Source organism: Netta rufina (assembly GCF_964035555.1).
Source record: "Netta rufina genome assembly, chromosome: 1".
In the NCBI taxonomy this organism is placed as follows: domain Eukaryota; kingdom Metazoa; phylum Chordata; class Aves; order Anseriformes; family Anatidae; genus Netta; species Netta rufina.
Window position 1 is genome coordinate 185,412,856 of NC_140123.1, and position 270,079 is coordinate 185,682,934.

General features: G+C 41.3%; 1 protein-coding gene across 3 annotated transcripts; it reads left to right on the plus strand.

The window, feature by feature from the left end:
* Positions 1 to 45,123: 45,123 nt before the first annotated feature.
* Positions 45,124 to 221,635, plus strand: PLXNB2 (plexin B2). Of its 3 annotated transcripts, XM_084287074.1 has the most exons (37): positions 45,124 to 45,268; positions 107,014 to 107,082; positions 142,963 to 144,073; positions 145,753 to 145,935; positions 146,931 to 147,053; positions 150,887 to 150,987; positions 153,138 to 153,264; positions 155,072 to 155,222; positions 157,445 to 157,559; positions 158,278 to 158,380; positions 158,849 to 158,950; positions 163,659 to 163,751; positions 164,930 to 165,011; positions 169,262 to 169,434; positions 171,820 to 171,968; positions 175,003 to 175,111; positions 187,571 to 187,707; positions 188,366 to 188,533; positions 190,184 to 190,292; positions 192,028 to 192,255; positions 192,752 to 192,928; positions 193,384 to 193,523; positions 194,585 to 194,685; positions 196,942 to 197,171; positions 198,231 to 198,412; positions 199,183 to 199,249; positions 199,366 to 199,512; positions 202,671 to 202,827; positions 203,872 to 203,972; positions 204,888 to 204,972; positions 209,963 to 210,117; positions 211,801 to 211,961; positions 212,563 to 212,710; positions 213,241 to 213,305; positions 214,036 to 214,111; positions 216,113 to 216,187; positions 219,719 to 221,635. In XM_084287074.1, coding segments are annotated over exons 2-37 (5,538 nt in total). In that variant the 5' UTR covers positions 45,124 to 45,268; positions 107,014 to 107,080; the 3' UTR covers positions 219,824 to 221,635. The 3 variants fall into 3 exon arrangements, with proteins under 3 accessions (XP_084143200.1, XP_084143202.1, XP_084143201.1); XM_084287075.1 differs by lacking the exons at positions 45,124 to 45,268; positions 107,014 to 107,082 and adding an exon at positions 113,964 to 114,096; XM_084287076.1 differs by lacking the exons at positions 214,036 to 214,111; positions 216,113 to 216,187; positions 219,719 to 221,635 and adding an exon at positions 213,681 to 213,755.
* The last annotated feature ends 48,444 nt before the right edge of the window (positions 221,636 to 270,079 follow it).

Below are 270,079 nucleotides of genomic sequence, written 5' to 3' on the forward strand. Positions count from 1 at the left end.
TCCTTCAGGTCATGTGAAAAATGGTGGAATGGTAGATTTACACCAGCACTGACTTTCTTAAATAGAAGTTTCAAGCTCCTGGAAGACTTTTGCTTCAGGTCTCGATTCCCATAAAGTCTAAGGGGGCTGTTATATCCAATATTAAATGCCAATGGTCAAGAATGCTGAACTATTTAAAATGCCTTGTTGACTTGTGTAGCACTGTTTTTTAAATAGAATTGTTTAGCTATAATAGGCTAACATGCTTGGTTCACTGAAAGACACTTAACTAAACTTATCAGGCCGGGGACACTTTCTAGGTAGGACTGTAGGTCTGATTTTCCTAAAGCAATTGACTGTTTCTACTAAGGATTCTGTACCTTAGTTCTGCATGGTCTTCAATTTCTATTGACACGTAGGTTCTGTTGCTTGGGATCAATACTGAGTTAAATGGCCTGTAGTTGCTACAGTGACCTCATTCACAGTTCCTAAATATTACCAAAATACTAATGATATTTAATCAGTCTTCAGCCCCAGTGGTTCCTTGGCCTGCTCTTCTGACATCCCTGGGAACAAGTGATTCAGTGTGATAAATCTTAACCATTTTAACTTTTAACAAATGGTGTTAAACATCTTCTGTAACTTGCTCAGAAAATGGTTACCTACCGACTGTCAAAGCTCAGGCAAAATGTTGCTGATGTAGGGTGAGGAGGTGACAGAACCTCCATCTCGGTGCACTTGAAATCCTCCAGTTTCCCAGCAGAAGGCTGGTGGTGGGAAGCCACCACTGAAGTGGGGACCTAAGGCAGGTCTACCCACTAGCCCAGGCTGTGCTAATTGGAGCTTTTGGGAACATTTGCTTCTGCATTCTCCTGAAAAGTGACTGATGAGCACTCAACAATGATCTCGTCATAGTAAGGGTAGCACATTTTACTGCTATTGGTACCTGCATTTCAACCATCGTCTAATCTCACAGATGTGGTTTGATTTAACTTAATTTGAGGGTAATATCCTACAATATTGAGGGATATTTATGAAGCGAGTTCTTTGAAGCTCTTCCCTCCTGCTCTTAGCATCACTTAGTCTTGCTGGATGCCTTTTATCTTGGTACAGATTTCAGCCAGCCATTAGGGAAGCTGAATAGCAGTGCTATTTCAGTTGGCTCTGTGATATTTTGCTCTTGCATATTAACTTTGCTGTTCTGCTTCCTATTCTGGTTGAGCCTTAATATTCTTGCCCTGCTAGTATATTCTTGCTTGGCTGTTTATTTCATTTAAGGCTGTGTTTGCTGCAAAGGGGGAGAAACGGAGCAAGCAGTTAGCTGAGGAAACAAGGGTATCCATATATGAATACCTATATAAACATTTAATGATTTTTCCAACTATATCAGAAAGGTGGTTCTTCCACAGAACACCTGTAGTCTGTTCACACAGCACAGGATCTCTCCATTCCCTGCTGCAGATGACATGCTCAGCAATTCCTGGTTTGTTTGCACGCTTGGCAGCTTGGAGCAGAGGCGAAGGAATGAAGGAGGAAGAGGAGCCCTCGCCAGAGCGGTGGGGAAAGGAGATTGCAGGCTGGGAAGTCTGCCGGGGTGGGGAGGGAGGGAGCAAGCTGGGAGGTGGCTGTGCCCTCCCCGGCATGGAGGGGACAGAGCAGATGCTGCGCTTGCTGCCTCTGCTCATTTCTATTCTCAGCCAGCAAAACTGCCTGAGTTTCCTGGTGTGCTCTGTCAGGGCTTTGTTACAGCACTGTATTCCGTGTTCAGTCTCCCCAGCTTCTTTAACAGAGCTATAGTCGGAGTTGGCCCTCTCTCTCCCACTCTGACCCCCCAAATCCTCCTACATTTCAGAGATCACAAAAGCATGCATACTTTTACAGAAATTCTTGATGAACATCTCAATTTGCAGGGTGCTTCATTAGTGGGGAAGCTGAAAAAGAGCAGTTATTTCTCCTCCTTGCATGCAAAGCAGAAATTCTTATCAATATCGAGAGACTGAGGTATTCATACATATATCAATACATATTTTACATATACCATAGGAGAGAAAGTTAAGTAAGAAATACAATCTCAGCAGTCTTAGCTCCAGGGGCTTTTGGATGTTATTACCACTTTCTTCTCAGGGAAACTTCCCGCAATGAGTTGCTCAGCTTTTTTGGACGGTGCTTATGTGACTAATGGTTATGTTCTATTTTTAACTTTGTGAAAAAGTTACCAGGAATATTTTTGTACTGAACCACTGCAAGATATTTTTAAATGACTACTCTGGCCGGGTACATATCAGTACTACAGGAATATAGGCAGAACTGGGACGCAGGTGTACTAAGTCCCAATCGTGTTCCAAACTTCACATCTTTTTGTGGTTTTGAGGTATAACTATACAGTAATTTCCCCAAAGTGCCTTTCTCCTGCTCATCCAAAGGAGGATGCCTCCTGCTTCTGTTGCTCTGAGTGCTTGCTTGGCCACAAACAACTGAAATAAGTTGTTAAACTATTTTTCTTTCAAATATCAAAAACTTTTCACTTTTTTTTTTTTTTTTTTAAATCCATGTTGGTCAGATGCCAGGTGACAACATGGGGCACAAGGACTTGCACAGCTGAGGTGGAAGCATATAGCAGTGTAGGTGACTAGAGGCTGGAATTTCATAAGCTAGGTTGGCTGCCCAAAAAGGCTTAATATATAACTATCCCTTTGATCACAGGACTTGATACCTGATAGAGCCTTTAGAAAGACTACAGTTGTTTTTTTTTTTCTACCATGCTTCATAAGTTTTTTTTTTTTTGTAATACGATTGTTTCTGAAGGGTAGAGGTGAGAACCACAGAAGAAGTAAATGGCAACCGTCAGCCATTGTAAATGGAACGGCTTTACCTAGACTAAAAAAAAATAAAGAAAGAAGGAAAGAATTCCAGCCTGTTACCTCTCTGTTCCTGAGAAGAAATAGTCCAGTGAGTCCTATTATTTTGGAGGTACAACTGTAAAAAACGAGCAGCACAACTGTTAGTTAATTTTCCACCACTTCCTTCTTGTGGGAAGGAGAGACTTGTTTTTTAGGCCAAGTTGTGTCTATTTCTTCATCCTCATTACCTCCTACTAGAAAGCAATTTGTTTCTCCCTTTCTACTCACTCTTCCAGATCAGATCATTTGAGAGTTCAGCAGCTTCTCAGCTTGGCTCTGGCTGGCTCTGAATTGAAATCTCACCTGTTCTAGATGGCCTGATGCTTTTCTCTTCATGCACTGTCAACAGGAGTCCTGCAGCAAATGTCCCTAAAGCAAGGAAGATGTTCGACTGCTCCTTTGCACTGGTGCTGCATTGAATTGGTTAGTGGAGGAGCACACGTCCTGCCTTTTGGAAGCAGTACATAAAGGATTAGAGAAATGGAGTTTTGCTCCTGAGGTGGGGGAAATGTGGATCAAAGTTTAGGGGTTGTAACAGATAATGAAGAAAAATTCGTATTCTCCCTGGATATAGACTTCAGGAGTCTGGATTAGCCAAATAGCCTGAGACTCGAGGTGTTCCGAGCATGTCCTTCCTGAGATACCTCAAAGGGACTCAATCATCAGAAGAGGACGAGCATGCAGCCTCTGAAGCTGCTGCCCTCTGTTCTCAAGATCAAAAGATTATTTAATCTCTCTGAAAAACGTCCAGTGCCTGTTTTGCATTTCAGCTGGTGCACGTAGAGGCAAAAAAGGAGCCGACACTACCAGCAGTTAGACATTGGCCCCTGGCCCTGTGTGCCAGCACACAGAAACACAGGCTCTCCAGCTTCCAGGCAGCCTATGCTTGTGAGGATTTCTCCCCCAGCTGCCTCTTGTTCTGCCGTGCTCCTCCTGAGGTCTCCAGGGCAAAAGGCTGAGCAGGGCTGTTTACTTCGGAGTGTTCTCTGGTATTACAGCAGCTCAACTTTGCTGTGATACACTGCTTGGAGATTCTGTCCCCAGATACTTTATTATTATAGATGAGAGCTTTGAGCATTCAAAAATTTATCCTCGTACCTCTGTGACAGAGGCAAGTGCTATCACCACTTCAGGTGTACAGGAGCTCTGGATCTGCTGCCCACCAGCCACAAGTCCTGACCACACCATGGTCTTGGCCCCCAAGGCCTTGGTTTGCAGAGGGGAGAATGAAACATGGAGGTGGCTGAGGAGGTAACAAGAGAAGGGGATATGGCAGAGAAATTCTGGCAGAGTTACAGAGAGACAAAACTCACCTATCTGACTCTTTAAAGTGGTGTTTTTCTACTGCCTAATCAGAGCTGAGAGAAGGAAGATTTCTAACAGAGTCCTTTGGGATCACTGCTGACATACTGAGGTGTGTTGCACAAGAGGATTTTCTTTTATTTGGTAACATGCAGGCAACACAGGCTGCTCCTGCCCTGCTGAGCCTACAGTCCTGGTACCCGGGGATTTGCCCCAGGCTTCTTATTCCCCTTCTGCATTTTGTTCAAAGGGTCAGGAAATTGATTTCTTGTATTTCTTTTACTGCCCATATTTGTGTCACCAGGATGCTGTGCCAGCAGCTGCCTCAGCAACCTGCAGTGACTCCTCCAAGAGAGAAACCCGTGGGTGCCCAACACGTAGCTGCTGACAGGCAGCTACTCATCTTTTATGCTCTCCTGATCCATCCTCACGTGAAGCATTATCCTGTGTGCCGCTGGGTCTGGACAGCTGGTCTCTGGCAGACCTGAGGTGGTTATTTGCTTCCAGAGTTGTGACAGCCAAAAAATCTGGCTTCCCCAGGGTGTGGAGCCTGAGCAGTGTACTGTGTCTATCCCACCACCTTTTTCTTTTTTTTTTCTTTTTAAATCACAGAATTATACAATCATAAAATGGTTTGTGTTGGAAAGGATCTTAAAGACCATCTAATTCCAATCCCCCGTCATGGGCAGGGACACCTCCCACCAGACCAGGTTGCCCAAGGCCCCATCCAACCTGGCCTTGAACACCTCTAGGGATGGGGCATCCACAGCTTCTCTGGGCAACCTGTGCTTCACCACCTTCTGAGTAAAGAATTTCCTCCTTATATCTGATTTAATTCTTCGTCTTTTAGTTTAAAACCATTACCCCTTGCCCTATCACTACACTCCCTGACAAAGAGTCCCTCCTCAGCTTTCCTGCAGGCCCCCTTTAGGCCACTATAAGGTCTCCCCAGAGCCTTCTCCAGGCTGAACAACACCAACTCCCTCAGCCTCTCCCCATAGGAGAGGTGCTCCAGGCCATTGATCATCCTCATGGCCCTCCTCCTCACAGAATCACAGAATTTCTAGGTTGGAAGAGACCTCAAGATCATCGAGTCCAACCTCTGACCTAACGCTAACAGTCCCCACTAAACCATATCCCTAAGCTCTACATCAAAATGTCTTTTAAAGACTTCCATGGATGACTTCCTTCTCTAATATGTCCTTGTCCTTCTTGTTCTGGGGGCTCCAGAGCTGAACTCAGTAACATTTTTCCATAGGAACAATGTGAACTGTAATTTTAATAGCTTTGAAGTATCTAGAACTATCTTAGGATTGGCAGGCTTTCTTAAAGACTGACTGATCCTGGGTGGCGTTCGATACCATGCAAGTTTGCTTTGCATCTTACCATGATTAATCTGAAGAGCTTTTCGGAGACTGGCTAAAACTCCTCAATTCTTACAAAGTGCCATTCTTGCGGGCTGTGAAATTATATGGCTCATCTTTCATTGGGGAAAAAAAAAAAAAAAAAAAAAAAAAAGATTGATGATCTTCAACATTTGTCTCCATAATGTGTATGGTTTCCCTTGTAGCGGAAGAAAGATCCTGAGCCCAGCCCTGTACCCCCTTCTAGACTTATCCTTTTAACCCTACCCTTTTGTACAGTAAAGGCCCTGGGCTTCCTGAGTGGCAACTTGAATATTATTATTTTTTTCCAAGGCTGTGGTAAAATAGCAAAAAAGCTGGAATGCCTATATATTGTGGTACTGTCTTAAAGATCACCTGCTAGCTACATCTACACCAGCTTCTGGAAAAATCTAGCTTTAGCTTACTTCTCGTATGTTTGAGCCACCTCATTACCGCAGGGAGCCACCTGAGAAATGTGTTAATGGCCATATGCCAACAGGCTCAGCGCTATAAAAACCACTGAGATGAACCTGCTCTGACTGCCGAAAGCCAGAAACAACTCTGCTCTTGTCTACACCAGGAAAACTACAACTTGTTAATTTGCCATCGGCCAGCAGCTGCTCTTGGGCTGGCAATGGTGGAACTGGTAAATGGAGCTCAGGCATATTTAACACTGTAATAAAACATAATTTAGAATTATAGAGCAGGCTGGTAATGCTGTCTATTATCAAGGTTGTTTGACACTTCCCATTATAAGACTCTATTTTCAGCTGCTTACAAGTTTGCCAAATTTTAACAGCTTGCACTGAGATTTCTTTAACTCGGTGTCTGTCTCTTGCTGAATATTCTGTTATTGTTGTTCGGAAAGAAGAAAACAGCACTTAGCCAGAGCAGCTCAGTTGTTTCTAAGAAAGAGCACGGGGAAAATATCTCGTTACTCCTGTTAAATTGAGGTGACCTTTTCTTTTAACAGCTCCGAGGCAGGATTTGGCAAGAGGAGGGAGCCATTGTCAGAGACGCTTGTGCTCTTTCTATGAATACTGACCAAAATAGGTTGAAGTGCAAAGTGCTCAAAACATTTCAGTTAACACCAGCTAGCAGGTCTTTAATGCCTAACAGCTACGTGCCCTGAAGAGGAGGTGCCCGCAGGCCATGTGCCAGGGGAGGCTGAGCAAGTCGGCACATGGGTGCTCAGGGATGCTGACCCCAGGGTGCCTGACCAAGCCTGGGCCATTCAGAGAAGGAGGCTGAATGAGTTAAATGGGGCAGAATGCAATAGTGACCCTGAGAGCGATTCCTGGGTGTTTTGGAGAGCTTTATGGTGTGTGTAATATGCATGCATAATATAGGTAGACATACCCATAGGTAGTAGATGTGCATTCCCTGTAATTGTCTTGTATGTTAAGGTATAAAATACAAGCCCAAAATCAAATTTTCTAATAGCATTTCTCAAGGGCTTCTTTTTTCTTTTTTTTTTTTTCCTTCCTGGCTATGATAGTAGACATTGGATTATGATCACAGAACACTATAGGCAATCAAAACTGAATTAATTTTGCTCTGTGACTAAAATCACTGTAGGTTTTTGCTGGGTAACATGTGGCTCTTTAATTATTCTTTGCTTTGCTGTAAACACACAGTTGAAATTAGGTGCTGCTTCTACCTGTGCGATCCTACAGGGTCTGGTGAGATTTTGATCCATCCCTACAGAGACCCAGGCTCAGTGGCCAGGGGGGAGGAAAGAGCTGAACCCCCATTATTAGCCTGCCAGCCAAGGAAATGTCTCTGCTTTTAGCTACACTGCCAATCCACCAATTACAGTAGTTGTGATCTAGCCATCAAAATTGCCCTATCCTTTCAGTTTTCTATTAGCCTACTTCTATGGAAATTACAGGAGCATCTCATAGCTTGGCTTGCTGAGCTCCTACAGTCTGCAGACTCAGCATAGGCAGCACTACTCTTTATCTACTATGTATCTACAACTGCAAGTGGTAGGGCAGCTGCCAGCCTGCACCAAAGAGTTCAACGTCAGGGAATCATGAAACCAATTATATTACTTACTTCTGGGCAAACCAGGTTACGAAGGAGTTCAGCAGTCCAGACACATGCGCTTACGGCTGGAGACGAGGCATAGCTGCAGGAAGACTGCATTTAAATTTAAAAATAATATTTGAAAACTTAATTAAAACTCATACCTCTCCTCCCTTCTTAGTGCGTAATGATATCAGGTTAAGACACTTTAAACCTAAGGCAATTTTGTATTTTTATAGTCACAATTTATTAACAGGCAACATTTCTCCAACCTCCCCGGGTTGCATGAGAAGCCCACAAAGACAGAAGAAATCATGGGAAAAAAAAAAAAAAAAGTAAGAGAGAATATAACTCAAAAGGCTGTCAAACATGTGTAGTTTAAAAGAAATGGTGCAAGATGCTTCCTCTGCTTTTTTTCCTTCTATTATCTGCTTTGTAAAACCATTCTCAGGCTGAAGGTGGATGGGAATCCTTTAATGATCCATCAATAAAACCACTTAGGAGAGCTGAATAGCAGCAGTGACAGGTGACCTTCCTTTTTTTTTTTTTTTTTTTTTTTTTTTTTCAGAAGAGCTCTATTAGTACTTGTTATTTTGCTTCTTGGTCACATTTGGGGGCCTTTCAAGGTCCCTTCTTTTTCTCCTCTGAAATAAACTGTGTTTCTTTCCATCTGGAGATGAGTCCATATCATTCGTTGAGAGAGGATGGCATTCACAGTAGCTGTGCAAAAATAGCTTCCTTGCCATTGCAGAAGTGCTCTCATAAGAGGAAGCTGAGGCAGGTGAGGAAGGGCAGAGGGATGAGGTGGTCTGAGTGGAGCTAGTTTAAATTGCATGGTGCAGCAAAATGCTCGTTCCTCTGCTCTGTTACTGATGTCAGTGGTGCCACCTCTCCCCTGTCTCCTGTGTGTATTTCGCAGAGCAGCTGAAACAACCTGCCTCTCCTCTGGTCTGCCTGTGCAAAGTTCTTCCATTGCTTCAATGTTTCTCCAACCGAGGAATACGTATGAAGCCAAGTGACAACTGTGCAGGGATCTCATTTCTGTCCAGAAAATACTCTTAAGTTCTAAGTTTCCAGTTCTGTCCCCGTACAGGTGCTGCTGAGTTCTTTCCAGCTCTGATTTCTGGGATTAGAAAAAAACAATCAAATCCTTTTTCCTATGGTGTGTTAGATAAGACTGTGAAATTCAGTGGTTTTTTTAGTTGCCAAAGAAGAGACTTTCTTGACAGCATTTGCATCAATGTTGTTTTTCTTCCTGTGACTTGTTTTGTGCAACTTGGATCTTTGCAGCAATGTTGGTAGATGGTAGTAACGCATAAATAAATAAACAAATCTGCTAGTAAAATGCTACATTTTGTTCTGATTTACTTATAGATATTTGGGTGGATAGGAAATCTGGCAGAATTGATGTGGAAAGGGAGGGAGAAAGAAACAGCTCTTTACTGAGGTATCTGTTCCTCTGAAGTAAAATGAAATGTTATGCCGCAATATCGTGGTCGGGACAGTGTAAATGTCTGTATTTCACCTTTTAATAGCAGCACTTTCTTATCCATTTTTGCTTTAGACATGGAAATACAATTTCTGAGGCTTTATCAGGCAAAACAAGAAACTTATCTTGGAAGGAACTAGAAATGAAGTTTCTACAGACGTGTTTTCTTTTTGTAAATGCTGACAAATAACTCCTGCCAAATACTACATAAAGGAGAAAAAGAAACATATGGCAATTCAACGGGAGTGAAAAGATGAGCTAATCCAGCATCCAACAAGTCTTTGGATGAGACTAAAATAAAACCAACCAGCCTTTATCATGCTTGATAGCACCACTATAATTAGGAGTCTGTCACCAGGTTCATAATGAACCCTTAGCCCTATTTTCTGGGGTTTATAGTCTGGTAGTAAGAGTCACTTTGGGTTGAAACTTGGCATAGTAGAGCTCACTGTACAGAAGGCTCAGATCTAGTGTGCAGGTTTTAAATAAACTGACTGTTAAAAGTTGGGGGAGTTGCGCCAGCAATGATCTAGCTGTGCTTATAATCTGTCCGAAATGTTTAAGGAGTCAGCGTATAATGTGATTTATTTGCCTTTAGCATGAAAAATATAAATGTGTGGCTCAGTATCCTGACGTGCTCTCTGAAGCTGCCATGTAAGCAAGCAAGAATGTAAGGAATCTCATTTTATTTTTATTTTTCCTTCCTTGGATTTATGATCCCTGTATCTGCCATGGTAGGAGCTGCTGCTGCAGAGCTAACGTTTAGCATTTGCTGTACTCTACCTTGAAAATGCACTTGTAAAAAAGCTCATTTTTGAGAAGTCAAGGTTTCAGTCTTACAGAGTTGTAGGGAGAAGTCTGGCAGATGAGCAGAAAATGCAGCTTGCTGCTTTCTTCCATCTTTCCCTCCATCCTCGAGACTCAGCTGCTGGCAGTGGGACTGGCTGTGCAGAAGTGCACACATTAATTCTGAGTACAGTGCTTTAAGCTTCAGAAAATGCCCATTTTTTTCTGAACTCAGAATTATTGCATATCTAATCCAAGGTACTACTACCCTGTGTGCCAAGAGCTGAAAGAAGTCTCTTGACTGTATCTTCACTGTGTATTGTTCTCTACTCATACCTGCAGTGCTGGAGTTTCACAGCACTGCACTGTTCAATGGAGCTGTTTGTGAACGTCTGTATGAGATAAGGCAGAGCTGTCACAACATCTTCTCTGTAGAACACACATCGAGTAAACAAAGGTCAAATACTTGTACATTAGGGAGGGCTGTGTGTTCAAGGTGCGGGTAAATTAATAATGAATGAGATTTTTAGAAAAATGGAGGCTCTTCTGCATCTGTAGGTGCCAGACTCTTAAAAGCCTGGCTTAAAAGGAATAACTAACAACCTCAATAGCCTGAGCAAAACCCGAGTAGGTCAGTCCTGTCCCGGTATGATTCAACCTTCTGACTTGTATGTGAAGCAAAGGTGAACCAAGGTGTATCCAGTTCACATTTAATATACAGTAGATGTTAACTTTCCCTCCCAAAGACTTCAGGGGAGACTTTGATGTTCATTTGATGAAGGTGAAGAGGTTGGGGTAGGATTAAAGTTCACCAAGTGCTGCAGTCATCCTATGGTGAGCTCAGCAGGCAGCTGAGCGGTGTCTCTGAATCTTCATTCTAGACAAAAAGATTCTAAAACTGTGCATACCAGTACTAGCAGCAGAGTAGGGGGGTGTATCATTTAAACCCACCACTCCCATGCCATATTGCTTCTGCTTTTCAGAAAGTCTGTGCTGTGTTTCTGACAAAGAGACCTCCCCGAATACCCACATTTATGAATTAGTAATTCATAAATTAGCAGCTGCAGGTTGGCAGTCTCTTAAGGGGGATATGCCAGATTATATTTTGCTCACTCAGATGAGAGGCTGTCCTGGGAGTTGAGAACCCCTGCCCCCTGAAGAGACAACATGTTGTTGGAGGCCATCGTGCCTTGTCTCCAGGTGAGGCACTTCAAACCCCATGGGAGTCAGGAGCTGCTGCCTCTCACGGATCCCTTGGCCCTAAGCCCGTGATCACACTGTATGCCATTCACACCCTGCTGGCACCCCTGCTGCTGACTTCTGACCTAGCTGGCCGGGGAGGACAATGGGAAGGAGAGAGCGGTAACATATGTGCCTGTATACACACTTACTCTTGGCTTTCTTGCCTATATCTGCTGGCAACCATGTGGTAGGAAGCAGCTGCTGACACTACTAGTTGCATTACACTCTTCATTTGGGCCCTATGCTTTCCAGCAGGAGCCATGGAGCAGGGATTGGAAGTGAACCATGACAGCCTTGTGCAGAAAGAGGGAGCGAGCAGGTGAAGAGCAAGGCATGGCAGGCAGGCGTGCGAGGCAGCACGGCACATATTCTGACATACCTCTAACCACAAGGGGTTACCATGTGTAACCTCCATGGGGAATGAGTAAGATTCATTCAGCCATCTTCAAAAGGCGACCAGTTGTAGAGCACATAGGAACCACTCACGCTAACAACTTTGATACTGGTACTAAAGGCTGGTACCTTGAAGATTAGTGTGTGAACATGAGGGACCTTTGTGAGTAGGGTTTTGATCATTAGAAAAGAACAAGCTGAGATGTTCAATCAAGAATGTAAAGCTGATCACAGAAGGAAGCCACTATACAACAACCTGATATAAAAGAAGTCTTTTTAAAATTTCCATTGATTAGAATGTATTTGATCTCTTGGCTTCATCTTAAAGAGAAATATGGAATCACCTTCCAATTTCTACTTCATATAAGAAGCTCATGTAACCATTCAACTCCTGGCATTTTCCAACTACAGTAGAAATTATGGAAGAAAAAGTTGCAGTTGATGTAGAAATGCAGTCTGTATCTACAAATTCTTCTGTCTTAAAATTCCAATTTTGTGTCCAGAAGGTGTGACAGTTCAGGTTATAAGCAGGTTTTTTTTGTTTTTTGTTTTTTAATATATATATATATTTGCATTGTTAAACACTTCTCTGGAGGAAAAAGCAAACAAATAACAACACACACACAAAAGCCCTAAAATGAGGAGGAAAAAACCTTGCCATGTTTTTCTTCTTTCTTCTTTCTTCCTTCTTTCCATGTTTTTCTTCCTTCCTTCCTTCCTTCCTTCCTTCCTTCCTTCCTTCCTTCCTTCCTTCCTTCCTTCCTTCCTTCCTTCCTTCCTTCCTTCCTTCCTTCTTTTTCATTTTATTTTTTAAAAAGCTACATAACAATTCATATCCTTTCTCTGGAATAAGTGCGTTATTCACAAAAATATAGATATGACTTCTGACGTTACTGCTACACAGAACTTCAAAATTCATTATTTTGTGCTTAAAAGCAGCTTCCTACTCTGTTGCAATCTGAAAAAGCCTATTAAAAAAAAAGATCAGCTCTCAAACAGCAAGGACAGAATTTGGATGTTCATCTCCTCAAATAAGAAAATTAGGTATTTGCCTTTTTTTTTTTAATAAATATTTTGCTACCAAATGTTACTTATCAAAAATGGCCCTTGCAGTTTCTTTTCGTCTGATCTATGAAACAATTCCTTTCAGAAAACTGTTATTTTCTATTGCATTAATAGTCAATTGTTGAGCTTCAACTGTCAAGCTAAGAGTTTCATTTTTTTTCTCACTCTTCCGGAGCTTATTTAAAAAAATATATAAATAAATCCCCAAATATAATTCTACTTAACTGTTGTGCTGCATAGACCTAAGCCTTCCCCTGTTTGCTCTCAAGCTTCCAAGTTCCATTTTGAATGTTCCCAGCTTTTGGCAACTTGCAAGTCTGACAACGCCACAGAGAGAAGAAAAGGCAAAACAGAGAAGAAGGAGCCAAGCCAGCAATCTTCACCCCGATGCAAGACCAAGGCCTCATGCCATCATCTCTCCCAGGAGGCAGGCGCTCAGGGAACCTCTGGCTGTTCCTCATTCCTGGGCCGTGTTTGAGGACTGAATGCTGGCTATTCATTGTGCCTTTTGTCTCGCTAGTAGATGCCTGAAAGTTTTATCATTCACTCTTCTTCCAAGCGCTAGGAGGGGAATGCTATTATTTCATCTGTTGCTAACTCCCTGAGCAGCTTTAAGAGTTGTTCTTCGTCCTCCCTGTATTTCCCCTGAGGCTCCAGAAAGAGAAATCTCAGCTACTTTTGTTCCCCTCCTCAGCCTCTTCAGTCCTCCTGCCTTGCCAGGCTCCTCCTCTTATATTTCGCAGCAGTTCCCTATGGCTTTTCCAAAGAGCTGCAGTCTATAATTGGCATGGTTCTTGCCTTTTTCATTAACGCCATTGTTAAACTCATCATGGAGCAGTTAAACTGCCTGCACTTATTAATTTTATTCTGCTGTTCTTGCTTGTAAGGAGCAAGAGACTATTGCTGCCTGTCTTGGAGCTCAGGAAGAGGGCACCAACATGCATCAGTCTCCAACTTAACAGCAAAAACCGCTTTTAGCAGAACCTCTCATTTGCCAACGTTGATTATTTAGGTTTTCCATTTGCCCAGCATAAGATTATTTTTCAACCTCCTTATATGTTTATAACCATAGACATCCATTTTAAAAAATCAAATCACCAAGCAAGGAAGCAGAGGAGCCTGCACTTACTCAGCATGCCGCGTGGACTGATGGTTGCAACGTGACATGAGAAGCCAGCCTAAACATTTGCAGTGCTCCCTCTCCAGCTTTTTTCCCAGTTTGGCTACTTCACAGCACTTACTGCTTTTCTGTTCACCAAGAAGAAGGGTTGGGAAGCATTTGTGGCTTGACAGAATTATATTTCAGCGAGAGTTTCACTTGTAAGAAAGGTAGAAGATTTTTATTTTTGCAGGCAAAAATAGGAAGAAATGAGGCTTCAGACACAGGCAAGAGCAGATACTTAAAAGCACTGTGGTTTGAATCAATGCAGTGTGTGTTGGATTTGTGCACACACAGTAAGAAAAGCCAGCAAAAGTCTTCATAGGATTTTACTGAGAAGTTAATACAAATGCCAAACCCATTTATTATATCTTTGGTTATGTGCCACTATCCCTTACAACCTTCTCCAACCTCAGAGCAATGAACACTTTCCCTCCCGTTACAAATGCTTGCTTTATTTTTAACCACTTCCTCACCAATCCACTACTCATGTTTTGTGGCACCAGCAGTTTTTCCTCTTACAAGGGGCTGGGTGCGTTGTTTTAAGAATTGCAAATGGTTGGAGAGGGAACAAAACTGACCTGGAAACAGCTTTGGAGGATTTGTGGGACTTCTGAGGGGGGAGGTTGTTTATGACTGAATTTATACAGGACTGCTCAGGATCTACCCCCTTTTTCAATTAATAACATTTTTTTTTTTTTCCCCCCACTCTATTCTTCCCCAACAACATTTCACATTAGAAAGCATAGTTTCTATAACCTTTTTGAGGTCTAACAGTGTTATCAGGTATAAATTCTTTCACAGCCCTGAGGAAGGTGCTGTGCCATGGTTACTCCATCCAAAAGCACGGGCAATTCATAGCTTTCCTGTGCTTCAGTTCAAGGTTTTTGCAGTCATTCTCTTCCATTTTTGCTTGAAGATACAGCACAAAGTGTGCTACCAGCACTCTAGTATATGGTCAGATAGCCTCCTGTGAGCATGGAGCAGGACACGTACTTTGGTTTTTACCACTCTCATCCACCTGAGCCTCAGGTGTTGACATCAAGAACTGCTGGGCGGATCACAGCTCCTGCTCCCACCACAGCCCTATCAGCTGTTCCCATGGTCAGAATTAGCAGGGATTACTTAAACAGTTTAAATAGGCCTTCACACACCTGGCTGCTTTTGACAGAAGTGGGCTAGGGAGCATCATCCAAAAGGCTCTGCTGGCAGCTTTAAGGGGTTGCAACCTCCACAGGGTCCTGAGAAGCACTGGGCTGAGGGCAGTTGCTTCTTCAGCTGGTGTAGCTGGAGCTGGAAAATGGTGTCTGGTCATGGGTTGTAACTAATTCCTGTAACCTGTGCCATGACAAATCATTCCTCTTAGGCTGAGCTTACAAAGATGTTGTGTAGGAATGTGGTAAGTCAAAGAAGTGTGTGCTTCAAACCTAGAGCTGTGTTGTAATGTGCATTCTTAGCACTGGTGTGTGGCCATGGGATCCAAGAGGATTTGTCATAGCTGGCTGTCAGAGGTTTCTCTCTGAGCATCATGAATAGACTATTTTACAGAAGGTCATCCCTGAGTTCACCTCAGTTTAGACTTCAGTGGGTGGAATGCAGCAAGCATGTGGTTAGGCCTGATGACAGATCTTAGTTCTATGGGAAGTTAATTCACACAATGTTCAGCTGATGCTTCCTGGAGAACTTTGAGATACAACGAACGCAGTTATCAACAGATAATTTAGTCAGGGTAGTGGTAGAAAAGGATCTGTTGGTCTTCACACATCTTGTGATGCTCCTCCAGCATGGTACAGGCATGTATGAATGTCAACTTGAAAGAAGAGGTGCTTCACAAAGCACTGTCAGTTGGAAGGTCACTTAAGTGGTACTACCATAGGAAGAGGAATTAGATCTTCTGTGTCATTCCTCAGCCAAACCAGACAGAGAATTTCTAGCTTTTGTGGTTTCTCCTCTGTTCACACTGAAGTTCACCACCGCCTCAAATGGTGGGACAAAATTTTTGGCATGCATCTGTATATATTGGTGTATGAGACAAAAACATACAGATGCATACCCTTCCTTTGTTCACTGTTAATAGTGTTGTGTTTTTTTTTTTTTTTTTTTTTTACAGAATGGATCCTCTCTTTTTGCTCCATCTTTTTGGCAGCCTATTTCTGAGTTGGGTTGCCCCCCTTCCTTGTTTGGTAATGACACTGTGGCAGCAGAGCTGAGGGTGGGTGAGGACACGGCCTGGTGTAAGCACAGAAGGACTATGTTGTGAATCCTTGGCCTCATTTGTGTCTGTCAAGCTGTCTGTGTGCTTTAAACCATGCCTGGGAAATGCTTCAAAAAACACTTGAGCTGAAGGAGTGGTAACCTCTAGCAGAGGGTGTGAAGGGTGTAGGAAGTATAAGGGGAAGGGCTGGAAGCTCTTCCAGCCACCTTTATCTCCAGAGGATCCATCACATGGAGTAACACCCTAAAGCTCCGTGGCTGGTCCTCTCAGTGCCATAACATAAGAGAGAACCACGGTCTCTTCCAAAGTGAACTGATAAAATCTGCTTCCTTTGCATAAACCTGCATTGCTCCCTTTGTGAGGAAGAAGTTGAGTTTCCCTGTGGGCCCCAGCTGTAATTTGCCTCTATTGCTTTCAAAGGTGCCTGCCTATTCTGGATAAAACTTAATTTAAGTCTTCATTTTCCTTGGAGCCTGCCTTCAGACTCAACAACAAAAACACTGAGCAAGTGAAACTACAGGCTTGTTCTTTTCTTGTTTTGTATTGTTGTTTTCCAAGAAGGACTGACTTTGACTGACAGTCTCTCTTACAGGAGAAAAATGGATCCACATTGACATATATTCTTTTCTCAATTAGCTTAATGGGAAAATGAGCTCCCTATGTCTTTTCTTTCTCTCCTAGGTAAATTCATAATGAATTCATTTTGGGTACATTCTTCTGACCAAACATTCATTCTCTAATCTGCTTAATCTCTTTCACTGTGGTCAGGCTAATAAATTCCTTAATTTTGGAGACATAATTCTGAAGGCTGAATTTTGGTGTTTTCTCTGGACCTTCATTCTCTGCCAAATTAACGAACAGCCTTTGAAGTTACCGTCAGCATAGCTTTGGCCTTTGAAAAAAACTTATTGTAATGAGAACTTCTGTCATCCAGTGACTTGCTTTTGGCCTGAATTTTGGTTAATGTCATTAATATAGTTCAGTCTGATGTGGACTTAATAATCTTCATGGCATTCCAATATTTGAAGTTATTGTTATAAGTCTGCCTAATTTGAGTTGAGAAGACAGAGTGGGAATTGGCCTTGTCTGTCTCATCATGCCATCCTGTATTGATGATACCATCAACTTTTCTAGTGAAAGCTTGGACACCAGCATAATGAAATTAAGCCTCCCAGAAACAAGCTTGCTTTTCTTAGGAACTCCTTAAATTGGGATCTGCAGATAGCACAGTGGATGGTTTCCAGCAGTACAGCACAGCTGTTCTGGGTGCATTGCTTGCACAGCTGTTTTACAAGGTTCCCTTTGCAGGGTCTGCACTAGTTAGTACCAGGTAACTGCTGAGGCAGCACGTGGTTGTGTGTTTTGGATTTGGTTCATGCCTTATTCTCCAGAGGCAAGCCACTCCAGTTTGTGAAGAGACCTCAATATAGAGGCAGTTGCTGTCCAATGAACGTGTTATTTGGCTTAACATATAAAAACATTAGCTAGGGTTTTCTTATGCCTGTTGGCAAAAAGGTGTTCTTTTAAAGAAATGCCAATAATAACAAGAGCTACTTCAAGTAAGGTCTGAGTTTCTTGACTATGAGTGGGAAATTATGTAGATTGCCAACCCTGAGAACCCTCTGATACTCAATGTCATGATTAGAGGGTGTAAAAGTCTATTTGAGGGCCTGGTTAATTTAAACTACTTGAGCTCCACAGCAAAATTATTTCAGGTAATGTTTCACAGCTGTGTTTTCCAGCAGTAAGGGCTCAATGTGTTTTAGAAGACGTAGTTTGTTTGCTGTTTGTGACCTTCTCTAATTTTCAAGCAATGCTTGAGCTAATGACTGTTTTTGAAGGCTTGAGGAGGGGATAGTTTTGCTAATTGTGTTCCAGGAAGAAGTTACGTGATTGAACAGATGTTTACTTTTTGCTTTGTGACATAGTCTGATTTGTTGGCTTTGGAAGGTATAATTGGAAGATAAGATGGCAGATATTTTAAAAGGAAATTGTTTGTTTTCTGTACTCTGTATAAGAGTCTCTTGCTCACTGCATGTGTGCCCGTGCATATGATTTAAACCACATTTCTGGAACAGATCTGGAATGTATTTGAAGGTGAGAGATGTGTAATATGTATGTGAACTGCAGTGTTATGATTTTAACTATGTGTATATATACATATACATTGCTGGCTTCTAATTCATTTTTATTAAGACTTACCACAAGATCCTTACCAACTACTGCTGCTAGGAGAGTGTCACCCTTGCTGCCCTCCTCCAGAAATCTGCTATCAATGCATCCTGCTACCTTTCCCTTCCTCCTTTAAAGAGGCTAAAATCTCCTATGAGAGCTAGAGTCTACAGTGTGGAGACTTCCTTGAGTTATTTACAGAATATCTCATCCACTTTATCACCATGACTGGAGGTCTGCAACAAACTTGCACCACAACGCCACCGTTATTGGCCTCTTCTGACAACAACCTGTAAGCTCTCACCCAGTCTATCATCTCTCCCATAAATGAACTCCATGTGTTTGAGTTGCTCATTCATGTAAAGGGCAACCGCTCTCTGTTACCTTGTTTTGTCAGCTGGCTCTCTCTTGTAGCCTTCATTGCTCTAAAAGTCCCATGGTCGTAAAGCCAAGGTGTTGCCTAAGACCCTAGCCATGCAATGCAGCAAGCCATTTATTTGCAGGAAGAGTAGTATGCTCCTACTTGAGCTTTTGCCTTTAGGACCAGGGGTAATATCACCTGGACTCCCACCTTTGCCCTTAGAGCTATCTGATCATTCTTGATGTGCTCTAGGTCTCCTTTGGCAGTGCCATTGGTTCCAACGTGGATGAGCAAGAAGGTGTGATAGTTGGTTCCCCCAGGGAGGCCATGGAGGAGACCAGGATTGCACCAGTCCCCATCAGAGATGCTGGGCAACCCTATAGCCTGAGCCCAGGGTGATGGTGACCTCCTCCCTCTCGGGCTATGTCCGCCAGTTTGCTAGGGTGCTTTCCCCAGCTCCTGATCCAGAACCTGCTAATTCAGTTGGGAAAAGTAAAGCCAAATGGCCCCAGGCATCCTGTAGGGGAAAGGAAGCAAACGTTGCTGTGGATTCCCTATGGCAGAAAATTGTACTGGAGTCTGAGTCTCACCAGGGCATGAGGATGGCAGCATAGCTCCTCAGCAGACGGGTGTGCACTGAGTTAGAGTGGTCCTGAGAGGAGAAACCCCACCGAGTAGCCAAGCTTGACTTTTTATAATTAGTGTTTAAAAAGGGTAGTCCTGACAATGCTGAGAAAATTTTTCCTGTTTTGCTGTCTCCAGGCATCCTATTAACAGTTTTGCTGTGGTCAAGTAATCAGATACAACAGTATAAAAAAAGTGTAGGATTGATGCATTGTTTTTTCTTTACTTTTTTTTTTTTTTTCCCCTATAGTGTGTAGCAATGTCTTTTATGTACTTTTTCTCTCCTTGGTGCCAAACTGAAAGAGGTCTCTATTTTTGATAGTGTTGCCATTTATAACCATGTTTGTGATAACTTCTAAAACCACTTGAGGGTTCCCCCATGAAAGTCAATAGCATTTCATGTTGTTGGGTTTTTGTTTTTTTTTTTTTTTCAATCCTGGAGTGCCTCTTCTTCATTCAAATACAGACCTCAGACTCATCAAAATATTAATAAGTAGGTTTTTATGCATAAGTATTTATTTCCAGACCCAATTTGCAGCTGTTATGGTTTGTTGGATCAGCGATTTCATTTTTTAATGAAAATTCTAAGGAGATTTTGATTATGAAATGCAATGTCTCGCAAAAAGCTATTAAGTTTTAATATGTCAATATCTGCTTTTCTTTTTTTTTTTTTTTTTTTTTAAATTAGTTTTAAAACTTCATACCTGTTTAAAATTAGATGAACTGTAGATAAAGGTCTGTGTGATAGCAGGCTTCCGTTCCCGTAACAATTAAAAAGAAAAAGAAATCAAAGAAATTACTTTTGAGTCAAATTCAGACTCACAAAAGCAAGAGATTTTAGGGATCAGTGCTTTAGACTACCATGCAAGATGGTTCCCTAGGCCTATTCTGTGTTCACAAAAGCCCTTTGAGGAGGTTTTGGGGGCATTTTAAAGACCATTTACTAAGTTTAGTGTTATGGTTTCTGTTGTGAAGCTATGGTTTTCCAGTGAAGCTGGCTGATGGGACCCTTTTAGTGCAGGGGAGGAATTTCGGCAGAAGGACAGAGTTAACCAAAATCACATGGTGTGACTGCCAACTGGAAATTAACTGTACAGCTCTTATCCTGTGGTTTCATGTTTTAGACAAAGCTCCCACATCAGCTCCTGTGAAGCTGTGGGGAGGAGAGGGAAGGGGGGTGGGCTGGGGTGAATTTGTTGCTTATTTGGGCCTGCACAAGTTAAAGTGAGCTGTACGATGTCAAGGAGGAGGACACAGGAACAGCATGGCTTTGGGAGAGAATGCATGCCTGCGAAGGTGGCGAGACAGCGGTTTACAGTTCACTGACAAATTGCTTGGGTTGGATCCAGCTTCAGCTAACAACAGAAATTGCAAGCTGTGAGTGCACTGGATCCTGCGGTCCCCTACAGCTGTTCACCAGATCTCAGCTTTTATGGGGACGGCCCCCCACTGGCTACTCCCAGAGCAAGGCCTGGCAAGCACTTTGTCCCAAGACAGATTATTCAGCAGAATCCACCAGAAAACTTGCTTCAGATTTGACGGGGATTTGCTGGCCCTGAGACTGGCCTGTCTGAAAGGAAAATGCTGCTGGAGGATGTCTGAAGAGCCCCTGTCCCTGAGCTTGCCTGTTTGTTTGTTAGCATTGGCAGAGGGAGGGAGAGCTTGGGGGTCCATTTTGGGTTGCACAGAGCAGTCTTCCAGTCTGTGTTCAGCTGCCCTGAGAAAGAGAGGAGAGAAATGACAGGAGAATGATTAACCTCAGCTGAGCCACTGAGGTTTTCCTGATGTGGGTGTCAGGGTTAAAAATGACATTCTAGGTGTGCCTCAGGTGCTCACATACATGTTTTATTAGGCTTTTGTTTTCCTTTTGGTCAGGAAAGCAGGCTGGGGGCATTTCCGTGTTATCTCTGCCATCTTCTTCTTCATCAGCTTTGACTGAAACACCTAAAAATGCTAGGCCCTACCAAGCTCTGTGAGAACAGGAGGCAGGAGGAGGGGGGAGCCTGTGAGTGTCCCATCAGGGGTGTGTTTTTTTTTCCGGGAGCTCAGACCTTTCTGCACATCAGGGGATTCACATGAGGGGGCTGCTGCTGATCACCAAGACAAGCCAAAGTCCCTGCCAGAGAGGGGCTGACTCAGAAGTCAGACAGAGTGCCTGAGGCAAGCTCCCTGACTCCTGATGCCAGAAGAGGTGGTCCTGCCCCGTCTTCCCTCCGTGGCCTCTGGAGCTTGTCTGTCTGTGCAGCCAGCCGGCTCAGCTGCCTCATGCAGCAGAAAGCTCGCCAAAGCAAAGAAAATGAGTTTTTTGCTAGATTAGTGAGTCGAATCAGTTTGTTCCTGAGGGCCCGCTGAAGGGGCCTGTATGGTTTGGGCTCAGGAAGGGAGAAGGCCATGTGCAGGCAGAAGATCACCCTGCTTGGTGGTGCAGATTATCTGGGTTGGCTGTCGCAGAGCCGTGCCTGAAGCATTTGTTCTTGGGTATCCACCAAGATGCAAACTCAGTGAAGCTTATCCTGTAGAGAGACAATGCTAATCTCAGTCTGCCTCTCTCCTCTGCTTTTCAATGTGGGTTCTCTCCCCAATATTTGTTTGGGCGATATTCTTTACTTTCATGAAATTCTGTTGAAACAGCCAGTCAGCCACAAGAGGACAAATATGTTTTTTTTTTTTTTAAAAAAAAAAAAGCATTCATTCCATTGCTCATAAAATCATGTGTGCTATAACCTATAAAAAAGATTGGATGTCAGAGAAGCTATTCCAGTTTCCTGGTCATACCAAGTAGAGCCGCTGTTAGCACTGGTGATCCCTCACCCTAAAATATTAAAGCCATGGCTATGGCAAATATTATTCTTCAGCTCAGTAATTCTGTATCTTACAGCAACAGCTTCCATGAGTCAGCGACGATTGTAAATGCCTCTGTCTTGCAGTGAAATGGATTTTCTTAAAAAAAAAAAAAAAAAAAATTCATTTTTTCTGTTAATTAAAGTCAACAAAACTTGGAAAAAATACTCGGGGGGGGGGGGGGGGGGGGGCGGAGGGAGTAAGTACTGTATCTCCACAAGAGAAAGAAAAATGAAAATGTATCAATTTGAAGATATGATAGTTTGGGCAGAACTTCCAGTGCTGAAAAGTATTTGAAAGAGACAGTGCTTCAGACTTGACTTTTGTTGCATATTTTTCAAGCATTGCACAGCAGCTCAGTCTGAACTCCTGAAAACCTTTCTGGATATTTCATAGAGAAGATGCAAAATTCTGAAGACTTCTAGTCTTTCACTGAGCAATGACAAACAGGCTTGAGCTGTGCATATTTGCAGTGTTTTGTTAATCAGCCTTCTTTTCTAGCAAAGATTAAAGAGCCAGACCCTTGCAAACTGTAGGAAGCATTTATGGACTAACCATAGCAGAAGCTGATTAATACTTTGTCTCCTGCAGACACTGCTGTATAAAGAGATAACAAGAATGAACACCAAGCATGCTACCTTGCCCATCTACTTACACTAATGCAGCCAGCTAGTGATTAAAGCCATCTAGTTTCTGAGGGCACCAACAGAAACGCTTGGGAATTTCATGCTGAATTGATTTAGGAGGTTACTGCTCTGGCTGTCAGCTATGTTTCTTTAGCAGGGATGGTTGAAGGAAATGCAAGTTGACTTCCTGCTCATCACTGTTCACAATGTGGTATGCTAACTTACACTGAAATATGCTGGCCATCCTTTTCCAGAGATGGCAGCCTCTGGCAGAAGGGCAAGCTTGACAGTTTGGGGCGGCATCTGCCACCAGATATGAACTGCTTGGGCTCATATGCCTACGTTCTGTTATCTTAGGGTCAGGAGACTGCTCTGCATGGTATCTCACCAAGAACTTTCACCAAATGATATGTGTTATACATTTGCATCAACAGAGAGCATGCAGGTTAATGGGAATTACATCCTGTAGCAGATGCAGTTGCCTCTTGCCTGCAGGAGGCAAACTGATGTGGTTTTGCATGTTCTAGGCTCACTTGGTGAAAGAGCTCTTCCATTCTTTTCACTTTGAAAGAACCCGTCTGTGATTTTTTTTCTGTCTTTTTATTTCAGTACACTCTGTTTCCTATTTCAGGGAGTTAAAAATCAGGCTCTCTGATGATGTTAACCTTTCTCTATGTGTAGGGCAGGCCTGAAAATATTTGTGTTACTGAAGGCATTTTTGAGAAGCTTTTTCTACTTATTCACAGAAATGAGAGGAAGGGAAGGCTCTTCTGACGTAAAATAAACTCAAGTCAAACAGGTTTGAAGCTTCTCAATACCTAGAGGTATGTGTTTCTGCTAAAAGACTGGTTTCACTGCTGCTCTGAGTGCACTGCTGTCATTCATTAAGGTTTTTGCCTTCATCCTGCAGCTCTGCTGTTTTCAGGATCTGGTCCCTGGGAATAAACCATGGTAATTTTGCAGGCTAGCCTGTGTTTGGCATTTTGAAGAGGTGTAAACATATCACTTTCATGAACCAGAGTACTGTTGTGTTTAACAGAAATTGTGTAAGATGTAAGAGACGAATTTACAAATTAAAATTATTTGAATGGTTAGTTTTCAAGATTTCCTGATTTCAAGATTTCATTCTCTGTAAAGCTAGTGAAGCATGACTGATGGCCTATTCTCCTATATTTCCTGTTCTGTTGTGATTTGCTCATTTATCTGCCATTTGCCATAGCTCTGGCAAAGGCATATCCTCATGCCCAGCAAATTCCTCTAACCCATTTCAGGTATCTTTGGTTTGTGTCTTGATGACTAGCAATGCAGCCGGAATTAGGGAGATGACAATTGGCTGCCAAAACTCCTTTCTAGCTTTATGATTTGTCTATTTACTGTGAAGTTACCTCTGTATTGTTTTGCTTTTCTGGTAGCTTCTTAGTATTTTCTACTAATGTGAAAAATCTAGGTTATGCATTCATTGAAAATGTCAATATAGCTACTATATCATTAGCTTAATAACCTGGGTCAAATGCGGTACTCGTGAACTGCTACGGATCAGTCCCACCTTCTTCAGAGCCCTGTCAGAGTGCATGGCCTTCAGCCTGAGAAAATGCTGGGCAATCGAAATGACTTTATTTCCATGCAATTTCCTTCTCTGAAATGTCTCTTGCTTTCTGCACCGCTGCCCATCACACACAGCTAAATGGACAAACATGAAACTGTTGCGCGTATCAGTATGATGCACACGCCAGAATGTGTCATGCATAATCTGAAATTACCAGCAGACATTTATCTGCCCTTTTTCTGTTTGTCTGCTGTTGAGTTTTCTCTCTGTGTGTATTTGGGCTATAGGTATTATGTATGTCATATTTTCTCTAAACAAATATAATACAATAGATTCCTTCTGTTCTGAGTGGCTTCTCCTCCCTACATTACATAGGCTTGTCCTAATAACTAAATCACAAATTCTATAGCAAGTCTAATAAGTGTTGTTAAAATTCTCATTTGAGGAAGCAGTCTCAGCAGGTGCTGTGTTTTCCTTTAAATCTGTAGGTTGCCAGCACGAAGTAACAATAACAGAGCAAAAGTATGCATTTTTGAAAGAGAATGTGGTACAGAAAATAATACTTCAAGAGGAATTTTGTTTTAATAACCTTCCTGCACAGAAGAGCTGTATCCCATGGTTCTTTGCCATTGCCATGTTATTTATTTATTTTTTTTTTTTAAGGAGACATGCATGGAGACCTTGCCAGTCCTTGCCTTGTGTTCACCAGTTAAAAATAACAGCAGTTGGTCTTAGCTTATAATAGCGTAAGGAAGAAAGGACTTGGTCCCACAACTATTAAACAGCACAAAAAGTCTCTGGAAAGCGATAAATGTTTTTACATTCTTTTTCTTCTTGGCAGAAAGCATGACAGTGGCCTGCATGCCTTTTTCCTCCCCATTTCTGCTGCTGATGATCATTAACACTGTTATTTCCAGTATCATGTTTGAATTAGTTTCTTTCTCTCCAAGTGAAGCATTAATAGGCTTCTTCACATAGCAGTACATTTAAATTTGCTTCTGGTCAAGGCAGGCCTGTATTTCTTCTATTCAGCTTTTGGCTACAGCATTTGGATTAGGCTAAATGCCTAGTTTGTTGGAGGTCTTCTGAATCTAGTAAATAACCTGGCTACCTGGGCAGCAGCCTAAAAGCAGTGTTCTGCAAGAAGAGCTTTTATGAAAGTGTTGCTCACAAATAGGGGAAGTCACTTTGAAATTCTTTCTTCTCCTGAGGTGGTTTTAAAAAATACATTACCATGAAAGGACAAATGTATGCATTCTGACATAATTTCTCTTTACTGTGAGCTATGCAAATCTGAACACTGCTTTTGGAAGAGGAACATTTCGGTCTTTGAACATTGGACTATAAGCAAATGTTTTGGATATGTGACATCATGCTACACATCATGATTCCCTGACTGTCTGTGCATTTTGTGTACGGTCTCTCTGCTTTACTAACTTAACTACTTGAGGTCAGATAGTTAATTTGTGTTCTTGTTAGGGCTGACGTTTGTGCTTGATTTCCAAGGGAAGTGTAGAACTCCCTAAATGTCTGTGGTGTTTAAGAACTGTTTGTAAATATGTAAAAAAGAGTTACTACTGTGCAGATTTGGTATCCAAGGTCTTTCATTTTGCTTAATTTTTTGGGCTCTCTGAAGACTATAGCTATAGTTAAAGTGCTGCAAACTAGTGGAAACCTAGGGGCTTGCTTTTAACCCAAGATTTTGGCTATATTATTGACACCTGTGTGAAGGTGTCAGTAATATATTGACACCTGTGTCAGATAATCGGTTGACCAGATACTCCATTACTTACAAATCAATTGTAGAGAAAAATCTCATCAGTAATGTGAAACTTAAAATCAAGCAAATGTATATATATTTTGATGACTGACTTCTGAATGCAGGCCAGACAGAAGCAATTTGCACATTGAAAAGTGACTAGCTCACAGTGTAGAATTTTAATCAATGAGACATTTTAGCTCATCTGCATATATTATTTATGCTTGAAGACTAATATCGGAATGAAATATGGCAAACTTGATCTTCCCAAAGGAGAATTTGGAGAGAGTATATACAAACTCAGTGTGATGAGGTTAGACACGGCGAGAAGCGCTCTGCCCCATTACACTGTTAATCAAAGTGGTTGTTTACATCAAAAGGTACATTTGCTACCGTCTTTGATTTAGTAGAAACCTTCCAAAATGCTGGCACTCTTCCAGTTTCTTGCGTTAGAACTGAATTCCAGAGCTAACACTACTGGTGGGCCAGCGGTGCTTTGCTTTATGGCACACAGTTCCTTTGCTGCTCTAATCTGTGAGGTTAACTGACTGTTGTGTGGAGTTGCACTGTGCTTCACCATATTCCTGGTGCCAGAGGGCCTTGCTTGCAGCTGACACCTTCACAGGCCTCAGATCAAAATATCACAGATCACCTCACAATACAGTGTACGTTACAGAAACGTCCAGAGGGGTATGCACTTTGCGACTGTAGAACATGGTTGTCTTCTTAAAAGTACCACGATGGTATCCTTTGACCATCCTATTGTATATAGGTGTCATCAGTCATTTCCTGCACTTTTAGTATGTTATGTGAAACGTATAGCCCATGTTTTCCAAACTTTTTTTTTCTAAACAAAATCAGCAAACATGAGTTAAAATATAATAAAAAGGAATTCGTACATACTAAAAAGAAATCTGCGTTCATAAAAGGAACATTGAGATCACTGGAAACTTCAAAGATGAATTTGAGAGGCAGAGAATGATTGACTTGTATTAATAGGGGGGAAAACTTTATTCCCAGCTGGAGAGGAAACAGCACTGGCAGAATATCTTTGAAGCATTTGTTCATAACAGAACAATCTAGTCTTTGGGGTTCTGTTAAATGAATTAAAATCAGCTTCCTTTCTCTTAACATACTGAATTAACAATAAGAGATTAACAGCACTAAGATAGAATTCTAAGAGTTCTGACTCGGTTAGCTCTTTGTAAATGGGTAAACTTTATTTTGGCCGGTGTTGAACAAATAACTCATTACAAATAAGTAATTCAAGACGAAGAAGGAATTTTTTGCTCGTAAGTTCAACTGCATTATTTAAATGCATTCCATGCATTCTTCTCTCCAGCGAGTGGGGAAGGAAGAAGAGGTACTGTAGCTGTTCTCTCTTCTCAAGTGTGGTTAGAAATCTCTGAAATATCATTATAAATCCAGAAAAGGGGCAGAAGGGTGAGGTTCTTTTAGATTTCCAAATGTTCTACCTGAGAACTCAGACTACTTCAGACAGCCTTCAAAGAAAAGCAGGGTATAAATACCGAAGCTGCAAAAGCTGTGTATGTGGTTTGGCACAGTAAGTAGAAAAACTTGCTGGTGGTGTTTGTATTTATTACAGTGAATAATTGATAATTATCAATAAATCACATATGCTGATGGTTAGCTTGTACGTTCTTCAGCACTATGGCTTCAAGGCCAGAGTGTGTGTATGGGGAACAGAGTGTATGTGTGGGAAACTGCAGGTGGATGGAGCTGCATCAGTGGGTCGGCTGATGCTGGCTCTTACTCAGATCATAGCCTGCAAAACTGGTATCACACCCCACGAAAGAAATTATTATAATTGTCACAATAAAATAATATCATAGATCACTTTCTTTTTGTAATCAGCAGTTCATAATGATTGGGTGTGCTGTTTTATAAGTTTAGCTCAAATGGGCATACGCATTTGAAATGTAAGCAGGATTTCTTAGGACCTCATAACTCTGTGTGCATTCAGATCATTTTTTAAACTGCATTAATACTTTATGTAGTTCTTCACATAATGCTCCTCCGGGATTTAGAAAGACAGTAATTACATGGTAAACATATACTCATTATTGGAATCACTTGTTGCAGCTTAAGAGTGTCCATGCAGATTTGTCACTTCAGTCTCTGAGGGATTATGTGAATTTAATTTTCAGGTTCTCAGTCTGCCACCCATCACAATTGCTAAGCTCTGCAGTGGAAACAAAGGGTAGTTTGAGTAATCGGTAGCGGGTAAACTGTCTCTATTAAATAGATGACAGGTGCTAGGGAGATATTGATGATGTTGTCCTAAGAGTTTGTCGGGGAGTTTTCATAGATTATTTAAGACTTCTTTTCCCTTCTGTATTCTTAAAATAAGCCTTCTACAAACCTGACTTCTGATGATTCTGTTGGGTACCCTGTGATTTTTATTATAATGAGGTATGGTGGAAATCATGTGCTACTTGTTTTCTCTAGGCTACTTACAGTTTGTTTGACCCTGCTTCCATCCTTCTGCATCTCTTGGCAGGTTTGACTGCTAGGCCATGTAGTCTCATGTCGAAAGGTTTCTTGCTGCCCTTGTTGCCTATGTACATTTTTAAAATTCTATGGCTATCAGTCCATGGAACATGCTTTGGGTAGTTGAATCTACTTCAGATTTTTGAGGAGTGAGGTAATTAGTCTCCAGTTAGGTTGGTGTGTGTTTGTTTGTTTTCCATAGTAAATCCCGAGGCCTTTCTCAAATTCTGTCTTTGTCTTCTGCAAATTTGCATTGGCCAAATTGTTTTGGTGTAACTCCATGTGAGGAAGCATTCCCTTTCATTTCACACTAATCCTGTTTCTAGCTGATTGCTAAACTGAGATGCAAGAAATGCTCTTTCCAGGGTACCTTAAAGAGGTGTAATTGTGCAGACTGCTGGATTTTTTTCCTTTTTCTCCCATCTGATTAATCTGGGACTTTGGGAACAGTAATCAAGGCTTGAAATAAGTTTGGGGCAGTTGCACAAGTGTACAACAGGCACAAAATTTAGTAGTCCATAGGCCAAAAGTCAGATTCTGAAAATGGGTTGTCCTGTGTTTGGAAAGTTTGTGTCATACTGGCTCATTCAGTGAGTATATAAATTCCTGAGAATACAAGATGCTTCTTAGTATATTGTGAAGCAGTAGAAATAATGTAAAATAACATTTGTAATAAATATTGTAATCCTGTGTAATCCTTTCACTTGATTAATAAGTTTTCCAAATTAGGAAAGTATCTACAGATATTCTTCAGGTAATTTTGATATATTTCTGACTTGAAAAATGGATTTGAATTTAAAACTGTGGTTCACATCTGCCTGTGGATTTATCTTGGCTAGCATAAAGACAAGGGTAGAATGCTGTGTGTTTAAGATTGCCAACAAGTTGATGAAAATCTGGATACAGTTTGGGAAGTTGTGTTAAGGAATACTTAATTATTGTCATTAAGGCTGTTGGTAGTTGAACTGTTTGGTCCTTTGCAGTTCTTGTAGAGTTATCAGCAGTAGCTCTTCTAAAATTTCACCTTTGCTTGGTAACAAAGCAGACCGAGAAAAACCCTATTGTCGGGCAACGCAGGACAATGAAAATCTCAGCCTGAGAAGTGATATTTAATTACTTACTGCCTAGATAAGCTTGTAAAACAAATTTAATTACATGCAGCAGACAAGCTGCTGACCTCCACTTAAAATCCTGTGTACACAAACTGACCTGTGGGTTTGACCTGAGATTGCAAGAAAAAAAATTCCCTCTTGTGTGCCACCAAAGAGCAGCTGCACTTTATACACTCCCTGGGGAAACAAATGCATTTGCTGCCTGCCCCACAGTCATGACAGGGAAGCCAAAAGAGAAATTTAACCATGGTAGAGGTTGAGATGAGTTGAATTGCTTCTAACCACAGAAATACTGAATTCAAGGCATTGGTTGAACAAGTAATGCTGTGCTCAATCTGCCAGTTCTTATATTCAGCTATCTCCCCAAATGTTAATTACTAAGGACTTTATTTTCGTACCACAGTGTAACAAGAAGCCTTGTGTTGATTTATGGTGATGAAGACAGATAGTTTCACTGCTCAGGTTCTCTCATGACAAGGAACTGAATTTAGGTCTTTAAGTGTCTTTGCAGGAGGGAGCAGGTTGGTCATTTGTTTTCCTCAGTGCTTCAGCACTGCCTTGCAATTCAAAACTAAATAAACTTGCTTTCCCATGAGGAGCATCTGTGAGGCACAAGCACAGTCCACTCACTCAGAGCTTGCTGTGGAATTGGGCTGTAAATGAGGGGAAGGTTGTTTGCAACTTGCAAAGTAGCAATGCAATGTCTTTTTAGGGAGTTAAGAAAGCAAATGCTTCCTAGGAAGTGCTTTGTGTACAGAAGTGGAATGAAAACCTTGCAACGAATGCCAGAGAACAGAAAAGTCCTTACGATAGTGGCCTGGGAGCAGATCATGCTGTTGCAGAGACACAAGGATCACAGCAGCCAGTTGCAGACATGCTCCCGTGCTTTTTGCCGTTGTTTTTCTCTGAAGTTCTGACTCCAGCCACCTATGTAAGGCTTGGACTGCCCAACTCAAGCAGATGCAGCTGGGCAAACTGCAGCATTTACCCCCCCCAGGCAACCGCTTTGCCCCTCTGCTGGAAACTGCAGCCCCCTAGCAAGAGCTGCCCAGCCCGATGTGGAAATGCAAACAGCCACCAACTGCAGTTTGTTACAATGGGGCACTATTGTAAATGCCAGCTGATCTCAGTTTATTTTGAATTAATATGTAGACCTCACTATTACATTTTGGCAGGAAATTACCCAGCAATATATGCCTGGCCTGAAAGATGAGCAGCTATGTGCTAGTGTCTTAGATGTTTGCCTGTCCTTGTAACTAATTGAATTCCAGGAATATGTATACAGTGAAAAAGAGATACAACCCTGTAGAGTTACCATTGCTGCTGCTAGCGTATCTATAATGCATATGTGCATAAACAAAGGAAAAATATGTGTATTCTAAATAAATCCATATAAATATGGGAAACTGCAACTTTTTATCATAATTGTGTAGTGTATCTGTGTCCTTATATATATGTTTTACCTATAAAATACAATTTTATTTTCCCAATATTAAAATGTTTGATCAAAGTTCCTTGTACATCACTGCTGAAGACTGAGATATGTGTTATTGAGAAACCAAATTGAACAATAAAATACTATTCCTCCCAGGAAAGTTTGGAAACTTTATAGATCATCCTCTGCAGAGATTGCTCATTTTTACAAGGAGGCAAGAATAATTGCGGTGTTACTTACAGGGAGAAAATAACACATCTTCTTTTTACAGAAATGAACGGGGGAAATAGGGCAGCAGGAATATACTAACCATTTTTGAAAGTCATCCGTGGCAGTCCAACATTACATCTGAAAGCTGTTGCTCTGAATGTCCATAATTTTAGCATACCTTTTGTTCTCTCTTTTTCGTGGTTCTACTTTAAATAAGCTCTGCTGAAAATTTTGCTGTCAAGTCTGGGAAAGGACATGCAACACCTTAATTTTCCAAATTACAAAATATTCTGAAATGCTTGCAGAGGGATCCCAATTCCTGCACAGAGCCAGCTGAAGTAATTAGGGCATGATGCAATTGTTTCTTTACGGACCTGAAGCCTTCCCAAGAAACACAAGGACTTGCTCATTGTTAAAGGTTGCCTAAACCATTGGTCAGCTGGCTGCCATGTTGTGGCCATACGGTTTGAGCTTCTTGACAACTAGGGCTGCCAGACCCCAAGTCACTGTGCTCACAGGACTGAAGCTCAACACGTCTCTGAATTTTTAGGAATCACAGAACAGCCTGGGTTGGAAGGGACCTTGAAGATCATCCAGTTCCAGCCCCTCTGCCTTGGGCAGGGTTGCCACCCACTAGATCAGGTTGCCCAGGGCTTTGTCCTACCTAGCCTTGAACACCTCCAGGGATGGGGCATCCACAGCTTCTCTGGGCACCCTGTGCCAGTGCCTCACCACCCTCTGGGTGAAGAATTTCCTCCTATCATCCAATCTAAATCTTTTATTTTAAAGTCATTTCCCCCTTGTCCTGTCATTGTCCACCACCTGAACAGAAAGTTGCTCTCCATCTTTTCTGTAAGCCCCCTTTAAGTACTGAAAAGCTGCAGTGATGTGTAGAAAAGTGCAGAGCCTTCACTTCTTCAGGCTGAACAGCCCCAGCATTCTCAGCCTATCTTAAATGGAGAGGAAAAACAAACCCTGTACAAGGAATATAGACTATTTATTTACTTTGCTGCAGAAGGAGATATGTACCATTAATAGTCTTCTACTTGACGAATCAGAATCTGAAACTATTTGTTTTGGCCAGCCTATGTGTTGTCATCCTCTCACTTCCTTTTGGAAAATTTTGGCCTTTACAGGAATTCAGTCATAGGAGGATCATCTTTCTGACTGCTGAGAAGAGCAGTAAAGATCTGCAAAGCTATCTTCATTCAGATTGGAGAAAGTAGGCTTTGAAGTTGGGGGTTTGTGCTATGTGCTTCTTCTTAGGATGCCATAAATTTTGCTTTTTTAAAGGAATGTAGTGAACCCAGCATTCTCAGACACTTTGAATGGTGATGTTGTGCTTCATTTGCCTGCCCTCACTGTGGTAATATGAACTGATGCTGGGCTTTTATCTAAGACAAATATGGAGAAATACTTTCAAAACTGAAAAGTGCTTTAAAAGTGCTTTGAATGGGTTGTTTTTTCTTTCTTGGTTTCAGTTTTACTTTGGGGGGGGGGGAAGAGGTTGGTAAGGCAGTTTTTGCAGGTTGTCCATATAGAAAATGCGCATGCACATTTCATATCTTTTCTCAGAAGCTTGCAATGATTATTTTAGGCTTTTCTTTCTTCCCTGAGTAAGTTTCAGTTAAACACTAAGAGTTTACTCTCTTTGCAGTTACTTTCACCCTTTTGACTACTGAGGCATGGAAGGGACATGTCACAGCAGTCCAAATGCTGATGCAGTATGAACCTGTTTTGTCAACATTTCCTTTGTCTTCTTTATAGGTATTTACACTGAATCTTCCATGTATGGGGTGGGAAAGTGTTATCACTCCTAGTGAGTAAATAGAACTGCCGTATTTTTAATTCACTTCAAAATGCATAGAGGACTTGTTGACTGTGCCTTCCCCAAAATATGCATGGCCAGTTCTTTAAAAATCAGTTTGTGACAGTGAAGATGCGGGCATTTCTGTGCTACCTCTGCACACATCAACAGCTCAGGTAAAAGCCTGACCGGAATAGGTATGTGCCAGAACTGTGACACCAAAGATTGAAGCTAAATAGTGGGGACTGATAAGGGTTTTCATTATCCATTTTCCTTCTTTGTTCTTCTAATAAATCTTAATTTACACCAATCTTCTTCATTACCTCTAAGCTAGCCAAAAGCCTCATTAAGTGCATCATCACTTGCAAAAAGTGGGAATTGTATAGAGGTATAAATAAATAAATAAACACATGTAAATTAAAGCAGCTGAAGGTCTATACCAACTTCTCACATAGGATATTACGGCATGAAATTTCTGTATAGTCACATTTCATCCTTTTTTTTACATCATGCTCAAAGCAGATTCTCCAGCAGCAAGCTTGTATTTGTTATTGGTTTTGTTTAATTTTCAACTTTGGACCCAAGCTGTTTAAACAGATTACTCCCTGCTTTCATCTGAGTCAACTTCCTCATGCTTTCATCAAAGCAGAAGAGATTATTTGACTTTCTGTCTGCTAATACAGCATTACAAGAAAGTCATATGTTAAATGACAGTGATGTGTTATGTAGCAGGGAATGGCCACTCTGTCTGCATGCAAGTCCCCTGTAATTGTTCCCTGGCAGAGACAAAAACATCTCATTCATATTTATTTGGAGGATATTTATTAATTTTCATTACAATAATATTTACTCTCTAACTGGAGCTAACACATTTCAGCACTAGGATTAGGTGAGCTGTGTTTGAATGAGCCTAATACTGTGCAGTCAGGATATGTTTGTATCCTGGCTCTAACACTTTGACTAAAGCAACAGTTTCTTTCTCTTTGATGCACATGCAGTATTTGTGATCTGCTTAATAACTGGCAGGAGGGGGACACCCTCTCTTCAGACCTTACAGTGCAGTTATGAGAATCAAATGGTAACCAGCACCAACACAAAGCTCCAGCTACGCAGGGGGGTTTTTGGCGAGAGCAAAATCTTCTATAATCCTTGGCATTTTATTTATAAGAAAGTTAAGATTGAAGTAGTGAGTCAACCAATTTCTCCATCAGTTGAATCCATGGAAAATACTTGGAAGACTCTGATGGGAACACACAGAAACCTGTCTGAATTTGTTTCAGTTCTGCAGAAACAGGTTAGAGATGTAGGATATAGGTTCCCTCAATCAGGGTAACAGGTAAAATCAATAGGGATGATATCAGATGCTTTGGAGTCACAGCATTGTCAGCGACTGAAGTGTTGGCAGACTGCACATGCATCCATTTCCCTGGGCTTCCTTGGGCTTTGTGCTCCAGGCTGAGGAGTTAAAGCACCAGGTTCTGGGGATGCTTCTTCCTAGAGAGGAACTGCAGATATTTGCTGCCCTCATTTAAGATGTGGAAGGAGTTAGGACTTGGAGCTGTAGCAAATGACAGCTCCCAGCCACAGTCTCAATTCACAGTTGAGCAGGCAGAGAAACCCTTCCAGGGCTTTCCTGCAGAAGGCACGTGACACCTTGAGAGCAATGTAGATGCATTAACTGCTTGTTACGGTCAGACTTCTCTCTGCATTGTTTCTGTTCTGAACAAGCAGTACTTTGTATTGAAACCTCAGTCACCACGGGCTTTGTCATTAACCTGGAGGGAGCAGAGGTGCAGGTGATCTCAGCTCGCTGCAGTAAGCCACAGAAACCTACCACAAAGTCCTCCTTTGAATGCAGGTCAGGGATACCTCCCAGGGAGGGTGACCTGGACGGGGCCCAAGTGACAGAGGAGAGTGCGCAGAAACAGGAGCTGCAGTGAACCCGGGAATGGCACGGGAATAAAGCATTCTTGCCTGTTTAAATTTTTCATGTAGTTAGCTGCTTAAAAAGAGCTGCTGGAAATGATCACAGCACTTGCAACTATTGAAGGAGTGAGTGTTTCTTGTACAATTCAAACTTGAATACTAATTGATTGCGTTTCTGTAGGAGAATCAGTGCAAGGCTGAAGCTGCTATACTTTAAAAGATTATGTGTCTAGGAAGTTTCTGAGATGAGTAGAGATGCATTGCAGTCTTGTTTGCAACCTAAAGTAGCTCTAAAAATATTTCTTTACTGGAAAAACTCAATTGCATCATTTGTGTAGTTATTGGCACCTATGGATTTGTAATCACAAGTTATTTTTTCAACATGATGCATTTCAAAATCAAGATATGGATTGAAAAGCGTTAATCCTGAAATTACAGTGGCAGTCCTGATGTGGATGCTGAATTCAGAAAATCACAGAATGGCTGAGGCTGGAAAGGACCTCTGGAGGACATCTGGTCCAACCCCCTGCTCAAGCAGGGCCATCTACAGCAGCTTGTCCAGGACCACGTCCAGCCAAGTTTTGAAGATCTCCAAGAAGGGAGAACCTGCAGCCTTTCTGGGCAACCTGTGGTTGCTCCATTACCCACAAAGTGCTTCCTGATGTTCACACGGGGCCTCCTGTGTTCCAGTTTGTGCCCGCTGCCTCTTGTCCTGTCCCTGGGCACCACTGAAAAGAGGCCAGCTCCATCTTCTTCACACCCTTCCTACAGGCGTTTATGCACATTGATAAGATCCTCCTGGGGCCTCCTCTTCTCCAGTGCTGCTAGCCTTCTTTGTGGCAAAGGCACTTTGTTGGCCCGTGTTCAAACTTGGTGTCCACCGGGACCCTAAGTCCTTTTCTGCAGAGCTGCTTTCCAGCCGGGTGGCCCAGCATGTCCTGGTGCCTGGCGTTGTTCCTCCCCAGGTGCAGGGCTTTGTGCTTCTGCTTGCTGAACTTTGGGAGGATAAATTGTTACTTCTCTGCTAGTAATAAATAAACAAGCTTGCAAATAGCCAAGCTTTTCACTGGCCAAATTAGAATTGGGTCAGTTAATTGCACGTTACCTGTTTTTACCCTCCCTCGCACATCTGTTTACTGAGAGATTTGTGTATATGCTGAGAATGGAGGGGAAAAAAAAAAAAGGACCTGCAAGGCCTTTCATGTTTGTATTGAGGATTTATATATTTTGGAGGTTTTTATGACACTGTGTAACAGTATGATCACAAATGGTGATTATAATTATCTGTTAATTTCAAGATACTGCAACCTACCTTTCTTTTTTTATAAAAGTATATCCCTAAAGCTAAGCCTTTCTCTAGCATGAGTGCCTAGAATGTTATTAAAACCTGACCTCATTTAAGTACACGATCAGTATTAAAGTAGTGTATCCTACATCTCAATCATTTAGAAATTATCTGTGCCTGAAAAGATGAAATGAGAAACTCACCAATTAGTAATGAAAGTCTTAGAGGAGTAGAAAGTGACTTCAAAGAACTTGGTTATATATTTGGGTGGTGGGGATTTTTTTGATATATATCTTTTTTTTTCTTTCTTTCTGAAGTACTTCCAATTTGTAGAAAACTTTTAACACTTTTTTAGCATAATATTGGAACATTTGAAGCTTCTTTATCATTTGTGTGTAAACTAAAAGTAAAAAGAACACGTAAAATTATTTTAAAGCAAAACAATCTGTTTAGTTTTTAGAGATGAAAGGACTGAAAATGTAAAGTCTTAGTCTGCTTGCACTCTTCTGCTGAGCTATTGTTTTCTTTATATGTGCTGTGGGCTGGGGTTTGATCCGGCATTTCACCATGTTCCCCAACTCTTCTTGTACAGCAAGGCTTTTCACAGTGCTTTGTTTCTGTGTCAGATCTTCTCTACTCACCTTTGTGAGGTGTTTGGGCTCATGTTGTGATCAGATGGCATCAATCAGCTCTACAGAGCCCAGTAAACCTCCAGTTCCCAATCTCCCTCAACTTCAAAAGAAACTGAAGCCTCAACAACTCTGCAGAAGGCTCCCACCTTCACAAGATGAGCATCCCAGTCTTGGGCTGGTTATACCTAGGGTTATACCTTTGGTTATACCTAGGTGTATATGGCATTTTCAGCTTCAGTTCCTCCAGATTTGTGTTGCACTACATCTTGCTACCAAAAAGGTTTTAATAAAATAGCATTCAAATAGAGAGTCACATGCCATATAATGGCTAGCATGGAAAGAAAGCAAGTGTTGTATTCTGTGTGCAATGTCCCAGTGCTGCCTTCAAGTTTTCCTTGTAACAGATGCAGCCAGTTTTTTAAATCTGGGGGGAGGAGGAGGGTTGTTGATTTTTTTTAACAATGTTTCCTAGTTTCTGCAGAAATTTAAGCAACACTGAGGCTTGCTTTGGCCGTTCTGCAAGGGACACTAAATGAATAATTCAGACTTAAACCTTTTGACCATGCCATTGTATAATGGTGATGTCAGTAGGATTTCTTATCACTGCTCAATATCCTTTGTGCTTCCTACTGGAGTGAGAGGTAAGGAAAGAGCAGCACATCAAAGCAAATGGTGTATTTTTGTAACACCACATGTATAAATATTGGTACAGTGGTGCAGTGGTGGTAGTTTCCAGGGTAAGTGCCAGCAAAAAAGTTTATTAAAAAAACACCTCAAAGCTGTAGGTCCAGAAGTGCATAGTGAGGCACAAGAATGAATAAACCATTTAAATGGTGAGGGTATAAATGAGAAGCAGACTGGGGAACATACCTACAGTCTTGAGCTCTGCTGTGGGAGGAGGAGGAAACCCAGATGTATTTTTTTTTAAAGGGAGAAAAAAAAGCTCTTTTCCATCCCACACTGTATCACATTCCTCGCCCCCTAGCTTTTTTAAGCCTCCACAATTTTTAGAAATTATTGTTTAAGGAAAAATGTAAATGTAATTACACGTAATGGGTATTATCATAAACATACACATAATTATGTAGTTTACAAAGATGGGATAAAAGCCATTACTGAAATAAGAAAGCACTTTTCCATCAACTCTAATAATGTTTTTCCTCATCCCTCCGTTTCAAAATGGAAGCGAGTGATATCAGCATGAGGAAGCTGTTCCTGCTGCTCCCCAGCTGTGGATGTGTCAGCGGAGATAAATTTCATGTGGGAGAATATTACCCCTTTCCCGAGGACCGATTCATGCACACCTTAAATTCCACTTTGCTAAAAACAAAGCTTTCCAAGGTGTTCATCTGTTCCCTCAGCTAGCTTTCGAGATGTTGCAAAGTGTTTGTACAATGAGATTAAAGGCCCGTGTGACTAAATAAAAACAACCCCAGCTGCTGTAAAAGGCTGCTTTCCTCTGCCTTCCTTTTGGAAGAGCAGAGGTCAGGGATATACATTTATTTTCATCATTGTCACAGCTTTTGCTGTGCCCTTCCAGGCTTGGTTTTGTCTGCTGTCCAGCTGGGTCATTGGCCAAAAAGCAGAATTTGCATTTCTGGCCAGCGCACCTCAGCTGGGCCTCCTGGGGCTGGAAGACAAGCAAGAGACTCTTCTTGGGTCACTCTTTTTTACAATCTGTACCAAGACCAGCAATCTGAGCAGTTTTTTGATTCAGTGCGTAGTCTTGGGGCATATTAAATGTCATTTCTATCAGATTTATTTATCCTTCAGCCCAGAAAGTCTAGAAGGGCGTCCTGCCTCTTTCCTCAAACCATCATTGTTCAAGGCTCTATGCTGAGTTTAACTGGAATGTTTTAATGTATATGTGTTTTCTAGAGGGGGAACAAAAGTTTTTGGGGTTTGGTTTTTAAATTCGTGTTCGCCCCCAAAGCTGTTTTTGCTCACAAACTGCTCTTGCTTACAAAGGTTCATTTGTACAGATGCTTAAGAGAGGGTCTTGGTGCCTTCCAAGTGTAGGACCCTGCACACTTTTCTGTGCTGGACATTACCTTGTGGAAGTTAGCCCAGGGTTATTGTAAAACCAGTTTGCAGTTAAGTAACTGAATATGAGAAGGCTTAAATAAAATGCTTTTGGAAATAGTAAATGACAAACTTCTCTGAACGTGGTTTACAAGAGCCTTGCAGCCTAATCTCCTAAAAGAAGCAGCCGCAATCTGGCTTTATAGCTGATACACAACGAGTTGGCAGACAAAAGCCTTGGTAGGATTTCAATTTACAGCCTATGATACATAGGGTTCTCTCTTCCTTGTAATGCTTTAAACTGAAATTGAATTTTAAATTAACTTGACACTGTGCTGTTTTGAAGCCAGATAAATAACCATGTTCCTTTTCCCTTTTTTCATAATATATTTGATATCTTACTATGAATGTATTTCCTGAATTGATATTAATATTATACATTTGCCTGTCCTTACTTTCCTTTGGAAAAAAAAGTGAAACATATCTATCTTTGCTGTATTGTTTGCACTTTGACAATGATATGGTTTTGTAGTTTAAGAATTTTCCAGTTTTATTTCTGTTGCTCACTGTAAAAACTTGTGTTTTATTCCCGTGTTTTTTCACATAACATTGATCAAACACCGGCCTTCAGAGTTACGTTCTTTGAGCATGCATGTTTGTGATTTCCATTTGTTTTAATTCATCAGAGGGCCATATTCTCCACTTCGCTACCCCAATTGCAGCATGAATCAATGTCTCAGTTCCTCTAGTTTGGGAGTGGATTTTTCTACACCAGTGTTTCCTGGTGTTTTAAGCTGTTAGACCCACAACGTACAGTAGCTTGTATAACATACCAGGTAGTCATAAACGGTGTCAGTGGTTAATCTGAAACCTGATAGTGTAATTCTCTTTAATGTTTGATAGATCATACAGCTGGAAGGAATATTGCAAAAGAGCTGTTTTACAAAAGGAAAGGGGGGGGGGATATTTTCTGAGTATTTTAAAAGAAAAGCAAACAAATGTCCACATTTCTGAATGTACATATGTAGTAGAAAGGAAGACTGGTACAGTAGAATTGTTTTGTGTTTTCCCCTAATTCTCATGCCTGTACACGAACAAAATATTCTTATAAAACTGTTTCTGGATCTTATATTAAAAGACATACAGTGGCATAATTCACAATGTTGGCATGTTAGACAGAATTTATTTCTTCTGTTCCTGGTAGAAAATGTGGCTAACACCACCGTCAGGGTGTGTAACTTGAAATAAAAGTATCCGAGTGCATCCTCCCTCCCTTCTCCCCCAGGAAGATGTTCTCCAAACAGTTCCTTTTCATACTGTTTGGCTTCTTGCAAGGCATTAGCATTCCAGAAAGAATTTCTGAGCCCCGAGGCTTTAGTAGTGGTCAGGACAGGCAGAAGAAAAAATTACCAGGCACATCCCCTGGTAGGCTGAGGGGTGGAATTTTAACCAGGGGCTTTTGGGAGCATATTAAAGACCATTGTTTTTCTTGCTCCCTCTTTCGTTATTCCTTTGCTAGCCAGTACCAGGAAGACTTGAGAGCCTGACTTGACGCTGTTTTCATTAACGAGCATAATGAAGAAATATTTGGAGTATTTTGTCTCTATGTGTGTCTTAATGAGGGAGAAAAAGAAACTCTGACCTTAAATAGGACAAGAAGTTATGCAGACCTGCCTGATTCAGCCAGAAATTCTCTTAGGCAGAGGAATGCCACATGAAATTGGAAACTTCTAAGTCAAATAACAGTCAAACAACAGAGCCTGAGCTCGGCTGCTTTTCAATGTCTTGTGCTCCTGTCACCTCCTCTCCCCTCTCCCTTTCCCCTGCCACTCCCCCGAGGTATTCAGATGGAAAGGATTGCTTTCCAAGGTATTTGCACAAAGAAGGCATCTGGCAGCAGATGAGACTTCTTCGAATCCAAGGCATTTCGGCGTGCTCTCATCTTTCCCCAGAACTTAGCTAAACATGCAGGAAAGGGACTCTTGCTCGGTACTGTGCAGTTACTGGTCATCTTGGTGGACATTGGCATTGCACATCCCAGTGGTGTTTAGGGATATTTGTTGGAGTCTCAGCCAGGACACGTGCCAAAGAGATTACGCTTCATCTTTCATCCCGGGGAGAAGAGAGCCTAAATGGGTTTATCGTGGGGTTTTCATTCACTCTGTCATTTCTCCCTTCTTTATCTTTCGTTGCTAGACTTCTAATTTTTCCAGACAGCAGCACACACCCCTGCAGCTGGCCCTGCATAATGATTCCCTCCTCCTCGACTGACACGAGGGTGGATGCATAAATCTTGTGCCGTCAGGGTGCCTCCTTCAGCAGACACTGTCCCCTCTCCCCCCTTGAACAATATCTGTCCCCTCTGCAACGTTCTCATTTACCACCTACCAGCCTTGCCTGCTGAGCCAAGATGCTGCCTGTGACCATTATCCAGCCTATGCTAAACACTGGGAAACGGTTCTTTTCTAACAAAAATACAACCATTTTTTTTTCTTCTCCTAATGACAATTATTAGTGTAAATTGGAGTGCCTTTAGCAATTGTGTTTGACACAAACATTATACCATAAAGCAGCCAGCTCCTGTGAAAAGCAAGAGCTGAGTGATGGTTTGCATTAGGAGCTGGAATATGAGAAGGACTCTCAGGAGGAGGAATTTTGTCTGAAACAGTGGTCTTTAGGAGGTCTTAAGTTGGAGGTACCCTTGTTCTCTGAGGCCCTGCATTAATTCAAAATGATTGCTTTGAACCATTGAGTAAGGGCAGAGCTGTCAAATCTAGGGCTTGCCAGCTGCTGAACCCATCCAACATTTTGGCAGTTCATAAATCTAAGGGGACTTGCAGACTGTTTATGAAGTATTGTTTTAAAATCTCTCCTCCCTCGTCCTCCATCCTCAGTTGTCATGGTGGAATATAACATCTGGCTAAAAATCAAGAGTAGTTTAAAGGGCAGCAATCCCTGTTCCTGTCCTCGAGATGAAAGCAGGCACAGGATGGATGCGCGATGTACAGGAAGAGCTTCGTCATACTTTACTAGCTCCAAAGGGCTATGTAAAGGTCAGCATCTCTTCCAAGAGCAGCCACACAAAGTCCGAGATTTCTCTCGTAGGTGTTCAGGGCTGGCTGGTCTGATATTCGTAGTCAGTTGCTTTGAGAATTCAATGTTTTCCTCCAACTACGAGGATTTGACTGTTTCTCTGCTGCTGTCCTTACGATGATTCATGTTGCAGTTATTTTAAAGAGGCGGATAAACTGCAATTGTTTATATACAAACAGAATATGGCATTGGATGCCAGAAACCAATCTCACTAATATTTGGCTTGCTAGGTTGCATCGTTGTCGCGTGTTTTGGCTATCAGAGAGAGCAAGCTTAAGATTAATTGAAACGAGTTTTTTTCTTTCCAAGTGTTCTCAGTGCTAGCGGTATTTTCTCCTCTGTAAATGCTGGCAATTGATTATAAAATGTTCGAGGTGTCAGTGACCTTCATCTAGCCAGCTGGAACACTAGGCAGGACTTGCATTAGGACAGGCTGCAACCACCGGCAGGTTTTGTTGCATCTTTGTATCATTAACATAAAAAAGACTGGATGGGTGAGAGTGGATTGTAGATACAACAGTGCTTATTCACCCAAATTTACTTGAAAAATGGCAGTGGTAGCAAAAAATAATCATGTTGTACTCTTCTGGGTGAGCCTGGAGGGATGTGAGCAGCCTGGCCTGTCCTCTTCCCAGAGGGGTGAACAAAGCTTCCTCTCTGCTGCTGGGGGCCAGCTTGTGAGCTGGTTTCTTTCCCATGCACTGTCATTCACTCCGTGTTAGTGGGAACCCAGTAATCTGCAGAACCGTGTCCTTGCAGCAGACGTGCATGCCAGCTGTGTGTCCTGTGCAGCTGTTCTCAGCTGGCAGGGATTTAAGAATTCTTAAATTTGACTTCACGTCTCAACCACCCCTACTTAATATACTGAGCTTCAAAGTGAACAGTGAGGAGGATGTTGAAGGAAAAGTCCTCCATTTCTAAGAACAGTTCTCTTCAGATTCTGTTTGAGGCTAAGGCTCAGGTAATGGTGTTAATTTATTTGAAATCATTTTATTAGAATAAAGTTGAAAATGTGCTGTATTGTGCCTGTGACTCTTGAAAAAATGAAGGAGGATGTGTATCCCCTTCCTGGGCAGTCCCATGCTAGTGGTGTGCTAAGGGAATTAGCCCTTCCTTGCCTTGGTGGTCCCTAGCAGCAGTAGCAGTGACAGAGTTGGATGGCCAACGTGCCCAATGCTGTGATTAGGAAAGTATCTGCAGTTCTTGGAGAGGAGAGATAACAGGAGTGTTAAGCTTTGAAAAGCAGTACGAATTAGGCTTTGTTGTTGGACTTGAGGAGAACTTTCTAATCCCATGGCATTCCTTCACCATAGTGGTGGAAGAAGCATGTTTATTTTGTATTTGAATGTTTTGTCTTTATGATGTCTTTGGACTGGAATTCTTGCACTTTGTTCCCTGGATATCCCATCTATTAAATTATGTCTTTATTCCTCTCTAATGAGAGCCAGTACATGGAGAAGTGGAATTTTTTTTCATTGCCTTGTGCAGGTCTCTTTGAAAAGTCATCTTTTAACTGCTCAGGACTCTGCCAACCAGTTACATGGTTCAGCTCGTGCACATGGTGGAGCTGGCCAGAGGTGCGAGAGATGCAGGCTTTGCATGCCCCAGTGCCGTGGCAGAGGGAGAAGGTGTTACGGGAGGACCGTGCTGGCAGGGAGAGGGGTGTGCAGCCTGCTAGGGATCCCGCTGCTCTGCTGTAAGCAGCAGTGACAGCTGAAGATCACACTGGGGCTGAGTCTGATTTTAAAAACGACGTCCTGATTTCAGAATCGCAGATAGAAAACATATTACTGTGAACTTGGCAGTTCTTCTTCTACAGTCAATACTACCACTTTTTCCCCTCAAGCTCTTCCTCATTATTGCCTAAGTGAGAACACAGAATATGTTCTTAGTTTTCTTACTATGCTAATTTTCCCTAAATGTGTTAAATCATTTGAGTTTATGGCACGTGAGAAGATAACTTCTGCTAATTTAAGATTCAAAAAATAATTTCTTAAGAGTTTTCACATGTAAAGCTCTCGTAGAGTTGGACTATTGAAAGACTCCCATGTCAGAGAAGATGCATATAGTTTAAAAAAGGCTGTAAATATACATATATTATATTAAAAAAAAAAAAAAAAAAAAAAAAAAAGTTTTGCTTGAATTTCTGAGAGGTACAAACTGGTCTTTGTTCATGCTGGAAAAAATCACAGGATAACTTAAGTCGGAAAGGAGCACTGTAGGTCATCTAGTCCAACACCCTGCTCAGAGCAGGGCCAGTGAGGTCAGGTTGCTCAGAACATATAAAGTATTTAGCAGTCTGCTCTACATAGCTCAAAACTTAAGTAGATGATGGTGAGTTTCTTGGAATTTCTGATAGGGAAAAAACTGAATTGTAATATGTCTCTTTTGTCTTCACCTTTCAGAAGAAAATAAAGGAGGAAGGCTGGGGAAAAAAAACCTTTACTATCCATTCCATTTTATTTTTAGATGGAAATAAAAATTTCATCAGGCTAAATCTTACTTTCCATACTCAATTATTCCCCAGAAAGTTGAAATAAGTACAGGTGTAGTCTTTTCAAGAATATGCTCCTAGAAGTTAATTTCTGAAGTGAAGGGAAACTGCAAGGTGACATTGCTTTGGGCCTTAATAAAGAGCTTCATTTAGGCATCCATCCTTATAAATGGGTGGTGAACTATCTAAGGGTTGGAAGGGAAAAGGGAAGAAGGGGGCTGCAAGAGAGTGATAGCAGATAAAAGTACAATGTAATTTAGGTCTTTGGTTAATGTCTCCATTTGAAAGTAGCACTGGTTTATTTGGTCAGCCAAGCATTGGCAGCTCACAGTCAAATTCTTACCATAAAGTCTTCTTGCCACAGGTGAGGCTTGAATAGGTTTCTTATGGGCCTATCATTATCTTCTACAAAGTGGCCCTTCGAAGGCAGAGTAAGGATGCTTTGTAAATAGCTTCCTAAGGCTTTGCATTGCCCCAAGATGTCTTAAGTTGAGAGGGCACCTGCACTTGAGAAAGGCAAAGAACCACGCTTGTTGACGATGGCAGCTTTAATGGGTTTCCCCTTTCATAAGGCTGTACTGAATCTCTAGCAGACAACATGAACACCCATCACTGTGTCTTGAAGCCGAAACGTGCCTCACTACGGTGCTGAGGTTTCTGACAACATGTTCTGTTGTTCCAGGTGAGAAGACAGAGGGGGAAAAGCTCTGGGCACAACTTTGCGGCTTACCTGGTACCTTCTGGAGCACAGCTGAAAAAGATTAAACCCTGACAACACCTCATCTCGTCCTGAAGTTCCAGCAGAAATCAGCTCTTCTCTTCCAAGCCGTGGTGTGCACACAATTCTCATGTGATATTTTTGTTTTTAGGTAAGCTTGTATTTTCTTTTTTTTTTTTTTTTTGATCTATTTGTATTTTAAAATGGGATACTATCATTCTATTTTCTCGATAAATTTCTAGCTATTCATCAAAACTTTCAAATGTTGCTGGAGCATATAATAAATGTTTATTACTACTAATGGAGATAAAACTTCTAGGAGCCAATCTTGCAAGAGGCATTAAAATTAGTGAAGAAAAAAAAAAAAAAAAAGAAAAGAAAAGAAAGAAAGAGCAGCTTGGCAGAGGTTCTGTATTCATAAACCTATTTATAGCTGGTGTGCCTGTTAGGAGAGCAGGTTTGTGCCTCCGCCAGCAAGATGCTCCAGCTGACTGCCGTGCTAGTGCTTGCCCTAATTTTGCACTTAGGTTCTGAGACTCCCACTGGGATGCTGAGCAGATGTGTGATTGAACTGAATGTCGAAGGTGTTCAGGTCTGACTGCATCTCTGAGGACAATCAGAGAGATTCGATCCAGATCTTTTCCAGGACCTGTTCACCTTGATTAGCACGTGTTGTCTTGACAGGATTCTCAGAAATTGGCTTGTAAAACCCCTTCCTCCAGCTAAGAATTTTCTTTAATTGAGCATCCAAAGAGACCTGGAGTTAAGATTGACAGAGGGGTTGCTCAACCATGGCTCTTGGTCTGTTCTTTAGCCGTAAATCAGTTTAAAACCATTTAGACATCTTGCTTGGTGCTGGCGACGTTCCTGGAAGTGGCACTGTCTGGAGTGCTCGTTCCAGTCTGGTGTGAGTTTGGAGGGAAATGCGAAGAATTTCTCTGGAATTACCTCTGCAGCTTAAATCTCAGCCTTTTACTGCTGGTAATAATTATCCATAGACTGTGCTTTTTGGAAGATAGCACTCAGCCTTTCCAGAAAGAGAAATGTGTGTCTCCTGTATGACACTGAAGAGAAATGAAACAATGGGAGAGGAAAATAAAATTTACAAGGAACCAAGTTAAGAAAACCAAGTGTATAATAGCATTTAGCTAGTAACTGGCTGCATGCCAGTTTGGGAGGTTTTTCTTTGTTGCTGTTTTTTACACTCAGCTTCTGTGTATTAAGTTTTTACTTCCCCTTGAAAACTACTGGGAAGGGGAGGGATCAAAATATAGTTTTACATGCATGTGAGCTGCAGAATGAATAACAATGAAGACAGCTGTTTTAAAACAAAAAAAGTACATTCCCTCCTACGCACATTCATTTAGATACCTAAGACCATGATTTTTCAAAATGCAGAAAAAAGCACGAAAACAGCTACTATATTTAAGCTTATTTAGAAATATGCATGGGGGAAGATGAGTATCACGAAGGAATGTCCTGCGGAGGATGCGAACATAAGGGTGGACTTGCTGAAAGGGAGTAATAGCAGAGTAGTTTTTGTAATTTCACTATGGAATCTTAAATCAATTACATGAATAACACAGGATATCTTCTGAGACTAGCCAGAAGCGCTTTTTTGCGGGTATAGCTAGCATGGTTGCAGAAAGCCTCCGTGCCAGACTGGGATTAGCGCTCCCACAACTGAGACACCACAAGTGCTCGCGTGTTTGTCTCTGCGTCGTCTCCCTGTGCAGTCAGCCTTCAGTGATCCGCCTCCTGGATGGTAAATTCTTCAAAAAATGCACCGAGGTGTGTCTGATAATTCGTGCTGCTGCGGCGTGTTTGTGCGTTGGACTGGGAATGTTGATGTTCAAAATAGGTTTGGTCTTAGATTTTGCATTGATTAAACGTTTTGATAACTTGTGTTATTAAAACTTTCAAAGTCTGCATTAGACTCCTACTGAAATTACAGCGAGTTGCTCAAAACTGTGCTGATTAAAGGTAGTATTTCCTTTTCAAGAAGACTTCACTGATCTAGTTGTTTCTTGAGGTCTGTTCCTTTGAAAGGAAAATTAGCATCCTTGTGCTTTTTAATAAAATGAGCCGAGTACTAAAAATACACGGTCAGCAGTTTGGTTAGAACACCAGAGGATGTGGCTCATTGCTCTACAGAACATGTAGGATATTAAATGTGGATATTAATTTTGTTCATTCCTCCATCACAAAGAAAATAGAAAATGCTTACATAAGGGGGCAAAATAGTTTATGGAATTCTTCAGCAGTGCCTTTCATGGTATGCAATTATAAACTTTGATGCATGGGGGATATGAAGTGCTTCCTGGAGTTATCTCGTGTAAATACGTATAAATCAGGTTGGTTGCTGGTTTACAACCCTTTAAGCAACTACATGGTAGTGCTTAAAAAGAGAAACAAAAACTGGGTAAGCTTTTCTCCTAAATTTTCTTTCTCTCCCTTTTTTTTTATTTCACTCCAGAAGCTTTCCTCAAACTTCATTATCTTCCAAGTTTTCCCTTTAAATCGGCGGCTAGCATAAGCGTTTTTGCAGACTCATTTCATGTGAAGATTTTGTCTCTCAAGTTGTTAAAGCCAGCGTAGCTGCAGCTCTGCTTCACTTGTGTGGCAATGAACTTCACATGTAAATGGGGCCTCTAATAAGTCCGCTTTGTGCTGGAAGGTGCTAATGGCTGCCATCAATCAGAGGGCTGGTAAAAGTTGTTCACCCCCTCCCCCTGGACTAAATGAGACAGCAATTAAATGCCCTTTTGTTGAGTGATAGCTGAGACAATAGAAATCAATGTCCAAAGCACAAACCCGAATGGCAAGTCTTAAGTATAAGCTAAGCCATGTGTCCCAAGGGATTGGCACGTTGATTTGCTTACAGCTGAGGGTGGATATGAAAGGAATAACTGGACGTGCAGACAGCAGGAGAAGCTGTAATGCTCCTTGGAGTGCAGCCAGCTCGCAATATTTCCTGGGAAGACTTCTCGATGGGGCCTGCTTCCATGGGCAAGTGCAGCCCAGCATCAGCCAGCAGCGCAAACGGGATCTGGAGCAGGCCCTGGCACCAGGTTGTGATCAGGAGATGTGATACCAGCAGTGTTGGTGGTACGTTTTTATGTTGGCTGCTCAAGAACAGGCAATATCTGATCTGGTGGGAAGCCTGCTGATACAAGTTTAGCCTTTCAGCTTTCCTGTAAGTACTTCGACTGGCAGGGTGAGTTTATACTTGACCCATGCCGTTATTACAGGGTTTGAGATCCTTTGACCAGGAGTTACAGTGCTGTCAAGGCATGTCCTGAGAATGAGCCCCCACAGTCCCCAGATGCCATCAGTTTGCTCCCCAGTGCTTTCAGGTGCAAGACCTACTCTTGTGGTTCTCAATTGTGCTGTTTGTAAACAAAAGAGAAAACAACCAAACAAAAAAAACTACAACAAAAAACAATTTGCTCATCAATTCCTTGAAAATGAAAATCTTTTGATACCCCTAGTATTGGTTAACAATTGTGTCCAAAGGATGTGCAGTCATTTAGGTTGCTGAACGTGTTCTGCCTGTCTTACTGACTCCAAACCTCCAAAGCTCATTGATGTCAGCGGGACACTTCCTTTTGACTCCAGCATGCTACTCGCAGCTCTGCTTTAGCTTTATTGCCTCGCTGAAAGGGCCTTAAGTTACTTGTGTGCACAGGGCAGCATTGTCTCTAGTCTGTGTGGGTTTTTGTTTTTGTTGCAGTTTTTTTCCCCTGCTTTTGTGCAAAACTGTAAATGCATCGAGAACAATAAGCTATTGCATTTACTAATGACAAGGCATGCTGCTGTCTTACAGTTTATATATGCTGCTGGCAGGGACTGGCTATATGATGTTTTACAGCAGCTCAGCTAAAATGAGAAAGTCTTTAAGTTTGTCTCCAAATAAATGTCACAGGAAGAAGTTATTTTATTTTTGTGCCTAAACAGTATGGCACACAAATGACCAGAGTCAGAAAAAAAAATTAAAAAAATAAAAAAATATATCTGTTTAGAATATTGACTTTGTTCTGTGGAGTGCCGTATCCATCATGGCTCTTTTGGGGGCTTAAACAACAACAACAACAAATTAAAGAAAAAAAAAGCTACCTGTATTAAGAGGTCCATAAAAATCAGATGACATTAGGAATGGACTCGTAAGGACTTTATAATATCAACAGCTACTTCAAATGACACACTTCACAAACCCATTGTTTTCATGTAAATTCATATATTTGTCTATGACGTTAACTCTGCTTCTAGCCTTGACTTGCAGCTTGCTTTTGCATCAGGTTCTCCACTCAAATAAAAAGCAGAGGGCTGAGGAACCAGAGACTGCATAGGCACAGCAATATATTCCCATGTTACCAGCATAATTCTTTAATCCTTTCAATAAAGACCTTTATTTGTTAACATTTTTCACTGTTACCAATACAAATACCTTTTTTATATATATAAAAGCATTCTAATCAATAAATATATGATAATAAATTCTACAATGTGGCCAAGCTATCTTGAGATGAAGGTAGGCATAGAGAGTACAAAAGCTATTTGTAATGTTTTATATTTACTTATTCAGCATGTAATTTTGAATAATCACAGATTAGCTTTTTTTAAGCATCTGCTTCTGTATGGCAAACAGCAGTCCAATAAAGCAGAGCCGTTGACTGAGATTTGATGTGTCCATTACCTCCTGCAAATGCCTTGGAATACAATGGGGTAGCATGCAGACTTCAGAGCTGTCATGACAGGTATTAAGAATGTGTCAAATCCCAGTGATGACTGATAACATATCTGTCATTTGTGATGGGATTATTAGGAAGAGGAAAGCCACTAGGAGAAAGATACTCTAGGAAAAAGAAGGGGGAGGGAAAGGCAGGAGGAGAGAAGATTTACTGTTCTTCAGAGCTGCCTCATTTAATTAAGCTTTGTCTAGTCCATAAACAAATCTATTAGCTTCCTGACTGCTTTGGCAGCATAGGCACTTTAAGGCTGCAGTAGTAATTCCAGAGAATTAGGTTTCTCTTTGGTGGATAACTGCACTATAGGTATTGTAGCTGTGATGAAGGTTCTTGAGGAGTGCCAGGAAACAGCTAGTGTAATATTACTATTTTCTTTATTTTCAAAGTAAGAATTTAACAGAATACTGTAGAAGAAAGAATTCAGTAGGCACCTAAGACATTTGCTGCATGGAAACTCGTAATAGAACTGAAGAGCATAGCTTGCCAGTGTCATTTGATTTGCTTCTTTGGTTAGCATAAAGCACATGAACTATTGCTTTTTATTATTATTATTCTGAATATGTATCTTGTGTGGGTATGGATAGGCGGCTGTGTTTTGTGTCACGTGTAAAATTAGGTTGTGCTGAGTAGGTCTCCTGCACATAGTGCACAGACTGATTCCTGTCAGGCGTCTTAGGCTGAGCCATAAACACATCAAAGGTCTAAAAGCGGTTAAATATTAAGACAGAAGAAGCATCTCTTTTTACTGTTGTCTGGCACTTAAGCAGTGTCAGGACAGAGGAGGTGACCTGTTTGCTTCTTGCTGTCAGTATCTTTTGTGTAGGAACATCTCCACAAGGGGCTGAACCAGGGTACCTATCCCATAAGGCCCCCACATAGAGAATTCAATTTGGGGGGCATATTAGGTGTCAGTAAAGGGGAGACTTGAAGCACAGTGGGCTCAAACATCTGTTCTTAGCTGTCAGATGTTCCCATAAATCCACTTTCAGCAGGATAGCCTTTGAACAGAGATTCATAAAGCTGTCTATATGATCTTTTCAGCCAGTCTTTCCATTGGCTTTTTATGGAAAAGGACCTGGTCTTTACCTCTGTCCCTTCTGCGTGCTCAGCCAAGGTGCTTATCAGCTCTCTCAGGTCCCCTAGTCCTTCATTGGAGGTTAGCCCTGTGCCCAAGTGGACACTTGGGTACCACTGAACAGTTCTTGGCAGGCAGCTACCTTGTTGGACGTGTTCAAACAGGGTAGTAGCCAGCTTGGATGATCCAGCTGGGGGCCTGGTTGATGGCTCACTAAGGAGCAGCTGATGGTCTCAGATTTGGGAAGCAGAGGTTTGGGCCGCATTTCAGACCAAACTGCAGCTGCCATGGCTTGAAGTGAACAAGGTTTGGCTGGTATGTAAGCAATGGACCCCGTTCCTGACAGCCACCGAGGGCAAATCAGCTCCCACACGCCGTCCATGCCTGGGCAGCTGGCCTCTTGTCCTGCGGAAGGGCCTGCTGGGGCAAGGCACAACACCGCAGAACACTCGTTAGCTGGCGAGGCCCGGGCCATGTCTGTGTTTTGGGTGTAAACGCAGGCTCCAAGCTGTAGGGGTGGGTGAAGGCAGGAGTCGAGGTGCAGCAGCTGGCCGATGGTACCCGCCATCCCGGTCGGATACCTCGTGTTTACTGTAGGGGAAGAGTACACACAAGGGCAGTTGTAGCTTGCCTCTGGCTCCAAAGCGAGTTCACACCCTTGCTTACCTCATGGAAACTCACCCGTCTCCTTCCCTCAGGAAAGACTTTTTTTTTCTTTTTTTTTTTTACTTCCCCCCCCCTTCTATAAATGGATACTTACCCCACCCATAGATGCTGGCTGAGCAAAGACCATAGAGCAATCTGCAGCAAGGACTATGGGGTTTTACTTTTTAATATGTGATGTATTGTGGGTTAATTCATTTCCCAAGGTGGTTCTCCAGAGGGCCTCATGGCAACCATCCCAGAACAGCCAGGGATTTGGGTACCTCAACCCAAAGCTGGTTTAGCTTAAGAGTTGTTAAAGGAGACGTATTTATTTATTTATTTATTTATTTTATTTCCTCCAGAAGCTGAACTCAGCATTTCTTGAGAGTAACTGAAACTGTGCACACAGAGATCATTAATCATACTTTAAAATCTGGACTTCAACTTCTCCTTTTATACGTAGATTACCATACGGGATATTAATATTGCGTCTTGCCGGCTGGCAATGCCTCATTTCATACCAATTAAAAGCGGTTTTGGAAAGAAGGATGACTGTGGAAAATGGCTCCGAACCAAAGAGCCCTTCCCCCTTGATCGCAGGTTTGGTTTTGGCCCGGAGTGGATGTGGCAGCCATGTTCATGTAGACCGACAACGGGTAGCCCACAGTGTGTGACCACCCCTTCGGTGTGCCCACCTCAGGAGGAGACACCAAGGCACACAGGGACTGTTGGCAGCAGTCACAGCCTATTTTTTTTCCAGTGCTCTCATCAGCTCCCATATTTAATGGATTTAGGTAGTGAATGGGTTTTCTGTCCTGGGAGAGCACTACAGTGCAGTGAACTTGAGCTTGGCATCGTTCTCTGAGGGAAGCTGTTTCTTCCCTGTACTCTCTGACCCATCCCCCACTTCTTTAGATTTTGCCAGTTTAAAAAAGGGGAACAGCAGCTCTTATCTGGAAGGTATTGCAGAAGTGGACTTGAGAGACTCAGCTATTTCTTTTTTTTTCATTTTGCTGTACGTGAGGTGTCCCGAGATAACACAGAAAATCACGGGGTTGGGGGAGTCACCTCTGAAGATCACTGAACATTACTAAAATTCCTTCTAGGGTCCAAGATCAACACTGTACTGCACAGGCTCTGTCCTGTTGTACATGTGCTCACACTTAGCTGCAGTCCAGTTCTTGATTTATTTTTTTATGTGGTGATAAGTTTAGAATCATCCTTTGAAAACAAAACAAAACCACCACTACCACCCAATTCAGATGCACATGGATATCTTAAAGCAAAACAACACTTTAAATCTAACTCTTGAGTTTGTCACATACTTGGATGAAAACTGATTTCCATGCTTGTTTGGAGAAGTAAAATATTTCCAGAAATTGAAGAAATTAGCAATGGTAGTGATTGCTGTTTGGGGGGAGAGGAGTTGCAAACAACATATTGCAAAACTACTTCTCGCTGATAACAAACAAAGCTCAATGGGAAATTTTGTTTTGAAAATATTTAACTGTTGACATGAGGATGTTTGTTAGAATATTTTTAGTGCTGATAAAGAAAAGCAGCATTCGTTGGAATTTTGGTAATCTTGAATGAAAACACATGTTAAGCTCTTTGTTAAGCTCCGTGCCTCTGCTCTGGATGGTTGTTGCATTATGTAGGAAAGGTTTTTTCACAGCTGAGACTTTCCTCTATTGTTTCCACCTCTAATCTTTTTGTATTGTATTTGGAGGAGAGGGAATGAGAGAGAGAGAGCGAGAGAGAAAGAGAGGTTTGGTCATAAACAGAATAGTGTGCTGCAGGAGCGTCTGTGATAAGACTTTTAAGGTGGTGTTTGCAAGTTGCAAGGTTGCAGCTAAGCTTGTGGTAAAGCTGAAAAAATTGTGCTTGTTTAATTGTGGTGTAAAACATCATTATTATCATATGAAAAGCACCAGTGATGCCTTGGCTTGCTTGATAAAATAAGAATCTGTTCATGGTAATGACCATTAACTCAGTGACAGGATGATAAAGAGATTACAGGGTTCAGCTTCCCACTTATAAAGAATTGGTTGGTGCACGTGCTATTCTGCTAGTCCAATCTCCGGGTGTGTTGTGGAACAGTCATGGAAAACATTTTTAATATTTTTAATGTGCTACCTGACAGCATGATCTGTATAGTATACAATTTTCAGTTCCTCTGACCTCTTACCCACCAATTGTATTGGCAAAACACTAATTAAACAGGAACAATGTATTTATTGTGACTAGAAGTTGCTTTTATCGTGCTTCCTATTGTTCAGGTTCAGAACAGGAATGAAAGAGCCTGCTTAAAGATGCTCTCAGAGCTCCTCTGTTTAAAGATGGCTCTTTGTTCAGAACTGCCAAAAAGCAGCAGCAAGCTGTAAAAGGAAAACTTTCCCTCTATGCGATTTCAGTCCCTTGAGTCTTGCTGCAAAATGGTTTATATTAAAATTAAGTGCAGCTAACTCTGGAAGTGAATTAGTCTCAGTCACGGGCCATCAGTGTGTTTTGCTCTTCATTAAAAGGACTATATGCCACTTGATGGCACTTTGTAAGAAGGTAAAGTTTTGAGTAATGCAAAGAAAGGTGGGACCTCATGGAAATCCAGTGGAAGTCTTGCTTATCCTCTAACCTGTGGTGGCCTCTGTCAAAAGAATTACTGACTTTCCAAGGTGCTGTATATTGGAAGAGAATGCGTGAGCACCCTGGATAGAGAACAGTGCCTGTAGAAGCTATAGTAACAGCACTGGCGGTGACCATCATCTAAAGATCTTTATGCAGAGCAAATGCCTGGAGGACCGTGGATAAGATTTTGAGTTCAGGTTCCACCAAAGTCACACCCCTCAGGGAAGGTTTAGAGCTCTGTGGCTTCTTACTCCTCTAATGATGTAATTTGGATAGACAAAACTGATTTTATCACCTTGTAAGCCTTGCTTCTCTTATGGCATACTACATGAAATGGCATGTAGCATCTTCAAATGGAAGACAATTGCAATCTCTTTGCTGTCCTAAATACAAAAAATAGTTTTCATTTGTGGCTGTCAGCCAGCATAGCTTCTAGAAAGTTGCACTTAGTCATGCCCTACCCAGCAGAAATATTACTGTTTTGAAATGCCCAAATGAATTCTTGTTCATCTTATTCCTACTTCTGTACCGTTCCTGCTTTTTTATATATATATATATATATTTTTTTTTTTTTCTGTTATAAAGCACTGTCCTTCCATGTGTCGAACTGACCAATTGCATATCATGCAAAAACACAATTTGCTTTTCTTAACTCTTTCGTCCAGCTGTAGCCAGTCCCTTTGTCACGCTTCTAAATATTCTTCTCTCATTTTTGAGTGTTGCCACGGCATTCGTGTTATTCTTAGTGATGTGTGAAATTCCCTCCTTCCCTCTTCCTCACCAGCCTCTGGCTACATGCATTTACATGAAGTAGAAATGTTGCCATAAGATACGGGACAGAGAATTATAGCAAAAGAAAGGCTGAGAGCAGCACCTCAAGCCTGTTAGGCCGTAAGGAAGTTCAGTGCCTGTGTTCACAAGGGGTGCACAGGTCAATCTGAGGAGCTGGATGCTGCCAACTGCTTTGAAAAATTAGGGAACCTTGTTCAAATCCCAGTAATGCCAGAAAAAAGTGGGTGCCCTGAAATACAGGATGGAGTAAGCAAGCTCTCACACTGGTATGTGCCTGGGAGCATTTGCCACTGCTCTGCTGTAGCTTGTATTCAACTGAGCTTTAACCTCAGCAACTTGAAGATGGTGTTCACCTGCGTTGCAGTCATATCCTGACAGCAGTTCTGGTGTCGCCTCAGAATTACAGCTCTTACTTCAGTCCTACAGGCTTTAGAGAATGTTAAACCTAGGATAGTCGGCAGAGTTTACGTGTCAGGGTTCTTTATCCCCATCCTTTTCTGCCTGAATATGGATAAATAAGTAGATTTGATTTTACAATGTTTTTGTATGTAAAGAGCTTATCCTACCTGATTCTCTTGCTGATGTCCCTGTTCCCTTGTTGCGAGCCTACTTCTTTCTGGTGAGAGGCATGCAAGCTGAAATTTGGCATTACGATATGCCAATATTACACAGTCAGGGAGAAAATTAATTGAATTTTCTGTCTGTGGAGTACAGAATGCAGAAATAGAAGCATGTAAATTACTTAAAAGGCATTGTATAGTTCACAACTGTTATGCTACCCTACAGTTATCTGGAAGGTCTGCTCTAGAGCCAGCCATCTGTGTAGTTACTTATATTAGTGCATGCTTCATATCTGGCACTCAAAAAATGATGTTTATTCTTTTGTTCCTGATGTGAAAGCCATTCTCAGTCAATAAACTGTCAAGCTACTCTTTTGTCATTGTTGCTGCCTATTTGTGCTTTTTCATTTTGAGTCTCCTCAATCTTGCCAATCTAATGTGTTCTTTTACAGGAATGTTCCAATTTCTTGATCACTGAGAGATTTGCTTATCTTTTCTTTCTTTCCTTTTTTTTTTTTTTTTTTTTTTTTTTTTTTTTTTATTATTATCCTTCTCCATCAATGAAATGCTTCTTGGTGAAAATACAAATGCAGTAGAAGGTGAAAAATTCAGACTTCCTTCACAGTCAATAGAGAAAAATGGGCACTTGTGGAGTGTGATCTAGCACACTGCTTTAGCTCTCCACCCAGGAGAAGATTAATTGCATTCTACAAGTGCCTGTTTTTCTCAGCTGATAAAGAGATGTTAGTTGGGTCACTGAGATAGCTGTTTCCACACTGTTGGTATGTAATTTTAGGAAAGATGCTCTCCAGCATGTCGGTTTCAGCAACAAATAGCGCAGCTAAGCAAGGACCTGCATCTCTTCTACTGTGTTTCAATTGAAAAACAAGCAGGCTGTTTGCTTGTGTTTCAGGTTCACATCACAAAGCTGGTCTGTGTGATTATCTCTTTCTCTCTCCTATTTATTTATTTATTTTATTTATTTTATTTTTTTAACATGGAACCAAACTTGGCCACAAACAGGCTGCTTTAAAGTTTGAATATTCAGGCTGAAGCTGAAGCTGGCAAAGTGCTGCAGAAGCACTTTGTTTGTAATCCTCTCCTTAAAAGTACTGCATGCAAGTGCTGGGGAAGCTTTACCAAATACATGTAGTAAACAAATTATTCTTCTCTAACATTAGCCTTTTCCCTGCTATGCTTGGGGAGCTCTGTGCAATTGACTTTTTGAGACCATGTTATATTTCACGTTTTTATACTCATGATAAAGCAGAGAATGGGATACACTATTTAAGATGAAAATAATCTTGACTTCTGCCTTCCCTGAATTTGTATGGAGGGGCTGCAAGTCTGCAACAGCTAAGTTGTCCAATGTGTGTGATGAAGACAGTCCTAAAGACGGTCTCAGGCTTTGGACAGAAGGCAAAACTGGAAAATGTATAGGACAGCAACAATTTCTATATCTGCAGTACTTACAAAGGAATTTTCCCTCCATATCAGTGCAGTTGTCCACCTATGTTTAGTCTCACAGAGCACTGTATTTTTTTACTTAGATAAAAAGATGTGATACTCCGCATTATGCAGCAGGAAATGGTGTGCTCACGAGGTAAAAGCCCTGTGTCCTCTCCATAAGCATCCTTGCTGCTAGAGGATATCGGTGTGGCCAAGCAGAGCTGGCAGAGCAGGATGCCAGAGCTGTCCTCCTCCCTTCAGTGCCAGGTCTGCAGCCACCAAGAGTGGTTTGAACTGACCTGGATGACTCTTCAACCACAGTGCTTACGACGAATTGCAGTAGAAGATCATTTATTTGACAGACAAATGAATAACCTTGTGGGGAAAAGGGCTTCTGAATGCCCCTCACCACTGCTGTATTGGGTGAGGGTAACAAGTGTTGTGGGAAGCGGTGATGTGGTACCACTCCAGATACTGCTTGAAGAAAGAGCTTGTCCAGAGCCTCAGAGGTGTGCAAGTTCCAATCCCCTAACTAGGTTTGTGCTTGGTTCAATTTCTGCTGTTATAGTATAGGGTTTTCTTCTAGCCACTACATGTCCTGTCTCTGTCTGAGTTGTGCTGATATGCTGGCCTTGGTGACAGGGTCAGTCACTTACACACTGTGTTTTCTTTTCAGAATATATTTTCTTTTATTGGTTCGCATATTTTTACAGACCAAGTCAATGTGCTTGCTCTGTATTGGTTGAGATTTAATTTTATTCATTTTCTTTCTTAAATAAGTATCCTTAGCCTTTCCAATTTTGATTCACATGGAAGCCTTCCAGAGCTGCATTGCATGTGTTTGATTATAATTAATTATGCACTGACTAGTGATATGCATATATATATATACATATACATATATATATATATATATATATATATATATATATATATATGAAGCTAATATCTTTAGTCATTTAGCACAGAAAGGCACTTTTCCAAAACTAGAGGCCTATACTTTAAGCGCTCTGACTCACGATTGCAGGCAGATTTATTTCTTAGAGTCAAAGAAAGGTTTGGGTTGGAAGAGACCTCTAAAGACCATCTAGTTCCAACCCTCCTGCCATGGGCAGGGACACCTCCCACCAGACCAGGTTGCCCAAAGCCCCATCCAACCTGCCCATGAACACCTCCAGGGATGGGGCATCCACAGCTTCTCTGGGTAACCTGTGCCAGTGCCTCACCGCCCTCTGAGTAAAGAACTTCTGAATATCTAATCTAAATCTGCCCTGTTTAGTGTAAAACCACTCCCCCTTGTCCTATTAGCACACACCCTGACAAAGGGTCCCTCCCCAGCTTCCCCACTTTGACCTGTTGTTTTTAAAAGGAAACTGTTTCCTGAATCATCTGCATCCCGTCTTCCTCACAGGCTCTCACTGGTTAAGGTGTGGAGTTTGGGTTCCTCTGTCTGTATAATCCCCCAAGGCAGGATCTCTGAAAACAGGGCTTACTGGGGTGTCAGCCCCTGGGGTCTGCTACAGGTGGCCCAGAAGGTCTGATGGGGTCATCACCCCTGAAGTTTCCCTTTGAGTCTCATTTGAGCTGTCTGAAGTGAGTCCTTCCAAAGCCTGCCACTAATTCACTGGGTCTAAGAGTGTAAAATTATCTTTTGCACTTAAACTGGGCAAAAAAGGGAGCTCGAGATACATCTCCCTTACCAAGGATCCTGGTATTTCAGATGGATCTGGCTTGCTCAAGGCCTTTTTATCAGGTGATGTTGGTGCCCTTTTGCTGCCCTGGTGCTCCCAGTCCTCCAGCTGTCTCTGTTGAGGCACGGAGCAACATTTCAGAGCTCCCTGAGAGCTCCCCTCTCTTCAGGCACTGGTCTCCCTTGATCTTCCTTCCCCAGGTTTGGCAAACAGCCCTGCCAGCAGGATTGGCTTGAGGAGACCTTCGAAACTATAAACGTGGCTAATTTGTTGGAGGGGAGGCTTCTGAGCACTGGCCATTGTTTTACCTTTCCTGCTGAGGCACCTAACTCACTTTTTATGGCTTCCGTCTGGTTTTTAATTGTTCATTTGGGCAGAACAACAGAACAAGAAGAAAGATGCAATGGTTGGTTTAAAAAAAAAAAAAAAGCCAATGTAGTTGTTTTCTTCCCTCCCCAAGCCTAACCCCATTCATACAGCAGGAAGATACCACTCAGCTTTAATTTAATGCCCTGCCCTGCCCTACCTCAAAGTCCAAATCCATTTGTCACTCCACCAAGTTACCTTTCGCCCATAGTTTCCAAACACCGCCCAGGCATTTAAAAACAGAAATGATCAGAGTACAGGAACAACAAAGGATCTTTCTTAATTCATTTGTGTTTGTGTGTGTTATCTGTGGGGAGGCATCTCCGAATGTGTGGCATTGCAGTTACTTGTCGAGGTGGTGCTATTTTAGTCTCCTCCTGCAAGAGGGAAGTCCCGTGACCGTAGCCAGCCGAAGTTCTCCCTTCTTCACGCATGGATTTCCTCCAGTTTAAACCACCTCTAAGTGATGTCTAGTGCCCTTTGAAGTTGCTAAAAAGGATTTTTGCTCTGTAAACACTCCGTATATAGCCTAAACACCCGCTGCTCTGGCTCACAGAAGAGTTCACAATGGCTAGGATTCCTGAAGGTTTTCGAGACTCAGATCCATTTTTGTTATAATGAAGTGGCTAGGCCCAACATTTCAAATAGGTCTTCACTGGACCCCCAAACCATACAGGATCATTTCTTCTGATGTTAACATCTGGATTCCAACATGACTCAAGTGCTTCCAGATTTTTTGTTTCCCTTGCATTTCTCAGCATGAAAATACCACAGTGGAGAAAAGCTATGTTCCTGTTAAACCAATAATGGATGTAAGAAAAGTATGTAAACAGTGTATGGCTTCCAAATTGTTAGCTGAGTAGGTTCACTCCCTCCCCCCCAGTCACTTCTATTAATAACAGAATTTCACTGCTTTCTTCTCTACCACTAATCCCATGGAAAAAAGAAATCATCTCAGCCTTTTGGAAAGTAAAAATATCCTGCAGGAGTCTCCTGACTAGCTAATAAGAGGTTAACTTCTAAATAAAACAAACAAAAAAAGGCTAAGTGCAGAGATTTTACTCTGGAAAAATTCTGTTGACTTCACAGCCCATTGGTTTGAATTAAAAACAGTAAAAACAGTAGGTCTTCATGATGTGGGACAGCACAGAGATGGCTGCCGACCGACTCCTGTGTTGCTAGTTTTGTACACTGTCATATATTCTTTGCTTTATCTGCCAAAGACAGTAGTTTGTAATTCAGACCGCCAAGAAACAGCTTCTTTGAGGGTAGCGGTATTAAAAATATTGCTGCTTCTTTGGCAAACCAGCAACATTCTTGTGTGTGTATAAGAAAGATGGACTGGATATTTTTGGATGCTCACTAATTCAATTCAGCTGTCCTTGTTGTTGTTTTGTTTGCTTGGTTTGGGAAAATGAGAGCAAAGGAGACTATATAGAATTACATGAAAAGCAATTCTTTATGGAGCTCTGGACCACCTTGATCATATCTTCTCTCTATATACATATATATACAAAAAAATCGATCATTTGCTGTCTGTTTTAATTTGTAATTCAAAACGTGTATCCTTGTAATGGGCAGACCAATTTGGTTTTATCAAAGTATTCATCTGAGGGTAATATCTCCTGCGCTGCCTGGTATAGCAGCTCACGTACCTGCAGTGTCTGTTTATCCTTGTGTTTAAGAATTTACTTACACAGCAAAAGGTAAGAAAGCCTATGGGCAGGAGAACATTTCTTTTTCAAATGGTAGCAAGGCTTGTGGAAAACATTGCTGCAAAACCTCCTTTGAGGGATGGTACCCCAAACCCTGAAGCAAATGCACACTTTGAAAGCAAAACCACATTATCCCAGGATGATTGATGGGTTTCTGTGCACAGGAAAGGAAAATGGGTATGGTCGGAGGACAAGCTGGGGCTACTTTTCATCTAAACCCATAGGCAGCTGCTCTGTTTGCCATGTGGCTTCATCCAGCAAGTAGAGCAGGCTGGAGCAGACGGGATGCCAGCCTTGTGCACTGTTATAAAAGGGTGAAATATAGTGCAGGATGGGAAGGAAAATGAAAGCTGGGCAAGCAGACAAAGGGAAGAAAGATTAAAATCTCCTTGAGATACTGTGATGCCCAAGAAAATCTGTAGACCTCTGAAGATAAGTTGCTGCTATTTGTTCTTGGGTTTGGGTTTTTCTTTCTGGGGGTACTTGGTGTATCCTTTGTTAAAAGCGAGTGAGAGGGGGTTTCTCCGTATTGAGAGGTCTCTTTCTTTCCCAGCCAGAGAAGGTGATTACTCAGGAGAACGTTCTTAAAACCCCACTGAATCTTGGGATCCCAACAGATAGTCCCAATATATTTAACATCTTAAGCCTTGTTTTTGGATGGCCTATTCCTATTGCTCCTTTACCACTAGCAGGAGATAGACTTTCCTATGTTGCATCTGTAAGCAGTCAATAGCTTGGCCCATGACAATTGAGAGCTTGTACCAAAACCATGGGTTTAGTGTGCTCAGGAGCACTTGGAGGTTCTTGACAGGACTGGATTATTTTAATTGACATAATGAACTCAATGTACTGTACAAACAAGAGAGAGACTGTTTTCAGGTTGAGGCACATTAGTTTGCCAGTAGTAAAACCTAAATTGCAGTGTATTATACATCCATTCCTAGAAGATGTGAGTTGATAAAGACGTGTAAGAAGTTCCTGTTCCGACTGCTGCGCTCTGGTTTTGTACCTCCTCAAACCTCCGGCTTCCCTCAGAGCAAAACGATTCTGAAAAGTGAAGGCACAAACCAGGGAGTTTTCTGTGTACGGTTTACATTTATTAAGACTTGTACGAAGGGATCTGGGCTAAACGTAATGCTAGTTGTACGCTGCGCTCAGGATGCTTAGGCGGAGAGGGAAGTGATGATCAAAACACTTCCTACAAAAACTGAAGCCTGTACTGACTTTTGAAGCTTTTGAATAAGTACCTTCCTGCATGGTTAGTTTATGCTGTGGCATCGTCATTGTGGATGATACATACAACTGGCAAAACCTGCTGGTTATGCTCCTGGGATGTTGACTTTTTTCATATTTTTTTGTCTCTCGATGGGCAGCGTGTGGGTTAGGCTTCCTATGGGTGACTGCAGCTTTGAGCATTTGCTTCATAGCTAAAATTGGAGCACAGCTGAGAGGCAGGAGGGCTGCTAGGCGTCTGTGGGATCCTGCCTGCTTTTAAAATGTATTTCCAAGGTTTCTAATTGACATAAATCACCTAGCCCTCCAGGGGCAGCTGTGTTTGTTTTAAACTTGCTAGAGAGGATTTAATGTTGGAGTAAACAGTCGGTCCATAGCAAGAAAGTTGAGAGGAATCTCAGGACTGTGATGGAACAGTCCTTATGAGGCAGATGCAACATTACTTCATCACCAAATTAATGTGTTTTGGGTCAACCACATAGGCATAGAAACCATGGGGGCATCACTGGGCACGCTGCAGTGGTCCTACAGCTCGGACTGGGCTCCCTGCTTCCCTGGGCTGCTCGGCTCTTCCTCACATCTCATCACCTCCACTCCTTTCTGCATCCCCCCTGCCTCCCTTCATCTCTTCATTTTTCTCCTCTCTAGTTGGCCAATCTCTCCCCCTCACCTGCAATGAGTGGGTTTGCTGCATGTGCTTTCCTCGAGCCTTCCTCCCTGGCCCTTTGCAATACCTGTTACGGGCTCCTGGGAGCCGGCACTGCCTACCAGCTGGCTCACGGTGCCCTCCTGTTCAGTAGTCAGGCCGGTGATGGATATAAATGCAGCCTGATATTATTTCTTATATAAAGATACCAGCCTAGAGCTGAGGGTAATTCATCACTGCCCTCGCTAGCCTCAGAACAGTGTGGCTGGAAGCGGGAGGTTGGGCACGTCTTTTTTTTTTTTTTTTAACCTGCTTATAGTTAAACTTAGATGAAAGGACAACAAGTGGTTAAAAACAACGTCAGGTGGCTGGCTCACAGGGACTTAAATAGCATAAATACCCAGGAATAATTTGAAAGGCGTCTCAGGTAATATGAAGATGTATATATCTGCTAACTGCCTGGGCAAATTAGGGAATTAATTGAAAGGGAATGTTAGCTTGTTAGCTGAGCAAGCTAATGTCAAGAAAACCTGCAGTTTGCTTTTGAGTCTTAGTGATTTTTTCCAGAATAACCTCTTATGAAATGATTCTTTGGAAAGCAGCCTCTGAACCGAGGCGAGGGTTTGGATAAATTAGCAGCTTCCTTATGTATTTTAATTGCATTCTTATTCCAAGAAGTGATGTTCCTTCTTCCTTCCTGCCTCCTCTACACTAGAGATTAAACAACACGCTTAAAACTCATTTCTGACTGGGGAAAAGCATTGTGAGCAATTCTTACATTTGTGCAAGTATTTGTATATTTTTATAAGTTCTATTAAATTGCTAAGATTTATTCAGTAAAGTCCAGATGCCCGTTGTCAAAAGGAGTACTCCAAAGTGCTTGAAATGGGAAGGGCACCTTTGATTATATGCCCCTGTAGAGGAAAAGTGGGCGTCTTTCCACACTTTGGTCATGCAGTTGTTGCAATGGGTGAGAGGGAGGAGAGATGGGACCAGTGTAAGCGTTTATAAGACTGAGCACTGAGTAATAATACAGAACCACCCTGCTGGAAAGAAACCACCCTGGATAAGCATTACTTTTATTTGTTTTGGGAACCCTGTTTTGGGAACCCTGGGGATCATTTACCACTCCTTAAAACTATTGAATTCCCCAAGTAGAGAGGAGGAGGGCTTACAAAGCAGGGAGAAACGCTTGGCATCCCATGATCCCTTTGCTCCTAGAGATGGGGATTTGTGAGCCACTCGTGCAAACCAGGTGAGCAGAGAGGGCAGTACGGGAGGGCTGTCAGCTGCTCCGTGGGTGCTGTGCTATGGGTTCCCAGCCACTGCATGGCTGTCACTATGCAATCAGTAGTGCCACCCTAATCTGGTAGGGAGGGGACGGGAAGGCACGAATACGTGACATAGTGCAGGGAAGGATGTACAGTTCATATTTCCCCTTTTTAAAGTGGATTTGGATTTCAAACAGAAGTCTGAATTCATGTGCAGATCAGATTGAATGCATACAGTGAAAGTTAGCACTTTTTAAAATTTTTGTTTTGTCAGGAAGCAGAATACTTTCAAAGAGCGTGCTGCAATTTGGTGGCCTAAACCTCCTCTCAGGCATCCTAATTCTGAGTTACAGTTCATCTTCCAAGGGCTGATAGCAACCTAGTACAGCAGCTGATGTGAAAAGTAAGAACAGATTATCGCTAACCATACTTGAAAGAGAAATGCATAATGGCAGACTTCAAAGGCAGCCTCGTCATCATGGGTGTATTAAGGTGGAACACTTTTTTTCTTTTTTTTGTGGGTTATGAAATGTTATCCATGAGTATTTCTGCAAGTGGAAGGAGGATTAAATATATATATCAGAATTAGCATATTCTGGTTTGATCATAGAATGGCTTTGGGCTGGAAGGGATCATTGCAGGTCAGCTACAAGCGTGCAACTTTCTTCCGTAGAACGAGCTGCAAACCATGGGCTGCATGAGTGGTTTTGAATAAAATATTTATGCGTTTACTGTTCGCCACTGTTACTGATTTAGCCTAGTCATTGGAATACAATGTTCTATTTATTGTGTATTGTTACAGTGTAAGTGCTGCCAGTTGATTTATAAACACCAATAAAAATTGGTATTTTTAATTCCTTCTTATTTTTAAAGAAATATGCCAAAATGTATGCCAGTGTCTTCTAGTATCTGCAGCGCTCTGCGCAGGTGCATTTTGATTGAAGTGAAGATTGCTCTGAAATTAAACTTCGAACCCTTAAGTGGGTAATTGGGAAAGGAAGCCATAAATTGTTTCTTCGTTAGGCAACTTGCAAGACTGAGAAATCAATTGCAAGGGGAGGTGGGGAGGGAGGGATGTTTTTTCATTTATTTTGGTTTTATTTTTTCTTAACAGTGCGTTTTGAAAGTAAAGATTTGGGAAAGAGAAAATAAAAAATAATAATAGCATTTTGTCCAAGTTTGGTAAGCTAATTTCATCTTGGCAAACTATGTATTTAAACAGCACCTGCATTTTGCATGTTTATTAAATGAAATACACAATATCGCTATTAGGGCACCCCTGAAGGGAGGACACCTTTTTGCTTTTCGAAAATATTATGATTTTATGCAGCATCTCAACGCATTACTTATTCCATTTCAGTCTCTTATTAGTGCCTTTGGGGAACAAGGGGCTTTTTCCCTAAAACTCGCTAACTGTAAGCTCTTGGTATCAATCTCGTCTATTTTTTCACAGCTGCCTCGCATCTTAGTGCTACCAGGGGATTTCCAGGTAGCTTTTTTGCCTGTGCAAAAGCATTATTTCTTTCTCTGCTCTTCTCCTAACAAGAATACTGAACAGTTGGGAGAATATTTTCCTGTCAACTCCTTTGAGTTGGTAAGGGAGTGGCCATGTTTGTTACAAGGGAGAAGATACAAAAGCTGATGAATCCTCTGTAAAGAGAATGTAATTTAACGTCTGAAAGTTGCTTGACCAGATATTATTGGCTTGATGGATGACAGTCCCTCAGGAGCATATACAGATAAGCTGCCTTCATTATTTATGGGCATTCATTAAAGTAAGCAGCAAAAACCTTATTGATCGTCCAGATTCACCTCTGAGGAATTAGAGAAGTCTGGTGTCCTAGGTGAGAATCCAGAAAGATGTTTTTTATGAGGGTATAATGTCAACAGATTGTAAGATTGTATGCTACAGTATCCTTACCTAGATGAACAACCTTTTTCAAAGTAAGCTTTTCCCTTCAAAGTATGAACTTTTAATTTTATGGAAGATGGGGAAAAATGGAGCTCTCCAGGGATCTAAGTTACTCGAGAGTAAACATTTCACTTCAGTAATTTTATGCCTGCAATCCACACTATATCACTTCAGGACGTTAAGCTGCACCGGGGAGGTGTGAAGTGCTTTATCCAGGCTAGAGCTGTCCCTGCCAGTTTATGGAGCAACTGAAAGATTGCTTGCTGAGGCACCTCGTTTGTAGAGCAGTCAGTCCCTGAAAGTTTAGGGGTGGAAATGAAGCAAAAAGCATTTTGTCTGCTGCCTTTCTGTCGGCGTATGGTGTGCCACGGAGAACAGGGAAGTCGTTTCCCTGCAAGAGAAAGGAGCCTCATTTAGTTGGAGTGATGTCTACGAGACGCCAGCTAGCTCTGTGGAAGGACCATTGCCTATAAAACAGACTGGGGGGCTGCCAGAAGGCTTGAGCAAAGTTTGGAGTGTGCCAAGCCACATGTCTCCCAGCCTGTTCCCTTCCCTTGCATCTCTTCGTTAGATCCCTTATGTTTTTGTGGAAGCTGGGGAATATGCTAGTAAGCAAACAATGCTCTAAGTAGATTATTTTGTTCCATTTGCATCCAAAAAAACAGATACAGCATAGCCAGGCTGACAGGGAAGGGAAGGGGGGGAAGAAGTATAGATGTTAAATTAATTAAACAAGTTACATTTGTCCTTTCTGACAACGTATCTTTTCATATATCTTTTTCATTCCCATATGTACATTTTGTGTGTGTGTGTGTGCTGCTCATATGCTCCTTGTCTTTGCAATACCGGCGTATCTCTCATTCTAGATCTTCATTTACCCCCTTCTGTCTCTTTTCTACCTTTATATTCTTTTCTTTCCAGCCACATACCGTGCCGGATAACATGTTGTTACGAACCAGCCACACACTCCTCATTCCTTTCAGCAAGGCAGTGTTGCAATGCTCCAGACAGGGACGCCCATTTATTTTCTCTCGCAGGACAAACACAACTCCTACGCATGCAGGTTGACTCACCGGAGAACACAGAGGATAGAGGCACCAGCTCAAAACGGCAGCACCGGGGCTGCTGCTCAGAGCTGGATGCCCTCCAGTGACCTGGGACAAGCTTCATCAATCCCCTGCTTCAGTTGACAGTGGGCTTTGCTGCAGCATGACCGTACTTTCTCAGTTAACATAGCATTATTAATTACTAATGCTAAAATGGGTACTCTCCGAGTCAAGTTAAATACCTGTAATGCTTAATACTGAATGTTGTAAAATGCCTCACCAGCAAAAACGTGCCAGTCTTTTTTTTTTGTCGTTAAAAGGCAGTCTCCTGAATTCTGCTGAACATGCTATCAGGTAAATAATACAGGTGATTAAATGGTGAGATGCGGGAGGCTGTGCAGGACCCTGGCCAGCTTTAAGGTTGAGTACTGGGATTTCTGGGCTGGAGAACCCCTGGGGCAGGGAGGGGAGGGTGGAAGTTCACCCCGCTAGCATGCAGCAGCACACTGCTCACCTTTTTAAGTCATATTGCTAGGCATCTCCACAGCAAAAATAACACAGAGATGTGAAGAAACCATATCATGCCATATTGCAAGTTTGGAATTTTAGGTGCTGCGTTTGTTTGTCCCATGTCTTAGAAGCCTCTGTCTCAGTTTGTGTACATTGTACATGGGTGGCCTGAAACACAAATCTATCTGGTCTCCTAATTTTGTAGTTATCAAGAATTCCTTCCCATTTTTACACTTGGCCTTGAATGGGTGTACAACTAGCTTCATTCATCCCCCTTGACGTGCTTTTGTTGTGCATTGCTGTCCCCTTCACCCCGGGGTGGGTGAAGTGCAAGGTCTGCAGCCCAGAGAGCAAATCGGTCATTTCTCAGGTTTAGGGTCAGCAGGCAAGTGGAAAACCTTATCGGAAGTTTTTCTGTCCTTTAGCAAGAGGATCCCAGCTCCCTGCCCTCCTGTAGCCAGCTCTGCACAACGTCTTCCCAGGGGGTGTGGTGGATGGGAGCCCCTGGAGCACCAAACCACACTGACCATGGAATCAGAATTGCACGGTGCCAGAGCAAGTAGGATACCCTTCACCTGTATATTGGGAAGTGAAATATACCATAAATAAGCTACATATTGTTGCAGTCAATTTAATAGTCTTTAAAAAAAAATAATAAAAAATAAGCATTAAGTCTTTGCGGCTTTATGTGCACAAAAGCTTGCAGTCACTCATCTTAAATGGTTTTGCCTTCCTCCCGTTTTCCCCTTCTTTGTAGGTTTTAGCTTTTCTGCATGGAAACCAGGAGTTTCTCAGCAGAAAGGTGATGCATTGAAGTTCTCTAGCTGAAAGCTTGTGTTCTACTTGTCAGTTCCATTATCGCATTTAAATAGTCAATGGTTTTATGATTGGATTTCAAATGACATTAATCATTTACTGGCTCTAGAATGTGAGATGATCTGTATTTTTATTGAGAGCTTGTGTAGCTACTGAAAACTTGTTTCCCAGTCACTTTTTAAGCAGAAAAGACTGTAGCTTAGTGCCTGCATCTCATAGAGGGCTAGTTTGGCTTGACAACAAAGAAGATTTTAAAAAATGTATATATTTTTTAAAGGTAGAGTGAAGCAAGTATGTCTTCGGATAAATGCATCCCCTCCCTTGCATTAAATGACATTGGGCCTATTCTTACTGCTTGTGGCTTTTTTATTTTTATGTTGTTGTTTTTTGTTTGTTTGTTTGTTTGTTTTTTCTAATGGGAGCAACATATTCTTCTTCTACAAATCCACAGTTAAACAGAATTCGTGCCACAGTGCTATGGAGAATAAATAGCATGGAGTAAGGAGCTACCCTCGAATCAGAGCAGCTACACAATATGTGGGTGGGCCATCCATATCTCCTCCGCAGCGCAGGGAAAGGCTGCAATCCGGTGGGAAATCTCAGCTCCCCGTGAGATCACAAAACCTCTGGCTGCACCCCACATTTCCTCATTCCTTCTCTTGAATCAACTTGTGACCTTGCCTCTGCAGAGCTGCTGCTGGCAGCCCTGCCCTGCTGTGCTTACAGCCTTCGAAGCCCCTCTGGGGCAGGGGGGCTTGTTCACATCCTCCTCAACAGAGGACATCAAATTGCCTGGGACACTCACTATTTATCACAACATGGGTAACACTCAGCCTCCTCACGTGACAGTCTGGTTACACCCTATTTAGCTTAGCACTGGAAGAGCAGAGAGCTGAGAATACTGTACATCACACACTTCTGTGCTCCATGTCTCTTTTTCACCCTGGCAAGTTTCTTTCTTACTTTTTTATTATTTATTTGTACACTGTATTTCCTGATTGTCTAATGTAATCTGCAAGAGTTGAGTGTGGACTGTGTACAACAGGTAGAAAAGGAGCCTTATTTCAGGAGAAATAGATCCTCATGGTTGTATATCTAATCAAGGTTAGAACATTTCTGCTCACAGAGTAACTTTGCAGATTTGATTTATTTTCATTCCACCTTGAGAGCCTTTATCAATGTTGGAACCTGTGTCAAGTACATTTGAACAATACTATTTTGTCTGAATCTGTAAAATATGCTTTTGGTAACTTTCTCAGTTTCTAAGTAAAGCTTTTAATTTTTACTCCTGCCAGGCAATAAAACTTAGCAGAGGAATATAAGGTAATTGCATGGATGGGTTCATTTGGAGCTAGATAATTTCATGGTTTGTTCACTTGGTTAGAGAGTAGGAGAGAGGAGGATGAGAAAAACAGAAGGTGCTTTAAAATGCAGTTTTCAGATTTCTCGCCTAATAACGGCTGGCACTGGGGTTTGAATAGAAATGCATAATTTCAACTTGTATAATTTGACTGCGGTGGTTTTGTAGGTGCTTCTATTTTGGAAGATATTTGTGTTCGATGGTTCTTTTCTGACAGTTTTCTGACTTCTCCTTTTTGATGCAGCTTCCTTTGGAAGTTCCTTGTTTTCATTCTGTGTTTTTTTTTTTCCCTCCCCTAAAAATACTGTGGCGACTAATAACCCCAAAAAGCTTCTTTGGATACCCTCCCACTTGAGCTGTTAAGAGCTTGAGTAATCTTGTTTATCAATTTCCACAGAACAAAAGATGGAAATGTCGTTTTTATACAAAGACTGTTGCGGGGCTTTGTTTTTCAGACAGTTTGTTGTGGTCACCATAGATGTGAAAAGTGAAATCTGCCAGCCTTTGCAGCTCGGGTGAGAAAAGTTCAAGTATTATGTGGTTGGACATTGGGTAGGCTTGGTTTGTCTGCAGATGGAACTGGCGCTGGGAAAACTCAGCATTTCCTGCTTAAAAAAGGCTTGGCTTATTAGCAAAAGGTCTTCCAGACGAAGCTGGAAATGTCACGGTGTGGTTGCTGGTTGGGATGGAGGGAGCTAACTGCGACACAAACCAGCTCCATGGTGCCACTCTGACGTCACTCTGGGGATCTTACAAGTCTTACGAGGAACAGCTGAGGGAGCTGGTGTTGTTCATCCTGGAGAAGAGGAGGCTCAGAGGCAACCTTATCGCACCCTACAGGTATCTTAATGGAGGCTGTAGCGAGGTGGGGGTTGGTCTGTTCTCCCATGTGCCTGGTGATAGGATGAGGGGGAACGGACTAAGTTGCACCAGGGGAGGTTTAGGTTGGATATGAGGAAGAACTTCTTTACTGAGAGGGTTGTGAGGCATTGGAATGGGCTGCCCAGGGAAGTGGTTGAGTCACCATCCTTGGAGGTCTTTAAAAGACATTTAGATTTAGAGCTTAGTGATGTGGTTTAGTGGAGGACTTGTTAGTGCTAGGTCAGAGGTTGGACTCAGTGATCTTGGAGGTCTCTTCCAACCTACGACTCTGTGATTCTGTGATCTTAACCACTAATCTGACTTGGAAGGAGCATCTCAGCCCGGACCTTCAGTGCAGAAGATTGGGGGGGTGAGTTCATGCAGGCATTTTCCGTGCTAGTGAGTGCTTACACTTGTGTGAGCAGGCTCACCCTGAGGAGTGAGAGCTACAGACACCCAAGCACAGCAAGGGGCGGCAGCAGCAGTGTGGGAACCTGAAGTCACAGAAAAATGAGTGCACACAGATTTTTTGTTTGTTTGTTTGTTTGTTTTGTGCTGTTGCACCAAAATAGCCACCTTGCATGGCATTGGGGTGCGCTTGGGTAGGCTGAGTGTGTTGGCACGTGTGGCATGGGGGATGTCCGATGGCAGGCTGGTGCCACCACTGCATCTCATTCATTTTAAGATTCAGCACAGAACCATGAAGCTTTGATGAAACCAAAGCTTCCCTGGCTTTCATAGGAAGTTCACTGAGATTACAGAGCAACGATGGAGTCCCTGTTACCAAATTTGAGGAGCTTTGTATTACCACTCTGAAACCAGAGCAGCTTCTGGAACTGAGGCTCTTCATACCTGAATATGGCTTAGGAGTTTTGTGGAGTTTGCTATTACAAGCATTCCTTCACAGCCCTCCACCTCTTCCAGATTTTCTGCCAATTCAGGTGGATATCGAGCAGGGGAAATTACAAGTGTTGGAGGAGAAGTATTTTGAAGGGAGCTCTTTGATTCACGTCAATAGCAGAAAGAGTTGGTCCTCCCATTGTAACAGTTTGTGTGTTTTTTAAGGGTTCTGCTTGGTCTGAGGTAGTATTATGGAACATTTTAAAATATCAGGATTTTAGAGTTTGTCTGAATGTCTCTGACAATATAATCATTTTATCCAGCCCAAGAGGGAAAGATGCAAATCCAACAGTTTTCTAAACACCCTGAACAAACTCATTTGTCAGACTGAGAAAATGTTGAGTACCCATATGGCAGAGTGAAAAGTCAACATGTTAATTCCTTAAGTTAGACAGGTTTTGTTGTGTTGGTTGCTTTCTTTTTTCATTATACAAGACCTGTGCTGCCTACATTTATCCTCCAGCTATGGGCTGAATTCCTTCATAATGAAGTGAAACTGTTCGGATCCTGTTTTACCTGTTCTTCAGCTTCCTATTTCACTTTTCTTTTGCTCATATTTTTCCCCCTGCATGTTTTACCCTTGTTCAGAACATGATAGTCATACAATCAGATAAGTTCCCTTAGCCAAAACCTCGGTCACATGGTTTGCAGTTGTTTTTAGCACAGATTTATTGTCCTGAACTTATGGGGGTGGTTATTTCTGGCGACCACCCAGTTCAAGTGCTATTAAGACCTACAGCTACATGCAAAATGTTGTCCTAAAGCACCCCATATCTTACCAGAACAGCTAAAATCAGCTGGAAAACCATGATTTCCAGGTAAGCCAAATGAGCACCTCCTGACATATCACTTTTTTTTGTTCGTTCCTTCTTTCTGTTGGCCTTTCAGCCCTTCCCAGCTGGAGCAGTTCAAATCACAGAGATGCACATCTTAGAATGGATTTTTTGGAATGTCTGTCTGTCCATGTGTACATTTCAGGTTTTCAGCACTGGGATGCTATAATTGCTTGTATTTCTCTCTGTTTGTCACACTGTTTCTTTAATGCAATCCTTTGGGAGTCATCTTTGCAAAGTGTGTAAATGTGCACGCCTCCTGCCCTGGACAGAAGCACAAGCCATCAAGGCAGGTTTTAGATTTTGGCTCAGCAAGCAAAACCATGTAACCTGTGCTGGGATACAGAGCAGGAGGAAGAGAAATGCAGTGTTTGAAAGAAAGGGAGTTTGAATCAAAGCGGAGCTCCACTTCCCCCCACCCCTGGGTTTTGCTGAGTGTACCAGTACAAGTCATTTTCATTTATTATTCATGTTGTTTGAGCCTTTAGTTTTACTTCAAGCCTTGTTGATAAGAAATTTTGACGATGTGCAATTGTAAGTTGGTTAGGAAGTTTGTTATCCTCCCAAATAGCCAGTAGCTAAGAGCTGAAGAAGCCTAGCTGAATTGATCCTTTATGAATAAATTTCCCAGAGCTGACCTCAGAAGTGGGTCTCCCTAATGATTTCATCGTCATCTGCCTGCAGACAGGAATAATAGCAGGCAATCTTCTTTGGCTGCATACAAGCAACTGCAATACATCTGTCTGAACAGCCCAGCCATCCATAAGCAACTTCTGAGCTACTCAAAACCTGGGTAATATGTGGAGGATGGCAGGCAGCGAATTGAATTTCCTGGCACTTTCATGCACTCCTGCTCCCTGCTGTTTGCTGTGCGGTGGTGAACTACTACGGGCTCTCTCCACCTGGTTACTGGGAGGAAGCTGGCAGCATCCAGGACCCTTGTGCCCTTCCTCGCCTTACTGCCATCACTGTCACGCGCCCTGCACGGAGGAGGAGCGTGGTTGTCCCAGGAGCAGTGCTCTGGCCACAGGTTCTAACTTATTAAAATAAATCTTCATAGAAATGAGTCTGTGCTGAGTGAAGATTGGCTGCCCTGCGTGTGCCAGGGAGCCAGCTCGCCCTTTTAGAAATGCATGAAACATCCCGGTGCGCTTGACAGTGCCAAACACTTCCCTGTCTGTCTCGGTTTTCCCTCCAGATCATCCTTCCAAACAAATAGCTTGCTTGACATAAAAAGGGACGAAGTTAGTTTGAAGCCAGACTTGGAGTCAAAGCATATGTGTCCTTCTGTGTCGGTCACTGGCTGGGTGCGCCGGCTGCTCCTTGCCCAGCTCCCAAAACTTCCCACCAGGGGAGCAGAGGCTGTGGCACAAGAGCCCTGACCTGGGCTTGGCGCTGCTGTTGCAAGACCTGTAACTTGTCCACCATGTCCATGGAGCTGCTTTCCTGGCCCACACCCAGCACTGATTGTGCCAGTCTGTTCTCAGCTTCTTGGTATAGTAATGGGTAAGGAATGTTACAGGCACTTGAGCCTCTCCTCCTGGCAAGCTCTCTTCACTTAGCTCTTGCCTACCAATTACCCTGCACAACTGTACCTGGCTTTTCTTAAGCTCTGCCTGTCACCACATGGGCTGTCCTGTGCTTACAGACCCGCTGTGAACTGACTCAGCCAAGGGATCCCAGCCAGCACCAAGGCAGCACTCAGGCGTTTGCTGCTGCCTCCACCGGTGCATAGGAGCACCATGAACGGGCTCAGGACCTCGTGGGAAATCAAAGGCCTCTCCTAGAAATGTCATTGGCATCCTGTAGCACTTCAGAGCTTCCCCTTTATGCAAAAAAAACAAACAAACAAACAGTGAAGTCGGCCGAGGCAGTGATGCTGAGACGATAGGCACATCAGAGACGAGAAAGTCGAGTTCAGCCTGCAACACCGCAGAGCAGCGGTTTGCTCTTAGCGTTTATTATTCGTGTTACCGTCGTATATTGACATCATATGGCAGCTGGATTTTTTAAAATGCTTGCCTTCACACCAAGGCCGTCATTTGCTAATTGTCTTTTCTCTGTGTTTGGGGCCTGAAATGTGTGCTAAGAGGTTTTTCTAAGAGAAATTGCCTGTTACAGGTGGGTCTGTGTGCTTATTACACCGTCTGGAAGGGAGCTCATTTGGATATCATTTTGAAATTCAAAACAGTGGGTGCAGGGAGGAAGAAACAAGCTCCCTTCTTCGCTCTTTCCTAACATCTATCCACAGCCTGAATTGCCAGCTTTTTTGGTTTTGAGTGCCTTGCCGCTATTCTGTTTTTCTTGAGTTTTTAGTTTGCTTCTGTTTCAGTTTAGGAATAGTTCTTACTGAACACTTTCTTCCTTCTGTGCCACCTAACAAAACTAATCGTGGAATGATCTATGCAGGACCTCCCAAATTTCTGCTACTGTACAGCATTATTTCTGTGCTCTTTCACCACAAAAGACATGGAAAAAGGGAAAGGGAGAACTAAATAAAAGGGAGGCTTATAGCTGAGAGACAGAAGTCTGAATTTGCAAACTAATGACTAATTTCCCTAAGTACTTGCCTACTCCTAATTACGTCTAGATTAGATTCTTGGATTGCTTGGGGCAGGGATATATTCTTTAAGTGCCTTGCATGTCTACGTCATAAGAGAATAATTCTGAATTATGTGTAGCCAGTGAAATGCATCCACCAGAATTAAATTCCACTTCTGTGCTCTGATTTTGGGGAGAGAAAAACAGCTTGAAGATCATAATCAACCTGAGAATACTCCAGATTTTCCTGGCAAAATCATCATTTACTTTATCCTAGTTGCCCTTGTGGAAAAGCTTCAAGATCTCTGGGACTCTCAGTACTACAAAAATATGTATTTAACACACAGTAATGCTGTGCACACGTCACTGGGGCCCTGTTAAAGTACTGAAGAATGAATGATCGTGGTGCTTTAAAGAAAGTCTGCATCACTCCTTCTCCTGGCAAGGTTTTGCTGAGCCTGCTCCTGCCTTTCTTAATAGTTTCTGTGTCTGCATGGTGAGAGGCAGTCCCTCCTGAGCATTCTCATACCATGAGTGAACACATTTCTCCACCCAAAACTTGTTGTGACACATCTGTTTCATATTGAGACTGCTGGTTTGCTGCTAAACCCTCCAGCACAGAGTAGTCTTTCAGGCATTTATTCTGCATTCCAGCTCAGAGCTATTTGCGAGGGGAAGAGAAAGTAATGCTGTGTCTTTCATTTAAGAAGAAAAGAAAAAAAAAAAAAAAAGAGAAAATGACTACCTTTTGGAATGCAACTTGCCTTTTGTAGTAACCCACGTGGAGGGGGAGGCTGTAAAGAAGACAGAGCCAGTGCTCGGCATCCCAGATGGAATAACTGAGTTCCTTTGGTCAGCATGATGTCTTAATATTTCTCCTCCATCTTCCAAGGTAGCTTGTTTTCTAGCTCATGCTTGCTTCCCTTACCTTCTTTTCTTTCTTTTTTCTTTTTTTTTTCTTCTTGTTTTGTGCTGTTGCAAGTCATTTCTTTGGCTGTGGTAGACATCTCATAGATTTCTGGTAGTAAAACAAGAGTATACAGTTCATATGGAACTATTGAGGAGGGACCTAATGCATCTTTGTGACTTGCAAGCATGTTCTTGCAAGGGCAAAATGATTTTCAGGAGTTCATGTTAGGTGATGTGGTCATGGGCACTGCTGTTGGCTCTCCTCATGAAAATTGTTTGTTTCATGTGGTGGGACAAATTTTAGCCAGGTGTTTCCTTTTTCTTTCTTTTACATATTTTTTTTTCCAGAAAATTACATATCACATAAATGCCATTCAAGATTTAAGATATTTATTTTTCTAATAGAGAAACAAGCAAACAAAAAGTACCCATTAAAGCAGTTCCAATGAGAACTGATATTGTTACAGCGTGTTTTGTACTTAATTATTATGTTCCTGGCTGCAAACACTAAAATGCTTCCTGTTGAAATTGGTTACTAACTTAATGTTCTCTTTAATATTTAGGAGTGCAATTCTTGGTAGCTTTTGACTTAACTAGGGCTAATTATCCTTCTTTCCAAACATTTTTTTAAATCCTTTCTGTCCTATCTCTAAATGATATGTCAGGAAAAAAAAAAAAAAAAAAAAAAAAAAAGAAAAACACTAGTAATAGCATTTGAATTAAACTTGCTGAAGGGGAGTAGGATGAGGAAGCAGAATTTTCATTTAGTTTCATAGGTTTTTATAGGTTTTTTTTCCTTACAGAGGTTCATATTGTTTTGTGCAAAGTAATAAAATCACTAGCTTTTAATTAAATTTAAACAACGGCTTCCCTAAATTGTAACTACATAATTTGTAAGTAGCTGTATGCATGAAGATTCCCATTTAATTATGAATCAATCCAGAATGCTTCCTATAACCTGAAGAACACTGACATCAGTGGCTTCCATAAACACCTACAGCCAATGCAAATGTCCTGTTTCTTGATTCCTGTTGTGTACACTTCAGTTATGTTTAATTCATTGTGTTCTTCAATCCCCGCTGTCTCTCAGACCCCTCTGGCTCATTTGCACGATGTAGCAAACTGTACTTGATCGTCGCTTTTGTACGGTATTGGCAGCCTCGGGGAGGTGGGATGGTGTTCCAGCTGGGGAAGGCCTCTGGAGCCAGGGGTCTGAGCAACAAAATAAATAAAATGGTCACATTAGATCTCCTAAATTGTGGCCCTCTTCAAATTACTCAGTGCCTTTTCCTAATCAGTCTTGAATTGTGCTCTCCTCACTTATCCTAGCTATGTTCTTCACAGTTTGTCCTAATTCGTTCTACATCAGGTCCAAACATCTCGTGCGGCATTTGCCTTCCATGCGCAATCACCGTTTCGCGTGGATGTCCTTAGGAGTAAGCTTGCGAGTGTGGAGAGAGCTAACCCATGCGTTCTTGGGTCAATATTTTGGGCGATATCTTGGGCCGTATTTTCTCCTTCCATCTCCACGAGTGGCATCTCCTTCCATCTACTCTCGGCGTGCAGTGGCCTGTGAAGCGTGTAGGCCATGGCTGGGCCCAGTTGGCTGGCAGGGCCAACAGAGAGGCGGAGGTGCCAGACGGCGCGGGGGCGAAGCTGGGCAGGAACACCTGCTCAGGGAAGGCCCGCTGGACTGGCACCCCAAAGACACCCCCGCCACTAATGAATGAGCTTGTTAAAGCTGTTCCACCGCTAAAGCCTAATCTTGGTGAAAGGTTCAGAGCTCCTTTTTATGAACATTGTTAGGCTAATCTAAGTAAACTCTGCGGAGTTGCATCTAAATGTCCTTGCTGAAAGTGGTGGGTATCTACAGCGCTCTTTCTTTGAGAGAGAATGCTTTGTTGGCCTTTGTCAAAGAAATTTCCATTAAAAAAAAAAAAAAAAAAAAAAAAGTTGAAGGAATAAGGAAGATCTTTAATCCACTGGTGGTTGTTTACAGATATGAAAATAATATAGGTGACTTAAATCCCACATCCAAGAGAAAGCACAGCAAATGCTATGAAAAGTTATTTCTTCCACATGAGAGTGAGAACCTAAATCATTCTGTGCTCTTTTAAAAATTTGGAGATATCTTTTATTTCAATGAGAACCATATAGGCTTTTGTGTGTGCTCAAATGCGCAGAATAAATTGAAACTCGCATTCTGTGCGCTGTCACACATCGCGCCTGGAATGTGGTTGTACTTCTGGCCTGGTGAGATCAGGTTGTTTTTTTTTTGTTCAAACATAAGGGTAATTCATTCTTCATAGTCAATTGAACCCGAGCATTTTCAAGCCAGCTGCCAATTGTGCTACGTGCATTACTTGCTTTGTGGTGTGTTCTTTTGTCCCTGCGGTAAGAAAGTAGGAAGGCTAGTCTGGTGACCTTAACCTTTTTGGAGGTAAAACCGAGTCCCTTTTTCGTCCAGACTAAGGTTTTCACTGAAGTTTTCAATTTTTTCTTGCTTTTCTTCTTTTTCTCTTATCTGAGAGTAATGTCCTTCCTCTATGTGTATGAATTTTGCAGAGCCTAGGAAAAGCAAGGAAGCGTATCGGTAGGCCTTGGTCCTGGAGCCCAATATTTCCGCATTTCCTTTCACAGGGGAAAGGTCACCTTGTCACCCAGTGCTGTGGTAGGCTCAGAGCGGCTTTTAGAGGGGAATGTGAAAGGAAATTCACCCTTACCTGAGGAAAAAAAAAAAAAGAAAAAAAAAAAAAAGAAAAAAAAAAAGTCACTATTAAAAAAGCTTCCTTGGAGGTTGCAGTTTTGCTCAGTCCCTGTCTGCCTCTGGGACTTTTCTTTCTCTCTTTTAAATTGTGACTGTGCAATAACATCCTCACCCTAAATGGGTAAGTGAGGGGTTTTCTTCTCTTTTTAAGAGTTTTAAATGATCAGAAATTAATATTTTGATATATGGTTTAAATCTGTAGTGTATTGGCACCTGAGGCTATCACCAAGATTGAATCATTTTAAAACCAGTATATGCATACTTTGGGGATAACTTGAGGCATTTGTAGGGTTCTGAAATGTTTTAGGGGTTTGGTTATCTTCTGCCTGTTTTTGTGTTTTCCTCCTGTTCAGAAATGCTTCTTTTTCAGCGTAGTTTTGTGTTGGAAAAAACAGTTTGTGTGTGTTGTGTTGAAGTGCCATACAGGACTGAAATCCTGGGAACAGCGTAGTTTCTTTCATTGCCAAAACACGTTAAGAGTGAATCCCAGAGAAGGAGCTGGTGTACCCACTGTTATTTGGCTAGCTTCTGTTTCTTACCAAATGGACCAAAGCGGTTACTTTAAAATTAGATAAATTTTGGATCTGTTGATATATGAGGTATGTTGCTGAAATATTAAAAAGAAAAAGGAGGTGGTAGAATTGAGGGTTTTGACTGCTTCTCTGTATCCCTCTGTGGCATGCTACAGTTGCCCACTTCTATGTGATAAGTTTCATTGCAAACCCTGGTAATTTGTGCTTATGCTTGAACAAAATGAAAAAAAATGAGCATTGGCCTGTAGGTGAGTCTCACAGGAGACTCCTGCAATACCAGTCAGAAGTGCTGACACTTACAGAGTTTGAAGTGTTGATGAAGTCTTCATTTGGAATAGTTTTCTCTTACTGCCTTGTATATATCTTAAAAATGTGGTGTTTCTATTTAATTAGAATTAATTTTTTTTCTTGCAGTTGAAGAAGCTAATATTATTCCAGCATTGTGGTTTAGTTATTACTGTTATACCACTGGGCATACCCAAAGACAAGCATTGTGAAACACAGAAGGAGTATTTACAGAGCAGTTTGTCAACTAGCCCGACAAAATGGTGTGAAATATGCATCTGGAGTTTAGATTCTATTTTATTATGTTCTGTTTACAGATACCAAATCTAGGAGGTTATCAATCTACATTATCAATGTTAAGGGAGTATAATTGGTTATGTCCCAAGAATCAAAAGTTGGCAACGCTTACTGTCTAGCCAAAATATTGAGCTTTTTACATGACTATCAAAAATGTTTGTTGATCTGGGATTTTATAACCCTGTATTTCTTCTTCCGTGGTATTACATTGTAGACTTTGGGGTGTTTTAACTCTAGAAATTAGACCCCCTTGTACTCTTCAAATAGTTGTTTTTTCCTTTCATATATTGCTTTGGTCACCAGATGAGAAAGGAATAGATGCTTTTGTTAGTCTAGCATGAAAAGTTGACATCTGTTGTGCTGTAAAGCAGATTTCCAAGTAAACTGTAGAAAATCTGTAATCCTAATAAGAGGATGAACTTGACATAATCACTACTTTTAATAAAATAATTTTTCCATTTTATTGGAAGATAATTTAGTGAAACATGGGAAAAAAATAAAATAAAAAAAGGAAAAATGTAATGATTACATTAATGAAACAGAGAAACTTAGCCAGTTTTGTTATTCCATTGCTCTTGCAAATCCATAGTGTAAAATCCTGATCTGCGAGTGAAACTGAAGACTGGAATCAAATATGAGAGGGCTTTTTTCCATATCTCCAGCATTTAGAAGGAATAGCAAACCAAACACCACCAGGAGTTTGGATGAGCGGCTGGATAAGGAAGCAGCTGGGAGAGAAAATTGCAGAGAATATGGAAAATACTTGATCACCCTGAAAGGAAGGATACCCTTGGCTGCTCTGTGGGCATCACCAGTCCTGTGCATGAAGCACCTGGAGTGCCTTTGCAACTGATAGAGAAGAGAGGTGGGTGTATAGGCTTGTCTGGGATACAGCAATAAATTGCGGGTTGTTAAACTTCCTTTCCTCCCTGCCCTCTTAAACTTGTAGCTTCTTTACTCAGTTTCAGGTAGGGTAGAAGGAGATATTACTCAAGTGGAGTGGGAATCATTGGGGAAGAAAAGAAGGCAAGGTAGTCGTGGGATTTTCATGCAAGGATGCTGCTAGATCTTGATGTTTGTCGTAGTCAACTACATATATTTCTATATACTGGTAAACCTTCTGCTTAATAGGGAGAAGCTGGAATTTCCAGATCTTTTTTGTACTTTGCAATTTGCCACAGCAAAATGCTAAGAACTAACTAGTATCAATGATAAGCCTGCAAATCTTCATTTACTTTCTAAATAACAGTGTGGGTTTTTTAATTTTCTTATACTTCACCTGGAGGGGTAATGGGCTAAAGTTGCACCAGGGGAGGTTTAGGTCTGATATTAGGAAGAACTTCTTTACTGAAAGGGTTGTTAGGCATTGGAATAGGCTGCCCAGGGAAGTGGTTGAGTCACCATCCCTGGAGGTCTTTAAAAGACATTTAGATGTAGAGCTTAGGGATATGGTTTAGTGGAGGACTTGTTAGTGTTAGGTCAGAGGTTGGACTCAGTGATCTTGAAGGTCTCTTCCAACCTAGATGATTCTGTGATTCTGTGAGTGAGACTAGATCCTTCTGACTACCCAATACCCTTCGAACAAGACCGATTTCACTCTGGTGTTTATGCATTGTTTTCCATGCACAAATGTGGGCCCCCTTTGAAACTGCAGAGCCACAAGATGCTCAGATGAAGACTGTCAGTGGGACCACTGGCTTCCCACCTCTGATGTGTCCTTTTTTTTTTCAGTTCTCTTTTAAAATGTTTCCTTCTTGAGAACTTCATGGTAAGTGTCTGAATGCATCAGCAGTGACTTTCATTTCACCTCCTTGAGTCTCTTCTTATAGCAACATCTGGGAAATTCGTTTAATTTACTTCAATGTGAAATTACTTTCAATTTGTCAGACATGAGCTTTTTACTTTAAGTGTTTAACTCCCAAGTGAAGCACATATCATTAGCTGATATTATTTCAAGAGTTAAATTTTGGGTAACTAATATTCTAAACCATAGCCAAATCCAAATATTTTGGTGACCGTGCTTTAATAGCTCCTCCAATTACTTTATGATAAACAGAAATAATTAGGTAGTGTATATATAAGCATTCATTTTTACAGCAACAATTCTTCCTCAGTAAAAAGCACTGTTGTAATAAAACTCAGGAAAAAGAAACTAGGCAGATCTGTTTAGTTAGCTCTGCATTATCAGCTAAGAGTTTCAACTGACAGCAGAACGCAACCTGAACGCTTTGGGTGTAGGCATTGCAGACACCCCATATAAAGTCATCCCAGGAAACTATCTGTCTTAATGTTGTGGTATGCAATTTGCCTTTCTGCTTCCTCAATTATTCCACCATTTCTTTTTACCCTATTATGCCCATCATCGTGGTACATGAGTATCTACTGCATAATCTTTTCCCAGCCTGTCCTGGAGGTATGCATGCATAGAGTGGAAATTAATTTGGCATGAAATGCTAACAGTACATAAGAATTCATGTTTAAGCTTACCTCAGCAGTGGAAGATACACACAATATAAAGTAATGTCATCATCCTAAATGTACGCAACAGTGTCTGATACCCTAGCTATTAGCCAAATAACCAACTTTGTGTGCTGCTCTTCCCCAGCCAGCCGTAGGCTCTGCTGACACCCTATAATACTGTGATCCTTTCTACAGGGCTTGCCCATTGCCATTTAGCAGCTGAGAGACAAAGGGATGACGGTGATGAGACATTGCCTTTCCCTCCCTGCTTGTCCTCTCATGCCCGTCTCCCCCACCCATGGACAGAGCGAGGTGCTGGAGCAGAGCAGCCCCACGTAGAAGGATCTGTGAAAGGCAGGAAGGCAGCATGTAGGTGGATTATACTCGATTAGGTGGCCTGGCATCCAAGGATGTCAGTGGACAAAGTAGTGGATTCAAATGCCCTAGTTTTCACTTTATTACTATAATTTCTATTACACGTATGACAGACTGAAATCCCTCATGGACCTAAGCCCCATCCACAGACCCCCAAAATAGCACAGACTCCTGTCCAAAATGTTTACATGGTGTCTTGATACTTGTTTACCTGGAAATGGTATTGGTAAAGGGCTATCAGTGGTCTTCACCCTTTCAAAGCGTGCTTTTCTTAGGTTTCTGCTTTTTCAAGCAGCTCAGCCAATATATTGGGCTTTGCTTCTGAAGGACCTCTCCTCTTTCCCATCCAAATAAGAGCAATAATAAGCCTCTTTGATGAGACAGTGGATTAAAGCCACTTAAATCCTTACCGGCCTGTCAGAGCAGTGAGGAATTTAGATAAAGATAACCAATATGCATAAGATGGTGCTGTATTTACACATATAGGAGTGTGCATGTGTGTAACTAAAGGAGCAAATTAAATATATAAGAAGTGAATGGGTAGGTGCCACATAACAGGGGTATCAGTGATTGCCAAATCTCTGCACTGAAACAGGATCGCATAGAACAGGCCTGGAATTCAGCAAGTACATATCCACTCAGGAGAATTAGTAGCATCATTGTGTTTAGATGACTTGTTTAATTCAGAGTTAATTATTGAATTCATGCTGAAAAACAGTCTGCTCATCTGCTACTACTCAAAAGCTCCAGGAGGCTGAATAGTACAAAACAGTCATTTTTGAGGAGTGATGCTGAAATGCAAGTAATTTTCTTACCTTTTAGCTCCTTCATGGCATGCAGCCCTTATAACTTCAACCAGGTGGATTGGAAAGGTGCTGCCAGTAATCGCTGATGAGTTCTTCACAGAGGGAAGCGAGGGATGGAAGATGTGGTTGTAGCTGCATAACTGTTTAAAAATCTTTCTTCCAATTATGCTACGTGCAACAAGGTTTGTAAGCATCCACTGAAGATACAATTTTCTGAGCTGCAGAAATTTATTGATTTTGTTATATTTTTTCCCCCTCCTTCGTGGACTTGGTGGGAAGGATTAACTTTCACTTAGACTCAGCCCTCATTTATCACCCGGTTCTCCATCCCAACCTGCTGCTGAAATGTGGCAGGTGGTTTTGCCAGTAATTGCATGCTACTTCATTCCATTTTAAATGAAAATATAGAGAACAGTGGCCTTCTTCTCTCTTCACCGGAATACTTCACAGCTGTATCGACTGAGAAAAGGCAGGAGAGTGGGCTCCCCTCTAAATTGGAGAGATGTGTTAACCTGCTGTACCTTCCCTCAGGAGCTGGTAACTTAATTTCTGGGCAATAAGCTTCTGACTCCAGCATGACTAAAAACAACAAATTAAATGTCCCCCTTTTTTTTTTATTTAATACAAATAACTGAACAAAATCTGTGGTAGGCTTCATACTTTTTGAGTATTTAAAATGAGCAGAGGTTTTTCCTGTGGACTGGAGGCAAGTTTCTTGTAGGGTATAAATATGCCTCATCTCATTCTGAGGCCAGTAACCATGCTTTGGTACAAGGTGGCTTTTCTTCGGCCCCAGCTGTGCTAAACGCTATTATAATTAGCATGACGGTTAACTTAATCAGAGCACTTGGCTCGGGAGAGAGGTGTTACAGAGTGCACCGTAATTAGCATTTTTATTCCTTTGATCCTGAGCATGCTCTTTATTGACAGAAGTATCAAGTACTAGTTCGTTTTTTTGTTTTTTGTTTTTGTTTTTTTTCCTCTTAACACTTCAGGAGGCAGAAATATAGGTGGCTGGTGAGATTACAAATTTATTAAGGAGGGCTTTTTATTTATTTATTTAAATAGAGCCCTCCCAGAGGAAGTAGAAGGGAAAATTATGTGCATATGTGGGAAAAAAAAAAGAGGCATCAGGCCTCACTGCAGTGTGTGGGCAGGTTTACAGCCAAGAAAACACCTCCTGGTCCAGCTGCAGCCTGTTGGAGCTGCGTGGGCAATTTGAGCAGCATCCTAACAATTTTCAGCACGCTGCCGTGGACCACATGGCTGTAGTTTGCTTCTGTAGTTTGCTGCTGTTTCCTTAAGGTAAGGGGGAGGCTTGCTGAGAATGTGATCTGTCTGGCAGGAAGAAACCATGGGTTTGGATAATACTATGGCAGCGAAGGTCAGACATAGCTGCTGGTATTAGCAACAGCTTTGGTCCCCGACACGCAGGCAGCCGCCCTGCCTCATGTGCCCAATGGAGGCAGGTGGCCAGAGTGTGCAGCAGAGCAGATGAGTAGCTCAGCTTATGAAAAAACATAACATTTATGCTGTCAGACGAAATGCTGAAGACTTCCAAACTTGCATCTGGCAGCTGATTGCGGGGGAGGAGAGACGGGGAGAGGCGAGATGCCCGAGGGGCTCTTCTTGTTCCATGCCACTGAGCGGAGTGGTTACCTGCAGTAGCAGCAAAGCCAAAATGTTGAAGTGGGGGGCACTTTTCCTAGATGAAGCTTTTTGGTACTCTCACCTTTTGGGAGATAGCCTTCATTAGGTTTGATAAACATGCTGGCTTTTCTGCCTGCTCTGCAGCCGGATGCCTGTAGCACTTTGTATCTCCAGTGCATCCATGCTGCACTTGGTTTAATTTGTCCTGGTAAATTCTGAGTGTTCATTCAGCAATCTGGAAACACAGTTTTAGACTCCTTTATTTTATTTTTTTTTCCATTTCTTCTCATCCCATCATTATTTTTTAAGTTTGGGGTGATGTTAGCTCAGGTATTTGGTTGGCATATCCTCTGTATTCAAGTTTCCTACTGCCTCAGTAATTTTTACTGTTGGTTTTAAAGAGAAGGTGCAGTTATGTTTATTACAGATAATGGAAAAAAAAATAAGGGAAAAATAGTAAGGTTCTCCTTGTACAAGCACTTTGCAGGTTTTTACAGTTTTTTATGTGCATCTTTTTCCAGTCTCTCACAAAGAGGAAGAGCTTTCACACACCTGTATTCTCGCAGTTCATTTGTATCTGCTTTGCCAGCAGAAAAATCATATGCTAATAGAAGCTGTAGAGAATACAGCCGTCATTAAGGGGCTTCCTATGTTATCCTTGACTTCACTAGATTACTTTTATCTTCTCAGGATGAATAAGTAATTTTTAAAACATTTATGTAACTAGGTTTTAGGTCAATAGCAGGTTAAACGGTTTACTTAAGTAATCTTTCCTGATGGAAAGTATGTGGAAAGACCCTTTCTCAGTATTTTTTCAAGATTATATTCATATCAGCATTAAAGCAGCAAGCAGCCTCCTTGACAGTAGACTTGGAAGATATCCATTATTTGAGAGACATGATAAAAACAGTATAATCTTTTCCAATACCCATACAAAGCCAGCAATTGTCTGTTTCTGCCATTCCAGTTATTTATATAATTATGCTTAATGCCACACAGATTGGAGAAGAAAAAGAATTTGTTACTGCTGCTTCTGATTAATATTTTTTCCATCCTGAGATCATAAAAATAGTAAATGCCTCTTATGGTGGTAAAGAGAAGAAAGGGCTACGGATTTGCAAGCAGTTTCACAGAGGAGCTGAACTGGATGGGAGAGTGTGCCTTTCCTGAGTCTGTCTCCTAGCCACATACAGGCATGATTCCCTGAGTTCACAGACTGCTAGGAAACACTGCCAGCACCTAATATCACTTCTGCAATGTTAATGCCTTCATTAAACTAAAGCATGCGGTATTTTTGCAGTTGGTTTCAAAGGTACCGGATTTCCCTAGTTCAAACCTGGCTATATCCAGGCTGTCCTGCTTTGTCCAGTTCTACCGTGTGGCACTCCTGGTGAAACTCTGCCTGTTCAGCAGCCAACAAGTCTTTAAATACCAAAACACCTCCCCGCAGTCCTGCTGAACATGACTAGGCGAGCCGGGGAAAAGGAGCTCTAGGTGGTGAGCCCCTGCTCTCCATCTGATCCCACACGCTGAAGCGATCCAAGCGTGCCTGGGAATGCACCTGGGAAGCAGCGCGGCGCTTTTAGGCTCCTGGCTTAGGGGAGCAGTTTGAAACTTTACAGACCTCTTCCTGTCTTGAAATGTGCTGCACTCGCCTGCACGCAGCTTTAGGTATTTGGATTACTTCTTCACGGTGTCTAAAGAGAAGGAAACTGGCTATGTGTTATGTTTACAGCATAAGGCTCAAGTTAGGAGTTCAGATTGGGTTCAGCAAAGCTGCTGCAGTCACTTAAAGCAGATACAGGAAAAACTGAATTGTGGAAGCCCACTCAAGAACTAAATATGTTCTTATAACATATATAATGTTATGATCATCTAGGTAGCTCAGCTGTAGTGTTATACACTTAGACAAATTCACTCAGCCTGTAAGTTCTGCTTGAGCTAGATAGTATCATTTTTAAGACATCCAATCTCAATTTTTTAAATACATGAGGTAATGGCAAATTCACTGCATGCAAATGTAAAAGGTTCCAGTGACTTCACTGCATTTTGTTTCTAACAGCTCCCCCTCAATTTTAGCCTGAATTTTGTCTCAAACTTCCATTTTCAGCTTTGTATTTTGTTGTACCCTTTATTAAATTGCTCTTTTTAATGTAAGTGTTTATGGACTGTGATCGAGCCGTTTTGAACTTTCTCTTTGTGAAACTGAATAGATTGAATTACTTCTGGCTCTTGCTTTAGAGCATATTTTCCTGACTCCAAATCCTTCTTGCAGCTCTTTCCTGAATGCTTTCCAATTTGTCAATATCTTTTGTGAAGTATGGATGCCAGACATGAACGTGGATGCTTGCAGTCATTTCAGTATCGCAGAATGAAGTGACAGAAGTAGTCCCAGACTTCTCAGCCATGTAAGAGAAACTGAATCCTGCCACTGCAGGAATGAGGGCAACATGAGCTTGCACAGAAGACCTGGGCTTGCCACCCGAGCAGTGGAAGAGAGAGCATGGTAGGGGCTGGGAGGAGCTGGTTTCTGCATCTCCTCCCGTCGCCACTTGTGCCAGCAGTCACAGCAGGAAGCTCAGCTCCAGCGCAGGCAAAGCAGGCAGCAGGTCCAAGACTACCACTTAAAGACATTGTTTTTCTTGCTACTCTGTTTCCTTGGAAGACCTCAGCTTCCTCTGTTCCTAGTAGTGTTCCTCTGAAGTATTACAACAATGTGTTTTTTTGCTTTGTGTCTTCCCTAGCTCATGTATTGAAAGAGCTCATTAATTGTCTTAGCCACTGCATCACTGTCAGAGTTTTAGTTGTGGGTCCCTGTGGCCCTGAAGTCATTCTTCAAGTCATTGCTTCCCAAATTAGTTTGCCATCTTACAAGTTTAACCTGTATCTGAAGAAGCATGACCTTGCATTCTGCAACTGTTCAAAGTAATGTGTTCAAAGAGCCCCATATAGCATATTTTTCAGTTCACTCTGTGCTGGCTTGCCCTTAGTCTGCCTGCTGTACCATTAGTCACATCACCTTCACCTTGACTGCCAGAATGCCATTTTCTCCCACGTCACTTAAGACTATAGATTAGAGAAGGACCAAGATCTCTCCATACACAAATCACCCAGAAGTTTCATTTGGTCCCACCTTCCTGAAGTCTCTCCTATTTACTTCCAACACTGCCATGCTGGGGAACACGTGCCTCCACTTCATGCTCATCTCTGAGTGGAAGAATTAAGAAGTCATCTCTCGTCGTATGGTTCTTGTGTTGTACGTGTGGTTCCTACTACTGCAATGCAGCTGAAGATACTGCAGAGGGATATTTAAATTCAAGTCCCCCCCTCCTAAAAAAGCCTAATTAAAGTAAGGAAAAAATTATGAATGCACTTCTATTTTTAGGATTGATGAAACTTGCCTTAACAGAACCTTTGGGCTTAAATTAGTAGACATTCCATCTTTAATTGGAGCGTTTTGCTGCATATGATTGTTTAAAATGAAGGGTGAGTTAATTAGGCATTTATTTAAAAACTAAAACATTCGGGGAAGCCAGCGTGCAGTTTGGGATACGATACAGGCTGTGCAGATAAAGGGGCAGGGAAGGGAGACAGATGAGCAACAGACGCTCGCACAGATCGTAGCTAGCTGTGCTTTCTGGGTGCTGTCCTTAAGCAACAGGGGCAAGACAAAGACGTATCTCCAAGCACACCAAAACCACATTCCAAATACTGTTTTTCCACCCTGCAGGATTGTAAGGTTGTATCTGTGTCAGGAGTTGCAGAGTATCTCAAGGGGTTTGCTTTGCTTCCACCCCCTTCTGTAGATGCGCTTCAAGGTTGTTGTCTTTGTGCCTTTTGCTGCTACCCACATTATGCGTGCACTAAAATAAAGAGGGATTTGCTGCCCTGGGAGTAATGTCAGCAGAGTTGTGGGTTGTTTTTTTTTTTCCTGTGTGTGTTTTTTTTTATTTGAGGCAGCCAGCAAAAATATTGTGGCCTAATGCAGAAAGGGAAAATCGTCTCAGCCTCTGTGGCAGCCGGAGGTGGATGGCAGCTCCCAGGGGCAGCGCTGGAAGATCAGATCTGCTGATGAGCCCAGGTGATGTTAATTGCAGGAAGCCGGTCCTTTTCCCAGTGTGCCAGATCTTAGAGGAGTTATATCTGCGTGTTGCTGGTGTTTGCCATGCTCGAGGCTGTTTAAAAGAAGAGGAAAGGAGCGTTGGAGTCTGCAAGACTTGTTGTGTGTTTTCAAGTCACTGATGCTCAGCAACCACTTGCTCTTGCTGCCCCTTAGTCATACTGCCCTGAAAACTGCTAAAACAGTTTTTAAAAAAATCAAATATCAGCAGATTGGGCTTCTATTTTCTGTGTGTGACTGTATGCTTAGAGAACCAGACTGCAATTTTTTGAAAGGAGACTGGCCAGCCACAGTGCAGTGCTTCGTTCCTGCCCTCGATGCCATCCTTAGCCATCCTCTGCTGCTGCACGGCTTCCCTCCCAATGCTGGAGCTGTCAGAGATGCATCGTTCCCTCCCATACGTGCTGGCAGTTTTATGTACTATATCAGCCCCAGGATAACCATACAGCTAATCAAATCTGACTGTGAGAAGTATAGTGCTGTGCACACTAGCAGGAGCATGGGAGAAAAGTCCCCTGAGTAAGCTTTCCTCTTGCCTGCCTAGAGCCATGCAAAGTTCAGCTCTTCCAAACACTGCACAGCCACTGAAGTCACACTCGCCCCTCTTGTGTTTTGGAAGCACCTCTGTTTACCTGAATGACATCCTTCCAGAGTGCTATGCTGCAGACTGAATTGTCCTTTCAATGTGGGTTGTGGAGTTCGGGGGGAATATCCCATGTTTTTTCTATAGTGAGCCTTTAAATCATGCTTCTCTTCGCTGCAGGAATGCAAAGTGGTGGTTTTCTTTACCGAGCACAAGCATGCGTTTGAATCTGAAAGTTGCAAAAATTATATATGACAGTTCGTGATTACAGTTAGCTCTGAAAGAAACGAAGTATTTTACTGATGTTAAACAGTGAAAATTAGCATGAAAGTGGTGAATACCTGGATCGTGGCATTGCAGAGTTTTTGTAAGAATGATTGTTCGATCTAGTCTAAGAATCCTAATTTCAGGTTTTACTAACTTCCATGTCTTCTCAAAAATGTACTGGTTCTACACCATCCCTGGAGGTCTTTAAAAGATGTTTCGATGTAGAGCTTAGTGATATGGTTTATGGAGGACTTGTTAGTGTTAGGTCAGAGGTTGGACTTGGTGATCTTGAAGGTCTCTTCCAACCTAGGTGATTCTGTGACAGTTGTCCTTCAGTAGATTACATTTCTCTCCTCAGAGAATGCTCTGCTCTGCTTCTACTACATTTCCAGGCCATATAAAACATAATTAAAAGAGGTTGAATTTATCTGTGAAGCATCAACACAGAAGCAATAATATCATATCAGGAGTCATTTTGTTCCATTGTTCTTAATGGTGGCAGCTGAAATTTGAACAGGGAGATCCTGGTGGTGCAATACAGAGAGCAAATAGGAATGGATGTTTTGAGCATAGTGCTCTAATTTTTTTAATAAAAACTCCAATATGTTAATTTTCATAAAGCCATACTACAGTGCCACAGCACAAGCTGTGCTGGTTCGAGGGAGGCTCATTTTAAGGAAGGAGACTTCCTTTTCTACCAAGTCCATAGCCATCCTTGGTAATTCTCTATTATGAGTGTATTCTGAAAACAAATGGTCATCTCCTCACCCTCTTCCTTCTTTATTTTATTTTTATTTTTACTGTGAGCTGTTTGATATTCCAGAGAGATCCTCACAACAACCTTTCCTATCCTAACAACTCTGCAAGGAAGAAATCAAACCATGTTTCATTATTAGCCCTGTGCAATTCAGCCAATGAAGGAAATATATATATCTTTTAATAATTCCAAGTTATGAAGTTAAATCTTGGAAAGTTATTAAAATTATTCATGCTTAATAATTAGATAACTTTAAAATGCAAATCAGTATAATAATGCTGAAGCTTAGGTATAAGTTATTCTACAGATAGGCAAAAAAAAAAAAAAAAAGGACTTCACATTTCTGAAGAGCTCAAAGTATGTGTTGTGGCTCTATTTGCAAAAGTGAAGTATGTTGTCTTTGTGACACACTTTTATAAAAAATACAAATAGTAACAAATGAGCCAGTGTTTACCATGGGAAGGAGTATGTGGACGTAGCCATTAGACAGGGGAAATTTAGGTTTAGCATTATCAGTTAGAAATACTGCAGTTGAGTGGAATATTTTATTACACGAAAACATCTGTAACCAATATATCCCTCGAGAAGCTTACGTGACCTGTGATCTGCTCGGAAAAAAATGTTTGGGTTTTACGAGACTGTTCAAAAGAAACTATGCACAGCAGGCCACGTCTAAATGAGCAGGGAAAAGCCTCCCTCCTGTTTGCACGCCTCTTGGAAATTTCTGGGAGCTACAGGAATGCGTGTGCTTTCCAGGCTGTAGTTTTTAAAACTTGCTCCCTGGGCCTGTGGCACAGGAAGAGGTCTGAGAAACGTGCACAGCCTTGCATAGTACCGTTATCAGTGCCACCAAGTACAATTAGCCTTGCTGTGAGCTGTCCTAGAGCTAACATAGTCACGGTGGGGTTCGTATCATGATGTAGGCATCTGACAGCACACATATATTAGATCAAAGTGTGCTGGTGAAACAGGAACAAATAGCATCTTTACCATATTTCTCAGGCCTCAATGTGTACCTTTTCATGCATTTTTTTTTCTTTTCTCCTTCAATGAAACCAAAATATGTCATCCCAATTTCTATTCGGAATGCAGTCACCACAGCTTACATTTCATAGGGCTTTGGCAGGAAAACAAAGTGTGCAGCTGCCGAGGCCGTCAGTCAGGTCCTGGGCACTTCAGGAGCCACAGAGATGGGCGGATAGACTGCCTGAACCTGACAGCCCATTAGGTACCTGACCTTCTGCTTAAATGACTATTGAATTCTGGAAAATGGGGATTAATGCTTCCATTTGTTCCCTTAGTTCAAAGGTGAAAGAAGCAGATATGCAGGGCGGTTAGAGACAGCTTTGCAGTGAAACGCTGTGTGTAGCAAGGCTGTGTTATGAGCAGCGTCTTAACGTGGTGTTTCTGCAAAAGGGAACCTCTGAGCAAATCTGCAGCTTCTCTGCAGAGGGGGAAAAAAGTCAGATTCTGCAAGGATCTCATTGCACTCTAAAGCTCCATAATTAGAGACAGAAAATACTTGTTTCTAGTTACTTTGGTTACTGGCTACACCCAGCCATCAAAATTGGCCAGTACGTGATCTTAGGCTATGGAGGCATGTTCTAGAAGATAATAAGTCTAGCACTTTTCAGCATAAGGCTACAAAACAAATAGTGTTTTTTTTTTGCCAGGCAGACCACTGCATTGCCTTCCTGGCATCTCTTCCAGTTCACACTTCCTACAAGATGCTCTTCAGCTACTGACATGTGAATGCAGAAGAACAGAGCATGCCTTAGTCAAAAAAATATTTTTTTCCTTACAGTCAAGTGAGCTAGTTCTGCTTTTTTAAAAGTCAGCCTTGTTTTGTTAATATTTATACCACAGTGCTGCCTTTAAGTACTTTATTGGAGTAAAGGCAGAGAAAGCCTTTACAAGCATATGAAGCACTTCTGTAATAGGCTCTTTTGCCTGTGATAATAACACTATGCCCAGGACTGGACACTGAGTGTAATTTGCCCCCCCAAAAAGACCATCTGATATATATGAAAGATATTAAAAATTTGTGCTAATGGGCTGGTGACAGTGCATGTTGGTGGAAGGCACAGAACTGACAAGAGTACAAGACTGTTTTGACCCAGCAAGCAGGGATGCTCTAAGGAAGGCACATCATTCCCAGCATGGAAAATCCTAGATTTCTGGTACCCTGTGAAGTATTTCCCACCCTGCAAAGTGAATCCTGTGAAACGACATTGCTCCCTTTCTGTCAGGTGAGATAGGAGTGTGAAGATGCAGGGAGTGAAACCACGTGCATCTCAGGATTTTACCTCTTCTTTCAGAATTGCAGGGTGGCTGAGGTTGGAAGGGACCTCTGCAAGTCATCTGGTTCTGCAGGACCTCCCTGCTCAAGCAGGACCACCTAGAACAGGTGGCCCGTGACCATGTCCAGTTGGCTTTTGCTCACATAGGGTATGAACTGGAGCCCTGCTTCTGCAAGGGTGTCCACTCTGGTGTGGAGCAGATACCCCAGGTTGGCAGCAATGAACAAACTGCTTCTGTAAGCCATGTAACAGCTTTGGTATTGGCTGAGAGACAGGGCTATTAGCCATAAAACAATGCCAGGTAACTGATACTCTTCTTCAGGGACCCCAGCTAGGATATTTTATGTTTTCATGACTGTAACTCTTAGAAAGTCACATTAAACACGTCACAGATGGGACAGGAGGAAGGAGATGTCTTGTGTCACTCTGGAATGGGCAGTGACTGCTCCGTGCAGACCCTCAGAAACAAAGATAAGTTTCATGGCCACTCCTTATGTGTACACAAGGCAGTTGCAGGCAAGCAAGTCTCTGTGTGACACAGTTGGCTGAGCCTTGTTTGCAAAAGGTTGCATCATTTATCACAAAGCCGCATCATTTGTCATTGCTGACCGGAAAGGGTTTCAATCCTAAGACCACTGCGCAGACAGTGTCTTGAAATGGGACGGCTTGTTTTGTCTAGCTTTTTGAGTCCACCGAAGCCAGGAGGTAGAAAGTTCAAGTCTAACATGACTGGCTGCACATCCTGTTATAGGCAGATGGGACATAGGGAAGGCTGTAGGGGAAAAGCGCAGAGGAAAAGGGCAGAGAAAGAAACCTGACTAGGGAAGGAGGTGTGTTGTGTGTTGAGGGGAGGCAGTTCAGCCTCCCATTTGGAGCGGAAACATGGTGCAAAGTCTGTGTTTTCACAGCATAAAAATAGCCACGCTGTTGCCTTGAGCAAAGGAGTTGGTAACAGCACATGGGAAACTCTTTGATAAAACACCTACCTCATTGCTTAACTTTTCTGCTGTAATTAAGTGTTAAAAGGTGATGAACATTCTCCTGCAATGGCTGGCTACTTTTGTAATCTCTAAGTCCTTTTGACAATGAAAAAAAAATACAAATTCCACTTTTCCTTTGAAATGGTGGAAATATTTAGCTGGAGAGAAATGGTTAAGTAGAAAGAATGCAGAGCAGTATCAGACGGGTGACATGACAGCAGCTGCTGGCATGCTCATATTTTACCCATCTGATTCCCACCCATTCCAACCCAAATAACTGAGTTAAGAAATGTTGTAAATTAATGTAGCTGAGTTTTTTATTATACAGCAAATAATGATTTCTGCTGTTCTGCTGTTGACATCATCTTATTTCACTGCAGTGATGTTTAACAAGAGGTGAGTAGTTCTGGTAATCCCCAGGAAATCTGCATGTTGTTTACCAAAACCCCCTGTTTTAGAGAAGAAACACGCTTTGCCAAGGGACCTGTGGAATGTCAGACTAGGAAAATGCTCTTGATGTCAGAGAGGAAAAAGCGCGTGTGTGTATGTAAAAGCGTGCGCCTTCACGGTAAGCACACGGAGGCACTTGGCCAAGCCATGGTGCTTTGTTTCCAGGAACAGGAGGCCGCTAGGGCCAGCTGCTTTCATGAGTCTTGCTCCCAGGTCTGAAGACAGTGGTTTCTGAGAAGGACCTAGCCTCTTGTATCTGACAACACATCTTGCCTTTTACCTCTAAAACAAGTGGTAAGAGACAGCTCTGCCTTTTTTTTCTTTCCTTTCTTCTGTTGTTGTTTCATCCAATTTGACAAAATCATGGATTTAAATTTGTTCTGAATGTAATATTGTAGGATTTTTTTTTCTCTTGAAAACTTTCCACTTAGTTTCCTGATTATAAATGCTTGAGAATCTGTTTGAGCTCTACAATCCACTTGTATTAATGAATTTTCTTTTGTGCTACTTAGCACACAAGGTGAAACAAATGAAAAACTGTATTAATAATTCATTAGCCAAAGAATTTCTTTCACTGTAACTCAGTTTAGGGTTTGTAGATCTCTTTGCATAAACTAATTGATTTTAATCATAATATTCCAAGAGGGTTTAATTCATAATGATTTAAATGTAATTGTTTTGGGAAGTTCTTTAGCCTTGTTATGGGCAGCTGGTTCTTGAAAACAAAATGTAGGAATTATTTAACTTCAAAAACTTGGAATTATTTTTTCACAGCTGATATAAAGTGAAATAAATAAATTAAAGGTGCAGGATTTTCTTTGGATAAAAGGTTAACTCCAAATCCAATTGTGTTCTAATCTAAAATTAAACATGGGAAAAAAAAAAAAAAAAAAAAAAAAAAAACAAACCACGGAGTAGGGGCAGAAAGTTCCCTAAGCCTTTCACACCTCACCATGGTTCAGGAAGAAGGAGGGAGAAATTAGTGCCAAAGCAATCAACTCTTTTATCTCAAGCACTATTTTCAGCAAGGTACACTGATCTTGTTTTCCATCCTCCCACACATTGGAGCTTTGGGAATACTCGGAACAGGGTTGTAATAGAGACTCCAGCGCCAGGTGGCTACCAGTCTTTCAAGCAGACTCCTGATTTGAGTCACGGCAGAAGAAATTAAGGTACATCAGTTCAAACAGGAAGCTGATTTACTGTGAATTGTCAGAAATCTCTCTACTTCCTATGCTTCAGCTAGTGTTGAAATCTTTAATTGCTGCATGTGGAAGGAAATACTCCTTGTCAAATATGCTTTTCTACTGGATAACTAAGTTTTTAACACTGCAACATTACCAACAAGCACAGTGGGGCTGTTGGGCTTGTGGTGACTTAGAGGTAATGCCATGACCTGCTCTGTAACCCGAGGAGTGGGACCTGAGATGGACACAGTGTGAGAGCAAGTGTTTCTCAAGATGAGAGCAACATCCACCTCCAAAGATGTTCAAGCACTGGTTTGGACAGGTCACTGGCAGCAGATCTGGTGAGCGCAATGTGCTGCTGCCATGGAGCTAGCCTTCGGCCTCTTCTAGCTGATTCTTTCTGGTGGGCACTCTGGCATCCATCACCATAACTGATAAGAGAAAGCCCTGATGGAGAGATAATCATAGAATCACAGAATATCCTGAATTGGAAAGTACACACAAGGACCATGGAGTCCAACTCCGGGCTTCACACAGGACCACAAAAATCAGACCATGTGTCTGTGAGCACTGTCTGAATGCTCCTTGAATTCCATCAGGCTCGGTGCTGTGCCCACTGCCCTGGGGAGCCTGTCCCAGTGCCCGACCACCCTCTGGGTGCAGAACCTTTCCCTAACCCCCAGCCTGACCCTCCCCTGTCCCAGCTCCATGCCATTCCCTCGGGTCCTGTCGCTGTCCCCAGAGAGCAGAGCTCAGCGCCTGCCCCTCCGCTCCCCTCGTGAGGGAGCTGCAGGTCACCACGAGGCCTCCCCTCAGCCTGCTCTGCTATGGACTGAACAAATCAAGGGACCTCAGCCACTCCTCATCCATCTTCCCCTCTAGGCCCTTCACCATCTTCATAGCCCTCCTTTGGACACTCTCTGATAGTTTTGTGTCTTTCCTATACTGTGGCATCCAAACCTGCACACAGTACTCAAGTGAGATCCCTTTCTGGGGGATAGCATGGCAAACCATGGGTTCTGCTGAGAATGGTTCCTCCTCCCATGTGTCCTTGATGCATAGGGAAGCACGCACCAAAAGGGAAGGGAGCTCCCAGTGCGCTGGCCACCACAGCAGTGGTGGCAGTGGTGGCGGTGGCAAGGAGGGAGCCGCCTGGCGAGAGCTTCCAGCCGGGCCTGTACAGGGGTTCAGGGAAGTTCTCAGCACTTTGTGGAGCCAGTTTCAACAGCTTTAATTACATCTGTGGTTTGGATCGCTTTAGTTGGCCATTAAAATTCATTTTACAAAGAGTCATATCGAAAGGAGTGAGGAATATTTGTGGCCACTGTGGATTTCCTCCTGGCCTACAGGAAGAGTAAATTAGTTACTGAAAACTTGACAGTTTGTCCCGCATGCTTAACTCTTTCCAAACTGGAAGCTGCTTTGTCATAGACAAGTGACTTTGAAAGGAAATAATATGCCCGAGGCTTTTTCTTCTTTTTCCTCCTCTTTACGGTAGAGCTGTAATTGCAAAAACAGCAAGGAGTGATTTGTTTGAACAGGAAGTGTGGGAACTTCCTTTATAAATATTGTCTTTCCCTTCGTGTGGAACCAAACATGGTTTCCTCAGTTTGTGGAAAAAAGTGCTCGGACTGAATAAGCAGCACTTTTTCCCGTAGCTCATGCCCTTTCATATAAGCATGAAAGGAAGGAGTCCCATGAAAAAGGAACAGATTATTAGTCTGGGAATGAGTAAAAATTCCCAGGTGAGCTTGGCCATCAAATCGGCTGGCTGTGTGCCTGGTCATTGCCTGTAGATGCTGCCAGCCGACCTGCCGTGGCACTCTGCAAGCATGTGTTCGTCCTTCAGTCGCTGGTTGTGCTCAGTAGCGCTGGGCAAGTTAAGGTCCCATGGAAGGGGCGTGAAATCAGTGTTTGCAGAGTCTGTGCTTGCAGAGCCTGCTGTGACGTGCTCCACCAGATATGGCGGGATCAGTCTGAGCCAGGCTGGTATCTCAGTATGGAATGTTTTCTTTTAGGGAAAGAAAAATAAAAATGTATCTTTCCTAGTGAAGTAGAAACAACAAGCCTACACCCTTCTCGGAGCGCAGCAGTACCTCTGAATTATTTGCAGAGGAGCAGGCGGCAGCTCTGCAGGCTGGATGCCACGGGAGGCCAGGCAGCTGCCCTGGCACAGTGCCTCGGGAACAGGAGCTGGGGAGGCACAGGGGTGGCTTCCTCAAATCCAGGTGGGTTAAGCTGACAGAGCAGGGAGCAAGTTCTAACCGGGCAGGCAAGGCGCTACTGGACTTTTTACTTTCATGTTTGTTTTGTTAAGATGGGCACGGTAAGCAGATGCAGGAGGCCAGCTGGCCCGGCTTGCTGACATAAATAGGTGCGGATGATGGGAATCAAGGCAGGGGGTCTGGTTCCCAGCTCTGAAGGACTCCAGATCAGGAAGAGAGCTCACAGAGGAAACAGGGAGGGGGGTTCAAAAGTAGCTGGCGGATTCTCTGAGAGGCTCTGAAGATGGAGAAGAGCCCTTGTGCTTGATTTGAAGGAGGGCAGTGTTCTTGTAATGCTGATAATTAGGCAGCGTTGCCTTGTTCCTTCATTTTGATGGACAAATCAGACATCCCTGGTATTTAAACCTGGATTGCTCTCTTGCTTGCTTATCTGGCCAGCAAGAGGCTACTGTTGTATTAATGAGAATGTTCTGATTTCTACACATTTCTCGGTTGGAAAGATGAAATTTCCATCAAGCTTCAAAGCAGGCTTTGTGGCAATTTCTTTTTTGTGTTCTTAGAAACAAACAAAAAATATAAAATTTTAAATGCAATGTGCTATTCCAGGGGAAAAAAAAAATGAAGTTAACAAGACATCTAAAACTTGACTGGTTCTTTTTAGTGGGGCTCTGGCAAGGCTCACCATGCCGGGAATGCTCACAGTGTTTCAGATTCAGCTGCAGAGGAATTAGCATCCCAGGCTGGGGGAGTGGGAAGTGAACCCTGGGTGATCTTTACTTTCTTTCCTTTTTCTTTTTTTTTTTTTTCCTTGGCTCTACACTCAAATTAGCTATCTCTGTTCCTCCCGCACTTTCTTCTCTGTTCAATGTCTTGCAAACACATTTAAAGCAAAAACCTGCAGTGTTCAGGATACACTCTCTATCCTTTCAGGCTTTCCTTTTGGTTTCCACAACATCCTTTGCTGCTTTTTCCTTACATGACTTATTCTCTCTCATCCATGTCATGTTCCCCTTTTCTCCTTTTTACCTTCCTACATTTAACATTGTTTCCTCTCCCTCTTCGCACTCCCACTGCCATGGCTGCTCATTTTTCCAATACGGCAGGCTGTGTTTTCTAATTTAGGGAGTAAACCTTCAAATTCTTGTGCAAGTCCTTCCACTGCCTGCATGATTAAGGGACTACAGGACTGGGCTGGAGTTTGTCAGATGTGTGGGGAAAGGTAAAAGGCTGCTAGTGAAGCCAATTTTAAAGCAGTCTTAATTACCTTGGTGGTTTGGATCGCTTTGGTTGACCATTAAAATGCATATTTCTAAGGCGAGGTGTGCACCAACGGTATTGTATAAGTAATAAAGAATTTAAAGAGCTTGATATAAAAGACTTTATAGAGGTAATATATTACTTCCAGTCGAGAGAAATAGAGGGCACTTTAAAATTAGTTTTACTAGCACCGTGTGTTTAAAAAAAAACTTCTTTTTCCTTTTGTTTAACCTCCTCTGCAAGCCTGGGCTTGTTTGAGGCTCCCAGGATCCAATTTCATGTAGTATCCTATTTCAAATCCAGGCCAGAGCAGATCGATAGAAAATCAGTGCTCTCAGAAATAAAACTGCCTGTGGAATGCCTTCAGCTCCGTGAAGATGAAGAGGGGGATGTAATACCACAGACACTGATTTTCTTTTCTGAGATGGGAGGCTCTGAAGCGGTGGCTGTGGACGTTGCACAATTTACCTTGATTGAACAGTAATGATCATTGGGCAATTTGGGTGATTTTTTTTTTGTGTGTGTGTGTGTGTTCAGTTTGCAGTTAACAGCTGTGTTTTGTGAGGGGGAGGCTGGGAGGGGAATTGTTGCTGAGGTTGTTTTAAGCCAAAGCAGCAGCTGTAGAATATTTTATAGTGGGAGCAGAGCTACCTGTAAGTCTGCTCATAGCTCGAATACCAGAGATTTGTGGTAATTCTTGTCAGTGAGATATTTACTGGCGTTTTGAAATGATCAAGCTATTTCGGTACTTTGAAATCTGTAGGTGAATGAAAGCTAGTCTATTAACTGGCCTGTGTTTATACCAGTATTTACAGGCAGCACAAATACAGATGACAGTCTGCTTCGTTTTCAGTACACTTCTCTGTGTGCCTCCTCTCTTCCATGGCCAGAGAGGAAAGAAAAAGAAAAAAGAAAAAAAAAAAAAAAAGAAAAAAAAAAAAGAGAGAGAGAGAGAGATTTTTGGGTCATTGGGAACAGAGGAAAATGGCAATATCATTTTAGGACTTTGATGGAATAGGCATTGATCAATGCTTTGAGACAAGTAAAGGGAACACTGAACTTGTGAGCTTTGGGTGATTTTCAGTGCAGGAGTTATTGACTGTGCCAGCATTATGCTGAATTCCTGGAAAACTGACAGTAAACTTTGCTCTGCTGGAAAGTGGTGTTCACCTGCTCCAGGTGATGCTAGTGACCTGGGGAGCATCTCCCACTGGTGGCACAATGTCAGTGCCAGAGGCAAGGCTGCACAAACAGAGCCTTGGCCCCCTGTGCTGCCAGAGCAAGCAGGGAGCCTTTGGAGAGAAATTGTGTGCTCACATGCTGGAAACATTGCTGTCCAAAGCCAGCCAAGAAGGTAACAGCAAGCACAAAGAGCGTTTGAATTTATTTTACGGTCTGTCCCTTGGGCAGTAAAGACTTGTTTGTTGTGGACCTTGAGCGTGCTGTCCCCTTCAAGGGCAGGTACACAGAAGTGTGTTTCAGCTGGGCAAGGCTAGCTAAATGCACTGCCTCTCAAAAGTGGAAGTGCAAGTGGTTCCTATCTTCAGCATGAGAGTGGGGGGTTGCATCAGTAGCCTCTTCCTATGTCAAACCATGTGAATTTACAAGAACATGTATGTGCGTACAGACACACAAGGTAATCGGGAAAGCAATCCTGGCCTTACGGAAACTCTCACATACTTCAGTGACCATAGGATTTCACCTTTGGCCTTTGGATTAGCTCATGTTTTGTAAACTGCTTGGTGATTAACCTTCAGCTAGAATATGAAGTCTGCAGCAAGTGTTTACTTAATAGTTAGAGATTTGATTCCTGCTCCCAGGCAGCCGATATTGCTTGGCATGAGTTATAAATAAAAGATCTGTCTCCAGAATTTTCAGAGAGCCCATTCTGGTCTCCTGACAGATGCAGAGAAAGCAAAGTGCTCAAAAAAAAGACTAATGAGAAAACTGTTGGAAGTCTGTCTGTGGTCATCGTACGGACTGAGAAGGCCATGCTAAGCAGCTAACAAGAGAGTCTTTACTCTCTGTGCATGTTTATGCAGAGTATATCAGGGGAAAAAAAAAAAAAAAGGCATTGATTAGTTTTCTACTAACTTCTAATTAATATTTTTTAAGCCAGAGGCCACAAATTAATAACCAGTTATTCTGTTACATAAAGAAGATATTCACTTTAACATATTAGATTTCTAACTTGGGCACCCACGATGCCTCTCAAGCCAACAGAAAGAAAAAGAAGCCCACTTTCCACTGCCTTCTGCAGAGCCTGCCTTTTCCCTTTGACTGTCTTGAGTGTAGAGAAAATAGCAGATTTAGCAGGTGTAAACATCCTGTACCATGAGATAAGTTGATTCTCATGGGATTCATTTTGAAACGATTTGCCAAACAACATCGAAAAGTCATGGGCATAGACTGTATTGTTTATGATCTTGAATTTATCATCTTAACTCCATGACATTCAAGTTGCAGATTAAAAACAAAACAAAACAAAACAAAAACACTCTAAAAGCATGGATATTTCTAATGCATATTGATCTGTCTATCATGTAGAAAGAATCTCATATTCTCTGGCTCACGTACAGTGTTGAGCTCGTCACATAAACTAGCCAGGGGTAGTGTAGGTATGTCTATACTTAACACAACCAGGAGTTCATCAGATATGCAAAGTTTCATTTTCATGATGAAAAAATATACAGCCATCACTGCATTAAAATCTGCCTCTCCTATTATTTACCAGTAACTAATAGAGTTGACATTACTGCATGATTTTTATATAGCATGTAATGCGTTACTGCATCATAGCATGATTTTTGTGGTATCAGTTTGGGACAGCAATGTTATTTACAACCAAAAAAAAAGCACGAGTGAGTTACAATGACTATCCCAAATAGGTACCAGTATTTGTTTTATATTACAGCTCACTGTCAGGCATCTTGTTTGTGTCTCATAGCTGTGGATGTTTCTAATGTAGTTTTTTGTGTCAAGGCTTAAAAGCTGTTCCTGTTCTTGGTAGGTGTATTTCTATTTTTGGTGTCCTTATTCTTGTAAATTTACCAGGCTTTATATGCCATTTGAAGATGAGGAAGTGAAGTTTAAGAGTCTCTCAAATAGCTTTAGAGAAACTGAGGTTGCTTCTCTGTTGCTTTGCATTGGATGAAATCCTTATGCCAGGCTTCTTGGTGAGAACCGAGGTCTGATGGATCACCGTTAGGTGCTGGCTCTATACTGGGCAGAGAGAGGGCTTGTTGCCTTACGTGAGCAACAAGGCAGGGTACAAGTTTGCCCAGTGTCAACTGTAAGGTTTGATAAATAACAATTTGAACAGGCTGGAAAAGTGTACCTCACCACTCCTTCACTGACACTTGTTTCAGTTCTTTGTCCTAAAATGTGAAATACTGGACCTCAACCGGTTCAAAGAGCACGTTCTTGCTATTTGATCTTTGCAGTGAAATACTGTTGAAAGAGCAGGTAGGCTTTCTAGGCTGGTCAGAAGGGACAGCAGAGAAAGTGGCTAGTGCATTTAATTCCATAGTCAAGAAATCTCTGTGGAAAAGTCTATGAAGAGATAAGGTATTCAGTCACATTATACTGAAGTGAAGGATGTTCACAAAGGCTAATGGAGTACTAATTCTTGGTTTTCAGTATCGAGTTGTGCTGGTCTTTGTTCTTGTATCTGTAAAACTCAGACTTTGGTCAGAGACTTTTAACTTAAATTTTAAGAACATAAAACTCTAGCATATGTGCTTTTTCTTTTTTTCTTTTTCCTTTTTTCTTTTTTTTTCTTCCCTGCAAACTGCAGGAAAAGAAAAATGAAAGGGCTTAGTGAAAGTGGTGGTTCTTTTGAGGTACATCCAGCTATATTAAACACTTCCATCATCATTTTAATATAATGCAAATTTTTGTACAGAGGAGATCAAGGTCTTTTCATAGCACATAAATTTCTGGACAAAAGGATATGGGTTTGACTGGAAACCAAAGCAAAAGAAAGAGTTTAAGCAGTATTAGATGTAAGTGTACTAAAGGTAGAGCTATGTCGAGCAGCTTCAAGAAAATGATACAAAGCCTGAGGTAGCCAATTGGAGGAGACAGGAAGGAAGTCAACGATAAAGCTTTGGAGCTTGTATGTTAGAAGTGAAACCGGTGTCTCTGAGGTCAAAGAGCTGTAAAGGGCAGAAAGGGAATGACCAAGAACAGCTTAAAACAGGGAGCTGAAGGTCAGCAAAGATGCAGAGTTGGCCAGGCATTGCAATGTAGTAGTTTGATAGAGAGTTAATTAGAAATGTAAATACACTGTAATGTTTGGGGTCTTAAGCTGACATTTAATACCAGCCTAAAATTTTTAATAGTAAATTCTCTGTCCTGTTTCCATATGGACATGATCTTGGTGTTGTAACACAGCATTCCTAGCACCAAAATGTGAGGATCCGTTTTCAAATTTAAGCTCAAAACAGAAATACTGGAAGTGTTATCCTACATGCTCAGAACTATCGAGTGCACCGTGCTTGTTAGCTAAACAGCCAAATAGAAGTCCTGTGGGTGTGTAAATGCCTGTATGAAAAGTATCTGCTCAATATGTTCCTCAGAGCTGATGCTCGAGGGAGTAAGGCCTGTGTCTGGGAACCGGATAGTACAACTTTCTATCCCTGACCCAGCATGTGCCCTTTCTAACAAACAGACAAAAATATGCCTCAAAGAAATGTGGTTTGTAATCTGTTTTTAGCCCTAGAAGCAAATAAACAAAAAACAGCACTTAATACATTTGTACTTTTAACAGCACTGGCTGTGGGCTCAGTAGGACGAGTGCTGCATTTGTTCTTTGCAGCCTTCAGAAGCCACCGTTCCTCCAGCAGCCACAGCACGGGAGCTTCACTCAACATTTAAGCACAGCCAATCAACCCGGGCTAACCATCTTTTTGAAATGATGGTACCTATAGACATTCACCCTACTTGCTGAGACACAGTTGCATAGTGAGCAAGAGGGCTCTTGCAGGAAAGGGAGATTGTTTGCAGCTGTGCTGAACAATCTTAACTGCATGACATGTCCATGATGTTCTTTGTCTTTTTTCCTAAAATAGTCTTTTGATTTGAAAGGCAAAAATTATGTTGTGTGAAAAGGTGGAAGCTTTTAAGTGCATTCAGATTAGAATGGGGCAGAATAAGAAATAAATGCAGTCTAATGGCAGTCATCTCCATACATGTCCCTCTGTGGGTCTTGGAGAAGAGAGGGAATCTCCTCCAAAAAGCAGTTCAGAAAAGCCAGATTCCTCATCCAGAAGGTGATCCATGGCAAGACCCTCTCTCTTGAGCCAGTAGAAAGAAAAGAAGCGATGTGGGCAAGATGACCTCCAGAGGTCCCTTCCAACCTTAACCATTCTGTGAAGGTCAACCTTGTTAGACTGTGAAGTTAGCTTTGGTGAGTGTCCCCTCTCCCCACACTTGCTCCTGCTTCATGCTCATGGTTGCTGTCAGCTTTAAAGAAAAGTTCACTATGTCATCTAAGTACTTTTGACTTTCAGTCAGCCTGCAAGAGCTTCCAGCTCTCAGGGTCTCTGATAGCAAAGTGTATTTTAGTTCCTGTAGTTCAAGCACTTGTTTTTGGCCAGCCAGCAGGCCAAACCCATGCCATGAAAGACGAATTCCTTGCAGCGTGTTCCGTGTAAGACACTGAAAAAGAGCTGTTGTGCTACGAGCAGGAGGTAAAAGGAAAAAACAAAACTAAACAAAACCAGAAAGCCTTGTGGCAGATGGTACAACCGGCGTCCATCTAAACCTAGCCAAAGCAGTGTGTCGTCTGGGAGCGAAGAAACCTGGAAAATCTGATGACTCAGTTTGAATAAGTAGGGAGACAGCGAGTAAGATTTCTGGCTCATGTCCCAAAACTATTATGAAAAAGGCTATGTTATATAGCACAGAAATCTGAGTACAGTTTGGTGGCATCCTTCTCTAGCACAGCTAGTTACCAACCGTAGACTAAAATGCCCAGGGTACACATGAGAACTGACACATACAGAATCTGATTGCTCTCTGCCAGTTCCTCGGCTGTGGCTGAACCTTGTTTTCCAATAAATAGAGTTTTGGTGTTATTAGCAGGGTGCGTGCTCTTATTATTGCGAGTATCACTGGCTGGACACAACCGCCAGAACTCACAGCACCCTATTCCTTTTCCAGACACAGTCGAATTCTCATTTCCAGGCACTTCAGTTGCAAGTGCAAAGATGAGCTGTGAACCAACTGTTCAAGAAATGCCTAAAACACCTCTCAGTAATGCTTGCAAAGGGTTTCTAAAGGAGAGAGATAACACAGACATAGAAAGAGAACTCAGCAGGGTGAAATCTTGTTTTCTTGCTTACTACCTCCACTTCCTTCCTTCTCAACTGTTGTTGAGAATATGATCTTTCACACCCCTAGCACTTCCTTTTACTTCCGTATTTCCGTTTCCTTTATGTGTTTAAGTTGCACCAGGTCTGTTTTTTCCTTTGTTAGTAAGACATGGAAAGTAATCTGCCCTTTCCCTTTGTCCTGAAGCCAAGACTCTTGTCTCTCTCATGGGCTGACAACTTTAACTTAGGCCTCACCTCCCATGCTGTCCCTGGGTTTCAGTCTAAGCCCATCTCTCCTTGTAGGTCATATCATCCAACTGTGGTCTAAATATCACACCCTGCTCTTCTCTGTCTCCATCTTCCCTTCTTTATTAAAAAGGAGAAGTCCTGATCCAGAATGTCCTCTTCACCTTGATACTGTTTGATCTTCACCTCATGTTCCTGGTGGAAGATCCTTGCACCTTCTCTTCACGTCTGCCCCCTATCCTTATTCCACTCCCTTCCATTTTACATACCATCCCCAACCTCTCTTCCTGTTTTGGATGCTCAGCCTCCCAGGGTGGAAAACACTCCTTCAAGTCACTTCTAATGAAATACATAAATATTGAAGCTAACAGCACACACCGTGGTTTTGCATCTCATGGTTTTCCTGAGCATCCTTGTGAGTGAGCAGGTTCCTCAGACAGCTTTTCCTCAGGACCTCACATAGTGCTGAGCAATTTGTATTGTCAGGAGCTCTAGGAGGAGATGAATGTACGTAGTCCTAAAGAATGTGTTACCACAGCAACTAGATATGGGGAATGCAAACAAGAAATTAAGTCCCATCGAATATTAACGAAGTAAACACGCTTCAGTACTGGGCAGCCTCAGGGCACGTGAAGAGGAAAATGAAAGTCCTGCTGAGCTTTATTTCTTACCTCCCCAGGGAGCCAGTGTTAGGCAAGTCTCAAAGTCAGCCTCGTCTGGCATGGAGATGAGATGGCTTTGAAGATGAGGTGGTGGATTATGCTGTGTGTTCGGGTCGCTCTCCCCTGGGGACTGCCATTTGATGATCTTTTAGTGCATGTGTTGGCATTTGCCATGAACTGCTTAAGTGGGCATCATGTGCATTACAAAAATGAGCTGATAACTACCAGTATGTAAGAATCAGGTTGGGGCATTCAACACTCACTACATAGATTGATGGGGATATTTTATTGAGGACAGTTGTCATGTTCATATTCAAGCTGAACAGTCAAGATTAACACTTTCTTAATCACTTTTTGGCATATACAGTAATGTTAAATGATATCAGATGGTATTTTATCCTTCCCTAGAGGGACAGACACTGTTTCTCTTCCATTCTTAAATGTTTGATCGTGGGAGGTGCTGAGAGCTGCCATTGATAAGAGCATGTTCAAGCTCTCGCAAGAAGAGTGCCAAATCATACAATACCCCATCTGTAATGCCAGGCATTCTTGCTGGTAATATATCAGCTGAGCTCTCAGTTCTGTAGTAATTAGTTGTACATCTGTGAGCAACTGTCCCTCTGATTTATTATCTGAGCAGCTACTGAAATACAGAACATTGCCCCATTTAGCCTCGGGATTGGAAGTTATGGTGTGCTAAAATTGTGTTTAAAATGTAATAAAATTGACTATATTATAAACAAATTATAAGTTTATGGAACACTATAGATGATCTTAAATCAATATTTTAAAGTTCATAAATTTAAGGTGATTGAGCATAGCATAATGCATATGGATATAGTTTTAATCACTGCCTTCTTTTATTTAGTGAGAAGATTAAACGCTGTCCTGGAAAATAACTTGATTGTAGTAAAGAAGAAGTAGTGGAAAAGTGAATGTAAGTATTTCGCAGCATGTAAATGTCACTTATTTATGTTTGCAAACCAATGATATTGGTGCTTTTATAGATCATGCCAAATTGGCAATCTTATTTACCTAAAATATGACTAAACATTGTACTTTTGATATAATGAGAATGCTGGATCTGAATACTGTGCGTGTGTGTATGAGGTATAAAACGTCTAATAAGTATTTTTTAATATGGGTCTGTAGGCAGTGCAATACCTAAACATTATTAACATGGCCACATACAAAATTATTTGCATGCTTATGATCTGCTTGCAGGAAAAATGTCAACATGAAGTTATCACTAAGTGCCCTTAAAAGGAAAAAAAACAAAACAAAACAAACATAACCCTCTGGGTATATAAAACATACCCAGGGGGATCCTTAAGTTCTGTAACGCAGACATATTTTCCATTTCCAAAAGAATTTAGTCTAACTTGGAATAAAGCAGCCACTATACGGTATTTTTCTGTGTACTTGCCCCAAAGATGTGAGCTGATAGCAGAAGAAGATTGCACTGTGGATTGGCAATTCAATTTAGAATGAAATACAGCGGCTGCAAGTTCCAGGCTAAGTGCATCATTGCTCACTTGAGGTCACTTTTTCAAACCTGAAGTCAATAGTTCTCTAACAATAAGAGCTTTGGTTCATTTTCTAGACCCTTTTGAAACTGTTACTTTGCTGGTGAATACCCCATTATTTTTCTTAAAGTAATTGCTTTCCCTGGCTGTATTTCATAATAATGTGAGCTCCATAACTGTGTGTGTGCATATGTACGTACATATTTGTGTGTGAAGCAAAGGCCTATCTTTGCAAGTCATACCCCAGGAGGCTCTGAGTGGCTCTGGTGTGCGGAGTAGTGATAGTCATAAACTTTAAGCTGCCAGAGATTTGTTCCAGTTTTTTCATAATACATTTTTTCCCACGGTCTCACCTTCCATTTCCCAGAGCTTGCCTGATGAGTTTGGAAGCAGTCAGCTAAGTCTTTCCAAATGCTGGATTACATACAGAAGTCATGACTTAGATGTCAAGTAGGATGGTGATCCTCTCTTAAAAGTCACGAGCTGGGGCACTTCTAATTTTAGGCTATGGCTGTTGGTAAACTTGTCTTCTAAAATTACTAACTGAACAAAATAGTACCAAAACAGTGAGCTACCACAGGAAAATAGTGAAATCTGTCTGTTTTATAGAGTTGTCTGCTGATATCGGACTTTCCAAAATGAGGGTCCCAAGATTTGACAACATCTTAGCTTAGTGCCTATGCTAGAGATTTACAGACTAGACTGTGCATTTACTCGCTACATTTCTGGTAACTGGCCTAGCTTGAAAGCTGTATAAGATACAAAACTAAACCCTTAAGACCTTCCAGTGTGTATTGAACAAATCAAAACACACAATCAAAAATACCTTAATTTAGCTTCAGGGTCCTAGAAGAACATCTCTAGAGTGACCTTGTTATAGCCAGTGGTACTACTTGATTGGTTCCGTGTGTGTGTGATGAGTTTGTCCATGTAAAAGTTTTCTTAGAGTTACTCTCATATTATTTTTACCAACTCAATCTTTGACTGTTTCTCCTGGGAAACTTCATTTATCTTCAGTTCCCTCAGAATTATGAAATAAGAAGAATATTGACTTCCTTTATTTGTGTCCTGTTTTTGTTTTTGTTTTTGTTTTTTAATGCTTGTTTAACAGGAGACAGCCATTTCACTATCAGTTGAATTCTAAAAATAACAGCCACATTAAAATGCCATTTCATGTATGTGTGTATATGAAAACAAATAAAATATGTGAAGTGGAGCTGTACTTTAGGAAGTTCAGTGGGGATAGACTATTGATAATGTGATTACTGTCTGGCCATGAAACTGTCAGAGAAATGAACACATCTGTGTGGTGGGTTGGATACTAGCACTTTGTCCTTGATGTGAAAATGGATACAATCTCCAGTAGATCTTATTTTTCTGATATGTTAATTTTGTGGTTGTGTAGACTGAGTTCCTAAATGAAAACCATCTTTTTGATCTGGCTTTTGCAACTATCAGACATGAAAAGTAGGGATCTGTCCTTCTAAATATATCTAATGAATAATTTCCAAACATCACTTGGCCTCACATTGGCTGGGATTTAGGGAGTGACATGAAATTAACAAGTATAGGCAGAGAGGAGAAAATACCTTTTCATATCTGCTTTTGGTCTGGTATCTCAGACGTGGCTATGGAGACATCCTCATATAAACAGTCACAGAGCCAGCAAGAGGGAATAAAATCACTTCCCAGGCACTGAGAAGAGCAGTGGCTCAACCTGCAGTCACTCACAACCTGAGGCAGAGCCCTCAGACCAGGAGATCCAGCACCTCCTCTTATGGTCATCCTCTTTGATACACAGTGCATCGAGATAATGAATAAAATGATTATTTTCAGTCAGAATTGGAGATGAAATCTTAAACTTGGGTTTGAAGTACATTAGTTTAGCTTAGGTTTAGTAGGATATCTGGCAGGATTTGGACTTCTGCTGCCCGTAAAGCCAGAAAGTGGAAAAAACTTTCAGAAAACTTCTCTTCCCCGTTCTTTTCCAACAACTTTCCAGACAGTTTTCATAGAGCTGAAAGCCAAAGCTGGGATAGTGGAGGAATCTGAGAAATGTTGGTTTGCTGTGTTTCCTCACCTGGGGAAGAGGAGAGTTTAGATGGGGAGAGTGATTTCTCTGTTTGTTTTTCTTCTTTTTCTAAGTGGTAGGGCAAGGCTGGGAAAAATGTAAGATGGTCTGGAGGAGATGATAAGCTGATAACTGTTCTGCATTATGCTGATGATACATCCTAATAACCTTGAGGCAGTGAATGCAAGTAGAAAGAAGAGGGGGTGCAAGTTAGGGAGCCAGGAGCAGGCACTGTCAAGTAGAACACAGTGCAAAGGGAAGTGGGGGAAGAACACCCAGCCCTAATTAGATGCCAAAATTAGGTTCTTGCTGTTCATCTTGTAATCTGAGATTCCCAGAATAAGTCTTTAACATAGCATGGGGAGTTTTGTTTCCTGTTCTTAACATTAGTTATGTAAAATGTGTGCACCAGCACCATAAATAGCCTGGTTCAAACACACTTTTGAAGGGTGAGGACCATGTCACACCACGTGCTCTCACTAAGCTCTACTTGCTGGCAGGCAGATTCCTTCTGAAAAGTTTATGGAGATGCTTTTTAGGCGTACTTGTATAGAAAGTAGTTGCTAAAAAGCAATGACCACCTCCAAAATGTCCACCTTAGTTTCAGGATCCAGCTGGGTATTGTAAAACTAATTGTTGTTTATAAGGACTTGGTTCTTATATCATGAACACTATAAATAATTACAGGCAGCCTTTGGATAGCATGGTAAATAAGGCACAGAGTCACACTGGATAATGAGGAGAAAAATAAATATTGAAGAGCTGCTGGTTCATTAAGTAATGTCTGTGTTATGCATGAAATGAGGCAGGGAAACAGTACAAAAAGTCTCATCATAGGGACCATCAGAAACAATTCACATAAGGAACTTCATTTCTAGTATTTTCTTGCTTTTAGAATTTAGCTTTTCAATGTTACAGAAATAATAAGACACTTATCAGTATCTTCCTAAGTTCTTCTACTTTCCTAAGTTCCTTTGAGTAGCAAACTTTGAGTGGCCATCAGTCAGGCTGAGCCCCCAGAGTCACCTGTGAGAACTGTCTTTAGATCTGTAGGACTGAAGCTGCTGAAGCGTCGTGTAACGTTTGTTCAGTATCTTCCATGCACCAGGTGAGGATGAGATGTGCACGTTGCAAAACACTCTGGCAGAAATTTTTCTGTTTTCACCCCAAAACCCAAGTCTCTAATTGGAGTTTGGGGGAAGTAGGCAGGAGTTACATCTATCTTCACACTTGTGCTTTCTGAGATCTCTTTCAGTACCTGTTGCCTGTCATTTGTTCTTTCCCTCTGTCATCTTTGTGTTGCCTGGCTGACAAAAAACTGCAGAGGATCAAGGAAAGAGGATCTCCCTGTGCTGCCACCATGAGTAGCCTGTGACACCAGGTCAGGCTGTAACTACCAGTGGCAGCAATCACAGGGAAGCCCTGTGTAATGATCTCTCTGGGGTGTGCAGAGCGGCCTATTTGGAGACTTATGCTTCTACTTTCCCATATGCTATCAAGCACAATCTTTGAGTTCCCTCTAATACCAGTTCATATTCGCTGGGCTATGTAAAGGGTGAATATCACACCTTTGCTCCTAGATCTTTGCAATGAGGGTGCCACGGTGGAAGTGGCCCTTATTATCGAGCACAGAGAGAATGGGAGAGAGCCGACTCCTCCGGCAGGGCTCTGCTCACTCTGTCTCTGGCAGCAGCGTGCACGGGTAGCACGTGCATCAGAAGCATCACACAGCTTTGGGCATGTTTCATGTCACTGACTATGGAGGAAATTGTACTGCAGTTTTGCCTATATGTTGGCACCTTTCCCTTGTGGAGAAATGAGGCCATACTTCACCAGGAGCTGCAGCACTTGAATATCTTCAGCTTCTCATATGTGTGTTTGTGAATTGCCTTTTGAGAAATATTCGTAGGTGAGGTATAAACAGGTGTTTGTTATGGGCAGTTTCCCTTCTCCCTGTGTTCAGTAACATTGGAGCTAAGTCTACAGGTCTGGCTACAAGGCCCACAGGAGAGCAGATTCTTGCAACAAAGTGCAGACAACTGTTCATGTCAGTCTGTCTGTTTCATGCTTCTCCAAAATAATCTCCTGGGAAATATGTAGAAAAATAAACAGTAGATTCTTTACTGTTTTGGGAGAGGGATGGAAACAAATTTAAGTTCAAAACACTAGCTTTTGTAAGTGCAAAACAACCCTTTCTTAATTAATATTTGGCAGAGCACTTTACAGATCAAAGTGTCAATATTAGCTAATTCCCATGACACACCTGTCAGGTGAGTAAAAATTATCTCCATTTATAGCCTAAGAAGCTGAAATAATGGCTAGCATCAGCATTTCCACAGTTGCTACCTACTTAATTTATCCAAATAACTAGTCTAATTCTCAGTGGTTCTGCATATTCTTGTTGTTATCCTACCTTATTCTTGGAGCTCCAGCACATTCACACTTCTGAATCTGAATGCAAGTATTTTTGGTACAGACATTTTGGATATAACAGCTGAACCTGAGACAGATGCCTTTTTAAAACTCAAGCACCCCTCGAAAATCTAGAGCTGGATGTTTGCTGCACGTTGTGAGTTCACAGGCTGGGCTCGGGCTCCTGCCCTGCCCAGCTTTCATAGGGTAAGGCCAAAGATTGCTTGGTTCCCAGAGGAGCTGCCACCGCCTTTAGGTGTAGGTTGGGAGGCTCGGTTTAGGGAAGGTTTTTTCCAGGAGGAGCATTTAGAGACGGAGAGGGTGCTTGAAGTGGAAATAAAAATTGCGTGTGATGGCAGTTAATTTTGTTACGTCCCGCTGTTGCTTCCATTAGAAATGTAGGTTACTTTGTTATTTCTGTCATGGCTCTTTCTCCTTTTGTTACAGCATCAGCAGAGTGGTATAATTGGGCCGGAGGACAAATTTTAGCCATGCTGTTCAGCAACAACCAAAAAGGAGAGGGGATTGTGAACAACTGCTGTGTCCCCTTCAGTATGCAGCGAGCCTTGTTTCCAAGTGTTGTTTTAGCTGGAGCGCTGCTGGTTTTCGAGTGCCTCGCTTTGTGCCTCCCAACAGTTTTTGTAACCTGCTTGGTGTGTCAGTAATACCCTGAATACCCACAAAACTCAGCGGACGGGGTCACTTCGATCCCGTCTGTTCTCACTCTTGCAGGAGCAGGTGGGAGGGAACAAAACAGCAGCCAAAGGCTTTCCATGGAGGGCTTTGGCACTTCGAGGAGGGGAAGGACTGGACTACAAAAAAAGGGGGTCTCAGCTGATTGCACAGCCTGGAGCAGGGTCGCACGGCTGAATTAGTGCTGGGAACCGTCCTGCTTTCACATGCAGAAGGCTTGTTTGCCGTCTTGGCCCTGCTCAGAGGGAGAAAGTGCTGCTGCTAATAACAAGGCCCAAACCAGAGGAGGAGCAAGGGATTAAAAGCAGAAAATGATGACTAAACCCTCCCGGCCCCCCTTCCCGGTTTCAGTCCCAACCAAACCACTTTACCTCACCAAAGCCCCGGTGGCTTTTCGTTTATAAATAACCCTGTGTTTGAAATGTTAAAACGTGTAGGCAGGGATTAAAGGGATGTGTGATGCTCCGGCATTAAAACAGCACAGGCGTCTTCAAGGGAATTTTGAAGGAAAATTACAACATAGTTATTTTTGGCAAGGACTGCTGCATCCTGTGGAGATCAAGAGAAAGACAAAAGCAGTTTACCCGATCCTAGTGAAAAGAGCAGACGAGGTGGAGGTGCTAGGATAGGTCTTCACATCACTTGTCTGTGCTACTAAATTTTTAGTAATGATATTTTTATTTTTTTAATGATTTTGAAGTTGCAGGGTTATCACAGTCCTTGGAGGGATGCAGTCAGGAGATTCACTGAGAAATTTCTTTTGAAGGTACCTTACCTGTACTTCTCCTCTTGTAAATGCCGGTGAATACAACTGCTTTGCTATCACCCATGTTGTAACAGATTTCTTCCTTCTCATAATCCACCAGCTAAGAGATGCATGGACTCCTGTAACACTACTAAAACACAGCCCATGGGGGTTTATAGAAGAAGCAGGTTCTGGTGCCCCTTTGGGGGACAGGGGAATGAGAATATTGGTTGTGTTCGACAACTGAAATCAAGAATTGTCCCTGTTTGGAAAAAGCAACATGCTGTGGGCTTAGGCAGAGGGAACTGTTGCAAATCAGTTGTCAGCATTGATTCCAGCATTGATTCTGAAGTTTGAATGTCATTTACAGTGTTGTTCTCAGATGCTACATTAGTGTTGTCTCCGTAAAGCTCTGATTCTGGGCCAAGGTGAGCCCTTTCCTGTGGCTGCTACTGGTGGAGTTGGTGAAATCAGCTTCTTTACCCTCCTTCTTTTTAAATTTAGGTGAGTGAACAGGCAATAAGGGCACTGTTTGCTGCTTTTCTTACTGTCAATATTGCTGCCATTGTCTGCTCGCTGGTACAGAGCAAGTACCTCAATGCTGTGCCTGTGGTGACTCTGCAATTGCTAATACATGAACAATTTTAGGACTCCCCAGTCACTTCAGGTCTAATTAATTTTTGACTTCACTGAGCCTGCAGAACCTGGGAGCAGGGCTCTGAGGGGGGGTCTCTGTGCTGCTCCCCCCATGCCAGCTGCCCCATGGCTCTCCTCTGCCCTGTGGGCTGTAGCAGTGACCTCTGCCACTCTCAGCTCCATCCATGAGGATTTCAGCCCAGGACTTTCAGACCAGGCCTTAAAAAGCTCCTTTGAAGCCCTCTTCAACTGATCCCTTGAGTGTGGAGCAGGAACACCCTGGCTGCCAGGGTGGGACTCCCCAGACATACAGTCTGCATACAGTGTGCTGGGGGACTTCTGCACCATTCCCACCCATCATCCTGCCGCTTGACAACAACAATATTGTACAAGCAGTTGTCATGTGTGAGCTGATATTGTTGCTGCACTAAATGGAGACAGTTTGCATTAACATGTGGATTTTTATGGAGTATGCCACCTCTGCTGCTCCTAACCTTTGCTGTTACTTTTGTGCTAGCAAACATGAGAAAATGCCCCGTGTTCGCAGGGTGTTACTTTCTTAATGCTGTTTGTATGAAGCTATTTATAAGGCTGGCTTGTGTGCTTGTTTTGTTTTTCTCCCAGCTTTAATGCATTTAAATGTATTAGTTGAGAAAAACCTCCTTAATAATCCTTAGTTCAATTAACGTTATATTTAATTAAAGGATTTAACAAGGATAAAAATAAGAATTAAATACTTGTCTGCTTAATTTTTTAGGGCTAAATTCAAGGCAAGCCTCAGCCTTGTTTGTTTCAGTTAATACAATACATGCAAAAAACACATTTAAAAATAGTTGTTCCTTTGGACATGCAGACACTGTTCTAGTGGTTTGTTGCTCTAACACTCGATTTGATCGAGCACATCACCAAGTATGACAAGTAAGAATATTTAGTGTTAGATACCAAATTTCCTAGTGTTAGTTGGTAAGTCAATTATTTAGTAAACAAAAAGAGATTTAGTTATCTTCCAGAGATACACAAAATGCAGTCTTGTTTATCCTTGCTGGTTTTGCTTAAAACGACATCAGTTGAATTTGTGACTAATTAATGAATTGTCTTGAGTTACAGTTCCTGGGAACTTCTGAGTTTGCGAAACATCGTAACTCCAGAGTTTATACGTAGCCAGTATTTTCTTGAAAAAGTGGCTGGAAGTTTCAAAGCAACTAAAGGGACCTGCCACACTTTGCTTCACAGCTAGGCCTGTGGGTTCAAAAATCATGGTTTTTTAGTTTGGTCTTTGAACCTGGAGGCAGGATGATGGTACTGGTTGCTCTAAGGTGTGCATAGCTTTGAAAAGTCTGTCTGGTTAGTTTTCATATATGAGCACAGAGCTGAGTTTAACTTTATCTCTAAAAATATATATACAAATAAATTTGCCCCTCCTCTGGACGTGATGACTTAATGAACCGTGGTATCCATTATGGGCATTGTTACGGGGATTTATACTCTTGACACCCTCTTCTTATTCGCCTTTCTGCTGAGATCCTCTGCCTGCATGGATCTGGGGACGGCACAGGGAGTGCTGGGGGCCTCTCACTGAGAACAGAAAGCTGGCTCATGGCTTTGACTTCAGCATCCCCCACATCCAAACCTCTCCACCATAGGCTACTGCACATTTGGCTCTTTAGGGCATGCATAGCTGGGGGGGGAAAAGGTCCCAATCCCATTTCTGTCATAACAAGCAAAAGCATACATTAGAACTGTTGTCAGGGATGGTGGAGTGTCATTAGAAAGCCTGAGCTATGTATTTTGTACAGGAGAATCCTAGATGGGCTAGTTTGGTGTGTGCTCTGGTTGCCAGTGCTGGCATTGCTTGCCAATGCCTCACCAGAAGTATCCAGACATGGGGTGACTGCAGAGAGGTCTGTGTGGTCTCAAAGCCAAGAAGATCCTGTTCCAAAGTGCTGGGAGGGCAAGGGGCATGTGCTCAGCAACCCAGGGGTAAACTGATTTGTTGCTTTCCCAGATTTTTCGTACCCTTGGGTGAGCTGAGCTCAGGCCATCCATCCATATGTGAATTTTTCAGTTGATTGACTTGAAAGATGTATTGGGTAACATTTGTTTATAGTGGCCCAAGCTGCAGGATATGGATTTTATCTGGTATATAAATATTTGTGGGGCTACCCTGGGTTTGCTTTGCAGGATGTGTATGTTTCCTTCTTGAGCTGCGCCACATGGGAACCTTCTACCTGTTTGCATGATTGCAGATGTTGCCTAAAGGAGCTCTGCACAAAGACGTTAACTCTCCTAAGGGAGATATATGTGTGCAGAGCTTTTACAGCTGGGGGGCAAGCTATGCTGAGAGAAATGGTTCTTTGAAAATATGTCTTTGAAGTATGTATAAGACCAGGAGGAAAAGAAGTATATGATGTAGACTGGGGATGGAAACCAATAACTAAACAAAGGAAAATGTTCCAATACATTTTGCACAACTTGAGCAAAAATTGAATATACTAACATATTATTGTAAGCAAATGTGGTACCCTGCAAATTGTCATCCTATACCACAGCAGTCATTTTTTCTCACGAAAGAAGACTGAGCAGAGATAATATCCTCTCCCTGCAAGCCTGCCTGTTTTCTCTGACAAGGTGAGAGACTGCATTTCTTTTTCCAGCTCTAGGACACCTACTGAAGTTACATTGCTTGAATTGTGTCAGGACGTGTTTACTCTGTCACTTCACTGGGTACCCATCCACACTGCTGCTGCACAGGATTATTTGGTTCTCCCACCTCCCCTGGCTGCTTGTTCTGCCACTTCCATGGGTGGTATAAGCGTGGGTGTAACCAAACCTTAAGTCTGAGCAGGGAGCTGAAAGCCAACCTGACCAGGAGCTGAAAAATGGGAAGTTTCTGCTGGAGCAGCTCTGTGAGTGTGTTCACACCTCCTCTTGCTTTCCAGTACCAGCCCAAAGCAGAGACATTCCCTTCAGAGCAATGCCTACTGCATTTAGAGGCAACATAGCTTCTTTCTGCTGATGAAAGAGGTATCCACTGTTCTGCCCAGATGTTCAGCAAAGGATAATGTTTACCCAGGATCTTTCTTTGAACCGAATGGCAGGACAGTCTGGGAAGGGCAGGGCAAGCTGCTTGCTGCCTGATTCACTAGATAAAACTGAAACTCTGACCTTGTGGGACAGTAGAGGAAAAAGGAGGTGTTCCAAGTGAGGTATTAGGCATGCTGTGATCTTCCTCTTGCATCTCCTGAACAGCTGACAGGAGCCTTGCCTGTGACTGCAGTTGCTGAATAACTGAGGAGAGAAAAGGAAAGGGAAGGCGGGGGCAGGTTTGATGTTTTGTGATAGATGACTTTGAGGAGAGCATCTCTGCAACAATGCTTTTCGTCGTGTTCTGCCAACTCCTTTACTGAAGCTGAACTACATTTATTGTCTTTGGCATTTCTAATACATCTAACGTTCTTGGGCAAGGTAAATATCTGACAGCCCCTATGCAGTTAATTCGTCCCCACGCTTTAAAGAGTTGTGTTATCTGTGTAAAATATTGTCATATACGAGTAGTGGGTGGCATAGTGCATGCTGTTACAGTAAGGAAAGCAGAGCTGTTTCAGTATATTCTCCCAGCAGATGCACATTAAACCTTACCACTAGTTTTTTCTCTAGAAGTGGCTGGAATTGCACAAGAGTCTCTCTTATTTCCATTCACCAACCCCATAAAATGCATAAGCATCTAAGAGACGGAAATTAGTACAAATTGATGTCATAAGTGTAAATTTTATTAAAATTCTTGTCTGTCAGTGTATGAGTGATGGTGATAAATTAGATTACCAAATGATTTTGTTCACGACAACTTTGCTTTCATTATGGGTGAAATATGCAAAATAATATCTAAATAAAGACTAAGTTAAGCTGTTAAATGCTGCTTCCGGGAGTAATCAGACATTTTCTGGCTTGTGCTTTGATTTGAAGGCTGTCTGTCAGCCTTCATCTTTATTCGTGGTAAATAAAACCTCTTCCCTGAAGGGATCAAGGTATGAGAGAGTAAGAACCTTAATATTATGCCTACCGCAATCAGTGATTTTGTAGGGATCTCGTTAAAGTTCAAGTTCTTTACCTGCAAGGGAGCAGAAATACCAGTATATGCAGCAAAGACATCAGACACTGTTAAAGGGGATCGAGAATGCTGATGTCCAAAAGCTGTAGCACTCCTCTTCGGGAATCAACAGCTTGCAAACTCTCGGTAAAAGTAAAAGCATATGGAAAAAAAAGGGGGCCCAAGTGTTCCAGAAGCTGTTTAAAGAAAAGGCAGCCAGCTACAGTCAGTAGAGAGAAATCGGCTCAGCACAGCCTGCCAGCTCAGTGGTGGCATTTATGATGCATGTGGACAGCAGCAATAAGTAGTGGATTTTCTTGGAGCAATGCCTTTTGGTTCACCTGCTCACCTGGAGGCTGTGCTGACCTGTGGTAAGAACTGGGCTCCTTACCAGCACCGTTTGGGAGAAAAGAAGCCTAAGATGATAAATGTTGAAGATGATGGTACGATCTCTCCCTCAGTCCTTCCTCCAGCCAGCAGCTATTAGTCGTGTGCTAGTTTGAAAACCAGGCAGGTGACAGTCTGGGGAAGCACAGAGAATTCATTTGATGACTGGATAGCAAAGCAGAACTAATGGAGGGACTAGCGTTAAGAAAGGCACATGTGAAGAGTAAGGTGGTGTGCACCATACATTGGTCATTGACGAATATCCATATAAATGGGTATCCTGTCCATATATAAATGAATATTTCTTCTGCACAACCCTTTCTATGCTCACTGTCAACAAAACTTTCCAGAACACCTTCCGTGGTGATGAGTGTCAGTACGACACACCAGGAGGACACCACACACAAATCCAAGGGCAGAAGGTGAAGTGCTGCCTGCAGTCGTGACAGACTCCACACCAGATTTTGAGGAGTGGGGACAGAACAAGGTTGTTAAGTGGTTAGTACTGTAGCAACCCGTAAAGACTCGGTGCAAGTTGAAGTGGATCTGACTGAAAAGCTCCATGCTCATTCAGGAGGAGGCAGCTTTTCATAATGTGATTATGGATATACATGAAGATCTAATAGATGGTGATGTGGAGAGGCTGATGTCCATTGTAACAGTAATAAGAGGTCCAGGTAGGAACAAAAAGAACACTGCATATTCTGTGAAAAGAAACCGCTGCACACAAGTGGCTGAGCATCAACCTATGTGGGATTAACTCAAAGCTCTTTAGTGCACAAAAGTGCCTGGCAGCGTCTGATAATAAGCTCTGGCTGAAACATGCTGCCTAATAGCAAAACATTGATTGACTCTTATTTCGTATTATTTCTGGACTGTGGCGTATCTGACGTGGCCCAGATTTTGAGTGACTCCTCTTCCTGGTTTGTTTCTGTGTGAATGGCCACCGTATCACAGCACCTGGCCAGATCGTGCTTTTGTATGCTAGGAGTGAAAGGACCATACAACAGGTTTCTCGACTATAGATTGAGATCATACATCACTTGACAGAGTGTTGCTTTCATGTGCAGACAAATCTAATACTCGTTTGTTGAGAATACATTAACAGAGTGTAACTGGCATACGAACCAACAGATGACATAAAGCATTTGGTGAGAATTTAAATTGCTCAAATACTTTGGAGTTTTTTCTATTAACTGTTTTCATGGAATAACAAAAAGGAGTGTTGACCAAAATCTGACATTTACTTTTTATCTAGTAAATGTTGCTGCTGTACAGTCTTACATTATTAAATACATCTATATCTTTCTAGCTGTTTATTTATCCATTGTCCTCTGTCGTTACTGCACAAATAAGGATTTTATAGCACAGAGGCTGAGAATTTGCTCTGTGCCAAATAGTGATCCAGAAGATAAGGCAGGGCTAGAAATTCTTGGCTTTATTCACTAGACCGTCCTGGTTTAGAGTTTGGACTGTGACGACTGTGCTTCTTTCCTCCAGACCTCCAAATTCTAAACACATCTATTTTCTGAAAGCTTTTGTATGGAAGTATTTATATAGGTTATCATACATAATTTCCCTGTTGCCTTTGCTTGGGTGTCATTTCTTTGTCCTGCTTTGGTTCCCTCTGAATTTTGAGCGGAGCTCTCTGGGGATCAGCGTGCTGGAGATCGCCATGGCAACCCTCAGAAAAATGCACACCGCAGGCTCGAGGCTTCGTGGCTCTTATCCCTGCGAGAGCTCTGATGATCTCTGGACTTCTGGGCTTACCGGGGGAGCTGCAAGAGGAACACAGTAGGCAAATGAGAGCTGCGTGTACCTCGTCTATTAAAAACATTTCCTGTGTAATTTGAGGAACTCTGGATATTGTTCACTGATATACTGCCCTAGCATCCAGCATTTTCATAGCTTACCGCTGAGATTTCCATTTGCAGCCTGTAAACCCTTGTTTTTATTCCACATAATTCTAATATTAGTCTCCTACATCTTAGCTCTCCCCATTTTCACTCAAGACTACTGTGGGAGCCATTGCAAAGGCAAAGACTGTTATCCTGGTAAAAGCTTAAAGATAGTTGGTGATAAAACATGTCATAAAGATTATGATGCAGACTTTAAAGGAGGTGAATGTTTGTATCCCTGCTGTTTCCAAATCTTTTTCTTTTTCTTTTTTTTTTTTCGTGAAAACATTCAAGGCAGAGTTATTTCATAGACGAGTATTTCATGGCTCTAGTTGTATGAGCATGGGTTTTCTACAGCAGCAGGAAATAACTGAAGCTGGATAAAAGTGTATTGCCATCTGAGACGAGAAATAGGGGCTCCCAGTTTGTGTGACATCGGAGTTTTGTTTTATAGTACTGAATTAAGAAGTACCGCATATACCAGTACATGAAGTGTTTTTTCTTGTGTGGTTGTTTGGTTTTGTGTTTCTTTTTAGTGCTATCTCATCCCACCAGACATAACTAGACCAACAGAAGGATGTGGGCTTGTAATGCTCAGAGCAGTAACTAATTCAAGTGTAATCAGCAGCCTCAAATAAGGTGCCTCCACTTCCAGTTCCTGCATGGGTTCCTGCAAAGGTTAGGCTAGACCTTAGAGGTCTTTTGCAGCCTGAATGATTCTGTGATTCTGTGGGGAGTGCTGAGCCCATCAGGGCATGATTCATGAACAACAAGGATGCAAAGCAGAAATGCCGAAAATAGTTAGCAAGGAATGCCTAGGAGAAAAATGTATTTTAACTCTTTCTTTTTAGGGATTTTCCCAGTCTCATTCTTGGATGCACAGAGACACACCAAACTAAGCTTCACAACCTGAACCCTTGAACAATCAGATATCTGTTGTTCTTTAGGATAAAAATGGAGCAAGGCTCATTCTCTCTTGAAATATCTTGGACAAGGTATGTGGCGCTGATGATAGTGCCCTTCCCTTTACCTCCATTCTGAAGAAGTGTGGTGTCTGAGTTCATTCTCAGCCTGAGAAAGAATGGGTAAGAGAAGGAGTAAGAGATGAGATCTGGTTCCTGTTCTGAACATGGATTAAATGCTCTACATTAATCACTAGGTAAAATGCACAAGGTGGTCCTGCACCGGGGAGCCCAGATCAATGCCCTAAGAGTCAGGTATCCCTGTCTGTTCCTACATGTAGCACTGTTTCTTGTACAGCACTGTGTGTTCTTTAAACAAGATGATCGAGGAGTCCCCTTTGGCACAAAGACATCTGGTAGCAAAGCATTAGAGAGATGGGTGCAGATGGGTGCACTCAGCAGCCTGAACCTGAGATTTCCCAATTCCTAAAAAAGCGTTCTAGCTACTGAGTTACTGTACAAACAGTGCAGTGTTATCAGCGTGTTCTCCGTCTTCCACTCCCTCCTGCCACAGGTTTGCATTTCTTTCTTAATGGAGGTGGCTCTGGCTTCTGAGTGCAGCGATCCCCACTGCTGTGTTTAAGTGCTCTAAATCCTGGATTGAGCTTCTAGGGGAGATGAATATAATAGTGTTTAGTCTGAGGTTCCCAGACAACCTTGAGCATGGGAAAAAGAGCAGAGCTGCTGAGCCCTGACAAGGGGAAGGTAGTTCAGTTTCTGTAAGATCCAGAATTTGGGGGAATTTGACTGAAAAAAAAAAAAATACTAATGGTATGCATAGGCAGAAATTTTGAGAACAGCTCTGGTTTGACGAATAAACCTTAGGAATGCTGCTTTCATTTTTTGTAGTTAAAGGGCTTCAAATGGTTTATTTCAACATGCAACCATTAACATGGAATAAATTAGCCAATTTCCTTCCAAGGGCAATTAATTAAACTCATGCATGCCTCTTTGAAAGAAGCTGTAAAATTATAAGTTATGCCACATATTTTAACCCATTTATAGACAGTAAAACTGCAGCAGATTAGGGGGTGTTGAAATGTTCCTGTGAGTGCTGTCCAAAGAATACAGCACTCTGAAAGAGACTCGCAGAAGAGAAGCAAAGTTCAAGGGTTAGTTTAACTTCCTGTTTGTCTCTATTTAAAGTTCATATTTTAAAACCAGGACTGAAAAGCATATTCCTGCAATTCTGAAGACTCTGATTCCCAAGATTTCATCTAGACAAGACTTTTTAGAACTTAATGTTAAGTATTTATTGGTGGTGGTTCAATGCAACCACTAATTACAAATGCAGTTGACAGGAATGTCATAAGTCAAAAAATAGTTTTACCTGAGCCCTTTGTTGTTTTTTTTTACTGTAAGTTTAAGACAAAAATGTAAAGGTTATGTGGGTCACCTCTCTGCCAGAATGCATAATGTAAACAGGATAAAATAACTGGGAGTTCGTGGAATCTCAGAATGAGCAAAGTTTTAAGTGCTGACTTCTTACTACAACTTCCAACATCAGCATTAATTGAATCCAGTGTATTTATTTTCCTTTGCCATTATCACTAAAATTAGCTTGTTTACATTTTTGAGCAAGTTAATGGCATACTTAGTGCTTACTTGTACTAGGCAGAAACAAGCCAGCAGAGAAACAACCTGCTTCTTTTACCCCTAACACACAATTACTATGAAATGACTAGAATAGTTGTGAGACAAGTGATGCTCTATGGAAGAGTTTCTTCTAGATTAGAAAGTGAGAGGTTTAGCTCAAAGTGGCTGGGCTTCTGATTCTTCTCCTGTGCTGAGATGCATAACTCTCTTGTGATATGCTATAGTCGATTCTGTCAGTTCCTGAGGGCTCTGCAGGGAAAGAAGGGCAAATTTATCTTGAGAATCTTTCCTAGAAAAACAGCTTTTGGTCTTGATCAGGATTAATACCCAGCATTGTTTGTTACAAGTCTGTTCCTAAAAATGTAAATGTCTTACTTATCCTTGAGGTTCTTGTACTCATTTGAATGTGTCTCGACTTTGATGTGGAAAAGCAATTTCTGCCATGGCTAAAACGTTATGTGGAAAAATACATTTTACTACTTACATAGTTAAAGAATTCTTCAGTTTGGCCCCATTTCTCTACCTCAGCCTCATTGTTTCTAATGATGCTTTCACCTGGAAAACCCAGGCCTCGAAGAGAATAATGCAGTAGGTAACACTTTTAATCAGTATAGGAAATATGAAACAGCAGGGAATACATTTCCAACTGTGCAGACAAGGAAAAAAAAGGAAAAAATGTGAAAGCTGTTTTTTCATTTCTTTCTCCTTAGATTGGTCCTACCCATGGGGCTTTTATGGTGCCACAGTTGCATACTTATCAATAATTGTTTCCTAATTCTGCTCCGTTTCTACGCTGAAGTAGTATAAAATGTCAAGCTCCATGCAGCCAGTCAATTTTCAGGATCCCATGTGGACAACAGAAACCAGTGTGCTGTTAGTAATCTCTTAAAAGGATAATTTTCCTCCTGTATCGATGTTTAATTGGATGGAATCTCAAATCTTAATAGTACCTACGCTGCTTGAATAGCCTTCTCTTTGAGGTATAAAAATGGAGAGGGGAGGACCACTCATTTGACAAGGGAGCTTCTGTCTAATTAATCGAAACCATGAGTGGAAATAACAAAACAAAACAAAAAAGTTTACTGAAATCATTTCAAGAGTCGGAATTGGATGCCTCCTCTCAGCAGCTGTTCATGTACACCACGGCATTGTTCAATGGTGAGTAAACTGACCTCGTGCCTGAGGGAGCTTCTTGCCAACAGGCGTTTCGGCAGGGGAGAAGGCCACAGCAGTTCCCTGTCACTCACCAGCATGGTGGCTTTGACTGTAGATTTTGGAAGAGGGCCACGTCCCTCTACCTTCCACCATACCTACCATGGCTGCTTTGGCATTGTGACAGGATGATATCGTGACCCAAAACTCATAGTTGTGGCAAGCTGTATGAGGGCCTGCACCTGGCTGCACCCAGTGGCTGCAGAACTGCGTGCATCAGTTTCCTTCTTCTCTTTGTTCATTATTGGTTTTTATTTGACTTCATTATTATTTTTTAGCATGTTTGTGTTCAAAAAAAAAAAAAATGGGAAGAGGGGATTTGTAAAAGGCTGTGTCAGGGGGCAGGGAGGATTGAGGAGGCAGATGGGAGGCTGGCCTGTGCTGCACGGGAAGCCCAGGGGCAGCCGGCAGCAGCCTGGTGAAGGGCCAGGAGTGAGCAGGAAAGGTGGAGTGTCTGCGCCGTGCTTGGGGAGCTTATTAGGAACGAGAAGCATCATTCAAAAAGCTGGTGTCCTGCCCCAATAAAGAAAATTAGAAGGGATCTTTAACTCTGGCAGATTGAATTTAAAAGATTGAGTGCACTTAGGGAGGCTTAAAAAGGCATTTGAAGAGTGACTTACCGGAGTAAGCAAAACTAATGCTAAGGCATCCTTTAAACACGTCGGGAACAAAACGCTCAGCACAGGGCCAACGGAGGGCTGGGATTTGGAAGGACACTTGGAGAGGATGAGGCCATCACAAATATTTCATTCATTTTTGCTGCATCCTGTTCCTTCTGGAAGAGGTCAGGGAGCTTTTCACGTTGAAGACCTTTGGGTGGATGGGAGGGGGGAAGCAGTGGCACAGGATCAGTTGGGAGCCTGTTTGAGTTAGAAATGCTCTAGATCTCATGTTTATACAGGAAAAAGATGACACTTTAAATAGGCAAAAAGGAAATGTCTTTTAGTCCCCAGATCCACACAGAAGAGCTTAGACCATTTTGCCACTGGGCAAATTTTGTCACTGGGCTCTGGTATCAAGCCTGTACCATGTACTAATGTAGTGTTTCTAGTAATTGTCATGTAGCCAATTAAAAAATAAGGAAGCCAATGTCATGTAAAAAATAAGGAAGCCAATGTCATGTCTAGTAATTGTCATGTAGCCAATTAAAAAATAAGGAAGTGACTTATTTCTAACTTATCTTGTCCTATTATTCACTGTCCCCTCTCTTTCTACTTTGTCTTCCATTAAAAAAAAGTCCCTGGCAAAGAAGTGAAAAACAACTGAAATCCTTCTGTAAGAAGCAGGATTTGGTAATTCCCTGAGATGAAAGGAAAAAAGATGGTGAAACAGTGACATCACGGTTCTGAATTCTCATTCAGCCATCCTTGATTCACATAAATAGGGTCCAGTTAAGATAGAGGCTAAAAGGGGTATGTTAGAAAGCCATTTATCTCCAAACATCTTTTTAAACAATCTCACCCAAGACCTCATGACTGTTGTCCACTACAGTGGGAAGGGAACGCCGTACACATGGATGTCCCATCAATGCACACGATGCGGTGCAAAGCTCCTGAAAGCTTCCAGTCATTAAACTTTGCTAAACGACATACAGCTTTTTTCAAAGAATGGTGCTCCTGCTTCAGCGAGCTGGCCATGATCCAGCCCTAATAAGTACCTTCTGTGTATCTAAATTGTTTTGTTTATTTAATTGGACAAGGTTATATGTCAAAAGATGTTATTGGGTAGGGTTGGTGGTGCTAGGACAAAAGGTACCGTGTCACCCAACTCATTCAGGGCTGGGTGAAGCAATTCCTACGTGCAGATCATAGTGAGTTTGTGCAAATCAGTCCGAAGCTCACAAAGGACTTCATAAATCAAATAGCGGTCCCAGTAAGTTCAAATAAAGTGTTATTAATAAAAGTGCTGAACACTGTCAGGCCAACCAGACCACTCTGGGAGTTGTATGTGAATATTATTATAATACTCCATTATAATACTCCTGGCTCATACAAGAAATTAAGAAGTTTCTCCATATGCATTGCCCATCAATTTATGGCCATTCCACCCTGAAGCCTAGAGGTAGTGCTGGAAGGGGCAAGGACCACTGACTCTTCTAGATTGTTCCTTCCAAGCAGGTATTTTTCCTCCTGTCACAGTGCTGCTTCAAAGCTAATTGAAACCTTAATAACAAATTACATTTGTGTTGTCAGTAAGATAACCAGTGCACTTCCTAGAGCTCTGTTTCTGTTCTTGCCTCGCAGGAGGGGCCCTAGATGTGACACGTGCTGTTGCACGGTAGTTCGGGTTCCTGGCAGAGAGAAATCTAAAGCCATCTAACACAAAAGGTGGCAAACAGCTTTGTCAGCAGTTACTGAGCCTCTTCTCAGGATCTGACCTAGACTGGAAGGATATGAAAAAGACATTACAATTTAAGGAACTTCTTCGAATAAGCAAACAATGTTCCTGCTGAGGAGAGCTATTTTTGAGGGTTGAAGTTGTTTGCTTAATCACCTAATTGACCCACTGCAGATTTCCAGATGTACTCAGATCGAGCAATGGCCTTTGAAATCAGTGGCTTAGTTGCCTTGGATTTTTGTTGTTGTTGTTTTATAGAAGAAAGGATCTGACCCACTCCTGTAGCTTTTCCTGTGGCAGGGAGCACACTTTTCATATTGGTGAGACTGAGCAAGGTGACCTTGCTTTGCTCTGTGAATTATTACTTCCTCAATTTGAACACTTGCCCTGCTTTAATATTAAACCACTGTCTCTTGCTGAAGGAACTGTGCAGTGGGAGTAGGCACACTTTAAACCCATTGCCAGAGAGCAAGAGACTTCATTAACGTGTGGAGTATTTGAATCCCACCGTTGTTGCTGTCCTTAGCATCAGAGATCAATTATTTCAATGAAATAACAAATGCACCAAATATAGGCAATTATTTTGCCCATTCCCCTTCATTGGCAGCTTCCATATCCCCGTGTCCTCTGGGTGGTTTTACTAAGGGGTTCTGTCCCAGAGGCTGGCCAATTTCTGTAGACAATTACGAAGGTAAATGACTTCTCACCATCTTCCCATTTCATTCTTATTCCACAAATCTTGGTGCGCTATTAATGCTTTTACTTTTCAAAGGCTTGTCTGAATTCACACGTTGGGTTAACATTACTGAATGATTATGTCAATTTAGCTGCATGCTCTTATTTGACATAAGCCTAACTATGTCTAAATAAATATTTATACTCAGTCTAAACAAATCTAAATGTTAAGTACTGACTTAAAAGCCTTAAAGTGCCTTATTTCAAAATCTTATTTAAAAACCAAATGAGACAAATAAGTGTGGGTAAAGTTAAAACCTAAACAAGTGTGACCATGTAATTGTGTACTTTTACAGCCTTCTGGATATCACACCATAGGAAAAGCAGTGAAAATCTATGAAAGCTGAGTCTAAAAATGTGTTGTCTTTGTTCTCTAGAGGCATTTTCTGCTTTCATTAAAATCAATGGGAAGCTTCTGAGGATTTTTTTTATAGGATGAGACTGTATGAGAATTTCTTGGCATGTTGATGACAGGGGGTGCTTTCAATCATCAAATTAGCAGGAAGCACAGGGTGACAGGATGTAAACAGGGCAACATGGGCTAGTTTTTGTGAGTTTCCCTTCTGCACAGCTATAGCTCTTTCTAAATGCACATAAGAAGCACTCTTGCTTACCAATTTTAATGACCACTTATGGTCAGACCTGAGGCCAGTATTGAAAACATTTATTATCCTCTTTTTCCTGCATGCAAATCCTTCCCACCACGCTACTGTGAAGCCAGTGTCGTGGCAGTGACAGAGTCCTGGCTCCATCCTGTCTGCATGAGGTAGCAGAACAGGAGGCACGGTGGTGAACATCAAGCCTTCCCTAAGTCATGATGACCAAGGCTTCAGGTTGCTCAGCCTCCTGGTGGAATAGCCTTCTTGCTCCAGCCCCTTGTCAAGCATGGTTCCATCTTTTGGCACCAGGTCTTTTCTGTGCCATCGTTCTTTGAATCAATATCAGGAGTTCACTTGGTGCTCATGTTAACTCTATCAAACAGCAGTGTGCTCAGCCTGAATGCACTCCAACTTTTTATGGATGCTGGTACAGGACTAGTGGAGAGACACAGCCTCAGTGAATTGCAATTAAGTGAATTCTCAGAGCAAGAACACATATTTCAGAGATACTCAAAGAGCGATCTTCATCATCTCAGACATCCCCACATTTCAGTACTTCAGTGACTAATTTCTGAATTTCTCCCTGTCAGTTACAATTTATGGCTGCTCTCCTCCTATCAAGCAGAGAATTGTAAGTTTGAGCTTCCTACTGGCTTTTCCCTGTCATTGTTTGAGTCCTATAGAAAGCACCGAGACAAAACTTTGCTCAGATACACACGTGCAACTCCTGCTGTTTCCTGTGGGATTGCATTAACAAAACATTTGCAAAGCATCGTAGAATACACAGGTCATTTACGACTGAGAGCGAAGTTTCCTCTGATGTGACTCCACAGGCTCTGTACACGTGCAGCAAAAAAACTGCTGGAAATGTGTATGCTGTTGAGAACTGGGTCGTGCTGCAACTCCAGCCCCCAGTTGGGGAAGAGGGATTTCTGGCCTCCGGGACTGGTTCCCAGCTTTGTTCAGGAAGGGAAAGCTCTTCCACAGGGGAGCTGCTGATGCTTCAAAGCCTTCCTTTGCCCAGCAGGTTCTAGCCTCATGTGTTTAACAAACCTCCATGGTTATCTTGCAGCCATGATTTTGATGGCAAGCATATTTAAACCTCGGAGATACAAAGTTTCTGATGGCAGTCATAAATGCACAGAAATATTAGCATCTGAATGTCTTTAGAAATTCACATTGAAAAGATCAGGCCAAGGGGCAGGATTTTTTAAACTGTGCTAGCACTCTGTCATGGCTACAGATTGCTGGTACATCGCATCCAGGACATGCAGCATGAGCAGGCACATCTCTCTGTACTGTGATGTGACTGATAATACCTCTGCAAGCATCATACATTTCCACTAATTGGATGCTATTACTACCTCATGCGTAGGTCATTGCTTCTAATTAATTACGGGCCAAGAAGGTGCTTAGTACTTTACAAGATGCAGATGAAGACAGATGTCTGCTTGGGAAATTAAACTGTACCAGATTGAGGGTTTTATATAAAACCAGATCAACTATAAAAATCTGATATCTGGACAGATCCTAATAAACCTGATGAAAATTAGAGAAACTAGATCGGCTTAAAGCTAATAAAAAGTGATAGAAATGTTTAAAGTCGTCTCCAATTGCTTTCAGGAGGATTAGCGTGAAGCTTATTTTTATAAGGATTAGGCAGAATATTTTACAGAGTAAACTGGCCCACGAAATTGTTCTTTTTTGCTTGAGCCTATAGAATGACTTATCTCATGAAATGCACAGCATGGAGAAAAACTCACGTTCTTTGGCTACAGCAATCAGAAGTGTTCCTGAAACAACTGTGACCTGTGCATTCTGGTTATTTGGAAATAAGGTTGTCTAATTAAGAGGCTCAGAACATACAGAATTGAATAGTTGGAAGGGATCTACAGAGAGCATCAAGCCCAACTGCATGACCACTTCAGGGCTGACCAAAAGGTACAGCACATTATGGAGGGCATTAGCCAAATGCTTCTTGAACACTGACAGGCACAGGGCATCAGCCACCTCTCTGGGAAGCCTGTCCCAGTGTTTGAGCACCCTCGTGGCTAAGAATTTTTTCCTGATGCCCAGTCTGAACCTCCCCCAGTGCAGCTTTGCACCATTCCCACTCATCCCATTTGGTTACCAGGGAGCAGAGCCTGGCACTTCCATCTCTATTTCCCCTCCTCAGAAAGTTTAATATATATTAAACATTTTAATTCTTTATATTTATATTTAATATATTAAACATTTTAATTCTGACTGTCGTTCAGCTGCTTTGCAGGGAAATGCAGGTTCTCCTTTCAGTGTCATTGTACTTTGGGGGCATATTTGCTATTATCCATGCACATTGGTGCCATAAACTTTGTGTCTTAATGTAGCCCTATAAATTTCCAGTTTATTTGCTTTCAAATAGTTTCAAACGGAGAAGTGTTTATGCACGGTGATCATGTCTAAAGAATTTCCTAGGTGGATGTTCTCCATTAGAAAGTGTGCAGGCTATGTTTGAAATTAGAGTTTATCTACTGTACACAATTTCTAAAAACGTTGAGTAGCCACTGTAAATTCCAATTTGAAATACATATATGCAGACGTACCCCGAGTACAAAGCAAACATTGTGAAATAGGCTTGGATTAGACCTTTTAACCACATCACTGAGTAATGTAAAAGAAACATTTAGCCTAAGAGCTCAGAAGATGCATGACAAAAGCTGCCCAAAAGAAGTCTTCGGAGATTGCCTGAGTAATTAGGCACATGGGATGAAACTGGTCGTGCAGGTAGGAGGATTTACACTTCCCTCTGTTTGCCTCATATACTGTAGCTGGCCCTTATTGGCTCTACTAAATCAAGTGTCCAAATACGCTTACCAGTGAGAAGAAAAATGTTCCTGCCAGCCATTGAGCAGGCACTCACTGTGGCCTCTCTGTCAGGCAACAAAGATGCAGAAAAAAATCATCGTATTACAGCTGGAACTGAAACGTGCTCAGCACCAGCAGAGGCTAAAACCCTCGGGAGTGGATGGCCTCAGCCTCACATGGAGCCTTGTCCCCACGGACACACAGATCTTTACATCACGTCTGTGGGAAGCCATTAACATGGGTTGAGACCTCTTTTCTTTTTGATCATATTGAGCATCTCATGGGGCATATCTTTGCCTTTGTTCAAATATAAAATGCAGCTCAGGCCAGGAAGTGGGATCTCCATAGATGGGGCTGTACACGAGGCAAATGCTCCGCACAGCTTGTTCTGTGGCTCGTCTGGTCAGAAAGCGTTAACAGTTTGCATGGCATTACTTGTGGGTTTGCATCCTTTATCGTGTGTTTTTTCATAGGGAGCATTCATTTGAGCAGTAGGTTAAAGACACGCTGTGCTGCCAGAAGCAGGAAAAATGCCACTCCTTCATTTGACCATGGTTAGCCCAGCTCATCCATCAAGGATAGGGAGAGTTTAGAGTTACCAACGTTTAGGAAGAGTTAGGTCTCTAATGTTAGGAAACCAAAACCAGATGTTTTATTTACAGTGCAGTTTATGCTCTTTTTTCTCCCCTTCCCCCCCCCCCCCCCCCTTTTTTTTTTTTTGAAGATATGTTTCTGGGTCTTGCAGTTGCTTGAGGTTAAAATGCAATTTGGGAATGGCTTGATTTTAAAATCAGCAGGGAGATAGAGATAAATAAATCCCCCAAACCACGGGCTGTTATTGGTAGGAGTGGAAGGGCTGGTTTGCTTGTCTGTTGCTTTTTACATCCATGCAGCCAAAATTACATCCTGTGAACTTTAGAAACAAGGCTTGTGGTTCAAAACGCCTTTAAAGAGACAGGATAAAATTGTAAATCTGGGACTAGTAATTATGGGGACAAATTCTGGGAGTTAGGTCTAGAGTCTTTTTCAGGGCGGAGAAGAAAAAAAACCTACATGCACTTACTGCACAGCAGCTTTTCCAAGGAAAAAAATGCACCCTGCAGAGTCTGATGCACAATTTGAGCATCACCTAAACGCTGCTAGAGCCCCCAGCATGGGGATTTGCTGACTCTAGCATGGAGGGGTCACCATAGGGATAAATTTCTCCTGCTTGGACACTATTAAATTGCAGGTCCAGCTGGGGTGGGTGCTGAGCCCCTCCAAGCAAAGGGGCTGGGTTTATTTGCATCTGCCCCATGCACACACAACAGAGCTGCCGTGCAGAGGCAATAGTTTTGTGTTCAGCATGGCTGAGGACCGGTAATCTTACAAGAAGAACCTCTGTTTTGGAAGGGTTAGGCAGGGATCAGTGTGAAATGGTTGGTAATACATTTTCATCACGCATTGTATCATGCTACTTTTTTGAAATAAAGTGCTCCTGGAGATGAAATCATGTCGGACAATTCTGAAGCTAGGAAAACCACATTTTTATGACTGTGTTATGCATCCATAAAAAGGAGATTTTATAATGGTATTGCTGACAGGCCATTAAATAGACAGGCATAGGTAGGTGCTGCTGTCAGGTCCGTGCAAGATACTGGTTAACTGGCTATATAAATTTAGAGCGAAATGTAATGAATAGAAACATGGAAGAAGTACGCGCGGTGTCTGTCTGGGCAGATGGGATCCATGCAAGCTGGTGCTGTTCTGTTAGACCCAGGGATGCTCCAGTCACTTATCTGAGCCTCCTTTGTTTAAAAAAGAAAGGGGAAAAAAAAAAAAAAAAGAGGTAGGAAAAGGTAAGGTAAATACAAGTTGAAACGCTGCAATTCTCTTTTGTCTTTTCTCGCCTGCGGCAGCAGACAACCAATACAGATAAATAAGAGCAATCAAATGCGACTTGGATGCACCCAGCCTGCTCTCTATTTGTAAGCATCAGGTACTTAACCCTTTATACTGCGCGTGGTATTTATTTTAGCACATTCGATTTCTTGCAAACCCTCTGCCTTGTGAATTCCTTTTCAGTCGTCTTCCCACTATGCTAAAAGCCTCTCCAAATATTTGCCATGTGCCCTTTCTTGCTGCACTTCAAATCCGCTTCTCCGAGTGGTTTGTGCCCTGTCTCCTCCCCAGGCTGGAGTGAAGGCTCAATGTGTAAAATCAGCAGGTGTCGTGAAGTTAAGTGCTTCTTGCTCCATTCTTCTTCCCTCTGTTTGAAAAAGCACAAGGAGGGAAACAGAAAATGGAGTTGAGAAACAAAAGGGATGTTCCCAAGTAAGGTTGGAAAAGAGAGAGAAAGTCAATGAGGCAGTGGAGACATCTGAGCTCCCCATCGAGGTCTGAAAATCACCTGAGGTTCTTGTTCTTTTTTCTTTTTTTTTCTCTTCTTTTTCTTCTGCCTCCTGCTTTGTCATCAGAGACTTTCCACACAAGTATTCGAGCTGTAGTGGCAGCAGCAACCATAGGGGAGGAAAACTTGGAGGCTGTTCCTGAGAAGAAAAGAAAAAGATGGGGGGAGGAGGAGCTGTAAGAAGATGTGAAAAGATGTTTAAGGGAAGAGAAATAAAAGAGCTTTTTAAAAACTGACATGAACGTTAATTTGGAGGGCAGAGAAGAAAAACTTCAATCTCAGAGTAATCAAAATGAGCAACACCACTATGGATATACAAATGGCCCAAATGAAAGTTTAAAGAATTGAGAGAAAGACGAACCAGACAAAACCCTGCGATTTATCTCCAGCAGCAGAAGCCAGGAAAAGCCTCCATTCCTCAGCTGTGTGTTTCTTGGCTCCTAATAAACTTTCTATTTCGAGAATGTCACCCATCCTCCTCTGCTTGTCTCTCTTCATGGCTTGCGCTATCAGCCGCCTGAGCGTGATGTACGTCGCTGTGCTCCGCTCGGCGTGGCTCACAGCTTCCAGCTCTCGCAGAGGGTCTGGCCCACCTGCCAGAATTCCCTGGATAAATCCCTGGCATGGCCAGAAAGCTGCATTAAAATGAAGAGTGTGGAAAGCTGTTCCACCCATGTGGGAAAACAAAATCACAAGAAGCAGAAGGATGTGGAAGTACAGTGAGAGCGGGGATCGTGCAGCCATCACTGTCAAGGGAGAAGAGGGGTTAGGGGAAAGGACTTGGTTGCGTAGGGCTTAGGAACTGACCTGCCATATTTGCATTTCTCGGGCCTCATTTGCGCAAGTTATAGGGAAAGTAAAACTTTGCACATGCCAGCAACGTCGGCCTTTCAATTTGATTTGTGTGTGTGCCGGATTAATGGTTAATTACGAGGGAGAACTGGTTCTGGCAAGGAAGGAGCCGGAATAGTTTGGGTTTGTTTCCACATGGTCATGCTCAGATTCCCCCGTGCTGGAAAAAAATCCGCCTCCTTTCTTGTTTCTTCCAGGGGAAGTCCGAAACCAGTCCTCGAAGATGACCTTAGCACTGAAAACAAGCAGTCCGTTGTTGTAGCAGGGAGCTGGTGACACAGAGTCCTTTTACTATCAGTATAAATGCATTTTTCTCCTTGAGCCATAATACCCTTAGTGCAGGGAAAGGCAGCGAATTAAAGCTACCCCAGCTCTGTGGTGTTTCCTTCCCATGCTCTAGGCTCTCTATCATTTTCTGCTGCTTCCTCAGATAAAAGAGAACAAAAAGTTTTCCCAAGTTGCAGGAGGGCTCTGAGATAACACAGTGCTGGCATGGAGCTGGAGCTGGCACTGGTGGCTGCATGGTGCAGTCCCTGGCTCATGTCCTGCTTCTCTGACTGCCCTGCTCAGTGATTGCTGTAGGATGCTGCTAGCCCTGCAAGCTCAGGCAACTCAGCTGCTGTGGGTATTTACACCTAGGTTTGTCTCTTGCCAGCATCAGGGAGAATATAAGTGCCTGTAAGCATCCTTGGAAGGGTTCAGAGGGGCTTTGTGGTCCTGTGCTGACTGCAGACTGCATAAGGCAGTTCTGGGCATCACCGGGCTTAGTGCACAATGAGGTTCGAAGAAAATAAGATAAAAACTTAAAAAGTTTTACTGGTGGGAGACCTCGCAGTTTAAAAACAAACAAGCAAACAACAAAAAGCACACCAAGAAGCAGGTCAAAGAGGGGCTTCTGTGGGTTCAGATTCCTGCCGAGTCAGCTGCTTGCTATTAACCACGTCACTCGGCTGCTTTTCTTGCAGATCAACTGCATCTTTGTAAAACGGAGAAAGCGAGGCCTCATTAAAATGGGTGCTTCATTTCTACTGAGAAAACACAAAAAGAAAAAGATAGAGGGATGAATACAGAAGCCCAAACTGCAAGGGAGGTGTGGTCCGAGAAGGCCAGTGTCTGCAGCGCAATGTAGCCTGTTGCAGCATCCTCCTTTTTCTTGCATGCTCCCGACTACATCCATGGGACTGGAATTACGTATATATAATAATAATATTACATACATATATATATACAATCATAGGATTTGAGGTGACAACATAAACACTTTTCTGTGTAATAAAAAATACAGCAATGAAAATTAGGATTTGAAGAGATCTTTCTGGCATGAGCTGCCCCAGACTATTTCATACTCAGTAACTGCTGGTAGCTAATGCTACAGAAGATCTTTCCACGGTGGCTTTTCTCACTGTTGTTTTTTTTTTTTTTTTAAGCTACTTGATACTGTGAACTTTTGAAGATCCTTTCACTTAGAGAATTTTTAATTCTTATAAGCAGCCAAAAATGCAAAAAAACAACCAAACAGACAACAAAAACATAAAATAACACCTTGGACTGTGGCAGAATCCATGGTAGAAAAGGTTTTCAAAATCCAAACGCTGTTTAGGTCTGGCTGTAATAAGCCAGGGAATTCATTAGAGTTCAGCTTGGTGTAGCAGAGCTCTGCTTCTAAGAGTTTGTATAAATCTGCAAACTGTTTCTGGTTTTTTGATTGTTTGTTTGTTTGATTACCTGCTGATGTTGCAGAGACAGCACATTATTGGAATTTCTTGAGTTGGATTGCAAAATATGTAAGTATGCATTTTCTCAGTCTCATTAGCTGTTCTTAATGCTCTTTTGAGTGACTCCTAGCTGAAAAATTAAGGCTCACATTCCTCCTGCTCCCTCTCGCTCTGACTTTGAGTCTGGATCAGAATATTAAATGCTTTGGAGTTCAGGTGCGAGTGGATGAACGTTTTCGATTCAGACTACTAACAGAGTTATTAATTTAGCTTGAAGCTAATGACATAATTATTAATGCAAGTTTTGAATTTGCTAGCTATTTGTCTTGTGTAAAAGTTTGACTCAACTCTTGGTGTCAAGTTTGTGCAGAGCCTGAGAGTCCTTGGTGGGGAGATGCTCTCCTTGTGATACAGGACCTACTGTGTTGTGTTCCACAGCTGTTCATTAATGCTAAAATTGCAATGCCTTGAGAAACCTTTTCCATGTTGGAACAGGAAGATGTGGAAAGAGGGAGCTCACTGGTTTGCTGACTCATTTGTATATGGCAGTGCTATTTACTGAAGTTACCAGAGATGTTATATTTAATTCCTTTTTTCTCCCCTGTTTAATTCCCTTGTTCTCCCCTTGGAGACCGTGAGACACAAGGCAGGGGATGCGTTTGGAGATCTTTGGTAGTATGGCTGGAGGTACAGACTTTCAAACTCATCTTCTGACTTCGCAAGAAACTTTGAGTGGGATGACCTTGTAGGTCAATGTCAAGAGAAGTCCTTAAAATTCAATGTGGGCAGCCTTGTGTATGTCAAACTGCTCCATCCCATCAAAACTGTCCCTTTACCCTTGAGTTCCCAGCTGGCCAGGCTGTGGGATGCCTCACAATATCCCCTTAGCTCCATGGTCTCTCTCAGGAGTGAGTTATCTGAGCTCTTTTTGCGAGAGGCACTGCCGATACCCCCGGTCTTCTGAAAGATAAGAGTCTGCAGAGCGATAAAAGGATCTTCCTCTCTGTGCCCCTTTCCCAGGGGCATCATCCTGCGCACACTCTCCTGTTTTCTCAGTCACTGATGTCTTACTCTGAATCTGCTGGTACAAGCGATAAATTTACTCCTCTGTGGGTCCCAGAGTACAGCACGTTCCTGCCCAGCCAGACGAAGCCATGGTACAGGTGGCACTGTAAGATCACATCTGCCTTCCTTTTGTTTTACCCAGCAATCGCACCAAAACACCTGCAGAATGCACAAAGCTCGAGGCTGTAATTTTCATTATTTCCTTTACAAGTCTGTAATTTGCAACAGGCCTTATAAAAGAAGACCCTTATCAATATAACTATCATACATATTAAAATGAAGCTTATACTATTGAAATTTACTCAAAAAAAATGAGGTTTTGCCTTGTCTAGCATTCTTTTGTCTTCCACATAAGGAATAAAATCTGTATCATAAGTATTTGTGTTTTTTGCCACTTTTCCAGTTTCACCAGGTGGGATGGTTTGTCCCATACAAGGATGCTCTGTATGTTAGCAGTTTGTTTTGAGAAGCAGTGAGAGAGAAAGAAAATGAATCCTTTTATATCTAAGCATTACAGGCTATCGCAACTTTTAATGAAACAGATGTTGGTTTTCCATTCTCCACAAAGTGATCTCCCACAGGTCGCCAACCCGTGGGTCCCATCTGCTCGCAGCCGACCGTCAGCAGTGAAGGATGGCCACCCATCACAACAATCGCTCTTCTCGGTGGTTCTACAAAAGCAGTCCTGGACTTATGCCATAGTCTATAAAAGAAGTTCTCTCTCCAGAGCCTTTCCAGCATGTTGCCTTGCTCTTAGGAAATGTGTTTGAATCCTGCAGGGTGTTTTTTCCAGGTGATTCCTTTTCTGAACCAGTGAGCTACATCTTTGATTGGCTTTGGGAAACAGTAACAAAAGTTGTAGCTGTGGGGGAGGATGCTCACATTTACCTAGAGTTCTCATAAAATCAGAAGCTTTGAAATCCTAACCGAAAGCCCATTCATCCCCCATCCACACATTCTGCAATTTCTGATTTTTTTTTTCAGCTTAAGAATGAAAGCTGAATTATTTTTGTCTTGTGGAAAACCTGTCTGAGGCTAAAGGCAAAGTTAATTAAATGAGGGAGAAGAGAAATTTATTTTCATTCCTCTTCTCTTTTCTCAAAATCTCTAAGCCACTTGAGTGCATACTTTGGATTTTTATCTTTTTATGTTGCAGTTTTGGGGTCTTTTTCTCTTTGATTAGGGGAAAGCTTGCAGAGGGAACCACAGTTCTCAGCATCACTTACTTGAAAAACCCATCACATCAGTTTTGCATGCTAATCTGTTGGCAGAAGCATGTCTCTAGACCCAGCATTACAAGAAAACTTCATTTGGGCTAGATGAGGTACCAGAGTTAATTCAGGATAGTACAGTTAGCAAGGAACAACTCTGCAAAAACACACAGAAGCTAAACCAGTGAGATTATTCCTTCACTAGAAGACTTTCTTGCCTGTTGTTTTGGGAAATATCATTTGCTTTAGTTGTCAGTTTTTCCAATTTTAGCCAAAACCTGGTATTCTTTCACTTCAACTGAAATAAATGTAAGAAATGAAATTAAACATTAAAGTTATACTGAAGGCAGAAAAGAGGTAACAGAATGGCTGAAAAGTTGCAGGTTCAGGTATACTGGTGCAGTAGAGGAGGGAAACAACCACCACGTGTAGGTCTGTGTACCACTAATGCTAATCCTTAAAGGTATTTAGGAGAGTTGTGTGAAGTCAATTTGAAACTCTCTTTGTGCTTGTGGATTATGGATGCTCTTTACTTTCTTCATGCCTTTTGAGGAATTGACTGTTAACTTAAGGTTATTGGTCTTGCTTGAGTAAAAAGACATAAAAGTTACATGCACTTAAATTAAAATTGATCTAGCTAGGAATGGGGCAGAGCGCTGGTAGCTGTGTCGTTCCTACACAGTGTCACTTCATAGCACTTCTCGTGTATGAAGTGTTCTCTCGGGTGCTTTGTGTTTCCTGCACACCACTTCTGGAGTTTCATATTCCTTGTAAGCCGCATGATTGTGCTTGTTTTCAGTGGGTTTCTTCTAAAGTGCTCAGTTGCTGACATCCCATTTTCCCTCTCACCAAATAATGCTTTCACCTCTTGAGTCCTGAGTGGCTGTGCAGGGGCTAGATGTTACCGACACGTTCTTTTTAATTACAATAAACCTTCTATAATATTTTTTCTACTGCCATTTATTACTACCATTTCATAGAAATCACTTTCAGTTGTCTGTAAAGGGTGTGAATCAGAAGTATGTATTTCAAGATGGGGGAAGGGTGGGGAAGACATTGATGAAAAGGGGAGAAATCCCAAAAGGAAATGATTTTGCAATTCAAGTAATCTTGATGGCAGAGTGGTAAAGATTATGTTAGTGATATCATAGGGGGTGGGGAGCACGAAGCACGATGGAGGCAGGACTTTGAGAGTGAAAGCAATGATGTGATCAGCGGCTCTGTTGGGCTTCTTTTATCCTGATTCTGTGAAGTGCTTAAAAGTAAGTGCAAACTTTGGTCAGAGGATGTATACCAGGCTGTGACAGGATCAGGGTATGACTTTGAGTATACTGTATGAGGCCGTGTGTAATTAAAGTTACATAAATAATCCCTTGGAAATACGTTTGCCACGCTGAATGTCTCAGATTCCATGCTCCAGCTTGGCTTTCTTACTCATTTTACCTTGTGCTGCCTTGACTTGTTCATTGAAAACAGAAGCTTTTCCCAGCAGGAACTGTTCCTAGGTACATTTCCACAGCAGCTAACTCGTAAGGCATCTGCGTTAAGGGCAGCCTTGGCCATGGCAGGCATCCTCCTGCTGCCGCTTCCCACCACCTGAGGTTAACAGCAGGTGAGAGAAAGCAGCATTCATTGTGCTTCCCCAAGTCTGGGATTTTAGAAGCAAACAGGGATTGAGTTCCGGATCTTTCCCGTAGCTTATTTAATTTTGGTTTTCTGTTCCCTCTGATGAAGGGAGGGGAAAAAATGGAACCCGTGCAGACTGTGAAGGACTGTTGCCTTGCGTGCAGGTCTGAGATAATCTCGTTGTGTTTGACGTGACGCCAGGGTGACAGGGAGTGAATGCCAAAAAAAAAAAAAAAAAAAGGCAGAATTAATGGAGAATGCATGTAGGTTAAGGCAGAATTAATGGAGAATGCATGTAGTTCTGAATAATTTAAGCTGAAATTTTGATTTTAGTGCCTTATAGGATTTGTTTGCTGGGTGTTGCAGAAGATATTTTCTTCTAATATTTTTAATGGGATTTAAATGTCATTGACCTAGGTGGAGATCCTAATGAAGATCATTAATTTCTTGATGATATTCGCTCTGTAGTCCCAAATGAAATTGGAATGGTCTTCTGCTGGCTAGTGGCTGGAATTTGATTAGTAAGAGCCTGTCCTTGTCATTCATATTTTAAATTTGAAGTAAACAAGACAGAAAATAGTAGGGAAGAAGTGTTAGCCATTTTTGTACAGGGAGATGAATTACTCCTAGAAGTATCTCTCTCTCTCTCTCTCTCTCTCTCTCTCCTCTTTTTTTTTCTTTTTTTTTTTTTTCTTTTTTGCCTTTGTTCTCCTTTTAGGACAAAGGCAAGTACACTGCAAGTGCTGCCTCTGTATCATTAGATGGGTGCCATGAGTGGACAAAACATGGCAGAAGGGAGAGATCCAGATTAATGACTGCTGTTAAACAATCCATTTGTAATAACTGCATTACAATTCAGTACCTGCAGTACAATTAGAATTAAAGAGATGCATTCTGCTCTTTCGTTATATTTTTTTAATCCGCTGAAATACATAGACATGAGGGTGAACCAAGCCCAGAATTTAAGGTACAGTAAATTACTATCCATTCATTTGAGGCATATTTTATAAGCAGAGCTATTTATGGCTTTTTGATTGCGATCAGTGATGACAATAATTACCTTGTGGGAAAAACATGAACAAATGAATCTGATTATTTTTTTTCACTTGGTCCTTGCACAATAGATAGTGGAATGATAAAATTGTTGTGAAACAACATTGACGCAGTGTGTCAAGCTGGTTTTTTTTATTATTATTATTTCATTGCAGATAAATGTCAGCGACAATGTTTGAAACTAGATGACATGCATCATGACATACCATTTAGCTGTGGAGATATAAGCTGGGGCCAAAGTTTGTTTGGAAAATTGAGGTCCTTGGGAGCAGTAAGAAATAGGAGTTTCTTACAAATAATAGCAGAATTAATTCTGTGTTCCTTAGAGCAGGTCTAAGGTTGTTGCAGAGAAGTCCAAGACTTCATTACCTTGCAAGGCGTGTGCTGAAGTCTGCATGTCTGAAGAACGGTGTGTAATTCATAGGCTTTTCCTGGTCACTGTCATATGAGGTCAACCTATCATTAGAAGTTGGACTTGTGCTGTTGGTAATGTGCCGGCTCTTCTTTGACCCCTTTTTGCAGTTAACTATTCAGTCTGGTATGCGATAAGAGCTCTAGCAAAGTAAGATTGAAGTTAGCCTGTTATTTTGTCATTGTTATTATCCTGAGATACATTTAGTAGGTTTTGGGGTGTTGGAAGTGAGAAGCACTCTACCCTTAGAAAAGCTGATCTCACCATTACATGCACGTTTTCTTCATAGAGAAGCAAAATGCAGTCAGTGCCAGAAGGCAGGATGGCTTGTGATGCCAGGGTGGTTTGGGGACCTGGCAGATGCCTTGTTCTCAAAACAAAAGTTCCTCCCTCCCTGCTCAGACATTTGCAGCCCAGTTATTTATGATTAACATCCCACTACGGTCTGTTGCTGCTGCCAAAACAGAAGTTGTAGCTGCCACAGGAGGGTGGTTCCTTCATTGTTATTTTTATTTGTGTGTTTTTTTCCCTCTCAGTTCCTTGTTTTGGCATTTTTGGCTATTTTCCTCCTCCTAGCAGACTTTACCCTGCTAGGTTATTTTTTTTTTTAATGTTTCTCTTCGCTTTTGTGGGGTTTTATTTTTTTCAGGTCTATTCACAGTTCCAGATATTTTCAGATTTAACTTTAGATTCCATGTAATTTTACAGGTTCCTTCCTCATCAGGCGATGGTGTCTCATGACTTACTTTGAAAATAAACATACTGTGGATTATACTTGTTTTTCAATATTTCCTCCAAATGCTATTTATCTTTCCCCAAAAACATCTGTGTCCAAGCCTTCTGTATTACACTCTCAGAATGAAACACTTGCAGAAAATATAGAAAAAATGTTCAGTACTTAGGAAGCCAGTTTGGACTTGCCTCCTTGTTTAGCTCTTGAGGTTAAAATTAGGCCCCTTCTCACAAGTCTCAGAAAATCCTCGTCTAATTGCAAACATCCAGGCAGTCTTCTTTGGAAGTAGAAACTGGGAGATGGATGTAGATGGGACACACACACACATAAAAGTATCTTAAGCATTTAAAACTCTAAGTGATGTTCTTAAGACAGATTTAAAACCATTAAGTTGCAGTGTTAAAGTGAATTGAAGTTTTGGACTGTAATGTATACTAGCAATCAAAGGCAAAGGGCTGTACCAACTTCACCAGCTTTACACTGGTGAAGGATTAGTGTAACACCTTCTCAAAGAACATCAACAGACGGATCCAGACTTAGTTGTAGTCAGTGGAAGGACTTTTTCCTTCATCAGGAAAGTTCTGCAACACCAAATGTCTCAGCTTCTTGTATGTGATGTCTTCTACTCTACCTGAAACACTATGGTCATCCAGCTTATTTTTAAAAACTCAGTAATCAACAATACTCACATTATGAAATGGGAAAGCACTATCACTTCTTGGCATGTTGTTTCAAATTGTCTATTGACCTCATTGTGCTTTAGCAGAAAATTGATTATCTAATTGGCTATATGATAATCACTTAGACATCTGACCTTATTTCATCCTTCCCCAACATACTAAATTGCTAGGCAATTAGCAAGATTTGAGGCTTTCCATAATCTTTATGACGTCTACACATGCATAAGGATGAGCGTATTTGTCAAAATCAATAAAGAAAAAAACCTTCACATTGCTGAATTTCATGTAAACTTTATTTTTCAGTTGTAATGTGTTTTTTTTTTTTTCTTTTCCTTTTTTAGGTATTACATAGAAATGGCTTTATGGATTTGGACTCTGAGCATTTTGAGCTGCTTTTGCGTCACCTTATCCAGAAATGAGGAACTGAAATTTTTTCAGAGTACCACAGAGCTAAATCACCTAACAGTGGACAATGAGACTGGGATAGTCTATTTGGGAGTGGTAAATGCTCTGTATCAGCTCACAGAAAAACTGATTAAAATTAATCAAGTAGAAACAGGTCCAAGAAAGGACAACAAAAAGTGCACACCTCCCATTGATGAAAATCAATGTAAAGAAGCAGTACTGACTGACAATTACAACAAATTATTGTTGCTGGATAAGGCAGATAAAACAATTGTGGTGTGTGGAAGCCTTTTTAAGGGAATTTGTGCCATCAGGGATTTAGAAGATATTTCCAATGTTAAGTATTATGTGGACAGTAGTGGGGAGAAGTCCTTTGTAGCAAGCAACGATGAGAACGTATCAACGGTGGGATTGATCACTTCCTTGAACAATGACCGAGTGCTGTTTGTTGGGAAGGGGAATGGACCAAATGACAATGGGATAATAATTAGCACTCGGCAGCTCTACAGCAGAGATGGGAAAGACATTTTTGAGATGTATACAGACTCTGCGGCTGTTAAGTCAGCATATCACTCATCAAGCACACAACAATTCGTCACAGTCTTTGAGGATAAAAATTATGTTTATTTTATTTTTAATCAACAAGAGAAACAGCCTGTCAATAACCGCACACTAATTGCACGTCTGTGCAAAGATGATGCCCACTATTACTCCTATTTTGAAATGGATTTGGGTTGCAAAGATGATGACGGTGCCTACGATCACTGTCATGCTGCTTACGTCACTAGCCCAGGAGAAGAGCTGGCAGAGAGCATGGCTCAGCAAAGACAAACTACGGATTCTCCCTCGGATGACAAAGTTCTTGTTGCACTCTTCAGCAAAGTAAACAAAGATAACGGCTCTCCAAAATCTGCCATGTGTGTGTTTTCTTTGAGGCACATCAATGACAAAATGGAGAAGAACCGGAATGATTGCTACACTAATAAGAATACCAGCATGTTTTACAAACTCTTTGCAGTAGAAAACCCGTGTGGATCACATGGACTGGTAATATCAGCATCAATGTTGGAATCTCTGATAGGAATAGTGGAAATTATATAACTGTGTTTTTTAAGTGGCTTTGAGTTAAAGTCTAATGAGATCAAATGACTGAAAACTCAATAGCTGGATTCACTACAGAAATGGAATGTGGTTGGGGTTGTTGTGGAACAAGTCAAGCAAGAAGTGGCAAGATAGTTATAATTTGGAGTCTTTTAAAAAAGAGATGATGTCTTCTAATAGATGAATATTATTTGGTTTCATGAATGCATTTATTTCTAAACGTTCCTTCTGGTATGGAAATTACTGAATCATATGCAGTGATTTGTTATGCCCATGATCAGCTTCCAGATTGGCAATTTGGTCACAGCCAACGTATCTATAATGTTTTTAAATAGCATTATTAATCCTGTAAGTGATATCTGGAGCTCAATATTGTTTCTTACTTGGATATGAATTTTCAGATAATTGGAAATATGCATTTTTCTTATATTTAGGTGGTTTTCATATGTTTCTCTGGCTCAGACTACACTGATAGCATGATGGCCACCTTCCATTTCTTTTCATGGCTTGTCATTACCTTGGATATGAGGGTTGTGGAGGGCACTGTTACACCTCTCAAGATACTGATCTTCATTTTATGACTATGACTTTTAGAGGCAATTTTTCAGCATCTCAGTTGACTTTATGATATATTTGCCCATACCACTGAACCTGTTTCTAAGCCCCACTTGTGCATGCCATTTGTTACTGCAGCCAACCCTAAAGTGGGTTGAGGGATTGAATCACCTTAAAAATAATGCAGCTAACTCTTAGAAAGATGTCTTAATTCCCCAGCCTTACACATTTAAGTAAGCAGTTGCTTGAGCACAGCCTAAGAAGTGGTGTGCTACAGCCCAGGGGTAGGAGTGAACAGCTGAAGTGATGGGGCATGGGAATACTGGGTCAGTACTGGTATTGACCCAGAAGCCTTCATCTCATGAAACCACAGCCCCTTCCACATAGTAAGCCTCTAACACTGATAAGAAACCAAACCAACACTTTTTGCCTCGAAATTCCAGTATTTCTCACTGCAGTACCCTGCACCTGAGGTGGGCATCAAATATAGAAATTGTGAATGTGACGAGTGTCCCTGGCTTCCAGCAAAAAGGAGTTGTGAATTTCTGGTCAGAAAGACAGTCTCGTTACCAAATGTAGCAGCAAAGGCAAGGTGTGGATGAACTTCCTTCTGGTAGATCTTCCTGCAGTTTGGGATTGAAGCATATCGAAAAGGGAATGTGTTGAAAGTTCATGAAATGGTTGCCGGTGGGCTGCTTTTCCATGGAGAACAGCAAATTAAAAAAAAACAAAACAGCATAAAAACAGTCTTCCAAACAAAATCAGTCAACCTGATCTATATGACATGCTAATTAAACAAAGTGGTTACTTTTTAATCTGTGCTTCTACAATGAAAGAGAAACAAAAAAAAATTCTCCCTCCATGTCTCCTGGAAAGCAAAAGCATTGAAGCAGTTTGCAATTAGCAGGCTGCTTGTTGGCTTGGGTAAAATGGCCAGGCAATCCATTTCTCTTTCTGCTCTTCTATGTCTGAGGGGTATTATATTGTGGTAACAGGGTTGCACTTCATTCTTAGCTAGGAATTAGTGATCTGAATGTTTAACATCCTTCTGTATTGCTATTCCTTATTAGAATGCAAGCAAAAATTTCCCCTGTGGCTCTGAACACTTACCGTACCTTTTGGGAAGTAAAAATGGTGTTGTAGAGAAGCCGGTGTTACAAAAAGAAGGGATGAATCTCACGGCTGTTACTGTGACTGTGGAGAATGGGCACACCGTGGCGTTTCTGGGAACTTCAGATGGAAAAATTCTTAAGGTAACAAATCTGATTAAAAAAATTAGAGCGTGTTGAAAAGGTTGCAAATTGTACTGATAGCATGCTTATGCTCTAAAAGTAAATGTGATTTATAAGATCAAGTATCAGGAGCAAATTCTCTTGGCACTTGATATTTTTACTTTCAATGAGAAAAAAAAAAAAAAAAACAAAAAAACAGGTCATTTCTTGCATACCTCCACTTTCCAACACAGTTGGAATTAGCATTGCCTGGATAACGCTTCTCCCAAAGGTTTAGATATCTACTTGGAGCCCTATATTCATAGCCTTAGGTAATCTAACAGCTGTTCTGGCCTTATCTCTGTTCAAGCCCATGGTAGTTTAAGAGCAACTTTTCATTTTACAATCATTCTGGCTATTCAGTGAATAGAATATAGATCATAGAATCACAGAATGGTTTGGGTTGGAAGGGACCTTAAAGTCCACCTGGTTCAACTCCTCTGCTATGGGCATGGACACCTCCCACCAGACTAGGTTGCCCAAAGAGACGATATAAAGCTAAAGTTGGAGCTCTGGTAGATCCTGACTGTGGGGCTTGTAGTTCAAAGGTCTCTGTGTCTGCAGAGTTAAAATATCAGGACTGTTACACCATGCATGTCATTTTGTTGAAGGGAAGTGATGGTCGTGTGCCGCTCTGCGGTTTGTAATTTGAACCTGATACAATTGGTTATTGTAAGGGAGGTCAGCAAATTTGAACACTTTCAAGTGCAGAGGCTCCAAGTCAAGAATTTTAATTTTACAGCACTCAAATAAATCAGTATTTCCAAAAAAATCAATGCAAATATTAGCTATTGTGAGCAGTGAGCAATTTCTTTTCCATTACTTTTCTGCTGTACTTGCTGCTTTTGATGCTAAATACTTCAAATTGAAATGTTTTCTCTGATATGAATTTGTGAACTTGAGTAAACACAGCATTTTCGATAATGATAATTGAAAAAAGAGCAATCTTTACCACCTTTCTTTCTTCCATGAAACAGGTGTTCCTGTCATCCACTGCAACTGAGTACAGCTCTCTTACTATTGAACTAAATAAACCCATAAAGAATGACCTGGTTCTTGACAAAAACCAAGAAAATCTATATGTGATGACTACAGACAAGGTAATGTAGCACTCTCTTTTTAAGGACCAGGTTGAGCTTAACTTTCTCTTGACTTTACCTGATATTGGAACGTTTCTCTCTCGTTCCTGGGAACCACCCTAAGTCAGTGGGGCTGCCCCTGCTCCATGTTTGTGTGTGCACCTTTACAGGCAGAAGGAAAACAGAATATTACGAGTAACTGAAAACGCAGCTGGGGATGGGAGGTGGATGAAAACAGAAGGTGAAGGGATGTTCTCCTTTTACCAGCTTCAGCCTCCCTTTGCTTTGTGCTCCCTCCAGCAGAGGTGAGCAGGAGGTATATAGATGGTTGTAAAGCTAAGCAAAGAGGGGTCCTTCATCTTTTTGTGTTGCCAGTTCTTCTGGCATCAAGGTAGGTCTCTCCAAAAATGAAGACCTTCCTCAAGTCCAGGCTGATGAGCTTAATTGTTTGACTGTTACTTGGAGAGTGGTTTTATCCTTAATGCTTTAATGATTGGGAATGGGAGGTGAGTTCTCCTCTGAAGCTCTCCCACAGGGTCTGGAAGAAGGATGAAGTTGTGATGTTTGGCAACAGAACATTGCAGGGTCAAGCAGCTGCATGTCAGGGAGGATGCTCAAGCTGCCATCGGGCCTTTGCAAGAGCATTTCAGGATTTGGGATGCTGGTGGCTGACGTAATAGCATTCACACATCTGTAAAGCTGCCAAGGGTTTTCATGAGTCTTGCTGTCAAAAACTAAGAAGCAATGGAAAGAATTACAGTGTTGGGAAACACCCTTGTATGCTGGTGCAGCAGGGAAGGTCAGGCTGTGCTCTGAAAGGAACAGGCAGTCTCTCCTCAGTTCCCCTTCTCTCAGCTGGCACAATGGAGACTTGTAAAGGAAAAAGGAAAGCAAAAAGGAAAGGAGGAAAAGAGAAAGATGCCAGACTTCTGGCTGTAACCTGCTCCTGACACTTCCCCCTGCGGTCACTGGAGCTGCCAGGCTCACACACGGACCAGCAGTTCTCTGAGATGGCGTGGGTGACAGACAGACTGCCACCATTCGCAGCACCAACAGGGACACTGGGTGGGCACGGGAAACAGGCCGGTCCCAGTAGCAAGGAGAGAACGATGATGACTGTGACAGTGGAGTACTAGGGAAGATGGTGAGGGAAGCGTGTTCTCTTCCTGTTTCATAAAATATTGATATAAATTTCTGCAGTGTTAGTGCTGCATTCTAGCTGAAGGATTTCAGGCTGGAAGCTCCATTGGAAAACATGCCAGATAAGTGACTGATAAAACATTTAGCAGTGTACAGTGTGTGAGAGAGGTTACTGCACTTTTTTTTTTTTTGTGGTAGTTGGTACTTCTAATTTGGCTTCTGCTCAAATTTGGAACAGAACTCCAAGCCTCAAAATTGTCTGTGCGAGGCCAGGCAGCCTGGCACCCTGTGTGGCAGGATGATGGCCTGTTGCTTCAAAGCCCTGAGGTCCCCACCAGGCTATGCCATGGGCAGCACAAAGATGGGGGCAACCTTGAAGCAAAACAAGTTTTCTGGTGATAGTCTGCATGAAACGGAGCATTTAGGAAAGTCCCTCATAATTCTGTCTCTGTAAGATATTTAAATTCAGAAAGCAGCAAATTTCTGCCAAAGAAGGTATTTCAGTTTAATTTTTTTTCCAAGCAGCTCCCATAGACACATCCATTTCTAAATAATGGGAATAATAGTTTTCTTTTACAAAACCTGTTCAGCTTAAATATGAATAGCTAAAGTTGGGAGCTCTGTCACGGCATTACATTACTGTCATCTCCAGGAGTTAATTACAATGAGCAGTCCCACCCACTTTTAGAGCCAGATAGATGAAAGGAGAATGGAGGCCTTCGTTGCTGGAAGAAATGAAGTGACAGCAGCGAGAAGAATAAATGCTGAAATACACACTGCTGTTTTCAGAACAGCTACGAGTTAAGGGAAGGGATGTACCAGAACCCTGTCCTTAGAGTTCTTTAGAAGAAGATAAACACTGAAGGGCACAATAGCTGCACTGATCTGCTTCCTTAATACTGACCTGCCGGACAGATGCAGCACTTGCCTCACAAGTGATGTTGTGATGGGTGATAACTTGAAGCAGCCTTCAAAGAGGAATCAGATGGAGAGAAAATATGGGGAGGTTAAGAATCGTAGTGAGAAGTCAGAGCTTGCTTTCCTGTTTCACTTCTCCTCCAGCATCAATAGCAGTGGGTAGCTTGGAACAGATGCCTTCAGAAGTCAACCCACTCCTCCCAGAGCTGGGGCAGGCATCACGAAGAGCCCCTTGAAGCTGGGAAGGACCACACCACCCTTGCCATGCTCACATTAGCTCATTAAAATAAACAGAAGTGACAGGATCTCAAATTCCTTCTGATATGTCCCATATCAGGAGTAAAACTGAAGCCTGTGACAGCCACCATTCTCACCGGCTTCTCTGCTTGCTTTAGCTTTTACCACTCTCCCTGGCTAAGACCTACTATTAGAAAATCTCTAAAATGAGTTTCTCTGCATTTTGAAGATGACCGTAAGCCGAGCTGCTATTTAAAATCCATTCAGTTTACATAAAACTTGCAGAGACGGCAAGGGGCTTGTTACTGCCTGCCAGAATTATGAAACAAACACTTTGTCATAAAAAAGCCATTCACTGGATATTAAGTTACTCACAAGAGTGGTGTTGGTTGGTGAAGCAGTGTGCCAGTAGATCAACTCCGGTTACATAGCAACCTGAAAAGTACTAAAAAGATAAGCTTAAGTAGTAGTAAATGCATGAAAACTACCAAATGTTGACATTTTCCTTAACTGAATCAGGCTGAACTCTCTTAATGTGAAAGAAGGCCAAATTCAGACTTTCAAAGTAGCTTTGTAGCTGCCAGTAGTAGGTTTAAATGAGAGGATTAAGTAGAAGAAACAAAGCTTACATCTTCTAGTAAGCTTTCTGCAGTCTTCATAAATGAAGTATAGCCACTGACAGTGCTGGGAAGAGGTATGTCCCCTTGCCCTCTTGCACAATTCAGCAGCACAATTAAAAGGGATGATAATGTGCCAGCTCATTTTTCTGGGCACCAAAGAAAGACCAAATTGTTTATTCTCACCCCCCGAGGAAATCAAAACCAGAAGCCGTGTATTTACTGGGGGACTGAGACCTGACGATGCTGCTTCCTGACATAATTATTTCCATTTTCTGTTGTAAATCTATTGCATGGCAGAAGGGTTATGCGTGGAAAAGTGCCGTAACCCTGAGCACCCGGGCTCTCTGAGACTTTCAAACTTTCTGAAATGCCTTCTGGCTAAAAGTGCCACTTACAGTTACATTTCCAAATGATTTCATCATCATGCTAATGACAGAAAGGGGAGGATATTCTATTTAAAAATGATCTAGCCAGTATCAGGTTAGTCTTTAGAAGGTATATGTCCTGCTGTAGCAGTTTCTTGAATTGGAAGAGCTGCTCATGAAGTGTCTGTTCCACAGCAACTACTGTCATGCAGGTTTCTAGAAGTACCTTAACCTGCAAGAGCTGAATAGTTCAGGTTTTTGAGACTTTCTCATTTTTCTTGATTATGGCAATGACCTACGTTACTTTGAAGAGAGATTAGAGAATATTGGACTGAAAAAGAGAAGGAAAAGTGTGTAAATTTAAACTTCATTTAGTCATGATGGACGGGATAACCAGGCTCCATTTTTGTGTGCATTTTGTTAAAAATCAAACTGTGCTCTAATTATAGTAACACCAGATCAAGCCTTCCACTGGCACAGGCAACAACATTGTACAACCCTGTCCATAAGCTTTTCAGCCTCCATGTGCCTTTCTTCAGATACGTTATGGTTTGTCTTGCTTTTGTCTCCCTAGGTGCATCTCCTTCCCGTACAAGACTGCTTCAAATACTCCGACTGCGAGAAGTGTATGCAGGCAAGGGACCCGTACTGTGGCTGGTGTGTGAGAGAGGGCAGGTGAGTCCTGCATGTGTTCTTCGGGCACAGGCAGTGGAGATGCTCAAAATGTGACCCATGCCTTGCGTTACTGCTTTGCGTAGCAATTCCGTCTCTTTGTACTCAGCCTCATGGTCCTGATGGGGATTTAATTTTATCACACAGACATTGGTATCAATCTTCCATGCACACAAATAAGTCCCTGTTGACTTCTGCAGATTTCATTAGTTTGGGAAAATATATATGCTTCTGCTGGTACTGAAAATCATTATACATCTTGCAACTGCAAGTTTTATGACTCTCTGAACCATCCAGTTAAATATTTTCCCAGAAATTAGGAGTGCTCCCTATTTAAAATCCTAAAAATACAGCATATATTTTAAGTAAAGAAGGAAAACATAAAAAAGAGCATAAAAGAAAAAATTGCTAATGTCTGAAAATAAAGAATATAGATCAAATGCTGTTTTTATATAAATGTCAGCTACTGAGACATGTAGCTACATTGAGCTCTCACCTAATTGCAGGAGAACAGAAACTGGCATTTGGCTGACTTGTCTGTAGAGGTTATCTGAATTAATATTCAAACACATGTAAACTAGAAAAAATCTGGATGTCTCTTCTCTACACTGTGCATTGATTGGAGTGGCGAGAGGCAAGAGCAGTCTTACAGCTCTCCTTTTGACTACTAGGTTAATTAACCCCTTGGCATGAGCAGTTGGGAATTCATGATTCTAAGTACTTGCTGTTGGAACAAAGGGGCTATTTAATTATAGTATGCAGATGAATTTCAGACTTCGAGCTTCCTGCCTGAAAATGTGAACTATCATATTAAGTTACCTAACAGCCTGATGTGGAGCATAATGTAAAGCACTGCAAAGAAACTTATGCATTACATACAGTTTTATACAATATACAGTACCTCTTCAAGCCTGGGCTTCAGCTTCAGTGGACGAAACCTGGGGATTTCGAATATACAACTCGAACTCCTCCTGGGCTACTGGGAGTTGAAGGCCGTGTCATATATCATACAAAAGGCAATTTTCCCTAGATTTCCCTTCAGGTTTCTGATATGACCGCTGACCTCAATAACTTGAAGTATTAATGATCTTTGAGAACAGGCAAACATGAATTTTTGCATTTGGTAGTATTTCTTCTAACAGAAAAAGAAAGAGAAGTGCATAATTCCTAGTGTTTTTCTTACCTGCACCAAGTTCTGTCTCGTGAAGGCATGCAGTGCTTAATTGTGTGTTTAGGGACACATTATATGAATGCAGACTTCGTATGTAAATGATATCCTTAGGGTAGGGCAGGCAGAACGGTGCAGCAACTGTGCTGTACTGAAGCCCCTGATGAGTTAATAGACTTGTGTTACAGCAGATAGAGATACTACAGAGTTTTCTCCCAAGCGTTGCACAGGATGAAAAGAATATGTATGAGATCCCCCTGACCCTTTGTCGGTCTTTCAGTAGCCACATGTGCAGCTTCTGTCCTGCAGTATCTCTCCTTTCAATTCTTCCTGCAGGGGAGCTGGGAGAATCTCCCAGTACTTTTGCTGAGGCTGCACAGCCACTGTTGTCTTCCTGTAATGGTAAGAGTGCCCAGGCAGAAACAGATCTTAACTAGTGTCAGGAGTCAATAAAACCATTCACCAGGAGAACAGCATTTCCCCGTGCACCCCCAGCAATACTTCTCTGTTGCATTTCTACCCTCATGAGTCAGATGTCTTCTTACTGCTAACACACGGGTGTCATCCACTTAGCCTACAGAAAAAACAGTCTGTGCCCACTCCTCCAGGAGTTTGTTATGTATTAAAATGAAGATTAATCAGCCTAGTTTCAGAAGATCAGGCAATGGCTCCATTCTCCTTTTGATGCTACATAAAATATGAGTGCATGTCTATAGGTTTGAGTTGTCTAATCCTAGGTGGTGTGCAACATATATGTAAGTTTCTTCATTTGCTTTTTACATCTCAAACCTGGTCAATACTTACTCCATCAATTATTCCTTCAAAAGTCCTCTGATAGCAACCTGAATAGTCAATATTAAAGAAAATTTCCAGTCATCTTATGTTGTAATTTTAGTCTTTCATCCCAGAATTGTTGCATTGTTCACAGAACTCAGAGTTCAGCTATGATACTGTTTTGCTTTCGTTTTTGTTCCTGTTTTGTCAGGTGCACAAAGAGAGCAGACTGTGAAACAGCTGATAAGGAGAACCACTGGCTCTGGAGTCCAAGTGGCACATGCGTTACTATCATTAGTGCAGACCCTCGAAACATGAGTCGCAGAGCTCCTGCTATGGTATGACAGGAAAATGCTTTCCCTTCTTGTTCTTAAAACATGCTGATGTGACTACCAGACAAAGGAATATCTGTATTTCTTTATGCATGGTGGTGACAGGAACTATAAAGTGTTTTGGATATCTCAGCCTTTGGTGTTTTTCACACTGCTCTTCTTGTGGGTTGCAGTTCATGTTTTCTCCTAAGAAATGCTCTTTTCACCTTCTCTGTAAACCACAGTGCTGCATCAGTGTTGATGACAAAGCACTTAGAGTGAATATTATGAAAGTGTTGCACAATATTGTATAGCCCATAAAAGGTAATTGATAGGGGAGATTTCGTGCTGCCCTTGCATCCTCTTTCAGCTTACTTGAGCATAAACTTAAGTAAGTAGCAAAGTCATAAGCTGTTTCTTTAAAATCAGCAGTGGAATTGCCTACACGGCAAAGTTTGCTTGCATATATGGAGGAGGTAAATTCAGCATGCAAGACTGCTCTGCAGCAACAAAACTGAGCGTCTGGAGTGTGACCAAGGTGTCAGAGCTTGTTCTGACTCCAAATGGAGCATGCCAATGAAGACTGAGGACTTCCTGGTGGTGCTCAGCAAGTAAAATCAGGTTAATTTTGAGTAAAGTAACTAAATGACTTTTGATCCTTCTTAGTCAGAAAGAGATGTTAATTCAAATTAGTTTAATTTCATTCATAAATGATGTAAACAGCATTCTGTTAAGGCCATCTCTGTGTTGAATAAAAATGCTAGTAGAATGTAAATAGCCCACTTAAAATCCACGCCTCTTCTTAGTTCAGATCTTGTCAACTTGTGTTGACAAGTCTTTGGTGCCTCATATCAGAATATCAAGTAATATCAAAATATCTAAACAACAAAAACAAGCCCAACTTCAAATGAGCATCTGCATGCAACCTTCAATATTACCAGTGTCGCCTTCTTCTTGTGATTACTTTACTCACCAAAAAACATTGCAGCTCATGAGACAGTGGACCAATATCAGTGGAAAAAGAATGATTACTATTTCTTTTCATACAAAATGGAAAAAGTTAAACTGTATAATAAACACATGAGAAATATCACATCAAAGAAGGCATCCAAAACTTCATTTTTTTCCTCTTCACTTGCTAAGTTTTCCCTTTCTTGGTTTTTATTTGTTTGCTTGTTTGTTTTCTTTTAGTTTCTGACATGTACACTGTACTGATAATTTCCTTGAAAAAATTAAGATCTCACCATCACTCTCCCAGAAATTCTTTTTTGGTAGTAATGATAGATGTCAAGGTTTGTGGGGTTTTGGTGTTGTCTTTTTTCATGTACATTCAGTCTAGTGAAAGCCATTTTTCTACTCAGCCCTTTCAAACTCCAGCTTTTCCAGCCTATCCAGCCTTGGTTTCGTTGTTGACTAATAACACCTATGGTTAATGTAATTTTAATTAAGTTCTTCAAGTTTTAAGTGTTAACTGCTCTGTTTACTGTTGCTTAACATGGATGCTGTGTACAAGAACAAAAAGCTGTGGGTGTATCTGTACAGATATTTTTGTCCTGATCTAGTGCACTGACAGGACAAGAGGTGTTTGTGACAGTTTAATTCAACATAGACCCATCTGGAAAAGTGGTAGAAAGATAAGAAGAAAAGATTAGTAGTTGGCAACAAATTAAAATTGAAAAGGAGAACAGTCATCTATGGTACTAGCCAAAATATCATCTTTGGTTGGGGAAAAAAAAAAAAAAAAAAGCAACTGAAAACTCTCTGGCCATAAATCTTTACTGGGCATTGGTTAATTTCTTTCAAACATTTTACCTTTTTTATATATTGTTTGCAGGTGAAACTGACTGTGAGTCCACTGCCAGCTTTGAACAGTGATGACCAGCTTTCGTGTACATTTGGTGACACAACCCATCCTGCTCAATTAAATGAAGGGGTTATTATCTGTGGTCCACCTAAAGTAATTCCTCCAACTCCAGAAGGTCAAGGTAAAGAAATTTTGCTACCTGCCATTCATAATAAAAGGAAGGAACACAAACCCCTGTTTCTAGTGTGATGCTTTTATATGAACTGCATGCATATTTTTTTCTTCTTCCAGTCCTTTGCCTCAGATAGCCTATTGTTGATCTTTGTCCAGTCAAATATTAATTTGAAAAAAAAAAAAAAAAAGTTTTACTCAAACTTTTTGCATTGGTGTTTTCACAAGTTGTGCCAATCTCCAGTGTTTGTATCGGGATAAGAGGTGCAGTGTCCCAAACAAGCAAAATCCAACTACTCTAATCTTAATCTAATCACTCCATGTTGTGAAGCCAGAAGAACAGCATATGCACAAGTTTTCTTGTCTTAGTTTTGCTCATGTAGTTCAGTGGCTTGTTTTCTGGTCCATGTCACAAGGTCGTCCTTTCTGTCATAAAACCTTCTGCCACTTCTACTATGTGCCCTCCAGCTTCTGTAATAGTATGACTAGTGGAAAAATATGTGATCGTATAATTAAAGGCTGTATCATTGTTCTGAACCACTGATTATACACTTAAGGTCTGTTGCCAACCATAATTCTTGTGCTGTTTCCTAGATGGTGCTTTATTTGTGCCTTAAGTCCATATATCTTGATACATAAACACATGGGATAAAACCGGTGACACAGCACAGATTATGTGGTCAAATTTAAACAGACAACAAAAGAAGTGTTCTTGCATCCTGTATAGTAGCAGTCCCTGTGGATAGCCTTCTTATATGTACCAAACCTTCCCTGAAGTGTCAGAGTGGTACTTGGAAGCACTTTTTAAGACAAGCTTTGATTGTCTTAAGCAGGTCAAAATCCAGTTTTAGTTGTGCAAAGAGCAATGATGTTAAAATCTCTCTTAAGTTTTAAAATAGCTGGGGTGTGTCAAGGTATCAGACTGTGCAAAGTGTTAAAACAGCACTCCTTTACTTAGGGCCAATTCACATTCCCTAAATATTTTGAAAAGTAAAACATAGAGAGACTAAGTTGATAAATATGACAGCTTGACATCTTCCAGCATAAAATGTAAGAGTAGAAACCTGTCGGGAATGGCATTAGAGTAACCAAGTCACCTAGAAATACTGCACCTTCCTGAGTTTGTCCCACAGGGATCCATCTGAAAGAATGTTCAAAAATAATATCAAGATGTTCAGAAGCTTGGCAGACACTTCAGCAGAAGGCAGACAGTTATTAACACAGGCAGTGGTTCCTGACAGCATGTGACAAAAAGTCCAGAGCTGACCACTTACTGCTAAAAAACCTTGTTGAGTTTAGAATAACCCAAGTTACTGGAGTCATGGTCAGTTCCAAAAGGAATGTGATATTTCTAGATAAGAGGGATGCTTTTTTCCTGTCCCGTTTTGAGGAAATCCCCTGGCATTTCTACCAATCCAGAATATTTAACAGGACCCAGTGCAGGCAAAAGTGACTTCCAGTCATGCTGCTCATGGTCTTCAAGAACCTGTTAAAGGAAAGCAGAGTTTGAAGTTGCCCAATAGCTTGTGAAATAGCTTGTCACAAGGGCTTAATGATTTCTGCAAAAGGTATTTCAAACAGCTTCACTGAGGAAAGCACCAGTTTCTAAAGATAAATTTTCCACTCTCAGCTCAGTAATGATCCAGATAAGTACATTTGTGGGGAAATTGCGTATGGCAAACTGAAGATCACAAGTGACTGTGGTAACTTAGCATTGCAAGCATTGTTGGGCATTAACTGCAAGGACCACTTGTTTCAATTCACATGACAATGACAGTTTTAATCCACAAATGAAACAAGTAATTTTACATGAAGACATATTCATATCTAAGAGAATCTTTGACTGTTCTCATGCCAGTTTTCATCTGTGTTCAATTACCTTCTTACTCCATTTTCCTTATGCGTTTAGACTCTTTAATATTCTAGCATGATGATAGTGCCACTAACATTTCCATAAAGAAAAACTATTCTGTAATTTTGCTTCTTCCATTTATCCCATCTCTGCTCTTCTTCTGAAAACCATTTGCTGAAAAATTTTAGAGGTTAAAAAGACAAAGCAGGGCCCATAAATCTAAAGTATAACAGGTCATGAGATCCAGAGTGTCAACTGTGTAGTTAAATATTTACCTGTCTTATAAAATAATAAAAGTATTATTATTGTATCATTCTGCTCAAGAGCTAAAGAATTCAACAACCACTTAGATAACTTTTTTTCTTTCTCTTTTGTGATAGATCATGTTTCAGTTCCATTACAGTTAACCTTTAGAGAGAAAGAAATATTTTTTGCATCACATACTTACCCTTTTTATGACTGTGAAGAAGCAATGAATCTCTATGAAAACCAGCCGTAAGTATTTCAGCTTCCTAACTGAGGTGTTTAGATTCTGTGGCATGGTGCTTCAGGTAACTGGCAGCCAAGTTACTGAATCATTTAATATTTAGGCCTTTTTCCAGTGTCTCAATTCATTTTTTCTCACACTTTAACGGATTTTAAAAATGGTTGAAGCTGGTAACGTAAGACACTTGGAATGTGAATATTCATGGCACATACAATTAAAGGCGAGTTCATTGGGTTTCCATCTTTGGTAGTATCTAAAGTATCTGCAGGTGAGCTCTGTGGACATCCATTTACTATGCGTTGCCACAAATGTTAGGTTGGAGCTTTGGGTTATGGTGCATTCAAATATGATGGTCAAAGCTGACTCTGCCCCCGTCATCTTCCCCACTTGAGATGTTACTGCCCCAGGACAAACAGCCAACTCAAACCCTGCATTATTCAACCTGACGTATGAAGGTTGATCAAGATCACTTTTTTTCATCTTGGACCCAGTCTCAAAGTTTGTGAGAGGTGCCATGGTTTTCTGATCCTTGCTTATGTATGACAAAAAAGTAGCTTTGGGGGGTTCTCAAACTGTTCCTACTATTCGATTTTCGGCTTAATATAGTAAGGACTCTGTAGCAGATTGATCTACTCTCCATGAATAAAGATGGAATTTAATTTACTTTTTTTGTCAGTGGGGGAAGAAGCCTGACAGTTTGTCATGACTATCATGTTATATTTGTAGATGCTATTCCTGTGCAAGCAATAGATGGAATTGCCAGTGGGACTGGAAGAGACATATCTGTGAAGAGTCCTCTTCAACAGAGGATGTGATCAAACAAAATATGGTAATGTTTAAAAATAAAATTTATTAGGTTTTTATTAGAAAACTTCAATATTTTCTCTGCTTTATTTCTCATATCCGTTGGTTGAGTTGGGGATTTTTAAATGATTCTAAAGTTAACTCCAGAAGTGTGAGATTTTTTTAGTGACAGTGCGGGGGTGGGAATTTAAGGGTGTGATTGAGGAGGGGCAGTGAGATTGAATAACTCCTGAAAGGATATTTTTGTTCCTTTTACTATTTTACTTCAATGGGAGGAACAGGATTTCAAGGCTGGGAAAGATAATCACCCACAGCTTTGACATATGCTGTAGTCATTTTTAGCATGTCTAATTTGAAAGGGTGTAATCAAATCTGTCACTGTATTTTAAGCATGAAGTTCTTTAGAACAATCATTCCATTGTCCGAAGGCCATCGGAGCTTGTTGTGATAAGACTTTTATTCTGAATAGCGTGTAAAATGTTTATCTCCCCAGGAGGAAGAATGCCCACAGTTTCTAAACCCTAGCCCTCCAATAATACCTATGGAATACCGAACAACAGTGTATTTTGAGGGAAAACATCTAGATTATTATCTGGTAAGTAGATAAATTCAAAGCTAGCTGTCACTTGAATTCCACTTCTCCAGCCACACCCACTCTTAAGGCATTAGTTTCTGTGTTCCTGAGTGATTTTGCTCATAGTTCTTCTCAAAGAAGGAAAGGAGCTACACATTTAAGTTTGATATCAGATTGGTTACTGTGATAGGGTCTCTAAATGTGAAGTCATCACAAAGACAGATCAGAACTGGGCAAAATACTATAACTGCTAGGGGACTTTTGTTTTAAAGAATGTAAGGTGGACCTCCTCAAACACCTTAAAAATTATTCTTCAGCTATCAAAAGGAGAGGATATTTAGAAAGTCTGAACGTTAAATATCTCTTTCTACTCTTTCTATTTAAATACTTACTTTTTGATAATTCATATATTAAGCACATAATTCAGTGTGCTTTCCAGTGCTCTTTCCACTTTTCCAGAAAAAAAAAAAAATGCACTCAGAAATTACATGCTTTTAGTTTGTGTAAAATCACATTTTGTTCTTTTTTTTTTTTTTTCTTTTTAAACCATCAAACCAAAAGATCAGGTGTTTTCCCAGTTGTAGCAAAGGTTTCTGTTTCTCGGTACCTGCTTCCAGAAGGTCACTTACAAGGCTTCTAACAAGTGAGAATTTGACTCCGAGTTTTTAATTGTTTTATCACCTGGACATTGCATAAATGTTAGTGTAGGTGATAAAAACAAAGCTTAAAAAAAACTTCTTTAGGTGATAGCTCCAGTATAGTTCTTGGTTTCGGTTGTTTGTTTCTGTGTTGTCTTCATGTAAATACGAATTAATGATAGATATGCTGGATTGTATTGATTGCTTAAGCCACCAGCCGTCTATCAATTGAACAAAGATTCGTGTTTTTTGAAGTTTCTTTTTCCCTTGTCAAAGGGAAAGTCCCTTGAAGTATTTTAACTCTTAAAGGCTTTCTATCACCTCTTCTTCTATGACTGCCAAGAGAAATAAAAGGGTAAACAGGACGGGAGTGTTAACAACAATATAAGAAGCATGGTCAAAAAAGGCTAAAAAGAAACACATACATACTGCAGTCATGTCAAAAGCATACTGTGCATGTGGTGCTAAACAAGCATATGTTCAAAAATAAATATTTTTGCTTGAAGACATATAAATATATGTTTAAAAAAAAATGGTGACTTTTATCAGTTTTCTGTGATGGCCAGGACTAGCAGGACATCTGGCTGGGTGAACGAGTCTGGTCTGACTTACACTGCGTGCAAGATGCAGCACAACACTTAGCTGCAGGATTTAAATCAAAAATGGAAGCTTATTATGGAGAATTCACTCCAGTTTCTCTGTCTTAGCATTGTGGAGAGCTGACAAACTGGTTTCTACACTAGAGGGAAAAGCTTTCCCTGCTCTCTTGATCTAAGAAGAGCACATTCTCTCTTGAGAACAAGCTCAGGGCAGATGCATTATCTAGATGTGCTGAATTTGCCTTTTAGAGGACTCTTTTTCTTAAAGAAGAAGAAAGAGCAGAAGGAACCCACAAAGCTAATCTCATTTGTCTAGTTTATCATTCTGTGAACAAACACTTCAATCTTTCTGAACTACTAAAAGAGATAAAAGAGAAAGAAAATGCCTCTGTCCTTTTTTTCAGAGGTATCCATTACATATAACAAAGCCAGAGACATATTGAGGATTTGAATGCTTTGTCATAGGATAGCAATATTTAACAGTTTTCCTACCAACCAGACCAGTATGCGTTTATTTAACTGGAACCCAGGGAGGCTTACATGGAATTCAAGTGTCTGTAAGAAGTTAGATGGATGGCCCTAGGCTGGAAAGACACTGGAGAGAAATGAGTGTCTAGTGATGTCAGAATAATTTTTCTTAGGTGAGAGCCAAGTGGAAACATCATCTCTATCATGGGAGCAGCCCCATATATCCTGGTACAGAGGTACATTTTTACAACAAAATAATAATGCCTTCAGTGCCAGGACTTGAACAGGCACACACAGTGTCTACAGCTGTATGCACAGACCTCTAAGGATATGTGAAAATAGACAAATTAAATAGTTGCAATTATACAGGCACTCTTTCTGATGTTATCAAACTATCTGAAGCAATAACTTCAATTACTGAAAGGACACTTGAGTAATGGGATAACCTACACCCAGTGTTCAATAAACCTCTCATGGAGGGCAGGGTGGCTCAGAAGAAGAGTATGGACAGATCTTTTACAGGGGTTGGCACACAGCCCGCATGCAAAATAGGATGTGGCTTCTCACGTGGATGATTTTGCCACAGGACATCGTGGGCATTATGATGTACGGAGGTAGCAGTTGTGCAGCCATGAGCACATTTAAGGTCTTTGTTGATTAGGACATTGGTATATATCAAGTTTCCTCCTATTGTACTTGCCTTTGTTGTTGCTTAGGAAAAGGTGATCAGTAAAAAATGAATGTTCTGTTGTTACTTTGAATTACTAGCTCTATTATCTTAGCTTAAGCTGTGCTTTGTTTAAAAGAGCATGCACAGCCTTCCTAACTGTGGGTAAGCACACTAGCCAGCATCATGCATGTGAGCTTCACTTGTAAATGAAGATTAGCCTTTAAAGTTTTGGCTTATCCCGGTGAGTAGGTTATGTGGATAGCTTCTGAAACTGCTATTGCAGAATTCAAGTTTAAAGAATAAGTTCACAATTTTTATATACACCTCTTAACTTGTGAACACTTATAGTACAATGAATAAATCTCGTTGTGAGAGCCTTTGCTGGAGGCAAATAGACTAAAAGAGGAGAAGCTGTTGACTGTTTTTCTGACCCTTCTTCCTCTAAAAGAATTTGACTAGGAAGCAGAAGTAAATCCAAACTGTCATTGTTCTCTTGAGAATAGCCACATCCAGAACAAGCAGCTGAGGGGCACTGAAGGAAAGTTTAATATTGATCGGTTGTATTGCGTGCAAGAGACATTCTCCAGCTAAGTCCTTGAAAGACTGGCACAGTAGAAGATACAGATATACCAGCATCAAGATCACCTTGATAGCTCTCGGAAGATTTTAGTTAGAAGTAACTTCCCATTTAGATTTGTCTTTGCCATGCATGTCATATGTATAACCTGCTTCTCAATGTTTGCTGCATGTCTCTTCTAGCACCCAGGCTGCTGGGTGCTGTGGCCTCCTGCTAGAGAGCCTAGCATTGCAGCTCTTGTCTGCCATTCACTCCAGTTGGCAGCCATCGCTCACACCGAAGGCCCGCTCTTCTTCCAACATGGTCTGCTAATGATAAGCATGTGGGAGAGCTTTACACTGCAGCAGCAGAATTTGAACACTTTTTAAAATATAAGATATATTGAAATGTAGAATAGGGAAAGTAAAGCAATGTTCTTCAAAAAAGAGATTTGTAAGGTGCTTTAAAACTTGGATGGATACATTTTCTGTAAAACAGAAAATGCAGAAAGGGCTTTTGAGAGCACAGCAGCTCATTTTCTGTATGCAGCTTCTGAGGAGGAAGAAGTAAATTGTCTGTTTCCCTCTGTAAGATAAACCTCTGAGAGACTGGAGTCAAGTCCTTTTCCAGGTTAAGTGCATGCTTTTCCTCAGCCCCAAACCTTGGTGGGCTCTGGTGTCCAGAATGAAGGGACAATAAGAAAGGTTTACACTGAACTAATTAGATAAACCAGGTCTGTGAGTTACCAGCGATGTCAGCGTTAAAGAAGTAGCTACAAATAAACAGGATAAGATCTACTTCCCTCATACATGATGTTATACTTACTGACCCTCCGAGCAGGAAGGAGGAAGCAAGTTAACAAAAATACAAAAATTGTTTTTCTGTTTGCTCTGAGATTCTAATGGTTTGGGTTGAAAGCAGGGCCTAGAAAGCTTTAAAGGTAAAGGTGGTCATGTAGCCCTGTGGACTCTGCTTTCTTCAGTCTTTACCAGCAATACTGTCTAATACTGTCCTTGTCACCTGTTTCTTCCTCTGGGTCTTCTAGCAAAGCTATTTGGGCAGCTGTTCTGTGGGCCAGGATGGGAACAAACCCAGCACAGAAACAGTGTAATGGGTTTTGCTTTCTAGCTAGCTCGGGCCCTTGGTCGAGAAGAGGCATGCTGAGAGTTGTGCCAGTGCTGCTCAAGTTGCTATGTGCTACAGCCTAGGAGCAGGAATGAATGGATTTGGGACACAGGGAGAAGAGAGGGGAAGAAGGGTTGTAGGAGGCAGGAATACCCTTAAGCTGGTGCTGCCATCGAAGACTGTCTTGTGAAAACACAGCTGGAGTCTTGGTGAAGCAGGAAAAACAAAGCCAGCAAGGTCCGAGAGATGCTCATTCTTTTCTCCCATGTAATTCTTGCATTCCTGCTCTGCCCAGAATCCCCACAGAGAAAACCTTAAAGGGCAGAACTCACGCAGTTCTGCTAATGACACATCTGATGTGTGAAGCCATACAGCTTTCACGTGTCTTGGCTTTTCCTTAGTGCTCCCTGAAAGCAAGTGCTAGATGTGTTCTTGCTTTATTCATGCTGCTTGGGTGCTTGCACCTTCAGGGAATGTTGGAGGGGTGCAGCAAAGCAGCAGATTGCACTGGCTGGATGTTTCACCAGCTTTGTTTTCAGGTGACAACTTTAACTGGTTAGCCTTCTCCATTTGATCTTATTACTTCCAGTGCTGAACAGCATATTGCCTGGTGATGTTTTATTGCACTTGATAATGCTGTAAAAATTCTAAGCTGAACTCCTCTCTTCCACAGGATAAAAAATTTGTGGTTGGAAACAGACAATTTGAATTCGAAACTCCTGTTGTTGAATCAGCAGATGGAAATTTTTCGTTCATGACAAAAGAGGTAAATGCAAAAATATGGTCCACTTACCAAATATATTCTGTTCTTATAGTCCTGTTCCAGTATACACCTGTGTCTGGAAATATGTTGTACTGGTTTCACTCAGAGAAGAAAGTCATCTCTGGTGGAGGTTCTCCATTGGTGGTAGTAGTCAAAGGCAGGAGCTTTGGCTCAGTTTTCCTAATGTCTCTTCTTAAGGCTCTGGATCTTTATCCTACTTTTTATCTATGCAATCCATGGATTTGTTGAACTATCCCTGGATGAATATGGGATCATCACTCCTTTATTCTCCACTTCTTATGCAATCTGGTGAAATCATTGTATGTGAAAGATGAGCATTTCAGAGTTCTCCCTCTCTACACGCCAATTAATTATCTTTCCCATTGCTTATTTTTTACATCTGTAAAAATGGGAATGGTAACAGTATGTTTTTTGGCTACTTACTAGTTGTGTATCTTTCTCTCTGGTTTCTTTCTTTACAGAGAAAGGAAATAGTATTCAAAAAAAAAGTCTACCATGTTCAAAGTTAAACTCACAAATGTTATGCTGACTTTAACCTTTATGTCGTATCAGCTTGCTAAGAGAGTGGTTTTGAGAACTAATTAACATTTATGCAGCATTTGAGTCTAGCACAAATAATTTCCTTTATAAAGCCAGTATATTTTCCTTTGCTGTTTTTCTTTCCCACCTGTTGTTATTGCTGCTGTCTTTCAACCTGAGCAGAAGCCCATGTCTTGGAGCAAGTAAACCTTTGGCTGTAATAAGGGGGCTGCACTGCAAAAGATGCAAGAGATTTCCCCTCTGTGTGGTGTGAGCCTGCCACGGCCACAGAAATAATGGGGCCAGATGGTGTGGGAAGGGAGAACTCAGCAGGGTCAGCAGCTATTTACTGACACTGAACAGTACCCTAGCTGCTTGGATACTTATAACCAAACGTAAATTAAATTAATGAAAAATAGGTATTCAGATATTGCTCTCCTGTGGTACTTGAAAATTCTGATTGTGAAGGATTAGATTCATTAAAACATTTTTTTTCTATAAATACATTTGGCCAAGGTGAAAAAAGAACATATGGTCTTGGATAGTTTTTGAAATCTTCACTGCTTTGATTACAGAGTATCACGGAAGGTAAGAAATACACCTTGCAAAATTAATATCTCCATTCTGTTGTCTTTTTTCAGTTCTCCTATAGTGCAAATGAAACTGTACAACTTAATTTATCCATAACAACAAGCAAAGTCAAGATTGACAGCAAACTGATGGGTAAGTACAAAATACGGAAGTAAAGAGAGCTTAATTACAGTAAACAGAAATCTATTTATAATTTTGGAGCCATGGATAAGAATGTTACCTTTCTAGGTTTTGCTGGTTTTGTTGAAACAATCAAAGCTGACAGATCAAAAGTTATCAATACTAAACTCACACCAGTGTTTTATGTACTTAAGACTGTTTTCAAGATGTTGCCAGTATTTTCTCTGAAAGGCAATATTAATAGCAAATCTTCACAGTTCGAACATGCTTCAGCAGTTAGGTTTTTAAATGGTCATTTTCCTCCCACACTCTCTAAAATGAACTTGCTCCCTCTGATAGCAGAAAAGTGATTTTTCTTACTGCCACTCGTCTGGACTTCACCTCAAGTCTGCACTTTCAGCTGTCTCAGCTCCTAAGTGGCAGCTTTGGCAGTCTTTGTTTCTGCTGGCAGTCAGCAATACACTGTGTGCTTCCATCTCATTACTTTATTCATTTATTTCTATGGCAACAAAAAGTATATTTAGTATATAGCACAAATAAAGTCTTGGACTCTGATATAGATCGCTTATTTATTTATTTTTGCTTCTTTCAACCTACAACGATGAAGCAGTTACGTCTGTGGGTCTAGTCCAGTGCTGAGCTGAGAAAGCTCCATTAAAATCAGTGGAGTAGTTCTGGGAACTGGGACCTGCCCGGCACCTCTTTGGACTGATGTTTAAGGCACAATCTTGGAAAAACAGCAAAGCAACACACTTACTACTTGTGTGATGAGTCAACATCAGAAAAACTAATACTGCCCCAATGTAAATCCCCCTACAGATTAAATCTTCAGACTGTATTTTTCCATCTGTACAATACTTAAATTGATCCCATGTCACATTGGCAGCACAGAAGTACGTTTTCAGAAGATTTTCCCTATGGCTTTTTTTGCAGTGATGGAAACACTTAAAAGAGGACCTGGCATGCATGTTATGGGGAGGTCATATTGTAGTCTCACAGTGTCTTCATTTCCATTTTAAAAGCTGTGGTGTTTAAAATTACAAAATTTTGACCAAATGTTCCCACCATCTTTTTCCCAGTCTGGGGGAAAAATACAAAAAAAGTAGTAGCTAAATTATTAAAGAAAGGTTATCATTTGAATCAAAACATAGAACCCTTGCAAGAGTTGAAAAATTATCAACAAATGTCTCATCTCTTTTTATTATAAAAGACTTTTTTAAATCTAAATTCTCTCCTGCTTTAAAATTTTCTTGCCATACGAAATCCAGTGCATAGTGTTTTTTATGCATCTTGAAAAGAATTGACTTTGGGTATATGGTTGCTGCTCAGAAGCACCTTTGAACTTGCCAGTCAAAGAACCCATTCTTTCTATGACACTTAGCGAATACTAAGTTACGACAGTGCTTTTGCATCTTGAGCCATCAGGGGTGCTGAACGGTATGACATCCAATGTATCCCTTTTATCCTTTGTCCTTTTTATCAATGATTTCACAGCTGGCGTCTCAAGGTGATGGATAAGAGTCTGAATCTAATGAGTGGCTTGCTGCTGGTACATTTAATGAGCTGATCAGTGAACAAGGGGAGTGTTTAATTCTTTAAGGCTGTAGCTTTCTCTGCAATGGGATGTGAGGGACACCGAGATGTGGCAACGCTAGCATTGTTTATGGAGGGATGGGATGAAAATCCCTCTCCAGCCAATGAAATACAACAAAGCAATGCAGTAGGCATGCTCCTGTGCTTTGCTAGGTGGTCATGTGGCCGTGTGGGTGGGCAATGCAGGCTTTAGGAAGGCAAAGGGAAGAAGGAAGGTTTTGTTTAACCATATTGCCTGTCCAGGTTGCTGTGCAGTAGCAGTCTTTCTGAGTGCTGGATTAAGGAAGCAAACTGGTGCATGGGCATGAGGAAACTCTTCCTTGCTGCAGCCTGTGCCATCTCTCCTGTCAATACAACCAAACTGATGTACCTAGGCTGTCTCACACTTTTCCCCATCACCACATTCATATCCAATACCCAGAGTGAAGAGTTAACTCACAAACTATTGGCTTATGTTTGTTAACTCGGTGACTTCCATGTTGATGCACTCAGTATATGGAGCAAATGATGCTACTCCTACTTTGTGCTCATCGATTCCTTGTAAATTTAAGAGAGGAACTGAACCAAATGCATGTTTTTTCTTATTGATTTATTGATACTAACGCCAAAGTCTCTCAGCTTTGCGTGCACCTCCAATGATAGCTTGTCTGAATGTGTCCTGGCAAAGCTGCTTGAGAGCAAATAGATATGCTGACTAGATGTAAGAAGAGTTAAAAGCGGTCTTCACTGTTGCATTAATTCTTCAGTGTAAGGGAGGGAATAAAATCATGCTATTCTACAAAAGGCTGTAACTGTGAAACTGAATGCAAGGTTTTTAAATATGCAGCATTTAGAGAAAAACTGCCCTTATGGGGTTGTATGCTCTCATGCAAAAGGCAGAAAGACTGTAGTGAAATTTTGGGCATCTGTAATAATTGTTCAGAGCTAGCAGGGGAATAAGGGCACTGCTGGAAAATAATGGAAAACCAGCATTACCTTTTTACTTTTTCATTTCAGTAGGAATTTGACATGGCAGCCTCTTAGAATTAGATTTTAAAAGCTGCTTCTGCTGCTATTATCTAGGATATCACGTGCATTGAAACGTTAGGGGCTGGAGGGTGGTTTTGCTGGTGTCCTTCCTAGAGTCCTACTCCTCTGAGAATAAAAGCTTTCTTTAAATAGACATTTTTTTCTGGCCTTTACCACATGCAATCTCAAAGGGATTACCCTGGTCTCTTACCCACCTCTGGTCACCTCCGTTTTTGTCGGTTTTCTTACTGCATCTGTAAGGATGAACCTCCTTGGGGAAAAAACAATGTCACTAAGGGTACCGTTTCTTGAGGCTTAATGAGCTAAAACAGTTAATGGCCGCTGGAAAGGGGAGATGTTGATTCTCTGTCGTGTACTCCCCACTCCCATCTGTGAGCACATTTAACACTTGAAAGAGCACAGGAGGAAACCTGGATAGTTTTCTGCTCTTCTGGTAAGTTAAGCTGATTTACAAAAACACTCAACAAGTGCCAGAGCCTTGGTGACAGAGGGGGAGGCTGCATGGCCAGAAAAACAGGGCAGCCAAAAGGCACAGAGAAGCAGCATAAAAGGAGGGAGCAAGAAGCTCCCCTTTCTTTGATACCCAGCTCACCTACCCAGGGAAGCACAGCACTCACGTGCTGAATAATCTGTGCCACATGCACGTTTCCCCACAGAAATGTGTGACATCTTTTCAGTCTGTTTCTTCTGGGCTAGCTCTCAAGCGCATCTCCAAATGTTTTCTTGCAAGGGCAGGCTTTCCTTATGGTGCTGAACCACCAGCTATGTCTGAAGGCTTTGCATCCATTTGGCAAAATTAATTCTGTTCAGTGACTGTGCATCATACTGGAGATTGACAGGGGCCAAAATAAGCTTAGCGTCTGGGACAGCTGGTGCTTGGTTCACCAGTAGGAGAGGTGTGACTGTCAGACCTGATCTCTTGGTTTTGAATTCCTATTTGGGGATTAAACCCCACTGTAGAAGGAATAAGGCGTACATCAGGGTGGCAACCCCAGGCAAAGGGGAAATTGAAAGTGAGGAAATGGAGAAGAAAGGAGAAACAAAGAGGTATTAGGTTGGACAAAGGATAACACTTCATGAAACGTTGACTTTATATTCAGTTCAGGTTTTAGTGATGAGTTTGGAAAGGCCCAAATGTCCTGTAAACAGCCCACAAAGGCAGCTCTCTTCTTTTAAATACACGATTGGCAAGGGTCCCACACCAGCTGATGTCTGTCCCCAGCAACATCCCCAGGGACTTTGCAGCTTTCCATGTCTGGCTCCTGGTGCACCAGAAGGACCTGCTCATTGGAGCTGGTCTTCAAAGAGTCACATAGCCAGGTTCCCTGAGGATAGTCAAAGAAAGGACTTTGGGCTCCAGTGTTCTGACAAAGTCCGAGTGACAAAACTGCTTTTGGGTTCTACTTGGCAGCTTATTTGTACTCTGCACGTGGATGGTGTTGAGAGTTTTCTGCCCAGCAAAAAAACAAGGTTTTCTCCCAGCAGCATTCAGGGGTTCAGTACATAGGGTGTATGTTCTTCACAGGACCAAGCTGAGCAATGGGTGTCTTTGTACATAGGATTAGTTTTCCTTCGATAATACTCTAAACATCCTTGAAACAGAGGGAAATGTCTAAGTGCATTCTCCGTTCCTCTTTCAGTGACCCTGTACAACTGCTCTTATGGGCGAAGTGACTGCAGTCTGTGCCTCGCAGCCCATCAAGACTACAAGTGTGTCTGGTGTGAAGAAGATGGCAAGCCGAGCAAGTGTGTGTATGACAAGTTCTGTCATTCTCGTCCCGCTGTCACATGTCCTCCTCCGGAAATCACTCGCGTAAGATAGCTTTTGTTCTTCTCCCGCCCAGAGCATTATTTTTTTACCAGAAAGCATCCAAACAAGCTCATACTGAAAGGCATTTTTTTTCTTTTTTTTTTTTTTTTCCTGGGGTGTTAAGTAAGCCTCTGAAATAGCTGTATGGAAATAATGCCAGTAGTGATGTGTGTGAGAGATTTAGAAAGAGTCACAATAAAAGAGACTGAATGGAGTCTTTGAGACTCACTGTTTTTTAAGCCATGGCCTCACTGTGCTATAAGCCAGGCTAGCAGCATACCCTTAAACATGGCACTTGAAGCTTGGGAATAAGCATGGGCTTTTCTTCTCTCCCAGTCTGTTCTACCTGAAATAAGTCTATAAAAGAGGATCACCATGCACTCAACTGCAAACACTTAGCAGGCTCACGAACAGGCCTCAAACTAGACTTTATAAATAGCATTTAATAAGAGAGCTGCTTTTCTGCACCACGATTTGCTTTCCGGGTGTCAGTGATACTGCCCAGTCCCAACCGGGATGCAGCCCAAGGTTGTATAAGTTGGGAGTGAGAAGTCAGAGGGGCCAAATACACAGATTTTACTGTGTACTGGGCAGTGGGTCTGCGGTGTGAGCATCCCCCTGGGGTGAAGGAAGAGCCTTGTTCCACTCTGGTGGACCAGCAGCCAAAGCAAGAAGTGATAAACTCTCATCTGCTTTCAGCGGCTGCCTTTTGGCAACAAACCAAATGCTGTTTTTCTGGGCATAACATCCTAGAAAACAGTCTAGATATGTACTTCCACTGATCCCATCTAAATTACTGAGACAGGGGCATCAGTACGTCGAAACCCACACACACCATTTGATAAGGACATATCCCCAGCTATCACAAAATGCAGTAGTGATATGACAGAGGCCGAGAGTCATAACGGGGATATTTCACTCCAATCAGATCGTTAACAGTTTAAGTCTGAAACCTGTGCCTCATGCTGGCAGAGACACGATGAATCTCTCCTGAGGCTATGAAGCTAGAAGTACAGTGTGGGTACAGCCAGAATGGCAGCACGATGGGTGAAATTGGCTGTGACGCTATTTTGGGGAAGAAAAGGCTGGTAAACATTTGAAGTCTGCCAAGGAAGGTAGATTTCCTGAAATCTTGACAGAAAGTGTAGAGAAGAATTCTTATATAATGCCCTTATCAAGATGATGTGAGTGGGAAGGAAAAGAAAAACAAAGGAATCTAAGAGTGATACTGTTTGTACATGATTAAAGGTTAAATACTAACAATGTTGTGATCTATTAGTTTTTTCAAGGCTTTTGTTAGGTTCAAATTTGAACAAAATATTTGGAAACAGCTACAGACACTGCTGAGTCATTTTTCAGCTACTTTATTTATGCACTGAGCGCAAAGAGATGGCCACGGGCAAAGGATCCAGTTTTAGTAATTTAGTAATTTAGAAACAGTGGGAAAATCGAACAAGTGATTCTGGAGCTGAACTGGTCAGCAGGCAGCAGCAACAGTCCTGTGCCTGTGCTCAGACTTGCTTAGGAGTTAGATCTAAGAAACTCAGCAGACACTAACATCCAGACTTTCAGAAGATGAATTTGTTTGGCTTCCAGTTGCTCAATCTGGGACTGCGCAGCCTCCCTCTTCCAGATAATAAATTTACAGCTCTCCAAAGCTGAGCACCTGAAAAGGTCTCAGTGGAAGTGCTCCACACATTAAACAGCAAATCAGGTTAATATCCCCCAAAAATATTTAGAATTATTTAGAATAACAGAGTATTTGAATTTAAAAATCATATTTTAACCTCAGAAGTCCATTTCAGGTACTTCAAGGATTTTTTCAGTCCTCATTTTATTCACAAAGTACCCATGTACTGCAGCACCCTACCAGCTGATGCAGTAAGGAAGACAAGGGGACTAAAGAAATTTTTGAAGAAGTTGTTTGGGGCATCGCTTTGTGTTTATAATGTGCACTGTTTGGTTGTGAACCTAAAAGGAGAAAAACATGTCAAAAACAACCAAAAAAAAAAAAAAGGCTGGAAAAGTTCAGTGGGATGGTTATGAGGGAAGCTCGTTCAATTTGCTTGTGAAAATCCCAGTGCTTTTGTGGAGGAAGCAAACATAAAATAGAATAAACATCGGGCAGGAATTTTGTACCTTATAGTCTGCCACAGCAGACATGAAATCTGCAGCTGATGAATACTGGCTATGGGCTCACAAATGAATAATTAGCATTAAAAAGTTAGGGTACATAGCAAGTTTTTATGCAGGTCCTACAGGAAACATCTTTTTCCTTTTAAGTGCTGGTAAGTCTAAGTAGCTTTAAATAATATGGAAGAGCAACATGGTCACTGCAATATTTAATTTTGATTTTTTTTTTTTTTACTTTCCCTCATGCAAACACAGATTGAGCCAAAAACTGGACCACTAAGTGGTGGAATTCTTTTGACCATAATGGGATCTAATTTGGGAATAAAAGCAGAAGATGTAAACAATATAACGGTGGCAGACAAGGAATGTATTTTCAAAGAGGAGTTCTACTCTGTTTCCACAAGGTAATCACTGGACATTTTTCATAAGATTTTAGACACCCCCCAGAAAGAAAACTCTATGCATCTTCAGGAGAATAAGACATTCCTGTGGTAATAAGAAATTATCAAGAGGAGAAAAAGCTAGCGCAGTATATGTGCAATATTTCATACTAAGATGTCCAAGTTTTTATTTAAAATTGTTATAGATTCTTATACAGCAACAAATTTATGATAGCATGCTACCCTCTTGCTTCTGATTGATTGACTTTTTTTTATTTGTTTGAAAACCTTTCATAAACCATTACTGCAGATGTCTGAAAACTATTTATGAGTTTTTAAATTAAAGGCATTGTAGGTGTGCATCTAGCCAATAAAATCTTTGCTAAATCTCAACCACAGTGCAGCCAAGCATACAAGATTTATGGGAAAGTAGGCAAAGCAAGAGGAAGCTTAATTCTTTTTGTTACAGTCCAGCCACAGAGTTTCTTTCCTGGGGGTAGGGAGGGAGCCCTGGGTTTTGGTTTAGCTTTAAATGACTAAGTTTCATCGCAGAGCCAACAAGCCCATGGATGTTGAGTTGCCTAAGCAGGTTGGTAGCTGTTTTGTGGATTACTTGTCACACTCTTAAGCAGTGCCAAAAGTAAAAACAAGGAGCCTAAATTCTTCTAGGTGTCTAGGTGTTTACTACAGATTATATCAAGCATCTAATTTCAAGAGGGAATTACCCTTTTGATACTTGCTGATAAAAAGCATAGCATAAAGGTTCAGTAGTAACGTTAATAGTAATGATGTATTTTAAGCCATGTGATTTTTCTTCCATTCACTTTTGATATTTAAAACTGAAATTGAAACCTTGGCTTTCTCTCCCTTTGGTTATTTTAAAGTTTAGCACAGCAACTCTTTGCTATTTCTGTGGCTTGTTCTGAAAGAGATTTTAGAGATGCCTAAGTGATTTTGTTTTACCTTTTGAAGAAGCTTTGGTTTTAGTCAGTTTGTAGATCGTGCATTTAGCAGCTTCTTGGGCCCCTGGGACCTAGAAGTATATATACAGTTGTGTATCTCCTGCTACTTCCCAAATCTATCACCATCACTCCCTTTTCACAAGCATCACTACCCAGAAAATTCCCAACTCCCTTTTAGCCCTCTTTCCCCATTCCCTATTTTCAGTGTTGCAAAAGCTGCATTGAATCCCAGTGTAGCCTTGCAAGAATTTCCCCAGCCTCTTGTTGTTTTTTTTTTCTAAAGCTTTTTGGTATTTTTAAATACATGGAAAGGAGCCAGAACTGAGATGACTGGCTCCTTGTATCATAGCAACATTACTGGTTTCCTAAGCTCTGCCAGTGTGGTAATGGGTGAGAACAAATGCAACTTGCATAATGTAATTTACCAACAAATTAGGGGGCTTTGAAGGATGTTCTCCATTAGGGAAGCCCTGAAAAAGAAGTGATTCAGAATCTTTAAATGGATATCTATAATTTTGCATCTTTATCTTCTCCTACATTCTTTTGTTTTATTATTACCTTTTTTATTTAATTAGAAAAAAAAATAAAATAAAAAGAAGAAAAAGAAGAAGAAACACCTAGTGTTGCTGCCCTGTCTTTCCTGCAGTAAAAAGCCAATCATTTTTAGGAGGTGTTTCTCCATGAGTAGAATGGGCAGCAAGCTTTATGGCATTGAAGGCTGCTCACTGGCTCTGCTGTGATTTCACTGTCAGCCTTACAGAAGTTGCGTCCTCATCTGTTGTAGTTTTCCACTTGTAACGTGGGGGAAGGGAGGTAGTGCCAGTGCCGGGGAGGGGAGGGAGGGAGCTTTTCTCAATTAAAATCCTGCAAACCACGCTGCCGCGCTCCCCCACACACACCCCAACCCTGGCCCCCGACCGCTTTCCCTAGCTTGACATATGGTAGAAATTCCTCCAAAGGCACCGTTTCCTGTTTCTGCCTGACAAGAAGATACAACTTCCAAGAATACAGTAGAGATGATGAGGAACAGACTCAGGCAGCTGTACACATGCTAGGACATGCAAGAATTCAGAGAATTTGCCAGTACCCAGGCAGAAAATTCTGGAGTGATCTGCGAGGGGACTTGACAATCCTTTTATTATAAGTCCCAGTTTAAGTACATTATACTCTGTAATTTGGGCTTGAGTTGTTTTTTTTTTTTTTTTTTTTTTTTTTTTTTTTTTTTGTAAGCAGTTGTGCATTGGTTACAGAAGAGCAATAATCCAAGGAGAGAAAGAATGAAGAAAACGAACGGTGATTCCTAGGGTGTGTCCTGCAGGAAACTGCCTGCACAGGCTGCAGACGTTATGTGCATCCTTAGCCGACTGTATTAGCAGCTCGCCGTTAAGCATTTGTCCCACTTTTCAAGTGTGTCGAATCCTTGTTGCATTTGCATGCTTATATTCTGCAGGTCACCTGTTGGAAACGTAAATTCAGACCTTGCAGCTAGCCCTCAGTTGCAGTGGGGGTTAATGCGGGATGTTTTCTCCTCCACTGTTCCTTGACCTCTGATTTTGTGTGGGTTATCTGAGGATTTATTTTCAGAGAACAGTAATTCTGAAGGGATTTTGATCGTAGGTGTGAAAATGCAGTAGCTTAAAGCTGGGAGATAGCAGGATGCGCAACAAAAGTATTAGCAGCTGAAATACACAAAGGTATAAGATAGCTGATTGATTCCTGCATCAAAGTAGGGGAGGAAAGGATTCTTTGTTTTTTTTGTTTGTTTTTTTTGACACATCCAGGTACAGTGAAAACCTTGTGTAGGTTTGGGTAGCTTCCTCTATGATTTCTGGACTGCATTTGAGTCTTCTGCTAAGAAGTCTGCTAGGTAGCTGCTGTACATGTTGCTCAGGTTTGACTTTTACTCCATGTAGATACAAGATTAAAATATTCTTGCGTGGTTTCGGTGGGAATCTGAGCCGGAATTCATGTAGCTTGTATAGGATAAAGCAACGTTTGTGCTTTGGCTGACAGTATGCATGGTAGCTAACATACCTTGGATTTGTATTGCAGCTGCTAGTGCTAACAGATAAACTTGCATTACTATTTCCCGCTAGGATTGTGTGTCAAGTCGGAAGAATGGATGAACCTACACGAGGTCAAATTGAAGTTAACATCAATGGAAAATTAGGTATATCACCAAGCGAAGTGCAGTTTACATACCAGGTAAGTGCATTTTTTGCGTTGACCCATTTTGTACATTGCGCATGACTTAAATTCAAAGTTTACAAGTTACAAACACAAGCACAGCCACTTGTGTTTGCCTTACAAACTTTGTTTTAACCAATAACACTGTATTTTAAGCAAGTTAGAAAACACTTAAGTTGAAAAGATGTGGTAGAAAAGAAATGTTAATCAACTTACTCAGCAGTGACACAATATCTCGTAAGTGTCACTACTGAATAAAAACAAGTCAGCACTAGAAAAAAATTAGATTTTCTTTAGACACAGTTATTGCAGTGTTTTAATCACTGTGCTTAGACTAGCCAGTGCTCTTAATTGCAAGAATTAATGCACAGCAGCTGAAGAATGAGTAATGAAGGTGCATTAATTTTTTTTAATAATTTATTTCATTCAAAAAGATGGCATGCAGGGACACAGACAGCATGATGTGGGTTCATATTACAGATGTGCTTTGTTTTCAGTGTCACAGTGAAGGAGAATTTAATTTGTGTCTTTAATTACTTTACCCTAAATGTAGCTATGGGTTATAGCTGTTCTTGCCCGTGGTTTTAGCTGCAAGTAGCTTTATCTTTATCTATGAGGTCTTCAAAATTTATAAGAGTCTGCGATAGCTGAGAGGTTTAACTAATCTCTATCCTCATCTTGATATTTAAAATTACATCTATAAACTGTAAATCTATAAAATGTAAAGGGTGTGTTACGGTTTTATCTTCTCCCGTATTTTAACTTCTGTCTCATTAATTCTTGATTTTCTGTGAGAAGGAAGGGAGTCAGCAGTGAGAGGTGGAATAAGTCAAGAATGACATTCAGCTGAGAAGAGGATATTCTTGTTTTCACAAAACAGTGTTTTTTTCCATTATTTTCAGGCAAATATCTCCTTTCCCTTGTGGTATCTCTGCAAAAGCACGCGTTTTGCTTGAAAATGATCTTTTACTGTCACAACCTTCCTTTGCTCCTTTGTGGAAATGTAGGTTATAATTAAGTCTTCCTTTGTCAATCATCTTATGTGTCTTAACCAGAGCAGGAAATGTGCAGAAACATCAAGTCCCATGTTTGTGTGCTTGTGATCTCTATGACAGAGGCTATGATGTTATGTTGGTACGTTTTACACCAGTTCTCCTATGCTTCTCCTGCATATATAGATTCTCTCATGGTTTGCATGAAAACCACATGAAGAAGTTAGAGTGTACTGAAATGTAGTGTGAAGCCTCCATGTAGGCTTAGAAGACCTCTCTGTGACCTTGTTCTGACGGGGTTCCCTGCTTAACACGTCTGAGATGAGATGAGATCAGCAGCCACTGCTTTTGCTGCTTAAGGAAAAGGTTATTGAATGCCTGACAGGCTCAGGGAGAAGCTGTCATGCACGGACATCATCCAGGTGGATGTTTTCATGAAAGTCCAAGACTTCCTCTGTGCCAGTCTCTGAATCACTGAAATATCAGACACCTAAGCCAGCTGCTGCTAAAAGGCATTTTTATTTACTGCAAAAATCTTTCCATGGGGACTTTCTTTATAGAATGTGAAGCAATGGCAAGTAATACAGAATCATCAAGCACAGCAGTTTGTGCTTTAAAACTGGTGAAATTGGTTTCTAGTTTCATTTCTCTTACTTTTTGTTCCATGAGAAAATAAAGCCAGCTATGGACTGTGGTAGGATTAAAATCAGTGCAGGCTGTCACATTCACACAAAACTCTGCAAGCGTGACCCAAGCACTTTTGGCATCAGAACAGGCTATCAGAGAGCCAATCCAGTCGGTTGGTGTTGTTTTAAAATTTAGACTCTTATTTCAATGTTGTTTTCAGGCAGTTCCTTGATGGCTTGTTTCAGGAGATGTAAGAAATCTGTGCTTTATATAATAATTCTGCTATTCAATCTATAGAAAAGAAAGAAAACACTCCTCTTTCCAAGAACCTTCCTAAAATATGTCTCCTATTACATATTTTCCCCTTTCTTTGGCACATTATCTGGCTATGCTGCTGCTGGTAAAAATCACAGTTTTTACTGTGTACTTTGATCACCCTAAACACTATAGCTTTGGCTTTAGCAGTGCCTATTTTAAATGCAGTGTGTGGCAGCACTGTGCAGAAGTGTACAAACAACACACAAGGAGACAAGGATCTACTCGGCCTGATATGTCTATGGAGAGCAGAAGTGTCACCATACTCCCCACAGTCTAGGGTCATACATGTGGCTAGCGGCTGCCACCAAGAGCACATGGACGGTTGTCAAGTACTACTACATTTGGCCATGGTCAATACCCAGCCTGAGTGACGGGTGTGTTTTTAAAGCTGGATTGATGAGGATCAGCAGCCAGCACAGTTCAGGGCTTAGACTCGTGCTTCTGCCCCATTCTGCCAGCACAGCACATTTCTGAGACAAGGAACAGGTGAGACTTCCTCTAGGTGGGTCAAAAACCCAGTCAGAAAGGATTTCAGTTTAAAATCATTTCTGAACTAAAATGCCCTGGTCCACAAGAGTCTATGCTGTGTAGTAAACATCTTATCTATATTTGCTGCATAATCAGAAGAAAGTTCTACATCGCCATCACAAATTTCTTCTATCCATTCTGTGCAGTGTTCAAGTCCAGACATTCCAGTGAAATTAAATTCTGGTAACCTTGTCCTCTTCCACTGACCTTTCTATTGTTTGTTTCACTATAAGCAGAATTGGGCATTCTCCTTTTTATTGAAATAGAAATGAATTGATGCTAAATGTTAATATCCAGCTATGCAGTACCTCTAACAGCTTGGCTGGTCTCTATGCAGGTGGAGCTATGACATGGCTAAAAGCCAGTTTTTTGTTTGTTCAATTGATTTGTTTGCTACTATGGCAGTGAGAACAGTGTTGAAGGTGGGAATTAAGCTTTTCTTAGGTGTATGGCCCAGGCTGGCTGATACCATACAAGCATGGTTCTTTCCTCAGATCTCATCTTCAAACTCAAGCCACCAGAATAAGAGCTCACAGCTGGCTCTGGTTCTTCAGTGTCTGTTTGCAAGAGCAGTTCTGTGAGCTCTGTGAGTCTGAGTGGATTGAAGACATTATATGGTTTCAGAAAGCTCAAATAAATGTAAGAAAGGGGGACAAATTAGAGTCTGATCCAAAAACAAACACAAAGGTGACTACTCACCATACTGGGAGTTTGAGTAACCTGATCTGCACAGTTGGATTTAACGAGGTACATTCTTCCACTTTAATATTCTCACAAGTTGGCATTTTCCTCTTATCTTCATCCATCCTCTGTTTCCCTTCTTGATGTTAGAAGCAATTGCTCAGGGAGCTCTCACAGCCACAGCGCTATTAGTGCCACCAGGCTCTCATGGAGGATTTTAGCTCACTGCTTGATTCTTCTCCATGAGTCTTCACCATAGCACATAGATTTTATAGTGTAGCTTGTGGGGTGGGGAGTTTACATGGCTTGTTGCCATTATGATTGATGCTTATAAACCACACATCCACAGCAGTCTGGAATTGCTGCCAGAGGGCAGTGGCTGTTTTATCCTTGAGTTCTGGAGCACATCTTGTTTGTGCATCAGCCTGCACAGCAGTCAGGAGAGCTCCTGGGTAGCTCACAGTTTTCAGTAAGAAGGCCCTTCCTCACATGAATATTATTAGACTTAATTCTCTATCATCTTAGACATCACTTAAATACATGTCCCACCATTCAGTGTTTGTGGGTTCTGCTCAAAAGCTGCCAGCAAACACTGGGTGTATGATAACGCAGGCTTTCCAGTCACGCATGCTTCCCTTTCTCCATGAAAACTGTCAGCAAGGCTCTGTGGTCGGTTCAGAAAATGATGTGCTCTCTGCCTCAGGATAAAAAGAGGCAGAGATCTCTGCCTGCAGTCCAAAAACTTAGTTGTTTAGAATATCAACACTCTGCGTAGGCATCCCATCCACAGCAGGCAGCAGACACTACAGAGAGGAGTGTGCACTGCCCGGCAAACGCTTTGCCTTCACACCTGGAGCGGATGTAAGCATTTGGGCTGACCTGTGAGGGTGAAAAGAAGCAGCTTCAGAGGGGCAGGACCTGGCCAGAAGTAGCCCAGGACATGAATCCTGGCTGGCGCTGTGCCTGGGACTTCTCCAGTGAGGCGAGCCAGGGAGTCAGGTCAGCTGCCGCGGCGAGCACCGGGCCACCAATGTGCGCCATGGAAATTCTCTGTCTGAGCACTCTGTGAGGGGGTGGCGTGTCTGAAAAAACAAGCATCAGGCTCCCCCGAGTCTGAGAAAGGAGGGGAGCGGAGGGAAAGAGCAGTTCCTAATGGTTTGTGTGCCCTGGTCAAAGGCTTAATTTAGCTCCTGTGGTTACCTTTATAGACCATGAGATGATATTTTGACCTTCAGGAATGTGGCCAGTGCCTACAGCACTTCATGGACTGTGCTTTTAATGCCTTTAATTTTTGTCTGCATTACATGCAAGGGTTGGCAGAATAATTCAACTTTGGATGGGGTGGGGGTGCATAATTTTGGTAACAAATAAAGTTGTTTTGCAGGCCTACTTCAAGAGCCAGAGCTTAGTGCAGCTGGGATCAGGATGAAGAAAGAGAAAGAATACTTGTTGGGGAAGGGACGAATGAGAGAAAGGCAGAGTAGTCATGTGCCCTCTACAGTTTTGAAAGCCTTAGCCACATATATGTGTGCACTGTCATCAGGTCCTTGGCACTGCATCCCTGTGCTCTGCTTGTGTGGAAGCACAGGAGCACATTCGTACTAGTGGATGTGTGCTTATATCAAAGGCAAAACCCCCAGCCGGAGGTCACTGCCTACAGGGGCTGGCAGGAGGGAGCTTCGGGGTTTTACCGTTTGCTGCCCATTGTGTCCATTTGAGCACATCCATCTGTTGCTGGCTTCCCCTTGTGCTGCAGCTGGCATCTCTCACAGCATCATGGGGATGTGCTCTGCCACCATCCTCTTTTCCCTCCCCAGTTGTCTCTGCTTGTGGTCTGGCATGGTTGCTTTTTCTCCTCTGAAGCACAGACGTTATGCCAAGGTCTCTTTGCATCTCCGTTAGGTTCCCCTCCTCTGTTGCCTTCCAATTGGTTTTGAATTTCTGGCCCCTCCTGTGATTTACCAGTAGCCTCCTTAGTGGCTGGTTGTTTCTTTCTTTGATCTTCTGCATTACTGAAGGATGAAGGGTGACCACTTTTATCTCAATGGTGTAGTTTTGGGTCTAGAAACTTCCTATCATAGCTCAGCAATATAGTTGTTAGTATCATTATTTTCAGAGTTATACGCCAGAATATAAAAAGTTGAGGACATGCTTGGGGATAGGTGAATGGAAAAGCAGAGAAATTGGAAAAGAAGAGCTGCAGAGCCTTAGTGGTGCTCCACAGGGGTACACTCCTCTTGTTCTTGGATACTGTGCAAGGGGCCAGGAGTGAGTTGGCTTGGTGCGCCAAGGTAAACCAAAAAGCTGCAAAGCAAATAAACAAGTGAAAAAGAACATTAACCAGTGTGGCAGATCACATCCCAACTGCAAGTCAAGAGAGCGGAAAAGAGGCTGGAGGAAGGCTTCTGTGTTGCACCCGTGTATCTGTAATGGGAAAATTGCAAAGAAGCTGGATAGCAGGAAGAAAAGGAGAATAAGAGTAACCCCGCTGTTAGCCAGATAAAAGCCATGCTTCGATTTGACACCAGCAGACTGCAGAAATCTAAAATGCTGGGAACCCTCCAGGAGCATTTTCAGCCTGTAAAAAATATCTTTTAATAGCACTGTAATCAGAAACCTAAAAAAATAACAGATCACCTTCCTAAACATGCAAAAAGACCAACTGCAAGCAATAAAATATTAAAGAAGAAAAAGTTCATTCTAGATTAATAAACAAGATGAAAAAATACGAGAGATCAGACATGAGTGCTCAGAGGGTTTGCAATAGTTTTATCAGAAGCAGCAGTCGTGTACATTGCTAATAAGTAAGTTCGCTTCTAAATGTGATTATAAGTGGAACAGACATGGAGATAATTTACCCTCTAGCACACAGAAAGCATGAACTGCAATGAAAAATATGTAAGCATTCCTGTGAACAAATATGTAAGTATGAGGCACAGGATACAAACAGAAAGCAAAGAAAAGATTTCTGGCTGCAACAAAGAAAACAGGACACTGGAAAATGGCCTGAACATGAAGTCATGTACATGCTTGGGCCAGTGCAAGCTGTTTTGCTGGTACTTCATTTTCCCCTCATACCTGTGTGCTGACAAAGCACAGAGTGCTTCAAAGGACAGGCTGTTGCAAGAGCATGACATTACTGTGAGGCAAAGCCCAAAAACACAGCTTGTGAAGCTCGGGTCAGTCTGCTACACGTGGATGAGTCAGGGGTACACAGTAATGTGAGTGCCAAGGGAGGGTTTGCCAAGTTGCAAATAAATCAATCAGTGTTACAGAAAGAATAAATGAATTTGCTACCAAACAACCTTATGCTGTTTGAGTGTTATGTACTATAAGCAACGTGCAAGGATTTTGCTTAAAATTGTCACTGTCTCACTGCTTCAAATTGGAGCAGAAAACCACTGCTTTCAGGTAAACTGTATCAACAGGATCAACACTGACTGTAGTCATAAAGGCAGACCAGGTAACCTGTTCCTAGCATTATTGTCCGTCCACCAAAGCAAAGGTTATCAAAGCTCTGGAAAACCTGCTCATCAGTTCAGGAGTACTCATTCAGCAATCTGGTACAGCATGGAAAAGTTGAGTTGCAGGTGCATTACAAGACCTCTCAACATTGTTACACCTACCTGTGATTTAAGGAAAGTTGGTACATAGGATATATAGATGCTCAGTTTCCCACAGCTGAGAAGCTAAAATCTGCTCCAACCTACAAGCAAGAAATCCCATTGAGATCAAATTATTTCTTCGGGATAAATCATTCTACACCTGTCAGGAGCAAGCTACACCTGTTGAGAAGAGATCCCTGCTCAAATAGCACAGCCGTGGATGCGCATATGTTTTACCAAAACTGCAAATCCACTTCCTACAAGCACAGGACTTGATCATCAAAGCATAAGGTGGTGAGAAGTCCCTCTGCTGGGAGGTGACAGCCCACTGAACAACTGGCAGGCATTGGAGAAGGCTTTTTAAAATCAGACAATCTGAAAACCCACATATGAGGTAACCTGTTACTGCAGAAAAGATGTATGCTCACTCAGACACTAAATAGCTGGAAAATATGAATTATATTTGTCCAGTGACAAAGGGAGAAGTATAGACCACTGTGACCTGAAAGAACATCTGTCCTTTTCTTACAACATAAGAAAAAGACTGCAGTGTATGTCAATTATGATTTTCTACACTGTAAGGAATTATAAAACAAAGGTTAAATTAGCTTTTGTAGGGTTGTTTAAGTTTTACTGTGTCCATGAGAAATGAAGTATTGCCAAGTCTCCACGAGAGCTGATGTTTTCCAGAAGAATTATTACAAGGCTGCTATAAATTCCATATAGGACACATAATCAAATGTTCTACTTAACATTATCATTTCAGTGCGCACTGTGGTGTGATGCTGCAGAAAGTGTGATGTCCTCTGGGCACGTTCTGACTGAGAGAACAAACATACTGAGGTGCAGAGGGCTGAAAATGGAAGTGGGGTATTTGTAATGATGGCAGGAGTACTTCTGATTCAGGAACTGAAATGAGAAAAGGGAAGAAAGCAGGAGAAAAGAAATCCCTGAGGGGATTTTGAAAAGGTGGTATCACTGATCTCACATCACTTGAGGTTCTGAGGTTGTCAGTTCAGTTTGTAGCAGCTGAATTTTCAGTATTGCTTGGGATTTAGCCCAAATTAGAGGTATCTGCATCTTGCTAAAAGCTGCATTTTTATTATCCCTCAAACATTTGCAGTGAAGGATTTACCCTTTTCCCTTCATTTTCTTTTGCAAGGAGAAGGAATCTCATGCAGAGCTGTGTTCAGCAATGTAGAAGTGTGTGTTTGTTGCAGCTCTGCTGGAATTTGTATGGTTAAGACCCTGTCTAGCAGCTTACAAAGGTCTGAACCTCTCTGTCCTGTGGGTGAGTGCGATGTCACCCATGGGAAGGGGCTGCCTTCTCCTGAGGCAACACGATTCTTCTCAGAGGCTTGCTCCACTGTTCAGAGAGTACTTTTTGAACTTATCGTGACATTCAGCAAATATCTTCTCCCGCTGGTCCCGTCTACCTAACTGCATTTATGGAAAATAACTTTCCAGCTAAGCATTTAGATGACCCATTTTTTTTCTTTACTGGTACCAGGTGGGCCTAGGTAGCTTTGTGCTTTGTGCCATCCGTGAACATTTTAAGAGAGCACTAAAGCTTGCTCATAGTGCATAGGTTGTGCAATAAAGTTGTTATTAAAATTGTTTAAAATTGTTGGTAATTTATTTAAGCTTCTTATTTTTTCTGGAAGGTCCTTAAGAGAAAGGGAAAGGAAAAAAACTGAGAAACAGAAAATAGCAAGTAATAATTAATCAAATAATTTTTCTGACAAGTTTATGGTAACAAACTGTTACTATACGATGCTTTGTTTTAGTAGTCATCCTGAAAAATTCCTCTGCATGCAGAGCCCAGTTCAGCTTCTCCTTATTAGATCATCTTTATGAGGCGTCCACATTATTTGGTCCCTGGAGTGCTCTTGGTATTTGCAAAATTACTTTAAATAGGTTAAATATGAATACTTTGAGTTAAGCTGTTTTAAAATAGCCCTTTGAGAGATTGCTGCAAAACAAGTGATTAAAGAGAAAATAAGGGTTAAATGTAACTATTCCACCTCCTCCTTAGCTGCTACCTGCAGCAGCTACTGAAGTGATTCTCGGCCTCAGGTTTTCATTAAACTTGGAGCAAGGCTGAGATGTGCTTGCTCCGTGTTGCAGCACCTGTGTCACGGAGGGGGGCCGAGGTGTGGATAGCACATTCTCCTTTTTGGCATAGCTCAGTTTTCACAGAATGACACAGAAAGGCTGAGGTTGGCAGGGGCCTCTGGAGGCCACCTCATCCAACCCCCTGCCACCCGGAGCAGGCAGCCCAGGACCATGTCCAGGGAGCTTCTGAAGATCTCCAAGGAGGGGACGCCACAGCCTCTGCCAGTGCTCAGCCACCCTCACACTGCACAGGAGGAATTCCTGGTGTTCAGGAGGAACCTCCTCTGCTTCAGTTTACTCCCATTGAGTCTTTTCTCATCACCAGACACCACTGAGAAGAGCCTGGCACCATCCTCATTTAACTTTTTAACTTTTAACAGGCAGACTCTTGCTAAGGAAAAAAAAAAAAAAAAAATCTGGGCAAAACAGAGCAGGTATTTATTTTACTTCCCCGTTGCTGTTGTGTTATTCAGAGAGAACTTTGCTGTTTGTTTACCTGAATACAATATCCCTGTTCACAGGGAGGTAAATGCAGACTGCCAATAAAAGGTCCCACACAGAAAATGGTTCTCAGTGGTTCTGCTTCAGGTTTGTGGCTTGCTCGGTATTCACTGATAGGTAGTAACTGAACCAGCTTTTGCTCTACCAGAGTTACTGATCAGATATGACAGTTGGGGCTTAATGGTGTAATTATTTATGGTTTTTGTTGAAAGAAAGGAATACAGCTGCCTAGCAGAATCTTCTCAGCAAGCTTCCTTTCTTCTTTTTTTTTTTTTTTCTCAAGATTACAGGGTTACAGAGAGTGGGGTATGGTGCTTCAGAAATCTTTCCTTGTACCTTTTCTTCCTAAGTCTTTGCTTAAAGGCTTGACTTTAAGAGGTAGGATTTAGGGAAAAGGCTACAAACTTTTAATATTTTTTTTTCCTTTTTTTTTTTTTTTTTTTTTTCTGAGGTTGAGGGAGAAAGATTTTGTCCATATTAGTTTCTTTAGTGGTTCTTGGGGAACACTTGCTTCTGGAAATATTGCAGTAGATTTTAACTGGTGATGATAAAACGGTCCAATATTCTTAACACTTTGTAGCAATCGAGATTTAATCCAGAGTTAACAAAAGGTATGTTTTTCTTTATATCTACCAAGGTTAAACATAAAGAATTTGGTAAATTTTTGTAAGCAATACAACATAGTAATCTTTTTAATCAACAATATTGTGTTTCAAAAAAGCACAAATGCGTTTTTTTGTGAAGTGCAGGTCTAGACTTGTGTTAATTTAAGCTTCAAGTGTGACTTTTAAAACTGACCCACTCAAATCTTTTATTTACCCTCATGCAATTTCAATTTAGGTTAAATAAGCAGGCAATTAAATCAAAAGAAGAGTTTGTACAGAGAGAGTTATGTAGATCTAAGTAAGTAAGTTTCAGTCAATTCTGTTATATTGAATCAATGCGCCTTTTTGCTTAAACTATGCTTAAAAATTACTTTCAGTCGATTCCTTACATAAAATGTTGTAACTCAAGTGATGTATTAAATTAAAAAGAAATCAAAGGTTAGTGCATGAGAGCAGTCATGTGCTGTAGCATCGTACATCTTGAGGAGTGAAGGGTTTACAAACAGATTTCTCTCAGGGAAGAAAAGCAATTGACACCCAATTAGTGTTAAAGCATATTCCTAAAGCTCAATGACTTGAGAGCAAATTACAGTTGTCATTGTGGATTTGTGAAGTGTGCTGAACCGTGATGCATTCCTTCAGAGGGAAGTTGCTCAGACATGAAAGAATAAAACAAGCACAGCAAGTACAAGTTCTCTGTGTTTCTGTAATATCCGTGCTTTAATAAAGCAAATTTATCAAGTAACCACGAGGTCAACTGAATGCTTTTTTTACAAATTCCTGCTACTTGTTAGAAACCCATCAATGGCTTACTGAGCTTTCAACCAAACTCTAGTACATCATTCCCTCTTCTCCCTGCCATTCAAGGACCATTGTTTTTGTAGCTGCTAGCTGACACAGAGACAGCAGTCTGTGCATGAGAGAAATAACATAGGGGAAAGCTTTTTGCTATGTGATGAGTCAGGCAAACTCTCTTTCTGAACATGGCCTTTCCTCCTTAGAGTGGGAGATCATCACAGTATGATGGTGATCAGGTAAACCCCAATCGGTAAGGGAAGTTCTCAAACATCTTTGCCCTTGCTTTATTCATAGAATCATAGAATCATCTAGGTTGGATGGTTCTGTGATGCCCTCTAACACCCCAGCTCAAGTTGAGACTCTTTCCTTGTGTCTTTCAGGTAGTTGTAGAGAGTGATGAGGTCTTCCCTCAACCTGCTTTTCTCCAGACTAAACAACACCGGTTCCCTCAGTTGCTTCTTTGGTTCCTAGTCCCCTCACCGGCTTTGTTGCTCTTCTCTGCACATGCTAGGGCACCTTAATATCCTTGTGGTGAGGGGCTCAAAACTAAACACAGTACTCAAGGGGCGGCCTCACCGATGTCACATACAAGGAGATAATCAATTCCCTAGTCCTGCTGGCCACACTCTGATGCAGGCCAGGATGCCATTGGCCTCCTTGGCCACCTGGGCACACTGATGGCTCATGTTCAGCAGCTGACTGTCAACCAGCCTGTATGTTCCTGTATGCAATAGCCCCAAAGCTGGACTCCATCATTGTCCACTCATTTGAGCTAGTTGGCAGGCAATGTGTGCTGAAGCAAGGCCAATCGGTCTCACATGGCTTACATGGCTTCACTCATGCTCTTGACTCAGTAGCAGCAGTGTTGTCCTGAATAGCAACGCTTTTCTCAACTGGGAGTAGGGACTACTTAGCGATAGAGTAATTAAATTGTACTGTTCATGAAAAGCCCTCACCATTAAATTACAGAAATTGTCATATCTGGGGTAATACAGTCGTGGAAAAAAGGACTGAATTGAGAACAAAAGGAGTGAAATTACTAGAAAAAATTAAATTTCTGACAAATTTCATGACAATTTGAAATATATCTGCTTGTTCCTATTGATTTTAGGAAATCCTCTCCAACGTTCTTGGTATATAAAGAAAAGTTTAGTATTTTCTGATCTCTTTTCTCTGCAAGCTCATTGCTCAAGATAGGGATAATAATCTTCTACAGCAATTAAGAATCTTATGAGATAAATGGGACCTTAATATTCTTTCTGTTCAGTACCAGTTCTGAAAAACTCACTCTGTCTCTCCTATCACTGACACAGAATGTAGGAAGGGGTAAGGAAGGGTGAAAGTAGACTCAGCTATAAGGAAGAGAGAAATCTTAAAATAAGTATGAGAACAGGAAGTCCAACAGGAAGCTCGCACAAACTTAATGGCAGCTAACTCTGCATCTTGCCAGTAGGTAATTTAAATCCATATAAAGCCTCAAAGTACAGTATAGAAAAAATGCGTACATTCATATCACATTACTTCTTCCTTTACTCACCATGAATAATGAAAGACTTTGTTTTATTTGAGAAGACTTGTCCTTCATTATTTTAATTTATTACCTTTTGGGTAATGATATTAAAGTACTATTATCTATTATACCAATTAATACTGGTATAAATTTTATTTTAATTTTCTAAATTAGTTTTCATCATCTCCTCTTTGCAGGAACCTCATCCGTCTGGAATAAGACCTGAAAGTGGTCCACAGGCAGGTGGAACCACACTTACCATCACTGGTACCAACCTGGAAACTGGTTCCAAGAAGGATGTTCGTGTTTTAGTTGGTAGCCAGCCTTGCAATGTGTACGTACCCTGAGTAACTACCAGTACGGAGTTATACCCTAACAAAGTACCAGTCTTTTCTGGCCTTTAGAAATTATACAGATCTGTTGTCTGTCTCATAGAGACTCATGCCATGCAATGTGGCTCTGCACATAATGTTCAAACAGAAACTCACTGAAAGGCTTCAGCTGGAAGAAGCAGCAACAAAAATTACAAAAGTCAGAGGACTCAGTTATCCAAAGAATTTTTCCAGTTTCAGCTCTCTCCACGTGACCAGCTGCTCCAAATCCAGCCATGCTCTCACTCAACATCCCCTGAGTGGTTCCATATAAAATTTTAATCCTCTGGTGCCCCTTGAATTGTTTCTCTCACTTCTTGTTCCCTTTATTAACTGCTGCCCTATTCTCCCCCCAAAAGTGGTATGAGCTGAAGTGTGCTGACATTGCATTGTTCTTGTGTCTGTACACTATTCTTTTTCATATCCTGCTAAAGGCTCTAAATGATCTAGAGAAAGTGTTGTCTCCTCAAGTAATTATTCAGTTCAGAGCAGAAAATAGAGCTCAGAGTTCTTTTCTGTTTGTTTATTTGTTTTTGTTATGGGGTACTGCAGTAACAAATACAAATCAGAGTAATGTTAGCAACTGAATATGTTTCCTTTTCTTTTTCTTCTCCAATCTAGCACTGACTTTGGAGACGAGATCGTTTGCATTACAGGACGTAATAGCAAAGTTGAAGCTGTTAAAGTCACATTGCTCTACGGGGAAACAGTAATTAACGTACCAGGGCAATTTTCATACAGTGAGAATCCTACCGTCACCAAGTTCCTGCCAGTAAATAGCTTCAGCAGGTAATGAAATGTTTCTCATAGCTTCATTTACAATTGGGTCAAAATAGGTTATAGCTTTTCCTCTATATACAGCAGTTCAATATAAAAACTGCCATATTCTACCCATGCTCAAATTTAGATACATAAGAGTTTGTGAACTTTCTTAACCACGGCTGATGTTAAAAGTATTCTGTTTACCTCCAAATTTTAATTGCCATTTCAAAGCTATATACTGAAACTAAGAAAGGTAATGAGCTTCTTTTAAATAAGCATGTCTCAAAGAAAGAGATTTGAAGCATTTCGGCATGATGTCAAACAACATGACCTTTGCATTATGTACAAATCCTTCCCCTCTCTAAAGGAAAGATCATCATCTGAAAGTGATATAAAAGGTTTCTAGCAAAAACATTTCTAGATCTTCTGGTCAGCTTTTAATAAGTAAGCTGGAAACAGAGGAAAGCTATGGCTTATCATCTTTTTGTCCCATGAGGAAAAAAAGTATCTTTAGGAAATCTAGATCAGGGATCAGTAAGTCTCTTAAAAGGAGTTGTTTCTCCTACAGTGGCACTCACTTAACACCCCAGCTGGCAGCTATTCATTCGAAACGGCATTCCTTCTAGAAAAATGCTCACATAGTATCAATTGTGAAACCAAAGAAATGTATGCCACTCGTCTATTTGTAGCAAAATGGCAAATAATCTGTATAAATGTCCTTTTGTCATACCTCTGGTTCTGAGAGTAATTCTGTGACTGGTTCAGGGACAAGCTTGTTAACTTTCCCCATGCTGGTCTCTGTTGTTCCCCAATACTATGATCATTCCACCTAGTGGGTGCAGTTGGCAGAGAGAGTGGTTAAGATGCTTCCACCCTCTTTCAGCAAAAAGAAGTGTAAGATCATGACCTTAAAAATAGGATGTTAAAAATAAAATTGACTGTGACTTCTCTTAGAGGAATTGGTACTTGCCTTCTTGAATAGGGAGTAAACATTTATGTAAAATACGATTTGTTTTTAATACTTGCATTTGTTTTTTGCTTGGGTTGTTTGGGAGCCTGCAGGTTTTTTGGTAGATCACTAGTGATTTACTCCAGGGTATTTAAAAGACTGGGGATTTTTGTTTGTTTGTTTGTTTGTTTGTTTCCTCTTTATAAACTGAACCTTATTATAATGGATTGCTTTGAGGATAGCTATCATCTATGTTACTTAGATGACTTCAATTCCCACTGGCCACTTACATGCATTCTTTTTCTTACATGAATGCATTCTCTTTTAAACAATATGTTGGAAATGAAAGGGAATAGAGAAACCAGGTCCCTACAGATCTGTGGAAAATATGCTCACCTTTGTCAGTGTGAATGCTAGATGGACCGATTTTAACAAAAACATTGGAGAAGTAAAGCACATAAAAATAAGCATCAATGAAAAGCCACAGATACTGGCAGTGATTTGCACTTCTTTGTTCTGCTATTTTAAGACTAATATGAAGTAGACATTGCTGCTTTTAAATACTGTCGTCACTGATAACTTTAACAGAAAATCTTTGTTTAGGATATCTAAGTGTCCTATAGGCATTATGTAACTGTTTTCAGTAGAAGTAGTAGCATGCAGGATAAAGTATATGGCTGTAGTATTTTGCCAATGAATTGACTTATTTTTTTAATTTTGCCTTTCAGTGGAGGGAGAAATATTACAGTAACTGGAACTGGGTTTGAGCTCATCCAGAGTTTCTCACTGGTGGTATATGCAGAGCGTCCAGAAGCAGGGAAAGCAAGTCTCAAAAGGGTAATTTTCTTTTTTTACCCAAAAAAAAAGGCATCACACTGGATGCATAACATATAATCTATTCAAAAAATGAAATGAAGAGTTTGCCCACCTGAATTCACTGGGATTGAGGTGGAATGAGATTTGAACAGGCTTCTGGGTCTCCATGTAAGAGGAGCAACCTACTCCTGCCATCCTGACTTACATTTACTTGCACCTCATAACCTTCTGCTTCAAAATTATTTTCATTCAATATTAAGCATTGAAGAACTAAACTTTAAATGGTAAACTGGATATATTTGAGAATTTGAAAGTGGTATAATTTTTCTTCGTCTTTCTCCTTCTCCTCCCCTGCAAAGTTTAGCAATTTGTCTGAAACAGGACCTAAATCCAGACAACATTGAGTACTTGGCTATGCACAGTGTCTTTTATTTTCTCACACCTCAATGAACAGTCTTCTACATTTCTTTCTTGCTTCAAGCACATTCCACTTACAGCATGATCCCAAAAAAAGATGTGCAAAATAAATAAAGATTAAAAGAAAAACACACTTCTTGCATGTAACGATAAGAACTGACATTACCAATTGGTCTCAGTTTTCCACTCTTCTAATGAAGATTGCAGTTTAATGCAAAGATTGAGAACTTAAAGGCAAGAACATGTTTTAAGGCTTTTTTTAAAGCTAGCTTTTCAATTTAAGGCTGTTGTGTGGTCAATATAAAAAATAATTATTAACATATAGAGTTGTTAATGTACATTTTTTGTATTATATGCGTGATTCAACTTATATATGCCAGCTGGATTTGGGTCCATCACAACATTCTCTTTTAAGAATGTGAAGAGGAAAACTGCCTACATTTCACAGCCTGTAAACTGCAAGATGTAATTATCTTGCTTACCTTAAACCCCAGGACTATCTTAAACTCTGTTTAGCATTCTTGACATTATTCATCAACATATCTTACCGCCTCTCTTCTTGTATGCTTAGCATCAATTCAACATGTTAGCCTAAATCTGCATTATATATAGTACATACTCTTGGTTAAGACTATAAACTCTTTCATAATCTTTTGTTTTGCTTCCATTTATGTAGCAGTATCAAAAATGTAGGGAAGCTACCAAATTGCATTTGATTTCTCAAAGTGAGAAACTCAGGTGGTGATAGAAGTTTTAAGGGTTCATATTAGTGTTGTTAGCTGTGGTTGGTCTTACTGAATGGCTGAAGGAGTTTCTAGCATAAGAACATTTGTGTAATTGTGAGTGAGGTGACGGACAGGTCAACAGAGTTGTTACCTTGTGTAGGTGATTTACAACTGGCAATTTTTTTTTTCAGAAATTCACTTAATAATTGTCTTGAATTTCAGAAAGGTATTCTACAATGTCAGTAGAGAAGAATCTATGTGAGAAATGTAATAGTACAGAAGATGGTCTTGATTAAGCCTACCACATTCACTTCTTAATCCTAGAGCAATTTAATGATATCAGCCCAGTGTAGTCCAGAGTCACAGAATTTGGAGGCAATGGAAAGTGAGCTAAGTTTTTTTCAGGGGGCAGCTGCTAGAATATAATTAACCAATAAATTGTTCCCATCAACATTTTTTTTTCTTTTCAGCAAGTACCTCATACTGTACCTCATTTTTGCTGTATGGAGGATACAACTCCAGTCTTTTTATTTCTACAATGTAAAGTTATCAACAGTTAGGTACAGGAACCAAACTCTAATACATGCACGTTCTTCTTGTCTCATATCTTATAGTTTCATGGAAGATCTGTTACAAGACTTAATGAAACCACAGTGATTTTTTCTTCCCCACCAATATTGGAAGATCCAGAAAACTACAACATTACCACCATTATTCTAATGGATCATTATCAATTGGTTGTAAAAAATGAGAGCCACTCCTTTGCATACGTTGCAGACCCAACCTTTGAAAATTTCACAGATGGCATCAAAAAGCAAGTCAACAAACTCATAAATGCAAAGGTAAATCAACCAAGAGATGGTGGTTGCTCATTTTGTCCTTGAAGCGTGTATGGGATTTTTCTTTTCTTTCACAAACCCTAACGTATGATGAACAGCTGCTTGGTAGCATATCAAAAATGCTTTCTAGAGTCCCTTACCTCTGCTGGATGATGAATATCGTCAGCTCCCCTTTCCTTCCCCTTCTCAGAGAATTTTGCTCTTTTTTGCTGTACTTCAGGTTTCCCCAGGATACCCCCTACTGCTCCCCCTACTGCTGAGTCTGGCATTTGGAAATGCCCTCTCCCAGTGAGCTTCCAAGGATTGGATGGAACTTTCCTTATTGCACCAAGAAGGAAAGGAGGAGGAATTGCATAATTCCCCTCTGCTCCACTCTTTTGTACACTGCAGTTCAAATCACATCTGCTGCTCAGCATGATCCAAATGGAAATTAGCAACTCAGAACTTCTTGTTTCCCAAGACTTTGCCATAATAACTTATCCTTGTATTTTCTGTCTAGGGCAGTAACCTGAACAAAGCCATGACGATAGACGAGGCCCAGGCTTTTGTAGGTGATGAGCCTTGCAACATAAAAACGCTGACTGAAACGGACTTGTATTGTGAACCACCTGAAGTACAGCCACAACCAAAGAAAAGGCAGAAGAGAGATATGATCAATAACCTTCCTGAATTCATTGTAGGTTACCCTTTCAATATATTATAGTATCATGTTTAAGTAACACTGCTACAATTGCTTCTTAATTAAAATAATTCTTTCTCTAAAGTTGTTATAGTACCGTAAAAACTCCTTGCAATTCTTTCTTTCTCCAGCTTCTGCCTGCTGTCTAGAAGACATCACACATAAAGAGTGTTCCCAAGCTGCCAAGCTGTACCTTCATTACATAGGAATGTAAAATTGTAGCTAGGCAGACTGGGGATTTGTCTTCCTCTGCAAAGCAAAGTAAATTTTTTTCATAGAATAAAGTGCTAGTGACCTAAATTCAGTATAAAATATTCAGAAATGTTTCCTTTGTTTGGCAGATTGAGATAGAAATTCACTTAGTAAGAATTACAAAGAATTTAGAGCACAATTGAGAAGTGAACCATTGTCCATTTGCAGTTTCTGAGGCAAATGTGTGTTTATCTAATTAGGTGAAATTTGGACTCCGAGAATGGATCCTTGGAAGGGTGGAATATGATACACGTGTGAGCGACATCCCATTGAATCTTATTTTGCCACTAGTACTTATTCCTATGATAGCAATCATCGTCATTTCTATCATCTGTTACAGGTAAGAAGTTCCTTTAATTGGGTCTTTTTGCTGTCCTATGGCTTTGAAGGTAATACCTGATTGTTCTGAGCTCAGCCTACAAAAAATTATCTTTATAATTTTTTTAAGAGCTGTAGGGTTAAGAAAAGCAGCTACAGCTGGTGATATGTATGAGCACCAATTTATTCCTCTCACACACACCAAATTCCTTGGTGTCAGTCAGCCCAGTCTGTCCTTTATACATCAGCACAACAGTTGGTCCCAGGCTTGCCTAGTGCACAATTGCAGACTGAGTTGCACAGATAGCATTCCTGAAATGGCAACTAAAGTGCCTCTCACGAAGGAGATAACTTGTTCTGCATACATATCTTTCAGCGTTTATGCTGCCTCAGTCAGTACTATAGATCAGAGCTGGATGGATTTGGCTAAGTGGTCATTTGGGTCTTTCCAGCTGAGATAAGTGTTACCCACACAACAAATTTCATGATTAATGATGAAATTCACACTTCACAAAGGGCCAGAACAATGTCAGTACTTCTCTTAAGACCCACTTAGCCCAATTTCGAGGTTAGTAATAAATGGGCCTCATACACAGACCTTAGGAGGAGGTGGATTTCACTCTGGTGGTGTGTATCAATGCAACCAAAGCACTGCTGAAGTGCTAACCAGCACTGACATTCTCATGGATGTCCTGCAGCCTCCTTGATGCACTATGATGATCTCTAGCTACTGCAGAACATGCTGCAAGCAGTCCCTGTTCAGTACACATAAATTAAGTTTCTGTAGTCAATATGCGACCACAAGCATTTGTAACTACCGCTTATTTGATGTTAAATCTCTGCCCTATTGTGTTTTAAAGTAGCAGGCCCATGGTGGTACCAGGTTGTTTGGAACTAAATGAAGATTTGGGCTGCTGTTGCTTTTCTCCTCCATTCTCTCTCTGCCACTAGTGTTCAAAAGGAAATCCAAACAGAAATAGTCCTCCAATCATCCTCTTGGCTCCCCATTAAAAGGTGCTGCAAATGATAAATGATTTGCTTTTATAGTTTGTAACTTTAAAATCTTATTTCTAATCCATAAAGACGCAAGAGCCAACAAGCAGAACGAGAGTATGAAAAAATTAAAGCACAACTTGAAGGCCTGGAAGAGAGTGTCAGAGACCGGTGCAAGAAGGAATTCACAGGTATGACATATATTTTACTGCTGTGAGTCTTCTTGAGCAATCAGAAAAGCAACGGTGCTATCTTGCTAAAACTGGCTCCTGAGAACAAATACTTAGAAGTCGATCTTGGTAGTCTTGATTACACGCATTGCCGTACAGCACATAGTTTGCTCTTATATATGAAAGTCATAAAGTAAAATAGGGAGTTGAGTTTGTTAAAGGAAATGGACAGTTTCAGTCTAAAGGGAGCACAGAGTTGGCAACTGGGAAATGTAAATTAGTTGAGATTGGGGTTATTTATAGTGGCCATTGACATGGAGGAAAGAAAGGTTTGTAATGACTTATCATGCACTTAGTATTTAACACAATGGCTATATATGCCAAGTATGTACATTAAAAATGATTTTCAGAGCTGCAAAATGTATTTGCAGCAATCAGCCTACAAAGGGATAATTTGGCAAGCATGCACAAAAGAACTAGGATGTTGCACAGTTCATCACGGAAATACCTTAAGCTTGACTTGAGGAGCTAGCTAATTGTTCCATGTAAATGTAGTAGCAGCATCCCAGGGAAGGCAGCAGGAGGTGTGAAGGCTCAGCATTTCTACATGTTGAACCACTCATTGCAATACTTCAATTAACCATCTGAATGCAAACATTGCAAATATTGGCTTAAATGATTACCATGAAATGTCATCTCATTATCTGAATTATGCTTGCTGTTGGTTCATGTTGAAATTATCCCAACTAAAAAAAAAAAAAATGCAAGTTTTAGTTCTAAAGAGAGAAAGATTATTTCATGATGGCAGTGGCTAAATAGCAGGATTGAATTAAACACCAATTTGAGGTTAGAGTTTGAAATTAATTTTAGGAGCTCAGGGTATCTCAAAGACTTCTGTCATGCTGGAAACCTCTCCAAGTCTTGATTTCTGGGAACTTCTGGGACAGAATGTTCTTTCCTTGTGTCAGATTTCTTTCTGTGGAAGGCCAACTCCTTCCAGGTTCTGGACACAACCCAGAAACAAATCTTTGAATCAAAAACTGTTCCTAGAGACGTTTCATTTCAAACTGCATTTTGAAATGTGAGAGGGTCAAGCAAGGTTAACAGCCCTCCCTCCATCACCTCCTGTGTGCAACTTCATAACCATTTCTGAAAGAAGGTGCCTTTCTCTTGCTGACACTCCTTGGGGATGCTATGGACGCCTGATGTTTGCTGGATTGAAGGTTTCCTTTCTGCTCCACCAAGCACAAAGGCTGGGGAAGCAGAAGGCACATCCAAGGAGTAATCCAGTTCCCAAACTGCATCTGTCTTGGCTGACAGTTAAATGAAACACTGAAGTCAAAACACATTCTGGATCCATGCTGTAAAACTGTAATGACAACAGCACAAAGTGCAGTCTGAAATACATAGGACCAATAATAGCTATGGAAAGGGCCATCAGGAGGAAGTACAAATACCACAAAGCTGGAAACCACAAGACACTTAGTCTCTTAGCTTTGCTTGCTGTTACGAAGTAAAGGGGTAAATGAATGCGTATGAGCAATAAACTTTCAGAGACACTGGGTCACTATACTAATTAATGTGGTATTCTAGTCAATCAGTAATACTGGGTAATTGGAAAGCCTTCAGCTGAAATAGCTGCTCCGAAAGATGATTCCCTAATTGTTGTCCCTTTTAAGAAATTCAAAGCTTTTGAGTCCCACAGAAATATTTCCATCAATTTCAACAAGCCATTTAACCTTCTTCCTTCCTGCCATCCCCTTCCTTCTAATTAAATTAGCGGTCTTTACACTTTAAACTTTATTTTACTGGATTGCTACGTGTTTTTAAAAAGAACTTTTATTTTTACATGGACTCAGAGAGAATAGAATATATATTGAAACAAAACAAAACAAAACAAAACAAAAAAATAAAAAAATAATAAAAAAAAAAAAAAAACCACAACAGTATTGCTGTGTATTTTTTTGCTCTTTGCTACAATTCTGCATTCGTATGTATGAACTCAGACATCCATTAAGGCTTTCCTTCGATAGACATAAACAAGGAAACCATCTGTGCTAAAGACAGTTATGAGCATGTCACCAGAGGATTAGCTGTGGTCATAGTTAACAGGATAATTGGAAAAAATAGCAAGAGAAAATGTGAGATGGGATAGAGTTTTTAGCGTTGAGTTACTTTTTCTACATCACAAGATACCCAAAGGGATCAAGCTACCTGGAAAAAAAAAAAAAAAAAAAGCTACATTTTTTTTCAATCAACTCTTTAACTGTATTCTAGATCTAATGATAGAGATGGAAGACCATACAAGTGATGTAAATGAAGCTGGAATCCCAGTACTAGACTACAAAACATACACAGACAGAGTCTTCTTCTTGCCCTCCAAAGACGGAGAGAAAGATGTGATGATTACAGGGAATCTGGATATTCCAGAGGCTCGGCGGCAGACTGTGGAGCAGGCTTTGAACCAGTTCTCCAATCTCCTCAATAGCAAATCATTTCTCATTAATGTGAGTATTGAAGCAGATTATCCTTGTCTTTTAGCTGGGCGTACCTTTATGAGCAACACAGTAGGTTTGCAAGCACAAGTGAACCAAAGTTAGCAAAAATAAGCGATTTTCATAAATTTCTGGTTCCAAAGTAGCTGATGGAAAATCTGTTGCATCACAGCCAGAGCTCCCTGGAGTTACAGGGAAGATAAGATTTCTGTAGAGCCAGCCAAGTCATATCACACAGACTCGGTCAGCATGACAGCAGCTGTAGGAAAACAGATATTATCTGATCTGCCATAAAAACTGCTGTTATGGAGTAGTCTGTTTTAGCCTTTTAAGAAATACAGCATGGGGAATGATGATTCCCTCCTGGTTCAGCTGGGTGCTGTGGTCACCAGTTACCTGCCACAAGCTGTCAGCTGGATTTCTAACCCAGAGAGTACAAGACATAGGCTCCTCCGACCAGAAAAAAAAAAAAGGTCTATTCATGAAGATGATTGATGAGTGCTCAGCTCCTCCGAAAAGACACCTAATTGCTCACTGTCGGAAAATGAGCTGATTGTCAGACACCTAAATATAGATTTAGGCTTCTAACTTCTTTTTAAATGAGGCTCCAGTGCTGAGCTAGTTAATGGTAGTATTACAGTTTCTGGCAGAAGAGAGTGCGTTCCCAGGTGTACTTACTTAGATTAGTGTCTTTGTAATATGATGTGAAAGGACTGGGAATTTGGGGGAGAGGAAAGTTGATTTTCCTTTTTAAAAAAATTGTCATAGAATACACCTTTCATCTTTTTATTTATTTATTTATTTTTTTAATTAAAGCATAGCTTTTAAGGATTTGGTTAAAATATATTAGCATTCCTTGGGTTAGTCCGGTAGACAGTGTGTGTATCTAAAACCAAATTATAGGTAATGTTTTCTTACAAGTAGTTTTTTCAAACTTCTGAAAACTTTTCCATGCTGTGCTTAGGAGATTAATGTTAAAATAATATCCCTCATCTCCTTAATGCAGACAAGCATTGAGGATCTCCAGAAACATTCTATCTGACTTGATTTTGTATTTGATTTCTGTTTCAGTTTATTCACACGCTGGAAAACCAAAGGGAGTTCTCCGCTCGAGCTAAAGTATATTTTGCATCTTTACTGACAGTTGCTTTACATGGAAAACTAGAATACTACACTGACATCATGAGGACTCTGTTCTTAGAACTGATGGAGCAGTATGTGGTGGCCAAAAACCCAAAGTTGATGCTAAGAAGGTTTGAATGATTGTTATGTTTTTCTGTAGTTCTCTGTTTTTCTGCAAATGTATTTCTTTTGCAACATGACTATATTAAAACACCAACTATCTGTGGAAGTCAAAAATACCCTGACCCAAGGATATTTGGAAAACAAGTCTACCATAAACAGCTGTAGAAGGCAGAAGCAGGACTGTTGGTAACAGATTTCCTTATTCAAATTACTGTAGCGTAGATTACTGAAGCATCTACCTTACCTCAAAATACAATAACGAACATTTCATTTACTTTTTAATCTAATTTTATTCCAAATTATCTAGCATTTATACCACACATCATCTCTGTAATGAGCACACATAATCAGCTTTCATTTTGTATTCAATGAAGGCTTGCTCTAATGTTTTTAACCCTCTTGTTATCTCAAATACATTACAAAAGGCCTTGCTCTGCATATGTTGTAGCTTTGTAATCTGTAGGGTTATTTTCCCAGTATGTGCACAATTGGGTTAATTTTTTAGCTCTTGTTCTTACAGCATAGACACGATTTAAGATTTTGCATAAAGGCTGTGTGCTTTTCAGTAATGAGCTGAAGGTACCCAGGAATGATGAGCAATACAAAGCACTTATCATAAAGCAAGTACATGCTCTCAAGACTCTACAGGGAAATCATTGCATTAGGAAAGTGCATGCAGTTAAGCATGTAAAAATATTATATTTCAAGCAATGTTTTTCTTTAAAACTTTGTCATTAAGTACCCTTAACATACTTGGCATTGTTGCTTTTTTTTTTAGATCTGAAACAGTTGTTGAGAGAATGTTGTCTAACTGGATGTCTATTTGTTTATATCAGTACCTCAAGGTAAGAGTTGAAGTCTGTTGCCTGTGGGTTTTTTTATCAATAATACCTAAACATTCTGAATTGAGTGTATCTTTTGTTTTTGATTTATCTTATTTTATTTTATTTCCTTTTAACAGGACAATGCTGGGGAGCCTCTTTATAAATTGTTCAAGGCCATCAAGCACCAGGTAGAAAAAGGTCCAGTGGATGCTGTACTAAAGAAAGCCAAGTATACACTGAATGACACAGGCTTACTGGGAGATGATGTAGAGTATACACAGTTGGTAAGCAGTGCATGATAATTATGTTATAAAATGATTTTTCTATTTAAATTAAGACCTGTAGTGTTAAGTCTGTATGTACTTTCTGGACTACTATGATCTGCATAGAAGTTCTTATCATGGGCAATACTGTAGACAGTCTGACCAAAGCAAGTCTCCAAGAACAAAAATAAAGCTGTAAATTATCTTTTAAGCATTAAATCCCAGTCCTACCACCATAGAATCCAATCCAGTAAATCCCTTCCATAATTTTCAAGGTTTACCCAAAGAGCGTTTGGGGTGTTTGCCTTTTTCCCTTTTCCCATCTAAATTAATTAATTGATTTTTGTAAAATTATTTCACTAACATTGTGCTTGGACTTCAGGCTGTCTCTCCCTTGATATTTCTAATTGTCAGTATTTCCAATGTCATTTCAGAGTTCATTTTATTAGTATATCAGAATGAGCTCCTTTCCAGATCTGTAACATGGCTCTGCAATATCCAAAACACCTTATGAAACTATTTCTGCACTTGTTTGTTGGTGAGCCAAACTCTTCTGACAGTGAGCAACCAAACTGGCATTGAAGGAGGTTTATATCCCCATTAGAAGTTTAAATTCCATCCACTGAGTCAAGGAAGCTGCCTGTGTAAGGCAGTCCTGGAGACCCATGTTAGATACATCAAGTGGGATGAAGTGGACATCCCTGCCTCTTCCCCGTCAGAGATCTACCACCTCAGAATCTGATCTCCAGTTCTCTCTGTTACAAATTCTGCTTTGGCTTAATTCTATTCACTGACATGGATTTGCACCTTTTTTTTTTTTTTTCAACCAAACTCTAGAACTTGGGATTCATTGTCTTTTTAAAAAGTTGAAACACCCTACTTTTTAGCAGTTTAGGTATTGTAAATTCTAATTTTGCTCCTCCTGACAGTCTTGCTGATTCTCTTCAGGATACAGCGAATATCCAAAATACAATGATTACCCAAGACATGGACTGTCCTTGAGATAACAAGATTTTTTTTTCCTCTCTGATTCCTTTTTTATTGGAATGATAGTAGTCATTTGTGTTCGTCACCAGCTGAGAAAAATGCAGTGACATATCTGCAGTGTTGAAAGTGATATTTAATAAAAAGTTTTCTTAAGTCCTGGTAAAAAAAAATCAGTATTTTGTGTATTCAGAAGGGATGCTGATGGGAGGGCTGATGTGAGGAGGTTGCTGTAGGACTTTCACTCATTGAATCGCTCAACTATTGCCTAGACTGCCTGCAGGAAAAGTATGTACTGACCAAGAATAAATATTTTAAATTCAGTTGATATTTCGGGAATTAGCTGAGTTATCATCTGAGCTGAAAGTACCACCCATAGAGCCACACTGACTGGTAAATGCTGTGTGCATTTTCTCTTGTGCATGGTGAAAAAAAAAGTGTATTTGCACTGTGCATCATGTAAGGCTTCATGGCGATAATTCTCTCTTCAGTCTGTTTCTTTTAATTAAAAAAAAAAAAAAAAAAAGATGTCTAAAATTAAGCTAATTGAATGCAGTACAAAAGTAGAAAATTTTTGCATGTAGTCAGATGTGGGCAGAACAAGCATGCTGCTTAGATATTAGACATTATAACATACAGTAGCAGTATTTGGTCCAGATTCACGAATACCACATGAAACAATTGTCTGTGTGCATGCATGTAAGATGATGAGACATATACAGATAAATGTATTACAAAAAATTATGAAGTGGGATAATATTGCTTTAAGTTATTGGGATCTTTGATGGTGTTGTGGTAACCGTGAGCAGTTAGGGAGCACTCGTGCACCAAGGTCGGTTAAAGCATGAGTTAATTAGTTCACTTCTGCAGGAAAGTGAGACGTGGTGGGAGAGTATGATACAGAGCAGTTGTCTGCGCTCTAATTGTTCTTATTTAAAAGCTGAGTCTGTTTTGCATCACTGGTTACACTGACATGCTGCATACTGAACCAGCAGCAAAATCATGTCTAATTACCATAAAGCTAATAGGAAAAGGAAGGTGAAATCTCATGATTAGTTTGAGAGTTCTGTCAAGGGACAGTGCAATCATGTTTAATTTCACTGCCGTATGGCATAGTTTTTCTTCACTGTTTAAAAATACCAACCATGCAAGTTCATTTCTGAGGTTTGACATGATGAATTTAGGTATCATGCTTGGCAGGACCATATCAGAGAGCTCAGATGCTTAGGATCACTGGCTGATCTTGTGACATGCCTGGCCTCCAAAGCCATCCGACTAGCAAAAGATCCACAAAGGCATGGTGTTGTGCTTATTCAGCTAGTGAAAGAAAGAGGCTTTTTACAGTATCTGTTTGTTACGGGTGCTCTTTCCTCCCATGAAGATTTACTGCCCATCATTTCCTCATTTGCTTTTGTCTGTGTTGAAATTGACCTATCTAATGAAGCTACTTCTAAAAAAATCCCCCTAGATTTAGCAAACTGCAGGGTTTGGGGGGTTTATTAACATGAAAAAAAAAAAATCAGTAGTATTTTAGAACTAACATAAACTACTTAGGTATACTAATACATGCTTAATGAACAGCTGGTCCCTAGAGATAAAGTTACAGGACATGGGCAAGTCACTACTCATCAGTTGAGCCATGTTAAATCACCATATGTACAGTCAGTCTGCTCAACGAGAAGTAAAACCAGAACTACAAAGATAGCATAAAGGAAGACAAAATTGTTCAGCTACAGTATTCTAGGAGCTCAGAAAAGTGCAGCTCAAGTGATTATTGGTAACTCATTAAATTTAGGCACTGCATGACTTGTGCTTCGCTGTGTCCCAAGTTATCAGGCTGCAAGAGAAATGGTCCTGCTGTTTTGTACTTTTGCCTCCCCTTTGTTTTAAATTTTAATAAATTACCAAGACTCAGTAATAGTATCATATTAGACATAAGCAAATCTATTCTACAGCTTTTCTATTTAGTCATAATGGGAAGAATTAACTGGAATTAAAAGAGCTGGTTGGCTGCATAACAGTGAAGGATCTCTCAAGGAATCCACAGTCGCATTGCAAATACGTGCTGCTGTGCAATAATCATTGCACAATGAATTTTAAATATGGTTTGCATTTAAATTATCCAGAAAACTAGATTTAGAGGTAATTCGAGCACTGGTTTGTCTTATTAACCATATATATTCTTTCTTTTACAGACAGTAAATGTGTATGTACAAGATGGAGGAACTGATTCCACACCTGTGAAAGTGCTTAACTGTGATACCATAACACAAGTGAAGGAAAAGATAATAGACCAAGTCTATCGAAATCTGCCATGTTCTCAGTGGCCAAAAGCTGAAAGTGTAGCTCTTGGTAGGTAGCTAGTGATCCTATATTGAATAGGTGAAATGTGTTTTGTAATTTTGACTTTTCCCATTGCCAAAAATTTCTACAGAAGCAACATTGGAGGAAAAAAAAAAAAAAGGAGGGAGGGGAGCTGAACTCACATTTAGCTGGATGCAAATACAGAGCATTTTTCCACAGTCTTAATATGCATTAAAAATTAATGCTTCCCTATAGAGTTCTTTTTCCCAATTCTTAAAGTTTTGGTCTACTGTCATTAGTGTGCAAAGAGCCTGTTAATGACTGTTAGCACAAATGTATTCATGTCTGACAGAATCAGTATTTCAGGTACTAATTAATGTGATAATGACAGCATGGACAATTAACTGATGGAGAAGTAATGATGCAATTTCAGAAACCGGTACTGATTTTGACTTGCCTTTCTAATGATTGTTCAAAAAAATTATAAGTTAGAGGAGTTGCACTTTTAGGAGATGATGAGCCACCCAGCCTCTGAAACTCATCCTCCTTGAAGGCTTTTAGAATTGCTTTTCTCTTCTGGAAAAAAAAAAAAAAAAAAAAAAGGAAAAAAAAAAAAAGTGATGTAACTTAAAAGGCCTAATAATCTCATAATAGAAGCTCTGTTTAAGTAGTTTTGCAATATCCTCATTACTGCCTTAACCTGAAAGTAGATAATGCAATTTTTGCTCTTCAGAAAATCTTAGTAAATTACTTAAGAATGCCTTTATGCCTTTTCCAATCCACAGAAAATCCTACTCCTATATTTTGGTCTGGTAGCATATTCTTATTGTATGTACTTGTAGTATTCTATGCAAAGGAATTTAACTTTCCATGGAAAATGATCTGAAGTCATGTACGTGGCTGGGAATAGTTTGTGCAAGCTTCTGTAATGAAGGCCAAAGCAATAAATAACACACATTGTGACATGTGCCAAATTACTTTTAATGTTCCACAATGCGTCAGTGGTTCTCTAAATTGAAACATTCTTGGAGTAGTTATTTTTGCACACGGTTAAAACTGTGTTTTTTTTTTCTCATTTTAATTGCTCCTTAGAGTGGCGTCCAGGTTCGACTGCACAGATCCTCTCAGACTTGGATTTAACATCCCAAAAAGATGGCAGATGGAAACGTATCAACACACTGATGCATTATAATGTAAGGAGGTGTTTCAGAGCAGTTGTTCACATCTGTTAACTGTTCTTTAGTAATAAATAAAATCTCTATTTGTTTGTAGAGAAACTTCTGTGGTACATAAGGAACCAAATGAAAAACTAGCTCTGGGTCTAGGCAGTAACAACTTGGGGAGCATGAAAGGCTAGGTCTGGACATATTGCATAAACATCTTACCAAAAACATATTACCTAAATGCAGGCACTTTGCTTTCATCATTGTTGCAGTGTCCAAATCCAAATTCTCCTTTCAACATTCAAAAGCTCCCTGTGCCTTTGCTGGGTCTCATATTCATCTCTTCTTTTCTTTCCTCTGCCACTTCCTACCCCTGAGAATTATCTTTGTCCTTGCTCTGCTGCTAAATAGATTTTGGGTTGGTCTGGTTTGCTCAGCAACGCAGTCAGGAGAGCAGATGTTGATGTCTCTGTACCGTCTGTTTTAAGTTTCATATTGTGCGTACTACCAAACACATGCAGTCCACTTATCTTGCCTTTGTATTCTACTCATCCCTTTCTGAAAACAGATATCCTGGTTAGGAAAGGTAGAAGTTAGTTTTCTCTCAGAAACAGACAGCTCTGATTCTTCATGATAAAATCCATGTTTGTACAAAGGGCCCTCACACTGGATTGATGAACCACGGATGTCTTGTTGATGTCTTGGAAGTGCTTCTAGCATTTTGAGTAATCTCAGAGGAGGTGTTGATGTGATCTCTTATGAAAGGGGATGGGTGGCAGTCTGCTCTGAATTGCAGACCCAGTTGCCTAATAGGCATTTGAAGGGCAACATTTATCATAGGTCTAGATATCCTGCAAAAGATTACAGAAACAAGAGTTTAGCTGTTAAGAGGTCCAGCCATGCTTACTTCTTTTGAATAACGTCCCTGTGCTTGTATTTTCAAAGGTCCGAGATGGTGCCACACTCATCTTATCAAAAATGGGAATTTCCCAGCAGCCAGAGGATAATCAGCAAGATGTCCCAGGGGAAAGTAAGTATCTTGGGGCTGCCCTACCTCCCAAAATGACTAGAAGTCCACCAACAGAAAGGCAGTGACACTGTCATCTTGAGCAAATCCATGGAAGTAGATATGTCCCACCAAATAAGACTATATAAGGCGTATTTGTTTTGTGTTGCCCTCTATATGCTTGCAGTGGTTTTCAATGTCCTAGTTATAAAAGCCTGAAATAATGAGGCTTTAACCATAACTGGTTTGATGAGTCCATAACCCAGCTTAATAGAAAGTGCTCTTAGAAAACATATCCTGGATATTTTGGTTTTTAAAACCATTACATCTGTAGCCATAATACATGTTTCATCTTTCCAAACCTTTACCTCTTTTTCTCCTTCCTTCTTCCTTTTATTACTTTCCTTTCCGAATTTCTTCCACTTACTAGACTGAGAACTGAGCACATCATTCAGAACCACAGGACAGACCTGTTCCCCTGCTCCATGACATAATGGATCTGATGTAATTTCTGTATTGTGCTTTTTACAACTATATTGCTTTGCAGACTCATCTCTGCACATGCATATTTTGTGTCTCTCTCCCATGGCAGGCCCTATTTCATCAGTTCTGTTTGCTTGCTTGTTTTTGTGTGTTTTTTTTTTCTGGGCTGTGTTGTCTAGTTGTGTTCATTCCATATGTTACCTCTTTAGATTCAATGTTTTCCCTGATTTCTTTGTTTCAAGGTTTTCAATCCACTGTAAGCTAGTATCAGGAACTACCTTATAATGCTTCCTCTCTTTCATGTCACTAATACAGCCGTTACTTAATCCTAATACTGCTGCTTGCTACAATAAGCTGGACTTCTCAATGCTGGAGACAGCGTGTCAGCTTAGAACCTGTCTTTCAAAGCTTCTAGTTCCCTGTGTCGGTACTCTGTCTAGACCAATTTCCTTTATCTCACAATCTCATGAAACACAATATCCATTCCAGCCTAAAATGTGCTCAGATTTTAATGGAAATATTTACTTGTAAATTCGTGTTCTTTGTCACATGATTTCCTTTACATTTTAGATGTTCGATTTCTCTTATTTTTATCCTTACATTCAGTTATTTTACATGAGTTGGAAATTAGATTTATGGAATGATAATTGTTGAGATCATTCTTCGTTTCATGAACCCATTTGATATACTTCTCTGTCTAGCATTGATTGCAAAAGCCATTGGTTCACCTAATAGTTTCATTCCTTTAAACAGATTTAGCGATCTTAGATTGAATGGGTTCCAAATACTCAGCAGTCAGACTGGAAATAATATACCAGAAATGTACATTTTTTCAAGGAGATGGCTCTCAGCTGATAGCTCTGACGTGTATTATTGGTATTTAACAAGTGTGCAGATTTCCTTTTCATTAGTGCTGAGTGTTGGCCAGGAAATCAGGACAGGCTGAATTGCTTGCCATTTATTTTTTAGTCTTTCCTCCTGGATGCTTCCTGTCAAAACTTCTACCAGCATCCTTTAATGTTCTCTCCCAATGATTATGGCTATGCTTCTGCTGCTATCCTCTCACCACGTTGCTGCAGGTGTTTGCTTTAATTGGAAAAGTGGTGGCTATTCCTCTATCACAGCAGGTGCCAACCCGGATTTTTCACTTTATAAAACATTCAGCTTAATACAGGGGGCAATGAAGTGCAGCAAGGTGAGGAGTCCATTCCTAGTCCATCTTCAGTTCAGTTGCATTGATTGCTGAGATAACTGCAGGTGGTATTCACCTCCACTCTGAAGAAGTAGATCAGTGGATGGAGCCTGATGGTGTCCTCAGCTTGCTTTCCCTTCTTAACACCAAGAGGTGATCAGTCTCCAGATGTGGGTTCCCAGTCTTCCATCCTCCCCACACCTTTGTGTGAGAGAGCAGAGGACCAGATTAAGTGTTTTTATTTGTTTGTGGTTTTTTTTCCTTTTTTTTTTTCTTCTCTACAAATGCATCTTTAGCTATTCAGTATAGAGACGCTCTTTGAACACATGTGATCTGTACTCCAAGATGGACAGACTCCTTAGCTATATGTGTGGCATATGACATTGTAAAGGAGAAGCAGTCTTCTGGGGACAGTGCTGTCACATGAGGGTTCTCATTCATGAAAGAAAAATATCTGTAGAGACAGCTCAGATCCCAAAGCATGGAGTGAAGACAGCTTCCACCTTGTTTCTTCTCCACACCCTGTCTTGTGCAGTGGTGATTTGGGAAGACGACATTTCGTGCCAGGCTAGCCCATTTTCTTTAACGCCTAAGGGTCTTCAGAGCTAGTTGGTGCCAACTTGTTCTTTCAGAAAGCTATAAAATGTTACAGAGCTAGTGCAAAGCAAGAGCCCACAGCGACAGTGATTTGTGAGATGCTATGTGTATAAAAGGCAGAGGAGAGGATCAGAGGCTTTCCCTCCCACACATACGCATTTATATGACACAGGGATTTACAGGGCTGGAATAAATAGAAATCCTATCTCTGCTCTATGAATAAGGCTTGTGACGAAGTGGTTTTCCTTTTATCCAGTCTCTCATTAACTTGCACCTTTTGCATTGAGAAATGTCAGCTGAAGCCATTGACTGTCTGCCAAAGCACTAGGCTTTGCACAGAACGAAAATGTAAAACCATGTTCAGAGATGTTGCTCTAAAACCTGGCATTGCTTCCATGCTGCTTTTGATTCACAGCTTCTAACAGGAAGACACTGGAAGCTGGCAGTTGTGACAAATTAAATGCAGAATCCTTTGCTTCTGGAGATAATAAATGCAATTACTAATTTGTATCAAGATGGAGAATGGTTTCAATGATTTTATGCTAGGATTTCTGTACTGAACTATAAGCCAATGCAGCGTGTTCTGTTGAAAACTTATTCTGGGTATTTCTTTCTGTTTTGTTTTTTGTGAAGGGGTTGGTGTCGTGGGTTTTATTTCTTTATTTTTTTCAGTTATTCTGCTGTGGAATAGCCAGAGGGCTGCAGATCAGAAATACTGATTAGCAGATGTGTGTAGGACAGCCCTTTCTCCACCCACCCGGAGCAGCAGCATGTTCTCAGGGGAGGATGGAGCGAGCTTGCTGCAGGTCATGCAGCAGGAGGGGGCCATGCTGGTCGCCACCAGCCAACTGGCCTCTGCCATGTCCCCACCTGGTTTGTGCCATCTTGTATCAGCCAAAGAATGCACGAGGGGCAGGAGGAGGCATTCAGGGGGAAGCATTTGACCCAGTGGGTACAGTCCTCTCTCCACTTACAGCTTGATGCATCTTGTGGCTACTACAACCACAAAAGATAATGTTCTCCCCTATATTTTACTTCCTTCGCCCCCTAGGTTTCCACTGGGAAGATGTTATCTCCCGGAAGTCTGGTCTCCTCCTAGCAATGTGCTGCTAATACGTCTCGTTGCCCCCTCTTCTGCATTTCTCTTCCTCTTTCTTGCTGCTATTTTTAGCAATGAACTGGGATCTTTGTTTTGCAAAAAGTTCATCCGGTTGAGCTGCATTCCCTTTACACCCTACTTTCCTATCAAATAGCTATCGTTTCACTAGGAGCCAATTCTGCTGTTGCTGAACAAACACTCCAAATTAAGCCATATGTAAGGGCAAGTAACCTTAGTGGAATCCCCCTTGGTCTCTTCTCTTTACTGCAAAGTTAAATCAGGCCACGCACCATCAGCAGAGCAAAGAGAGGATGAATTCCTTTGAATCACAGGAGGAAGTAGAAGTGTACCAAACAACTGACATGGTTTAGTTTCTTCTCTTACTGTGTGATTTCATCCACTTATTCACAAGAGTAAATAACAGGCATTGCAAAAGAGACTTCAAACTTCAGGCCCATCAGCAGTTCTTACTGCACTGGCAAACGGTTGTTATGAATGGCATCAATTGTGAAATCACAGCTGCTTCAAAATAAAACAATAGCTTTTATTTCTTTCTTACTTCATGCACATGAACTTCCAAGTCAAATTAAGGATTTCCAAAGGACAACAGCATTAAATATCTCATTTTTCCTTGGCTAAAAGATCTACCTGGTCAAAAGGAAGTAAAGACACCAGAAGCCTGCATAGCTTATGCTTTCCATGAGAATATATGAAACAGATTCATGTGGAAGTGTTGCCTTGGCCAGATTACATATTAATGTTATTTTCTTCTATGATATCAAATATTTAACACACATCTGGTTAATTTAATGTAGATGTTGAGGAACTTAGTTAATAAAGTACTGTGGCCAAAAGTTTGAAAGGACAAAATTTGTGCAATTAGAAACTGATATTTCTCCACAGTAACTGTAATTCAGTTACATTATACACATATACTTATATTAATGCATAAAACTGAGCTGTATTGCAAAATAATTTGTGTAAGAGGGCTGAATCACAATTTTTATGGGAAAAATAACTTTCATGTTTTTAAAACATCAATGCTTTTAAATGCACTGATGCAGTAACCTCGACTGGAAAAGCACTGTTGACTTTTTGGGATTATGCCAAGCAGATATATTAACACATACTTCAGGATTTAAAGGAAGAACAAGTGAATTTGCCACTGCCAAATTCATCAGAGCTTCTACAATACCATGTGTTGTACCCAGAGCAGGCTAAGATTGTCCTTTCTATGGGGGCTGTTGGGTCAGACCTAGCTCAGTTTCTGTAGCTTGATCTTGTTCACCAAGGGGTAGAGTATTTCACTGTGTAGATCTCCAAAAAATGTGCATACTGTGCTCGCACGACAGAAGAGGAGTTTCCTTATTGTATACTTACTTCCTCTCCTTTCTGTTCTTAACAAAAGCAAGCCACAACCCTACTTCAGTGCTCCTCTTGTAACATAAAGCAATACTTGTGTATTAATGAAAATTCAGTTCTTGGGTTGTTAGAGGGGAACCAAGTAATCTAGGTCCTCTTGGCAAAAAGAAAGGTAAGTTAAGGATAGAGTGCAAGGGTCTTACAGGTACTGATGTGCATGATTATTTCATAATTATTTTCAGGGGAGAGTTTTTTGTAATTATTGCAATTACTGTTTCTAGGGCATGCACTTCTGGAAGATGAAAATAAGGTCTGGCATCTAGTTCGGCCAGTAGATGAAATTGATGAAGGCAAATCAAAGCGAGGCAGTGTGAAAGAAAAAGAGAGAACCAAAGCTATTACAGAAATCTACCTGACAAGACTTCTGTCTGTGAAGGTAAGGGTCAGATGTCACAGTTACACTGTGCCTCTATAGATTTTGACTTGTTACCAAAGAAAATGATGCAAATATTAGTCATGCTTTTGGCTGAAATTTTTCTCTGTCATGTACATGCAAGCTTGTGTTCAGAGCTTCAAGTGATTAATATGCCCTCAAGAACATTGCTGGGAAAGAGATAAATTTTAACTCCAGATGAAAGCCGAGAACCATAATTCTGAGTTAGCTAAATGAGGATTTTTCTTGCAAGACAAAGATGGATATTCTCTTCTGTGCCACCTGTTTAAATAATATTCTGTAGGTTTTTATTTTAAACCAAATGCTTTACATACTGCTACAGAGCCTTTTGTTTCCCCATTCTTTGTTTCCAGTGCTGCAGTATTATCTAGAAAAATAGTAAAAATGTTTTCAAATGGTAATAGTCCTTTGAGAGTATTTTTAGTGTTTATACTGTAGAATGGATCACAACCAAAATAATTATGCTAAGGATTCCTCCTTGCAGAAGGAGCTTAGGATAATGTGTTTAATGACCAAGACCAAGTTCTTCATGAAAATGGGAGTGACCTGACTCCAGCTAAGGCCATTTGACCAAGTGTGAAAGTGGACCTGAAAGAAAGTCTGTGTATGGATGGCACAGACTTGCAGCCAGCAAGATGCATGTATCCCTCTTATCTCTCTGTTAACAAATATCTCTCTGTTAACAAATCCCTTTTCTATTCCCAATAGCCAGTTGGCAGATCATTGCCAATCTGGAGCTTTACTAACTTGTACAGAGCCGGTGAGGTGCAATGACTGGGACCACAGCTGCCCATACAGCCCAGGACCGGTGAAGTGTCCTCCCTGACTGCACTGCCAGCACAGGGGTTTAGGGCTCAGTCCCTGCCCAGTTTTGCGGCTGGCAGCTGGAGTGATGGAGAAAGAGAAGATGCAGCCCTTCAAACATGTCCATAGGGCCAACCAGCTGAGTGGGGATGGACTGCATGTGGCCTCAACAAGGTCATCTTCTCACTGGGAAAGAGAAGAAGAGAAAGAGAAGACTGCACCCTTCACAAAGGGACAGTCTCAGAGGTCATGGTCTTTAAGGTCCTGGCAGGTTCAGGGATCCTGACAAAAATGCAGTCCTCCCAGGGATGCTTCATCCTTCACATTTGGTGGAGCTCATGGAGCTGGACCAGGATGGGCATCTAATGAGACCCAAGTGCTTTCCCCTGCGCAACAGGTCAAATGGTCACTGGTGCTTCTTCCTCTCAGTCTCTGTTGTAGTGGTGCATGATGCTCCAGAGCTGGGAAGCTGCAAAACAATTACAAATTTTTTAGCAGTTATTTATGTGTACAATGAACTTGAATTGTAAATCTATTGTAGAAACCAGATTCTGCTGCTTTAGACAGGCAGAAAGCACAGCTTTCCATGTTAACTGCATGATGATAATGGATGAAGTCGGAGCCTTTCAGACTAGAACATAAAGTTGTTCTCTAGAAGTTTTTTATTGTTTGGGCTGTTTGCAAAGTCAATTCATTAAGAAGTTGTTTGTTTGTTTGTTTGTTTTGTCACTTGGCACCCTGCATCACCTGGCACTCAGCGTTGATGACCTTCAGTAACTGCAACTGGACTGAAGGAAAAAAGGGTCTAGGATAGCACTCAGTTCAGCTTGTAATGCAAATTTCTTTTAAATTCACTTTTAGGGAACACTTCAGCAGTTTGTAGATAACTTCTTTCATAGTGTGCTCAACTCAAACCATGTGGTGCCACCAGCTGTGAAATACTTCTTTGATTTTCTTGATGAACAAGCAGAAAAACATGACATCAAGGATGAAGATACCATTCACATCTGGAAAACAAACAGGTATGAACAGAGTAATAATTACATTGCAGGGAAATGAGACTGTAGTTCCCAGGTATGTGCTGTCACTCTTACCACTAATCAAAGTAAATTTCATTTGTAATTCTCAGAATCATTTTAATTGAGATAATATGTTCATATGATCAAAAGGATTCCCTGTAAGTCTGGAAGTTGCAAAAAATTATACCTACTTATGGGATAACCGTTGGCAGATTTACCTCTTTGCTTTTCATCTTTCCTCAGAGAATAGGAAAGCAAGAAGCAAAAGAGACTAGATTTACCTGTCAAAGCACAAAATCTAATAAAATGTTACTCGGGTAGTTTTTCTAACCACTCAGACATCTTCTCTTGCCGTTTGGGGACACTTAGGATTCTTCTCAAATAAGCTTTTCTCATTTCTCTGTGTGAGATACAAAGGCTTCATTTCCAGACATGAAAACCAGACAAAAGATAGCTTGGGTAATTGTTGAAATATAAAATTAAGTTTCACTGTAGTGAGAAGATCAAAACGCAAAACCCATATTTAATTTCATGTGCTTTGCTTGTTGTATAACATTTATTGTGTAAAAGGTGTTTTTTTCTTACCTTTTTCCTTGCTTTGCAGCTTGCCTCTTAGATTCTGGGTAAACATACTGAAAAATCCCCATTTCATCTTTGATGTTCATGTTCACGAAGTAGTGGATGCTTCCTTGTCAGTCATTGCACAGACTTTCATGGATGCTTGCACGAGAACAGAGCACAAATTAAGCAGAGTAAGTGATTTGCATTCTACATCCTGACTGTTTTCATGCCTGACAAGACACGGGGCATTGTCCTAAAACAATACCCATTCTCTAAGAAGATACAGCATTGATAGTTTCCTTTTGGTTTTATAATGAAGTTAGCATTTCACCACTTAGCAGGTTGGTGAGCATGTCATTGTTACTGTGTAGTCTGCCAACTGAGTTCCTAAAAAGCGGAAAATATCAACTGCTTTTATAAAAAACAAGTTTAAGAAATAGTTATTTCACGTCCACTGTAATTTAGAATTATCCTCCATTGATATATTTGTCAAACTTGACAAATAGTGCCGTATGTAAACTTCATCTTTTTAGGACAAATAATCCCACCCATTTACCGAAGTAAATTTTAATAATAATAATAGTAAGCATCAGAATGTTAATATCCACAAAGCTCAAGTGCATGTGATTAGGAAGGCTTGATCTTGAGTTCTTGACTTCATGCTTTTTTCTTAGAGACATTCATAAATCAACCAAATTTCTCTCTATTATATTTTTTTCAGGATTCTCCAAGTAATAAATTACTTTACGCAAAAGAAATCTCTAACTATAAGAAAATGGTGGAAGAGTAAGTATAAAGAGACTTTTTTCATGCTGATTGAGAGCTGTTAGGGTTTTAAGCCTTTGTAAATGTACTTAGTAACAGGAAAAGTGAATGCTGACACAGTTGAAGTCAACTGCCAAATGTTAAAAATTTTACACCTGAACATTAAAACATTCCCTTGTCAGTGGTGTTCACAGTGTTGACATGGAGTGACGTTGTGACCCAATGCGTATCCATGTCTATGCCAGCAGATGGACAGAGTTATCTGGGAAAGAGCACAATGCTGTTCTGCATGACAGCTGTTCTTACCCATGATCTGTCTATCCAGCACTGCACTTCCATAACTGGATAGGGATCAAATCCTGAAAACATTTTCACAGAGACATTTTTTCTATTCAGACTCTGACTTCAACATTTACCGATTTGGGAATTCTGTCAGTGCAACTGAAGGTCCACTACAGGACTCAACTCTTCCCAGCTGATGACTTCAAAAGTTTGAAGACATGAAACAATCATCAGCTGGATTATAAATAGATTTCTTTCCTGTGTTGTGGTCCTGTGTAATCAGGTGTGATTTGCCTTTCTTGCAATGGTATCAAGTACTAATGACTGCTCGGAGACAGCATGACTAAATGAATCATTGGTCTGTTGTGGTGGAACATCTCCTGCACAATTAGGAAGCATGTTTAAAATAAATGCAAAATGAAAATTTTGTGTATTTCACCAACTGACAGTTTGTTTTAATTTGTTGCAGTTACTACAAAGGCATTCGTCAGATGGTGCCAGTTAGTGACCAAGATATGAATACCCATTTAGCAGAGATTTCTAGGGTAAGAATAAATTAAGTTTCCTTGTCCTGAAATTGAAGCCAAATATAGCACTGTTTGTCTTCTCATTCTAACTCGACAAGTGGGTTTATTCTATGTTGAAGCATCAAATGAGTTATTTAATACATCTCTGAAAGACTCCTGCTTAGTGTAGTGCTTTTTAGCCTTTTGAAGTGTTGATTATTGAATGGAACCAAGAATGGCTATCGTCACAAATCTCTCTGAGTGATGTAGGTGCCAGAGTAAAGTGTTTGAATTTTTTCACATCCATTGTGGAAAAATTACAACACTGCTGAAAGGTGTTTTCTCTCCACAGCACAGAGAGGGTTTTTAGCATTGATCATGCTGATAACAAGTGGTGGCTGAATTCAGACTGCTATCACAGCAACAATTTGACTCCAGAAATGAAAGGGAAGTCGCACACGTTACATATAGTGCATTTTAGAGCTGTCTCTATGAGGACAATACTTCTGCTTTACACTGCACACAAGAAGCCCATCATATGCCTGCTCGATAGGCACTGCTTCTTTTCACAGTATAGGTTACTGGGGGTTACCTGTGATGGAGGAGAGCAGAGGGGGTTGATTGGTAGCTGGGGGCTCTGGTTTCAGACTTGGGGAGAAAAGACACTACAAAACCTGCTTCATTCTTGAAAAAGCCTGTCTGCTGTGCTGCTTAGCTTAGCTAGAACAGGCTTGTGCCTTCAAAGCACTCGATTTAACCCAGAGAACCTGCAGAAGCTCTCGCCAATCTGAAAGGAAAGTGTTTAGCCTGAGCAAAGAGATACTGTATGTACTGGCTGGTTTGCTCATTTGCCTAATTTATTTTAAGAGTCCTAGTGGTACAAGGATGTTTGGGGAATTCTTGTGATTTGTTTATTTCAGTGCCCTTAGGACCTAACATTTTGCAGATTAATGTCCTCGTGAGGATGTTTCTATTTTCATTCAGTCACTATGAAACTCATCTGCAGTGACATTTCATTTTCCAGTTCATTTTATTTATTATAAAATTTGAGATGTATGTAAAATTAAAATGTTTGGTCATTAAAAGTAAAATCAAAGGAATGTTTTAAAATCAGCAGAATATGTTGATCCTTTCTATTTACATTGCAAATTATGATAGAAGTAAGTAGGAAAGGACTGATGGAACATTGCAAATTTTGACCTGCTCTGGAAGTGACTATTGTAGGAAAAAGAAAGATGGATGTTTCTCTGCTTGTTTACAACTTGGATAATCATTTGTGCCAGTAGCAGTATTTTGCAATTCTTCATTTTCTTAACTAATTTAAAAAACTAAAGGCATAGCTAGAGAGTTGAATCCTATACATTTGAATGAGAAACATCTGTTTAGACAGTCAGAGCACATTTGCTACACAAGTTAAATGTCATGGGGAGAATGAAAGGAGAGGTAATGGAAGGGTTATTTCTTGCATCATTGAAAGTCCCTCTCCTCTCTTTCTCCCTTTCTTTTCCCCTGCCCCCCTTTCCATCTTCATGATTCAAATGGCTTTTTCCAAATGTACATGTGCTTACTATCTCGATGAGTTACACCTTCCCTATAGTGAGGTGTGAATAATTTCAAGCAGTTACAGAGCTGAAGAAATGATTTCAAACAGACATGGCAGTGACAGAACCAATGTTTAGTATCTCAGCAATATGTAGATTGTACTGACTGAATGCTTTAGTTATACGTACCCATGTTGTTAACAGATGTTACAGCTGTAATCTGTGGTCTGACATTCAAAGTTCAAAATACTTTCCACCTCCTGTGCTAGAGCTGCAGACAGGCCAGAAAAACACCAGTGGGAAAAGCTTGATCTAAAAATCACCAAACAAAAGTTTTCTCACCCCTTTTTCTGCCTCAGCATCACTTAGCAAGAGTTACAGGATGCAGAGCTTGAATTTGACAATGGGACTGTGTGCTGTATCCTGCAGTCATGCATGTGTGTAACTTTCAATTGTGATGAAATTTTGATGTTTGCTGCTTACATGTGTTGTTTAACAGGCACATACCGATTCCTTAAACACACTCGTGGCTCTACACCAACTCTACCAGTACACTAACAAATACTACGATGAGGTAAGTTGTGGGGTTTCTTTTCTTTTTTTTTAATATAATTATAGTAAAAAGTTATAAAATCTAACTTTCCCTGGATAATCAGGTAAAGGCAGTGCTGAACAGAAAGCTCTAACTTCGCAGTTACACGCCTTCCTTGGCAATTACACTGCCTAAGGGTATATTCTTAGAAATGAACAGCTTCACTATGGGTTATCTCATTTTGGTAGTGATCGCTTAATGAGATCTGAAAGAGAAATAGATTTAAAAATCCTTTCTCTTCAGTTCTGCTATCCTAATGCCTAAGAATTAGGACATTAGAACGTCACCGAGCAATTGCCAGAGCTATATAAGGTTTCAAGCCAGTAGTTTGGTGGGGATTTTTAGGAACAATCCATTAAACTTGTTTTGCTTGTAGGAATGGGGCATTGCCTTTTTTTATTAGTTAAGATGCACTTAAAACTTCCATGCATGCTGCCGTCCCCATTTTGCTGTGCCAAATGAAGTGCCTGCCCAAGGTAAACCCAAGCAGAGCAACTGCTGAGTATAGTCAGATTCAAAAGGAAGCTTACAGATTCAGCCCAAAGTGTTTCTTGGATTCTACAGGCCCTGTGGAAAGGGGGACAAAGAATATCCCAGTGTTGCTGGGCTGTGGCTGTGGCTCTCCGATCTTAATCTGAAAACAAAAAGAGAGAAGGAAACTTTTATTCAAAGGTTTCCATGGAAATGAATGCCTCCAGAAAACTCTCAGAATTAAATCAAAGCAAGTAAGAACAGATGCTGAATCAAAAAAAGGAGTACAGCACATGTGAGCTCTCTTCAGTTGGTCCTGCACCTCAGCACAGTTTTTGTTTTCACTTATATTTAGCAGCAAAGGCAGTGAGTCTCATCCGCAGCTTCACTGCAGCTGCTTTCTGCAGGAGCAGCCAGCTTTTCACAGCTTTAAATACAGATGTAAGCAAGGGAAACCAGCTCATCCTGAGACTACTTTCAGTTGGTATTAGTAGGAAAAATGACTGGAGACACACAGGCCAAACTGATGGTGTTGGTTTCCTCATCCCCAGAGCTGAGGAAACTTATTTTCAACATGTTCCAGAATATCTGCAAAAAGCCACCCATATCCTTGGCTGCATCAGAAGAAGCGTGGCCTGAAGGTTAAGGGAAGTGATTCTCCCCCTCTGCTCCTCTCCTGTGAGATTGCACCCACAGTGCTGTATCCAGCTCTGGGGCCTCCAGCACAAGAAAGTCATAGACCTGTTAGAGCAGGTCCAGAGCAGAGCCACAAGGATGATCAGAGGGCTGGATCACCTCTCCTACAAAGACGGGCTGAGAAAGCTGGGGTTGTTCAGCCTGGAGAGAAGGCGGCTCTGGGGAGACCTCATTGCAGCCTTTCCGTACCTAAAGGCGGCCTACAGGAAAGCTGGGGGGAGACTGTACCAGGGAGTGTAGTGATGGGACAAGGGGGAGTGGTTTTAAATTGAAAGACATAGTTTTAGATAAGATATTCAGAATAAATCCTTTAGATAAGATATTCAGAATAAATCCTTTACTGTGAGGGTGGTGAGGCACTGGAAGAGGTTGTCCTGAGAAGCTGTGGATGCCCCATCCCTGGAAGTGTTCACGGCCAGGCTGGATGGGGCTTTGAGCAACCTGGGCTGGTGAGAGATCCCCTGCCCATGGCAGGGGGGTTGAACCAGGTGGTCTTTCAGATCCCTTCCAACCTAAACCATTCTGTGATCTCTGCGGCCTGACCTGTTGTAGAAGCACTCAAGCAACCTGTGAGACAGACGAACCATAAATTCCTGCTTCTTCCATACTCCCCTGTCCCTGCACCCAGTCTTGGCTTCTGGATTCTCACGTTTGGAGGCAGGCACAGGCAGAGCCTCCTCTCTGCTCAGCTGTCAGAGCTGATCAGTGGCAAGCCAGCAAACCACAAAGCAGAACTGCAGCCCTTCCTTTTGCATACATCACCATATAACAACAAGATGCATCTGATCGAAAGGCTGCTAATTCAGAGTTGGGGAGATAATGCGTCAAGAACCATTCAGTAAAATAAATCAAGCTTATTTATTTTCCGTAAAAATGTTTTAATTTGCATAAATTGGAACATTTTGCGGCTGCCCTTATCTTCATTGCTGAAATGGTGGTTGCCAGCATGTGCTGTACCTTGCACAGCTCTGCAGGGCTTGACAATGACTAAGTGGGTACGCTCTAATTGTCCACATTTATATGAAAGTTATATTCACCAGCAGAGATAATCATGAATTATTTAGTCTTGATTTGAGGCGTTACAGCTAGGTATAATTGTTTAAATGAAGGGAACAATATCAAATTAAATTAGGCCCTATTTAAATACTGTAATAAGAGTTTATTAACTGTCTTGTAAAAATGTTTTCATGCTCTAAAAACAAATCCATTAAGTCAATGATTTCTAAACAAATTTGCTCCACTGTTTGAAACTCTAATGCTGTACCAGTCCTCAGAAGGGAAATTGTTAGCTAGATTGGTACTGACTGCGTTAACCTCCATTGTCAGTAAAGCAGTGAGAACCACAGGTAACGACAGGCAGACTCGATTTCTCCAGTTCTTGTACTTGCAAACTTTAGGTAGTATTTAAGCATAGGTAAAGCCTTCTGCTTGATGACAGCATCTGACTTTTATTAATAAAGCCAGTTCTAGCAAAAGAACAGTTTTGCCATGTAATACATTCTCCTAATGGAGAAATCTAATAGTTGGTGGAAAAGTCTCCCTGAAGGATGGTAGGAATGAAAACCTTTCAAAACCTTTGAAATTTGATCTTGAGAAGCCCTAAAAAACTCTATTTGAAGAAAAGCCTTCTCATAACAGTTGACCTTTTCTAGCTTTCATTTTAAAATCCCTGGTGTCTTAGAGTCATACTTTGCTGTATATATTCTGTACAGCAGAGACTGTGTGCAGGATGTTGGGGGGCTCCTCTGATGAGTTGTTTGCTTCCTGAGCTATGTTCTACCAGCCCAGGGTCTCAGCTCTACCTCAAGAAGCTCCCTGACACTGTGACCAGTCCATTTTCTTCAATATATTGCCTATAGACAGACAAGACTTTTCCTTGCTCTGAGCTATGCCCATGCGTGGACCACCCAGGAGGCGCTCATAACCAAAGCTCATGGGGATGGGGCTTAGTTACTGCTGGTAAATGACCCTTAAGCCTTGTAGGATGTGCTGTAAGTAAAACCACAGCTTCTTACGTAACTGTAAAGTCAATGCTTCTGATGTTTTCTCCCTGCCTGCTCCGCCTTGCAACATAATATTTCAAAAGATAAAGTACTACCTATTAATTTGCTTGAATCCTGGCATAATGGGAAACATCGTAGTAACTTAGATAAAGTAATGGAGACGATCATTTTTATTGTCTTCATGTAAAAATACAGCATGGAGCCTCGTAGATGGACTTTATCTTTGGTGCAGAGTGAATGCAAAAGACTGGAAAACCAAAGCAGTATCAAACACTTGGTCTGGGAATGGTGTCATATATTTTAAGCTAAATGATTCTAAACATTCTGTGTTTATTTCTTCCAGATTATAAATGCACTTGAAGAGGATCCAGCTGCACAAAAAATGCAGCTTGCCTTCCGTTTACAGCAAATAGCAGCTGCATTAGAGAATAAAGTGACTGACCTTTGACTCAAAAGCCGCAATAAAGAAATCTGATCTAAAGATGTTCAAATTCATTGTTCCTATTAAGGAAATAGTGTTCTATTTTTTAATGTATAATTACAACTTTAAATGAAAAAGTTCATGTTTTTTTGATAGCAGAGGTGTAATGTAAAAATTTTTAATGTAAATTATGCTTCTAATTAAAATCTGTGTTGTGTGTAAATGAATCTTCTGTGGGAAAGAAAATCCTTTGGCTGGGGGCAGGGTGGGGGGTGGAAGAAAGCAAGTCTGTAGTTCGTTTAATTTCGTAGGATCCGAGACATCAGCATTTACATTATGCAAGTAAATTCAATACTATAGCATCCTCTATATTTTAAGCAATATTTGTACTAGGAAAATAATGGCATATTCAGAGAACCATGCAATATCCCCTTTTGTTTCGATAACTGGAAATTGATGTCCACATAGTTCCAAAACTTCATCTGTGCTCATCATGAACGTCGTAAACGATGCGTCTCATTTCTCCGCGAGGTCCGCAAATGGGATTTGCTACCACACATGGTTCTTAGGTTAATTATTTATGTCCATGGTAATGCACAGAATTGCACCCACCACAGCTGGCAGAAACAAAAGCAATGTCATGCCTGTAAGGAGGGTTCTACTGATGAAGTCTCATTTGGTTCAGAAACCACTGTAATGGAGAATTAGTCCTTAAATCTTTACAACTCTTTGTTATTATTGTGAGTTTTATGATATATGCTAATGTGCCTTACTTGTACTAATTCTGTGAATCTGATGAATGGTTTTGTAAAAAGAAGCAGATCGGAAAAAGAAATATTTATGTGCTATTGAATGACTTTTGTGTGAAAAACATGACCAGCAGAATGCTTGTAATTAGCTGCTTGCCGAGAGTGTGCTGTTTAACATGATTTGATTCTGTATAATATCTTATTTTAGAATGGTTCTGATGATTTTTTTTTTGAATCTTGGAACTGTCCTAGAAATACCATCACTTGTTTCTATTGTATTTGTGATGTAAAATACTAGTATGATATTGGAAAAAATCATATACCCATGTAATGAAAACCACTCAGTCAATTTTGAGCCTTGGAATGCTGCATTTGATCAAACACAAACCATAACCCATAGCAAAGAAAATTTAAAGATCTTGTCTGAAAGCGTGCGTTTACAATATAGGTAAGCTACATACAAATCAGAAAGTTAGGTACGTCTTCTTCAATTGCTGTATTGCACATCAGAGGACTTTATTCCTTTTTGTCTCAAGACTTTTGGCAGTAACGTAGCATTTTAACGAAGCGCTGCCATCTGTACAAGTTCATCCGTGTTCCGCCAAGCGCCTGGCCACTGCTTATCCTCAGCAAGCTAACACAGCTCCTGCCGCCCGCTGCCATGCCCAGCAGGTTGCCATACAATCGGCTTCCCCATTGTTGATTTTTTATTTTTAGTACTTTTTGGAAAGTTCCTGATGTTTGTGAGCGGACCTTTCCTTCAGTTTCCAAAAATCGAAAGCCTCACCAGAACTAGTACAAGGCTGGGAGGGTTTTTCGGTTTGTAGGTTTATGGTTGTTTTATTTTTGTTTTGTTTTGTTTTGTTTTGTTTTGTTTTGTTTTGTTTTGTTTTGTTTTGAACTTCTTGTATTTGTGTATAATCATTCCTGAACCTGCCTGGGCTATAAGTTATTTTACACTGTTTAGGACGGAAGTACATTACTGCTGCATAAAGGTGCTTTGCCAGCTACTCCTTCATCAACAAAGGCATCCTAATTTCATGGCTAATCTGTTTCTTTGTCTTTATTTGTAAATCCTGTTAATTGTAAATCAAATACAACATTGGTTTTTTTCCACAAAGTGTCATGGGATCTTTACTGAAACTGGGGGGTGGGTGTTAAAAGGGGCTTCCACTTCTTCCTCTGGGGGTGGTGGAGCAGCAGCATCCAGCAGTCTGCGGTCAGTAATGGAAGAGCGCAGCGCATTTTGCAGCTGCTGTGTCTGACATCAGGCCCTTGTTATGGGCACTTGCCCTGAAAAATGAGAGTACTCTTGAGAAGGGAGGATGCATTGCAACATCCCGTAGCAAGGTCTTCTTGCCTGATGGAAATCCGCCTTGGGATCTGAAAGTCAAATAAAATACAGGCTCGGTGGCATCCCTCCAGAGAGACCAGAGAGCCCTGCTCAGGGAAGCAGGGCTTCCAGAGGGGCTGTGCTGTGCCCCCGGCACCACCGACTCGATGCAGAGCAGCTGCAGGCAATCACAAGCTGCTGTGGGCTACGGCAGGACTGTGCCAAAATCCTTCCTGCTCAGGCTACCCGTGCGTGTGTCTGCTGGGGTGTGTGAGTTGTGTGGTGGATCCGTGGGCACTCTTCATGACACTTGCCCTTTTTTCACACCCTGGGGGAGATTTGCAGGCTTTCTCCACTGTCTGACGGTGCATGGGGGCCGATAACTGCGAGCAGCTGCAGCTACAAAGGAGCCTCAATGCCCCTTCTTCAGTTCCTCTGTCTCCTCCCCCAAAAGCACAGAGCTGGACTTTGAATCGAAGAACTGGGATGTTTTATTTTATTCTTTCTCCTTTTGGCTAAGCTCCTCCAGTGCTTGTTTTTCCACTCTGGCGCTCTGCTTTGTCCAGACCTAGTTTTTGGCTTCAGTTTTCCCTGCATTTTAGCAATCTGATTCTTAAAGGCTTCGTGCTCCTCCTTTGGTTTCTGCTGTTCCTGCCATCTGGTTCATCTACAAGATAAAAGAAAAAAGCCCACCGGGGGTCTCCCTCCCTTTTATCCTCTCACAGTCCCTCTGTGGGGCTCTTCTTGGAGCACCAGAACCTTCCCTCTGCATAATGGGAGCATCGGTGCCGGCTGGGAACAAAGCTCCCGTGCTTGGACATCTACCAGCCATAGTTCAGGGCTGGGTGCGGGCTGTCAGCCACCACGGGCAGGTCTGAGTCCCATCGCTGGGTTCAGCCTTGTTTCCTTGTTACTCCTCATTTCCCCAACTGCAAACTGCAAGGGGGGATCTCAGGTACCGGGACGTGGTCCATACCTCTGCTTGCCCAATGCAGAATAACACAAACAGGAGCTCACTCTTTCCTCAGTGCCAAGTTTCCCTCTGACACCTTCCTAGGTCTTTTTTCAACTCTAAGTTCTAGCAATTTATGGGCAACAACTTCTGGTTGGAAGGGACATCAGCTACCTTGTATAAGCGAGGCACAGCACTTCCTCAGGATGGTTTTTATCATCCATCTGCCACAGCCATACTCAAGCCTCCCCGTTTTGCCGGCTGCTGCGTTGGATGCGTGGTCAGCCTGCTCGGACTGAGCTGTTTACTCACCGACCCTAAAACTGGCTTTTCTGGCACCCTTCTGAACAGCAGCAGAGCCATCGCTATAAACAAAAAAAAATATACAGGGAATTAATAAGCTCAAATTGGAATTCATGCATTCACAAATTCCCAAATTCTTGTTAACATGGGCGATTTTTTAACCATCTGTGTAAAGATTTTTGAAATGGCTCGGAGCTTGAATTTCAGCTGTCCTGGACTTACCAGCACTGATGAGGTTTTTGTGGTCAGTCCTTTACTGTTCCAGGTGCCCAAGCCATGTTACTAACAAAACTGTTTTCAGCCTTATTATTCCCTGATAGTATGGACCTACTTGGCCTAAAATCTCTGTTTGTGACCAAAAAACATTTTTTCACATTTCCTGTGGCTGCAACACCTTGATTTACCATGCTGTAGTAAGGTTCTAGTCAGATTTCCCGTTTGTAGCTAAGCACAGTAGTCCTCTGAAGACTTCCTAAAGAATGTGATCATGAGGAAAGACTGCCTTGTCTTTGACTTTTTCAAATCCACTGACTTCTCTTAGAAAATACTCACAGGTGGGGTTTTGGGATTATCAATTTTTTGGTTGACTGTTGTGTGTTTCTGTTTTCCTTCCCACACCTAGAGGTAACCTGTCAGAGCAATGAGACAGTTAACTTCAGAAGTTTCAAGGAGGATGTCTGCTGCCATTTTTCTACCAGCCACTGGCTAGAGTCCCATGCCATTCTGATTTATGCTCCAATGGACTAGAATTTGGCAATTTGAGCCACTAGAGCTGTTGGCGCTGGAAATCTCAGCACCAAGGCCCTTGTGAATTGCTTTCAACCTCACTCCCAGCTTAGTGCAGTCAGACTCAGCTCCTGAGGCTATCCAGGCTCCCCATCACACAAGCCCTTCTCTTCTTACTGGTCTGTTTTGCCAGCTCTGCCTGGAGCACGGAATCCTCTGGACAATGAGAGACAACAACACACATAAGCTAAAATGATCAGCAATTCTGTTTCATCGGGCTCTGTGCTTGCCCAGTCTGTGTTTCTGTTTTTTATTTTGAGAAACCTTCCTTCAGCTGATGAATGATGAATCTGAAAGGCGTGCCTGTGAACAAGAGTTGATCTGTCAGCCTTCCTCCTTTCTTAGCCTTTGTCCTAGGGCAGCCTCAAAACGATGGTGAAAGACTTGGTGTTTGACAGTCCCTGCAGAACAGGAGGAGAAGAGATTCCCTAGATCCACAGTTATCAGTACGTTTTAAAGTATTTTTATTGCCATTTCTTCAAACTGTGGCTCTTTGTGGCTCAATGGCATGGAGCATTTCTCCATCGACTGGGGAAGAAAGTGGTTTCTCCTGTGTAGGCTTGTAATAACCACCCAGACTCTGTGAGAGTAAAGCCTTTGCACCAGTCCTTTAAGGCTGACTTTGGTCCTGCCTGTGCATACTGCTTGCTGCTGTGTGTCACTCCCAAAGAAGACAAAAATCCTATTATCATTCATCGCCAGGCAATCAAAAGCTATTTAATTTATCCGTGTATTCCTGGCTCTTTGCTCCTTTTCAGATAATTGCCATTTGAACCAGAAGAGAGTTTGAGTGAGTCTCCTTCTCTTTTTTTAAGTTTTCAAAGTACCTATGTGTCTTAACAGATTGAACTCTTTAGAAAGAAACTATTTCTTCAGTGGGACAGAGGACAATAGCTCATGTACAGCTGTATATGGCTTGTCTTAAAAGGAAATAAAAATCCTACCATGAACCACACACTGTGTTTTTGAAATCCTTTATTCAGTGCTCTAATTCTGAACAATGTTTTTGGCTTATTTAATTCTCCTCAAAATTGAATACCGAACAAAACTCTTTTTTTTTTTTTTTTTTTTTTAATCTACTGTAATAAGAAAGGAGTGAAATGAAAAATGTATTCCTTTGATACCCTTAATCTTTCCTCTCCTGTGGCTATGCTCCTATTCAGTAAGAGATCATACTTGCTAGTTGCAGGGCCTGGATGCCAAGCCATGGGATAGAAAACAAACCAAAATCCATGTTTCCTGCAGCTGCATCTGGGTCCATGGCAATGCTCACAATTGCAAAACTGCCTCGAGGATGTTATTTGGAATTTTATTGTTGTTGGTCTGGCTGGTTTCCTTGTCCTCCTTCGTGTGATCCTTCTTTGTGTGGTTTTTACCTTGCCTTTCAGTGGCACCGCATTCCGCCGAAAGCCCAAAGCCCGAGGAAGGAAACAATTGCTGTCTGGATTATTCACGCACTTTTCATCTCCGAAGCACCCCTGGGGGCACTCGCAGCCCTCCCAGGCTCAGCTCACTGTGGAACAACAGAAGTGGATGTTTTTATGCTAGAGCGGACAGTCTGACTGGAATATTTCCATCTGTCTAAACCAAGCCATGTTTGTTTTGTTAATAAAAACCCACTGGTTGAGTACAGTGCTACTCATATCTGATGTACGAACATCCTCTCTGAGTTGGTCTAAGCTCTACCTGAAGCCTGGAGCACCCTCTAAAATTGTGGCCAGAAGCAGGCGTGTTGGAAGAGCAAGATGTACCTCAGCAAGCTGCAGAGGCAGCCACCCCAATATACTACTGGCTGGCCAAATAACCAACGGGCAGAAAGGGCAGGGTCTGAAGCACTCAGAGCATCGAGCAACCACTGCCTGCCTAAGGGGGCTCCTTCTGCTCTTTGCTAGGTCTCCCAGCTGGCCTTAAAGTCTCTGCCCTAGACTGGCGGCAGCACTACGCTACCCCAAACTAGAAAGCACCACAGTTCTTGTTAAAGGTCCTCTTAAATAGAGAAAGGGCTGAATGCAAGAGGTCTGCATTCAAACTTCTGTAAAGTTCCGGTTTGCCTGATGGGGTTATTTAGCCTCACTGTTGCTGTTACTGGACTGGTTTGTCCTATGAGGCTGCCATGTGGCAATGGTACCCAGAAGGCCTGTACTGAGGCCTAAGTTTGGTCATGAGCTCAGCTGAGGGAGCAGAAGGACCACCATTGGTTTCAGCAGAAGAAGGTCTAGCATCCTTCATTCTGTTCAGCCATTGCTATATATCCCACCCCTTATTTTGTTTTCCTTGCACATTTTAAGCAATTGCAATTCCCTGTTTGTACTCCAGCATGCTAGAAGTCAAGATGAGAGCATCCATCTGTTTTTTATTGCTATTTTGGAACTACAGGTCTGGTATTTAATAGGGTCATTTCCTGGTGCACTTAACCCTCTTGCAGTACTATTTGGTAGAGAGCTGCGCTGAGTTATATTTCTGTTTGCTATGTTATGCTGATGGCTTTGACCTGGCTATCTGCAGTAAAAGTCTCCAACCACCCAAGTGTCATAGCAGCTTTTGATTTAGGTTATGGTTGTGGCTTTATCTCTCTTTCCAGTGAAGGGAAGATTAGTAATGTTTTGTCTGCCATTTAGCTGGAAAATGTCAATAGTTTAGGTGCGTCCCTGTGAGCAGAGAGGGGAAAGGGAAGGCGACGTCCTTCTCCTATGAAGTGTTTTTGGATTACCCCTTTACGAAGCTAAGTTAAGTAATTTAACTTGTTAATTAACTGGTGAAAAAGAGCACCCCAACAGTGCTGTGACATGCAGGTGTAAGTCTCTGTGTGGTTAATCATTCATCTGAATTAGCGGTGCAAGTTTTTTAATACAGAGCCTGAATTTAATTTCCATCTCCGCTGTCCATCATTATCTGTCTTTATCAGGTTTTTGAGATGGCAGCATACACAATGTATCTAAGATTAGATTCAGGCTTTAAATATTTAGAGTCTGAATCACATCCATTTGTACTTCGTTTCAAGGTTGAAGCAACGTGGCAGGACTCGCATTCAGCGGTAGTTAAAACTCACAAATCAAAGGACTGCTGAATAATTCATCTTAAACTTTTAAGCAGTTTCTCTTTGTACCAATTCCTGCGTGTGGCAAGCAGCTGGGTGGCGAGCTGGCCGGCATGGCTCTTCTCTGCATGCAGTGCCCTCGCTTTGCCATGCCAGCTGGAGCCACTGCCCTGTGTGCTGGGTTGGCGGAGCTGTGGGCTCATGTTCATGGCTGATGTGGTCACCTGGGGAGCTGGCTGAGCCTCACATTCCAGGTTGGACATGGCTGAACTCCCATTTAACTCAAACTTACTTCTGGCGGGTGATTTTAGGGTCTTATCAGAAGACTGTTTCCGCTGCTGATGACCAACAGGCAGGTTCGCAGCCAAAATTTTTATTAACCGTCTGCTGGGAAAGGATGCTAGCTTGAGCCTTTCCCCAGCAAGTGGCAAACCCAAGAACAGATTATCAGACAAGGCAAGAACACCAAGGTTACAGTGAGGATCAGCTCTCCAAGTGTGACAGAGGAAGGGCTGCCTCCTTGGAGACACCAAGACCAGAAGGAGCTGCCCTGAGTTATGGCTGCTGCAAGATTTCCCCCAGGACTGCTGTCCCCCTTTGGGAGCACCATGAACACAGCTTTTCGGACATGCAGAAAGGCAAAGGAAAGGCTCTCAGGTGAGATAGTCATTAGATTACAAACTCCACAGTCTCCATCTCCTTTCCACTGCCCAGTATATGAGCCTGGGATGAACTGGGCATGCTGTGGAGCACGCTGCTTTGCCTGACCGAGTCTGCTCCAGCAGAAACAGCAAAAACACAACAGAGTGGCTGCCCATATGATGGCACAGATCTGCTGCAGGCTGCTATATGTGCATGCATAAAAGAAATCACATACGCAGCTCTTGATAACAAACCCAAATACTTTAAATTCTCAGTGAAAATTCTCCCTGATTGATTGTTTTGGTTTGCTTTGTGTTTGTTTTAATACAGATTTCTTTTTAATGAAAGAAATTCCTTTACTAAGGAAAAGTTCAGCCTTACGAGCCTGCATATTTCATTTTTGCAAATGGAGTTGAATTCTGACCTCATTAGAACTAGTGGGTGTTTTGCTTGGATCTGAGATCCAGCAATTTTACACAGTGAAGTTTTAGGTGCTATTAAACTATTTGGTGGTAAAGTAGGCTATTTTTGCAGCATTCACATAAAATGCTTTGCAATTGTACTTTACAGAACTAGCAATGGGATTTTTTTTCACCTCTACTGTTCAAAATAGAGAAGAAGCCAAACTGTGCTGTGTGAACATAGACATGACATTGAAGAATAATCTGTGTTGTGTCTATCTGTCAGCCATATCACCCATGCCTGTGACATGAAAATAAATGGGCTAAGCAATAAAGAAGCTGATGAATGGATCAGATTGGGCCTATTTGCATTACCTTATCTTTTTAATGTGGTCTTGTGTATAAACATAGTTGGAGCATTGATCTGAGAGGTCTCTAGCTATTCCTATGCTGCAAATGTTGCCCTGCTCCCCCTGGATCCATCAAAGCATATGGAAGATGTCAAGTGACTGAAATGGACTCTGGATCTCTCCCACAACTTCCAGGTGATTTACTTTAAAATCAATCATATTTGCTCTAAAATCAATACAAGCAGTGTTTTAACATGATCAGCATGAGAGAAAGAAAACTGGAGGCTCCTGCTAAGGTAGAGGGAGAAGGGAACCAGACAGATCATGCTTCAGGTTGATGATATTGTCCTAGTGCCTGCTCTGCAAAGGGAGGGCTGGTCATTAGGCATTAAGATTACTCCATGGAACCATTACTGTCTTCATCCAGGAATCCTGAAATGTTTTACAAGCATCAGTTATGCCCTGCGAGGTAGGATCTTGTTTCTGCTGAGGTGATAGATAAATAAATACATTTATTAATTAATAAAAATCACTTGCCTAAGGTGAGAGAGCACATTAATGGCACAGCTGGGAATAAAACTTAAGATTCCAAATCCTCGGCCCCCACCTCTAACCTGCTGGCAGCACTCCACACAGTGAAGCACAAAAATTGATCCAGCTATACTGCTGTCTCCAAGCTGACACGTTTCCATGCTTTTGTATTGGAAAAAAAAAAAAAAAAAAAAAAAAAAAAAAAAACAGACATAAAGTTGGGACAGAAAAAAAAATCTGGTGCAGATGATCTGTGCTCAAGATCAATCAATCACACAAAGAAAAATCCTGCATATGGTTAAAAATATGTAGCTGTTTTTTTGAAAAGAAGCTTGCCCCATGTGCAGTCTGGTGCACTGCTATCTATGAAGGCTTCTGGGTCTTTAGTATTTCTTGACATACAGTCTGACCTATCCCATGGACATGGGCAGAATGTAAATCTACCTGCCCTGTAACAAGACTGGGAGCAGAACTTTGGCACCATCTACACGAGTGCCTAAAATGCCTTCACAGATGTGGCTGTACACATATAAGTGATGTGTGTGCTCCTCAGCTCTTGGCCCGCCCCTCTCTGAATCTCACAGGCGTTGTTCAGGCACACAGGGCTGGTGTCAGAGGCAGGCCAGAAGCTCCAGCTTTCATGCCCTGGAAGGATGACTCGCCACACAAAATAGGCCTGTGCCAGCCAAAGGCACGATGGCAGGAGTTGTCCCAGTGATGACAGCGGATCCTCCTGCTTGTGGTTTTGGGGACTCTGGGGGAAGAGAAAGCATTTGACTGAGATGAATGAGCTAAAAGATGTTAGAAAAAAAAAAAAAAAAAAGTGAAACAACTGATACAAGGAATTATATGATATTTTATAGGTTTTTCCCACTTTAAGTAGTCTAAAATGTCATTTAACTTGGGCAACGAAATTTGATTTTACAGGTACATAAATATATACATACCTATATATGTGAGCAGAGAGTGTTGTATAACTATATTTAACTTGGCATGCCTTTAATAAAACTTTCTTGTGGAAGACTCTCAGAGATTTTTAATCTAAGCAACTAACCATAAAGTTTTCCTCATAACAGTAAATTACAACAATTTTGCCCAAGGCTTTAACATCCCTGAGTTTTGCTCTTTGAATTAGATTGTGATGATCAATATTAATAGTCCCTGTTCAGATATGGTCACTGCAAAACTTAGATGAAACCCTCTTTGCCTCTGAATTTTATTGCAAATGTGAACATTTATCAACACTTATTCAAGACATAAATGAGAAAGCGAACAGCTATATCATGAAAGAGCATAGTTAAAATTTAACCTCCATGCCACATATCTAGAATATTTTTCAGAAGCAAATGTAGACTTAGTGTTATTGCAGGGAAGACAGTAAAATCCATGAATATTTGTGAGTCCACTCCTAAGTGCTTTGGAGAGTGAGAAGGTATAATTTTTTCTTAGTGTGGTCATAGCTTTTTTGCATTAGCTCTTGGACATATTCACATGAGTCTTTCTGTCTTCAGCAGTCATTGTTTAGAATGCATAAAGTTCATAGAACTAAACATCTCTCTGCAGGTAACTATATACCCTGAAATAAATGAAACGAAAAAATAAAATAAAATAAAATAAAATAAAATAAAATAAAATAAAATAAAATAAAATAAAATAAAATAAAATAAAATAAAATAAAATAAAATAAAATAAAATAAAATAAAATAAAAATACCCAGGCCCTTTGGAGACATAAGCTACACACCCCATGCCCAATAAACACATAATTTGTCCATCTGTGTGGGCTTTGCCTTGTGCCCAGCAAAGGTGCAGCTGTGTTGTGCTTGGACACATGCTGGGCACGTCACTCTGAGCACCCCCAGGCTTTGGTTTCCCATCCCCACTTTCCTGTTGAACTAAAGTTTGTCTCCATTGTTTTGACAAGAATGATGTCAAAACCTTTTGCTTGTGCTCTCTGATGGGACAAATATAGACGTATATGCAAGACAAGGCAGAAAAGGCATTTGCCCAAAACAGCTCTCAGGGCAAGGGGATTTTTTTCAAGAAATACTGGTTAAAAAGCAGCCGTCTGGCTGTTTGAATATAAAGCCATCTCAGTGTCTGCAAGAACAGGAGGGGCTGAGGTAAGTCATTTTTCAAACAGTACGAGAGAGCTGCCAGGGGCAGGTGGAAAAGTAACCGTGACTTTTTAAGGCAGATTTTGTACAACTCAAGTCCACCACGTTTGTCACTGGAATCCATATGAGGAGCTTGCTGAACTGGAGACCCTTCAGAGCTGTTGGGTCTCCCTTTTTCTCCCCTCAGTGATTATTTATTGCAACAGGATAGCTTTGTTGAGTGAATGGCTTTGTGGGGCACTTCAGGCACCCTGTCCCTGCTTTTCAGTGCACCTCACACACCACCATACCTTTGTACCTTCTCTGGAAGCCACCATGATGGTGCATCTGACCATCAACCAAAAAGAAACAGAGCATGTGGTGGGAAATGGCTCCAAATCCAATGGTTTGGGCATAGATACTTCCTCTAGTCTTCTGTTATGGCTTTGGTGAAAGCAAGTCCCAAGAGCTGGTGATGATCCTGATCTCCAGCTCAGAGTAACCAAACAGTTTCCCTTGTGGCCTTCCCCTTTGCTTTGTCAGGAAAGTAGCTTTTTGTTGTCCTAGACAGAAGAAAAGGGAGGGCTTTTGCTGTGGGCTGCCTGGAAACCAAGAGGCCTACAGGCAGAAAAGGTACCTCAAGTGAGCACAAGTTCCTGCACTGTCTCACACCCTAAAATCACCAAGTTCTGTTTCGTGAATTTTCTTCTGAGGTCATTCTCTTGATCAGCTCCACCTGCATAACATTACCCAGCTTTCTAGCAAAACCTGGATTCCTGCCCTTGGATCTCTAGCAGCTTTACCGAACTCCTGGAGGTGAGTTTTTCTAGTATTATTTATTGTGACTTCTCCCTTGTTGCCTCAACAGCTACTCTCCTCTAGCAGCTCTCATCTTTTCTTTCCCCCACACAGTCCACCTACTCACACTAAGTCTATGTACCTCATGTAGCCTTATTACCACATATCTCTTGGTCATACTGGCTACCACCCATTTCACAGGATCATTGGATAACTCAGGTTGGAAGGGACTTCAGGACAGCATTACATCCTTCTACTTTGCAGTTGTACTGCTAAGTACGCTTTTAGGAATGAGGTTCCTTAGAGACTTGGACTCATGCATCCTATTGACTTCCAAGGTCCAGTGCATGTCTTTCAAAAAATATATATTTCTTTTTTCTTGTTGAACGCCCCAGGTTCACTCCTGCTTACCTTGTGGGAAGCAGGTTAGTAAAGTTGTGAGAAAACTGGGAGTTTTAAATTCTATGGCCCTTACATGCTCATATCTTTAATGGGAAAGAACCAGAGAATTTCAACCCCAAGAATCACAGTCTTAAGCAACTGAGTTAACAGAGTAATAGACAGAGTAATAGAGTAATAAACACTAAAATGTGTCTATCACTTGGTAAACAAGCTCCTAACCAAGCCAGTAGTATGTGCCCTGTTCTGTGCCAGGAGAGGAGGTTAAAGTCCTCCTCTGGGAAACACCCACATCAGGCGCTCTCAGGACAAGCCTGTGGCCAGAACATGTCATTTTGTTTAGATAGCACTCCCTGGCCTGGACTATACAGAAAATCAACAAATTTCTTTTTAAGTCCACAAATCTATAGATATTAATGTAAAAGTATGTGTTGCTAACATGTGACATCAGTCATTTGAAATCCCCCCCAGCCAGTAACGGCATCAAAGACTTCGTTTCCTCTGTTATTAGGTACGTTGTTTACAACAGCACAGAAGACCACAGAGAGAGTTAAAAAGATATTTGCCATCCCTCATTAGCGATGTCAACACTGTCTCTTGGGTAAAAGGATCTTTGGGTAAAAGGGTAAAATCTTCCATCTGGAAGGTTTGAAAATCTCTCCAAGTTTTTGTGCCTTAAAGTCTCTGGTGTCAGATTCCTACGCTGGGGGATGTCTGTACATCAGTTTCTCTCACTGGAGACAGGATCTGTTCTGTGAATTCTCTCTTTTCCTTTTTTTTTTTTTTTTTTTTTTTTTTTGCAAAGGGGCAGTTAAAAGTCATTCAGTCTGTGTTGTTTATAATTTTGTGTTCTTTCAGAATAATTTTCAAAACACTTTGATTTTCTTTTCAGCTGTGAAAGAATAGTCCAAGACCAAACATGTTATTCTTTGAAATTAACTCACTCACTAAAGCTGGTTTCCCTATAAATTTTACTGAAGTGGGTGATTAAGATCTCTTCTCTACAAATAATGTGTCATGCAATACAGCTGTAATGAGACTACAGTCTGATTATTTAAATGGATGAATATTTTTATTAACTGCAAAATCACTTTTGGCATGCTCTATATTTACTACTTAATGAGACTTTGAAATCACAATAGCAGTTTCACACATGGTTAGGGAGGTTAACTGCAAATGCTGGTTACTTCTGCCCTCAAAGTGGAGGCTGGCCTTCATATTTCTCTAGGGCATCAATTTCATCTAAAGAACAAGCTTTATCAAGAGCCTGAAGTTGGAGGTAGATTATACATACTTCATATTTTCATGTCCTGCACAGAGCAGCTGCAGGGTTATTGGGCTCTGGTGCATTTATGAAGTCCTCTAAGAACCAAAAAGCCCACCTCAAGTGGCAGCCATCCACCTACATCTGCAGGTGAGTGACAGAAAAAAAAAAAAAGGAATATAACAAATCAAGAAATAAAATAAAGACTGTGAGGAAATACTAGAGAATACATGAAGTGTAATGCTTCAGTAGATATATATTCTGTATGCCAAAGTCAATGAAAAATGAGATTCTGAAAAAAAAAAAAGGTCTTCTTCCCTAGCCAGCATGAGGCAGAAGCAGAGCATTCATGAGAAGCCCCTGATCCTCAAAATTACTCTCACCAATGCACAGACTTCAGCCTCATGGCAAGCCAGAAGAAATGGGCTAGAGGAATCCAGAATGACACCCCCAGGAAACCCTATGAAGAACAGCCTGTTGTACGCCTTGGGAGGTATACATGAGAAATGGTGCAGCTGTGGGACTCAGATTCCTTCAGGGCTTTTGAAAATCAGGAAGTTTTTGGTATAATCAGTGGTAGTTCCCTTAAGAGCCACATTGTTTCTATATTTCTCTAACAAAAATTTGAAATGGAGACACCGGGTAGGTGCTGGGTCCAACAGACTGACACTGCTTTAAGTTATCCTGCATCTATTTGTGCCACCTTCTCCTTTCTCTGAGGCCTGATAAAATACTTCTTCAATTATCTACCACTCCAAATTGTTCCAGAGGACTCCTGGGATGAGCATCTCTGCAGTCTAGGATATGAACAAAGGTTGCTTATTTGAGTAGAGCCAGAAATCCCTCAAGAGGTGAATCATTTGGTGGCACTCGTGGTGAATCATTTGGAGGTGAATCATTTGGTGGCATGGGTTTAAACCTCCCTACAGCACAGCTCTGTCATTGCTGCTTTGAGCTAGTTATGCCACTTTCAGTGTTGGGCCTGCTGTGGCTCTGGCTAGATGGTATTTCTCTATACAACTTGCTATTGTACCAAGTGTATACATCCCAAAGCACCTTCATTGTTTGTCACCACACCGTGGTACCATAGAGGTTAGCAGGCAGTTGTGGTTGTGCATGGTCTACTTTAGAGAATAGTCAATGAGAAGGGAAATCTGACAGGATAAAAGGGCTGGATTAACAATCAGACTTTTGCTGTGCATTCATGTAACAATACCAGTGGACCATAAAGACAGCTGTGAAGAAGTATGACGATCCCTGCTGATCCCAATGGATGAGTCTTACAGTGGTGGTGTCTGCTATCCTTTAGAGAGGGATGTGACAAGGGGAGTGGGGCAGGAGAGGCCTTCCTAGAAGATCACTGTAAACTTTGCTGATTGACTGAAGGAGGAGAGTGAAGCCTTTACACTGGCACCTTTTCCTTGACTTTGACCTTACACAGAACCAGCAGCCTACTAGAAACCCTACTCAGAAAGGACTTTCCCACACTTCCGTGATTTTTTTTTTTGTTTGTTTTGTGCAGGTGTCTTTTTCTCCTCCCACATTCTCCATCTTCGTGCATGAGAGGGGAAAGATGAGCTGCATCTGAGAGAGCTGAGCTCTGCAATGGGAAGCTGAAAGGGCTAACTGTGGGGGTTTAGAGGCTAAAATGTCCTACATGACACAGATCTGGGGTGAGGGAGAAAAGAAGTCAATAAGCTTCTGAGCCTCCCAGGTAACAAGCCGGCGGGCTCTCGATAAAACTAAACCATACTCATTTCCTGAGTCTTAACTGGAGTACAAACATACTGACATGAGGCTGTCTGTGTAGAGACAAACAAACAGATGATGCTTGAAGTTTTAAGTGCAGAGATTTCATGAGGACTTTTTCCTGTAGCAGAAATAGCATCATTAAAACTTTTAAACTGAGGATTTATAGCATAAATAAATAAAAGACCACCCAGTTAAGCACTTAAAATCATCAATAGAAGCTTTTGTTTGGGAACTGCTCCTTTTACCCCTTCTTTTAATTTCAGATTATTTAAAGGGCCAACTCTTTCTCCACTTCGCAACGCTTGAGATGGTGTTAAAGGTAAGAGCCTTTGTCAGGAGACAAGAAAGAGTGGGCAAGAGGAAGAGAAAGGAGAGAAAATCTTAGAGATTAACTGGGAGGAGTTGTTGTTTTTCTTCAGCTGGAGTCTGATCAGGCTTTCCTGAATACAAATTAGAATAAGTCAAATAAAAGCAAGGGCTAATAAATGCAGCCTCTGTTTCTGACGCTAGCTCTCTACTAAAGAATGGCAGATACATGCATAGCCTTATCAGTCACAGATGTATGCAAGCAGCAGGATGTTTGGAGTTTTTCTTTTGGATGTATATTTGGCCATAGGCTTAGAATAAAATTGCAAAGAATGCAGGCTTAGCCAGCTACACCAGGCTCTCACTAAAGAGAAGTTACAAAAACCCAGACAAGGAAAAAGAAGAAAGAAAACGGGGAAGGAATAAAAGGTGATATTCAGGAAAAGCAGAAGGGATGTGGCCTATCAGGTTCCTCCCTGGCTGTCTGAGTGGGTGACACCTCTGGGTTCCTGAAGGCACAGGGATGTCACCATTAGTCCCACAACCCTAGATATAAGAATGTGGTAGTCATCAGAGTAAAGCTTGCTCCTTTCAGTCCATATGCTCTCCTGTCACTGATATTTATATATTCTGATATATTCACTGATACTTCCAGCTCTGCGGGGATGCTGGTTGACAGCATGCTCAATGAGAGTCAGCAGTGTGCCCAGTAGCCAGGAGGGCAAAGAGCAGTCTGGGGCCCATTAAAAACAGCACAGCCAGACGGCCAAAAGGGGCGATTATCTCACTATATTTAGCATTGGTGTGGACTCCCCTTGAATATTATGTGCAGCTCTGGGCTCCATAATATGAAAAGGATAAGATACTTGAAAGTGTCCAGAGGAAGGCAACAAAGCTGGAAAAAAGGCTGGAATGCATGTCCTATGAGGAGAGGCTGAGGACACTTGGGTTGTCTAGTCTGAAGAAAAGGAGGCTGAGAGGCAACCTCATTGCTCTCTGCAACCTCCTGAGGAGGGGAAGTACAGAGGGAGGTGCTGGTCTCTGCTCCTTGGTCGTCAATGATAGAACACAAGGGAACGGCACAAAGCTCCACCAGGGGAGGCTCAGACTGGACATTAGGAAAATTTTCTTTACCATGAGATGGTCAAACACTGTAACAGGCTTCCTAACAAGGTGGCTGATGTCCCATGCCTGTCAGGGTTCAAGAGGCATTTGGATAATGCTCTTATTAATACGCTTTAACTTTTAATTAGCCCTGAAATGGTCACACAGTTGGTCTTGATAATCTTTGTAGGTCCCTTCCAACCGAACCATTCTGTTCTGTTCTGTTCTATTCCAAATATTTTCTGGCTCCCAAATGTGAGCAGGCCAAGCCACCCATGCTTTCATTATTAGGCACAGCATGTAGCACATAAAATTTTGTCCGTTAATTCCCAGTTTCCTCTTTGTCTTTACCAAACATTGCCTTTGGGTGATAGCAATGAAAATCTTGGGCTTTGCTAATCTAATTTTTTTGTCTTTAACCGTTTATTTACTTAAATGAATAATTTTAGATAATGGCTTGAATCTGCTTTTTTTTTTTTTTTTTGACTTGGAACAGAAACCTTGCATCAGTGTGCTCTCATCTGGGATCATGGAGTCCATCTCTGGGGCATTATGTCCTTCTTGCAGGTACCAACAAGAACCAGAATAGGGGTTAGTAAAGAAGTGTTGCTACATTTCCCCATCACAACCAAACAGTGCCATCTTCCCCTCATCCTGTACCATAAGCAGCCACTTACCACATTCTGTGATACACATTAGACTATAAACCCAACAAAAGCTTCGACTACCACAGGCATCTTTCTTCTGTCTTCCTTATGGAATTAGTAAATGCCATTTTTCATTGGTTCAACTTTAAAAAAGATTTAGAGGATAGGAATGTAATAAAACCTCATCATCTTGGTTTTAGGAAAATAGCTCTTGTCAAATAAACCTGAATTACTTCTAAAATGATATTACAACTGTGATTAAGTGTGTCATAGCTCCACGGTTATCTTAGACCTTCATACAGCTGTTGAATTAATACAACATTACACTGATCAAAAAGTTGCCACTAAATAACAAATGAAATAACATAGAAAGCTAACACTATTTGTGGAAAACATCATTACCAATAGAGTGCCATTAGTGACTGGGGGAAATTGTCACTAATCAGGACTTTGGCTGTTTTCAAAAATGATCAAGGAGTAAATTCCAGGGACAAGGACTGAAAAAGTGGCAAACAGTAATGGAAAGCAAAGCAGACAAAACCCTCTAGATTGCAATCTGAGCCTCTCCAAAAAAATTGGTATAGACAAATGTTATTCTTCCTTTACAGAAAGATGAAGGGAACTCTAGACTTATCAAATAGGCGAAAAAAATGAAAGAAGGCGAGGGTACAGTAGACATCATAATTATTCCATACCAAAACTACAGCAACAAAAAACAGGTTAATGCATTAGCTAGTGGAGAGTTGAAGAGGATTAGGAAACTGATTAAGTACTATAGGAATTGGTGATTTAAGACCGGAATACTGTGTGTGGTTTGGGGTCCACTTTCATAAAAGCGTATCGACAAATCAGAGAAGATAAAGTAACTAAACTTTTGGAGAGCTGGAGTGACAAAGATAATGAACCCCGTCTCTCTCAGCTTACTGAAAATGAAGACCAAAGAATCATAGAATCGCAGAATATCTCAAGTTGGAACGGACCCACATGGATCATGGAGTCCAACTCCTGGCTCCACCCAAAAATCAGACCGTGTGTCTGAGAGCTTTCTCCAAACGCTTCCTGAGCTCCAGCAGCTCGGTGCTGTGCCCACTGCCCTGGGAAGCCTGTCCCAGTGCCCGACCACCCTCTGGGTGCAGAACCTTTCCCTAACCCCCAGCCTGACCCTCCCCTTTCCCAGCTCCATGCCATTCCCTCGGGTCCTGTCGCTGTCCCCAGAGAGCAGAGCTCAGCGCCTGCCCCTCCGCTCCCCTCGTGAGGGAGCTGCAGGCCGCCATGAGGCCTCCCCTCAGCCTGCTCTGCTCTGGGCTGAGCAAACCAAGGGACCTCAGCTGCTCCTCATACGTCTTCACCAGTAGGTCTTTCACCATCTTCATAGCCCTCCTTTGGACACTCTCTGATAGTTTTGTGTCCTTCCTATACTGTGGCACCCAAACCTGCACACAGTACTCGAGGTGAGACCACACAGCACAGAGCAGATCAGGACAATCCCTTCCCTTGCCCGGCTGGCAGTGCTGGGCCTGATGCACCCCATGGCATGGCTGGCCCTCCTGGCTGCCAGGGCACACTCATGGTCATGGCCAACTTGCTGTCGACCAACACCCCCAGATCGCTTTCCACATGGTTGTTTTCCAGCCTCTTTTATCTTCTACATATATCTCGGATTGCCCTGTCCCAGGTGCAGAATACAGCACTTGCTGTTATTAAACTTCATATTGATGGTGACTGCCAAGTCCATAACCAGAGTGGACTTCCACCTTTAAAGGCAGAAACTACTGAATAGTAACACAGGTTTTATTTCTAGCAGTGAAAAGCCTATCTAGAAGAGTGATGAAGGAAAGCAAATGAAAGAAGAGAAAGAGAGGGAGCGAGGTAAGGGAGGAAAACAGGGATGAAGGCAGGGATGCAGGCTGAGATGTAGATCAAATGCAAACTATGTTTGAACAAGCAGGTGCTTAACCACTGAAACTACCAGCTGAAAACATTTAGTCTTCATCATTTAGACTTTCTGTATTAAGTCTAAATGCTTTCTCAAACATGCCTTTTAGCTGAGAACATTCTCTATGACCATAAAGAAACTATTATCACTTCAACACAGAGTATGCTTAATTGTTTGTGACACTTGGGAAGCCACATCAAATAATGTAATGACCTCTCCTGTCCCATAAGGTATTTGAAAATAGTTGGTAGTTTTGAGATCAATGGTTTAAGTTATAATTGTCCAAAACCTTGCATTATTAGGCACTATTTCCTTCTAGTTAAAATTCCACCATGCAGAAGTTGAAAAAAAAAAAATATGCACAATGTACTCCTTCCATTACAGTCACTTCATGCATGGCAAAATTGGACTGGCATTTTCTGAGTTGACATGCTAAGGTCTATTGCCTTTACAGTCTAGAGCAGGAGTCTGAAATATGGCACATGAGATGGCCACAACACGTTTGATCAAACTGTACTATTCTGAGAATAACCATTTGCATATTTTTAACATGGCAAACAGAAAAAATGGATTTTCAACAGAAAACAGAATTAATCCTACTAATCATGCCATTCATTTTTTAGTTTCATCTCAAGGACTGTTAAGCACAATGTCATCAGGCATGTACACAGCTTGGACAGTACACTCCAGCCTATGCTTTTCTGCAGTTGCCTCTCCAAGACTTTGTGCCAAGTGTCCATGGCAATGTTCTGGCAGTGGGGCATGCTGCAGGGGTGGCTTCCATGAGGAGAGGGCATGGGTGCCCCATGTCAGACATATCTGATTCCAGCTGAACTTCTTGTGTTCCAGCACAGCAAGCTGGTGGTACCTCTGGGAAAAACAGTTGCAAAAGGGGAGAGAATACTGGACTGGCAGAACAGGGAACAAAAAGTGTGAGAAGCACACAGGAGGAGGTGCTTCACGGCAGAGCAGCACCTGGAGAATCAATGACAGAGCAGATATTCCTGAAAGGGACTGCAGTTAATGGGAAACCCACAGTAGAGCACATGAAAAGAGTGAGAAGGAAGGAGGGGCAGAGAGAAACAGCTACATCCTGAATGCCCCCCGCCCCGCCATGCCACTTGTCACTTCACTGAAGGGGAGATGCTTGGAATGAAGTTGAGTCTGGCAATAGGGGAGGAAAGGTGTTTTACTTAAGTGTGCATGTTTATTTCTTTTTTGTTGTTGTTTTTGCTTCCCACTAGCCAAATCAGTCATTAAATATTTATTTTAATTTTCAATAAATTAAGTTGAATTCTCCAGAGTCAAATCTGTTTTGCCTGCAACAGAAAATGGTGAGGATCTCCCCGGCTTTATTTTGACCCATGAGCATTCTCATCCATTTTCATTATTTTCTCCCTTGGGAGAAGATTTTTCCCTTTTCTTTTTCTCTGCTCGGAGGGAAGCAGGTTGAGCATCAGGATGGGATTTTGGCTGTTAGGTGGGGCCAACCCACCCCAGACATTTTGCCCAGAGTGGTATCAAGTGTCAGAAAAGACAGCAAGGGAAGCTGCATTCTAACAGCTCCCTCTGCATGTAGCTGAGCCACATGGACGACAAGGAGGGAGCCACCCAAACTGAATGTTTGGCTGACATCAAAAACTTGATACATCTCCACAGTGACAGAAATACTTTGGTGTGGACTCTTGGTGAAACAGATCCACACACAGGTCATCCCAACTCTGCAACCTCCTCTGAAACACCAGCCACCCCAAAAGAGCTCCTGTGCAGTGACCCTGAGGAGAAGCTCTGCATGTTTGGAGGGAAGCAAGGCAAGGTCAAACTGCATCCTTTTCCTCCTTGTTCATTTCCGACAAGTGTAGCAGAACGTGCCGTGTATGGTTTCTTTCTCAGCACGCAGCTAAGGGGACGTGGGCTAAGTCTTCACTCACACACTGAATTCTTAGAACACGCTGCCACATTGCTGGTCCGGGCCAAGAAACACTCCCCCACATCATTCTTGGCCCCTGTTCAGGCATTAGCATACTGCTCCCAAGAGGCAGACTGCATATTTTGGCAGATAAAGGTGTTTAATGGTATGGACATAGCCCATTTCATGCCAGTCAATCTCTGTGTCAGTGACTAACCCTGGGTGCTGAATTTGCTAGCAATGACACACCCACGTTGTCTTCAAGAGCTACTGCAAGTGAACATGCAGGTATTCACATTTACAAAGTTAATAAAGATAGCTACACCCTCATCTGGCATTAACCAACATATTTAGCTGAAGATAATGTTGCTTTAGACCTGTTTATTTTGGGCTCTGGTGGAAATACTCTAGCCCTTTCAAAGATCCAGTCCCATAAATCAGTGCCAATGTTGAAGCACAAGTTTTTAATCTTAAAGTTCAGAAGGCTAATAGAAAAAAAAACCTTCGTGCTTCATAATTTCAGTCTGTTCCCTAATTTTTTTGGTCTTGACCAAAATATTGAAGTGCCTAGGCAGGGCAGTACAGCCCATTGGGAATGCCCTGGGAGTCTGGCCTTCAGAGCTGTGCTCCAAGAAGTTCCTGTCACTCCCTAAAAGCCCTTCCAGAAGGTTTTCACTCTGTTATAAGGTAGCATTGAAGGGGCAATCATTAACCCTCAGTCAAATAAGGCAAAGAATTTCTTGGAACTAACCTTATCTCTGAAATTTGAATGTTCTTGCACAAAAAATATTTTCCATTTTTCTAAGAGCCACATACTGTTTCTTATTGTCAACCTCAATGAGTCATTTAATTATCAACTTAAAAGCTGTTGCTTTACTTTCAAAGTAAAAAATTGATTTATTATAATTATGCTGAGTGAGAATTAATGCCTATATTTGCGGTATATAATTTTACATGTTGACTTGCAATGCCTTGAGACCTTGAGAAAGACCATATGTGCTTGCATAAAGAGGCACTCCTGGCATGGGTACAATTTAAACAAACGGTGCATGCAAATAAGTAATTGTAAGTAATCAAAAGAGAGTTCTCCGCTAATAAGAGCTAATATTTATTATTATTGTTCCTATCACTGTTCCTGCAGCCAGAAATTACAAAACTGAATTTCCTGATTTGACTTATTCATGAATAAATAAAAAGAACCCAAACATCTTTTTTAATTTTCCTCTTTTTTTTTTTTTTTTCTAAATGAATAAATTCAAGTTTGTTCCCGTCTTCCATATTTCTTCTCCCAACTGAGCAGCTTAGTGTACTACCAGTGGAATGCAACAGATTGTGAAGGAGTCAAGGAGACATTTGAAAATAGATTTGTTCAGCCATACCCGGCAAACAGCACATCTGTTATTGACAGAGTGAAAATAGAGCCTGCAAGGAGTTAGTGCTAAATATAATTCAGCCTCAGGAACAGTATTCTTGCCTAGATTTTATTTTATTTATTTATTTACTTATCTTGCTTAGGTAAAATTATCTCCACTTCAATACAGCTTCCAAAAGTGGATACAGAAGGCCTGTTTTTAAGGTCCCTAGGCAATGAAAGACACCATTCAAAATCATATATTACAAGTTCTTTCCACATCATCTTCATGACACCTCCACAACTGTGAAAAATCTTCGTTGGAAGAATGGAGACATCGCAATGAGAACAGCTCAAACTGTTGGGTCATTGAGGTTATCAAGTCTCCATGGACATGCCTTATTTTTTCACCTGGGAGCGTTCCATTAGAAGAACTTGAGCATTTTAGCACTTCTCTGATCTTTAGAGAGTCCACCTTTCTGTGCAGCGTGGGTGTAAATAATTCTGATACAATCTGGGAATTGATGGACCCCTTCCATATGCATCCAGGAAATCTCTTGAAAGAGATACAGCAATCTTGGGAAACAGCAGAACAGAATTAGGTGAGCCATAAAGCATTAATTCGACCCCTGGGATGTAGTCCGAATTCATCTCACCTAACCTGAGCTATCTAAAAGTTTCTCTCCAGCCTTGTATAGTCTTCTCTGCACCTTCTAAAACTGATGAGGAGGATGGACGTGTCCAGATGGGGTGATAGAAGCCCATAGGAGGATAAGAAATTAGCTTAGATTAGAAACCAGATTCAGTACAGATCAAAAAAAAAAAAAAAAGACCAAAAAAAAAAAAAAAGACACACACAGAGTTTTGTCTTGCACATTTCCATTACTGGAGCTGCTGGTATTTCTGAAGGAAGAAGGCACTGCCTCAGGCATTGGATGTTTACTGACATACAGCAGCCATCACAGTTTGTTACCAGTTGCTGATGGCAGCAGGATGCTGCTCCCCACCGAATTTCAAGTGTCCAGTCAAAACCGATGCCTTAGTAAACATCTCTGAGAGACTTAACACCACCAAGCTGTTGGGAATGTCTTGTCCTCCCACAAAACCATGTATGAATGGGTAGGTGCCCACACAGCTCTCTGTAACAGGCTCTCATTCTGCAGATGAGACAGAAGACTTAAATTGCCTGGCACTTTTGAGGAGCATCACATTCTCCACAGTGCTGGCCAAGTCAAGATCTCCAGGCCTGTTAAGAACTAGAAGGCTTTTTTATTATTATTAAAAAAAAAAAAAAAAAAAAGATTTCTTTAGAATGTAAATGAATTGAAACTGCAGCTGGCCTTCAAAGAGAAAGCAGGGTAATTACATTGCTACAAGGCAGTAGTTGAATTACTGGTGTAAAGGAGTACTTGCACATGTAACTATCCCAAAGGTAATGTCATTATCAGGTTATATATGCTACAGTTGCTATTGCTTCCCAGGCTTGCTGCATTCTCCTTTTGTAAAAATAGTCTTGTGTTCCTGCTTTCACTGAGTTATTTACATCAGGATTTTTAGGCACTTCAGAAATGCATCACCTGCAAGGCTAAATCCAGGTCTGAGGGCTAAGGGATGGAGAAAGAGGCCTTCCAGAGCAAAGCTATCCCCTTACCTTGTGATCCCCAACTCTTCTCCCCTCCCCACAGCTGAATTTAATTCAGACATTTAAAACTGATATTGTGAGGTCTTTCCCAGCTTTAGCAGCCTTTGGCCTTAGCAGATGAACAGAATCATGTTCCTGCCATCTCTCTGGTACAGCATTTCCAGTCTTGGATGCATTACCAACAGGTAAAAAAAAAAATACTTCATGCTATCTTCTGTAGTGCATTCACACAGGTAATAATTCTTTCTCCTGTTATTTATCAGATTTTTATATAATACATTTAGGGTTACACTTATGGGAAATGCTTAAAAACATTTACATAGACCAGGAAGTATTAGGGAAAAAGGTGGTGGAACGTCAGTTTTTCTCCTTTTGTCCATGTATTGCAATCTCCCGAGTTTCTGCAGACTGCTATATTTTATTTTCTGAATGACAAAAATCACAACAAATATCAGAAAAGAGCTATGGTATCTGCACAAATAAAACAAAGCAGAGAGTGAGATACCCTCTGAGCAGATTTTAAACTTTTTCTGCTATACTTTTTAATGTCCCGTGTAGTTTGACTTTCCCGATCAATAAAAATCGTTCTGCTCTCTGTTCTGTTTCTCCAAGAAATATCTCATGTAAGTGTTTACCGTGAGCTCAAGCGGACAAAAAGTGAAGACATCTCAGGTCAGGTCCTTTGGGGCACAGTTTTGTGATATGAACAACGTGAATCAAAGGCTCATCACTGCTGAAGGGTGGAAAGCTTTTTTTTTTTTTTCTTCCTCTGCTTGCCTTCTGCTTTGTTCCTTCCCCCTCTCCTCTACCTCCCCTCCTCAGTGGCGCAGCCCTGCTCCCTGGCTTGCTGCAGCTCTGGGGCTCATTGCAGTGCCAGGTTTTGGTGACTTGTTTCCATGTCTATAAACTGGGAGATAAGCTACTATCACAAGAATGATTTTATTCTGCTTTGGACAATACTGTATCACTTACTTTATCTGTCACACCGTGCTCAGTGCTGCACATTAGGTAGGCAAATCAATCTGTCATCTTGAAATGTCTACTGCTTTATTTAATTTGCGTTCTGCTTAAATGTCATGTTGCTCTGGGTGCTTTCAGTGCATACTTCAGTGCCTGCTTTGGAGCGGGGCTCACTCCACTGATAGGACCCTGCCCACTTCACCAGGGCAACTAAATCAGGAGCAAGGCTTCCTTTGCTAAAAATATAATCAACAGGGGGAAAACCAGGCATATTCAAGAGGTGATTCAACTCACATACTGTCTGACTTGTCCTGCAAATATGATGCTTCCTCTTTTGCCATAGCAGGATCCTGCACCAGCAACACTCCTCTGAGGCATCTACATCGAGCTCCAAAGTTCAGCAGAATGAATCTCAGCATGTACCTGAGGTGGGTAAAGGATGTTACTGCCTCTAGAAGTGACGAGCTTGCAAGGTTGAAGATGCTTTTCTAACAGTGCGTGATTGTCATTGCTTTATTTTATTTTTAGCTTGGAGCAGAGTTGGTTAAATTCCTGCCCAGGGAAGTTTTGTGTGCACTAAGGGACATGGTTTAGTGATGGGACTCAGTAGGTCAGGTTGATTGTTTCAAAGGTCTTTTCCAACCAAAATGATTCTGTGATTATCCAACAGCATCCCAAAGCAGGCAACCTGATTTTGCCATGGCTGTGTTGGGGCTACCAATCTTTTCCCTGAAGGGTTCGTGTTTCAGTTTCTGAATAAATTTTTGAAGAGGAATACATTTCAAATGTCTGAAACAGGAGAGCAATTGTATTAGTAATGGAAGAGGATAAAGGAAGTAATCTTCACAAGATCAGAATGCTGCCTTTCAAGTGTTTTGATGGAGCATGGATTTCAGGCTGGTTGACACTGCTCACAAAAACACTATCTAGATCCTCATATTCAGAGAATATTCAAGGATTTTATTGGGAATATCTTGCAACACCGTTTAGATGCACCTGCCAAGTCTAGATATGATAGAGCAGGTGCAGAGATATAAGTCACTAAGTCCAGAGGGTATGTGGTAGTGTGACATGCGAAGCTCCAACAGCTGCTCCTGCACTGCGGATGAACTCTGAGTCATGAGCAGGTCAAATGTTGTGTCCCCACACAGCCTATGACACCTCGTTGGTGGTTGGGATCGCAGGCAAAGTTGTGCTTTTAAGTGCAAATGCAAACTTTTTCCCAAAACAGAAAGGCAACTGCCAACAAGTTGGGGGTTTTTGCTTTTCTTTCATTTTTCAAGCTGTGAACACCAAGGTGTGTATGTTTGTTTTTTAAAGACCACTGTGAGGACAAGCAGAACTGGAACTGAAAGACATAGCATCTCCCACGCTGGCCAGAGTGACCAGAAATCATCCAGGCATGCCAGTACAGAAATAGCTCCTTGCTAATCAAGCCCGTGCATTTCCTGAAAGCTTCTGGGCCTAAAACAGGCTGGAAAGCATCACTGTGTGTTGCTGCTGAACACCCTGACTGCTTCCAAGGCAGGAAGAGCCATGTGGAAGAGGTACTGGCCAGAACAAGAGCTGCCTGCCAATCAGCATCTAATTATGCCTAATGAAGGCCAACAATGCTGTTTCTAATTACATTTACCTGGGAGGTACCACGTGCCCCTTTTTTGTCTTGGATGCAGAAAGGCAACAGGTGAAATGGTTGTTTTCCTTCTTTGTTGCAAGGATCCTCTGCTGTGCAAGTGTTGTTTAAGAAACTGTCCTTTCTTTGAGCAATTAAAGCACCTTTGCTGGTAGGAGTATGTGGGTAGCTGTGCCGAGCTCAGCAGTGCCTCCTGTCCAACTTCCAAAGAACTTTTTCTGAGCAGTCAAAACAAGGCCAGTGCCACAACTGTTCTCCCACAGAAATGCTCTGTTCCTGAACAGCCACTTTTAGCAGGATTTCTGCAGCCACTAAGAGGATGCAGAGCCAGATAAGTAATTAGCAATTACACCGACAGCAATTGCCTTTTTTTTTTTTGATAAAACAGCCCTGGGCCATGAGGATTGTGAATTCTTATGTTCTGGAGGATGTCAGCCCAAACTTATTCAGGGAAATAAAGTGATAGCTATTAAGAAAGAGTACTCAATGGTCTGCTGTTTATAGCAAAGGAGCAGAGCATGAGCAAGGAAATATTTCCCTTACTGAGTGCAAGAAGCAAATGCCTAGAAAGTGAAACAGTCGGGGTTCAGTCCCTACTCCAGGAGCTTTAAAATAGCTCTGAGGAGGGGAAGGGAAAAGGAAAAAAAAAAAAAAAAGAAAGAAAAAAAAAAAAAAAAAAGAAACAAACAGAGCAGCTTGAACAGGAGAAACATAGTCCAGATCAGCCTGTAGCTCAGGCACTGGATCACTGGATCAGTTCCCTTCTCAAAGGCAGGCAGATTTCTGATTTCCTTCCTTTCATGAACTAATGCCATTACGAGAACTGATATATGTATAAGGGACAGCACTATCACTTCTCCCACCTTGTGACTCAGAACCTTTGATTGTATCAAACTTCTTCAGAAACAAATAAGGACAAGGCTATAATCTACTTTCATGTTTTGTTTCAACAAACATAAACGAATGTCTGTCCATGCTGGACAAACCTTTGCATGCAGTCTAGATCTTTCATCTCACAGAGGGTAGAAGTTGAAAAACAGAGATGAAGGCAGCAAGGATAGTTTCTGTAAGGGAATAATAAACAGATGAGAACTCTTCAACCTGGAAAAAGGCAAATGAGGAAGGCTACAGACAATGAATGGTGTTGAAAAGGTGATGAGGTAATGATTATTCACTGCATCGCACCACACAAAAACTACAGGGCACCCACTGAAATTACCAGGTGCCAAATTAATGGGAGAGAGCAGGTATTTCTTTGCATAGTGCATAATTATATTGTCACAGGCTGCTGTGCAGACCAAAAGTGTAGATAAACTCAAAAAGTCATTACAGAAATTCAGGGAGGGCTAGTCCACTGGTTAAAAATATATAAAATAAAAGAAAAAAGAAGAAAATTCAGTCTCAATGCAACCTCTGGCTCGGGAAAGCAGTGATGGATAGATCACTGTTGACATACTCTCCCTTGTGCTTTCTCTGAGCATTACTGCTGAAGTGCCATTGTCACTGCAACAGACAAGCTACTGGGCTAACCTCTGTACAGCAATGTTAAGGTTCTTAGCCTGATGCTAATTGTCTTTTATTTTTTGGCTGAGAAAATAGGGTATTCACACAACTCACAACACAGGTATAGGATAGAAAGACACAGGTACCATGCCCACTCTCCCATGTCACTGTTGGATAAACACTTTAATTCAGGTATTTTGAATATACATGCCCTACAACTATACCTATACATACAAAAGCACTGCATTATAGTCTAGAAAGCTACCATGATACAATATTTATATTTGAAAAATGAATATACTAAAGCAATTGCCTCACCTCAAACAGAGCAATAATACTTCACACTTTCTCCTGCTAGGCTATATTCAGCTTTCCATCGTTGTGCTACTTTTTCTATGCCATTTTCTATAACTTTATATTGCCCCCAATATGTCCTTGTTTGAGAATTCAGCCTCACAGAGAGGCACAGCAGCTGTTTCTGACACATTAAGAAGCAAACTAAAAAGTTTGTTTATTCAAGGATAAACACTGCCGTTCCTTTGCATAACATCCTTGTCTGTCTTTGCATGAAATTTGATCAGTTCCCTAGTACTGCCCAGTACCATACTACCCAGCGAGGGCTTCCACCAGAAAACTAATGTTTAAAAGCACCTATGGGAACATCTCAAACTTGTTTGACATCTCTACTACTGGAGAAGTCATAAGCTGGGGTAGGTAATGTGGAGAATTGGCCTAGTTCTCCTTTTCCTTTTCCTCTTCATGAAGGATCACTTCTTAGCTAATCCTCAAAATGGCTCAATTTTACCCTCCTGGACATTATAGCTTCTCAGGCTGTCTGCTACTGGATCTGTTGCTGAATATCAATGCCGTGGTGCAGCAACCCCTGGTCCTCTAAGTACTTGGTGATGCAGAGGCAGCACTGACATTTTTGCAGAAGGGAGACCCACTACAGTGACCTATGCCAAAAGAAACCCCTTACTCCTGTAAGAAAGTTTGACATCTGATAGCACAAGTTTTGAGGAAATAAAGTGCATTTCAGTTAAATTTGGGGCTTCTTGTACAGTTCTCCTTAACCTAGTGAACTGTGGGAGATTTCTTGCATTGTGTACACTAAGTCCAGACTGCCTCCTATGGCAAAAGCACTGAAATTGCTTCTGAGACAAAGGCTTCTCAAAAGAGCCTGCCTTTTTTTGCTGAGGACTCAGATTCTTTGGCCTCTGAAAATCTGGACCACTCATATCTCAATCAGACACCCAAAATGAAGGTAAAATGGGGTTAGACATACGAGAAAAATTAAGCCAGTTAGAGCATCACAAAACTACTTCTGATAGCTAGAAAAATATTAATAGGCTGGAGATGTACATCACATGCTTGTGATATTTTTTTCCAGCTATACTGAGGAAAAAATAACAAATAGCAAGATGACACGCATCAATTTAATTAGAGTGACTAATAGGCTCAGTTTGAAACAAGCATTAAATATGGGAGAGCATATCAATTTAGGAAACAAAATTTCCTTCAAAAAATTTTGAGGAAAATAAATACTTGCTTGACATCACTGTCTTCTGGAAAGCTATGCAAGTCATAGGAAACCTTGTTTAGGGCTCTTGCAAGCATTAGGTCTCATTCGGTACCTAAAGAAAGTGGCAAACTTTTAACCTTTTAACTCTTTTTCTTCTTTCCTTCTTTCCTTCTTTCTCTCTTTTCTTCTTTCTTTCAAGATTTTCACGTGATGTCTGTCAGTGGCCTAATATAAAAATGGTCTGAACTGTGGGAGTAGGACTAAAAGGACAAATGGGAAGCATGCATTTCCTGAGAGGGAAATGTGGCTGGAGGCAGTGGGTGCTTGGCTGGGTTCCCTAAGAGCAGAGGGTTCCCAGTGGATTTGCTTACCTGGAGATGGCAGTGGTCATCCAGACCGGGAGTGAGGTGGTAACCTGTTGCTGAGTCAACTTTCAAACAGCAATGCAAATTAAGATCTTGTGAGCATATATGCCCTGTGGCAGCAGTTTCCTACCACCCACAAACAAGCAGATGACCTTTCTCAGGCTGATTTTTGTATTTGGAAGGAAGCTGCTCCCCTGTTTGTCCCCAAAACACATCTGGTTATTTGGGGAATGTGACAGCATCTTTGCATTGGATACATTCAGAGGACACTATGAATTTATTCACTTATCAATCCTAACCAATTCTGGATTGAAAATCAGAAAATCGGGTCAGCTGCAAAACAGTGCTACATTTCACATCTGGAATGTGTGTTGCAGCTGCGCTTCAGTCTCGAGGTAATTATTTTGATCCCAAATCCAGTTGCTGTAAATAAATCTAATTAATTAGAATGTTTTTCCTTTGCCTTCACAGAAAAAGCTCAGTATTTCAGAAGAACCACAACCATCACAAGTGGGTCCTTGCTTCCATTCTGCTCAGTTGTCCTCATTTATAAGAAATGTTCTTCATCTAAGCCTCCATCTACTTCCCTCCCACACAAACCCAGTTTTATCTTACATTTCTGACATTAAATCACTCCTATCAGAAAAGCTGCGTCAGTTCCCTGAAGCCTTAGTTTAATGCTAAAAATAAATAAATAATAAAATTACTAAATTTTGAAACATTTCTACACTATTTCCCTCCAGATTCTCCTTTTGACCTTGGTCACAAAAGCAAGCCAGTGCTAGTTTCTGTCCTATTGCACTCATTCAAACTGCTTTGGGGTTCATCCCGGTTTTGCTGTCTTCTCTGATGAGTAGCACACAGACTGTATAAATATTTTAAAAATGAATAGAATAAACTGTGCATACTCTCCAAACTCCCCTGGCTAGAATTCCCCTCCAGCAGAGACAGCAGAAATGCTGCAAGCAGATAAATATTACTGATGGCCGCCCTCATAAACAAGTGGATCAATTAGCTTCGTTCTTTACCCAGAAATGTTTCTCTCTCCTGCCAAACTGAAAAGCAGGCAAACTAAGGCTGTATTGCTTGAGTGAAATAAAAAATCGCAAGTTACTTAAAAGTTTCTGTGGTACCAGGTACGTCACGCTCAGGTCAGTAAGTTAAAAATGCTTTTGCACTGCAGCCAGTGACCGCCTTTCAGAAAAATAAAATTTGGTGGTGCCAAGAGATTTCAAGGCGATCGCACCATGTGTTTGTCCAGCATCCATCCATGCCAGTAACTCGTTTGTCACAGTATTTGCAGGAAGCCCAGGCATGGCGCCAGAGGAGTTTGTTGGAGCAGAGCATGGAGCCCGAAGGAGAGCCCTGCTGCGCTGCTCGTGGGGTCAGGCGCTGAAGGAGGAAACCCGGCGTGTGGGAACACGCTCCAGCACGCTCAGAAGCCTTTCCATGTTCAGCACTAAAAATTGCGTGTTTATAAATAAAAGCACAGAGCCCCCCTCGGCCGGGTTTGAGGTGGTGGCGGAGGGAAACCCCTTCCCCGCTCGGGCCCGCCGGCGCAGCCATGGCGGCGCCGGCGGCCGACGGCTTTCGTGGGCTCCGAGGGCCCCCTAGCGGCTCCCGGCCTCCACACCGCCTGGTTTCGCCTCCTGGTGCTCCTTGACCCGGGGAAGGGCCCTGAGGGGAGGCTGGTGGCAGCCGAGGCCGGGAGGAAGGCAGGAAAGGTGTCACACACACGGTGGGGCAGGCAGAGGATGGAAAACAAGTCTGTGGTGCACCCCCTTTGGGCTGAGCAGCCCCGCACTTCCTGACCCCAAATCAGACGATTGGGTAACAACAATGAAGATTTATAGTGAAAGGTCAGGGTTTCCAGTTCCCACAATTCCTCTAATTAGCTGGAGCCTCTCAGAGCAGGCTGCTTTGACCTTTTGTGTCCCCTCTTGCTCCAGCGCATGCAGAGGAAGCGCCTAAAATACATCGAGGCATTCATCGGCACGCCGAGCCGTGGGTCAGGAAGGGCTGCAGCTCTCAGAAACCCCCTTGAGCTTCTGTTAGGAAACAGCCAAGCGCTATTTAATGAGGATGTGGCATGATTAGGATTTCTCCAGTGACACTCTCTGCAAGCCTGCCCGTCTCCCTTCACCACCACGATGCTCCCTTCCAGGCCGGGATGCTGCTAACAGCACAGGGCCAGCCCTGCAACTATAAACAGGTCTTGAGTTATAAACAGGCTCTTAAAGAAGGAATGAAATCATTTATTTTTGCACCCTATGGAATGAAAAGAGAGAGAGAGAGACAGATGAACTACTGTAACTATTTTATGAAACTATGCATGCTCCAGCATCAGCTGTGCTGTCACTAACTTCTAGCCTGACCATGGTCTGTCAGATGTGAGGCCACATTACCTGTTTCTGTGTGTGACAGATAATTCTATAATCTCATATTTTCATGAGAAATAAACTCCACAAGTGATGCACTAACATATTGGTTTTGTATTCACCTAAACAATATGGCTGTTGTACGTCAAGTGCTGATGAATCCTTATCCAGGGCTGTATCAGGGCTTGTAATTATTTCTGACAAACTTTTTAAAGCACAATTGCAACCTCATTGCTGTGACCTATTTTTAGGTAGACGAGCCTTCCCTAGAAGCTACTTTACAACTCTGAAGTTCTGTGCTCTGAATAGCAGACCTGAGTAGCTGTGAACATTTTACTGAAACAGCTTATATAGCACTGCATGGCTGGGGAGCAATTAGGTTATATAAATCCCGCATAATGAAGGAGCAAAAAATTGAAGATGTACATTAATGTCTTGGCAATTCCACCTCATTAAGCAACTTGTATGTTAAGAGCATTTTGTTCATATGATTTTTAAAGTGAGGACATGTTTCTTGGCAAAACCATTTTTTCTTCAACTTATGCAGGTAGAACATACATCACCTAGAGGTCTCAATTCACAGCTTAAAAGTCAATAGACTTATATTTATTTAAGTATTATTAGATAAATCACAATTATTCTAGGTTAAAATTCAGCTCAATGTGTTGAAGATATGAGTTTTCAAGACTTGATTTGAAAAGTAACAGATCTTTATTTTTTCTATTAACTTGCTGCTTCTTGAGTCATTGATTAAAACAGATTGGCTTGCATATTTTGTTGCTGGGCAAGTATGAGAAATGCCAACAAACTTTGTAAGAATGATGATGTACTAAAGTTCTCCAGACAGCTCTTCTTCATGTTTTTGAATGCAATCTAATGTGGTCAAGTACAGTACAATATGCCTTCTTGGACACTGTTCAAGTAAAACAAATGCCTATAGTATTGAACTAAGTCACTTGACCAAACTATAAAATATAGCACAGTTCATGTAGGGTGACTCAAAGTGATAATTAGGTAAGAGAATACTAGTGTTGACATAGTAACAGCACTTCTAAAACAAATATAATTACACTGTCTCTTGCAGCATTAACTGAAAATCACAAAAAGCTGTGCAAACAGTAATTGAGCGTACAAATAATGGGAGGAAAGAGTGTTTCTTACAGAAACAGGCAAACTGGCGAATGAAATGATTTGTCTAATTACTTTGTCTGCCTCTCTCATAGAACAGACCGATACCTTTGTATCCTGTATATTTGATTCGTAATTCTATATCACGCATAGTGCTATTCCACTTCAAAACTGAGCACTTAAAGGGATTAGTGTTTGGTGATATCTTTCATGAGATAATATAGCCTTGTTCTCCTTTATGCTGTTTACCCATAATCTTTTATTTCCAAGGAGAAAATTCTGATTAGCCTTATGCGTTGAATAGCAGAATTATTTCCTAGAATGTGACAATTGCGTAATCATTCAAATAAGCCAGTAAACAAGCCGGGACAAATTTATCCCTGGCATAACAATTGTGATTCAATTGAAATAAAAAGTCGTAAATTCAGCCCACAATAAAAGAGTAAAATGCCCTTGGGGTTCAATGAGTGAAACCTCTCAGTCTGGAAATACCTGTTCTGGTTCCTAAGCCAGATTAATGCATCATCCTTACAGAATATGCTGCATACAGAGACATGGACAGAGACCAATGAAAACTGTTCATAAACAAGCTGAAATTGTCTTAGTGAATACAAAACAGAATTAACATTCTATCAAATCTAGGCATCTGGATTGGAAGTAAGTTATGAAAGATAAATTTCTAATAACGCTTTTTGCAGAGATGAAGCCTTAATGCTGCCCACTTTGCTCAGTACAGCACAAAAAGGAAGGGGAGTGTGAGCAAAGCAGCCTCAGAAGCCCCCGTTTCTGAGTTTGCAGGAGCCCAAGGCTTATAACAACGGTGATCCAATGGTGAAATCTTCCTGTGGCTGATGCTATCAGGGAGGGAAGAAGAAAACAAATCTATTAAATCTAAAAATGTTACTGCTCTGCCACAGGACCGAGCAGGATCCAAGATGGTCTGAATCTAACAGCCAGCCTCAGCAGCCCCTCCTGATGCCCTTCCCCCCATCACAAAGGGTGCAGCCTCCCGACCACACTGTCTGCGTACCTTACAGAGTCGCTCCCTGACCAGTCCTCTTAGGGTAAGCCTACAGCAAAACCCACTCCGTGTGCCCCCTCAGAAAAGAAGATGTCCTGAGAACATCTGGTGAGTCAAAAAGGTGACGTATGGGAAGGAAAATGGGTTGTTTTGAGTATGTGGTGGTGTTATCATCCTTGAGGGGTACTTCTGTCAGGAGTTCTGTATCAAGGTGGAGAACATCTGTAACCGCAGCAATGTGTGGATGTATCACCTGGTTAATTCTGTCTGCCCATGCCAGTGACTGTCCTCCGAAACACCAGGGTGCAAAGGCAAGAACCTGAAAAGGCCAGGAGGGTGGAAGACCTTGTGGAGGAATCTCCTGCCAGGTATGAGAGACATTTAAGGCTGTTGGAATCTCTCTCCTGAGCTCAGGAAGCATGGAGGGTGCTCAGGTGTCACCTGTGAGGGGTGAGGGCATATTTAGTTCTCGGTGTTACACAGGTTCCTGCAAGAGCTGAACCACGAGTGCCCAGGACAGTGGCTGCCCAGGAGATGGGCACAGCTTCACAGCAGATCAAAAAGCAGCTGTAAGAAAGGAGTCGTGCCAACGGATTAAATGAGCTTAGTAAAGCCTTGCTGTGGAGCAGCACTTACAAATCTTAAAGCAGTGAATGAAGGTAACTGCAAGAGGAAGCAAAATAGTTGGTTTAGCAGTTGATTCTCCAGAGGAAACTACAGTACATTGTTAATAGTACTCTTATGCTTTAATATTTAGATGCTATTACCCTGCTTATCTATCTTGTCAGTTTTCTTTTTCATTCCTTAATAAAAGCATTATCTGTAATCTGTTTGATTTATATTCACAGAGGGAGAAAATCAGCTCGTTGAACAGCAGAAAGATTTCTCCAAGTCTTTGGGTAGGAGCTAAAACTGCTGTTTTGTTGCTTGTTTTTTTTTTTTTTTTTTTTTTTTTTAGTGAGTCTTCAGATTTGAAGCCAATGCTAGCTCCTGCAAATTGTTTTGGCAATTGGGTCGCAATTGCTTGGGCAGATTCAAGATCAGAAGTAAGTGAAAAGGCACAAGGACCATCATGAACTCTCTTCTTAAACCCCTCTCTTAAGTCACTGAATACTAGAAATGTTCATGGAAAAACTCAGACAAATTTAACACAGAGTGATATAATTTCCCCAATCCTGTTTCAGAAACAGATGAATTGTTTTGGATACATTCTTCTAATTAGAATTTCAGTGCAAAACAGATATTCAGAGAGGAATCATCAAAAAAACCATTAACATTTGGTAAGACTATAAATATGATGAAGTGTATGAAACCATATTAATAACAAGCTGTACAGCTTGTATACTCTAAATAAAATAATCTCATTTATGCAGGGAGGGCACTTAAATTCTTGTTAACAAAAGGTTACAGCGGGATCCAGTATTAGTCATAAGCTTCCAAAAAAGAGCACTGCACTTGCAATCATCCCATGTAAATTCAATTCAGTGTTCACCTCTCCTGCCCTGTGTTTTCAATCCATGATAGATACATTCTTTTACATGGCCTATTTTTTAAGCTTCAACTTTGAAGATCTTCTTGTCTTTTAGATGTTGCTAATAATTCACTGTAGCTAAAATCCCAATGCCTCTGATAAAAAATGTCCTTCCATATTTTATACTGCCAGAAATGTCCATTAGTAAGAGGCATGAATCATATTGCCATTTCATTTTTCTGAGGGAAAAAAAAAATGTTGTGTGTTCATTTCTCATAATTATTATGCTGTTTTCTTAGGAAACCTTGTCAAGGCTTGGAGAAATCAGGTCTTATCTGGCTACACAAAGCAGAAGCATTTTTCATGGTGACACTTTTCTAGTCCACTGAGAATTCATTGCTGAAGATATGCTTTAGTGCCTTAGTTTAAAACACAAAATAAAACTGAGAATGTGGGACCAAAACCATGTACAATGGGAAGTTCACAGGAGCCCTCTTTCCCCAGGAAAGCAGTCCAGATTAATTCCCCTTTCAGCGTTCACAGGATGCACACACCAATGTCCTAAAATGGCAATAAATAAATAAGTAAATAAATAAATGTTAAAACTGTTAGAATTGCCAGAAAACCTTCCCAATTATATTGGCTTGGTTAACACAAGTGACTGCACAAGACATCTAAGAACTAAATTCCGCCACTGTATCAAAGATTCAGTGTTCTGCATTAATTTACTTTACCATAGTGGAAAATCAAAGAAGATGAAAGAGGAGGAAAAAAAAGATAAAGTGTCATTTAAATCAATCAGTCAATGAATCAATCTATTTATCTAACTTCAGCGAAGACCTTTTTATAGCATATTCACTGCTTTGGGCCAGGCTTGCTCAATGCTATCATATCATTAGGCAGGAGGCTCTATCCTTGCAGAATAGACTGTCTGGTGTGGATGAGTGGGAGCCAGTTGAAAACAGACTGGGTGATCACCAGATGGGCCTGGTGCCTTAAAATCAGAGTATCTTAGCACAGAGATAACCAGCCTGGAGGAGTAGCCATGGGTTGGTTTCACCAGAAGCCAGCCCACAGCCACAGCGTGCAGCGTAGGTCCACCTGCAAAGTAATGCAGTTTGACTACCATGGCCTATTACTGAAGGGTCAGTTTTACTCTGCTTGGTTTCTGTATGCTCTGCACTTCTATAATTCTGTGGGCATGTGTGAGTATGTGTGTATTTTTACATACAACACAATTTTATATCTTCATGAAGGTTCTCACTATGATTTTTTTTTTTCCTTGGCATAAGACTCCAAAGTGCACTCAGCAAGATCCATTTATACATGTTTTTATATATATATATGTATATATATATATATAATATTATTGTATTTAGTATCCCTAACTTAAAATCGAAAACCTAAATCTTTCCTAGAAGCACTAAGGATGCTCAGAAGGGCTGCACAAAGTCCACTCTGACTGAGGTCAATGGCAGCAGCCCAGGTCTGTGCCCGAGCTAGCCCAGCAGCAGGTTTGAGCCCTCTGAGTGCTGCCTCGGTCACACCGTGCTCTGGCCAAGCTTCTCCTTCATGCCCATGCCCTCCCCAGCCTCCCTGCCCCGTGGGATCATCTGAGATTAGGGCACCAGGTGTCCATGGCTGGTCACAGAGTGCCAGGTGTGTGCCTCGCTGGGTGAGCAAGCGGGGTTTCACGTGTCCCTACAAAGGGAAGGTCTGTGTCTCACGTTTTCATGGCTTAAAAGATATTTTAAAAACAGGCTTAGACAACATGAGGCAGAGGTTTCCAAATTCAACAGCTAATCTGTCTGAGACAGATCTCAATAGCTAAAATGTTGAGGCATACATAAGTTACTTCTGTTCAATATGAACATTTGACGTGATGTCAGTTTAAACATTAAAATCTGCAAGTTACTTCAGCCACGTCGTCGTGTAAATAATTATAAGCACATTTTTTTGGAGGGCAGCTACTATTTTCTAATGAGGGAATGTTTGCCAGGGGGTTATTTTTGTGAATGTACAAAATTTCACAGACCAGGCAAATGGAGACAAGAAGAGACAACTCAAGGAGCTGCCAAGCCCATTAGGAACACCAGCAATTCAACATATGCTTCTGAAAGGAACTCAAAGAAATCTCTTTGTATTGGAGAATATCAGTATTTCATAAAGGGCTCCTAAATCCAATGTTTTAGGGCAACTTTTTAGTTGCTTGGAAGCAAAAATCACTGCATTCTGCTGAAGAACCTGTAAGTATGTAAATAAATAAATAAATAATATTAGGTAATTAAATCATCCCATCTTTGCAGTGCTACACTATCCTGCTGTTATCAGCTTAAGAGCGTTTTTTATTCCTTACTAATCAGATGGAGGGATTAAAACTGCCTACAGCAGGGAAATGCAAAACAGCCAGAGGGAGAAAAGCCAATTTGATGGGACAGATGGGCTGGGAGACTGCGACATGCAACACCTCACCACGGCTGGGAAGGAGAGCACCAACTTCATCAGGAAAATGGATTGGCAGAAACATATCAGCGACAGCACTTCGACAGCCCACGGGATCTGCTGTGCTTGTCTCCAGCTTTCCAGGGCACAGGTTTTCCAGGAAGTTTTGTATGAGGTTGTGTGTGTGTGACACAGAAGATGAACTTCCTGATGAACTGTCACAACTCGGAGCAGTTATGATATATTCTGACAGGAATGCTCCCAAACAGGGCCATTTGTGGTAGCGACTGCAATACCAGCTTAACGAATGCCTTCCCCATGCAATGCATTTTAAGCATTGCTCTCATATGCATCTTTTTACATGCCCTTGCTAAAACCATCACCTGTATTGAACTCCACCAATGCCCAGTGGTGCCTTTTTTCTTCCACGTTGTTAGTGGCATTGGGTGCGGTTCTGTGCCCCCTTAAAACCAACAGGAGCTTTGCAAGTGTCATCTGTATTCATAGGAGCTGCTACAGACAGTTTCTGAATCACAGAGAATCAATATTAATTACATTTCACCACTTCAACACTGTACTGAAAAAAAAAAAAAAAGAAAAAAAAAAGAAAAAAAAAAAAAGAAAAAAAAAAGACTAAAAACTAGAAATATCTCCATCTTCCCTGTTTATGTTCTTCCTCCTTCTCAGTCTTTTCATTCCACTTCTCTCTTAATTTCATTCCACTCTCTGTCAATTCCATTTCTCTCTCTCCACGGTTCCTGTTGAATACATGGGACTAGCTGAGAGATGTCCCAAACCATATCAGAAAGAAAAATTGGCTTTGTGCAGCTTTCAGAAGTCTTTGATCCTCAACTAATCTGAGTGGGGTTCTGACCTCCCAGCATCCCTGGATCGCCAAGGAACCTCCTCATTACCAGCTCTGTATCTGAACTATCATTTTTTCCATCATGCTTTTTAGTTCCTTTCTTCACTGACAAGCCTGTTTTTCATGCATCCTTCCTCTTTCTCAGATGAATTTGCAGATCTGCTTTTTATCCTTTCTCCTTTCAATTTATATTTTTTTCCTTCTTTCCTTCTTCAGTTTCTTTCACTCAAGATGATTTTTTGTTATGATTATGCACATATAGTCATTCACTGCAAATTGCAGAAGTCTAATATTTAGCACTGGAAGTCTTTCACCAATTTCCTTGAGGTTTCCCCTGCATTCAAGTTGAAAATCTGCTTTCAGAATCATAAAGAAATGTTTTGGATATTAGCTTTTTATTGTTCTCATTTCTTCTGAACGTTCCATCATACGTAGATCCTTCACCCTGTCCATCTGTAATCTAAACGATATTAAAAGGTTCTTTATGAGCCCTCAGAATTGTAATGACGTGGACATTAAGATAGGCATTTTAAGATAGGACTTTCCACCTTTTAGATTCCAAATCATAATTTTACACTGTGGTCACTATTTCCTTACACACTAACCTATTTCCAGAAGGATTATCTGTTATTTTCATGACTCTTTAGCATGAGAAGTCATTTCCTTTAAAACTGTTCCTCGTACTCTGTTTTCTTTGTCTTTATTTCCCGTCTTGCTGATCTATTCTTCATTCTTCCTTTGTGTTGCAATTTAATCCTCATTTGCACTGTGTCCAGCCACTGGCTTCTTTTCCCCCCAGCTATTTAATTTCTGCTGGAGGAAACTACTTCCGCTGGAGCAATCCCTGAAGGTAACCCTCCTTCCACGTTAGAAGTAGCAGATTCTTTCAAAGACTGAATTAAGCGGGAACATTTCTGCTAAACAGCACCTTAGCTTTCTGCAAGGGGACATCTTGCATCCCACAAAAGCAATGGCTGCTAGAAAAGCTGAATTTAAAAAAAAAAAAAAAGAGAGAAATCAAAACCTCAGAAGTGATTCTCCTCCTACTTCAGTTCAATTATTCTCAGTTAGCAGAAGGAATGAAAGATACAGTCCTAGATGTTCCAGTAGATCCTTGTAAATCACCTGCAAACACATTGGGACTCACTTGTTGAATACTGATGTATTAAGTAGCTTGAATTTCCCCCAAAATGAGAAAACTGTATGTTCCTGTTCCCCTCCATCCTCTTCCCTACTAGTACTAGCTAACAACTGCATCAAATCACGAATGCAGAAGCAGCTGCCAGGCCTTCCACTAACATGATGGCCACACTCCATCATCAGAAAAACTTCAGCAATCAGGAGTCACTCTTTGTGTCAGAAATATTTCCTTGATTTTACAGAGCAGTTGCTCTGCCTGGGGTGAATTTTGGTCCTGCATCAGTTTTATTTTCTTTCATTTAATTCATTTGAAAGGAGAAAAATGTATTTTGATAAAAGGCAATATCCTGGACAGCACGAAATGACTTGTCAGAAACAACCAATTTGCAATCAGATTGGGAGGGTCTCTCGAACTGTGCAACAGCAGAGATTTTCCTCTGCAGCAGGCTGATTACACTGACTTCAATGGATGTTGATAATTTTTTATAATAATAGAATAACTGTTTAGAATTGGACATTGACTACAGGTTGCACTGGCTTCCTTTGCAAAGAAGCAAAGTCACGATGGGCTATAGGGCTGGAACAGATTAAAAGACTGCAAATCCCCTCTCACCATGACCTGCCATAACTGCATGGCTGCCACCACCACCACTATTTGCCTCCCACATACATGTGAAGGGGGTTGGTCTGATCCTGCACCTCACAGCAAAATTAGTGTCTAGAACCTCAGTTCGGGACATGGCCTTAAGTATGTGTGTATGGTTCCTCACGTAAGCATGCCAATATCTGCATAAAGGCCATCACAACTTGAGAGCCATTGAAGACTAAAGCATCTACAAGATTAAGATCTATAGGTCTTGAAAAGTGCAAAGACACCTTCTGAATTAGGGCCAGAGGCAAGGAATACATTATGTATAACAACCTAGCAAGGTGTAAGTTTAATGAATAGGCCTTTGAATATCAGATCTCCAAAATGTTATGAAAACATCAGGCATGCTGATACTTGAGGTATAGAAATGCAAGCCCTTTAAATGTGTAGAGCTGTTTTGTTTTGTTTTCCTGAGTGATTCTGACTGTTCTTTCTCATACAGCATTTAACTACACAGTTGTTTTTTCAATCTTACTGCTTTTACTTTTAAAAAACATGGTACAATTTGCATACAGAACAGCAAACATCTATAACGGGTATGTGAAATACAATCATGGTGTTCGATACCAATAGTTCAGGGAACAAATGAATACCTAAATTAATTTTAAGGCCACATCTTTAATCTTACATGTTATTTAAAAATGAGTTTGTCTTTGCTCTGCTAAAAATAACTGATGACAAGGCAAGTCTCCATATTTTGTGACCTGTGTTTCAGAATATTCTCCAGATAGCAACCTTGGCCTGGCTGCGAGCCAAACCAACCTCTTTGTTCTTTCTTTCTTTCATTCAGCCTTTTAAAAATGCTTTGCTTTTAAGTTTGTAGCCTAGAGCTGTAAAAAGGCAACTTGATACAATACGAATCTCAGGATATGATGAGATTCATAGGAGACATACCAAATTTTAAAAGCACCGTTCAGTCTGGAGCTTTAACAGCTTCGATTAAGAACAATGTTCCAGCCCAAATAAACGGATCATCCTCAAAGATGAGTGAGCTCTAAAGCCAGAGAAGCAACTTTTTAGGAGCACATGCCAAACTGTATTTTCTTTCTCAATTTAGAGGTTAAGAGCTTGGGTAGGATTTCAGTGGGAGCTGACGGATGCTGCCCCACAGAGATGCAAGATGATGAAAATCTTCTCATTGGCAGCACCTTGCCTCTGAAGGGCAGGGACTGCCTGTGTCCTCTGGATTCAATGGATTCCACTGAATTTAGTGGAAAATTGAAACTTTTGCCTTCCTTAGATGAATTTTCAAGTTACAGAATTTCCCAGCACTACCTCAAACAGTGCTGTGGGATGTTCAAAATATGCTCATATCTCACAAGTTGTCTTTGGTATTATTGAAGGTAAGAGAGTTTGCACTGAGAGAAATCTTTTAGTCCATAATCAAAAAGACAGAATTTAAGCTTAACACTTGACTTCAAATATGAAAGTCAAGAAAGGCTTATAAAACTGAAACCATGTGTCTTTTTTCAATTATATCAGCAGACCTAACATATACCAATTCCTCGTCCCACCAACCTCAACTCTTACACCCTTAAAGCATCACAGCTTCTGCACCGCTGTTGCTCCAGCCCCATGGAGAACAGAGAACAGGAACAGAAGAAGAAATGGTAGAGAAAAGAGTTGCACAGATATAGGTAATATTCAAATCCAGGCCAATATTGGTAGTGAGTTTTTTGCCTGGGGCTGTGGTGATGTTGGTAGGAAAGCTAGATTGACTGTAAGCTTACTTCTCCTACTCTTCAAATACATGTTGTTTCTTCAGGAACACTGCTTTTGTTTCATTCAGCTAAACTATCCCAACTTTTAGGGAGGGAAAAAAAAAAAAAAAAAAAAAAAAAAGCACAGTAATGGAGAATTTCTTTGACTCTACTGCACATGCTATATGCCCCTGTCATTCCTAGCACCACTGAAGGCAAAGTCAGACTTGCACAGATACCAGATAAGCACTGGACAAGAGGCCATGACATTCTAGGTCCAGCAATAGCACCTGTAACAACAGTTGAATATTTATTGGAGAATGGAGGGACAAAAGGGAAACAAGACAAGCTGCTGGAAGAATGGGGAATTTTTATACTCCTCATCTGTCCTCTGAAGTTTCTTCTTGGTCATGGATTGCCCTTTCCACAACACTTGCACCATGCACTCTCCTCAGAAAGCCGTGCCAAGATGCAGCACATCGTTCTGTTGAAACTTGGTATTGATGCCTGTGAAGGTGTGAGGCCTCAGCATGGATTTTGGCTTAACAAGAGCCTGGCAAGTTGAAGTAAAAAATGCCTCAAGGTAAGTGAATTGCCTACAAGGCAATTCTCTTTCTTCTAAATCTTTTACTGTATGTCTGAATAACAGCCCATACTGCTTATACAAACTCCTTAGGTTGCTCATGCTGACTGAATGTTTCAAACAGCAAGATTGCTCCTAAATACTGGATTTTTATGCAGTGCTTGAAGTCCCAAATTGTTATTCAAGGACAGAAGATATATTTCCAGCAATAAAAACAACTCAGTGGGAAGTTTGACTATTTTATCCTTTCCTTCGCTGTCTCACAAATGAGACAATGTTTCTTCTTTTCAAAATAGTGCCCTAATTTAGCATTCCTGCAAACTGTTTGATAAAGTGTCTGTCTTTTAAAATGCTACGCAGATCTCAGTGCACCAGGAGTTTATGTTGACAGGAGCATTAAAACACAAATAGCAATGTGATACTCTTTAAAGATGTGAAGGAAAGGTAGTTTGGAACATCTTGGTAATAAAACCCCCAAAATAATAGATTTGGGCTATGAAAGACATTAGGTAAAATAAACCTTGGCTAAGGTATGGCAGGAATCACATGAAAAAATACATATGAAGAATGGTACAAAAGCAGAGGCTTGGTTCTTGCTTGCAGCTCACTGTCTTGCTGTCCTGGTGCATGTTCTTTCTTTCAGCTACAGTACCCGAACTACTGCTGGGGAATTGCAGCGAGCAGAATGACACAAATACCAGGTTTTGGCTGGCAGCCATGACACGAGTGGTTGTACAACCATGGTGAGAGGATGCAGATCTTAAAAATTATGAAAATTTAAAACATATGAAAAATCAACATTGGTGACACAGCCCAGTGAAAGGCTTGACCCTTAGCTATGTTAATCAGATTTCACACCCCTCCTGAGAAGCCGAACTTGTCAGCAGTTGGTTTGTGGTAGCATTCCTGTGACAGCTGGCTTCTCAGCTGATGGTCAGGCTCAGTTGACCGTGATCGCTCCAGCCAGTCATATGTGCTATGTCCTACCAAGATGCACCCACTGACTTGCTACAAAATCCATCTCTTCATTCAGTTCTGCATCCAAAGGTTGCAGCACCTATTTGCCATGTCCCCCATAATGGCCACTGCCTGCTCTGCCTGTTACGTGGCTGTGCTGGGTGAGTGAGGGGAGATGATAGGTCTGCTTCTGTGGTTATCAACCTTTCTGGGTTGATAACCCTATCCTCTGTGGGCCCAGGTTCTGAGTGCAGGGATAGGAAGCAGAAGCAGTTATCTCCTCCAGCAGCACCAGGGCTGTCAATCCTTGCTCAGGGCTCACTCCTTCCCCATATTTATTTTCCTTACTCCAGCTCATTCTGAACTTATTTTCCCAAAGAACCAGCACTGAAGCCTTGCTTGAGCCTGGCTAATCCAGTTCAGAGCTTCTTGGTCATTTCTGCACTCTCTCCCCATGCTCCAAGTAACAGGCACACAGCGAGAACTGCCAAGGCACCATCAAGGGCCAGCATGATCCTTCAAGCTCTCAAATGGGTGACTGCACTGTCCTTGCACCTCTCCATTGAGGTCTTCCTCACCTGGTTGGATCCCTTTGCAGGTTCAGCAAGGCTGGCTGGACAGGTAATGTACATTCAGGTGTTATAACGATGGTGTAAGGTTTTTCTTGTCAGAGAAGCAAGTTAAAGGAGAAGCAAGTGTGAACACTGAGCTATGGAATAATTTAGCTTCCAGACTCAGATGTGTAGCTTTACACAATTATGCAAAAGCTTGTCAAAAGTGAGTACCAAAACATTTTGTTTAATCAAGAATAGCATAGTGTACCACATTATTAGTCTTGGCTGTGCATATGTCAGAGGAGTTCATATCACCATGAATCACGTTATGTTTTGTCTAAAGACATTTTGTGGGCAGCTCAGAGTTAAAGATGTGCTCTTGTTAACTCGGGAATGCTCTCATTTCGATGATTTAGGCTTCAGAAGGGAAGTCCCTGAAACTGGTATGGAAGTTGGATGCCATGCCTTCGTGCACCCCCCTCCCACAAGTCGTTTGCTCGTTTTAAACTTTGCTGTATATCAGAAGTCAGTGCAAAGCTAGATGGATTGCTGTAATAACAGTGACCTATGGCTGGATTGGGGTTTATCTCCAAGCCCATTCATATGACTTATGCCAAGGTTACTGAAAATCAGACAGTACCAAAGGAGAGATATTTCTGCCTACACATTCCCATGGCCTTTTCTACCATGCATCTTTCTTTTCACACACACACACACACAAGTAAACAAAACATAAGGACCAAACCCACCAAGTCCAAGTAGCCAATTAATAAAGAAAAGAAATACTTCAGGTCAAGGGAGATGAACAAACCTGCCTCCCCCAGCATACTATCCAGCTGCCAGAATAGCTGCTATCACAAAGCTTATGCATGACCCAGTCACTTTTTGTTCTGAAAAACATTTCCTGCTGCAATAGACTGTTTGGCCCTGGAGCCTCTGTTCTCCTGTGTTTCTCACTGTCAGAAAGTGCGCAGATTTGCATTACTCGTATCAACACAGCAGCAGTCAGCAATATTTAAAACATCATCAAGAGTGCAGGGAGCCAATGACATCAGTTCTGACTGATTATCATTTTCTGACCGAAGATTGAATATTTTTGTTAGCAGCTTTTGCCAAGTGTATTTACCTGAAGCACTTCACCCACCCCTGTACTCGGGTCTGCTCAGCACAGCTCTGTTACCTGTGAATACCTGAGCTGCTTCTAAACAAGTCACAGAAGTGTGAAGTTGCACATCTGATTACTAGCTCCACCTTCTCTTTAATGTTGTGTCGGCCACCTTTACCCCACACACAGTGTCCAGCATGGATATGCCCCTCAGGATAAGTTCACGAGGCAAAAGGAAAGTGCAATTTTATCATGGGTTGGTAACAGTACCTATGATGCTTTAAGATTGCAGTCCTTAGCACATGGCAAAAAAAATGCAACCAAAGCAGGCACAGCCAGATATACTATGGCAATAAAAACATGTTCAGTGTTACACTCTGAGCTGGTGGGTCCTTCCCCACAAGCCCCTGTTTATTCCCCTCCCTTACAATGAGTGTGCACTTTCCCAGGATGCGAGGATCTGAAACCAGGTTGCATCAGTGCGCAGGAGCCAGGAATTCAGCATTGGGAGGACATACGTGGCACGGGGTGAAGGGTGTATCTCTTTGCACAAAGTAAGTTGGGGGTGTGATGTCCATAGGCTGATGCAGGAATGGTGTTCATCTCTCACCTTTACCTGCTTACATTATTGGGGTGTTAGCTCTTGCACAGGAAGAAACTAAGGTCTCTTAGGCCAGTTTCTGGCCTGTTCTCTTGCTTCCAAACCCTACATTTTATGTTCTGATACTCTTAGTACTCCACTGCATCTACTGATGCTCATTGGATGCTCCACTGCTCCTGTCACCCAGGCTGAAATTTGTGTGCTTGCATATCCTACCAGTCACGCATTTCCTCCACTGGATGTGCAACCTTTTAGATATTCACATAGACCCTCACTGCCAAGCAAACTGAACACCTAGAATTTTTTAGGGCTTTTACCCTCAGAAAAAGGTAACAACTATTATTTTTTATAAGAAGTGGAGGAAAATATAGAAGGTCGAATTCAGAAAGTCAGCTTTGATGGCCATAGCAGTTTGTAGACAACAGTAGACACAAAAATCTAATACCATGGATTTCAAAACTCTGTCTTATACTCCTACTGCCTAAGTCCATAAATATTTAGGTTTTAATACTAAAAATCCCTTTTGCAAATAAAAGTAAGAGCCTCCATCTCTTCAGGCCTAGCAACTCAAGTCTCTCATACCTGAGCTGACTAAGGTCTAAAAATTAGTCTTTTTTGAAGCGCATGCATTGAGCTCCTTCTCTAGAAGGTGTGTTTCTGATGGTTATGGTACTCAGGAAAAGAGTGGCTGGATTCTGTGCTTATTTCTGCTTATGCAGCCTTTATGCTTATGCCTGCCCTGCAGCTCATTTGGTCTTTAAATTCTGTCTGTACAAAACCCTAGACATTTTTAGGAGGAATGGGTTCTCCCTCCCATCCCATCTTAATCCATTTGCACTTTCCCACAGGGTTCAGAACAGTACATTTGAAGGAAGAATTAAAATCATACTTCTCAGTCCAAAATGAGCTTTCCAATTGCAGATGTCTTGTATAGAAATGTATCTGTTCCTCCCAGTTTTAGAAGAAAGGATTAACTCTTTCTCTAACACTTGCTAGATACTAAATCCCTGCCTTGGCAATATGTTCTTCAGAGGATGAGCACTGGAAAGTTTTAGGCCTTAAAAAAAAAAAAAAAAAAAAAAAAAAAAAAAAAAAACACCTTTTAAAGTGGACCAGACAAACTAAATGGTTGGTTTGCATAAAATCTTATGGCATTTGTGTGAGACAAGAACTGAACACACATTTCTTAAGGTCTGTGCAACCGCCCATGGCAGTGAACACCCTTCCCTTCCCCTCTCCGGCTGATAAGGGACAAGGGATGTGTCTGTGGCTGTCTGGAAGGCCTGGGGCAATGTGTGGCTTCTGGTAAACAAAAGCAAGAGACAGGATTCAGGTTGTGCTGAAGCCTGCCTGCTGACCTATAGTCATAGCTGAGGCTGTAATTGTCTTCTCCTTATGGCTGCAAACGGGACAGCTGCTACTTCAACAGACTGCCAACCACTTGCAGCGGTATGGAGCATGTTACTTCCCAAAGCCACCTGGCCCATACTTTACCAAGTTACCTGCCAAAAAGAGAAACGGCAGTGCTCTTGCTTACTCTGTGTTTGTCCAAGATTTATTTATAATATATATTTCTATTCACAAAAGCAGATTTTTCTTTAATTTTCTTTTCTGCTTTGAAGAGAAAAAAAAATAGAGAGAGAGAGAGAGAGAGAGAAAGCAATAACCTACCATTTGGCTTGAGTCACTAGTTACTGTTTCTGAGAATCCAGCAGCTCTCATTTAAAGGCTTTAAAATCATGGGAAGCTATTCCCTGTGTGCCTTTGCATTAGTTCAGAGAACTCATCATAATGACTTCTGATCATGGCATTTCCTGATTACAGGATTGCAGCTTTACTCCTGTACAAGGGAGTGAAAAAACACGGTGTTTATGGTTGGGTTGACTGGGAAAGCTGCACATGCAGGGACAGGCATGAGGCATGTGATTGCTTTCTGGAACAGTAAAGCTATTAGCTCGGTGGCAAAGGCCTAGAGCTGGAAAGATTGTGTTCATTGTGTTGGGGAATTATTGGACCGACTGCTGGAGGTTGCCATATGTGTGAAGCATTTGTGTGGTTTCCTTTCTATGATGACAATTATTTCATTAAATAACAGGGAAAGCTACAGCATTTAAAGTCTAAACATCCTCATTTGTTGCCACTTCCTCGCAAAGTATTGCTGGTCACATTCCCTATGCTAAGGATCAAAAGATCTAATCAAAAGATCTAATGAAATGTATTTATCTCTAAGGTAGACTTTTGTCAATTTATATCTGAGAAAAGCAAGCTTAAAACCTTGACTATGCTTTCGTAGTCCTTGATGACTTGTTGATTAAATATTGTATAGATACTAGTTCAGTTTGAGTTATGCTTACTGCAGAACTCATGCATGGAAAGGCAGGTCAGTGAACCCAAACCCAGTGATTTGTTACTCATTTATGTTTACAACTCTCTTAGCAGTGATCCTTTCAGGCTATTCACACACCCATACTGTCTGCAGCTTGCGCTACCAAGGGAAAATTCCCTGCTAGGCAGATTCCTCCAACCGTACAGCCTGGATCTATCAGCAGAAGGGCAAGAAGCAGACATAAGGGAGGAAAGAGAGCATGCAGAACCCAGTAGGCCAAACCACCTCCTTCTGGGTAAGCTAACGAGAGAGTGCACTGCACGGAAGTGGGAGCTACAGCCCATCTGCCTTCAATTTCGCTTTGCCTTCTTCTCTGCCATGTGTGACTGTGGAAAATGTCTCCAGGGTTTGTCTTGGTCTAAGATAAATAGGAAAGAAAGAAAGGAAACAGCGAGAGAACTTGTTCACACTACTGGGGTGAACATCTAGGAAATGAATGTCTAGGAATATTTAGAGAAAGCTCTTCTCCTTAGTAAAGCAGAACTGCTGATAACAAGGCTTGTGTGACTACAGAACGAAATAATTGAAAATAGGGTTACACTTGAAGGAGAATCCTCAACTCTCATCTTAAATTTTAAACCAAAATGATTTTTTTTCTGGTCTAACCATCTTTATTTGTGCAGTCATGAAGATCTGAGCTCCACTGTAGTTCAGTTCTGTAGTCCAGTGTAGTTGAGAGGTACAAAGGGTCACTGGATGAAGGAAATTACTTGGGGGTCTGGGCCCAAGTCTTGTGCAGTTTCTTACCCATATGTTGTGATTCAGCTTTTCCTTCTCTTTGTCATTTTTTCTTTCTTTTGTGTGACTTGTAAGAAGAATGTCACAGGACTGAGAAGGAGTCTCACAGGTCAAGTCTAGGCTCCTGTTGTCATCAAATATTATTAGTGATGCAAAAATGTGCCTTGATGTAGTCCACTATAAGTACCTTGATGGGGTCCAATCTCAACAAGTTATTGTCTTTTGAGAGTCCTGCCAACTTGGAATGAGGCTGGAATCCTAAACTGGAAATGAGGAAAAAGGAGAAGCTATCTGA

Coding starts and splice junctions, on each gene's coding strand:
- PLXNB2 (XM_084287074.1), top strand. Junction 153,265..155,071: donor GTCGCAGAGCTCCTGCTATG/GTATGACAGGAA, acceptor TATTGTTTGCAG/GTGAAACTGACTGTGAGTCC. Junction 212,711..213,240: donor CAGAGCACAAATTAAGCAGA/GTAAGTGATTTG, acceptor TATTTTTTTCAG/GATTCTCCAAGTAATAAATT.